We start from the raw sequence: 280,641 nt of genomic DNA on the forward strand, positions 1-280,641 counted from the left end.
GAAGCACAGCTTGAGTCTGTGACCACCCAAGGAACATCCAGATTTTGGGACCCTTGGACTGCTCCAGGCAGTAAGAAGACTTTGTTTTGAAACCTAGCATTTCTGTCTCCTACAACACCCACTGTTTTAACAGTGTTTCTGTTTCTGCAGCTGTAACTTCTAGACTATAGACTCTCCCACACTTCTTGGCAGACCCCTGTGGAGATGTTACTCGGGTCAGTGCCTGTGGTTTTTCTGCTAATGTCCTTTAGATGTTACCTCTTTTGTTGTTCATATGGGAACAACATCATCCAGTTTTGGGAAAAGCAACCAAATAAAGCTCTTGTTTTTTTCTATGATGTGTTAGGATAAAATTCTGGTCCAGCTACTGAACAATAGTTGTGAGGTCTGTAGGCAGCTCTGGTCATTCAGCCAAAGGCCTTCCTTTATCATCCATAGCACAAGTCATCTGTCTTGTCAAGAATTGCTGGTGATCCCCACACTGTGGAACGTATGTTGGGACTCACAGGCCGATTCCTGCAGCAGCAGGACAAAGGGTGATCCTACCAGAAGTCCCAGAGAGCTGCACTTGGCTGTCTGCCTGTGTAAACTGGTGAGATTCCAGGGCAGACAGTTCAAAAAAACCTGGAGAAAGTGAAGTTAACCTGTTTTCCCAAAAGGTTACTATCCTCTGCTTGTATTGCTCTTAAAACTTCTCTGGTGACCAACTATGCTTTTCATCAACAAAGGAATGCCCCTTTTTATACAACAGTGAACACCCACTGATGTTCCCAAGGACATCCCTGCAAGCTGTTCTGTTCTGAACCTCTCCCTCTATGACAGACTAGCCACATTTCCTTTCTGTAAGAACACATTTGCTTGGCTGCTCAGGGTCAGCAGACCCACCCAGACTTGGCACTTTGTCTTGCAAGAAATCTCTTGCTGGGCTGACGGTCCAGCATGTCTTGGGCCGTGTTTCCTTGGCTCCTTTAGAGACTAACAGGAAAAAAAAAAACCCAAACCCTAAAATATCCCCAGGGCTATGTCAAACCAGATCAAAGGAAAACTGCTTTCACTCTGGGAATGTAAGTTAAGAAATGAAGTTTGCTCCCAGGAGCTCACTGGTGGGATTGAATATAGACCTTTCTGAGATGTCTGGATCCAGATCCAATTTTTCTAACCACATAGGGTCAGTCAAAATTGCAGTCTTTATGTACAGCCACAGCTTTCTGAAGCTAATTTTCATTCAGTCTGTGTATCTCAGAATAATGTGATGTTCCTTCTTCCTCAGCTGTTGGCAGGGGGATGTGGAGCATGGCAGCGTGAGTGCTGGACCTGGGAGGTGTGCTCTGTTACTGCCCCTCAGGGAATTGCGCAAGAGCCGCGCCCTCCTCTGCTTTGTGTGAACTGATTTGCTGAGTAATCCAATCTCCTTTGGAATGTCCTTCCTGTTCTAGATCAAAAACGAGACATGCATTGGTTAAATGACTTCCCCGAGGCCACATAGTAAGTGACTCATTGGCAGAGGCAAGAATTAACGTGGTATCTTTAAATTCCAGCTTCCTGGACCCAATAGCCACTGATTTCTAGGGCTCTTCTCTTTCCTCTCCCAGACTTTATGCCCTTGCATGCTGAAGGATTTGCCACATGTGCAATTTCCAAGGTGACAATATCTGACCACTGCCAAGAAAATGAGATGCCTGTTCTTTGCTGCAGACATCTAGCATTTGAGATATACAAAGAAGCTAAAGTTCTTCCTATTGCTTTTCTTTTTGGAATGTTTTACCATGTTAGGCCCAAGCAGATGCAGTGCCAGGTCTCCTCTGTGCCCGTGCCTCCAAAATTGTACATGCTGAAGGTGTTAATCTGTCCTCTAATGTTATTTTCTGTTTTTCTAGAAACATCTTCGCTGCAGTTTCCCTGAAATGGGAACACTCTGTCCATACCCAGTCTTAGTACAATAATCACTTGCAAAAAAAGCCAGTGAGTGGGTTTTATAAATCCCAGTTCAGTGTTCAGCAAGGTATAACATCTGTTGTGATCAGTATTTTAGAACAAACCTCTTTGATTAAAAAGTTACAGTAAAGCCCTTTGCTTTGTACTGAATAGCTAAATAATTCACAGGACTGGCTGTAATCTCTCTAAGGTTCTTGCATTTCGAATTAAGAAGGAAATTCAGGGTAATTCTGTAGAGCGGTAGCACAGCCAGCTGGATCTCTGCTGTACTGGCAATTAAGTACTTTCCATTTTATAATGGCTCCTGAGGTATGCTGGACTCAAATCCGGCAAAAAAATTGGTCTCCTTTATCATCTGTTTTTGATGATAATCTGGTGGGTAAATGCCAGCAGTCAGGACTGAAGAGTTTTTGGTTTGATAAGTTCACAGAAATGGACTGTCGGGTGTGCGGCCACAGAGAGCGCCGTAGATGGGGCATCGGTGTGAGCAGCACCTGCTGCCACAGGGGCACAGCCCCAGGACAGCGCCAGGGCAGCCCGGCACGGCAGGCACAGCCCCGGGACCCAGGGGCCGCACTGCCACCGCGGGCCCGGGCAGCGGCCGCCTCAGGACTCGGCCCGGCCCCGCCCGGCGTGGCCGCCTCCTGCCCCGGCCGGTTCCGGGCCGGGCCGGCTCCCCCGCCCCGGCTGCGGGCGGCGGCAGCGCAGGTGGCGCAGTCCCGAGGCCATGGCCCGCAGGCCCCGCCGGTTCCCGGCGCTGCCGCTGCTGCTGCTGCTGCTGCTGCCGCCGCCGGCCCTGCCCCGCCGCACCTCCGGCTGCGCCGCCCGCGGGCTGTGCTGCCCCGGCCGCGACCCCGCCTGCCTGAGCGCCGGCCGCCGGCCCGACGGCTCCGCCGGGCCCTGCTACTGCGACCAGGCGTGCGCTCGCACCCTCGACTGCTGCCACGACTACGCCCAGGCCTGCCCAGGTGAGCGACTGGGGCCGCGGCCGCAGCCGGCCCCGGCGGCCCTCGCTCGCCCTCGGGCTCCGGCCGCGAGCCTGGGCACCGGCGGGCTCTGCGGGGCTCGTGGGCAAGTGGAGGAGCCTGGAGGAGAAGTGCCGAGAATGCCCAAGACGACTGTGGGACAAGTCTGAAATAAGGAGGGTTGCAGTGAGCTATGTCAAAAAGTGTACTTTCTGGAGCAGGCATTTCACTGGCATCATTCCTGTAACCTTCCACATCCCCGGTTGTTGCTCTTCCTCCAGTCATCCCCTGTGTTGTATCTCAGTGGAGTGCCTGGAGTGGCTGTGCAGAGCCTTGCAAGACAACCTATCGTGTCAGGACGAGGCACATCATCCAGGAGCCCAGGAACGGGGCAGAGGCATGCCCTGCTCTGGAGGAGAGGGCTGGCTGTGTAGAGTACTGGACTCGGCAAGGAACAGAGTGCCAGCAGTCCCTGAGTAAGCTCACTGAAAAGTGTCTGGGGAGTCGTGGGAAGGACTGGTTTGGGTCAGCAGAGCTGTTTTTTCCTCTGAAGAATCGCTTTTAGACACCAGTATGTTTGCCGCGGGCCTGCCTGGGCTAATTGAGAGCTGGGCTCTTTCACACTGGAGCTTAGACACGTCCTGCCCAGGACAGTGTTGGAAGCGGTGCCTGCAATTTGCTATGATCCACTGTGTCTCAAAACTGAGATGTTACAGGTCTGCAGGTCTGATGTGCTCTCATTTGTACAAGCTCAAATCTCTGGAAATTTTGGTGAGATTGGCAGATTTGTGTCTGTTCAAAACTTCTGTAAGTGGGTGTCAAACACTTTTTTTCCATTTTGTTTATTTATTTATTTATTTGTTTGTTTGTTTGTTTACTTGCTTATCTGCAAAAAGTCACAAAGGAGTGATACCTCTTCATGCTGAGAAATGCCTTTTCTGCACTGGAGCAGAGGTCAGGCAAGGGAGACCTCCAGATAGTTTCTGTAGAAAAAGCCTGGGTTTAGTTTGTTTAATTTAGGTTTTTGTGGAATGTCTTTACCGATTCTTTTAGAAGAATTGCTTGTCATTTTGGCTGGTATTTTGGGGTCAAAATCTGTCTGTCTGTCTGGATGTCAGCTGCAAGTGACTTCTAACCTGTTGAGAACTGGTATTAAGGGAATATCACCTCCCCTTCTGTCTTTGGGTATATAATTAAGTTTATAAGTAAGTATATAAGTAAGCTTACTCTGTTCAGTAAAATCTGGCAGCTGTACAGATTCTCTTCCCAGTGGAATGATTATATATATATAGTGATAGATAATATGAATAAAATATAGTATTATATTATATATTATATATACATATTATAATATATAATAAGAATAATATATATATATAATGATAGATAATATGAAAATACAAAGTTAGAATTGTTCTTGTCTCTGCTAAAGATAAAATCTATGATGTTAAAAGTCCATCTTTTCTGTTTTGCAGACATAACGAGCCTTAGAGCAGCACTGCCACTGACACTCTGTACCTTTTCTCTTTGGTATACACAGTTCCGGCATTAATAACTAAGGGAGGGTTTGGAAAAGCGAGGAAGAAAAGAGCTCCAGCTGATGGGAGTGAAAGGGCAGGGTAAGTTGGATGCTCATCTCAGGGACTCAGCTATACTCCAGAGTCTCTCTGGTTGCAGGAGGGAGATCATCCCAAGGAAAACCTTTACAGACTAAATCTTAGCTCCTGTCACAACCTGCTCTACAAAATCTAAGTAACTGAGGGGAGACAGTAGAGGAAGTGTGGCTCAGCAAGTGGGTACCAGACTTGGAATGAGATTAGTCAAATGCTTGACCAGTCTGTGTCCCTATTGGTAAAAACAAATGCCAGTCATACCTGGTATTTTTTTATACGATAGCTGAAAGCATCAGCAGAGTAGTTTATTCCCTACTTAACCTTGTCAAAATGCAGGTACACCACATATTCTGCTCTTAATGGCCTTGGATGTGGGGATTTTTTGGTTTGTTTTTTCTTAATTAGTGATCTGTGGTCTTGCAGATGAGTGTGGCTCTGGCAGCCCTGTGCAGGCCTACCCTGGTTTTTGAGCTGACCTGGCAGTTGTTGGGTTGCAGGTACTGCGTGGAGTTCCAGCTCATGGCCCTGACGCCAGGCTGCCTGCACAGCCAGCACTCGCACGCCAGCTGGACCCGCTACCTCAGGGAGGGCCACAGAGTGTGCGTGGAGTGCCAGCACCCAGCCCTGCAGCCCCCGAGGCAGCGCTGCTACGGTGATGGCGCTGGCAGCCAGCAGTAAGAGTTTTAGCTTTTGTTTTCATGTTGAATGTGTTATTCTTCTCCTTTGATCCGCTTGTTTCAGGATCACTGTGCACTGCATGCAGCTTTCTGGAGAAATTAGGGGGTCTTTGGGCTATCTGTGGGCAGCTCTCTGCATTGGATAAGAGCTGATCCAGTTGTGGTAGCTGTGCTTCTCCAGAGGTCAGGGCTGGGAGATACCAATGTGAGGAATTCCCTTAAACCACTGAACAATAAAATCTGGGAAGGGGCACAGTGCTACAGAAAAACATCTGTTCCTGTCACTGTTAGGTTTTACTTCATTCTAATACAGCCTGTGGGCCTCACTGTGGCTGCTGTTGCTTTATAGTGGTAGAGAATTGGGCCCATGGACTAAAAATGGATGCTATCAGACTAAATGGGATTTACTGGGTGATTTAAGCCCTATTGTACCTCGTGGTGACTGCCCTGCAGTGGAGGTGCAGCTCATTTTCTCTCACCTTCTTCCTGTCATGACTGCATTTCAGGAATCAGTTGTTGCACTGGCAGGCGGTGGGGAACGATCGATGCAAGGGAACCTGGAGGAGAATTCGCCAGCTGGACACTTGTTCCTGCCCTTCTGTTCACAGCTTCTTGTTCATCTGACTTCTCTTGGCAGTCCCAGCAAGCCCCAGTGTGCAGCAGCAGCAGGGGTCAAAGCAAGGGGTCCCAGCCAAAGCAAGGACTTCTCCATGTCATGTCAGAGGCTTTGCTTTCACTGCCTTCCAGAGGTTGCTGACTGTACAGGGGTACCTGGAATCCTCTCTGTGTGTGTTCTCCTTGATTTCTAAGGAAATCATGCTGGCTGGGAAGTGCTCTCTTTTTTCCCTGAGAGAATCTTGTCTGACCTTGATGACTTCTTGAAATTCCTCCTTTCTGGAAAGGAATGAGAATTTACCAAATAACAAATCAAACAAAAAAGGCCATAAGAAGCAAGATTTAATTACTTTTTTAAAGTCTCAGTGAAGAAGAAGCAATGCAAAATAAATTAATGCATGTGCCTTCTTTTTGTGGCAACAGCACTTTGTGGATATTCCTGCTTGTGCATCTATTCCCTCTATTTTCATCCTCCCTGGTCTCATAATTTTGTTTGGCCCTCAGTCTTACAGAGGGTTGATCTTGTGCTGCTGAGGTAATGATAGAACTTAGAAATGTGCTTGTCAAATCTGTGAGAATAGGGACAAGCTGGCCCTTGGACTTCAGTCTCAAGGAACATCTCTGAGTTGGCCCAAAATGCAATGCAAGTCCTGGGGCTCTAAATAGGAAGTCAGCTCAGCTGTGCCAGGTGGACTACACCCTTGTGTTTTTTACTGGGAGTGTTTTGAAATATTTTCCTTATATTCTGCTTACTAGTATTCATACTATTCTATAAATGAAAATAAAGGAGACTGGATATATGTCTATCTGTTTGATTAATCTGTGTGGTGCTATCTCTTTAGCTTCTTCACCTGATTTGTTCCAGACAGGAACTCACTGCAGGTTGAGATGACATTCATTCCATTTGTCACACCCAGGTGAGTGGCTGGGGCTGGCTCCAGCAGAGAGTTTTAATGCTCAGCTCCATCTCCTGTCTGGAATTGGATCACAAGCCCCTCTATTGACCATGCTGAAGGTCTTGCAGGGAGACATCAAGTGGCACTGTGGATTGGTGCTGCAGATGCTGAGGCTTGTGTGGGGCCATGAGCACCTGATGCCTTTGGCCAGGGCAGTTGGGATTTGAGAGCAAGGCTCTGCTTCTCATTATGTGTTACAAGCTGCCTGTGAGTTAAAGACACACAGGGGTTGATATCATCCCAGAGAGGGAAGATTTTAAGAAAAAAAACAAAAGGTCTTGTACTTCACTGTGTAACATAACCTGTCACTAACTTGTGCCCTGCTCAGGAGCGCTTGCTGGTGTGTGAGTGCAGGGGTGTGATCCCCAGAGATGGGTTGGGGATAAATCACTGGAGCACTTCATTTTGCTTTCTGAGTGAGGATCTCTGTCAAGCTAAAAGCCAATTTCATTTCTTGGTGGTCTGTAGTGAGAGTAGCATTTTGTCACTGGAAAGTGTTCTTCTGCAGAAGCCCCTTAATTGAGCCACCAACTTCTAAAGAGGCAGGTGGTTACTTCAGGAGTGGAATGAAAACAGCTGTTGGGAAAGCTGTCATTTTCAAAATCTACCCAAACTTGATCATGGGAAACCCTGCTTTTACCACATTCTTTCAGAACTGAGTACTGAAACTATAAAGTTTTTGTGTAGTAGTTTTTAAAAATTTTAAGTCTTCCACTTGGGTTTTCTTTGCTGCTGCCTCATCCCTGAGAGCTGATAGCATAAGGTCTTACCAAGAGCTACTATTGGTGGCATGTAGGACTGCCAGCCCTTTCCTTCTGTCACTGTAGCCTGGAGATGCAGGAGTATGAAAGATTCAGCCCCCAAGGGGCCCTCACAGAAACTGTGTTTCTGCACAGGCTGTCACTTGATGACACAAGACATTGCAACTGTTTCTGCATCAGCACATCCTAAAAAGGGCTGTGCAGTGTGCTGGCTTCACCTCCACGCCTTGTGCGACTGTGCAAACAGATCCTGTTGGTAAATTCCTGGGGGAAGTGTGTGTGTGAGGGAGCAAGAGTGAGCCTTTTGAGTAGAAGAAGGTAATGAAGTTGTCAGATCACTTTCCCTGCAAATGAAAATCAGCTCATGGTGTTGACACATCCTGTTTCCCTTTAGGAATTTTTTCACCATTCATCATTATGATCTCCATAATTTCTATTACTTGAGTTTTTGAAAAAGTGAAACTCTTGGAAATCCAAGGTAGAATACTCCTGAAAGTGGCTTTGTACTGTAAACAAGCAAGGCAGGCTCGCACAGAGGAAAGGCAGTTCTCCGAGGATGGCAGCTGTTCCCATGACAACGCTGAAAACCTTTCACCACTGGTTATCAACAGGAGAACATCTCCCCCAGCAAACCCGCAAAGCAAGGAGCTGAGTCCCCATCCTCTGTAAATCATCCTGCTGGGCTCTGATAATGCAGCACAGGCAGCTCCACCTGCCAGGCACCTGCCTGAAAGAAAAGAAAATAAAGCCAAAGCACCAGTGAATCGGATTTATGCAAAAGCAAAATTAAGCTCAACTGATGTTTCTACAGTTCCTCCTGCTCTCCAGCTGAGGATCTCAACTTTTAATGATGAAAAGTCAAGCAAAAAATCCAGATCCTTTTCCAACCTGCTGAAGAGCCCATGTCGAGAGTCTCACACCGTCTCACATGGTTTGTGTTTGTGTCAGGGCTGCAGCTGGACAACTCTGAACCTTAGCAAAGCTTTTCAGACTGATTTTCTGGAAGCTGTAAGGGAAAAAAAAGGAATGTAAAGGAAATTATTTTTGTTTGAAAATCAGTTGAAATTTGAAATTTCCAGGTTGGCTGGAAATTAATTGTTTCCAGGAGTCCCAGCTCTTTGTTCCCTGGTCTCTTGGCATCACAAACCGGGTATACCAATCCTGAAGGAATCTCAGCTGAGAAATCCCAAGTATGGGTGATATTTGTAGCTACAGGAATGTGCATCTTACCTGTGGTGTGTGGGGCAAGAGGGGCACAGGGCTGGGCTAGCATCCCAAGAGCTTCTGACTCACTGCTTGCTCCTAGTCTCAAGCTTAATCTTGGTCAACTTCTCACCCTTCCTCCTGCTTTTTCTGCTCTATGCTCTGCTGGCACCAGTCCATGGGGGGCTGTGGATATCACAGAACAGGTACATGTATCTGTGTGTCATCACTGGTTGTGTAAGCTGCCCTGTGACCCCATGACAGCCTGCAAATGGGGAGGCCTTTAAATCTGTCCTGCTTACTGTGGCTGTTCTCCAGCACCCTGGTCTGTAGGGTACAAGAATCCGGGATTAATGGCAATATTTTTATATTGCCTTAAATAAACTTCCATTCTTGACCAGTGTATTTTACTTCATTACACAGGAATGTTAAATGCAGTATTTATCTGCAGAGCTATGCAATCTTACAACAACAACAACATTTGATGCTGCTTAAGATTAAAGGGCTCTGGTTTCAAGAGCAGAAAGGATTTCTAGCTGGAAGGACCCAGCCCTTCAGTGCCCAGGCACCACACAGCAGGAACCTGAGTTTCCAGTTCATTTCCAGGAACATTTCTAATGCTGAAGTCACTGACCTTTGTGAGAAGGTCACTGGAGTGACAGACTGGTGCTGGTCCAGCAGGCACCTCCTGTGCTCCTCCTACTTCTGAGACCATATCCTCTCTACACTACAGATAATATCTTCGGTTTCAGCACCTGTGACCTGAGCTGAGAAAGAGGAGTGAGTGGGATGTGCAGCTGTTCTTTACATATGTGCTGCCCTATGAAGATTACTGAATTGGGAGTTGGGTCCTCAGGTGCAAGAGCTGTGATTGTGCGTGTCTCCAGGAGTGGCTTTGGGCAGTCTAAGTGTAGAATCTCTGTCAGGACTGAGGTGAATATACATGACATACTTGTGAATTGCTCAAAGAACTTAGTGGGTGGGAGAGGAAGGAAAAGGGGATGATAAGGATGCCTTTTTCTCCTATGCTCTCATACAGTGGAAAGCTGGTGACTGGGAGCTATTGAAATGCTTGTAATTGTCTCATTAGAGACAGAAAATGTGATTAAAAGGGATAGCAATCTCTCTCCAAATTCAAAACATTGCAGTCTATCTTTGAAAGCAATTTTGGCTATTAGCACAGGTGATAAAGTCCCAGAAATTGAACCAAATCTAATTGCTGTGTCAAACCACTGAGAAGAAGAAATGAGTTCCCTTCCAGATGTCAGCAGACACATCTGCGTGTGGAGGGAATGGGAGCATGGGGTGGGGGCACAGGCAGCCCAGGTGGGAGCCCCTGAGGATGGCACCCCAGGGAAGAGCAGAGGGCTCTGCCTCTGCCAGGGGGCTGCCCTGGGGCTGGGGGGCTGCAGAGCCCCTGGAGCAGCTGCCGGCGGGGCTGTCTGCAAGCGGCATCGAGAGCGCACGAGCAGCCTGGCCGAGTGATCTCCCGCACAACAAGCAAATCACTTACGTATTTTTCATGTTCTGCTTAGATGTTGAAGTTTTAATTCCTCGTCCAGGCAAAAAGAGCGTTTAATAATAATTTGTCAGCACAGTTGAGATGTGTACAAGTGAGACAGCTGGGCAGAAGTTCCCGCTCTCACACCGTCAGTGTGACTCTTCCCTCTCTCCAGGCCAGAGGTGGCTTGGACAGCGGGGCCCCTTCTGTGCAGAACAAGGGACATTGCTCCAGGGCTGCAGTGAGCAGCTTTTGGTGCTCTTCAAGGCTTTCAGAAAGGCCTTCAATTCTTCAGTGCCTTACAGAAACTACAAGAAATTTAGTTTTGTATTTCTCTGACTTTATGAGGTTGACCAAAATATTTGGCACATGAAGCTTGACTTTGACCCCTGGTGTATTTTCTTTGAGAGAAAATCTACAAAACTCTCCTCTCTTGCTTTCTCATTCAGTTGTACGTGGGGTCCATCTGGGACCAAAATGAAAAGCACTGAAGTGCAGAGGAAAAAAAAGAAATCTTCCTGAGTCTTCCTTACCATGGAACAGTTCCATGACCAATGGAACTGTTAGAGTTATGGGGTGAAAGCAGTCCCTCTCCCTGGGTCACCCCAGGCTTAGTGTCTCTGCTGGGAGAGGCTGGCTGGTCCAACCAGTCCTTTTGTACCTCACCTGGGGCTCTGGTGATCAGGGTGTGGCAGCCAGAGGCCACCTCTGACATGTCCTGCTGTTCCTCTGCCACGTGGGGTCAGGCAGGCCAAGAAACCCTGCCCAGAAAGCCATAAGTAAAGTGTGAGAACGGGTGAAAGGGACCATCTTATGGTATCTGGCTGAGAGTTCACCTGTGTCACCATGGTCTCCAAGACCTCCTGTATCAACTTTGCAGCCTGGAGAGTGCTGAAGGAGATGGAAGGGAAGGAATCAACAAGGAAAGTAAAACAGCTATTTTTTTGTTTCATTTCCCAAGAAATAAGAGAAGATTTTTGCAGCTAATGAATTATTTCTGAAAACACTAGTAATAGCTGCAGGCAACATTAGCCTCAAGTTTCCCAATGAGCAGGAATCACTTATGTACCATTTTAAAATTCTAATGTATTTTCATTTGCTGTAGCTCAACTCTAACATGACTGGAGGTCTGGAAAGAGGCCAGAAGAAGTAGCCATGTTTCCAACAGATTACTCTCTCCTCAGATGAAGCAGTGGAAAGCAGTTCCTGCATCCTATTGGAGCCTGGGGCTACCAATTATCTCTGCAGAGAGGCTCCAGAGCCCTTGGTTAGCGCTGGGGATGGGCGATTTCAACTAAGCAGAAAAATTGGTTGTGTCAGAGGTTAAATAGCTCTGCTGCTGCTTAAAAACAGGTTTGCTCTGGACTTCAGAGGCACTGGAGTTTCTGCCTTCACTTCAAAGAAACATTATAGCAAATCTGGAGGCAAAATCCAGTCAGGAATGTGACTGGAATGTGGTGAGCCATCAGCACATGATCCCCTCCCTGTCCCAGGGGGGCAGGTGATGGTTTGAAGTCCCACCTCCCACCCAGAGCTGAGGCTGGGGCACAGGGAAGAGGGAAGGTGCTGCTCTGGCAGAGTCTCCAGGGCTGGGTTGGCTTGTCATGGCAGTGCTCAGTGACTGAGGGATGTGTCATCTGAGAGAAAAAGAGGAACAGATGGTAGAGGGAGTTACAGTGGGAGGAAAACCCAATTAGAAGTCCCAGCATGGTTTGTGTTGGGGATATGGATCTTATACCTTAAGTAACAGCCAGGAAAAGAGAGATACCAGGCTTTGTCACCCATGGTGGAGAAAATTCTTGTTTCAGGCAGAGAATGATATGAAAAGAAACTTTGGTAAAGCTTCTGGGAGATTCTTCTCTGAAGGGAGAGTGAATGAGGGAGATAATACAATTGGAGAGATGGACTTATTATATCCAGTGTGTGGACTCAGTATTCCAATAGAGGTTTTTTAGCTTCCCCATCCTGGAAGAGTGTTTAATAGTTAAAACAGCAGCCTGAGAGTTGGAAGTCTGGGGAATATCCCAGATATTCCTCAGGGTATACCCCTGGGAATATCCCCAGCTCCTCCTGGTATCAGCACCTTGGCATCAGTCTTGAAGGGGGTCACTTGCATCCTGTTTTGGCCATTCAGAGGTTAATTTTCAGAAGCAGAGAGCATTCCATGGGCTGGACTTGGGCAGTGGCACCTCTCAGCCTCAGCTGCTATAAAATCCCTCATCGCTGAGACAGTTTGCAATTTTTTGCCACACGTAGGGATGGGGCTGTCTGGAAAACACTCCTCCCAGGGAGGGGGCCAAGTACTGGCTCTTGAGCTCCAGGGACTGTGAAAAGGCCAAAGACAGAACATTTCAAGCTCTCAGCGAGTGCTTAGGGGATGCTGGACTCAAATTCAGCTGTGACAGTGGCTGGGAGGGGGACAGTTCTGGCCAGGCTCATGGGCAGCTCTCTGTGTGCAGAGGGGGAGCGAACAGAGGGACGAAGCCGGCTGTAGTTTCACTTGCAAACACGAGCCCTGAGGTCCAGAAAGGCTCGAGCTGTGCTTTGCAGGGCTGCTGTGGCACTACCCCCGTGCCCCCAGCCCTGCCCAACCCAGCCCTGGCACTGGTGCAGGTGATGCTCTGCAGGTGAACTGCACAGGGATGCTGGGACTGACTGTCCATGGGAGGGCAAGGAACAGGGACTGAGCAAGAAAAAGTGAGAGATTTCTGGTTTTCTTCTCCATTAAGAGGGCTATGGAATGAAATAAAAATAATTTTTGAATAACATGAGATTTGGGAAAATTAATGTATTTTTGCTCATTCTTTCTCACTTTGTTTTTTTCCATTAAGTTATATTTCTACCTGGTGTTACACTCTTAATTACCTTTCTGAATACACCATATAGGTCTCAGATCCCTGACTAATGTTGATAAATCATTCTTTTGAAACAGATAACGTGTTTTCTGAGTGGTGCTCAGGAACAAAGGCTCAGAGCTAAGTGCAGGACCAGAGCTCAGGCATTCCCAGGCCTCACGGTTACGTTATGACCAAATCAGCCTAGAAACTCACAGATGCAACCCTGGTGGAAAGAACTGCCCAGCCTTAAAGCTTTTTGCTCTCTATAGAGAAGTCCAATACATGCTGTTTGGTGAGTTTATTCTGGAACTTATGAGAGTATCAGTTGCACAAACTTTACCTGATGTAGGCATATATTAATAAGACTGCAACACATTATGGGGTGTTTAATATCCTGGAAGTCCTCTTGAAATACCTCAGTGTCTATAAAATCTTCCTGCAGCTCAGGGTATTGCCCAGCATATTCCATTTCAGGTTCCACCCCTCCACCCTGACACCAGAATAGCAAAAGTATTTAGTCGGGAAGTCGGCACTTACGAAATCCTTCCTTCACTTTCTCTTCATTTCTGTTACATAAATTCTGTATTTCCTGGAATAGAGGCTCTGAACTGCTGAACTCAGTCTGAAGGCAACCCAGATAATGAGCTCATTTACATTAATAAGAAATCAGCTGTTCCTTTTTGCTGGATTCCCAGGGGAGCAGCTGGTGGTCTGCTTTTTCCATGCAGCCATTCTCCTCCATACTGAAATGCCTCAGAAACATTTGTTTGCCTGAAAATGTTACTGGAAACCAAAATAGCTGATGTGAAAAACAAATAGAGAAAGCCATGGATTGTTCTGGTCAATTAGACCTTTGGGAAGTGGTCAGATAGTTTGTATATAATTCAATAGCTATATTCAAGCCTCATGGCTCTTAATTTACACTTTCTCATGCTTGGATCATCTCACTGTCCCCAAGCATTTGCCTCTCCACTGTTCTGGACAATGCTAGATGCTGCATCACAGACTAATTATCATAAAGTCATGAAAACAACATTTTACATTATGTAATTTTGGGTTTACACATAGACCAATTCATTTTATCTTCAGTTATTACTAACTCCATCTGCCAATTAGAAAAATGGTACCGGGTACAGCAAAGTGTAAACTATTATAATTTTTTTAAATCTAAATCTATTTTCTATAGATTTAGATATCTTTTTATATATCTATATATCTATATACATACATATCTAAACAAATAGATATATAAATAAATGTTTATAGGTGTATAGATACTGATAAAAAAGATAAAAATTCTAAAATTATTCTATTAGCAATGTGGGTTAATTGTTTTATTTTATAAGGATTAAGCTCAATGATGCAGTTGCACATATTTGCTTTTTTTTTTTTCAAGACTCAGGTTAATGCTCAGTACTTGTGTTTCCAGCCAGAAACCACAAACTTTCATTGCTGTGATGCATTAGTCTCAGCTTGTGCCTGGATGACTGAAAATGATACTCTGGGGCAAAGTTACCTCTAAATGCTCTTGCTTGCTTAATAATAATGATGTTGCATCTCTTAGTAGCCCAATTTCCTTGCAGAAAGTAGGAAGGAAGGTAAGTAAGTAGCAGGAGGCTGTATGGAAGAATCTAATTCATATTTTATAAATACCTTGTAAATTATATATATTATTACTTTCTCTTCTGAAATTATCAAAATATATTGAAAATCGGACCCTTTTCTCATGTTTATCTGTGCTGAAATGCCTAAAGATCCTCTTTGGGTTTGGTGCCACAGGATGATGTTAGATGGGAGTAGAAACCCTCCCCGGAGAGGGCAGGGACAACCCAAGCGAGGGCTGTGCTGCACTTTGAGCCCAACCTCCAGCACTGTGTGCTGAGTTAAGCTCTGGGAAAACTGCTGGGTTTATTGAAGAAAGAATTAAAAGTAGCACAGATCAGTGCCCATGGCTGATCTTTGCCCTGCTGGGAGATGGGATGAGCCCCAGCAGTGCTTGGGGAGCTGCTGGGACTCAGTGCCCTGACTTGGGTGTGCACTCCCTCGCCAGATGCTTTTGTTTGATTACAGCTTGGGATTGTTGGCTGTCTCCTGGCTCGGTGTCAGGCAGACATCACCTTGCTCTGGGTGCTCCAATAACAGATATTGTGGGTTTCTAGGTGGTTTAGAGGACGGTGTGCAACAAAGAAACAAAATGATTCCTAGTTCAACCTAAATAAGAGCAATCAAGGGAAAGTCCGTTCAGGTGGTAAAAAAGAGCTGGTGAGGTTATTTCTGACAGAGCCAGAGAGACTAGGTACCTGAAACTGTGGGCTGGAAAAGGAGAAAAGGAGTGAAAAAGCTCCTGCATTTCACTGATCTGTACAAAACCTGGAAATGCTCAGGTGTTGGTAGAAAAAGAAATGCACAGGTGATGGCCCCAGTAACTTCTGGCAGCTGGTGCTGAGCTGCCACTGGAGACTGGGCTGGGGGTCCCTGTTATCCACAGGGGTGACTTTAACCTGCTCCAGTCAGTGCCTTGGCTTGGCATAAAGCACGGGCTGGGGGGATGTGGGATGAAGGGCCTAGGCAAGGCAAGGCAAATTTCTGTAGTGTATGCTAACTAGGGCAAAAATATTTCCTGTCTATAGATTTGGGACACAATTATGAACCACCACACCTCAGGAGATAGGCATTATTTTAATTGACTCAGTAAAGTAAATCAACTCATAGAGAAAACCTCCTTGGACAGTATAATTACAGATACTGGGCCGTAACTCATGAGCTTGCATGCTTGGCCTGGCAGGCAAATAACAAGAGAAGTCATTAGCAGAAAGTGAAAGAGGAAGACATGTTATAGGAATTTCTTCACTTTCTAATTCTTCAGTTGTAAACTTCTCTTCATGTTCAGTGCCTTAGTCTTCCTAGATGTGTCTGTCACTGCTTGTGATGAAACATCTGATCATTTAGGTTTTTCTTACAGAGACCTAAATTGAAAATGAACACAAGCAAATGCAGAACCATGCCATTAAATACATCAACTTCTGTCATATTTGTCCACTTGTGCATTTAACTTTCTGGTTTTCCTTTGCAACTGTATAAAGTGAGATGTAGAGCTGCACAGTGCACTTAGTCTTTTATCTTGGATTTGTATGTGCAGGAACCTGTCAGGGTACATGGAGTGCAGAACCACACAAACAGGTGGATGATCTGGATAGAGCATGTGCTTACTTGGTTTTTGTTCTTTTAATTTTTTAATGACCATAAATCAAGATCTCCATAAATCAGGGGGTTCACATAAATCAGAGGGTCAGAGCTTTGAAGACTCCTACAGAAATAGCATTCCAATATAAAACAACATTTGATGTAATAAACTTAGAAAATATTCCTGAGAAGTTTGACTTATCTTTGCTCAGATGACTTGCATAATTTAAGCAACCCAATCTAATGGAGCAGAAGACCACAATGACTCTCTGAGAAAGCCCATTTCTGTCCTGAGTAGCAGCCAAAGCAGCCTGTTTGTCTAATGTTCACCCCCAGAGCTCCTTGTCTCCAAACATCAGCTGTTCTCCCATCTGCACCTGGTTTTGCATCTGCACAACTGTGTGATCAAGGTGCTCATCTCATGGTATGGCACAAGTGCCAGGGAACGTGCGTGTGTTTGTGTGTTTGTGTGTGTGTGTGTGTGTGTGTGTGTGTGTGTGTGTGTGTGTGAGTGTGTGTGTGAGTGTGTGTGAGTGTGTGTGTGAGAGTGTGTGTGTGTGTGTGTGTGTCTGTGTGTGAGTGTGTGTGTGTGTCTGTGTGTGTGTGAGTGTGTGTGTGTGACTGTGTGTCTGTGTGTGTCTGTGTGTGTGTGCCAGGATCTCAGGTGTGTGCCAGGTGTGTACACACACTCTGTGTGTGTCTGTGTGTCTGTGTGTGTCTGTGTGTGTGTGCCAGGATCTCAGGTGTGTGCCAGGTGTGTACACACACTCTGTGTGTGTCTGTGTGTGTCTGTGTGTGAGTGTGTGTGTGTGAGTGTGTGTGTGTGTGTGTGTGTGTGTGTGAGTGTGTGTGTGAGTGTGTGAGTGTGTGTGTGAGTGTGTGTGTGTCTGTGTGTGTGTGTGAGTGTGTGTGTGAGTGTGTGTGTGTGTGAGTGTGTCTGTGTGTGTGTGTGAGTGTGTGTGTGAGTGTGTGTGTGTGTGTGAGTGTGTGTGTGTCTGTGTGTGTGTGTGAGTGTGTGTGTGTCTGTGTGTGTGTGTGTGTGTGTGTGTGTGTGTCTGTGTGTGTGTGAGTGTGTGTGTGTGAGTGTGTGTGTGTGTGTGTGAGTGTGTGTGTGTGTGTGTGAGTGTGTGTGTGTGTGAGTGTGTGTGTGTGTGAGTGTGTGTGTGTGTGTGAGTGTGTGTGTGTGTGTGTGTGTGTGTCTGTGTGTGTGTGAGTGTGTGTGTGTGAGTGTGTGTGTGTGTGTGTGAGTGTGTGTGTGTGTGTGAGTGTGTGTGTGTCTGTGTGAGTGTGTGTGTGTGAGTGTGTGTGTGTGAGTGTGTGTGTGTGTGTGTGAGTGTGTGTCTGTGTGTGTGTGCCAGGATCTCAGGTGTGTGCCAGGTGTGTACACACACTCTGTGTGTGTCTGTGTGTCTGTGTGTGTCTGTGTGTGTGTGCCAGGATCTCAGGTGTGTGCCAGGTGTGTACACACACTCTGTGTGTGTCTGTGTGTCTGTGTGTGTCTGTGTGTGTGTGCCAGGATCTCAGGTGTGTGCCAGGTGTGTACACACTCTGTGTGTTCTGCACGCCCCTGCTCTGGCAGAGGAGCTGGGGATGTGGCAGTGCCCAGCCTGGCCGTGGTCCCACGGTCTGGGTGAGCTGTGTCCATGTAGGGAGAGGACTGAAGGTTTGTGCCCTGATTCCGACAGACTCAAAACAGGAGGTGTCAGGCTTGGCACAGCTTTCCTGACTCATGGCCTCAGCCATGAACAATAACATATGTCTCAACCTGCTGGCAGCTGCACTGAGCTCAAGCAGGAGCTCGGTGCCAGCCAACAGGAGTTGTATTTTTTGCCAGTATATGTGACCACGAAACAGGGCAATAAAGGCTTTTAAGTTTTTCCATTCCTTTTTATTTATTTCTGTAGGCTGTAGTAAGGGACCATTTCTTTAAAACCCTTAGACATTTGGACATATTTTACAAGACAGTACAGTTTCTGAATGTCACACATTGATCACAGTTTCATACTATTACATGCATATAAAGACACAGATTTTTTTTTAATAGTTTGTTTTACAGAAACAACTGGAGAGGTCAATAAACTTCAACAAAGAATGACTAAATCAAAGTTACAAAAAATGTAAGACTCTAAGTACACTAGAATATGGCTAATGTTGCTGTAATGACCCCAAAGTGCCAGGGCATTGAAACATTTCTTAAAAGGGAAGAAAACATCTGCTGGTGCATTGGACCAAGATAATAGATGAATTGAGTGAATTCCAATATAACCCAATGAGGAGATTGTGCAAGGCATGCAGGATCTGCTGGGCTGTCAGGCACGAGCAATGGCCTTTCTTACAGATACGCTGAGCAGGCCTCACCAATGATTCCCCCTTGCACAGGTTAAAAATGAATTCAGTGCAAGGCAATGGAGAAACCAGTCCTGTCTTAACTTTCAGGGTCACAGTCAGTTTCAGTTTCCAGCTATAAAAACAATTCGATCTAAATGTTCCAGCAGAGCCACAGAAAACACATTTTCCAGTTTTTATTCGTTGTTACATATCGCTTTCTTTTTTAAAAGGACCCCCACAGCTTTCCTATCCTTCAGTGACAATGGGTGCTTACGGCTGCCTTTGGGGAGGTCACTGGAAGCCTTTGCCTGGGCTCAGGGGCTCTGCAGGTCCTGGGCTTTTGGAGGAGGAGTCCGGGCTGGTCCCCGGCGCCCCTGGGCATGGAGATATCACTGGGCAGCACTCGCTGCCTCGCTGATGTGCTGATGTTTTCTCCCTGTTCTGAAGATGCTTCACTGGCCTGACAAGAGAGCAGGATTCTGCTGTAGGAAGCAGGGGTGTATTTTTTTAATGCCAATCTTGTTGGAAGGCGAGTTTGGTTGGTAGCTGTGGCTGGCCTTTCTGAATACAGTATCATGGCTTCAAAGTTCAAAGTAAAATGGAGATGCTGCTCCCCCACCCTTCCCTCAAACACACCAGTGGGGAATGGTTCAATGCAAAAGTAATTTTCTGCACTGACCACCAAAAAGCCAGAGAATGGGGGAAAAAATGTTACTCACAAGCCAACAAAACTGATATAAAAAAAATAAATCCCAAGGGTTGCAGGAGCCAATGTGTGGTGAACAGTATGTGGAGGCAGTACAACATAACAGGAAGAAAAGTCATAAATGGCAGAGCTCCTAAATGAAAAACACAGAGAAGAATGGATGAACGGTCTTAAATGTAGATTACCAACAGGACCAGAGGTTGTGCCACAATTCAAAGTAGCCCATGGCCCATCTGCTGGCAGTGTCCTCCAGCTTCAGCAAGTGCCTGGACCGGGGGCAGAGAATGTTGAACTGTGGGGCTGAGGTTGGGATCCTGCTGGAGGGACAGTCACCTGTGAGGCTGAGATGCCACCTGTGGCATCAAGTCCACAAAGAGTGAGCTGCCGTGGAGGGATGCTCAGTCATGCCTGGAATGACTGTCACCCTCTTGCCTGAAGGATTCGCCCCTTTCCCAGGCTTGCCCCGCCTCTGTTTCCCATTCCCTCACTCCAGTGGTTTCCAAGGAGGTGCTGTGGGCAGACACCTCCAGCCCTGAGGCCATACAAAGCTATTAATTTTCCATTAGCTTTTAGAGATAGGGGTCCAAATTCTTTACTGATCTAAAGGGGGCACAGCTCCATTGGCCTCAATGGGCTTTAACTTACAGCAGCAAAGAATTTGGCATTTCGTATAAATTTGGCTCCCTGGCTTTCATGAGGCTCTAGTTTTGAGGGGTCTTTGTATGGGGTTCAGTTTTATTATTAATTTTTGAAGGTAGCGTCACTGGAGTCTTAGAAAGCCCCCTTTAAAAATAAAGGTTAATCCTTGTTCAGTCCTACAGGGCATCAACAGTATTATTTGTAGTTAAAAGGAAGCAGGAAGGTTTTACTTTCTCTTCTGAGCCTCTAAGACTGAAAAGCAAAATTTGGAGTACTATTTACAGATATGAACACTTGTGGCACCCAGCCGTTGGTGTCAAAGGACACTTCTTGTGGCTTAGGTAACACCAGCAACGACTGGGAGGGACATCCTGGATGCAGACTATCAGTTTTCCTTAGGTTTCCTTTGCCTGGCCAAGGCAAAGTTTCAGTGCAAGAGCCTAAATGTGATCAGCATGAGGTGGGAGATGCATGCTGGAAAATAAACATCTCTTCTTCAAGGGGCTGGATGGTATTTGGGACATTCCTGTCCTGGTGTGGGAATGCAAAGTTAAGAGTGGTCTGACTAGAAGTTTTCTATGGTTTTGTTGACTATGCTGTAACAAACTTGCTGACATGGAAGGTGCTTTCTGAAGGCACCTGATGATAGATATGGCAGCCTATTGCATCAATTGCTTCCTAAGAAAGAAAAATCCCACCCAACTTGAATACCTTCCTTCGTGAACAGATCTTGCTGATAATCACATGCAAAACTGGGTCTACTGGTTATTCCTTCCATTCAAGGGATACCTGGACTTTCTGAAACACACACCTTTCCAAATTACATCTGTTTCAGGTTTATTGGCTATTATGGTGGACATGTAAGAAAATCTCACAAAAGAACAAAAGAAAATGGAACCAAAAGTCCATCTTTGGCAATAGCATGGTCACTGACCAAACTGCTGGGTCAAATCAGAAGGAAATGTCTGTCCAGAGCTAAAATGGCTCTGAAGCTCTTCATCTGCTGAACTTCAACAGGCCATGAGATAGCTTCAGGATGACCATTTATCTCATGGACATTTTATCAAATTTCTGTGAATTTGATACAGGTACCTGGACAGATTTTACCATAACTAAATCAAAATCTGGTCCCTTTCTGAATGTTTACATTTCTCATTCTTCCACATTTTTTTCTCACTTCCTGATTTTCTCTGGGACCAAAAATAAAAATTCTAAAACCCAGTGGGAAATGAATGTCTGGAGACTTCTGTTTTAATCCAGGAAAACTTCACTGAAGGTGCCTGAGCATTGTCAGGTCGTTGCCTTGAATAACAGCCTAGATTTTGATGCTTATCCCAACTCCATCATGTCACTATCAGAACAATTAGATTCAAAACCTGTCTCTTCTTTCTGTTCTCAGCGTAACCGATGTAAATCTGGAGAAACTGCAGCCAGGGGTGTGGGGTGACCTTTCCCCTGCTGTCACCAAGGGCAGAGTCTGGCCTGCTCCACATTTCTCAGCAGGAACATCTCAGTTCCCACAGCCAGTCCCTGGTTAAAGTACTACAAACGGGAAAATACGAAAACATGACAACATCAGACAAATCCCTTTCACAGATGCACGTCCAGGAGGAATGTTGCAGGTGTTTATCAGAAAAAAAGAAAAGAACAACAACAAAAAAGGTTGGGGGATCAGCTGTGTAAATGAACACTGAGAGAGCATCTAATATATTATTCTGTAATACAAAAAGAAGAAATCTGACTTGATTGCCCTATTATAAATTTGCTAAAAATACAGATATATATTTATATTTTTATATATATATATAATTTTTTTTAAATCTGAACAGAAAAATAGACTACTCTGGAATGCATGAAAGTCACATGACTTTTCCATACATCAGATACTTATAAAGCCAACACAATGGCAAGCAGGAGGTACAGAGGTAACTAGAACATCTGTACTTTATTCAAGAACTATTTAAAGCCATATTCTCCCCAAGTGGATGATCCAGATGAACCCAAGGTAGCACTTGTTGTGTGCAGAAGTGACTGACCAAACATGGAGGAGCTGGGGCAGGTTTGGAGCCCCAGGGAAGCCCATCTTGCTGGAGGGCACCGGCACCTCACGGCCTCCTTTGCTCGACTGCTTCACTCAGGAACTGCAGGGTTTGCTTTAGAATGAGTGTTCTGTGGAGCTTACCAACAGAGAGAACGTGGCTTTAGAAACCTTGTCTTTGTGATGAGTTTTACACAACCTTGTTATTTACTATAAACTGTACCGGTCATAATTCCGTCAAGACATAAATATACAGTAGGTACAAATATTAACAGTACATTACAATTTTACAGAAGAGAATACTGTTTTCCTTAGAAATGTGTATCTTATTAGCTGCAAGGGAAGAAAAGGCTACAGTTTATCACAGCCATAGTTGCCAAACAACCTGACCACCTCAGATGTGTTTCTCATGACTTGCCCAGGCAGATATTCCCCGGCATTTGACACACAGCATGTTCAGGAAGGGAATGTGCATTCCATGGATTTCTTTTCCTCTCGCTTCCTTTTTTTTTTTTTTTCCTTCTTTTCTCTGCCTTTTTTTTGACTCTCAAACCTTTCAGAAAAATGTAGATTCATAGAAGACTCTTGTTTTGGGTTGGGTTTTTTTTCTGTAAGTGTGCTTAGGTGAAGTTTTTAAGGAAAGGCACTGAGAAATCTACTGCAAAGTCACTGTTTTTTTCCTCTGTTCAAGGCTAAAACTCAAAGAATCTTTAGCCTTCTGGTTAAGAAAAGTGCACCCTCTCCTTACACACACACACACACACACACACACACACACACATACATATATATATATATATATATATATATGTATGTTCTATATATATATTTATAGGTATGTGTTAAAAGTGATGTTGATGGCATAAGATACAAGCAAGTGCAGACATCACACATCCAGAGAGAGTCCTTTCAGGTATGATGTCTTCTGCAGCAGCAGGTGAGGCTCTGTCAGCTTGCTTGCTACTTGGTGCACAGTAAATTTGCAGACCTGAATGCCAAATATCAGTGATTAAACCATACGCTTTAGCTTGATGCAAGAGATGTTGCCTATTTTCCCCAACCGCTATGAACTTTGGGAAACATGTATCAAATAAACAAAAATTAAATTGTCTTTCTAGGATCTATAGGATTTGGTGAGCATTATGTTTTCGAAGCACTGCCTTCCCTTTGCAATGACTACAGATTTAGCCATAAATATTTTACCATAGCTTTAGGTTAGAGTAGATTTCCCAGTGCTTACATTATATATATGTGTATTATGCACCCAAACACATATATAGATACATTGTAGTCAGACTTTATTTCATTAAAACAAATTAAACATACTTCCTTTTTAACTGGGCATAGAATGAGAGTTACATCTTTGTACACAAATATGAAAGAAATGCTCTTTAAGCATATTATATGCTTAATTTTAAATTATTTGCTTTCTATAAGAAATCTATAGGACTTTGGCTATTCAGACTTAAAAGGAAGATTTTTTAATGATACTTTTGAATTTGGCTTTCAAAAGTGACTCAGTAAAATGCTACTTTAAAGGTAGGACTAAATAGATGACATAAGGTGTGTGTCATGAGTGATCACGCAAGGCAGACAGAGGGCCTTTGGTTACAAGGAGAGTTGCACCAGTTGACTGTCAGATAAAAAATGATAGGATCGTTGATTTATACATTTTTGTCAGTGCCATCTATAAACCAAATACATCAATTTGGATGAGAGTGCGGTAAATACTACATTATATGGCTATATTTAAATATGTTCACTTTCGCGATATGTAAAATATGACTTTTTTTTCCACATGAAAGCATCAGCTCTAAAAATATTTAACTTGGAAATCACTATTACTTCATAAAAAAAAAAATTCCCTGATTTTTCTTCGTTTTACATTTGTGCTGATGGCAGACATGACTGATCACTGAAACACAGAGATTATATTAGAACTGTTCTCTTTAAGATTTCTTGTTGCTGCTCTGTGGCCTCAGAAAGCCACAGCATAAATCAGTATTTAAAGCTTATCTACTGGAAAGTTACTTTTTACTTTTCGTGACGACTCAATCTTAACCAGTATCTCAGCAATACGTCGGTTCCTCTAAGTACACTTGTATTTGCTATGGCCGAATCCTACAGTCCTTCCCCAGGCAAAGCCCGCCCGAGGAACGGCGCTCCCGGCTGCGGGAGAAGGAGCGAGCGACCCTCGGGGCCGGCCCTGCCTGAGCACCCGGGGAGCTCCCGCAGCCGCGGGGCCGGCAACGACCGGGGCTCTCCCTGCCCTACCCGGGGCTCTCCCTGCCCTGCCCGGGGCTCTCCCTGCCCTGCCCGGGGCTCTCCCTGCCCTACCCGGGGCTCTCCCTGCCCTACCCGGGGCTCTCCCTGCCCTGCCCGGGGCTCTCCCTGCCCTACCCGGGGCTCTCCCTGCCCGGCCCGGGGCTCTCCCTGCCCGGCCCGGGGCTCTCCCTGCCCTGCCCGGGGCTCTCCCTGCCCTGCCCGGGGCTCTCCCTGCCCTGCCCGGGGCTCTCCCTGCCCTGCCCGGGGCTCTCCCTGCCCTGCCCGGGGCTCTCCCTGCCCTGCCCGGGGCTCTCCCTGCCTGGAGCTCTCCCTGCCCTGCCCGGGGCTCTCCCTGCCCTGCCCGGGGCTCTCCCTGCCTGGAGCTCTCCCTGCCCTGCCCGGGGCTCTCCCTGCCCGGCCCGGGGCTCTCCCTGCCCTGCCCGGGGCTCTCCCTGCCCTGCCCGGGGCTCTCCCTGCCCGGAGCTCTCCCTGCCCTGCCCGGGGCTCTCCCTGCCCTGCCCGGGGCTCTCCCTGCCCTCGGCCCAGCCCCAGCAGTGGCTCAGCTCCTCCCCGGCCTCTCCCTGCTGGGCCACCAGGGCGGCTCCGAGCGGGCCCCTGGGCCGTGTCCAGCCCGGGACGGGCCAGCCGAGCAGAGCAGGGTCACTGCAGCGTGGGCACAGCTCCGTGCCGAGGAGACACCTGGCAAAGCCATCCTCACAACCTACACTAGCTCCTAAAACAGAAATGTGCTTATTGCTTTTGTCCGTACATGCTGCATTCACTATTACGGGTTACAGACAGTGCTGCACGGCCGGGACGGACACACGGCTACATTCAGGACTAACCAACACTGGCTTTTTACAGTAGGAAGGAACAAAATGCAGTGGACTCGAGCGGCTTGCAGGGGCTCTTCCTCCCACGTGTGCCCCCCGCTCCCACGTCCCGTGTGTCAGCTCGTCCCGGAGCCGCTGCCTGCAGATTGCTACACACCCCGGCAGGACCTCAGGGACAGCTCAGGAAACGCTCAGTGACAGAGTTATTTACAGCTCAGTTTTACAGTAGAAACAGAGAACAACATAAAAGGTTACCATCACAGATATCACAGGACAAGGTGTGACTTGCTACAGGCGTGTAACAAATCACAGTCACAACAAGAGGCACAAATTAAAGTAGTGCTTGGTTAAAGTGCTTGATTGTTACACTCCGCTATCCTACTCCAGCATTGCAACAACGACAACAAAAAGTCAACGTAAAGTGCTTTCCCCCCCGCCCAGATTAAAAACCAAAGACAAATTATTTCCTACACAATTTGACATAACTTTATTGAAACAATAGTATTTTAAAAACCTAGGCTGGTGGCTGCTAGTTCTGTTCACTTAAAATGGTCAGATAGTTGTGTTTTTTTTTTTTCTTTCCTCTTTATTTTCTTTCATTTAAAAATGACTGGATGTTATTAAAACGTCAGGCCTGATTCTCCTGCCTCTCGCAGCTGCTTCGTGCCACGGCCGTGCAGGAGCTTCTCCTGCCCGAGCTCCTGGCGAGAGGGAGCACAGCCAGGCCTGCGGCGGGTCACTAACGAATCCCTCTTTTTGCATATTTATGTAACACTTGCATATCTTCCACTGCGCTGCTTGGGCGCAAAAAGCCTCGCAGCAACCTGCTCCTGTGCTGCGGCCCCGGCGGGAGCGGAGCCGGGGCCGCACGGGCAGGGCGAGAGCCGCGCTCCCCTCCGGCCCCGGGCTGGGCTCTGCCGCGGTGCCTCGGAGCGTCCTGCTCCTGCATGGCTCCTCCGACCTTCCCCTGGCCCTGGGCGCCTACCGCCTCTTAGCAGAGGGTAAGCGCAAGTCTCACTATGTCTTGGGGCATATTTGGAATTAGGTACAAATGGTGCAACTCACCCTGCTGATATTTCAAATGAAAACATCAGGTCCTACAGGATATCGGACTGTTAAACACACAAAGAGCATTTTAATAATTGGTTTCTCTAGACCATTATTTGTTTCAAATGTTTTTCACTTGGATTTTCCAATAATGCAAGTGTTCCCTGTTACCTTTAAACATTATATCCATCAGAAAAAGCTGTAGATGGGGAACAGCTGCCCTGAAGCAGTGAGCATTGTGTTTTTGAAAGCTTTATACCAACCCCAGCAATTTATTCCAGAGTTCAAATCTGGCTGCCTTGGCATCCTTTATGGAACTAATGCAAATCAGATGTTAATATTTCCAAAAGGAGCTCTAGCGTTCAAGGGGAATGGATGGATATTTGGTCACATTGGCTTCACTGGACAACATGAAAGGAGATCAATGTGTGATCATGATTTGCAATCATTTTTTTGACTGATGTGGGCAATGTCTTTAGAGTTGTTTCAGAGAAGGACATTTTCACAAACCCACACTGGACCTCCCCCAGACTTTTAGAAACAGGTGGCTTGTTTCAGCCAAGTTCATGCCATGCAGAAGCTCTTTTGTTTGTGTTGACTGTGAAGATATTCCTTTAAACTCTCAGCAAGTTCTTTCAGACCCCACCTCAGATGCTTTGATCATGTGTGTTAGCATGTCCTCCGCTGCCTGGTAACACATGGACTTCTGGAGAAATGTGATTTTCTAGTCTGACAGTCTCCTGATTGCCGTGGGTTCTTCCAGTGATACCTTCCATAGAGTAAATGCAGTTCTGCCCTAACAGCTTAGGGGAGGTGGGTAAAGCAGCAGCTTCCAGATGGTTCTTCTCTGTTCTATAAACATGGTCCTTTTGCTTTAGATAGCCACTGTTTGCAACACTGTACTTGGGACTCCCGTTTCCAGGCGGACTTGAATCATACATCAGCTGACCTTCATCATCAGTGTCAGCATCTATGTATTTGTGTATACCAGCATCATGGAAGTTGAAAGCTAGGGCTGCCTGGGACTCCGGTGACTTTGGGGGCGTTCTTGCACTCGCAGTTGTGTAGATCGAGGTTTCTGGGCTCATGAGAGACCTGTCAGAGAGTAAGGAAGTATCTGTGGCAGCAGCAGTCGCTCCCCGGCTCTTGAGAGGGTCTGGGTATGTTCTCAGTACATTTGATGATGGCACTAATGTGCTAGTGTCCTCTTCCATGAAGTTAACTTTCAGAGATCTTAGCTTTAAAGGGTTACTGGCCTTTATGGAGCTTTTGGGACTGTCAATGAAAAAAGCAGAACGGTGGCTGCTTTCAGAGCTAGGGTTCATTTCCACATACCTGGCACTGCTCCCCTCCGGCCTGCCCTGCTCCTGGATGATGTTGATGCCCCCCTTGCAGGGCAGGGCGGTGAGCGGGCTGTGTGAGAAGCGCCCGGTGTCGGGGAACTCGGCCGCACAGCTGATGAAGCTGTCGATGCTGGACATGCTCCTCATGTCAATGATCCCGTCAGTGCGAGTCGCCAGCAGTGGCACCATGGGGCCAGGAAGGGTTTCCATTTCTAGCTCTTCCTTCTGCTTTCCAGCTTGACTCGACTCTTTAGTGTTAAGGTTTGGCTGTGACTGAGTCTTTGCCATTTTGTTGTACATGTCCTCAAGCTGCTGCACATTCAGGTGTTGGGGACTTGAAGATGACCTGGCTTTTTCTGGGGATCCTTGTTCCTTAGTTTCAAAAGATTTACTAGAACTAGTTTCAGAGAGTGTTCTCTTGGTCCATTTCCATTTGCTTGGAGATAAATGATTGTCCTGAACTTTATCCTTTTTGGCTATGCTTTCTCCATTCTTTTCAACCACAATGTCCATGAGCTCTATGCTACGGGCAAAGGCATCCTTCATGTTCATGGAAACAATACTGCCATTTCTTTTTGCTCTTTCAAGAGCTTCCCTGCGCTTGATGGCTTTCTCCTGCCTCTTCTGCTCTTTGTAAAACTCTGAAAAATTATTGACAATAATTGGGATGGGAAGAGCTATCACCAGCACACCGGCAATGCAGCACAGTCCTCCTACTATTTTGCCCAAAAGAGTTTTAGGGTAAATGTCTCCATAGCCTACTGTTGTCATGGTGATTGTTGCCCACCAGAAAGAAGCAGGGATGCTCTTGAATTTTGTATCATCCTCATCCTTTTCTGCAAAAAACACTAAACTGGAGAAGATCATAATGCCCATAGCCAGAAACAAGATGAGTAATCCAAGTTCATTGTAACTCCTCCTCAGTGTAAACCCCAAGGACTGTAAACCAGTTGAGTGCCGGGCGAGTTTTAGAATCCGGAGTATCCTCATAATCCGAAATATTTGGACCACTCTTCGTACATTTTGGAACTGAAGTACACTTTTATTGGATTCTGTGAGGAAGATAGTAACATAGTAGGGTAAGATAGCCAGCAAATCTATAGCATTGAGCGGGCCTTTGAAAAACTTCCATTTCTTAGGGGAGGAGAGGAAGCGCAGGAGGTATTCCATTGTGAACCACGCAATGCACACCGCTTCCACGTGGGCAAGCTGGGGGTTATCTGTGGTCTGCCCAAATTCATCCACGCCTTGGAGTTCAGGAAGTGTATTAAGGGACAAGGCAATTGTAGATAGTACAATAAACATGATGGAAATGATTGCCAAAATCTGGAAAGGAGAAAGAAAACAGTGAGTTAATCTCAGAATACACAACACTGTCTCTCGCTGCCGTTAACGCATGGCTGTATTTTCACTCACATGTTGCAAGACCCATTTTGCTCAGTGCACAGAAGACAGATAACCAAGTTTATTTTGGAAGCTGTTTCAGTTATGGCAGATGCATGAAGGAGATAAAGCATCTACTTCGACTTCTGTGCTTTCATCTCCATGTAGTCAAGGAACATGTAAGGAACAGCTAGGATGCCAGGAGGGCTGTGAAGCAGTTCACAGCAGGAACTTTTGATTAACTACCAATTAGGTGCCCTACAAGGCCCATCTGGACAACAAGCTCTGAAATTTAAGCAAGAAGGAATGCAATTGTGAGTACATGATTCAGTCAGAGCAATGTCCACCATTTAATGAACGGTTACTGCTGTAATTTGGGGTGCTGATGGCTAATTATAGAGCTGTGTGTACAATTCTACTACATAAGCATACAAATAATACACATTTGTTTAATGACTCATCACTAATTTGATTCTTGGTGGTTGTGAAAAACATGGAAACTTCACCAAGCTTTCTAAGCCATTTTGAGTTTTCTGGAGGAGAGAGGAAGCATCTGAGCAAACCAAATTGGACAACACTAAGACAGCCAAGCAGGGGAAGCCGAGTCACTGGAGGCTTCACATGTCTCAAACTTAAGAGAATAAAATGTAAGTCAAGTGTCTCTTGGTGAAGTGTGGGGAAATCTAGGTGTTAATTACTTCTGCATGGTGGCTTGTTTCAAAAGACCATCTCCTGGAGACCAGGTGCTACCCCTGAGAAGCAGAGAGCCTGATTTACTTTCCTAGAAGGCTCTTTTGGTGGTTTTGCTGTCATTTCTTCGTTTACAACCCATCATTTCTGAAGGTGTTTGGGATGTTTGCAATGGTAATTTCAATTAGTTTTGCTTGGCTTATCTCTGCCCACTATACACAGAAGGGCTTAGATGTGTGTACCTGTTGGGTTTTATCTCCTTCACTTTCAGTGTAAATATTAACGCTCCATCTTTATTCAGTGAATGGCATCCAGCAGCAGTAATTGGTGTCAAACCTTCAGTTTCCTTTGATATGCCCTCCTGCTTTGAAGATCAAGGCAATGCCAGATGAATATAAATAAATAAACTGAGATCTAAGGGTAAAATTTGGTTTTGGTTTAGGATATTTAGCCACAAAGCTAAGCAATAAACAGAGAGAGACATTTACAATCTCTCCCACAAGTTGCAGCACGATGTCACTTGTGCTCCCAAGATACAGATATTCTCCCTTACTCATCTACTGCAACTACATCTTTGGGTATCTTAGGCTAAGAAAAACTTCTAAATATTGATCGTCCTCAGTTATTCAAGGCACTTTCCAATTGGAAAGTACGTAAAACTGGGAGAGGAGTCTCCAGCAGGGTTTAGAAATCCTTTTCCTTTTGTAAGAGATACTTTGTCTTGGTAGCACCAACCATCCACTAAAAGCCACCCATGAAGCAGTTGTACACAGAAAAATGGATCCAGCTGTTGCTGTCAGGCTTTAGCACTACTCAGTTGCACAGGGCTCTGTCCCAAAGTATTTACAGTCTGGGATTTCAGATTATAGAAATCACCATCTGTCTCTCTAATAAGGTTTTCCATCTTGGCTGTACTGAACCTCTAGCCTGGCAGCTCTTGTATTTTCCACTGTCAGTAATGAGAGACAGAAAGCTGAAGGGAAGACATTTACACTCCCAGGGAGGCCTCTAGGGATGCTCTGCATCCCAGGCAGCCTTTTCATTCCATTCCTGGCCTTTTGTCCTCCCTTTACTCTTCCAAGTTCACTTCTCTTTAACAAGAAAATCTAATGGGACCAATTTGGTCTTGAGCAGAAACAATTCCTCTGCAGTGCATGAGGCTCTGGCTCTTACAAAACTGAGCCAGTTTTCCAGTCACTGTAAAAAAGCACCTGTGGTCCCTGGTCTAGAGCACTGACCCCACATCTCACTGCTTGTCCCACTGCTCACAGCTGCATTAAATGGAAGGAAGCATGGGAGAGGGCCTTCTCCTATGGCATTGATCTCCATGGTTCCTTACAAGGCACTGAACGTGGCCTTGTGCTCATGAGAACTCTGGATGGGCAATCAAAGAGCTGAGGGTGAACAGGCTCAGGCACAGGAAGGTCCCTAGAGCTCAGGCTTGGACTGGCAGAAGGAACAGGGATGGGAAAGGTCAGCATCAGAGGCCTGTTAGATTTTGTGAGTGCTGCTGAAATGTCCATGTTCCCACTAACAGAGCAAGCTGTACCTCTCCCAGGTCTGGCTGCTGGCCTATCTGGCGTATGTGGGCTGTTTATTGGGACTGGGGAAGGCACCTCCAGCATCCCTGCAGGAACATCCAGAGCTGCTGACTTGGATGGCCATATTTGGTCCTATAAAACACATAACTAAAACTGGGAAAGCTTGCAGCCTAACATTCAGAAGCATAGGAAAAAGTCAGGAGTCACAAATAGCTAAAATGAGTGATGTGAGGACATGTTTGTGACACAGGCAGGTGCAGGAGTCCCTGTATTGTGGAGCCACAATTATGACGAGTGTTCCCCACATGTTGGCTCCATATGAGCTGAAGACAGGAGCCCCGACAGACCAGGCTGGACTGGACAGGCATCCTCAGCAGAGCAGCACAGACATCCCTTCAGCTGCTCATAAAGCTGACAGGGGTTGAGATTGGTCTTTCCCCCACACAACTTTCAGACCACTTTCACTAACAGCTTGCATAAAAGAAGCTCTGCAGTCCCCTTCCTCCTTACTTCTGTATTTACTCTTGTGTTTCACCTGTAGCAATACACCAGCAATTGTGAAAATCCCCTCAGGTACTTTGTTTTACCAGGTTATTTGCAGAAGGTGTTGGAAGGACTCCTAATGATGGCCCTGGCTTGTGGTGCAAGTTTCAGTATGTGCAGGATTTCAGGAAAAATCTTCTCCGCTAAATCAGCCCTTTCACAAAGGTTTTTGTGGAGTGAATCTCTGGATTGCTGCTGTGATTCCTTTGTGGAAGATAAACAACCCAAGGACGGGCAGGGTTCTGGATGAATTTAAAGCAGTTGCCTCAAAGTGATTAGCATGGTTGTACACACATGCTGGTTATTACACATGCAAATGAGACAAGCACGCTGATTTTGGGAGCAAGCGTAGCCAGTTTGTGCAACTGCTGTTTCCTGAGGCAAGATGGATGTGCCATGCTGGCAAAGCTTTTAATCCCCACCTCCTCCAAAATCCTCCCCAAAACAAGGCAGACCACCTCTACCTGGCACCTTTCAGGAAACAACCACCTGCCCTGGGCCTGATCCTGCTCGCTGGGTGAGAGTGGCCCCAGAGATTCCTCCTTTGTGCTGGCAAGGTCTGTGCTCATCGCTGGGGGAAGAGGGCTCCTCCCTGCTCAGAAGTTTCCCATCTCTTTGCAGCAGCAGTTTGTGTGTTCACCCCGCAGGTGGCACAGAGAGGGGTGAGTTTTGGGCTGCAGGGACTAACCCAGCATTGAGGTTTGGTGATATTTATTGCTTAGTTGTTTTCTTTGCACTACTAAAAACCCTAACAGAGATAAAGGCATAAGACAGGAGACTTTCGAGGCCATTAAAATTTATGAGAACTGGCTGTCCCAATCCCATAGATGGCTCTAAAATCTCAGGGTAAGCATCCAAGATCTCTCTGCTGTGGCAACATGCCCTATACTTTTTCTGTCTTCATACTCAGTAATGAAGCTGATATAGCAAGGAGAAGGGGTGGTGTGTGGGAGAGAGTAGGAGGGTGTTTGAATATAGATATGATATTCTTGGAAATACGATGAGGAAATTGTTATGTAATCAAGAAGTTCAATAATGGTTTTGTCTAATGTGCTTTTTTAGCTCCATCAAGGCCTGCAGAATAAATTTGGCATCAGGACCAGGTTTCATTCATGTGCTCCATTTACTCAGGGATTTTATCTGCAGCCCCTCTGCTTTCCCAAGCTACAATACACTTTGAGTCAGACTGTCCAGCTCCATCCTGCCACGCCTATGCCAGCCTCTGTCTCCTCAGGCTCTGAGAAACAGAGAGCACAGTGTATTTTGAGCGATATCCCACGTGCTGTACAGTGCAGAAACAGATGGAGAGTTCCTTAATCTCCTCCCCACTTGATTCTGCACAGGAATAACATCTCCTGCTCACAGCAGCTATACATGTCTGCGGTATTTATTGACAGGGACTTGTTTTAGGAAACATCTCTTCAATAGAAGATGCCTATTTATTCATAAACTGAAAGAGTTTGCAGAACACAGTCACTTCTGATGTCAAGATTCTGACCACTGGGCTTGCAGGGTGTTTTTTCTAGAAAATGCTGAAGCCATAATGAAAGGTAACACTTACTTCTTGCATCATAGCAAGTTGAGGCCGAAGTGGGGAATAGTTGCAAGGCAAGTACAGAGAACCTTTAATCTGCTTTTTTCTCATGGAAAGATGTTAAGATGTAACGTAAGACCTTGAATCTCCAAACCCCTTAAGTCCTACTGGTTCCTGTGGAGTATAAACCTCTGCTTAGGAGCTTTCCCTGACCTGGCACTTTATGTGTCACTCCAAGGTGCTGCCCCCGCAGGTCTTTGGGAACGCTCTGCCCCAGGAGCTCGGAGCTCAGAGGGGCCCCTGCCCCACAGCTCAGCTCCCTGTGCTGCCCCAGGCACTGTGCACTCCATCTCTAGGAAGGCAAACCCCTACACTCCTCTGCAACCACTACTGCACAGCAGAGCATCCATAAAAACAGAATCAAGATAAAGCCACTTATATTTTGCTTTGGAAACATATGAGATCTTAATTTTGACATTTGCCTGGAAAAGCCAAGGTTGAATAATGCTTAATTATTTGATTTCAATTATAGCTGTAATAAGTTTATCTGTTGAGAGAGTAAGCCTGTTTAGTTTAAAAGAGGATACAACGCTTCTGCTGATTCTGTGTCAATGCTTTGTTTGCCTACAGGCACCCAAAGAGCTGCAGCTACAACTGCTGCTGACTAAGGTATAGTGGGCAGAAAGTTGCCTTCAGGCACAGCTGGCTGTAAACTCGTTAATACTCTTAAGAACATGTTTAGTTGTCAGAGAGCTATCAAACCCCATTAAATGATAAATGGTGTCAGTCTTCTTTCAGAGCAAAGCCCAGATGCAAATGGTGTGCTGGAGAAGAGAATTATAGATGAATGAAAATACTGAAAAGGCAAACTTGAAAGACATACACTGTCTTTAGACATCAGTGCAGTGACAGCTCTCAAGAGAGGATGAGAGGGGAAGCATGTCCTATTTCTGCTGCTGCTAGCATGGGGGAAATCAAAAAAAGAAAACAAATGAATGGCACATGGAAGCTGAAGTTTCCCGTTTTTCTCTTGGCCTTGCCTTGTGCCCAGGATGATGCAATCCCAGCAAGCAGCACTGCTGGGAGACATCCAGCCCCTGATGTCTGGAGAGGCTGCCTGGAACCCAGGCTGGGCACCCCCACAGCCCTGGACACACCCAGAGCTCTTGTGTGTCCTCCCTGCACATCCTTGTAGACAAACCTTGCGGCCATTCTTCAGCTGAGCCGGGGTCTCACCTGAGACTGCTGCCACCATCAACCCCCTTTCCCAGCCTCTTGGACTCTGCTGTCTTCATCTTGCTCACACATTCCTGCCCTTTGTGCTGTGCAGGTGCTGCTCTTGGAGCACAGAGGTCGGGATGGCAGAGTGGCACTACACAGCCCAGCCTTTCCCTGGAAGACAGCGAGAGACCCAGACCCGGCTGGAGCTTCCCCCTGTGCCCAGAGCATCCCACCTGCCCTGCATCCCTGCTCAGCAGCTGCTCTGGGGCCAGGCTCCCGACCCCTGCACTGACAAAACCTTCTCTAGTGTGGGGCTCTCCTCTCATCTCCCATTCCCACCATCTGTCTTGCATTCAAGCGGACAGAGGTTTGGATTCAGAAAAGGCAAATATGTAAAGCAAAAATATAAAGCAAAAATAAAGACTGCCTTCCACCTCAGCACTGGTGAGTGTTTGGGAACAGCTCTTAAGATGCCTTTGGGATTTTACCCTTCACCAGGGAGAGACGATGCTCGTGATCGACACCCACCATGCAAAGCAGTCTGCTCAGCCTCAGACACTATTTACAGGGGATGCTGAGCTCAAAGTGTTGGTGTTTGCAGGAGTAGTTGTGGGAGGGTTTTTTTTAATGGTTAAATTCAATCAGGAATGTGCCAAGATAGCATGAAATCAACTAAATGTAATTAAGCAAAAACTATTAGCTTGATTGCTAAACCAGTCTTCCTCTCATGAATATGCATGAGAATAATTGATATTAATTCTTTTCAAATCTGAGGCACATTAGTCCTGCATATTATAGTATAGAATTTTTTTGGAAGACTAAACCAGTTCCACTGCTGCTTTCCCACCAAAAGGCATAATTAGTCTTGCTGCAGTCATTGATACCATCCTGAGTTGCCACATGGAGAGGAAATTAGAACAGAGCTCAAGTGATTTTTTTGTCTGCAAAAAACAATGACCTGTTTAAGATTTTTTTCCAGAACTGTTTTACCAGCATCAGCCACATTAATGACGTTCTGAAGAGACAGGGAAGCCTTCAGGAACAGAGAATCCCTGGAGACAGAAAGGCAGGGGCAATATCCTCTCCTGTTTAACGTGCCTGACACCGGCATGGCCCTATCAGCTGGGTGTCTGTCCGGGTGTCAGTGTGTCCGTGTGTCCGGGTGTCTGGGTGTCCAGGTGTCAGTGTGTCTGGGTGTCAGTGTGTCCGGGTGTCCGGGTGTCAGTGTGTCCGGGTGTCTGTGTGTCCGGGTGTCCGGGTGTCAGTGTGTCCGGGTGTCAGTGTGTCCGGGTGTCTGTGTGTCCGGGTGTCCGGGTGTCAGTGTGTCCGGGTGTCTGTGTGTCCGGGTGTCAGTGTGTCCGGGTGTCCAGGTGTCTGTATGTCCAGCTGTCCGTGTGTCCGGGTGTCCCTGGGCTGTTCCCGAGGGCTGACTTCAGCTCCCTGGGGTTGCTGCTGTCCCTGGGCTCCTGCTGCAGGTCATGAAATTGAATATTGACATTCTTCTTTTTTTCAAAAGAGACTTACGAAGCTTCTGCAGGTGGTGGGGAACACTTGCAGGATCACTCCAATCTCTCAGCACCTTCCCAGCTCTTAGTTCTTTATTCTACTAAAACCTTTTGCTTTCTTGTCAGCTTCTCGGCTCTCCCCCATGCCCCCACCCCTCCTCCTGTCTGCCAGTCAGACCTTGTGTCAGACAAAGGACTTTGATGCAGGAGTCCACCTTCCCAAGCCAGTGTTCCCAAGGCTTTTCCCTAGAGCAGAGCATGGAATCCTTGCTGACAGCTTTGGCACAAAGCCAATGAAGTGTTTTAATCTCAAGTATAGATGGTTCTTCCCTTTATAAGCACCCCACACTGGATTAGATGTCACATATTTAATAAATAGCAACAACTATATACAAACTGTTTACAAAAGCAGCTGAAAACTAATCCTTGGCAACAAATCACTCATATTAGCATGGGGGCATAGCAAGTGGTGAGTAGAGCCAGTGGACAGCAAATCTGTGTGAACATAAAAGAAAAGGCAGCTCTAAATCAGCAGTTGAAGAAGAGAGTTTGATCTTGCCTCACTATGAGAGTTTTGATGCACTCAGGCTCTAAATATAGAGGATGAAACAGAACTGTGAAGATGTGTACTTGGTTCTTCGCTGGGGTGCCTTTTTCTTTTTTTACTTGTTTCATTCTTTGTTTGTTTTTTTATTGTTGTGTTGCTTTTGAGGTATTTTTAAACTCAGTTTGAGCTCAGAAAATGCTCAAACTCTTTGAAGTGTTTGTTGGAAGTCTGGGAATATTCACTCCATGCTTGCTGACTTCTGGACATTAACACGAGAACAAACCTTTGCAAGGCACAAGGGATAAACAGCTGCTTGGACAGCCCTTAGCTCTCCCACAGCTTTGCCAGCCTTTCCTATGTCCCAGAGGATCCCAGCAGGCACCAGAGCAGCCCTTCCTGCTCTCTTCTCCCTGAAAAGTGCATTTACAGAAGGAAAAGGAACATAAAGCCCCACTGGCCATTTCCATAGGGAGCAGAGCCAGAGCTTTTTCATTTCTTGGAGGGGTTGGGCTGTTTGGTTTTTAGTGGTTGGCTTGCTGATATTTTGCACTTAATAAAAGTCACTTGAAACTGTTTGGAAAATGCAGGTGTGCTGCCTTCTAGTGAAGGTTTATTGAAGAGAGGAGAGGGGAAGAGAAAGGTTTCCTGCAAGTGGCAGCTGAACAGTGCCAGGTGGTACATCCTATTTTAATCCAAGTGGAGAATAGCAAAGAGCAGAATTGAAGATTAGGGGAAATGATACACCTCACTGAGTTTTAGTGCATTTTTCAGTAACTATTTTTATTTTTTTTCAATTTTGGGTTTCTGTGTTAATATAGGATGTTGCCACACTATACACTGGGTGGTAGAAATTAATCTTGTCATGAATGTACTTCTCTGAAGGGCTGAGCCTTCCTGAGCCCTTAATTTGAGCTGATTGGACTGGCTCATTATCATAGCAGCAGATTTTGGAATAGCAAAGTTGAACCTTACTTGAACTTGTTGGCTCCATTAGTGTAGTTTTTCTTTCTTGCCCCCACCTCCATCCATGAATAATAATACCCAGTGCCCCTTTTTGAAAAACCCTACCAACCATCCTAGTAACTATCTGCCAAACACACACACACTAATATTAAGAGAAGCACATTAAAGAGCCTGAGTTTTGTTTGGCAAAGATAGAACATGTCATTCCAGGGAAACGTGCCGTTCTGATGTCCTGGGAAACTGGATCTTCTGTCAGGCTCCCGGTCCCGTTCTCTCACACTTGGAGCTTTGCTGCCTGCAGAGCACACACAGCGTGGGGCCTGGGGCCACTTCTGCTCTGTGCTTGTGCTCTGAAATGTCACTGCTGTTGCTGGACGCTCCTGGCCCGCAGTTTTCCTCTCAGAGCAGGGCCCTGCCTGACTCATCCTGTGCTTCCAGGGAAAGCATCCTCATCCCCATCCTCCCACTGTGGGGGAGCAGCTCCAGCCTGCTCTGCATGTTTCGGCTCAGGCCGTTCCCCCGGACAGCCCCGGGCTGGGGCAGGGCAGGTGTCTGCAGGGCTGTGCCACCCACCTGCAGGGCTGGCAGAGCCCCCAGAGCCGTGTCCTGAGCCGCAGGGTCAGCGCAGCCTCCAGCCCTGCCGAGGCTCTGTTTCGCAGCAAGGCTGCACTGTCTGTCCCCAAGGAGCTCCGGCAGATGCTTCAGCTCCCTGCTCTGCCCTCAGGATAAACTGCTGAGACCACTGCAAATGCTGATTGCTGAGGGGGGTCACCTCAGCTCCCTGCAGCGCTTCCAGGGGCTCCCAACGCTCCACATGTCCGAGAACGGGCACCTCTTCTGCTGCTGCTGTTCAGCTTCATCCCGAGCACAGCACAAAACCCCAACAGGGCAGGATGTGGGCACTAAAACACAGCTTTTCAACACACACAGCATCCAGCATCCCTCCCTGACAGCACTTGTGACAGTCACCTGCTGCCTGGGGACCTGGCTGGTGGGAAACTGCTCAGCAGGTCTGGAAATGAGACACAGGGTGAGCCCAGCACAGGGACAAACCCACTGCAGAGGGGGGAAGACAAATCCAGCCCAGACTGCGAGTTGTTTAAAGAAGGCAAAATAATAAGGGAAAAAACATGCCGCGTGCCAGGGAAATAAGTTTATAAGAATTATCAAGGGATGTAGGAATAACCTTTCAATGGTTGCAGTCTGGCACAGATGTGAATGAACATCCCTGGCAGCTGAGGGCTCTCTCTCCATGTGTTACATGGAATGAGCTGGCAATTCCCACGGCAGTCCTGAACGGCCAGACTGCTCAGAGCAGCTAATATTGGCTAATTGTCTTCCTTTATTTCTTGGAAAGAAAAAGAGTCCTAAGGGCAGTGACACTGGAGCCATGTGTCCCAATTAACCCGCTGCAGGTTGTGTCGAGCTGGTCTCTCCTGCATCCCCTCTGTGAGGCACAAAGCGTGTCTGTTCCCATGGCCACTCTCCCCTGGGAAAGAAAGAAGGAAAAAATGTGCTGCTTTCTATTTTTGAATGTCCTGCCTTTCCTGCAGCCAGGCAAAGGGTCTGACTTTTTTTCACTCTCCCTCTTTCCCATTTCTCTGTCAATTGATTGCTCACTGCCAGAGGGCATTATTGGCTTCAAAAGCTTCATTTTCTAGTTCCTGAGCTGCTCATCTTCTCCTGGCTCATTGCTGTTACTGGAGGTCAGAGTCCCAGAGTCTTTAGGCTGTTTTGGATTTGACCTTGAGACCTTCTTTTGCTCACCCCACCACATGAAACAATCCTTTGATCATTGTAGGCACAAATGAAAAAAATAAATCCAGTGGGCAGAGATTATTTAATTATATCGGTGGTGAGTGGAAATAAGCTGGAACCAAAACATTCCCAGCCAGGTTTAAAGAATAGCAGTGCCAGGGGGCACCCCTGCTCTCTGTGGTGCTGGGGCCTGTGGCACGCACCAAAAACTTGCTTCAGCTCTGGTACCAGCTTTTCCTGTGCTTAAACTCAAGGGTTGCAAGATGCAGTTGTGTAATTTACATGAAAATTACAGCCTGTTCCTCAAGTATTTCCACCTGGAATGGAAATTCCTAAACTGCAACTTTCAGCAGTGGCCACTGAAAGCACAAGGCAAAAAAAGAGATGGGAGTAGTGACTCCTGAACTTCTGCGCTGTGCTGGCCAACCTCATCTGGCCTGGTTGGGGAACCACAGAAAAGATGGTGGTAAAAATGCAGGTTTTATTTTTTTCTTAACTAAGCTGCTTATATCCTGTTCCCTGCAGTATTCTAGAGAATTGTTTTGCAAGGTCTCATGAGACTGAAATCTGACATAAGGTTTCTGCTGTCCTCTGGGCAAAAATACCTCTATCAGTCTATTGAGTAGTCAGTGGATTTGTTCAGGGAGCGTTCCTGGGATCAGCATTACCAGGAACAGATCCTTTTCCTGCAGGCAGCAGGCAGGGGACAAGCTGTCCTCTTCTGGGGTGGATAAGCCAGACATGGAGCTGCCACTGCAGCAGCTAAGCTTGACTGGCTTTGGGCAAGTTGGATGTCAAACCAGACAAACTGGGGCATTCTGGCTGACACCCTGCTTTTGGAGACGAGAAGAGCTACTTGGCTGTATTAAAGCTGCCACATGTAAGAGGTGATACTGTTGGAAAACAAATAAAAACCCATACTTTGTCAGCAGGGCAGGAGGGGGGCGGGGATGGGTTCTGTTTAAAGATGTCTTAATCAAATCCATCCCCTTCTACACCTCTAGGTTCTGCTCCAAAATCCAGTTAAACCATGAAGCTACTGAAGATCCCAATTACCAAAGGGAGTGATAATGATGATACAAAGGAAGAAAATGAGTGGCAAAACTGTGCTCCTGGATTGTTTCAGTACTCCATGGGAGAGCACCGAGCTCCTGACAATTTACCTTTCAAATCTCTCTAATAAAACAACTCTTGAAAATTACCAAAACATTAGCAACACAAACAGTAACAAACAGCAGGGTGGCTTTGTCAAATGACAGCAGAGGCTGCCAAGAGCAGTGGCTGAGGCCACGCTGGGTGGGTTTGGCTCCATGGGCAGGGGGGTCACAGGATGTGGGACCCCTCCCTGTGCCACTGCACCCCCATGAGTGGCAGACCACCACTCTTGCTCATACACTGGGTGTGCAGCCTGAGCAAAACTCACTTAAAGAAACTTAAAGAAGAGGATTTTCAAAGATTGGAATAGGGTGTAATGGGTCTCCTCCTCTTAGTGCCACCTCCTGCAAAACCTCCTCCCCCTGCACCAAAAAGTAATTCCCGAAGAAATGAACTTGAAACAAATGTGGGACCAGGCTCAGTCCCGGCAAAAGGCAGCCTGGAAGAAGGGCTCTGGAGTGCATCTTGCAGGGCTCATCTTTCTCTTCCAAGACTTCTCCCTCCAAGTTTGGAGGAATTTTGGGATTCTGAGCAGAATCCCACTTGGATCTTGTATCCCTTTCCAAATGTGCTGTTTGCAGAAAGCAATTGCAGCCAATTTCCTTTTACGTGAATATGGTGGAAGATGTAAAATGGGAAATTTGGAGGGGCTTGGGCAGTTTCCCAAAGAAAAACATGTTACTGTTAAAAAAATTCTTTTGAAGAAGAAAGTAACAATCACCAAGTCTCTGTGTTTGCAGTGCAGTGTCTGTGATGCCTTAAGATTTTTAGCTTTTTATGTATTTTTCATATATTTGTGGCTTTGTAGATTTTTAATCAATACTTGTATGGTTTCTTGTACTTTTCCTGTCTTTTCTCACAATAAGCTAACCCTTACTAACACATTCCTGAAAATCTGTTTACTCTTACTCTTAAGAAGATAATTTTTGACAAGGACATCTTGTTTTCCACCAGAACTGGGGACAAAACAAGAAATGGGGCAAAGAAACCCCTGGACTAACTCCAAGGGGCTGACACAGCTGATCTCCTATTGTGTGTACCTGCTAGATATACTAAATAATTAACATTATGAAAACGTTATAAATATAATAATGTTATAAAAAATACAATTATGAAAATTGTAGAAATCATATATCATGTGTGTACAGAGCCATTTTTGTGCACCTGAAAGCTTTCACTAAAGATTTGCTTTTTATATTATCACTCTTAATACCATTTGCAAAGTTTTGTGTTTTAATTCCAGGCAACAGCTGCTGCTTTGAAATCAGGCTCTGGCAGATGTTATTTTGGGGTATTTAAGCCAGGCTCTTGCCGTCACCATCTCAATGTTCTTGGCTTTGTTACTGTTTCTCTGTTTTATTATTCTGAAGAAAATAACTCTGTTAGTGTTCTTTTTCTGGCAAGGAAGAGCTGTGCCAGCACCAAGTGGACAGACTCCAGGTGGCGGTGGCTCAGTGCTCGAGTCCCTCCTGCTGCAGGCAGGTGCAGTGTCGCTGGGATTTCCTTCTGTGGACAGGAGTTTAATTCCTCCCGTGCTGCCTCGTGGAGCTCCTGGACTGAGCTGCAGCCCTGTGGCCAAACCCTGCCAAAGGCTGCCCTGCCTGCCTGCCTGTGATGCCAGGCGAAAGGCTGCACACGAGCGTGCACATCCCAGTCTGCCCTGTCCCCACCTTCACGAGGGTCTGTGGCACAAGACCTGGAGTTCACAGAAAAACCCCAGTCCCTGTTATACACCGAAAGCTCAACTCGTGCATCGGGGTCACTGCGTGCCCGGGGTCTCTCTGTGCCCACCCTGGCGCTGCTGCACAGGGCTGGGTGCCAGCACACCCAGCAGCACCTGTGGCTGTCCTGAGCACAGCCCAGGAACCAACCTGGCTTCACCAAACTGTGCTGGATCCACCTGGTAGCAGCCTGGCAGGGAGCCAGGCCCATCTCCTCCCATCGCTTTTGGGGTTTATTAGTCCCCTGCTGTTCCAGTAAAGGTTGTGACAGTCTGAGCGGTTCTGTCCCCTGAAAACTCCCCACCCAACAGGAACCCAGCTAAGATATCAGCCAAGGCTTCAATTTGCTTGTGACAGTGCCACCATAAAATATAAGTTCCTTATATTATTATATATATTATTATAAAATATATATTCCTTATTTTTTATGTTCCAAGGAACATAAAATATATGTTCCTTGTCCTCTCTATTCCAATATTCCCATTTTGAGGCTTAAAAATTGACTTATTCCTCCTTTCTCAGCCCTCTCCCACATCACCTCCTGTGGAGCCAGGAGTATAAAACACTAAGCCTTGTTGCTAATGGCCCAGGCAAATGATTTAATCAGTGATGCAAAAGGAGTTACGAGCCTGTAGGATGGAAAAAATGCCAGATAGACAGTAAGACTAATGAGGTAATGTGTAAATCCAGGCATTTTCTAACAGATGGGACATGGCAGAGTTGACATGCATATTATTAAAAGGGACATAAAAACATAGACAAAACAATAGCCCGCGTTGGCCATAGCTTGATTTATGCAGTGGAAACTTTTTTTCTTCTGAAGGCAAAGGCAAGAAACATAGAAGTCTGTGCTTAGTAGTAAAGTAACAGCATTGTGAGTGGAGATGCAACGCCTGTACCCAAACACAGCTGGCTCTGCAGCTCTGGCTGAGGCTGCCTCATGCAGCGACTTTCCCTGGGCTCCAAAAGATAAACCAGAGCTGTCCCCACCAGGAAAGGGGTGCCAGACACCCTGAGACAGCTCAGGGGACAGCTCTGGGGACTTCTCGGGGGACATTTTGGGGGACAGCTCCAGGGACAGCTTGCTGTGGTGTGGGTGCTATCAGCAGCAGCAGCCCTGCAGGGCTGGGGAGGAGAGGAGAACTCAGGGACAGGAGCACGTTCACTATGGGATGGCTAATGAGGCAAGTCTGTATTTCTGCCTGCCTGCTTTTACTGGAGAACCCCTTGGAAATTCCTGGTGGTGAAATGCTGAAAACCGTAAAGCAAAAACCCTGAGTCATCTGTCTCAAACTGTCATCGCAGCTTCCCCTGTCAATCCACATGACCCACTCAATTCTCATCCATTTTCTCCATTTTGGGGGAGTTGTGAAAAATAACTACAACCATTCCAACTGATTGGTTATAACATATGCTCAAACTACAGTGATTTGGCTAAATTCTTCTAAGGCTGTACCACATTTTAGGCTTTATGTAATCCAGACACGAGCACCAGACACAATCAGGGGAATTGGTCTGCCCTCAGTGCTGCTGTGCCCTGGGCAGACAGGCCACAGCTCAGTGATCTGCAGCAGCTCAGACAGGGGGAAAAAATAATATAAAAAAGAATCTAGTTACTAATGTCATTTTCCATTGAGATAGTGCATGAAATCAATCTATCGTGCTAAATCTACAAGTTCCAAACTGTATACATAAGGTATATTAAGGGATTTGGAAAGATTAAGACTAGCTCCTACGCGTCTGTGTGTGTATAAGCACGATTGTTTTATCTGTGAATTACCTGCCGCTGCAGAAAAGGCAAAGGGAAGTGGCCTTGTTGGGAGCAGCATCAGCGGGAATGTTGGCTCAGAGCTGAGCTCTGCCTCTGCTCCTCTGCAGAGCAGTCCCGGAGGGAACCGGGAGCCTGAGAGTGGCCCAAAGCAGCTGGCCCTGTGCTCAGCCCCGTGTGAGACCGTGTCCATCCCATCCCTGTGTGAGACCGTGTTCATCCCAACCCCGTGTCCATCCCATCCCTGTGTGAGACCGTGTTCATCCCAACCCCGTGTCCATCCCAACCCCGTGTGAGACCGTGTTCATCCCAACCCCGTGTCCATCCCAGCCCTGTGTGAGACCGTGTTCATCCCAACCCCGTGTCCATCCCAGCCCTGTGTGAGACCGTGTTCATCCCAACCCCGTGTCCATCCCAGCCCTGTGTGAGACCGTGTCCATCCCATCCCTGTGTGAGACTGTGTCCATCCCATCCCTGTGTGAGACTGTGTCCCTCCCATCCCTGTGTGAGACCGTGTCCATCCCAGCCCCGTGTCCATCCCAGCCCCGTGTCCATCCCAGCCCCGTGTTCATCCCAACTCTGTGTTCATCGAGCCCCGTGTTCATCGAGCCCCGTGCGGGACCTCGCTGCCTGCCCAGCCAGGTGCTGTCCCCTGCTAACCAAGGGGACATCTCTGCCAACTGTCTCCCCCTCCAGTGCTCACTGATCACTGCCGTGTTAGAAAATACAGCATTGATAAACCAGCATTAAAGCGCCGCAGTGACTGGAGCCCGTGGGAAGAAGCTCCTTGCTCAGAGCGGGAGGGGATCCCAGCGTGGCCTTTCCAGGCAGAAATTCCTTATGGAGCAGCTGGGACAGGCTGAGCGGGGGCTGAGGACTCGGTGTTTTCAGATCTCCTGTTGTTTGCGGTGCCCCGGCAGGGACCAGGGCTTGTGGCTGCTCCGGGAGAGTGGCCAAGGCTCAGCCCTCTCTCCCCGAGGTCCCAGCCGGGCTCTGGCTCTCCAGTGGTAGCTGGGACCGTGTGTGCTGCTCTCCAGCCCTGCTCCCCTCGGCACCTGCTGCCCCCGGAGCCCGCAGGAGGCCGGGGATGACCCAGCAGGGCTGCGGGGCTCAGGCAGCACGGCTTGGCCAGGGCGCACCCGGCCGAGCGCTCCCGGGCTTGGGTCCCAGGATAGTGCCAGGGGAAGCGCTTACAAAGAGAGATGTTCCACGGGCAGCCCATACTGGCTGTGGCTGTCGGGGCACTATGGAACACGAGCTGCTCCAGAGCTCTCCCCTGGGCTGGATGTGGGTGTGGGCAAGGCAGGATCCCCCAGGATGTGGGGTACAAAAAGCATCCTCTGCAAAGATTTTCCTACTGGGTAAAGGCCCATTACGAGGACTTCCTGGCTTAGGCAGCTGTATATAGCAGCAATAATCCTATTAGGCTGATCCTAAACTGTCCTCCACTGAGCAGTGAAGTGAACTTTACAGAACACTAGAAGCCTAATTAAGCCTCCAAGCCCGCTGTGAGCAGCTCAATTCTGCCTCTGTGCAGCCGCAGGGTCACGTTATGATAGAAACACAAACACCTTTACCACACACACCCCAAAGGCTGCTCCCTGCCTTCAGTCAGCTGCTTTGAGTAAATGCAATCCAGTTCTTTGTAGGAAGAGCTGTCCTACTAATTCCTATGACAGAGAGGCCAAATCCATGCCCACATACCTATGGTAATAACGCTGCCCTCACAAATGGCTGTGCCAAGGTTGAAGGCTGCTCACACCCTTCTGTATTTTTTGCACAGCTGTGAGGATAAAGAAACCCGGTACTGATCAGCGAGGCCCTGAGCCTGGCCTTTCTGGAGAGGTTGTGTAAAGAAGCAATATTACACCTACAGCCAGTACAGGAGCTGGGCTGCAGCAGCCCTGGTGCCTGAGCAGCTGCCTCAGGCTGTGCCAAGTGTCAAGGCAGATTGGAATGGCCCAGCTGCTTCATTACGGCTGCAAGAGGCTGTGTGACAACATCCATGCTTCTCCCAAACCGCTCTTCATGTCTTTGAATGCCTCCAGAAAAAGCTGAATATCAAGGAGCTTTCCTGGGCAGAAACCAAAGGAATGGCCAAGGCAAGAGCAGCTGCAGCTGGAAAGGGCTAAATGGACGATTATCCTGAAATCTTAACATTGCTAACTAATGTCTTAAACATTGCCTTAAAAACCCCAACACGTCTCTCGATCCTGCACACAGCACATGTCTCCCTGCTATGGAACTCTGTGTGATGCATGCCCAGGACCAGGCCTGACCCCAGGATGTCACAGCACATTTACAGCACAGCAAGAGGTGCTGGCATCACCCTGTGCATGGCCAGCATGGCTTAACTGCCTACCACCACTAAACATGCATTTTGGTGACTTTTTCAGAACTTCCTTCTGTCTTTTCCTAATGGGGGGCACGTTTGATATTTAGCTCTAGAAATTAATATCTTCAAATGCTTGCTTTTTTGGTGTAACAGACTGAGACAGGCTAAATATTTGTGCTCTTGTCTTGCCTGGCTGGTAACCCAGATACTATTAGTGAAGCACAACTGGGTCATGAGAATTAATATTAGCATCTGCGTTAGCTGCTTTATTTACATCACTGTATCTGTCAAAAGTTGTGGTAGCTTAAAAGGAACACGGTTTATTCATGCTGACACTAGCAGTGGAATAGCTGGATGAAGGCTGGCTGGCTCCTCAGAACCGGGCTGAGCCCGTGGCAAGCGCAGACCCAAGCTGGGAAAATGCCCTGTGAACTGTCTGGGCAATGAGGGGCACAGCTCGTCCCAGTTCACACAGCCCAACAGCATCCACAGTGTTTCTGTACTGCCCCAAACCAGAGGGAGAGCTTCTGGAAGAACACAGGATGGAGGGACTCTGATGTTATGGTTAAGTTACAAAAGCTCTGATCACTGTTTCAAAATAATTAAGGAATTAATTAACTTCCCAGCTCAGTAATTATGGAAGCTTCAGCCCCATGAAGTAGCACCACATCCCCTGGTCCCTGTGGGCCTGGCAGTGGTCAGCAGGGCGGTACCCCACAGGTCTTCTGGAGCAGAGGGAGTGCTCAGAGGGGCTGTGGGTGCTGCCAGCCCTGCAGGAGTGAGCACCCAGAGCTGGGGAGAACGCTGGCAGGGCTCTGTTCAGCACAGCACAGCAGAGACAGCGACTGAGCCTCTCTGTGATGTGCAGCCCGAGCTCTGTGCAGGTGCTCAGTCACTCCTGTCAATGCTCTGCAGGGCCTCCCCTCTGCCCTGGGGGTGCTGCTGTGAGCCAGTGGGGCTGCCAGCCAGTGCACCTCCTGCTGCTGCACCCTGGCCATGGCCACCACCCTCTCCAGCAGCTGCCACCTCCCTGTGCTCCGTCTCCTTTCCAAAATCACCTGTGACCAAGAGCCAACCATCCTGTAAACAAAGCCAGTGCTGGGTTTCAACTTTATATGAACTAATACAAATTTCTGATAACTGAAGTCTCAGCAAGGACGTCTTTAAATAACTTTGGCAGGGGGCTTTTTATTGGCAGAATTATTAGAAATATTTTATCAGTAAAAATTGTATCAATTTATTGCCCAGTCTGCTCAGAAAAACTATGAACAAAGAAAACTAGGAAACAGTTTCACAAACTGACTTTACTAGGCAACAACACTGTCAATTCTCTGGGTAGTTCAAAGTCGTGTTAAACCAGTATAAAACAGCAGAGTAGACTTTGAGACACAGCCATTCCAGGCAGGAAAGGAGCTGGGCTGGGCTCTGCTGCCTTTGCCTTTGTGTTCAGGCCAGGATGGAAAGAGCTTGGGAGCTAAGAGGGCAGTGCAACACTGCAGTGAGCATTCCCTGGCTTCCTTTAACCATCACAACTGCACTGCTGATCTTTTCACCCTGTGGGTCAGGCAGGTCCAGCCACCTGCACCAGGAATGCAACTGCCTGCTGGACAGCCCAGGGTCACTGAACTAACCAAAGCATCCTCCCACATGGACCTCAGAAATTCTCACATTTCTCTTATAATCCTGTCTCAGATGTTCTATGGATAATTTTTTAAGCTATTATATCACAACAAAGGCAACATCTATTTTTTAAAATGAGGAATCTGGTGATCCCAGAGCCAGAGGTATTGTTCTCTGTTGGACTTGGATACATCAGCTGCTGAGTCTCTTTTTTCCTTCAGGACACACAATTAGCCATCTGGAAGCTTCATCAACACACCAAAACAGCAGCTATAATTGTGCTTATTAAATAAGAGTCTAAATCTGTCCCAGAGAAAGCAAAACTCTCTGTAGCACATGAACCCATGGCAAGCCTGACCTCCCTTAACCAGCAGTAACTGGTGAGAAGAGAAACTGTGCCTGAGGCATGAACTTCAGGGTGAGAGGGATGAGGCCTCTGCTCTCAGCTTTGCCAGGTGCTGTCAGTGGCATGGACCCAGCAAAGCCTCCAGCCTGAGCACAAATATTCCCAAAGTGCAAAATCCAGCAGAACCTAGTGACTATCTCAGAGTGTATTTTACATGGCAAGGTAATGCTAGTCTTGGAACTCTACTGGTCTGCCTAGGCTGAGGATGAGCAGAGGAGAGCTGGGAGCTGCAGGACGTTCCCTTTGTCTCAGGAGCACCTCAGAGACAGCACAGCAGGGTCTGCACTTTGCTTGCCAAACACCCAGTCCCAACCACACCTGCCTGTCCCACCACCTCATCCCTGCTCCTTCTGCAAACCTAGATCCAAAAGATCCTACTGAGCACATCCAGTGGCAGAAATTTGTCCCTAGAGGTTCTGATCACGCGTGGTAGCATAGCAATTTGCATACAATCAAGTGTGATTAACCTTGAGAACCCATTACTGCCACCTCAGCTTCCCAGAAACCCCATCCTAGCCCCCCACAAGCCTGCTTGCAGCAAACTGAATTTCCTTGAACAAGAAAGAGGAATGTTGGCTTCCAGAGACCAAGGTGATGCTTCACGGCACCCCCTCCCACAAGCACCTGCACATCCCACCTAAGGGTTACACTGAATTCCTCCCAGCAGCAGAAGCTCCAGGAGCACAAAGTAAAAATATTTGGAATACTTGAAAATACTAACAAATGCTGCTCCTGGATCTGAGGAATGAGTTGGAGCTGTTTTGTTGCTCTCTGCATTGCTGTTGTGGGGCCAAGAGATTGGTCCAGGGGCTGCTCTCCTCATCCAGAGGTTCATGGGAAATAAATGCAGGGGGAACAGACAACTTATAAAGAACTGGTGGAAAAAAAGTGTTGCTCTGACTGGTTATTTCTGACAGAGAGCTCTAAGCTTCTGCTGGCTTTAGTTTTGCTAACTGTACTTTTTAATTCTGGCAAGGATGCCTGGAGCCCAGGAAAGGAATGCACTGTATATATAATTATAAATCAAAATATAATATAATACAATAAGTAAAATGAACACTGAAGAATACCACTCACTAGCTGCATATGACATCTACCTAATTGTTCCAGGCAGTGAGTCACCACTTGAATTAAAGAGGTGCAGTGAGGTGGTGGAGGGCCAGCTCTGCACAGTTGGGCTCTGGCTCCCCTGGCACCTACCTCATGCTAAGTGAAATCCAAAATCAACTCAGCTTCCCTCAGGACCCTGAGCTCAGCCCTGTCCCACCTCAGTGCCCTTGCAGAAACCTCAGCACCAGGCTGTACCTCCTGTGCTTTATAGGCAAAGAGTTAAATGCCTGAGAAATGGGATCACAGACCTGAGCCCAAAGCAGCAGAAGAAGTTCGGATCTGGGGCAGAGCTAAACATCACCGTAAAAGGCAGACACTGGAACTTCCAGGAGATGGACACATACACCAGGGCAGCCCTTTCCCATAGGAAAAAAGGGAGAAAGGGAGGTTGTTGCCATGCACTGAAGGCTGGAGCACATGTTTGAGACTGGAGGAGTCAGTCCAAACTCTAATCCCTACTCTGCCAGGCTGGAGCAAATCTAAACGATCTGACAGCGCTGCTGAGCTTTAGTGCTGGGGCATGGGAGGCGGTGAGGAGCAGGAAAAGCTGGGACAATTGGTGTTTTTAAGTGACCACTTAATCACAGAACATCCTGAGTTGGAAGGCACCCACAAGGATCAATGAAGTGCAACTCCTGGCAAAAACAAGCCCAAACAACCCTGCCATGTGTAATCAAGGATTTAGAGAATGGAAAATGAGGGTGAGAGGGACAAGGATGCAAATTCAACAGGTTTCTGCTGCTGACCTTAATGCCCTGAGTGGAAGATCAAATTTGCATGAAGATAACGAGCAGGAGGATGGATGTAAGAAGAAAACATTACCCTGTGTGTGGTAACACAAGCCCCAAACACATCTGCACACACAGACGGGCACCCTGAGCTGCGGCACCACCAGCCACAGGCAGCACCTTTCCTGAGCCCCCTGCTCCTCCTGTGGCAGCTGCTTGTGGACTTCCAAAAGCCAGCAGTGAAAAATAATTTAGTGCTGCTTCTCTGCAGGATGGAAGGATCCCATAATAATGTCATGCTGATTTCACAGCAACTTTAAGCCAGTTTCCATCCTGCTGTCAAAGCCATGTGTCCTTGGCTTCAAACTGCTTTCTCCCCACTGGAATTCAGCCACCTCTGCACTGGGACACACTGGGATTTTAATCCTGTAATTGACAGCATCAATCTTGGCCTCAGGAGCTTCCCTGGGAGCGAGGAACACACTGCAGCATCCTTCAGTTCTGCTTTCAGACAATCAGATATTTCCAGCAAGCTGTTAATCTTTGAGAAGTGAGCTGGGCTTTGGTCATCATTACTTAAATGGAATGGATGGCAGAAGGTAGGTACCTGAAACCTCAATAAAAACTCCGGCCAAAAGGTGTGAATATTTCATTCCTCTGCTAGAGCAGCAGCTACAGATTGTGACAATGCTGATGGCTTGCAGCTCTGACTGGCCAGAACAAGGCAAAAAAAGCCTTTACTACACATTTTTCTTTACAGGATTCCAGAAAAGCTCTTGGTCTTTTTGAAACATCAACAACCTGAGAAGGCTGGAAGTATTTCCTTTGTAGGGTTTGAGTTCCTAATGTACGTTTGTGATGCTTGGGATGGGAATGCCAATGATGAAAGCCCGTAAATCGAGGCTCCCAACACCTTGTGTGTGGTTTCAGTGAAGCAGATTTGTTTACAGCACATTAAGGGCACTGGGAGGTTTGAGCATTTTTACCAGCTGTTCCTTGCGATTTTTTGGCAGCTCTCAGGATGTCATTGTCGTTCCCAGCATATCTCAAGGTGGCTCTCAGGAGCCCAGGAATGGCAGCCAGGCACTGGGGCACTCTCCTGGAGGTTCACTGTGCCCTGCACATTCCCTTTTTTCCCATTGTGGAAGGAACCCCCCTTCTGCTGTGCCTCGGAGTGGGAGAGGTCTGTGTGTCAAGAAGCTCCTCCATTGAATGCAAGATGCAAAAGCACAAAGGGAAGAACAATTTTAAAACTGTTAAAAATATTATTTTAGTCCTTTCAGAGCTTCTCACTAGAAGCTTTTGACTTACTGAGAGAAACAAAAAGGTGTTAACTGTGCTGCTGAAAATAGAGCCCCTTGCTCTCAGGCTGAACCCAGACAGGGACTTTCCAGAAGATCTCACAGCACACTTGGTTCATGTGATTGTCCCTTACAGCTTCTCTTTCTGATATTTTGATCCACCCCTGTTTTCCTCTGCAGGAAATTAACTGCTGTGCTTGGTGGCTGCTCCTTCATCTGGTGAGGGATGGATCTTTATGGTTCTCATAAGACCTTCAAGATACACAGGCTGTAATTCGTGTGTTTCCCTTTCTTGCACATCAAATTCATTTTTGATTTGCTCCTGCTACAGAGGTTTTTTTTTCTGGTTTGTTAATGTATTTTCTTTCTTCACTGACAATGCCTCAAGTGACTGTGATACATTTACCTGTGAACTCCAGCAATACAGAGCACATTTTGTCCTGGGACAAGGCTCACTCACTCAATGCAAGGAATTAATCAGATATGCTGATTCTCATGCTGATGCAGTACCTGCTCCTGACACTTTCAAACATGATTACAGGCAAAAGGGTCCTTTGCAGGGCCATCAAGATAAGCAGAGACTGAAGGGCTTTACAGTGTTCAATGACCAAGCTTATCTCAGCCACGATTTAGGCTGATGAAACAATCAGTGCCACTGCTTCACAGAACAAGCTTTAAAAACCCTGCCATTACTAAAGGTTAAAAAAGCTGTCTCTCAGCTCTTCCCAATGCAAAACAGAGCACAAATTAGTACAAACTGGTGCCTCAACACAACTATGTAATTTGCATTTAGACTGCTAAAGAGTTGAACACAAAGCTACACTGAGGCCGAGAACATCAGTGCCCAGTGACACTGCTGAGCCAGAGCGAAGATGTGGGGTAGGAACCAGATGACAAAGGCATGACAGGGTAGGAATGAGGGAATGCCTGGGGGAGAGTCAGTCCCAGGGAGGAGGAAGAGCATTTGCTGTTAAAGCACACAAACTGGAATTGGGTAGTCTGGGTCCTTTTCGCAATTATGGCGTTTTGGATTTGTTCTGTGACCTTGGGTAAATAATTTATTCTCTTTGTGCACAGTTTCCTCATCTGTTAAAGAAGGTTAATAGCTACTGCTCATAAAGGTTGGCTTTTCCTGGCTTGGGTGAAGGAATGAGTCAGGGCAGACTTTGGCAGATGTGCTGAGCGACACCATAGAGGTAAAAAGTGCAAATAATTATTATTTCTTTTACCTGAGGTAGGTGCTAATCACGGATGTGTCAGTGGTGCAGCACTGGGGTAAACACCCCAGTTGTAGGTGAGGAGTTGCCTGCCATGGGAGCAGGATGAGTTGCCAGGACAAGAAGAATAATAGAATATTGTATTTTCTCTAAGCTTTCTCCACCCTAACTGTGATGCACAGTGGATGTACTCACTTGGGGTTGTGTGAGCTGGCTGAGGGTGGCACAAAAATCCCTCACACAGAGTAGTCTGGATGTGACCACATTTTCAATCCCTTTCTACAGAAGTTGTCATAATTCACAACACTCCTCCTTACAGAGCCTTCCTGACCACTTTTGGTACCTAAAATGGATTTTTGGGGTCTATAACCAACCATTTTTACTGCACTCCAGAGTAACTGAGAGCCTCACACAGTGGGATGTGGAATAACCACATAACATTCAGTGACTTAATCAACACAGCAGCTGACTGAGCTGATAGCATGGTCTGACCAAAGTACTCAATTTCTGTGAATAGCCAGCATTTGTACCAATACACCTGAGTAGGGAATTTATCTCCCAATAATTAGAAACCCTTTTAAGTCAAGCTGTAATGCTGATGGTCCACATAACTCTGTATTACTTCTTGTTTCCAGTAATATTGGTAATGTCCAGAGTCTCCTTCTGTGGTAAGTGCCCACAGAACACTACAAATTCACTGTGCTACTCACCCATCTGTTTGTTGGTGTGAAAATGCAGAGCCCAGCTCATCCGCAGCATCAGCGCTGGCCTGAATCCCTGCAAAGTCGCTCACTTCCATCTCAGTGCACAGCAAAGAGAAAATCCACGAGCAGTAATGTCATTGTGGCATCAGCCTCTGGCAGGCTCCATCTCACCAGAGGGAACCTGGGACACTGCACAGGGAGCAGAGGGAGCAGAGCTGGGTCTGGCACAGCAGGGCCCCTCCACGGTGCCACAGCCAGCACTGCTCTGCTCCCTGTGGGCTGTGAAACAACCACGCTGTGCCCCAGCAGGGTGCAACAGCCAACAGCATCCATATAATTTTACCTAATTGCTTAGATTTCTAGATATTTTATAAAAAAGAAGCCATGGGTGCGTATAAGGGAGCTCACATTTTAGGAGTTTCCTATTATAGATGTCATTCCCAATGGTTAACTCATCTAAGTGTGACTTGAGTAGCCCACATCATCAATATTAAATGTGACATTTACTATCAAGAGCAAAGTTTTGGGGCTGTTGCCAGCCCCACTCACTGAGCTGTAAATATTTTGATCACAGAAGAGGCAGAAGAAGGAGCTCAGCCCTCGCTCCCGGCCGACAGCAGCGGGGAGCTGACGGCTGTTTCCCCAGAGCCCCGAGGGGCTCAGCAGTGGCAGCCTTGGCAGGAGCCTCCTCGGCTGGGGAGCCAAGGCTGTGAGTAACCCTGTGCCCAGGCTGGTCCCTGCGCTGCTTTCTGAGCGTGTGACAGGCACAGGGGAGGATGGGGCTGTTCCCTGGTGTTATTGCAGTGGGGCACAAGGGGAGGATGGGGATGTTCCCTGGTGTTATTGCAGTGGGGGACATTCCCTGTCCCACCACAGCACCCAGTTTCCAACAGGTCCCTCGAGCAGGATCAGCATCATGTCACCTTCCCTCCTGGCCACCAGCCGAAGTCTGGCAAGTGATTTGTGCAATGATTTGACCCTCTGGTGGTGTTTTACAGACAGTTTGCTCATGGCTGTGGCCAGCCCGGAGCTGCAGCTGTCTGGGCTGTTCACACATCAGTTAAATCACACATGTGGATGTTCAGCTGCAGCCCCAGACATGGGGTGCCTGCTTGGGCACTGTGCTGGATTTGGCTGCAGCTGCTCTGTGACTGGAGTGGGATCTCTGCTGAACACACACAGAGGTAGAGGAGGAGCTGCTGTTATCACTGATTCCTCCTGTCCCACAGCAACAGCGCTGTGGAACTGAGGAGAAGAGAGGCCCTTGAGAGGGATCCCCACATCAGAGCTTTCACCCTTCCAAAGCCACCCTGAGTCACACTTCTCACTGCTGCAGCCACGACTGGTCCTGGCTGCCAGCTGTGCAATGCCTTCTTTCCACACAAAAAGGAATATTTTGGTAACTATATGATTTGCCAAAAATGTATCGCTCAGCTATGGAAGTAAGGAAACACCAAAGAAGTACTGGCAAATAGCTGGGGATTTTTTTCATAGGTCAGTATTTTAAGGGAAGACGTTTTGGAAGATTATCAAGTGTGTTTTTGTGAATGTGACCCTACAACTACACATGATGAAGAAGTCTGCAAGGTCTCATTACTAAGGAATGGAAAGGTATAATAAAAACTGCAAACATCCAACAGCTTCATTACTTCCATTATCATATTTTATCTTTGTTTAATTGTATGTATCAATTTTTTATAAAGAAACTCCATGTGCCTATGAGTTAGATCTTACTGAAAAAGACTTTCATTGATTGCAGGAACACAGCCAGGCTAGCTGGATCATAGAGACAGAGAAACAAGGTGAAGCAGGATTGAGCATCTTAGTTATTGTGGTCTGCATGAAGAACAGAAACACTTGTTAAACTTTACTCGGTGTCATTTAATGTTATTAGCCCTCCTGGACCAGAGGGATTTTACTGCTCCTCCAAATAATGACAAATGGTGCAGCTGGACAGAGATGAGCTATTCACTCCCGTGATAATTACTGCACAATGATACTAAAGAAGCATTCACAAAAAACTTCCCTGGTTAATGATGTTTAATTCATTATTAAATGCAGCTCATTACTGTTGGAAATAAGGCCATTTAGCAGCCATCAGCTTTGCTAATATTGCTGAATGTCTTACAGTGGTCAGACAGCAAGGGAGAAGACAAGTTTTAAAAATATATTTTCACTTCAGAATAAAAATTTAAAAAAATTCTGCCAGTGTTTGGTAATGAAATAACACCCAATATCATCTGAATCTCTTGCTTCCTTGTAAAGTCAGAGTGGTCAGTTTTCTCCTGGAGCTAACATCTCCTTTACATGAGACTTCAAAGATGAATTTCAGTGCGAGAAAATCTCTGTATTCAGCACTCTCTGCCCTCCTGCTCCCCACGTGCTGTTCCAGTGGTGCAAGCATTTAACACAGCCTGTCTCAGCCTTTCCTCACTGGCACCGAGCCCCCAGGCTTCCCCAGCAGGTAGGGACACTCCTGCTCTTGCAGGGGCTCCCAGCTGAGCTGCAGCCCCTCTGGAGGGTCCGGGTGTCACCAGGACAGGCTCCCACACCCCACACACCCGGGCTGCTCCTGGGCCAGAGGCTCTGCTTCCACAGCTCATCAGGGAAAGGTGTTCTGTGACTCAGGTCTAACACCACCGAAATGTTTCTCTGAGCCCTCGAGCTCAATTCCCAAAGCCTTTCCCAATCTGGAGACTCTTTTGATCCACAGACCCTGCATTGCCCAGGGCCAGAGCTGTGCTGGCAGGGCAGATACCTCCAGTATAAAACCCCTTATGTGAGGAGAGCAAAGCTACAAACTCTGTCACTGGGGTCTCTGTTGTCTCAAGGCCCTTGTCTATCCTGACACCACAAATGCCAGTTTTGCATAGAGAAGTTAGGGGTTGAGGGGGGCAGGAGCCACCCTCCTGCAGTGGCCTGTCACCTCTTTGGGCTGGGTAAACCCAAAGACCTTTCTGATAAACAGATGTGCTAAGGGTTCTGCCTCCCTTCTCTCTCCCTCCTCTCTCTTGCTGGGGATGGCTCTCAGCCCTCTCAGCTCCTGGGTGCTGCAGCTGCCCAGGCACACAGCACCTCCTGGTACGTCAGGAATGCAGATAAAACCAACAAATCACCCATCGGCCACCACAGCGAGCAGAGAGCAGAACAGACTGGGATCAAATCAAAACGAATCAAATAAGGAGGTGGATCTAGTGGTCTGCAAGTTCCCCAGAGCAGCCCCCCAGGAGCACCAGAGGCAGCAGGCAGGAGCTGGATTGCTGAGGAGAAGACTGGTTTCACCTGGTGGGATGGGGCACGTCAGACTGCTCTGCTCAGTTTTTCACTCAGCCCTCCTCAGACAACCAGAGTATTGCAAACTGAGGGAGCTGAGGTGCCAATTTCCTCCAAGAAGATATCTCAGCACTAATTCACACCTTTTGAGCTAAAAAAAAAGTACAGGGTAATGTCAGGTTATAAAACAGGCCCTTGACTTGCCCTGGTTTAATTAAGATAATGAGAAGTGTAGGATGATGAGCTATGGTTCCAGACAGCAGGAAAAAAGGATGAAGAGCAATTACATTTGGAACAGAGAAGAGTCTATGGAGCTAGGAGCTGGGGAACAGGCTGTGACAAAGGGGATGTCTACAGGAGATTTATTGGTACTGAAAATAGAGCAGGGCAGGACTGGGTGACTGGAGAAGTTGGGTGAATCAGAGCCTTCTGCACCTGGAAGGCAGGTGCTGGTGCAGCCAGCTGTGTCTGAGAGGTGCAGCCAGAGAGAGCTGGCAGCTCTCACACTCTGGTCCCTCAGACACACCATGGCAGGTCCTGTGCTCCCACACCTTCCCCAGCCCCAGGGCAGCGCTGCCAGGCGAGGGAACCCTGTGCACACACGGTGTGTTCAGCACTCCCAGCGGGCTCTGACAAACAGTCTGAGCATGTGTTTCAGTCTCACAGATTTCAGTGGGACTTGTGTGGACCCAAGCTGAAGCATCTGTTCCATCACTCTGCTGAATTGAGCTCAGCCACTCCCAGCACCCAGACATACACAAGAACATTTCTTCCTTGATGCAAAATGCTGGGAAATCCTGAATAAAGCTGGTCTTACTGTGAGACGCTATTACCTGCTGGCTCTGGATCAATCCAGAGGTTTGAACTGAAGAGGTTCAGTACTTTGTAGTTTAAATATAGCCTGTCCTCCCTTAAGCACAGCCCCATGTCTTATTTCTGTCCCAGCTCCGAGCCCACCATGATAGAATTCGGGTGAAGGTGTGAGAGGACCTGGAGTTCTTTGCTGGTGCTTTCCTAATTGCAGTGACCCCCATTCCACCAGCACTGGAGCTCTGTGACTGAATTTACCACTCTGCAGCAAACAGTGTTTGCTTCCTCCTGTAACATCATTTCCACTCATTGCCTGGAGAAAGAGACCCCCTAAGCCACAGATCTGCCTCTGCTTGCCTTGGAAAACAGCTGAAAACTGTTCTCCAGGAAATCAGGATCACATGCTGCACTGGGACAGAGGGGAAACTCCAAATGGGTCTTTATGTGTATGCTGCATAATTCACCACAATTAATTCAGATCACATAGTTTTACAAGACGTGCTTCTGCAGAGTAATTAAGCTTATGAGTGAGCAAACTGGGCTCAACTTCAGTATTAAAAGAGCAGTCAGAGGAACAACTGGGAACAATGGCAGTGAAGAGGAGAGTTTAGACAAGTGACAGTTGATCAATATTGGGGTGACATGAGACTTATTATATACCTCCTTAATAAATATACATTTAATTTCTGATCTACTGTGTCAAACCCACTTGTCTGGCACTGTATTGTATTACATTTCTATGCTATTTTTATAGGTTGAGTTCCAAAAATCATAATTTATTGACACTACTTTATAAATCTTTAAAAGGGCAAGAGAGACTGACTTAATCAGAACAAATCATTTCACTTTTGTTTGGACTAGTTTAAAATCAGTTGCTACTTGATACAATTTACATGACTAATTATGACTTGATTTTCTTCCCTCCCTATCTCTTTGAATCATAATCGGTGCTTTCAGCTAATGAATTTACCATTCTCAAAGCACTATTAAGAAAAACTTGGTCTTCTCCATGAATAGTCTTATTTATGCAAGCTCCCCATCGACTTCAGAGAGCGGAGTGATTAATTCACAAATAATTTATCTGACAAATGTTGCTTCCCCTCTCCCCCTCCCCACCCTTGCAGTTGCTTGTGGGCGAATTTGAAATTTCTCAATTATTCATTATTCAGAATTCTTGCGGGTTTTTCCCCAGTAAATAATTTTTGCTCTAAACACTGAGTAGCTGCAATGCACGTGAGCACACTTTGTGCTCTCGGGCAGCTTCCGAAGCCACGTGGCCTCATTTTGTTCCGCAGCCAGGACGGTTTCCACACCTAACCAGCACAGAAGCGATGGGGAATGTTACTTTCTGACACACAAAATTACAGCTAATTCTGTATTATCTTCAATTATTTATCTATAGGCCCACTTTGAAGTATTTTAGGCAAGAGTTACATAAGAGGAAAGTATTGTTATTCCTTCGTGTGCCCTCCTTTTCCTGGGATGGTGCTCCTGGCTCTGGCGTGGGCAGCTCCAAGCGCTGCTCCGGGGATTTGGGAGTGGATCTGTGGGAACAGCCTCAACAGGGAGGGGGGTTCACTGGGGCTCAGGGTCCTGCTTCTCCCTGTCCCACCAGCGTGCCCAGGACAGCGAAATTCCCTGTAGTTCCCTGCTCCCACATCTGGCACGGCCGATGCTGAGCTGCTGAGGGCAGGATTTAAACGATGGATGGAGCTTGTGGGGTTGTGTGGCCCCAGGGACAAGAACGGGGACAAGCACAGGGCCAGGGCCAGGGGCCCAAGGGCAGGCTGTGTCCCCAGAAGCAGGGCCAGCCCAGCTGTGGTGCTCAGGGTGTGCTGAGTGCCCGCTGCCGTGGGTGGGCTGCAAACAGCAGCCAGGGCTGTGCCAGCCCCGCGGGGTCCCCCAGAGACCTCCCTGGCACCAGAGCTCCCAGCAAACGCGTGCACGCTGGGCTCTGGGACATCTGTGTGACTGCCACCGCTCCTGCCCGCTGCCACCGCGCCTTGCGGCTCCTGGGGGTGACTGGCAAAGCTCAGCCTTTGTGGGCAGCAGCTCTGAGCCAGCAGCACCAGGGGCTCTGAAGAGAAGCTCTTGGTTTGTCAGGAGATCAGATCCTGGTCTGACACTGAATTCTGGGCTGCTGTGTACTCCTCTCTTTACGGGAAGGTTTTTCCACGTTTTGGACTTAATGTTACATGTAAAGAGAATTGATTTCTGTCCGGAGAAGAAGCTCCTCAGTGAAGGAAAACAACCAAGGTCTGCAAAGGGAGGTTTGCCAGGGAACATGTGATGTCTCTTCTCCAGCAAGGGGTTTCTTCTGTAGAAAACCCTTCACTGGAGAAGTGCCTGAGGCTGGCAGAGCTTCATCTAATTTAAATGAAATAACTCCCTTGCTTTCCCTCTGACCTCTGGTTCATGCTGGTTGTCACGGAAAATGGATAGATTAAACCCAGAAAGAATTTGAAGGAGAACTTAACTAAATTGAAACTGTAGCCCTGGAGCCTTGTTTGTCAGCCTGTTTCCGTGGTGGCCCTGCTGTTAAATAATTAAGCAGTGGCACTTACTAAGCACATGTTACACACGGAGTTAAGGGAGGGCAGGTAAGTAAAGGCAGCCTGTCCCTGGCAGCCCAGCACGTCTCAGCCTGCATGGAAAGGGAAGCTGACATGTCCAACATGTCCAACATCTCCACACATCCTTCTGCTGTCCCTTGTTCCTGCCAGAGTAAGGATGGGCAGAGGACAGGGACTTGAACCACGTCAGGTGGACAGGACAGAGATCTTATCAATGAGTATGGGGCTGGGAGTTCCTGCTCCATTTTATGGCCCCTCTGACCCTATCTTCACCTAGCAACATTGGGGGGAAGAGAGAAAGAACAGAAAATCAGGTATCTAGGATGCATAAATAACCTCGTTGCCATGGCAGCAGCAGTATCTGCAAGCACTATCAGTATTGAGAGCTTTTAGGTAAATGAGACCTGACACCCTGCTCACAAAATAAAACTCCTGGGTTAAGCAGGTGAAAAAGAAGTCAAGTCATCTACCAAAGGGCAAAGGGCTAGACAGAAGTGGTTTGGTTTTTAAAAAGATTTCTGAGCACAACAGATATTCCATCACCATGCCTTTGTAAGGAAAGCAGTGTGTGAGTGGCAGGCGGGGCTGTGGCACAGGCAGGACGTCACAGCAGTGATGCAGCAGATGCAGCACCACCGTGTCACCACTTGTGGCCCTGATGGCCTGAGCTCACCACTGTGTCCATCCTGTCCCATGGCTGCTGTGACATCGAGGAGCTGCTATGTCTGAGAGATTTTACACTCCCCAAGTGCCCTTTTTGGTTTTCATAAGTGAATAATGAACAGTGACACACTCACTAGAGGGAGAGCCAAACTGTGATCATGGACACGGTGGGAGCAGCTTTGGGCCATGCCAGCAGAGGGTGGCACAGCAGATCACCCCAGCACTCTAATTCATCATCATCTCCCAGTGCAATTAAAACCAGACAAGGCCTCTCAATTCCCCCTTTTTGTTTGCAGTGAGCTTTTCAAGAGCCCTTGGAAAAGAGAAAGGGAGTGCAAAGAGAATCCCATCACTGACACTTTGTGATGGGAGCCTGGCTTTTTGCACAATATTCATCTTTGAGAGAGTAGGGAAATGCTGTGGCTCAGCTTTGTGTGTGTCTTTATCAAGCTCTGAACATCTGGAAACCAAGCCAGACAGGAGAACACAGAAAGTGTCACCCCTGCTGCACAGCCTGGCTGAATCCCAGATCCAGGTGTAATGTCAATCTGTGGTTTGCAGCTTGTATCTTCTCACTTAATTTTGTCAGAAATCAGCACTTCTCACATGCTCCATGCACACTCCTTTGTCAGACAGCAGAGTCTGGAAGTGCTGCAGCAGCTGGAGGACAGAGTGAACAGATTCACCCCAGCTGTAGAAAGCACAGCCCATGGGATGTCCTGCACATTCCTGCTTTCTGGAGGATGGACACAGACTCATGAACTCCTAAGGAAACCATCTACATTCACCCGCTTAAGACAGAAATAAGTACACTGACTTAAATGGGAAATATCCAGCATTCTTTATCCAACATTAATATCTCCTTGCACAGTAACCTTGTTACAGCCAGACAAGTGACCAGTGCTGGCCTTGTTCAGGTTTCTCAGCAAGTCTAAGAAGATTACTATACACATCTTATTTCTGTGCTGATAAGCAGCTTAGACATTATGACTAAGGGTCACTCCATACAATAGGTCTATGGAATTGTTATAATTTTCTGGTGGGCAATGAAGTGAGCTGAAGGTCTCCAGCAGCCTCAGGGCTTTGCCATTAATCAAGCAGCTCCATGCTAAGATGGGAGCTGGTCAAGAGGCTGATTTTTTTTTGTTTCCCATAGGAAGTAAGGACGTTTTGACATTTTCTACATGACAACATGTCTGAAAATATGTTTCAAATAAATAAGAACATTTTGAGAATACTGAAGAAGTTTGTTCCAATTATAACCTTAGGAAACACTGTGTGTTTCTATCACTGTGTGATAGAAAATAGGAAAAACCTTGGAAAGAAAAGTCATTCCAAAATCAAAGCAAAGTTGGACCACCTCAACTTCATTGAATGTCCTTGCTGTTTTCTTCCACAACATGCACCTCCACTGAAATCTCCTCTCCAGGGTAGGCAGGCAACACACTCAGCCCACAGGTAAGCCAGTGTTCAGGCAGTTCCTCAGGGAGCTGCTCCTTTCCTGGGGGATATCAGTACTGACTAACCCCACCATGTCCTACAGAACCCCAGCTCAGGGCATCCCAGGAGCTGCTGCCCCAGCTCTTGACCTCAGCACACAGCCTAGATCTGCTCCTTTGTGAGCTACATCAGCCCAAACGAGTCCCAGACTTGGAACCATAGCAGTGCAGAAAACCAGCCAAACCTGCTTTCAGCTCCATGGGGGGCTGGAGCTGCTGACAGGGGCCAGCCTGTGAACACTCTGCTCCTCCCTGGTTCCCAGTGTTACACAATCTCTTCACTCAGAACTGCAGCCACATTTCACCTCCACTCCTCAGGTGTGTTGCTATCCTGCAGATTTAGCAGCACTTCAGAGCTGTGCTGTACCATCTGTAATATTTTGAGGCTGCAGCACAGTGCATTAGGAAACAGGTCAAAATGCCATTGACTGAATTTGTCAAGGGAAAAAGCAATGCAACATTAAGGAATTCAATAGATAAAGTGGCTCCAGGTCCAGGTAAAGCCAACTGACCCGTGGTCTGACTCTGAGCACTTGCAAATGTCAAGTCATGGGTTGCAAAAGGACCTGGGGTGTTTTAACTGTATCAGGACATTCTGACTCTTAAAATACTGTGGTTTGCCTCGTATTCTTCCATCCTGTTTCTAGTGATCATTGGGCCTCTGTGGGCTGAGAAACAGGGCAGGTTCCTGTGGTATCTGCACAGCCTGCAGGCCTGTGTGACAGCAGGGACATCCTGGTGTCCTGGTGAAAGCCCCCGTGTCCAGCAGTGACCCCAGGCCTCGCTGCAGCCCCTTGTGCTGGGGTCTGCAGGGGACTGAGCCTGTCCTCAGCTGAGGGACAGGGGACAGGGGAGGCAGCGTGGGGCCAGAACCTGTGCTGGCTTTGGGGAGAGAGGTTGGGATCGACAGACAGCACATTCCCACCGGGAAGGGGACGGTGTCTTTGAGAGGGAGCAAGGAAGGGGAAAGGAGATCATGTTTGCTCAATGCTCTTATCTGAAGCAAACCCTTAATAAGGATTGGGATGAGCCTGGATAGAAGGGAGGGTTACCTGTGATATGGTGAAGAGCTGGTGGCAGCTGGGGGTGAGTGTGGGGGGCTCAGCTGGCCCGGGGAGGTGCTGACAGACATTGTCCCCAGTCCAGAGGAGCACAGGGACATGCTGCCACGCCAGGCTGCCACTGCCACCGAGCACTGCCTGCACTGGCAGGGCTGGTCACTGCCTCAGCCTTGTAGAAAGGGTTGGAACATTTATTGGGCCAATAATGAATATTGCCTTGGGCAAGCAGAGCAAGGTCCAAATGGACCCAAACCCCAAAGACAAGGACATGATGTTGTAGGACTCTTCTGGCACCTTCTGTCTCTCCTCACCAGGAACCCCAGCTCTCACCACTGCTGGTCCTCCAGTGTTTGAGTTCTTGTGGCTCTTAAGGTTTTGGAGTAAAAAGTAAAAATTCAGTAATTTTTGATGGAAAAAAGTCCTCTCTCCATTCTCTAAAGAAAGCTAAGCCAGACAAGTACAGGTTTTGTAGCATTTGATGTACTATATAGACAGGCCAAGAAACACAGGAGGTCTGGAAAACACCTCCATCAGTGAAATGCTTTCTTGCAAACCCAGCGTGGATAGCAGTGGGGATATGGGAAATTTGCAGCTTACCCTGCAGAGCACCAGACTGCAAACACAACCCTGAGCTCTGGTCCCAGAGGTGCCAGGGGGACACTCTGGGATGGGTTTTGTGCCCAGCACCATCCTGAGTTATTCCTGACCTCAGCAAAGGCAGAGCCGGCTCTTTCCAAGTGTCCTGGGAAAAGCCAGGTCTGATTCAAGGACGAGAGGTTCAGCTGCAGGGTCAGCAGGGCACAAATAGGAACTGGTACCTGTCCCTTGTTCCATTTGGGGCTGCTCTCAAAGGAAAATGAAAATGGGGATCAAAGGATTGAAAACTCACTGGGTACTGGCACTACAAAAATACCATGGTGTGTGTTATTGTGTCTTAGTGTGTGCTGGAGTGTGTTGGGGTGTGTTGGGGTGTGTTGGTGTGTGTTGGTGTGTGTTGGTGTGTGTTGGGGTGTATTTAGGTGTGTTGGGGTGTGTTGGGGTGTGTTGGGGTGTGTTGGGGTGTGTTGGTGTGTGTTGGGGTGTGTTGGGGTGTGTTGGGGTGTGTTGGGGTGTGTTGGTGTGTGTTGGGGTGTGTTGGGGTGTATTTAGGTGTGTTGGAGTGTGTTGGGGTGTGTTGGGGTGTGCTGCTTTGCCACACTTTTTGGGGTGCTGAGGGGCAGTGGCAGAGCGTGGAGTGGGTCTCCATTCCCTGTGCTGCCAGTGATTCCAGCCCTTCTGTGTTTCCATCCATCCTGAGGAAGCTGCTATGCTGACTGGAGGCCAAATATAGCAGGAAACATCAGTTGTGACAGAAGTTCCTCTCTGAGGGCTTGGAGAACTCAGAAGTGCCATTATTTCCTGCATTTAAAATGACTGGTAATCAAAAGCCTTGTTTGGGAAGTCCCATTTGTGCCTCACACAACTCTAGGCTCCAATGTATACTAAAATCCCACATTAATTATGCATGAAATGTACATCTTTGGCTTTTAGGGACAAAGGAAACAGTTTTGCCTTGGGAATAACAGAGAATTATTTTGGCCTGGAGTCAAGAACACACAGCCCAGTTTTTGTTCATTTCATTTGGTTTTGGGTTCCTTTCTAGGTGCAGGCAGCTATTTGAAAAGGGCCTGTTTCCTGCAGAAAAGAAAGTTATTGTGTTCTCTGCGCATTCTTTCAATGTCCCATTTCAAAACCCGAGCAGGCAGTGCCTGGCTCCAGGGCTGGCAGTGATCTCAGGTGACTCCAGAGGACATGTCACACTCTTCTGGGTTGTGTTCCACCCCTCTACAGCTGAAAACCCAGCTGGGAATGCTCCAACACTCTTGGGCACCTACTGAGTAGTTTATAAGCAGTGGGCTAAGGAGCCTGAGAAAGGACTGCAAATGACATAAGCGATCCCATTTAGGATGGGGGATCCTGAGCTGGGAGGGGGAAGCTCCCCAGGGTGTGCACAGGTCCTGGCTCTGCCTGAGGACTGGCAGCCTGGATTCCTGGCTGGCACAGGGACACTGAGTGCCACTCAGGGCTGCCCAGGGCTCTCTCAGACTCCCACACAGGTTTTCCCTTTCCCCAGCTGTGCAGAGCAGTCTCAGAGGTGAATGTGAACACCCCTAGCAGTTGTTACGAGCCCGGACTGTTCCGTCCCCACCAGCCACAGGCAGCAGCTCGGCCACTCCGAGGCTTTGTGGGGATGTTCTGCAGAGCAGCCACTGCTCCCCTAAAGCTGCTGCTGAGCCAGAGGCCAGGTGAGCCCTCAGTGCTCCTGCCCAGCCCCTGCCCAGCTCCTCAGCCTCAGGAGCACCCCAAGAGCTGCTGGGCTCCAGGTTATGCTTCCAAGGAAGAACAAACAATGCAGAGCTGCCATGATATATTTAACCATGAGTCATTCTCTTAAAAATTATCAGCTGTGAAAGGCTTTCACCACTCTGGGAATAATGCAACGATGTATTTCATGTGAATCAGTGCAGAGTGTATCCATGGCAACCTCATCCTTGCAGTTTGCCAACAGTTGGGGTAACTGGCCTGGAAGAGTTGCAGAAAATAAACCTGCATATTATGGGTTTCTAAAGGAAAAATCAGGCTTGTTTTGAATTACAAGTGGCCTGTCTGTATGCTTAGATTCGGCTGGCTTGGCTGGCACACTGTGGCACCTCTGGTGGGTCCCTCCCAGGGTGACCCTGTGGCTCCTGTCCCTGCCGTGTCACCTGTCACAGCCGCACCCAGCCGGGCACGGAGCATGGCCTGGAGCTGAGCCAGGTGTGCAGAGCCAGGTGTGCAGAGCCAGGAGTGCAGAGCCAGGTGTGCAGAGCCAGGTGTGCAGAGCCAGGTGTGCTGAGCCAGGTGTGCAGAGCCAGGTGTGCTGAGCCAGGTGTGCTGAGCCAGGTGTGCTGCTGGGCCCAGCCCCTGCCCATTCCCCCCGAGCTGACAAGGCTCCAGGCAGAGCCAGACAGAGCCCATGCCGAGGGCACTGAGCAAGGGGTCAGGTCCAGCCACGGGCTCAGCATTTCTGCCTGTTGGAAGTGTCAGAGCAGCTGGAATGCTTGTGACGTGCTCAGAACCCAGGCTCTGGCAGCTGCTCCACAGCCTGAGTTATTTGGGAACACAGACCCTCTTGGAGGCTTGATCCACAGGATGAGTTTTCACCCTGCTGCGCTCCCCGGGCTGGTGTGAGCTCCAGAAAGGTAGTTTGTGGGAAACTGCTGCCCCTGCTTCCCAAAAGCGTAAGGGCAAGACACAGACATTCCCTGTGTGAATGAGAAGCTGCTCTGAGCAGCCTCCTGCCTTACTCAGGAGCTGAATTTTGAAACCCATACATAAAGCATTGTGGAAAGCCTCAAAGGAAAAATACATTCCAATCTGCACTTTGCTCTGGCACAGGTGTCAGACTCCCCCTGCTTCAGCAATGTGGATAGAAAATGAAAATATGTAAATTTTCTGTATGGTAGCAGGATTTTCTCAGATTTGTTAAAACACAGCAACTCCTGGAAGAGTGCCTTGGCTTGTTTGGCACTTGCTGGGTCAGTCTGGGGTTTGTGTCTGCCCTAGGAAAGAAAAAGCAGAGAAGAGCAAGTTCCTTCAGGGAATGAAAGGGCTGGTATGATGCAGATCACTGGGCATTACCAGGCTGCCCCTGGTGTGCTACCTGCAAACTCAGACCAGGAATGCTCAGGAAGGGGGAGACAGCAGAGCTGGACCATCCCTCTGGAGTGCTCATCCTCCTGAGCCTCAGTCCACTCCTGGAGCTCTGGAGCCCTGGGCATACGTAAACCTTGCTGAGCTCTGCTCAGATACCTAATGGATTTTATGCCTGGAGTGTGGAGCTTGAGAGCCCAGCCTGAGGCAGCATAAAACAGGATTTTCCTTTCAGTGTTAGGAGGTGAGTGACTCCAGCCCATCTTTATTTTCTCTGAAGCATTATGAAAGACTAAACACTCCAAGAAAATGGCATCCATTCACAGCATGCCAAGGCCACTGGAGTGCTGATAAAAATTCTAATTGCAAGAGGGTAACTATCAATCTCTCTGACTCATGCTACAGAAGATGCTGAAATGGCACTCTTGTTTTCCTCTCTCACGCGTTCTGTTGCAACAATCATCTCTTTATGATAACATCCACGAAGCATATGCAGCTCTTGATAGGCTTTCTAATTTCACTGAACAAATCCTTTATATTTCCCTATTAAAAATAAGGAAAAACAAACAGGGAAAGGATGAAAAATGAATGGTAGAGAGAAGCAAAGAGTGAGAAAATTGGGTAAAGGAGACTTAGGACAAGAAACAGTTTGGCTTCTGCCAACCTGAGATTTTTCAGTGTTCTAAAAAATTAGAACCAAATATTTATCCATTTCTTCATGTTTCACTTCTCCAAAACTTCACCACCCTATGTGCCACCACGTCAGCCCCTGGCCTGGGACCATCTCCTCTCCCACACAGTGGACTCAGGCCACTTGTCTGCAAACACTGCTCAGGAGATCCAGTCCTTCTGCCTTGGGGAGAATTTCCAGGATGCTTGGATATATCCCAAAACCCAGCAAACACAGCTGAGGGAAGTGAATTTATGGATGAATCCATTATCATATTAATCCCTGAGTAACTCCCAGACAGCAGAAGTGTCTTGGCACAGCCCTGGAGCTCCTGAGCCCGTCCGTGCTGCGAGCACGGCCTCGGCCTCGGCCGGGAGCAGACAGTACAGCCTCAGGGAACAAACGTGAGCAAAATCTAATCTGCTGCTGGATCAACCTGAATTGTGAATCTGTTGGTGAGTTTCTGACTGTTTCATAGGGTGTGCTGGCACTGACCAGGCCACAGGTTCAGTGTCTGGCCCAGCTGACAGGAGCTGCTGGGTTAGGAAGGAGGGCTGGGCACAGGTACTCAGGAAACTCCTCCATGGGCAGTTCCTAACACTGCTGCAGCACAGCAGACATGAGCAGCGACCTCACAGCACCCCAGAGAGGCTGCCTGCACTCAGGTACGTGAAGGAACAGGAACTGGTACTCTGAGAGGTGCTGGGAGGTGCAGATCCATCCATCCCCACGGCCCCTGCCTGCCCATGGCAGCTCAGCCCCTGCCCAGTTTCCAGCAATGCCTGGACTGGTGGTGCATGTCTAGAGAAGGGAGCTAACGTGAATATTCAGATCCTCAGACTAAGCTGGGTGATGCTTGTTTGGTTGGCAGTATGTCACACCAGGTGACTGCAATATTTGATGTTATTGCATTATATGAGGAGTTGTAAAGCTCACTTTTGAGGAAGGGTGAGAACTATTTATATACACATGTGCAGGTATATTCTGCTTTTGGAACAATTTTGCCCAACCACCCAGGGCACAAGGGAGTTACAGCTGCTCTGTCCACGCTCTCAGCTCGGATGGGGACAGAACTTGGACATATGACTGAGTCTAACTGTAATTAAATTGCAGGGGCAATGCCAGGGCCAGAGCCCAGATATGCTGTGTGTTGACATCTTGCCTTCAGACAAGACCATTCTGGTTGAAATTCTCCATGCAAGAAATCTCCTCTTCCTGAAACAAGTGGTGATGAGTGGAGTGGCCAGGACCCACAGTGCCTAGACAAACAGAATGTTTTCCCATCTTACCTGTGCCTTTCTACAGACCCCATGCTGGAGCCATCCACGCCTGGCTGGGCAAGGACAGCAACCAGGGACTGAGCTGAGGAGTCTGTCCTCCTGCTGCTCCCAACTTCTATTGACACAACTCTGTCATTCCCTCTGGTAGCTGACTCAAGAAGTCTGACTTAGAAAGGAAGGTCTGACCCTTCTCCATTTTCTCTCTGCTGGGTTTCTGTCCATGTCTTCTCTACCCAGGCCCGCTGCAGCCTGGGCTGGGCTGTACTAATGACCACCAGAAACACCAAACTCCTTCAGATCACCAGGCTCTGCAAAGCCCTGCTGGCCCCCAGCACCCTGCAGACCTGCAATGCCAGTCGTGTCCTAAAGGATACGTTTTCCTTACCCACATCTGCCAGGAACCATTTCACAGACTTCTCTGAAGCAAAAATAAACCCTGGTGGATAAGGCAGGCCTGGACACAAACTCCTATGGAGCAATAAAACTTCCCTGCCCTCCTCTGCAGAGGCACTGTCCTGCTGGCAGTATGGATGTGCATGGCAGGAATAAGATCAACAAATTTCTACCATGGCAGAATGAACAGAGACTTCTTTTAGAGGGAAAGACAGGTATATGTTTTCTGAGCCTCAGTCTGCTGTGAGGCTGGCCAGCACAACTGAGATCAGCAACAAAATAGGATCTGACTGGTTTTAAGGAGCCTGCAAAGCACATTGTGGTGCAGGACTGGGGCCTGCAATGCTATTTTCAGGGCTATGTTCTCTTCATATTCCTACCATTGCTGGATCTGCAGCAGGCAAGCCACAGAGGGGAGGTTAAAAATATAAAAATGTGTTCTCTGAACACAGAGCCCCAAACAGTGGAGTCTGAGTTTCAGCCTATTGAGATAGCAAATTGAATATGCCATTCTGATAACACTATTTTCAAAAGGTGAGTTTTCCTCTGGAAAGAGCCACCCTATTAAATATCTTATGCCCAGGTCTTACCTTTCATCACTTGTATTTTGCATCACAAAGTGGCATCTCTGGTGGAGATAAACTGACCATTGATGACACCATGTCATCCAGGGGGCAAATGACTTTATCAATGTTCTATTTATAAAGACTCCATTACTCTTTATTGCCTGCTTCCTTCTAGGTACTCTGAAACCTGGATTTCCACCTTGGCTGAGAGCAGAGTCATATTCTCAGCTCTTGGCTGCCTGAGGACCCCCAGCCTCCCACGAAAGAAGGAGTAATGTAATTTTTCAGAAGAGGTCAACAATGCACTTCTGCTCTGTTGCTGTAGGGCTGCAAAAGAGAGCCATGGTTTAATCCCAAAAGCTCACTTGTTTTATCCCTCTGATTTTGTTTGTTTCCTGGACTGTGCATGCAGCACAGGTTGTGGGGTTTTAGAGATGGTTTTTGAAATCATTCTTTGCAACCAGTTTCTCCTATGGACCAGCTGAGAACAGCTGACCAGAGCCTGAGGATGCTCTGGAGGGAAACAGCCTGGGCATCCTCTCCCTAGTCCTCACTGTCACCAAAAGTCCAAACTCTCACAACGTCTCTAAACCCTTCTTCTGCTGGTCTGGCAGCTAAAGAACCATCCATTTCCTCAAAAACAAACCTATGAAATGAATCAGTTTGATAGGTGCCAGGATAATGCTGTCCTATTTTGTAGGAATTCATGTTCTAAAATGAGTTGAGCTACAAACGAAGTAAGTAGAAAAGCAGAAAGATATGTGAACACACATTTACATAGTTGGTATGACAACAGGGATGTTTTGTTCAGATAAGACTGAAAGGCCTTGAGGGGAGAATGAAAGAATATGTACACTCAAAAAAATTGCAAATCTGGAATGGCTTCCCCAAGATAGACAAGAATTTATTAATAATTTCCTTCAGAGAGAAGATAAGGCTGGCCCACAGGAGAATTAACCTGAGACTCGTCAGTTCTCAATGAGCTGAAGCCAAGCGGTGAACAAACCTCTAGGTTACATCAGAGCTGCAGCTGGGAGGGATGGTTAGTTATTAATTGTTAATTGTATGAACATCTCTGCCTTTCCTGACAAAGTTCAATGTGTTTGAGAGATAGAGCTGCAGCCCTTCTGAACCATTTACACTCAGCCTTAAAAGTTCCCCCCGAGGTTCAGCTTTGAGTGTATATGCCAGGAACCTCCAGGAATCCCCAGTTTTTGGGGGTGAAGCTCTGGAGGTCTGCTGTTCCTCCCAGAGAGGCACAAACTGGGGAAATACTGCAGTCAAGAGTCGTGGCCACCCTGGTAGTGTAAGACAAAAACTGGCCCCTGGTTGTGTCACTTACAATGAATTTTTGTTTCAGAGCTCCTACAGGAACAAAGCACTGGGACTGCCTGGAGCAGCTGCTGCTTCCCAACGTGGTATTGCATGATGGAGAAAACCCTATTCCCTTCCCAAGAAACTTGTGCCGGGGGCTGTGGGGATGGTGGGTGGTGGAAAACGCCACCAGAGCAAGTCTGTGCTATTCCCAGCTGCAGTAAAACAGACATGGAACCAAACACTGCCTTTCCTTCCCAAACTGCAGCGCTTTCCCGCTGGTTCCTCTCTCTAACAGCCAGCATGCTTACAAGGTCGCTGTGCCCTCTCCCTTAACGCCAGCCAGGAGCTGCTGTGAGGCAGGGCTGGGGTGGTTTTCCCCTTTGTTCCCTGCAGGGATGCAGTGGGATGGAGCAGAGGCTGTCCCTGGGCTGGGAGCTGGGAACCTGCGCGTCCCACGGGGCCGTTCCGAGAGCCAGCGGCCAGGGAAGGTCACTGGAGAGATGTGGAGCATGGCAAGTGGAAATAATAGCACAGATGGGTCCAGCCTGAACCATGAGCCAGCCAGTGGCAGCACCAGAAATGCCCCTCCCCAAGGCAGTTCAGCTTTTGTGTGCACACTAAAGGACAAAGGCACAGGTAGATGCTGAGAAGCCCCACCAGTGCTCCTCCCAAAGGCATTTCTCGTGGGGGAAGATGGACAAACTGCAGTGGAGAGTCTGAACATCTCCCACTCTGTTATCCCCTGATTTTATGCACAACAAGGAGCTTGTTTTTCTCCAAACCTAACAGGAATGACTGCTTTTATCTCTAATTTAGCAATGTTAATCAGAAAAATCTGTTTTGTGGAAACCTGTGATAGTCTGGAGAGCTGTCATTTTTGTGTTTTCTTTGGAGCAACAGAAAAGTGAGCATGAGATAATGGACTTTGATAATATTGAATTGTTTCAGTTTGATGAATTATGATGTTTTTTGCTAAAACTACAAAGTCATAATCCACTATAAAAAACGAAACAGCTTATGTACCTTATACTCTTATACATTCCCATTTTAGAGCTTGTATTTTCATCTGCCTCAGAAGCCAAAATGACACAAATTGAAATGATCAAATCAAAGGGAAACATTTTTACCTCAACAAAATGAAACACCTTTGATGTTATTGAAACTAAACAAGAAAGTCCAAATGATTTGACATTTCCCATCAAAACTTAGTACTGACACACCTGTGTGAAACATTTCTGATGTGAGGATTCAGGAGGCCCCATGGCCTCCCTGTCCCCACCTCCTACTGCCTTCATCTGTATCACCTTAAACTTGTTTAAGAAAGAACTTACAAACTGTTGTTTGAGAAAGAACATTATGCTTTGTAAAATACTATGGAAATTTTTATGAGAGACCTAAGAAAGGAAGCAAGAACTGAGTATTCCATTTGATACATTCAGTATCCAAGAAGTATCCTAATAAAGTCAGAAAACAAGATAATTCAGTCCAAAAATACTAAAAGCCTTTCAGTTCAGGCCTCCCCTGTACAAGCCAGTCCAGGCAGAATAAAAAGAGGAATTAGTTGTAAATGTCATTAGTTTGTGATTTTATTCCAAAATGCTCAATATTTCTAGGTCTGCTCATCAATATTCTAGGGAGGAGAAATCTTAAACACTGATTTTTTTGTGTTTTGACTTCAGGGAACTCCTGTTTACAGAGCAGTGTCTGAGGCAATTATTTAACTATCACAACAGAGACATCAGCTGTGACTCAGTTAAGCTGTTTCTCTACCTTTGCAACCCGAGAGTTTCCCTCTTGCTCCGGGGCTTTTCTCTATCTGGCTGCTAAAAATCAGCCTGGCCAAAAATACTGCACTGTGCCACTCCAGCCAATTCCCTCGCAAAGGGGAGAGGAAAACTCATTTACACACGATTCTTTCCCAGAGGACAAAGGTTCTTTTGCCTGTCCGGGGGCAGCAGCGGGGTCGGGGCACATCGGTGCCAGCCTGGACTGCTCCTGCATCCCCCGGGCATCCCTCTTCATCCCCTGCACCCCCCTGCATCCCCCTGCATCCCCCTGCATTGCTCTGCATCCCCCGGGCATCCCCCTGCATCCCCTGCACCCCCTGCATCCCCTGCACCCCCTGCATCACCTGCATCCCCCTGCACCCCCTGCATCCCCCGGGCATCCCCCTGCATACCCTGCACCCCCCTGCACCCCCCTGCATCCCCCTGCATTGCTCTGCATCCCCTGCACCCCCTGCATCCCCTGCACCCCCTGCACCCCCGGGCAGCCCCGGCTCCAAGTGCCCCTCCCGGCCGTGGATCACGGATCGCGTTCCACGCGTGGCAGAGGAGACCCCGAACTGTCCCGGGCTCGGCCGGCAGCTCCTGGGGCCTTCAGAGCTCCCTCCCCCCTGACCTCCGCCACTGGAGAGGCTCAGAGCACTGCGAGAGCCAGCGTGGGACTGCGGGGAAGGGAAGGGAAGGGGAAGGGGAAGGGAAAGGGAAAGGGAAAGGGAAAGGGAAAGGGAAAGGGAAAGGGAAAGGGAAAGGGAAAGGGAAAGGGAAAGGGAAAGGGAAAGGGAAAGGGAAAGGGAAAGGGAAAGGGAAAGGGAGAGCAGTTGCCTCAACTCTTGTAACAAGAGGTGCATCTCAGCCTGCGAGACCCTCAGGTTTGATTTGGTTCTCAAGCACTTCAGCGGGCTGCAGCTCAAATGTGCTGCTCTGAGGAAAGCAGAGCACTTTGTGCCTGACAGATTCATTGGAGCTTTTACTCCAAACACTTTTCAGGATAAACTCATAGCACAGGGTTGAGTCATACAACTGGAAACACACTTACAGGAAGAGCCTACAAACATAAAATACCTCTGGAGCTAATCCCATCCCTAGGGTGTGATCTTGGTCTTTAAGACAGCACTTGGAAGGACATGAAGAGGGTCCCATCCTTCCCCATGTCTGTTTTTGTGTTCCCCCTTGCTCCAGTTACCCCCTGGGGTCGGCACACACTGGCCAGCTCAGGAAATCTCAACCCCTTGGTGACCTCCTTGTGCACAGGTGTGTGAGACCCACAGGATTCACCGTCTGGGGCCTCCTCAGCTCACTGGCTTCTCCCACCCACCTGCCCTTGTCCCAGGGGAGTTGACTGAATAGTGGTTTTCATGTTTCTCCAAATCCTACTCCTGTGGTGATCTATGGGGCAGCTTTCTTAAAGGAACTGTTAAATGCTGGCTCCAAACCATCATGGGAGCTGAAAGCAAATTCATTGCACAGCTTGGGATAAGGTCTGAAGAGATTCTTGTACCATTTCCATGAGACCAAGAGGGACTGACTGTGCTGCAATCAACAGAAACGGGGTAGAGCAAATAGGTGTAAGAGTGAGGTCAGAGCCAGCCTTTAAATCGTTAAATAGCAAACCATGCAGTCTTCATTATTTCATTTAATGACACATGAACTATGGAGGTGTGGGAGTAGAAAATTAATATCTGGGAAAGCCAAGACTCGAATGAAAACATTTCATCAGACAAAGATTCTTTTCCTTTGTTTAAAAAGGCTAAAAAAAGAAGAGTGAAATAATAATTAGCCCAAATAACACCATTAATCCTGAGCAGAAAAAGACACTTGTTCTTCCTGGATCCCTGGAGTGGGATGAGAACATTTTATCCTATGCAGTGTTGTGATTTCCCTTGTTTACTTGCTGCACATTGTATGCTCCTCTTCCAACAAGCAGCAGCCATTGCCAGTCCTTCTGCAGCAGGGCTCTTCAGCAGAGCCCAGCCTCAGTGGGCTGAGTATATTCATACCTCACCGTATTCATCACTGTTTCAGAGCCAAAATGATGAAAATAATCTAACATTCCAACTTATGATTACCTGGACTGCCAAAGCCAGCTGCTCTTGCTGCCTAGCATCCCCTTTCAAAGGAAACACACTATTTCTCCCAGCCTCGGGTCTCCTCTCAGACACTGGTGGCAGCAGGACAGTTCTGAAGCCAGTGGAGCTGTAGAGATGTGAGCTTGAGGCATGTGAGAGCCATTTATTGCTGTTGTGTTGTCTCTGTTGCCATAACTCCCGCAGCCCCTCAACCAAATACGTGCTCCAGTTGTACTGGGAGATGTACAACATGTAATCCTTGCAGCACTTGGACTCAAAACAAGCGTGTTTTGTTTTCTCTCTGGTGAGGAACCACCTTGGCTGATGCACCTCAGAAACACCTGCAGTGCTGAGACAGAGCCTGGAGCCCCAGGGCTGGGATCAGCTGTGAAGGCCAGCACAGCACCAGCACTGGAGTCACTTCGCTCCCCGCTGCCCCTCTGCACTGCTGTCTGTTCCCTGCAGCCTTCAGACAATGTTTCTTCCACTATCTGGTGCCTGTGCCAGTCCTCCTGGGGTTTGGAAACAGCCTCAGAGTGTGCTGCCAAGATCCAGCCCCAGATCTGTCCTTCACATGGGCAGCAGCAGCAGGGAGGGAACCAGCCCTGGCCTGGTGCTTCCCCCCAGGGCACAGGCTGGGAGTCTGCTCTGCAGCATCTTCAGTGCTTTTATTATCCACATTAACCACAGTGCAGACAAGCCTAAGCCATGCTGTGGTCCCCATGGCAACAGGTCCAAAGAGCTCTGGTTGACTATTAATCAAGGCATACAAATGCCCTTTCTCTTCTAAAGGTCCTGAAGAAATGTGTCCCACTAGGAGCCCCAGGAGCAGAGGGACATACAGCAGTACACATACCTGGGACAGTGTAGTGGGGGCTGGCATGGGATTTTATCTGTTTTACCTCCAAGAAAATGAAAAAGAGGAAACCTTTGAATCTTTAGCAAGTTTCTACCCTCTATATCCCACAATGAAATAGTTTAGGGACATGAAGTCACACTCTGTGTCCTTGCTCTTGGTGCTTGAAGGCCAGTGGTGGCATTTTCAGGGATGGTATTTGGGATGACAAAGTGTTTGCAAGCAGGGGTGAATCATTTCCCTAAAGACATCCTCATACTTGTATTCAGGAGAAGAAAATGTTCTGCCTTTGGCCTTGACAGTCTTTTAGCATCTCCCAGGTCCAGCCGTCAGACACGTCAGTCACACACGGTGTGGTCCCTGCTCAGCTGTACAAACACAAACACAAACCTCGGCCCCAAAGTGCCACAGATCAGGAGCTCTGGGGCATGTGTGAGACATCCCGACAGCACAGTCAGGAACAGCCTTTAGAAAGCTCAGAGCCCTTTTCCTTTGGAGCAGATGACAGTCACTAAGGAACTGTGCTGGCAGGAAACGTGTGCCCCCTTCCTTCACCCTTGCCTGGTTACCAGACTAAATTTTCACTGGAGTGATGGAAAATGTATGTCGATATCAGAAAATAAGAAAAAAAATCATCTAAACAGGATAATCTAAATTTCTGATCTTCATAATTTCAAAATATTTTTGTAATATGAAAAGGTTAATTTGTAATATTAATTTTTAGCATAAATTAGCATAAGTTTTATTGTAAAAGCTGTTTTGAATCACACATCAGAAAATCATTTCAAAGCTTCTCTTAAACTCCTGTTTTAAATTTGTTTCAATGAAGGGAGCCCTGCAAACTGTCATTTTCCTGTATCAGCTTCAGCTTCAACAGTCATCTTCCAACAAAAATATTTTGCCAGAAAGCTCCCAAACAGCATTTCTGCAGCATCACTTTGTTCTTAGATCTTAAAATAGGAGACGTAGGGTTATCAATCCCAAAGTCTTTCTTGGTCATAAACACTCTATTCCTTAAAGGGAAAGCAGAGTCACGAGCACCTTCACCAGCAGGCCTGGCTTCCCAGCTGGTCCTGATGGCCACTTCCAGGACGTTCCTGCTCTCCAGGAGCTTCTCCAGGACAGGAACTGGCAGTGGCAGGGCCCAGCACCAGTGGAGACAGAACTGGGAGCCCTTGGCCGTTTCCACCCACTTAAAACTGGAGTCTTGGCAGGGCTGAGCTTTCTCTCTAGGTGTTGTCTGTGCCTGGGAGCTGTGATTCCCTGAGCACGCCTTGTATCCCCACTGCTGTGAGCCAGGGATCTATGGCATCCCTCTAACCTGCTCTTCTAAAAATGAAAGCCGTAGATTTGCCTTCTCCATTGCCCCTGTTCTTTCTTCCTGAACGTAAAGGGTGCCCTGAGGAGTGAAAAATAAATTCCTTCTTCCCTCTGCCTCTTTCATGACAAGCTACAGCCAGTTTTGCTGATGAGATGCCACACACCACATCCACCAGGTGCCACAGAAACAGGCCACAGGAGCAGACCTGTCCCTTAGGAGCCCCGGGGTGATGGACAGGGCAGGTTTGGTGCTCACAGGACAATGGGCAGAGGAGCAGGAGCAGCTGGGCAGCCCCAGGGCACCGTGCTCCTCCCGAGGCTCTGTGCTCCTGCCCTGCCAGCAGAACAGGGCACTGAGCTGCCTGGAAACTCACTGGGATCTCTTTGTTAGCTCAGCCCAGCTCCCTTGTGGCTTTCAGTTCCTCTTGATGAGCCAGAATGGTACAAGATGATAAAGTCACTGATCACAGTCCCCACCCAGGAGTTTCACACGCTTTAAATGTCTAAAGAAACAATACAAAGAGAGCAGCAATCATGTACTGTAAGTCCCCTTTTCTGTGTTGCATTAAACAAAAGCCTTTTTTCTTTCCATCTGTGTTGGAAGACTCGGGATGTCCGGGCTGCATCCCTGCAGCCGCAGCCAGGCCGTGGCACAGCGAGATGTGACCACGGTCACAGGGAGCCTGCGCTGGGGCTGCGCAAAGAACGCGACTGCGACTCCAGCCAAAAACCCTCTCTCCAAGTCTTCCCAGATACAAGACTGTCTTCACTGAGTCATTACACATTCTTTAAGCAATGACTCTGAAACTAAGACCACGACAAATGAAAATCAGCCAGTTTTAAAGAGTTACGCATTCCTGAGTTCAGAAGCAGCTGCCCAGAGGACACACACAGATCCTGTATCTATCTATCCTCCAGGCAAACTCAAACAGAAATTGCTTGCTCACTGACAAATGACTCTGTTTTGCACAGTTTCCAGGTAAAGTCTGAGTTAGAGGCATTTTTACAAAGAAAAGAAAAGGCCCATAATCTTCTGTGCCACAGATGGGAAGCTGAGTGGTTTTGTGAGCACGAGATCAGGGTCAGAACAGGTCTATCTGAGTTTTCTATTTCTAGTCAAAAGCTTTACAAAATAACTCTGTGCAAACAACTCCACAACCTTCTTTGCATGGAAAGGGCAGTGATCTCCTGGCCAGCTGAAAAATGAAAATATCCAAGGTCCTTCTGACCCCTTTCCTTTCTTGCAGAAGAAGAAAGGCTGGGAGAGGAGACAGAACTCACTCATTCAGGATGCCCCGTTACCCCCCTTCCAAATGACTCCTGGATTCAGCCAGGCTCCGGCTTTTCACAGCAGCTTCAGCACAAAGCAAAACACAGGAGATAATCCTCAGAGGCAGCAGCTGAAATAACTGGAGGTCAGACAGACAGATCCTGCTGGGTATGTTTGAGTATTTCAGAGAATTATGAAGTTTTTCATAGAAAGAAAAGGTTATGTTTGAACTCCTGTCTTTGCTCAGAGTTAAGGTGTCCTGGTCCCTCCTCGCCTCCTCTGCTTTGCCCTGGAGGGAGCCACAGCTGAGTCCGTATGCCAGGAAACAACTAAATATTTAGATACTTATTTGCTAGTTGGACTAATAGATACGGGCTGTTAGGCATTTGCATAGGAATTAGGGCCATTAGAGCCTTTCAAAACTGGACTTAAAATTTGTTTTATCCTTACTGAACCGGAAAGCCTCTGGCATCATCATGAGAACAAATCACTCAGGGGCTGGCTGTTTTCCACATCACTGCCTTATCCCTTGGGCATTAACAATTTTGAAAATTTGTGGGAAAACGCACACATGAGACTGCTTTGGGAAAAAATCCCTGGCATTACAGAAGATACTGTGTTGAATGATGATCTCAACATAAAATTAATGACCTGAGAATATTTTTTACTTTTCTTGCCATAATGATGAATTTGTAGAACTAATAAAGACAGTGGATAAATGGTTAATGTTCCCCTGCAGATGGTCACAGTTTATTACTATTATTACTATATTATTATCATAATGATTCAGAGACTGGCAGGGAGAACCTGACCAGCAGTGCAAAATGTCTTGGAGGTGAATGTCACTTTTAGCTCCTCCAGAACTGTCCCTTCTTTAGAGTTCTCTAACAGTAACTGCTGCACAAGAGCCTCTCAAAAATTTTAGCCCTATCATTTGCCTGTGTTTCCTCAAGGAAATAAAAATAGGTATTTCTGCAGGTAATTTCCTTTCTGAGCAGGCACAGACCCACAGGCTCTTGCCAGGGCACACTGGCAAAGTGTGGTGGTGCTTTTCAACCCTATACAATAGGAAGAAAGAGACTTTTCTGACCTATCACGATTTTAAATGGGAAGCAGAACTAAAATGTTTCATAGCAGCAAAGTTTCCTGAACTTGACTTCTAGCTGAGCAGCCTTCCTGAGCACAGCTCAGCTGTCCTTCCCAAAATACAGCGTGTACTGAGCACTCTCTGCTGTGTCTGAACAGCTTTACTGCTCTACTTTTCTCTTCAAAACCATGCATATTCTATGGTTGTTTCTCTTTAAATAGTCTGGTCTGGGGAACAGGCCAGTCCTCTGCTCATCTCTTTGCTGCTCATAATTATGGATGTGGTCCAACCTCCTGCAGTGTGAGTGGGAACCTTTCAGGTTAGGAAAAACCAGGGCCAGGATCTGAGTTTCACACCTGAGGGAACTGCTGCACAGACCAACTTTTCATTTGAATCAAGCCTTGATCTTGAGTCTCTTAGATCAATGCCTGGCTGACAGCATCTCCTTCCCTGATTTGTCTTGCTCCTCCACCAGCTTTGCTTACTCAACTTCGAGCAAAGTGAGACTAATTCAGCCAAAAGAGATGCGTTGGGAAGCCTCTGTGTATTCCCAGCCAGGGCAGACAGGAGTGATTCCCATTGCTGCCGACAGGCAGCAGAGCACAAGGGAGCTGAGAGCTGCCAGCAGCTGCCAGCAGCAGGGCCCCAGGAGAGCCACGAGCTGCCAGCGATGGGATGGACCTGATCTCCAACCAACACGGGAAACACATCTGAGTAAAGGCTCTCTGACACAGCAGCCTGAAATCCCCCTCCTCCATGACTGTCCCAGTACACCCAAATGGTGTCTGACACCTCTCTGCAGAACAAGTTCTGCCCATGTCCCAGCCCGTGCCCCAGCCCGTGCCCCAGCCAGCTGCCCACCACAGCACATGGACTTGTGCACCTGTCTGGTGACAGTGGATGTGTTGGCTCTCTCATCCCCAGGACACTGTTTGTTATACAAAGCAAGAAATAAAATTCAAAACAAAATAAAACAAAGCTGATTTTCATTACTTCAGAGATTTTAATTTGGTGTGACTGCCTCCTACTACTGACCACAAAATGTTACGTTAAAATAAAATTATATTACAGGAGCATGTTGCAGAGTTAGAGCATGAGACCAAAAGCCAACTGTAATTTCAGCAGTCTTGTCTGTAACACCAGTGCTCCTTGGACTCTGGATGAGGATGATGCATGTTTTACAGACACGCCTTTACTGGCTATAATTTATAGCCTGAAGCACTATTGTCTTTGTATGAAAAGAACAGTTCTGTTTTCCAGTCAGCCAACAGCTCTCCAGAAGGCACCCAAGTCCTCCACAGAGAGGCAAAGGCAAGAAAACGTTTAAGGCAGAATAAAGAATTTACTGCTGGACCAACAGAGACTATGTATGACCTCCTTTGCCAGTGACCTTCCCTGAACAACACCAACAAGAGATTCCAGCCTGACAACGAGCTACAGCAATCTGGCAGTCTGCTGCTTGACATGCAGTGTCTGAGGGGACAGCAGACTCACTTTTCTGGTGAAAAGGGATGTGCTCTGTGCAAAACACCAGCTTTGAGCTGCCCTGAAAAAGCCCCTGGCATAGCAGCAGTGCTACTCCCCTCCTCTTCCTCCCCCTTTCCCCTAGGACATCCTTCAGGCCCACGGAGAGCTGAGCTCGCTCTCCAGTCTGCTTCCCACAAGAGCCTTGGGGACAAGGTGGAGGATGTGGAGGCCAGTCTCTCATGAATGTCGTGACCCTGGCGTGACAGAACAGCCCTGAGGGGGTTCTAATTGATGGTTCTAAGTGATAACATCGAGCAGCAGCACTGAAAGAAAATAGAATTTTGCAGAACCAAACCCAAGCTCTTTTGCTCCCCAGTAAAACTGAATTTGCCACACATCAGTTATCCAGCACTAATAAGCCATCTGAGCTCTAACTAATAAAGAGGTGGAAAATATTCATTTCAAACATGCTTGTTTCCCAAAAATGTGCCCAATTTATGCACATTTAGTTACTGCAGTTGCAGAATAAAATAGCCTTTGCCTGTATGTTCCCAGCAATTGCACAGGGTCATTAGCATAGTCTGTGCATTAAAGAACATCTCAATATTTAGTGGTAAAAATAGTATCAGCTCTGTAGATGGTATAAATGAATGGCTCTAAAGTTCTCACAGTTTACTTCCAGTAAGATTTGCTCTGCAATTTTTAACCAATCAACATATTTTTAGTTGACAAATGTGAGCCGATATGGATCATGTTGCCTTGTGAGGCTGAAAATAGATTTTGCAAATATGTTTCAGGGTGCGGAGGTGGTTCATGCAAGTGAAGCAAAAGACGAGAGAAAAGATGGACACGTTTTGGTTCCTGAGGCTGGATTTGAGTCTGTCTCATCTGTCTGTGCTCATTAATCAGTCCAGAAAGGAAACACTGATCCTTTTCACAGAGTGCACGACTTGTACTGGGAGCAGGGAGCACCACTGGGAGTGACCGTGCTTCACTTGCCTACCAAGGATACAGCACAAACACCACCTCGTGTCCTGCTGTGCCACACCATCAGGGAAAAAAGCACACATTACTGCTCAGCTCCCAGTTCCTAATGGAGCCTACGGGATTTTCCAAGGTGCATTGACTTTAAAAAATAAAATAAAATCTGGAGACTTGTAGGGTGAAATAGAATTTGACAGAAGGGATTTTTCCTTTCCACTCATATTCTGCACATAGGAAAAACGCAGAGAAGGGCATTGTTGAGGTTACACACACACAAAAACCAGGTTTAGTCAGACCTTCTGCAGTCTGGGTCACACAGTCCTTCCCCCCAGTCTGGCTTGGGGCACTGGGTGTGGAGAGCCAGAGGCTGGGACGTCTGTGTGTGAAGAGGGTGAGGATTGAGAGCCCAAATGCAGCCCCCCAGCACACAGCTCAGCTGAAGCCCACATGCTCTGAAAATCCGGTGTTTGAGGCACCCGTAGCTCAAAACCTTCTGTTCCTAAATCTTAAGATCCAAGGTAGCCCTAATATTTGCCAAACCCATATAGAAACTGGAAGTTTGATTGGGTTTTAGTTGGAAGACAGTTTTATGATGTGAAAACAAATCCCTATTACTGCTTAATATTTTATCATATTCCAACTTTTTGTTTCTTATAAAGAAAAAGAGACGCTTCACTGACTTGCTCATTCATTTCAGGAAGAACAATATTTGAGAACTGAAAAGTGTTCAAGAGCAACTTATATGAAGAGCTGTAACAGCTGGAGTGGAACCATTACTTGTTCAAAACTAAAATTTGCTACAACTGTATGATTTTATGTCTGGCAAAATATAGTAAAATCACTGCATAATAAATTACTTACAACTGACCTATTTTTATTTACAGCAAGCAGAGGAAAAATATCTGCAAATGAGCTGGAGGAGGAGGAGCTCAGAGAGTGTCTGCAGGGAGCGAAGCCCATTGAAGAAGAGATACAAGGAGAAGTCAGTCTGTGTCTCTGGGATGGGGACAGCCTTCACTCTCAGAAGAAAAAGGATGGGAACCCGAGGATCCAACTGGACAGTATGTGCATGACAAGTACTGAACTGAGCAAAATTGGCACGGCTGTCTTCCCCACAGCTTTGATTTGGTAAAATTTCAGTGGATGGCTTCCAGCTCCTGGTCCCTGGAGCCATGAGGGAAAAGGCAATTTCACAGGGCTGCAAGACAAAAGAAGTCCTGAAAGAGCCTGGACACAGGGTGAAGGAGAAGGGAGCTGTTGGTGAAGCCAAGGCAGCTCAATGCCTTGTGTCAGTCTCTGGGTGCCCAGGGAAGAGCTGGAGAGCGCCTGGGGCAGCCACCCTGGGAGCTGCTCCTCTCTGGCCTGGGAGCTGCTTCCTGTGCCAAAACTGGGAGTTCACAGGGGTCTCAGCTTTGAAGAAAGCATGACCAAGAGAGCAGACAACTTGCACTGAAATCCTCAGTCCATTTGTACATAGTTACTGCAGAGCAATGTGTTTATTTTCCTATGGTTCGATAGATTAGTTATAAAGCACCCATCTAATTTGCCACTGAAATTATGCAGAGGTAAGGAAAATACCTTGAAATAGGTTCTGGAGTTGTCTGCTGGTGACATCCATTCATGTTTCTGAGTTTTATGATTTATCCAACACACATTGTTCTGTGCCTAAAGGACACTGACAGTGAATCAGGTTCTCAAACAAAGCAGCAATTTTCTGCCTTTCTCCTGTTACTCAAACTAATGTAGACACTAACTTTACTTCTGTCAAATACCTCAAGATATCTGTTACATACCAGCACCCACCGCTGCCTTTAGCTTGGCTTTTCTCAAAAATCAGAGGTGTAGTCTTAATTCCATTAAAGCTGTGGCAAAATACCCAGTTCAAAGAAAAAAAAGTTACATCCTTTGTACTTAGTCTGCCAATGTGATAGGAATGAATATGATAGGAGAGGAGCAGAAGAAATATATTCTGATGGGAAATGCCCTTTCTCAAATACTGAAATCCTTCAAGTTAAATTTTATCCAAACACTGTCCATTGAAAGAAACCCATCTGTTTTATGGTTGCAGCTCGTTCCTCCCATGCCCTCAATTCTATTTATGAGTCCTTTTTAGAAAACCTTTTTCCCATTAAAGCAGTGCAGTGTTGAACTTTTTTCTGAGTGACAAAGGAAACACATAAAGGGGGAAGGAGGGAGAGTAGGGAAAGGCATTTCCATTTCCACACTGCCCTGTGCTCCCTGCATGGGGGCTGGTGGGGGGGCACAGCGAGCAGCAAACTCGCACAAACAAAAGCAGGCACACGGCGCAAGCTGCTGGATCTGACAGAAGATGACACAGGATGTCACAGAAGTGCTGGATCAAACAGACAGGGAAAGGAAATAACAAGAGACACTTCACAGCTGTCCGGACTGAGGTTTGCAGGCGCAGCCTTTTGAGCATTGCAGGGGCAGAAACTTTTCCTCAGGTCTCGTACAGAGCACGTATCCTTCTATTAATGGCAAAACCGCACCAGAATTAGACATATTCTTCTCTGGAGCTTCTTTCTGCTCCTGTGTATTTATAGTCTCTTTCAATCCAGATAACGTGCCTGACAAAGCAGGATTGATTTGATTAGCATGTAAATAAAGCCTCATTGCTGCTCCTAGCTTGTCTGTCATGGTTATGTTTTGATGGGATTTCTGTCTGCCTTTTCTATTTACATCTGCTTCTTAGAATCCTAGAACCATTTAGGGTGGAAAAGGCCTCTAAGATCATCAAGTCCAATTATTAACCCAGCACTGTCAAGGCTGCCACTGACCCATGTCTCCAAGTGTCACATCTCCACAGCTCCAAATCCCTCCAGGGATGGCGACTCCACCGCTGCTCTGGGCAGCCTCATTTGCAGAGATTCTGTGTTTTGGGAAGGGTTCAGGTCTCTGGGAGCAAAAGTCCTGAGATTTGGCACTTGCTGCTAACCCAGCTGCAGGAGCAGGATCTCATCAAGGCCATCCTGCAACTCTCTCCTCATGAAGGAGGGTGAACACTGGTATACCAATATCTCCTTTTTCAAGCAGAAGGGTTCTGAACAGCTTATGGGGGAAAGTAAGAATTTGAGTATGTTCTACTGAAGGCTGGGATCACAGCAAAAGGAGCCTCAGACGGAGAGGCTCCAGAGTGCATGGTTCAAGCAATGGTTAAATACACGCTTCCCAGAATTAAACAAAATAATCCCCTTTCCCAATAAATTCTATCACACCCATCACTTCCAGAGCTGGGGCTGTTTTGAGTGACTACAGTGAGGAAGGATAAATCTGCAGAATTTTCTAACAGTAACAGCTCCAGGGCTGAATCCTGACAGTGAAAGTTGGTTCACAATAACCTGTTAACAGGAGACAGAAAACCAATAAATAGAAGTGGCAGAAATCCACAATACAAAGCAGCAGACTGTGAGCTTAAACTGATCATCAGATGAACTGCTATTACCAACACAGGACTTAAAAATAAACACAGAAGTTGTGTAGCAAAACTATCAGAAGAGATGCTAAGCAAAGGATGGGGTTTGTCAATGTGGGCACATATGTGCTCCTGGAATCAAGTATGCAGTTGGCCATTAGAGCAACAGGACAGATCAGGACAAACAGAACTTCTGATTCAAAATGAAAGGAAGAAATCACATTTTTGAGGTTTACCCAGAACAGCATTGCAGAAAGGTTTTGTTAAAGCAATGCCACATTAGTTTGTTTCCAATGCTGGAGCAGCCAAGGGAATAAACACGCTGAACCTTCACACTGCTCACTCTGGAAACACGGTGGAGAGGGTTCATCTGATGTGAGGAAGAAAGAGAAGCACAAAAAAAATGTTTAACCAGTGTCTCTCTAAAACAAATCCAGCAAAGCTGTGCTTTCAGATGGAATAATGCTCTTCAGATCTAGTCCTTTACAATCCCTGAGGAAGCCCAAGGGAGAACCCAGCACCTGGGTCCATGCACTGCCAGGCTCCTCAGGTGACCTTGGCAAAGCCATCGCTGGGTGCCTGATCCCCCTTCCTGAGGTGGAATAAAGGCATTTTTGCAGGTAACCTGGTCCCACACAGACTGCAGGCAGTAACCACACCAAGGGCAGGGATGAAGGAGCCAGCCAAGCTCTTCTGTGCCAGCACTTGCTTAATAACCTCCCATGTAATGTTGGGGGAGGGATTTATTGTCATCAGCCCAGCAAAGAAACCACCTCAGGAGCACTCACTCACTTTTGTGCCCACTCCGGGATGTGGAAATTAACAGGATGCTAGTTTGTGACCAGAGGCAGAGCATTCCAGTGGGACTGTCCCTGTCCAGGAGCAGGGCCCAGGAGCTTTGCCTGGGCACAGGGGGGGTTAGTGCTCCAGCCATGGCAGGATTCAGCACGGGCGCTCTGCAGCACAAGCCCTTAGAAACTCTGCATGTTGACAAATTTTATTATAAGATAAATCACAATATATCCAATTAATCTCCCTGTTTGTGGCAGCAGGGTTAGACTGCAGGCTGACAGCCTGCATACTTGGATTATATTATCCAAAGGAAGCACCAGCCAAAGACTGCCTAATGTCATTTTCCCTCATTAGAAGGTTATTAGTGATTGCACTCGCAGTGCTGCGCTGCATCCCGACGCTCGGCAGCATTTCAGGGGATGGCATTTTCCACTCGCATTGAGAGGGAAGCGATGAAAGTTCACCATTACGAATGTCGGAGCAGGGAAGTGTTCATCCCCGGTCCTCGAATCCAGGCTTCATGGCCATCAGGTGGCAGGACACGAGCAGGACATTATGAACCGCAATGTCCCTGGGCTGGGGTAGGGACTGAACCCCCCACCCCTTTGGACAGAACAGCCCCGAGAGCTCGCGGGGCGCTCCTGCTGTCACCAGGAGCGAGCCCGGCGACACCAGGCCTGCACTGCTCACACAGCCTGGCTCCGGCTGTGTCCCACCCCGCTCTGCCCGGCACGGCCCCGGCACGGCCCCGGCACAGCCCTGGGCCTGCCCTCACACGGCCCCGGCACAGCCCTGGGCCTGCCCTCACACGGCCCCGGCACAGCCCTGGGCCTGCCCTCACACGGCCCCGGCACGGCCCCGGCACAGCTCCGGCCCTGCCCTCACACGGTCCCGGTTCTGCTCTCATACAGCCCCGGTTCTGCCCTCACACAGTCCCGGTTCTGTTCTCACACAGCTCCGGTTCTGCCCTCACACAGCCCCGGTTCTGTTCTCACACAGCCCCGGTTCTGCCCTCACACAGCCCCGGTTCTGCCCTCACACAGCCCCGGTTCTGCCCTCACACAGCCCCGGTTCTGCCCTCACACAGCCCCGGTTCTGCCCTCACACAGCCCCGGTTCTGCTCTCACACAGCCCCGGTTCTGCCCTCACACAGCCCCGGTTCCGCCCTCACACAGCCCCGGGAGCGCGGCTGCAGCCAGGCCCGACGGAGCCGTGTGGGCAGAGAATCAGAACTGCCAGCCGCAGGACATCCGGGTTATTACAGGTTTAGATAATAAAATCCTTCTGCCTTGGAGAGAAAAAGCTCCAAATCTTGAAATTTCCTATGGAATGAAGTTCAAGGAAAAGTTGACTCACTGAAACGTTGTGCTTTAACCAGATTAGTACACATGATATGAATATTAACTATAATAAGGAAATTACAGTTAAATACAATATCCGTATTTAACATAAAATTAAACAAAACAATACCATCAGTTCATTTGGGCTATTCCAGTGGGGAATTCAGACTAGATTAACACAGCCCACAAAGCATCTTTATTTGAAGATGTGACTGAAATGTTGTGATTCTGTTGGCAGATTTCTTAACAAAACCAAAGTTTTTAGCTAAGTTATGTGGCTTCAACAGTAAACCCCTTTTTCCTGGGGCACAGTCGTACCCTAGTAAAACCCTGGACAAGGTCTGAGTGTCTCCAGAAGCCAGGACTGTTCCCAGTTGGTGGGACCACAGTCACTGCCCCCATTTATGCTCTCCCACAGCCTCCTGCATACACGAAAACGTGGAGCAAAACACCGTCCTTAAGCAGGCATTATCCAACTTCTGTTCAGAATCATTTCTGCTCTCTTCTCAGGGGACGGACTCCTCTAATCGCTCCGGTGTTTTGAATCCCTCCTTCCAAAAGCCAAGTGCTCCCTCAGCAGCCATCTGCCAGGGCTGCTGCAGTCAGACATGGCGGGACCATCCAGGACAGCATCCTGGGGCCGGCACGCCTCTGCCTCGCTTATAACATGTTAGCTATTTTTATCCATTACACACAGCTAAAGAAAAGGGTTGGTTTTTGTTGGTTTTTTGGGTTTTGCTTTTGTTTTGTTTTTTTTTGAATAAGTACTTGAGGGAAAAAGAGACTGCACTGAAACCTTCAGTAATTTCGGAGCAGCTCATCCCTCGGCCACCCTCAGAAGCCGCAGCCCCTTCCCCCTGCCCGCCCCCTCCCACTCTGAGCAGGGACGCGATGGGACGGGCCGGGGGGGTTCTGGCTGCCTGTGCCCCCGCAGCACCATGCGCCCCAGTGCTGCTTGCCATTTTAGGCAGTCAGGCCCAGAAATATGCAGGAGACATAAATAATTCCTTTTTCGCAGTCGGCCTAGAGGACGGAGCTGGCGCAGCAGCGGCGGGGCTGGGCGGGAGGCACCGCGGGCACGCCGAACACAACAGGGCTCTGAGCCCTCAGCTGCCCACCCTTCCTCGGCTGAAGGAAAGGAGAGGAACCCGGAGATCTGACGGCAGCCCTGAGCCACAAGGTGGTTTTAACAGGAATTACTGCGGGAGCGCTGGGGCAAGCCAGCAGAGGCTGGTCCGAGGGCACCAAAGCGCGGAGGGTCCCTGCCCTGAAGCGCTCCCAGCCCAGGATTTGGGGCAGCAGCTCTCTCCGGGCTGCCCTCAGGGGCAGGACCTGGCCGTAGCTCAGGCAGGGGGATTTTGGTGGAGACAGGAGCCTCTGCCCATCTTGCCCATCTGCCACATCTCACCACAGCTGCTCAAAGGGGTTCTGTGCTGGAAAAGTACCCTTGGAGAGTAAATTTGTCTTGCCTCAGTCCAACATGTGTCACGTCCCTGGATGCTGCCATCCACCTGGGGCTTGGCTTCTGCACAGCTGCTGAACTGAAGATCACAGGCAGAGGAACTCCCCTGGTCGGGGAACAGCCGCTCCTCTTAGAGGGTCCAGCACGGCTGAGCCTCACTGGGACATTAGAAAGTGTCACTGGGCTCTGAGCCTCTGCAAGGGGCATTGTCCCTGTGTCAGGCTGCTGACACGAGACACTCTGCCTCCCCAGCTGGGAGGACAGGGCATCTGGAAGCTTTGGCTCCCATCCCCACTGCTGGGGTCCCTCAGCCCAGAAAGTCTGTGATCACCATTACAGGAGCCTGCAGAGGCTTCAGACCTGGGCTCACAGTGGGGAAATCTCACCCTGAGTATCTGAACAGGGTCTCTGAAACTGGCCTGTGACCAAGTCTCAGGTGCAGAAATAACCTCCCCCCTTGAAGCACCCTGTGATTTCATTAGCTTCCGAAGAGCCTGGCCAGCAGAGTCCTCAGCACTGAGACAGCTGCTTCATGCCACTATTTACTTCAGCTCTCCAAATGAAAGAAGAAAAAAACCAACCCTGAAATATGTTCCTGGTGCCCTGAAAACAAAACACGCCAGAGTTTTGGCACCACATGCTGATCCTTAGTAGGTGGAGATTTGCGTTGACTCCAGCTGAGCTCTGCTCTTTGACATCAGCACAAGAACTCGCCTGCATCTGCAAATACCCAGCTTATGCAATGCCACTAAGTACATTGCCTTACTGCCACTCCACCAGCTCATAAATCCAGCCTGCTCCGGCCCCACGGAGCACCGGGGACTGCGGCTGCTCCACAGGAACAGGGATGTGCTGGAGAAACAGCACTCGCTTTGTTTGGTCCCTCAGCACTGGGGTGTTGACCTGTGGGAATCCTGAAAGGTTGCTCCAGGAATAAAGACGTGTCCTTTTCTCTATGGGAGGACTTGGGAGGGTTTTCCACGTCCCACCCTGCAGCCCCTGCAGAGCTGCTCCTCTGCCTGCTGAGCTCCCCAGAACCTGCTGCCAAGGGCCCTTTGAGCTGCAAAGAGGGAAAAATCTCTCGCTTATTCACTGTGGGTGAAAAAATATTTGCTGGAGGGCCCAGTTTAATGAATAATGAGGGGATAAAAGGGCTGCAGCAGCCCCAGCAGATGTGTCTTGCCCAGTGCTTCCCTTCTCCATTGCAATCTGCTGGCTCTGGGTGTCCGTGGTGCTGACAGGAGCACACATATGATGCCAGCACAGCCTTGGGGACAGCTTGGAGGTGCTGCAGGGGAGGGATGCTCACACACACCAGGGGTCCCCTCTGCAGGTCCAGCCTAGCCTCTCTCTGCAGGGAGAAGAGATGCCTGCATCCCCAGCCCTTCCGAGCTTCTCCAAATGCTGAGGCTGGCAGATCTCTACCAACAAAATAAGGTCCACTAATGGCCCTGCAGGCTTTGCAGGCTCCAAATGAGTGAGGTGTCTGGATTTCCCTTCTTGTGCTTTTAAAGTGTCCCCAGTCTCAGCTTGTGGCTCCAGCAGTAGGAACTGTCATGGAAACCTCCAAATGCCCTTTTTTGACAGCAGCTGCCAAACACACAGCTGAAGAGCATTCCCTCCCTGTGACACAACTAGGAAATTACCCCTGCTATCACTTTGGGATCTTCTGTGTGCCTGCAATATTAAGATAAACGGTTTGGAAACCTGTGGAGCAAATTCACTGCAAATGAGATTGGGCACAAAAGCATCATAAGCCAGAAATTCAAAGAAATCCAGATATTCGCCACTATATTTCAGTCTTGTTCTTGGCTAACGAGTTTCCTTCAATGACATTTGCTGCCACAAAGGAATTTCCTGGTGCTATGAGACTTCCAAGGGATAAAAAAGAAATATTTCCATTTCTTGAAGATAGACCATAATTCAAATCATCTCTCACCCATGTCTCTTTTTGATCAGGCCATCACAGAGTCAATAAGCCACGAGTCCTCAGCTGAATGAGGCTGACGGGCCAGCAGAGGCATGAGAGCCTGGTGAGAAAGCACAGCTGCAGCACGGCAGTGGGAGGCAGGAGCACTCCAAGCCTGAAGCTTCTCTGGTGCTGCTGACAGTGTGGGCCTTAAAGAGTTTGGTGAGCATCCCAAACCATGAGTGCAACAGAAACCCCACATGCTGCCCAGGCTCACTGAAAATTCAGCTGTTATTGATGCAGCTTGAATCTCCTGGCCCAGAGATGTTATTTAAGAAAAATCAGCAGATACTTAAACTGCCTGAGGTCCTGTGTAGAACCAGCAGCAGTGCACATCTCTTGGTCCCAGAAGCCTTTCAGAGTCTGCCCAGGGTCAGGGGCTCGGGCTGGCAGGAGGCTGCTGACAGCAGAGGTGCTCTCCTGGCTTCTCAGCTCCTGCTCTGGATGTGCAAAAGCTCCCTTGAGATGTGGGGAAGGGATTCAGAAAGGCAAACACCCAAACTTTCCTCTGAGTACTGGAAGAGCCTCCTGACATGAGTTTCTGCTGTGAGAGCCATGCTCTCATACCAACCACCCCAACTTTTACACTGAATTTCCCAGCATGTTTGTTGTTTTAATAAGTTTTGCAGAGGCCTGAAGCAAGGACAGCTGATAAGATCTGTGTGAGTTTACTGAAGCAGCCATCAAGGGAAATTTTGACAGACTGATGAGCAACCAAATGTAATTCTTGCAACAAGAGCTACCAGACAGTTTAGAGATTAATGAACAGTAGCAGCCCCTGTGAACAAGGCCTGAAGAGCTGTCGGACTCTTCCAGAAGACTCCGTGCCACATCCAAGACATGCCCAGACTGCAAAAACAGGGACAGAGGTGGGGTGGAAGTACCAGCTACAAAAGTACTGCACAAGACATTCATCACATGGCTTAGTTTCCTCTGCTTAGTATTCAGGTCATTTGACTTGCCTTGACGAGAGGAGGGAGGATTTCACAAGCCAAATAGAAATTAGTTAACCAAACAACGCACAAGTGTTGCCAGAGTACATTGCAGGCAAAGCTGAGAGGGCTGGAAGGGAGAGAGCCACTAATCATTTGTTTGAGCACAGGATATCGTTCTGGATTTTAGCACTCAACTCTGTGGCCACTGACCCCCTCAGCCTTCCCCACTTCCCTCCAGCCCATCACGCCAAGAGGGCTCCAGTCTGCTGTTCAAACACCTCTTCGCTCCTGGCCAGCAAAAGGAGGGATCCTGCAGCAGCAATGCATCAGCCTGGGGTATGCCCCCACCATCCGTTCCTTTGTTCACTTGTTGTGCCTGGCTAATCTGTCTTTAATCACTTTAAATTATCCAGCATTCAAAGGAGATGCCATTTATAGGCTCTAATTGCCAAGCTCCTACCAGTTCTTGTTGCTGCAAAGCTCTTGTGCTGTCAGTCAGAGATGGTCCCTTGCTGCAAGATAACAACATGAAATTTCACTACACAGAAAGAGAGACCTTGTACAAGTTTGGCATCTAATTACTGGGAAGAATCTAGAAATTTCCAATATTTTTATCAAAACAAATATGCTGGACATACAGAATAACCAAGGCTTAGGGCACAGGTTTGTCCCAGTGCTCCCTGGCATTTCATTTAATTATCATGAGTGTGCAAGGCCTGGAAACACACTCAGCAACAGGGATTTGTTCCCCATCCTCTGCCTGAGGAAAGCAATGAGCAGCATCTTCCTTCCCACCACCTGCAGCCAGCACTCAACCCAAAAGCTCCTGGTGGCCTCTCCAGAGCAGAGCAGAGCAGAGCAGAGCAGAGCAGGACAGAGCAGAGCAGGGTCACACCTGTCTCCATCCTTCCCCTGCAGGGCTGCAGCAAAGCAGGAGCAGAGGGGCAGTGCCCTCCCTCCCCACCTCCTGGAGGCTGGCTCAGGGCCCAGGTCCCTGCTGCCAGGAGAGGGATGTCCCTGCTCCACCACAGATCCCACACGCTCCTGGCTCGCTCTGGGCTCCTGACTCACAGTCACACACAGTGCCCGTGCTCCGGGCTTAGCAAAGGCCAAGTCACTTGGGAAGCCCCTGTGGGCCCCTGGAAATATCAGGAATGCAGGTGAGCTTGCTTTTCTCCCTCTTTCTAACCCCCCAGCCTCAGTTCCATGGGTCTGTCCGGCTCTGCAGCACCAGCAGAGCCAGGCCACTGCTGCTGCTGGCTGGGAACGCTCGTGGTGCTCTGTGCTCTCCAGCTCTGCAAGTCCCCTCAGGAATTTTTTTCCCTCAAAGACTGCTTGCTTGGAGATAGCCTGACCTCTCCCTAAGGCCTCCGTGGGCTGGCTGTAAAGCAAATTGCAACAAATTCCTGGCCTGGAGTTAGCTGGGCTAACTTCAGCCAGGATCTGATTGCTCTTTGCCTGTTTTCCTTTGCTTTCACAGGTGCTTTTCCAGCCCCTTCCCTTCCTGCTGCAGCTCCCGTTGGTTACCAGGCTCCACCATGGCCAGAGGTCCTGTGACTCCAGTCCCCAGGGAGGGACCCATGTTCAGCTCACTCCCCAGCACAGACCCAGCTCTGCCTGCAAGGCTTCTCACAGCCTCTCTGGGAATCTTCCAGATGCTCCTTTAACTTCTTTATTTTTTTGGAGCCTACAGCTCTTTATTAGAATTTGCTCTAATCTTATTTTAATTCCTTCTGCACAGTCTCTTGCTGCCTTAGATCTACTTTAATTCCTTTTGCAAGATCTCCACCTCTTGTTTTATGTCTCCATTTGAAATCTTTTGGCCTAAGGTCCTGGGCTCTGTGCACGGCTCGGGTATTTGCTCCATTAGGTTCAGCAGCAATTCCAGCTCACAACTTGTTCCTTTGAAAGCAGCTCCTGCTCCTGATAGCCAGACTTATCCCTGTTTGATCTGGATCAAAGTTTGGGGCCCCACTAAGATGACCCAATTAATAGGAAAAACTGACAAAACACTTAGGCATTTTCTCTGATGAAATCCTACATATTTATGCAGATTGAACAGCCCTGGTTCCCTGAAAAGAAACATGAGTGAGGTTTCCTTTCACACAGCTCCGGGCGTGCACCAAACAAGGCTCAGTCTCCCTAACTGCTCCTTTTAAACTTTTCTAGGATAACCCCCCAGGATGCCCCTCCTGATTTATTCCCCTCCCTGTCTCTGTTTCTCCATTCTTTATTCTCCTCTTGCCTAGATTGATGAAAATCCATCAAACAGCTGCCTGGAGGTGTTTTCCTCAAGCTGCACCAGTGAGCAGACAGAAGGACAGGGACATATTTTCGAGGCAGAAAACCAAGGGGTCAGCTCCTACTGACCCTGCAGCTCCCACCAGCACAGGCCGGGGTGAGTCACCTCTTCCCTTTGAATTACATCCTCCTGTTTCAAAAATGAGGACATGACAAAGCCTTCAAGAAAATTTTGCTCTGGTTTGGTCAGGAAGTGCAGAGTTTGTAAAGGAACAACCTCCTCAGTGTGTGCAGCCAGCTGTGCCAGCACAGGTGCTGTCCCTGCCCTGCACACATGTGACCATTCCCAGATCCTCTGGGGCTCCTGGCATCTCCCTCTAAAAACAGGGTCCCCAAATAACATCCCAGGTTGCCTAAACTCCCCTGGACGCAATTGCAGGGGGAATTCAGCCATCCTGCATCCTGCCTGGACTTACAGAGGGGAAAGCGAAGGGAGAAGGAAGCTTGTTTTTCTGCTTGTCAGCAGCATTAAGAATTGCACTGGCAGACAGACAGACAAGTTTTCACTGGTGGAAAGACCTTAAAAGACAATTGTTTATTTAAACTAACTCAAGGTCACAGAGATGTCCAGTTTCAGAGAACTCTTTTTTTCCCTTCAAAATTCTGCATCTGCATGAAGCAGGACAGTATGTGCAGGTGGCTCCTGCTGATAGTGGGAGGGAAAAGGAGGGCTGGGAAAGATGCTGGAGCCTGAAGAAAAGCAGAAGCTTTCTGTGAAAGAGTACAGACTGGGCAGCCCTGACTGGGCAGCCCTCCCACCCAGCAAGAGCAAAGCTCAGAGGCAGACAGAGGATTCCATGATATTGTCTTCTAGTTTTGGAAAATGAATTAAATGAATTCAGTCTCTACCCTTTAGTAGTGAGGATTTAAGTGCTGGGTTTTCCCAAATACCACAGTGTATTTCCTTCCAGTGGCAGGTGGCTGGGCATGGCCAGGGTGAGCTGGGATCACAGCACAGCCCCTGCAGAGGTTCTGAGCATCCCTGGACACGTCATCCTTGTGAGCCCAGACCAGAGAAGGACACCTGGCAGGGCTCCTCCTTCCCTGCACAAGAACCAGGGTCTCTGAGGAGCCTGTCACTGGGCTTGGCCAGTTGGGTCATGGGCATGTTCCTGACCTTCGAGTGCTGGATCAAAGGAAAAACAGCCAGCCCAACCTAATCTGATTTCATTGAGACCACAACTGACACAAACGGGAGTTGGCCATTTGCATCTGGGATGTGATGCAGGTGAATTCCTTGTGCAAGTTGCCCCACTAACCTTTCACAGATTGATGCTGTTTTGGAAAATGCAAACCATCACTACATCTGCAAATCCAGAATCTCCATGGCTGAAGGGGGGGAATTTAGAGAAGTCATGTGGCAGAAAATAGGTTTGAGCTGTTTTTGCGAAGAAACTGCCTGAAGTGTTGAAATTGGAAGGTTCCTGGAGAGCTTGGAAAGTCAGATCTTGACTGTAAGCATAATCAAAGTGAAGTCTCATTTCGTAATTGAAAAGACGAAACTGTCAAAACTCTTTGGATTTATGGCTACTGGAAACCACCGTCCAATTATTTTCTAAATTGGTTGTCTCCAAAATCAAAAGAAAGCTCTAAAGCTCTGTCTTTGCAGAGATTTTGCTAAAGAAGGAAAGCACAGTTCTTGGGATTGAAATTTGATTTGTTTTCTCAGGGATTGGGTGACTTTTTTTCCAGTACAACAGAAATTGTACAGATGTCAGTACCATGGGAAATGGAAAATGTTTTATAAGAGTTAACTCACTATTTTCCTAAGTTTTCCTTCATGGATTTGAAGACCATGTTCTGAGCAGACCCATGACTAAGTCACTTCTTAGAGTCTTTGCAGATAAAATCTGGCCCTTGCATGACACAAAGTGAAGAAGTCTTGCGAAGTGCCCTGGCCCCAGCAGGGTCTGCCGTGAGCAGATGGAGCAGCAGACCCGGGGCTGCTCTGCCCTGTGAGCACTGAGCTGCCTTGGGCACGTTCTGCCTCTGCTTCCTGCAGTCCCCATCTCACACCCTCTGTTCATTTTCATTGGGAAGGAGGTGATCAATCCTCCTAGCCCTGGGCTGTTGCTCCAAGCACACCAGTCAAAGCAGAAAAGACTCAGTGACAGATTCCCAGCCATTGGATGGTGATTGGGAGTGATGATTAAAGAACATGGAGCAATGCAGTGCCAGAGATATTGCATATGCCTTCAGGATAAAGCTGAATGGTTCCAAACTGGAAATTGTACTGTTTTCTCTTGCCAGAAAACATTTGCAATTTTGAATCCATCTTTTATCCTGACTGGTCAAATATGTGTATCCACAGAAATCTGTGCTTGCAGCCCCAACCAGCTCTGAGAACTGCACTGCAGGAACTGTCACTCCCAGCTGGATCCAGGGGGTGAACACAGCCTGTAGGTGCGAGATGGTCAGCAGGTTTTTGGTGTCTATAAATACAGGTATTGTATATGTACCTGCTCAATAAATATATATCTGCAGTCTTTTGGTCCTACAGTGATGAACCACCTCAAAACAACCCCCTATCGAGTGCAGCCTGGAGACACTAAAGCCTTCTGTGTGCCACATCCCAGCCTGGAAACCACAACTGTTTCATTTTCCAGCTCTAACACTCCTGACCTCTCCCAGCCTTTCGTACACTCCCGAGACTCATACTTTTCTCAGGATCACAGTGAGCTTGTGTTTTTCATTCTCATGTGATTAATAAATTATGCTCTACAGATATTTAAGCAGCTCATGTTTATTTTTCTGTCAATAGAAAGAGAATGTTTATTTGATCTGGGAGCACTATTTTCCATTGTCTGAATTTAAACTTCAAAACAAAAACTTGAGATATTAGGTGATTTATGAGCCTCTGCTAAAAATAACTCAGCCCATTCTCATCAGTGACTCTCATTTTGCTCAGTATCCCAGCAAAACGATGGGGAAGGAGGAGTGGAAGTCCCTGGCTCCTGGTAAAGACCCAGACCTTGAGCACAGACCCATGTCCCTGCCCCAGCCTGCTCCAAGCAGACCCTGCAAACGTGGGGGGACCTTCATGCACTGAGCAAGGCTCCAGCTCTGACTCCCCAAGAAACATGAACAGTTTTTTGTTTGGGACATTAAACTCACAGCTTCAGCTCTTGGATTCTCTCAGCTCTGGTATCTAATGTGTGAATACCTCTTCATTTCATCTTCACCTCTGGACAACAACTCCTGAACTTCACTTACTACATGGCTTCCTCCCTTCATGCAGCCATGTGGTACCCAGGGAAGTGTGTTCAGTCCTGGGATCTCAGAGCACAGGGAGGAACAGGCACACAAGGCACTGGACTACAATTCCCATGAATCTCTGCCAAAGTATTTCAAAATAATTTTAGGTTTTCGCCCCCCTTCCCCCCCCAAAAAACCCAAACCTAAAACAAAACAAAAGAAAACAAACCCCCCCAGGTGATCTACAGGGGAGAAAAACCCCAAATGAACCCACTCCCATAAACAAAGCCAAACCCATTTTTTTGCTGAAATAGTTTTCAGTTGGAAGACAGCTTTGCTGGACATTTTCCCAGCACCTGCAGCTGTAACAGCCGTGCTCCCAGGGCCTGGGGAAGGCTGGGAGGACGAGGAGCTGCTGCGGGCCGGGACAGGGCTCCCTTTGCCGTGCCCAGATCCTGGGCTCAGGCAGCACCTGCCGAGGGTCACCTGGCCGGGCACGGCAGGAGCCAGAGCCTGGCCTTCCTCCTCCTCCTGCTGCTGCTGCTGCTGCTGCTGGGAAGGTGCTGGGAGCATATGCGAGGCAAGCCCCGGCTCCGGGCGGCTGGGGAGCACGGCTGTGCTTCCCAGCTCTAAATAAAGGCATTTCCTGCCATGCCGGGCGCGGGGGCGATGATGTTTGTGTCAGGGATGAGCCCCGGGAGAGGCGCGCCAAGGCCGGGATGCGGCAGCTGCCTGAGCCGGGAGAGGAGCATCCCCGGCAGCCGGAGAGGAGCATCCCCGGCAGCCGGAGAGGAGCATCCCCGGCAGCCGGAGAGGAGCATCCCCGGCAGCCGGAGAGGAGCATCCCCGGCAGCCGATCGGCCCCGAGCCCTCCTTCCCCCGGCCCTGCTCCCGGCTCCCGGGCAGTGTCCGGAGCTCCGGGACTCACCATGCCCGCGGAGCACTGCTCTGGACAAAGAGCAGAACACAGCCGCTATCTACAGGGCAGGGAGGGACTCTAAGGTTGCAGTTTATGGGATAAACCACCAACAGCAAACAAGCCAGTCTGCTGGCAGAGCCGAAAGCTGGAAGAACAAACCTCAGCCGTACTGCACAACAGGCTCGGTTCAACAGCTGGGTGCTCCAAAAATCCACCAGTTTGTCTGGGTGCCTAGCAGGGGCAAACAGGCCACTGTTTCCTCCCGCAGGGATGCTCATCCATGGATAACCTGCCTCGGGGGGAGCAGCTAATGGTTCCCACACCGCTCCCTCCAGAAATGCACCAACGCCAGCTCCATTTGCCTGCTCGATGCCAGCTGTGCTGTGACAGGGTTTCCTTACCCTGGAGGTGAGACACAACCTGTTCCCACCCCAGGTCAGATCCTATATGGGGAGGGAGTTAGGGGTCAGGGCTGTCTGGGTCATCCTCCCCCCAAGTAACTCACTGGGGTGGGCAACCCAAGCTCACGGCCTCTTTCAATCCCTAATTTCCGGAATACGTCAGAAAACTATAATTAAGGAGCCCTCCCCTTCTGGTGGAAGTCTGCTTGTGTCAACAGAGAGACTGGAGTATTTAGCAGACTTCTTTTTCCATCCTGCTAATTTTAGGCCCTTATATAACATTTCTTTCAATACAACCCAGTTTCTGTAGCCCACTGAAGGAACGGCATTTCTCATTTGTCTTACACCAGTGCCTAAAATACTCCCCAGAGCTGGGGGGCTGGCTCTGTGCTCCCCAGCACGCACGGGGCCAGCTCTGCCCACCACACCACGATGTTTAAACAGCCCGGTACGTACAGGGACACACACACAGAGACAAAAGAGGGGCTGTGCTGGTGCAGCAGCAGTGCAGGATGGAATAAAAGCCTGGTACCCCTGTCCTGCACGGCCCCAGCTCTGGGCAGGTATCCTCTGCCAAATGCCAGCACAGAAAAGGGTTGAGGAGGTGACACCTGACACGCTGATGCCTGAACCTCCCGGTGAGCACTGGAGCTCCACACGGTGATGCTTCAGCTTTCAGCCCTCACTGCAAATTCCCTCGGCCCCTTCCTGTGCTGTCATCTTTGATGATAAGCGGTTCTTACCTTCCCAAGTAAACCTCAAAGTTTGTGATGCTCCAGAGCACATCAAAAATACATCAAAATAACTCAAACTCCCTTTGACAGACCACATAAAGTTTGCAATTTGCATTTCAAAGCCACAGTAAGGCATGGAAGGCAAAAGCAAACAAGGCAGCAGCAGACACCCAGACCTGTCAATTATCCCGCTGATTTTTTTGCACAAGGCTGGGAGAGCTGCAGAAAAAAACTGCCTGGGGCCAAGCTCATCCCTGCCCTGGTGCTGCTGAATTCAGTGGCTCTACACGTGCAGACGAGATTTGGCTTTCCTACAGACTTTTCCCTGTGAAAAGGCTGCTTATCAGCATCACTGTGGGGGCAGCCTCGGGACGCCTTGGACAGGTCGGGGGGGATCAGCCAGCTAGCTGGTTAAACAGGAAGGAGTTTTCACTACTACTGAGGGGAAAAATGGAGCTGGAGTTGCCTGAAAGCACAGAGAACACTACAGAGATGCCACTGAAATGCTATGTGTGAACAAGTGTCAGCAGCGGGAGCAAGGTGTGGTGGTTCCCTGCCAGAACAGGCGCTTCCCACGCTGCGGATCCGGCCCTCGGCCCCCTCCCTCCCTCCCCCGGCAGAGGCAGGGCTCAGCCCGGCTGTCCTGACCCCCACCCGGCTCTGTCCTGACCCCCACCCGGCTCTGTCCTGACCCCCACCCGGCTCTGTCCTGACCCCCACCCGGCTCTGTCCTGACCCCCACCCGGCTCTGTCCTGACCCCCACCCGGCTCTGTCCTTCCCTCTGCACCGCTCACACCTCCCGGCTCCCCAGCCACCACACACTTCTAGCGAAGCTTTGAATAAATAACGAGCACCCAGTTTCACTTTACAGTAATTAATCTAGGGGATAATGCACTAATTTGCCAATTCTGGGAGCATTTATCTTTTCCTCAGAATGAAGTTTCTGCTATGAAAGAGTCATGGTAAACCACTAAAACCTAAACCTCTGTATCCATCTTACACCAGTGACTGGTTTTAGCAGCAGTGTGGAAAGGGAATGTTTTTCTGCAGCACAGTGGTGTGGTCCCCTTCCTATCCAGGAAGGCCAAAGCTTTCTCTCCTTCCCAGCATCTCCTATGAGGATTTGGCAAGAAGACAAATAGTATTCCCCAGTCTTTGTGGGTGCCTCCCTGCTCTTAGGAGCAACACAGTCAAGCCATTGGGCCAGGATGCTGCGCAGCACCTCACTGACACAGCAGGCTCCTGGCCCAGGACTAGACCTCCCTAATATAAATAAATATGATTCATAAAGTCTAACTTCGACTTTGGCAACTGATGCTCTGAACGAAGCTGGTGAGTCAAGCTCTGAAGAGGTGGAACCAGCCACAGCCTTCATGGTCGTGTTAGTCAGCACGAAGGAAATCACTGCAAGTGCTCTGACGTGTGAACTCAGCACAGCTGATGTAAGCATTGGCAGAAAAGTATTTGTATCACAACCTTGAACTGCTGGGCTGTCTCACTGAAAATCCTACCAAGGAATGCATTTTTTTCCAGCTACCCAAGCACTGGCACTGCTGTGCCAGACCCTGAGCTGGCATCAATCAGCAAAAGCGTGCAGGCAGCGGGGCTGGAAGCGCTCACAGCCGGGACACTGCACGACAGGTGAGCAAGGAAAAGGACACAGGAGTTACAGGGTAATGGCCCTGACACCTCCAGGCCAGAGTTAGAGCAAGGATAAAGGGGCCTGCTGGCACAAACCCCTCTGAGGCAGGGGGGAACGCTGGGCTGCTCTGGGCAGGTGGAAATAAAGGAGATGCAGGTGGGGGAGGATGGAGATGAAAGGGGGAGGTAGAGGTGAGAGCACAGACAGAAGAGTTGCCAGTGCAACTCCGAGGGAGGCACCACAGCTGTCACCATGAGCTATCACATCATTTTACACCTTGGACCCCCTGGGTTTTGGGTAACTGGCACTCAAATCTTCCACTGGTGTCGGGCCAGCAGAGCTGTTGCCACAGAGAGCGTTTCTCTGCTCAGGGCAATGAACAGGCTCTGGGCTCCCAGGGGACACAAGCAGTGCTGGGATGAGCAGCCTCGTTCCCCAGCATGGAGCTGGAGCTCAGGTGTGCTCCAAGAGCTGTCCCACGTGTGAGGAGCCGCAGGGGTGAGGGACCAGCCCAGCCCCAGAGCCCCGACACCGTCCTGGAGCCGCCGTGCTCTGTTTCTCAGCTGAGCTTCTTATTGTGACAAGTGAATCACCAGGAATGAATCTAACAAAGATAGCGTGGTAAACTTAACAGAAAAATTATATCCCTCTGGATGTGCGTTATATTTTGAGAATAAACTGAAGAACAAGGCATTCCTCAGTTTAATCCATCTCCTGGGTTTGTCTGGTTTAAAAATAAAAACCTTACAAACAAGGGTTGTTTTTTTCATTTCCATTAAACCTGTCTTTGTGAAAGTTGAGACTGAGACAGTCCTTGTTAACCTCAGAAATTTTCACAAGTACGGACTGACTGTGGGATTTTGGTTCTCTGCCTTTTCAGATTGTTGGGAAGGATAAAAGGTCCCAAGTGATGCCAGCAAGCTGCCCCTATTACCCCTTGATCTGCAGCTCACTCACCAGGCAGTGCACTTGGTTTGCAGATCCTGAATTTGTCAGGGAGGATATTACAAGATGGACCCCAACCCCAGAACTCCCAGCCTCATTGCACCTTCATCTTCCCAGTTAATACTTTAAAAGCTCAATATTTGTGCAGTGTTGTGCAGGGGGAGGAATATTAACCAGAATGTCTGTGGGCCATGCAGGAGAGCAGCTCTCACTGCAGGCCAGGCACAGCCACCTCCCTGCCATGGGGCACTCCTGGCACACAGGAGACAATCATCAGAGGCAGAGTTTTAGCCTTGGGCATTTAGTTCAGGTTCCATGTGCAAGTGTGGCTGCAGAGATAAAGGGCAGCCAGGATAAATCCCAGAGCACAGCGACTGAACTGCCAAAACAGCGTTAAAACACTGCCACGTTCTCAGTACTCAAATACCTGGAAATCCGGCCAAGAAACCAGACTTTAGGGAAAGATCAAAGGATAAGTACATCTCACCAACATGGTTCCTTTTTTCTTTTTTACTTTTTTTTTAACTGTGATCAAATTTGCAGGAGTGGAAATGGCTTTTCAAGAGGCGAGGGCAGGCTGCCCCTCCTGAGGACTCTCCCCTGCCCTGTGGGAGCCGCATTAGCTCTGGCTCCAAGAAGTGGCCATGCCATGACTCATACTTTCCACTCCCCATAATCCCTCTCAGTAGGGTACAGACTTAAGAGTTTTCCTCTGACTTCTATTTTGTTTTAATTTATGCACCTGCTTTGGAAGAGCCTTTGAAAAAGCTGACAGTGGAGAATAAAGGAGCCTGTTTTATCTGTCTGATGGACAGGCTGAAAAAGTACCCCAGCCCAGTGAAATTCTGCATTACCAGGAAAATAACATCTGCATCTACAGCCTTCTACAGGCTGTTAGTAACAAAAACTAAACTACTAGAAATCCTTTGTCAGAACAAGGGCAGAGCTTAAGTGAAAGAATAAGCCGTTGAACTGAGTCAGAAGCGTGTGGCTGACACAAGGCAGAGCAAAAGTCTTTTTTAAAAAGCACACCAATGAATTATGTACAAGGCCAGGCCCAAGGGCCCAGATCCCATGTGTGGCTCCCAGTGATCCCAGCAGGAGCCACGCTGGGTCCCACATGCTTCCCAAGCCTCCGGAGCCGGGCACGAGGCAGCAGCTACTTCTGTAAAAGGACTTCTTTTTATGGGTTTTGGAAAGGTCAATAAATAAAATCTAGGTTTTGACATGCCAGCTATTTTAGGAAAAGTGACTTTTTCCCATTGTCCCTGGGTCTGAAACAGGGAACACCACTGCTTCAAAGCCACTCTGTGGCTGCAGCTTTATAGGCGATGCCAGATTGTGTCACCACTGCAACTCACAGCCTGCAGGTAACACGGGACCTTCCCCGTCCCCAGGGCTCCCCAGGTCTGCAGCCAGTGTGGCTCGTGTCTCAGAGCCTCTCTGCAGCCTGTCCTCGACACAAGCAGTGCACTGATCCTCCAGCCTGCCCCGCTCCCAGCCCCAGGGCTCCCGTGCCTGCCCTCCCCTGGCACAGCTCGGCTCCATCCCCAGCTCCCTGCTCTGCACGGTGCTGCAGAGGGGAGAGCACAAACTGCACCCACTCTCTGACTCCTCTGAAAGCAGAGTTCATCCCAAAGGACAGATTTCATTGCTCACATCCCACACCAGAGCTCCCAAGGGCAGCTGTCCTGCTGTGCCCCCTGGCTGCGCCCTCACTGCTAAGGGATGTCCCCAGAGCCCAGTGCTCCCCCTCAAATAAAATCCTGCCCTATAACCTTTTCTGCCTCACCCAGAAGGTAAAACTGTAATGAGGAAGATTTCCTTGAATTACTGTTTATTTAGCATCATTTTACAGCTCTGTTGGTCTAAGGTGTGTATTTTTAGTGTCTCAGATTGCTTCTTCCATCTAGAGAAATAACAATGAGTGCACAACATGTGTTGGAAAAACAAACAGTTTTACTGCTGGCTTTCTGGAAGCTTTTGGTAAATAGCTGCACCTGGTTCCAAGTGTACTTTGTTCTAAGGGGCTGGTAGTACCTGCCTGATGTCATGCTCTCTGAGGCTGTTAATTAAGAACGTTGTGTTTTATTGGTGTTTGCATCTGGGGCTCTGTTTTGAACATGTGAATGAATGGCGCCCCTAGAGAATATTATTATTTCTCCTGGAACACAAATTGAAGAACTATATGAATAAGAGAGACAGACACTCTTAAAACAGCTCAGTTTATCTAGATCTATCTAGCTCCATTTCTAGAAAGTCATATTATCCAGCTGAGAGTACATCAATGATGCAAAAATTGCCAAGGTGGTGAGCTATTTCAGGATATTCCAAACCCAAGTAATAACATCTTGGTACACCTGTGATGGATTTATTGAGTGCTAATCCTCTGCACACCCTTGTCCTGCAGTCAATGAGTAGCTCTCCTCTGAAAAGCTCAGGCGCCTTTAGCATTTTGATGACTGCAAATCTCCCTTTAACGCTGCCAGCCCCAGGAATGGTTTGCACCTCTATGAGAGTATGAAATTTTAAGAGTACTCCTTTCCCTGAAACATCCCTGAATGTTAATAATGGGAAGGGGGAAAGAGGGCAGTGAGAAGAGTTTTAGAAATCTGCTGGTGTACATTAGAGATGGATCATCCCATAGGGAATATCTCCACGTTACCTTTGACCTTCACCATTGTTAGTGCTGCTAATGCAAACACCTTACTCCACACAAACTGCCTTGTATCATTCAGTAAATCTAAAAAGAGCAAATTTGACAGTTTAAGCACTTTTATAGCCTTCCCCCAGCAGTGGGGGAAGCATTTGCTCAGAAATCTCAACTACAGCCCTGCTCTTATCTCTATATTTAGACTGGTTTGGTCATTCTGAATATAGCGTGTATTGCTCACCTCAGACAGCAAATAACCTGCATTCCACCCACGCTCTGTGCACCCTTCCAAAGGCTTTGGAGCCTTGCTGCCGGTGTGGGACCGTGCAGTGACCCTGAACTGCTCTGGGAATCTGGTGAGGAGCTGTCGTGGGGCCAGCAGCCACAGGGCACAGAGAGGACTTGCTGCTTTTCCTGCAGCAGAGTTGGGGTGAAGGCTCAGCTCAAGCTCTGCAGCAATGCTGGCACTGTGGGGAGTCTCTTTGAGGATGAAGAGGTGAGGAACCATCAGTGCAGAGCTTCCTCAGGCCTTTACCAGCACAGGGAATGCTGGTCATGGGCACGGCACGCCGGAGCATCCCAGGGCCCACCCGCCTCTTACCTCACCTGAAACCTCACAATCCACCACAGAGCTCTGTAAGCAGCAGGGGAAGTACAAACCAGACCAAAACACAAGCCCTAGCATTAATGCTGCTACACCATTGACTGCTGAATACAAAGAAACTATTTTTAATTCCATTTTTTTTCCCCTGAAGGTATTGGACAATCCCATGGCAACCGGCCTTACAGAGCGGCTGTCATTTGGTCAATACAGCTTAAGTCATCGATCAGAAAAATGGGTCCTTTCACCTAATCTGTTTCTTTCCAGAGAAGTAATTTGGCCTGCACAGGTGCTGTAAAACTGCCCCCACGAGGAGTTATTTTGGGCTAATGTGCAGTGGGGTCACAGAGCACAGAACCTCTTGCCACACAAGACTTTGATCCAGCCCTAGCGAGTGCCTGGATCGCAGATGTGGTGTAGCCTTTGCAGTCCAGTCTCTGTGGCTTCAGACACACCACTGAGGATTAGACTGTGCCACACCACGCAGAATCACCACCCTGGGGAGTCCCTGAGAGCTGCTGCAGGTAAAGCTGAGTTTCCAGCAGCCCCACGTCCACCCAGGAAGCCCCAGCAGTGCCCCCCGAGCCCTCCCCGTGCCTGAGGTGGGGCAGCCACGTTTTCACAGTTGGGAAAATACCATAATTTATACACATAACACTTTATGTGTTATGTTCATATACATATATGTTATGTATATAAATTATACACATAACACTCACACTGAGCACTGAGCCTAACCAAGCCACATCCATTTTGCTGTTGAGGCCTATGTTGGTGGCACTGCTGGCCTGCCAGCACCGTGTTTTCCAAGCAGAGACAGAAAAGGGTAGAGAAATCTCATTAATGACAGAACAACCAACCCAGGAATGCAACAGGGCTTGCTCCAAAGTCAGATCCTGACAGTGACAGATTTTAATGTGCCAGCATCTTGTGCTCATCACTTGCCAGATAGTTTTGAATGGCACAAGGTCATTGGTCATTAATTAGAGACAAATTTTCTCTTGTGACCCTACCAACACAGGGTGAGGGCTCACAATGGCCAAACTCCCCCATACAAGGGCACTGGGAGAAGAGGGAGGGATTTACTCCAAGGGTGATAATGACAATGGATTTCATATGTGAGTAAGCACCCAAATTGAAAATTGTGCCTAATTCCAGTGCTGGGATCATAACCCCTGGAATAAAATGGGTCCATTTCTCTCCTCTCTCTTCATTTTTCTTTAATTCCTTCATTACTTTTCAGTGTTTTTGACGTGGAGAGTTGCAAATGAATGCCCAAGAGATGACCTGAGATGAGAAATGGCAAGTCTGGGCAGCTGGGAGGGCTGGTAACTCCTGTGGTCACCTCTGGGTGTGAACACGTGGAGGAGGAGGGAAGCAAGGGCCACCAGCGCTGCTCCAAGAAAAGCTGTAAGACAAGAGGATGAAATGGTGGCTTCACCCATTTCAGGACAGGAGGGAAATACTGAGACAACACAATCCATCCTCATCTGGTCTCCTGCCACTCTGGGGCAGGGCCAAATGGGACCCTGCTGCCACCACTGCTGCTGGGGGGGTTTATTGGCGATAAACCTGTGACACCTTTGTCTGTGTCATCGCAGAGCTCCAGGCGGTGTCAGTGGACAGTCAGCTCCTCTTGCACAGATCCCCTTCAGCAGAGGCCAGCACACCTCCAGACAGCTCTGGGGGGACGCTCAGACCTCACGGGAGCGGTCCCTGAGTGACGCCTACGGGGACATGTTTGGCTGAATTAATTAGACTGGAATAAATAAGCAGCAGGGAGACTGTGTTCCAAGCTTTTTGCAGCTAAATGCGACCACTGCCTCCCACAAATGTGGCACAGTCAGGGCAGAGAGCTGGAGATCGCTGTTCAATGCCAGCAGATGTGGTTTCTCCAGCAACCTCTTCATCTCAGTGTAGGCAGAACCTATGGCAAACATTGACAGTCTTTATGAACACCACTGCACAAAGACTCAGTGCCAGCTACCTGGAGGCTTTACACGTGCTGGGGAAGTGCTGCTCTCCCAAATTTGCCTATTCACTCTCCCTCACTTCCACACAATCTGCAGGGCCACAGCTTTCCAGCACAGCTCCCCAGGAAAGTCTCTCAGTAGACAGCAGACTCTCATGCTTACAGTCTAGCACACAAGCTCGCAGAAGGACACTGTCCAGAAGGAAAACAGAGCCCAGGGTGCATATTAATTACTGGTGGCACAAAGCCCAGGCAAGGTTGCTGCTCCACAGTTAGGCTATAAATCTATCCAAATAGGATTCTGACCACATCTGCTGTGTTTACATTACAGAATTTTATGGCCATGTGATTCTTCACCTGGGGAGGAAGAGTATCCTTGCACAACCAGTTAAGGGCTGAGATTTATAACCTGGTGAGAAGGCCCTGGCTGCTCCCTGGCTGGGCAGTGCCTGCTGCTGCAGCAGTTCCAGCGTGGGGGCTGCCCCTGGGAGCCCCCAGCACCCTCTACAAGCCCCTGGAGAAGGTTTATGTCTTTGTTTTCCCCAGCAGAAATGTCAGAATGACAGAAAGCTTCAAGCCTCCTACCAGGCTACTGAGCTAACCAAGCTCCTGCAAGGGCAGCTCCATCCTGGAGCTGCTGCCACATGGATTGCTGCTTCCAGAGGGGCCTTGCTGGGCAGTTTGGGAGGATATTTCCCAATGAGGTCAAAGAGAAGTTCTCCCCACTCTCTTGCAATGAGACTGGCTCTGCAGTGCCAGTAGGAGAGAGAACCAAGTGTTGCTGTCACCAGGGAGGGGAAAGGACTAGAGCTGAATGTGCAGAGGCAGGCTGATTGCTGAATTAGAGAAAAAAAACTATCTTTCCTTCCCTGTGTCGGCCCTTTCTCACAGCTCCTGGACCCAGCACTGTCACGGTTACCATCACAAAGAGCAGATGACAAGAAACTGTCCAAACAGACAAAAACATAAAATAAAATTTGGATTGTTAAACATCTGTTCCACAGAAACAAATCTCTGTAGGCTTCTTGGATGTTGCAGATGTCACATCAACCTGAAGCACTTAAGAATTTGTGCTGGAGGAGGAAAATGTCCCTATTTTTACAGAAAATTCATCAGCACGCACTCCTGGCCTCATCAGTGAAATGGGTCCTTTCAAAGCACCGTAACATGCTCCCTCTTTGCTACACGCTCAAAGAAGCTGCTTTAGACCTGCTGACCGTGAGGGGATGGCTCAGATGCTGAGCTGTGTGTGTGCTGAAGTTTCCCACTCTTAGCAAGGGTTTCATTTTGCCTCCAGGCAGGTCCAGCTGGATCAGAGCCCTGCGTGTGCCCAGAGGCAGGAGGGGGGATCAGCTCTGTCTGACACTTGCTCTGGAGAGGGAACTTTGACAAAGGGCAGGGGAAAGCATCTTCCATCCCTTGTACATATAGCTCCAAAAAACCTTCACTCTGTACTGTGTCCCAAAGGAAAACATTTGAGATAATCCATAGGCATTGGAGTTTTTAATCCCTCACAAACCAGAATTCAGCAGGCAGCTAATGAAGAAGACAATTATGCAGCACTTCACACAAAGAGCAAACCAGAACAGGTGCAAAGGCTGGAGCATTGCCACACTTGCTCTGTTCTTTGGCACGGGGATCGGTGCTTTACTTAAAATGTATTCACACATCCCAACAGTTTAAGGACTCAGTCTAAGAGGAAAAGAGGTGACATTTAAGATTAATCATTAGCTGTTGACCACCTAGGATACAAAATCAGAAGGGAGACAGCTGGCCCAACTCAGCTTTATTTGTGTTCCTTCTGAGGAACACAGGCAGGAGCGGTGCTGTTCAGCAGGGCTGTGAAAACACAGGCTGTGTTTGGTTTGCCCCTCGAATCAGGGCTCTGATGTACAAGCACAGGGCAAAGGAGTGCTGCCCAAAGGATTTGTGTCCAACCAGACAAGGATGGGAAAAGCAGAGAGATCTTTGCAGATGTTGGTCAGGGGTGCAAGAGACTAAAAATCCCCTCTTGGAGTTGGAGCAGGAAACTCAGAGCGAAGCCATGACCCCGATGTGGCACTGCCCCCCAGCAGGGGACTGCAGGCTGTCCCCTCCCTCACTTTTGGGCAGGACAGAGCACAGCAGTGCCATGGAGCTGAGTTCAAGCACACAGAGCTACTGGACTCACCAGAAACACCCTGGGAAAGAGCAGCAAGGAGGACAGTGGTGAAGGACCTTTACTGCTCAGCCTTTTAAAGAGGGGTTTCAATGTACTTTTAATGCAAAAGATCATTTTTGTGAGCAGGAAGGAGCCTTCTGCCAGGGTTGTGGCCAATTCCCCTGGCAAGTGCTAAGGGAAAGAACTATTCCAACAGGTAGCTGATAACACAGGGAACAAGTGATGATAAGACAGCTGATAAAGATATGAGCTGCTTAAGGACCTGGTGGAAAAGGAAAAAAGAAGATTTAGGAAGAGACGTAGCTCCCCTCAGGATAATGAATTACTAATAGAAAGGTTCTGATTGCTGACCATTGCCACACAACTGCTGTGCACCACAGCTGCACCTCACACAACTCACACAATTATCCTGCTTTTACACACACAGATTAATAATTGCTCGTATAAACTTCAAGACACATTCGTGTATTCCAGCTACTGATTTACATGTGAAATCACAGCAGTTGTGGGTGCAGCCTTCCCTCCCGTGCACACCAGGGAAGGATCATCAGGGCAGGGAGCAGCCGGGAATGCCCCCGGGAATGTGCTCAGGAATACCCCAGGAACACCCCTGGGATGTGCTCAGGAATACCCCAGGAACACCCCTGGAATGTGCTCAGGAATACCCCAGGAACACCCCTGGAATGTGCTCAGGAATACCCCAGGAACACCCCTGGAATGTGCTCAGGAATACCCCAGGAACACCCCTGGAATGTGCTCAGGAATAGCCCAGGAACACCCCTGGGATGTGCTCAGGAATAGCCCAGGAACACCCCTGGAATGTGCTCAGGAATAGCCCAGGAACACCCCTGGAATGTGCTCAGGAATACCCCAGGAACACCCCGGGAATGTGCTCAGGAATACCCCAGGAACACTCCGGGAATGTGCTCAGGAATAGCCCAGGAACACCCCTGGAATGTGCTCAGGAATAGCCCAGGAACACCCCTGGAATGTGCTCAGGAATACCCCAGGAACACCCCTGGAATGTGCTCAGGAATACCCCAGGAACACCCCTGGAATGTGCTGAGGAATACCCCAGGAACACCCCCGGAACATCCCCGGCTGCTGTGGGGCCAGCTGAGAGCAGCAGCAGCCGGGACACACCGCACAGGTGGGTGTAGCACTGAGCTCCTGTGCCTGCCCCTCTCCCTGCCCTGGACATCCCTGCCCCAAGGGTCCCCGAGCCCTGCTGGACACAGCTCCCAGCCTGGCTGTGAGCAGAGGCACAGCCTCCTCCTGGGCAAACAGACCAGCCTGCTGACAGCATCAGCAGCTAGGGACAATAATCCCATACCTTTGGGCAGCAGTTTTTGCTTTCTCTGTAAAACATATTTATTACTCGTTTTGGGGGTAGCATTCACGAGCTGTGAGTCAAGACCCTGATGTACTTAGTGCTATATAAACACAGAACAAAAAGACAGAACTCCCTCCAAAGAGTTTATAGATTCAATTAATTACATCTATAACTCCTGGAAGTGGCACTGCCATGCTCAAATTATCTGGACCATGAAGCAAATTTTCCAGAAGACAGTGCAAACTAAGATGTATTTCACAGCCACTTTACAGAAGCTCTTAAGAGCAACTTTAAAAATAACTGTTAAGTCAAGTGGGTTTAGTTCATGGCCATTCATTCATAGCCAGAAACTTGAGCAAATGTGTCCTTTAGCTTAACAAACATGTAAAATTAATGGAATTGCACCTGCCCCAGTGCTCAGAAGAGAGAAAAGAGAGGCCAAAGAACCCTCTGGTGAGACCTGATGCACTTGCCTAGCATGGTGAAAACCTGATATTTGAGTGGGCATGTGCTGGAGCTTTGGCCAGGGCTGCAGATGTTAAATGAGACCATTCCCAGGGATTGCAGGAAGTCTAAGGTTACACCTATAGAATAACATTGTGCGTAAACACAGACAGAGAGAACACAAACATGTCAATTAGCAAAATGCACTCTGATAGCTGGTGTGCTCTAGAAGGCAGCACATCTTATGTTTGGGGGAATATCTCCTGATCAGGACATGCCAGCAGTGTCCTGTCCTGCTGAGCCACAGAAGGAACCTGCAGTCAGGAGCAGCCAGAACACACAGCAAGTGCTGGGTCTGTCAGCACTTTGGGTGCCATGAAGAATGCATGAGGCTCCTGGTCCTCAAAAACTCCCTTTGGTAACAGCTGCTATGGCCAAGGCAGGGCTAGTAGGGCTCTGACTGGTAGGAATTAATTGTAATTCCTACACTACACTTCATCTGCTTCTAATTTACTTCAAAGGATCAAAAAATGACAGGAAGTAGGATCCAATATACCTGGAGTTACCAAACCCACCACTTCATCAAAATGAACCAGAAATAAATGCCAGTCACATCACTTGACATCTCCTCGGTGAAGAGAAATCAGAGGTTGATGTATCTGAGAATTCTGGTGGTAACACAGAGTGTTCAGCACTCCTGGGAAACGTCCTGGCAGTCCCTTCCAACACTGACATCACATCTCTGAGTGCACCCCAAAACCTGGCAGGTCCCAGTGCAATCCCAGCCCGCTGCTGTGTGAGCTCAGCTGCCTCCCAGTAACAGGCAGCACCTTCCCAGGCACGGCTCCTCTCAGCTGAGTGCCACAAAACCTGCTGAGAGCAGTCCAGCTCTTAGCTGGGGAAGATTAGAGGCAGAGAATAACTGTGGTGACTACCCTGGGTTTGATTCAGAGCCCTGAGCTACAGCTGCAAACTGAGGGGGCATTTGCTGACAGAACCTTGGTGTTCATTTACTTTTCATCTCTGTTCTACCCTAACAGAAACTGTTCCCAAGGGAATAGTCAAGGTAATGGGACAGAGGTGCCCAAGAAGTTCAGTGCAAGGGCTGAAAGAACCAAGGTGAGCTTTGCAGCCCACCTGTGCAGGACTTCCTGAAGCTTTGTGAGCAGAAGAGAAGGAGGAACATTGTGTGGGGACACCATAAAAGCTGTGAAGGTCCCCTGGGTGCTCAGCTGAGGGTTAGAGACCCTTGTGGGACACTGCATGCACTTGCTGGGCTTCCCCTTGAGGACCCCTCCTGCCTGGGGTAACAGAGGCTGTCTTGGAGCAGGGATCAGTAAATCCCATTGCTGAGGCTGCTTCAGAGAGAGCTGCCACCACCAGCTCTGCTGCTCTCAACCAGGACACAGGCTCTGCTGCCAATCACAACTTTTCCTCTTGCCAGCAGAGAAAATACTGCATTGGTCAAGAAAATCTCTTATCTGCTGTGTGCAGCCTGTGTCCAGCACCCCTGAGCTCCAGAGGCACCATGAACTGGCAGGGAAACCCCTGGATTCACACAAAGCCCAGCCACAGAATGATGGCACCTGCTCCAACCTGCTTTGCTCTTGCCTGTATCTGGGAGATTTTCTTATTTACTTTGTCTCCTGCATTGTCATATTTCAGTGCAGATTGATAGCAATAGTTACTGCACCAGGCAGGCGTGAGGATTACTTAATTAATGTTTGTGAAGCACTTTTAGATCCTCACATGAAAGCAGCTAAGAAACACAACGTATAATTATTATGTATTATTAATAAACTTCTGGCACATTGACAGGAGGGAAGACAACGCTTTTTTTTTTTATCCTTTTATTTTCTAAAAAGATTCAACTTTCATACTATGAACGACAGATTTACCAAAAATTCATGAGTAAGTAAACAGGGAGTGAGAGCTCCTTATTCCATCAGGAAGGCAAACAGCAAACACTGCCTGAGGAAGCAAGTTCCACTCCTTGTCAACCCAGACACTTGAGGAATCCAGAGTTTTTGAGAGGAGCCAGATATGGAGAATTGCAGGGAAGTTGGGGACATTGCTAAGAGTGCAAGTGCTCAAATGCACCAGTGACAGGGAGGGGAGAGTTTGTTTAGTGTGTGGTCACTATGGTTGACAAAAGCACGCACTGCAGAAGCAATGAAGTGTGCAGAGCAAGAGAGGGACATTTTCAAACAAACAGAAGAATCACATCTGTGTGAACCGAGTTTTTCAGAGCTGAACATGTGCCAGACACAAACCCAGTTCCCAGAAATATGAAGAAACCCAGTCTCAGATGGATTCCTTGGCAGTTCCACAGAAGGGGTCAGCTCTCGTGCATCCCAGCTGCTCCTTGAGCACTTATGGCTGGGATCCAGCTGCAGCAGGGAAAAGGGGGCCCAGAGATTAGGGGTGAATTACAACTCTGCCCCTTTCTCCATCACAGACCCTGAGAAGCCTCTGCACTCTCTCCAGTTAAACCAGGACAATCACACTTGACAAGGCAGCTGGCAGGACAAACACGTGATGCACTCAGATGGCAGGACAGAGAAAGCCAGGGATGGACAGACTCCAAACCACTGCAGAGAAAGACAGGAAAAGAGTAGGCACTGATACCAAAGGGTCCTCAGGGATCCAAGCTGCTGCTCCTAGAGCCTTGTGCCACTATACAATTCCATTCCCTGTTTATGCTGCCATTGGATACTACCAAACCACCCAAGCAAAGCTCAGCTGGCACATGGAAAAGATTCCTTGCCCTGGGAAGGGTTTTTCCTACAGCTCCTGCCCCTACAAAAGACTTTAAGTGGTGATGCTGCAGGAGACCTCTTTGCTCACACCTTCAATTTATTCTTTTAGCAAAATGAGGGGGTTTTTAAGAGATGCCCACAAGGAATCTTGAGTCTGAGCATTTGGTAAGCATAATCATGCTTTAGAAGCATTTTGCCTATCAGTACCAGTGAGAGAGCATTTCTGGTGTTTATGCTGTTTATGTACTGCAAATGAGATTTACAGCTCCATTTTGTTCAAAAATGATCAAGAGCAAATGGACTTAAATAAAATAAAACAAAACTAATCTGTGCTTTTGGCTAGAGACTCTGCATGAATCCTAGTCCAAGCAGTACTGAGTAAGTTCAGCTCATAATAACAGGACCTGATTGTGTACAGCAGAAAAAAAGAACTTGCAAATAAATTGTTCCTTCAATTTGCTTTGACTGTTCACCAGCTGTTGTTGGGGATGCAGGTTTTTGATCAGATCAGACAGATACCTGATGGATGTTATCAATATCAGTTGAATACCAACAAGTGCTTGGTTTTGGCTTTGCTGTTCATTTATCTTGCCCAAACACACAACAAGGGCTGAGCTAAAGGCACTTTCCCCCCGCTGCAGTGCCAGCAGCTCAGGGAAGGGTCACAAATCATCCCCAGCCCTTGGACCAAGAGTCCACGTCTCTGGACCAGAATAACTGCAAACCTCAGCACAAACTCACAACGGGACTGAGAGACTTGTGACTAGAGAAAGGGGGAGCACACCAAAAAATGCAAATCCATCTTCAAGGCCAGGCTGAAAGGAGCTCCCAAGCTACCCAAGGCCGTGCTCTGAGCTCTATTTCTACCGAAGGTGGCACTTGGGGTGTCTGAGGAGACACAGCTCCTGCTGGGTGACACTTGGGCCGTTCATGGCACTCGCTGTGCTCAAAGTGGAGCTGGTTGCACAGATTAGCTCTTAATTGAAAATAAATACCTTCCTTACAGAGGTTAAGTTTGCTGAAAAGGAATCCCCCTATGGAAGGGCAGGTTTAATATCTATATACTTATATATATATAAAATAATATATTGATAATACATACGTGCATGTGTTCATAGATATCAATCTATAGTGTAGCAGACCTGAATCATTCTTTGATCACTTCACAACACAGGATTTTCTGTATGTTCATCTGACATCTGCACTCCCTTGCTGCTCAAAACACCCCAGCACAGACCTTCTGCTCTCAGATCCAGCAGAGGAAAACCTGCTATTTCTCTGTAACCACCCACCCCTCAAACCTGGCAAAGGTTTCCAGCACTTTCCCGTGCAGACTGGGCTCATTTCAGTAGGAATACCTGTGCTTAAACAGGTGGGTTGTTTTCCCTCTCCATCCCCTGGGATAAACTGTCAGAGGGCTGTCAGCCCCTTTCCCTCTGTAAGGTCTCATGGTGGGCAGTGCCAGGGGAGATGAGCCAGGGGAAGCTCATCTGGACCATGAAAATGTCCTGGTGACATGAGAGAAAGGGGAGCCAGGGTCCCCCCCAGCCCTGCTCACTAACCTTGGGCAATGGTCACCTCCTCACTTTAAGATGGGGATAATACATTTATCACAGGTTTGTCCTGGCCTTAACTAATCCATCTTTTCAAAGCACTTTGAGAGCTTTGCTTGATGAGCAGACACTGTAATACTCATCTGCTCCCAATACATTCAGTGAGAGTATTACCCTCCACAGAAGCAGGACTGGGGCTGCTGGTGTTATTTGGGACCTAGAAAATAAATCTGCTTGGGAATCTGGAGCTTGGGGAGGGGCCATAGCCAGGCACCGAGGCACAGTGCTTACCTCAGCCCCTTCCAGGCTATCCCTATGATAAAGAATAGAATTTCTCATTAGAAACCACAACGAGACCTCACCAAGGCCTGCTGGTAAAGATGCTCAGCAGGTGCCAGGCTGTGTAGGAGACAGGAGAGGCCGAAAGAGAAGCTAGGACAGTGTGGAGAAAGCAGAGGCCAGGCCAGCTGAGGAGGAAGCTCAGTACAAGGTTTACAATTGCTGCACTGAGTAGCTGGGACTGCCAGGCTGCCCCAGGAGCTGCTGCCCCAGGGACTGAGCTCAGGGCAAGATCAGCCTGGGGAGTGCCAAGGGTGAAGCAGCTTGGGCAGGCCAGCGAGGCAGGGTGTGGGCAGGGAGCCCTGGGCTCTCCCCAGCTCCTCAGTGCCTGGCACAGCAGCAGGGAGCCCGTTCACCCCTCGGCCCCAGAGCTCTGCCCCCACTCCTGGGGCAGCCCCTGGGAAAGCCAGCCAGCCCAGGAGGGAGCTGAGCCTCCAGCTGATCCAGGAGCCAAACCACACACCTCTCGTGGCATCTGATCCTTGTCTGCCTTAACATGACAGCACAGAAGTAGAGCTTCTTGAGAGAAGGCTCAAATGCAGCGGCCCCGTTGTGCTGCTGCTGCTGCCAGATCTCTCCACACAGTAAATCACAGTGACTGTGTTTATTGTAAGAACTAAGTGATCAGCTGTGAACTTTCTTTGACATAAATATTTTGCCATTAGCAATGACAAATAGCAACGCTCATGTTGTAAAAGTAACGCTGGGTTATTCCTCTCCATGGGGGCACTCACATCATAAGAAATCAGAAGGAAATTGTGATTGGAGGAATGGGTAGAAGGAAGAATGTGATGGCAAGGGTATTTATCCCACTGGGTAAGAAGAGTTAAGAGAAGAATGGAGTCTTGCACAGAGCTCTGGAGTGCCTCTGCAGAGCCAGCTCTGGACGCTGTGGTGGCCAGCACAGGGCAGGGCCTGGCCACACCTGCAGGGGCTTTATTCAGGTTCCTGCCCAAGCTCCACCTGCACATCGTGCACACCAGCAGATCGGGGCCCAGCACGCTTCTTCTGAATCCCATTATTACTGAACCTCTGCAGTTACAGCTGAACAAAACAGGAATTTTCCATTGTTGCAAGATTTTCTACTTTTTGACTGGTGATGTTGGCACCTCAAAGCCTGTCTGGTCTCAGGATGAGCAGGATGGGAGAACACTGAGCTGCGAGGGGAATTAATTTCTCAGAGACTTTTTCCAAAGGTACAAATGAGAGCTGGTGCTTTAAAAATAGCTTTGACTATACTTCTATAGCACACATCCTCCAAGGAATTCAGCCCAAGCATGTAAGCCTGTCCCTTCCCTCCAGAGGCAGGCAGGCTCTCATGGATGTGGATGCTCAGGCAGGACCACAAACCCACTCCAGCCTCTCCTAGCAGGAAGTTAGGGAGGAGTTAAAAACCCAGGGGTGTGCCAATGTACCTGTGTTCACACATACTGCTCCTTGGACTGCATGGCAAGTACCTCAGACAAAATGCAAGGCCCAACAATTAACTTTCTTTTTATAGAATTCTCCAGAGACTGCAGAGCTGCAGGCTCAGATCAGAAATGGCTGAACCCAAACCATCCTCAGCAAGGACTGTCAGGCAACTGCCTGCCTGGATCCACGGGCTGAAACACCAGCTCTGGGGGAAGCATCACCTGTGGAAGGTGAGGATCCCACCTGGAGAGCTCAGAAGAAACTCGTTGTTGGCAGATGCACCCCGTGCAGGAGAGCTGCAGGATGCAATGCCATGGGCAGGCTGTGTGACAAGGACCTCCAACAAGTCTCTTTAGAGCCAGGAAAGAACCACAGGACACAACCACCAAGCTGGCAGCTTTACCAGGCTGGGGGTTTTCTCCCCCAGCTGGGAACTTGTGGAGGCTATAGTGGAGAGGAGCTGTGGGAAGTGGCAGCACTGCAATACGCTGTGGGAAGCTCCACCACTGAGACAGCCACAGAGGACATTGCAGAGAACTAAACATTGGAATTAGGGCTCCCCAGACAAAAGATTTAAGTCCACTGGAAGGAAAGACCCAGAAAGCAGCTGCAGGATGAGAAAAGACTGATCCAGAGCAGAGATCACTTGTGTGTCCATGGGACAGGGCTGTGCTAGAAGCCCAGTGAGAAGCTACAGAACAAAGTGGCAAATCCCCAAACCCAGGGGAGAAGCTTTGGAATGAGGCTCTGCTTTTGAGGATGTCTGAAGATATGAGTTCATTTTGGATGAAGGGAAAAAGCCTCCTATATATAGCAAAAAAAGCCAAGGCAGTAGCTGCATCACACTAAAAAAAAGTTACAGATGGAGGCGAAATATGGGCAATCTGCCTTTAATAGTCAAAGTCAACATCTGCCCTGTGCTGGGGCCCTTGGAGACAGACAGGACACAGCTAAGATGTGACCCTTGTGATTCAGGAGAGGGGTTTCCTCTGCCAAATGCTAAATTCAGGCAGGTTTAGAGATGAATGAAAACTGCACACCATAAGGGAGGGCCAGGAATAGAAAGCCCATGTGGGGGAAGAACGCTCTAGATGTAGCAAATGCATCTCCAAGAGGCTTTTATCATTCTTATTTTGTCACTACTATCAACAATAATAAGAAAAGAGCTTACAGAGCATCCTCCCCAGTCCCTAAGCAATGCATCCAGAGATTAGCAGCAGAGAGCAGTGGGCAGCAGAGAAAAGCTGTTCAAGGGATGTAGAGGCATGCATAATGAGATTACCAAATTGGAGTTGCATGTTTTCAAGGATAAATGTGATATTATTGCACTGGCAAAGGCATAGCAGGAGCAGGGGAAAAGATGAGAAATAGCCTGTCAGAAGGGAGGGATCACTGCAGCTGAGCTCCCAACAGGACAGGGACAAGTGGGAAGTGGAGGCAGCGAGGAGGAAAGGAAGTGCACATCCTACTTGACATGCAGATATGCAGAGAAGCTTTTTGCAAAGTGGGTGATGTCATCGTGTTTTTCTCAGCCTTCAGGACAGCAAGAGAAAAATAGATGAAGCCAGCACATGCAGAGGAGTCTGTAAGACGAGCAGACTTCCCCCCCCACACCCCATGCAACACTAATTGCTCAAATATTGATCGGGGAAATCATTTGTAAGGACTAAAGGAGGAAAAGAAATACTTTCCTCTGAAGACACAAAAAGGGCAATGTTCTTGCAGAGTTGCTGGAAAGGTCCAGGTGATCAGAGAATTTCTAGAACCATAAACGTTAATCTAAGATGTGGAGCTGGTCTAATTTGTTATTTGTTTATACTGGAGAGCTTGAACCACTGCAGTCTTTTATTTTGCAGGATAGCACATGAAGTCTAGTTGGAATTAGAGCGAGGCTGATTCTCCCAAGGGCCATGGATCCTAACTAGCCTTGGCTAGGGGAAAGCAACAGCTTCAGAAGGGACTTTGGCAAGGCAGGACTGGGAGCTGGGCTGGGGGTGACAGGAACCAGCTGCCCAAGCTTAGCCTTGGCAAGGGAAGCAGCAATTAGGATTAAAAGCCCAACCCAGAATGCTGGAGCAGTGCTAACCACTGCTGCCCTGGCATGGACACTACGCCCCGAGGAAAAGCAGCAGCTCTGCTTGGCTTCTGGAGAGCTGCTTTTCCTTCCTGACAAAAGGAAAGCTGCTGTGAAACAAAGTGTAAGAGCTACTCCAGAAAATATCTGCACCTCGTCAGCTCCTAGAGTAAACCATGACAGAAGTGAGCACCAGAGTCCTCTGTGGTTAAAAATGGATGTTGTGAGTACACCAAAGTATATGAAGAATACTATTTAAAAAGCAAAACCAAGAATCAACCACCAAAACTATGAAGATAGACTGGGAGAATGTTAAAAATCAGCATGAAATTGCAAAAACAGTTGTTGCAGGAAGAGGAGAAAGCATCCACAAGGCCTGCAGTGAATGTTTCTCAGGGATGTGCAGGCAAATAAACAAAGGAAGTGGGAGAATCAGGTCCTTTAAAATATATTCTAAGGTTAGAGGGAGATGAGGGCAGAGTTTTATTTAATAGCTGCCTGGTATTTTTTTATTTGACAGAGGGCAAGTCCCTCGAGGGCTCCATTTTGCACACAGGGGTTTCCCCCCAGGCTGGTGAGTGCAGGGCAGCACAGAGACCCCAGCCCAAGGCACTGGGGCTGAGCTGGAGCCAGTTTGGGGCCCCCAGGCCGTGCTGTGGGGCTGGCAGCTCCCCAAGGGACAGAGCCCTGGCCCTCTGCTGCTGGGGGCTGACAGCGGGGCTGCGGCCCCAGAGCCCCCTGCAAACCTGGGGCTGCTCCAGCAGTGGGAACGGGAAAAGCCAGGAATGTTCTCTCCAGCCTCACACGTAAATAAAACCCTGCTTGCCATGAGGTGGTTGGTAAAAAAGCCAGCCAGAGTAATTACAAGATATGGGTAAGTCTCCAGTAGATAAGAAAGCAACAAAAACTAAGGTCTGGGGGATTCTTCTTCTTGTATTTCAATGCCACTCTACACCCTGGGGTATGCCACATAATGTCCCATTTAAATAATAAATAAAAATAAAATCCATAAAAAACAAAACCAACAAAAATAATCCAAGAATTAAAAAAAAAAAAGAAAAAAAAAAGAAAAAAAAGGCAAACCCAAATCCCTGAAAACCAAACAAATGAAAACCAGCTCTGTCTGCTTAACTGGTCCCAGTATAACCCTGGAGCAAGCTGGTATGGAGGGGTCGGCTGGGGCGCTGTGCACAAAACATTGAAATCCAGCCAATGCTGACAGCCACAGACCCTGGTCTGGCTTGGGGGAGAAGCTGCACCTGTAACCATTTTCTGGAATTCTTAAAGAGAACATGAAGGTACCTTGTATTTGTTCGATGGAAAACCCTTTGCACTGAGTGGCACAAGTCTGAAGAGACAAAATAAGCAAGAGTAGTTCATATTTCCCTAACAGCACTTCCAGGACCTTGCATGACATTAAACCTCACAACAGTTTACTTTGTTCCCTTTCCATAGGAACAGTTTGAGCTCCCAGACCTGGCACAGCAGAGGGAGTCTGGCTTTAGGAGAGGGGACAGAAGCTCCTGGAGGCAGCAAGGGCTGCGCTGAGCCGGCAGCTGGGGAAAGCTGCCCAGAGACTGCCGGCCAGGGGCTCAGATTCAGCACACACAGCCCAAAAGGGAGCTGGGCACAGCTGGATAGGTCAGATAACCAAGTGCCAAGTCCCTCTCCCCATGTCCTTCCATCAGGAGTTGTCCAGCCTAGTCAATATGTGGACTGAATTCTCGGGAAGGTGATCAAGGCAGAGGGCACACTCTGGCACGAGGGAAAGGATCCACCAGCAGGGAGCAAATCGGATCAAGAACAGGCTTAGGAGAGCGGCTGTCCCTGCCTGCTAAGCTAATTGTTCATCAGGCCTGTTTGCCCTGCTAACACATGAAATGAGTGGGAATCTGTGTTTGGGAACTGCTGGAATATTTGAGATCACACAGCATTATTTCATTGCAGTAATGAAGGCACAGAATGGCAGCTTTAAATGCTAAGGGTAATGATGCACTTCCATTCCCTCTCAATTAATCCAGAGCCTGCAATGCCGGGTGCACTTACTCCGAGAATTTTCTCAGAAAATGAAGCTAGAGTATTTCATTTATAAATCACAAAAGACACTTATTTGGCAAGAATGACCCTTGCTCATCTACAATAAATCATGAACATCAACAGTCTCTAATGGATTTTGAGTCAGTGCCACAGACAGCAGAGCCTGGGGCCTGTGTTTCAGGATTCCAGGACTGTGCCAAAGGAGCCTTATAAATTATTAATGTGTTCATCGTGGTGTCATCTGTGCCACCGGAGAGATAGAGACACTCTGGGGCTCTGTTTGACATTAAAAAAGTGATAATGGGTTCAGCAGGCAGACCATGCCTCCCCTTCCCGTGCCAGGCTGAGCCAGTCCACTCCTCATAAAATCCCTTCCCCAAAGCTTCATACACTCTCTTGGTTCATGATGTGCAGCATTTGGAGAAGAGAAAGAAAGAGGTAAAGAAGTCAGTTTTCACAGGTAGCTCATCCAAGCCAGACTCCCTAAGGGATGGAGCCGAGGTCTGTGTTTGCAGGTGTTTGTACAGAGAGGTGCACTACACAGGTAGCCAGGGCTTCTTGTGACTTCTCTGCCATACAGTGAGGACGTGGGTATTTAGAAAATTCAAGTTTTGGTCCCTACTGCTCAGTCTCTCATGCTTTTCAGTTATTCATCCCACAGTTTTCAACCTCTCCCCCTTCACTTTTGTCCCCATGGTTACTGAATCACTGTGTTCGCAGAGATTTTCCTCACTAAAGAAAATGTGACTAACATGAGGCAGCTAAATTATCAGAGCCAACTCTGACATTGGTTTCTTCCAAAATGGATCTTATCTTCAAATTGCCTTCAAGTAGATCTGTCCACTGGAACCAACTTCAGAGTAAGCAGCACTTCAGCTATTGACAGAGACAGAGCTGAATCACTTGCACAGGGAAGACTTTAAAAAGTCTGGAATCAGGCAAAGGATGAAATTTAAACACCAGCTTTAGCAGACACACAGCCTAGGAGTGTGTGATACAAATAAGTAGGAGATACATTTCACTACCAAAAAAACCCACCCAAAATTAAAAACAAAATTAAATGAAGCCCTGGAATGGAAGGCATTATTTCCTCACTGCACCTGGGTCTGAGTTCAAGCAGAAGTGGCTTCTCGAAAGCCAATCTGGTTAAGCAGAAGAGGACACACACATTTTAGGCCCAAAGAAACCTCTATTAGAAACTGCACCAACGCAGACCAGTGGGTAACAAGTCTAAAACATCCAGCCACAGCAGTCTTTGCGCGCTGGCCCACTGCTCAGAGGAGCTTTTCCCACACTGAGCAGCCCAGGCTGCCCCAGGGATGCTCAAACCAGATCCCTTCCAAACCACCAAAAAACCAGCCCAAACCATTGAAATTCACTTGTATATGAGAGGCCTTCCCCTCCTTCACTTGCAGCATCCATCCAGCCACAAGTGCCCAGACACTAAAGCAAGGGCAGCAGGACAACACCTCAGGAAAGCATCACCAGTGTCGAGCCAGTAGACAACAGAGATGTGGAACTCTTACCTTGGCCGCTACGGAGGAGTTGGGCTTCTCCAGGAGGTCCCAGAGCTTTTTCCTTTTCTCAGCACAGCAAGTGTTATCGAATTCCTCCCCTTCCCTTTCCCTCAGGGTCTCTGCTTCTCTCTTCAGCTCCTCATTCATCTGCTCTTTCTTCTGGTGGTAGCGGGCCTGGCAGCAGGACTCCAGGTAGATCTCGTCCACCCCCCAGTAGTCCAGCTCCTGGCTGAAGGACAAGGCGCACATCTCCTCCATCATGTGCAGCTTGCCCGTGCGATAGAAGTTCAAGATCGAGGTGAATGCCCCCGGATGCCTGTCAAAGAAGTACTCGTTCTCCTCCAGGTTGTAGTCATCGCAGATCTCCATGAGGGAGTCGTGCGTGTTGCAGTCTCTGAGTTTGCCCAGCCTGGTCCGCGGCAACCTGTCCAAGGTCCGCCAGAGAACCTCGTGGGCCAGCCCCCCCACGTTGAGCTTGACCCTTCGGGAGCAGGCCTTGCTCCTGACGATCTCGGTGGGGTCCGGAGGCAAAGAGGTAGTAGAGCGAGATCCATGCTTGTTCATCCCCAGAGGCATCGCTGGTCCCCCTCAGGCTGGACGCTCCAAGGTGCGGCGCGGGGCAGGGCGCGGGGGCCGGCTCTGCTCACCTCTCCTTCCCCTCCATGCCCCGGAGCTGCAAGAGAGGCCGCGGTGGGTCCGGCTCCGGCTCCGGCTCCGGCTCCGGGCCCCGCTAACCCGCGGGAGGAGCGGCGCTGTCCGCCCGCCGGTGCTGAACCCCGAGCGGCCGCTCCACGTGCGCCCTCCGCTGCCGCCGAGCTCCCCCGGGCGGCGGCCGGGGGTCCCCCCGCCCCGCCGCTCCCCCCGCCCCCGCCCGGGAGGGCTGCGGAGGTCGGGCACGGCCCCCAGAACCTCTCCGGTGCCGGCTCGGGCTCGGGGCTGCCCCGAGCACCGCTCGGCGATGCGCCCCGAGAGGCTCCGGGCCGCCGGCCGGGGATGCGCTGGCACCGGGCTCCCATCGCCGAGCGCCCCGTGCCCCCCACGACCCCAGGGGTGCCCCCAGCCCTGCCCGGCCGCGGAGCCTTTCAGTAACTCCAGCCTTAGAGATTTCCCCAGGAAAGAGCTGGGGCAGGGAAAAGGGAGGATTTACAGTCACTCTAACACACGCTCTGCCTCTCTGGGCTGCCCAGGGACGCCCCCCGAGCCCCCCACACCGGCCTCTGCATAACCGGGAAACCAGCGAGAACGGGAATAAGGAAAAACCCCGAGCCTGCCTCGGGGAGCCGGGTGGCTCCTGACAGCCCCGAGCACTGTTGCTTACACAAGATGGCACGAAGAGAAAACCCCGGCGCAGACAGGAGCGGCTCCCCCGTGCACAGCCGGCGCGGCTCGGGGCTCGGCCCCGTCCCCGGTCCCCTCAGCCCCAAAATCGGACCCCCGCCGCTGCCTGCCGGCCACCGGACACGGAGAGAGGCTCCCGTGGCCCGGCCCGAGCCCAGCCCTCACCTACCTCCTCCTGCGGGCTCCCGGCGAGGCGTGCGGGGTGCGCGGGGCCGAGGGCGGCTACATCCTGCGGCGGGGGCGCATCGCATCCCCCCGCGGCTGCCTCAAGGCGGAGGGATGGCGGCGGCGCTCCCGGCTGTCCACGGAGCCCAGGGGGAGGGGAAGGGAAACGAGGTAAATCGGATCCTTGGGCAGGAAGCTTTCCAAGGCCTTCCCTCGGCTGCGGCTCCTCACTCCTACCCACAGCCAGCGCCGGAGCCGCGTCTGCGCCCGCCCCCAGCCCTCTCTCCGGGCTGACACAAAGGGGAGCTCCGGCGCTTCCTGCCGCTGCCTCGGCGCGGGCTTCAACAAGTGCAGCCCGTGGCTCCGGCGGGGCCGGGAGCGGCTGTCCCGGCCGGGCAGCCCCGCCGGGAGCCGGAGCCCAGCATTGCAGCGCCGGGGCCGTGCCAACGGGAGCGCCTGTGTGTGTGTGTGTGTGTGTGTGTGACAGGAGGGCCTGTGTGTGTGTGTGTGTGTGTGTGTGTGTGTGTGACAGGAGCGCCTGTGTGTGTTTGTGTGTGTTTGTGTGTGTTTGTGTGTGTGTGTGTGTGTGACAGGAGCGCCTCTGTGTGTTTGTGTGTGTGTGTGTGTGTGTGTGTGTGTGTGTGTGACAGGAGCGCCTCTGTGTGTTTGTGTGTGTGTGTGTGTGTGTGTGTGTGAGTGTGAGTGTGTCACAGGAGCCCCTGTGTGTGTTTGTGTGTGTTTGTGTGTGTTTGTGTGTGTGAGAGTGTGTGACAGGAGCGCCTGTGTGTGTGTGTGTGTGTGTGACAGGAGCGCCTCTGTGTGTGTGTGTGTGTGTGTGTGTGTGTGTTTGTGTGTGTGTGTGTTGTGCACTGTGTGTGTGCCCCAGGAGCCCCAGACAGCCCTGCAGTGCCCCCGCAGCCCCCCAGGCGCTCCTCGCCGGGCCGGGAGCAGGGGAGCTCGGGGAAGGTGCTCATCACCCGGGACAGAGGGAGAACCGGGCTGGGAGCAGGAGAGCTCAGGGAACGTGCTCATCACCCGGGACAGAGGGAGAACCGGGCCCTCGCCCCCACCACGGCTGCCCCTCGCCACAGGAACGAGCCCACGATGGCTGCAGATATTTGCAGAACAGACAGGAGGAATAGTAGTGGAACTCTGCTGACGGTTAGGACTATAAATATAACATAAAGCAGCATTTACTAACCTGAAAACACAGCAGAAATAGAGAAAATGTTGACTTTCCAGGCAAGAGCACAACAATCGAAGCATTCCTCTACCAGGTTCTTCCTCTTGTCCCTTCCCTTCACTCGCAGCAGCCTGGAGCGCCGTTAGTTTCAGTTAGCATCCTTAATGCAGTGCACCTGTTTGGACAGGTGTACCAGGGGTACAGAGCTGTTCTCTTGCCTTGATTGCTCATGGCTCTGGGACACTAGTGACAGTTCCTGAAATTGGAGCCCGGTGTGTGGCTTTATGTGATCAGCAAAAGGGACCCCCAGTGCTGCTTTTCCCCATTTTCTATGCTTCTCTCACCTGTGCCTGATGCCCAGTGTTCTCAGTGTCAGTGTTAGACTGTAATATTTGGTATTTGAATGCCTACATCCACCTGAGAGGCGGCCTTCCAAAATACCAAACACTGCTTTTGTCCAGTACTTCACACAACTGTATATCAGCTGCATATTTAAGGATCTCTTACAAGAGGTTGGCCACTATCTTTCTTTTGGAGATGAGGAAGTTAAGACACACAAAAGCAAGATCACCCAGAAATGGGTGGAAGGAAGAGTTGGGAATAAAACCTGTTGGCCAGCTTAATCCCAGCCCAGTGCCCATCCAGGGCAGTAGCTCCTCCTAGCCCATGAATACTTCCAATACAGGACAGCCATTGGGGCAATATTCAGAACACTTCAGCTCTCCTGTTGCTTTGTCATCATTTCACCTCCAGACCCTACTTTACTCCTCTTACAACAGAGGCAGAAACCCCTGATCAGGTCTAGGAAGCTCAGTCTTTTAATGATTACAAAATGCTTTGAAACTTCCAGCTGGCAGGTGCCATAGGAGAGCAAGGGTTTGTCAGCTCTCAGCTCCCGGGCACATTGTCTTCCCTCGTGATGCTGGGAGGGAAAATGACAAGTAATGCAGGGAAATGCATCAGATTCACCAGTTTAATCACGGGGGAGAGGCACCTTGGCTTTGTTAGCAGGGCATTTGGATCCTCGTGTGTCATTCAGGCTCCCCAGTCACTCACGTTTCCCCAGGAGGCTGCAGAAGGAGCCCTGGAGGGGGCACGAGGAGGGGCAGAGGGGCAGCACGGGCTCCTCCAGCACCGGGAGCTCCCCTTTCCTCACAGCTCTTTGGGCCAGTGCTGAAAATGGTCCTGAGGGAGCCCTGCCCAGGGCAGTCCCTCCAGCTGGCTCTGCCTGGGGTGATCCACGAGTCTGGGGAGAGCAGAGGATGTTTCCACCCCCAGGACATCTGTTCCCTGCAGCGTTTCTTGTCCTGCACGAGGAGTTTGTCAGCAAGGGGCAGTGCAGGCCCGAAGATGCAGAAATGTGCATCCTGCTCACTCTTCTCCAAGGTTATTTCACCCACTCTTGGTTTGGATACATATTTCAACTGATATTTTTGTGCTCTGAGCTTTTCAAACTTAATTTATGGTTTGTTATTTCCCCAGCCTATGAAGCCAGCCAAATGTTTGGATGAGTTTGTGCAAACCCTGTTTCTCTCCAGGTATTACAGCAGTTACTGACAAGGAAACACCTTAAACCCCAAGTACTTCAGAGGGAATACGCAGAGCACAGCACAGAGCTGTTCTCCTGGGCTTGCATTCCGTGGCAGAGACATATCTGGATTTCACTGCCAGGAGGAACAGGTCTGTAAGGCACTGTTTGTTGAGCTATAATGTGAGAGGAGAATAGGCTGAGCCTAAATGTGGAAATAAATATCCCTTTGCTGATCTGCAGATGCTCCCTGCCTGCATAAGGGAAAGTATCACATCTTCCCAAGCACCTGTGCTGTGTGGCATCTTCCTGTCCATCCTGTGGAGCAAGAGGGAGGGCAGCTTTACATCATTTTACTGCTTGAAGGAAAACAAAGGGCAGTGAGAAAAGGAAGGCTCCTGGCCCATCTGCAAAGCAGAGCTCAGCCCCGTCCCAGGGGTGGCTGGATGTGGGATGGGGGGTCTCCCACAGAGAGGGGAGCAGCAGCTCTGGTGGCCCCTGAGTTCTGGCTGGTTCCCCATTGCTGAGTTTCACATTCTGAAATGAGCTCTAAGATGTAACAATAACCCATATTGTTCTTGCAGCCCAAGGGCCTTGTCCTTGGGAGTGGGAAATGCAATCGTGCACAAAAAACTGCCTCTGTTGCAGAGTGTTTCCTATTATGTCCCTTTAAGACTTCCCTCAGTTTCCAGGGATTTTCTTTCCAGACTGGAAACCCTTTAGGTACAATGGAGAATTTATTTTATAGCCCCAAATTCTTTCCCTTAAATGGGAAAAAAAAAAAAAAATCTATCAGGTTCCTTGGCACAGATTCATAACAAATGTTGAAAAGTGCAAGAAGAACGGAGATAGATAGTGCTTGTGCTACTGAGAGCCCAGGAGCTTGGAAATACTGGAATGCCAGGGGGAAATACTGGAAGCAGACAGCAAAATATGATCCAAAAATGAACCTTAAAGAAAGATAAGGAGCTGAAATTTTCATCTGGTCTAAACTCTTTGAATGAATTTTGAAGTCCTGGGGGTGCCCCAAATCCCCTCGTTCCCTGGCTTCCCTCCCTGCTGCTGCCTGGAGGGGCTGGCAGAGCTGTGCCCCTGCTCAGCTGGCCCCACTCTGCCAACAGCTCCTGCGGGAGGAGGGCAGGGAACACGCCTTGGTTATCAGAGAAGCTTCTGGTTCAGGTTCCCACAAAGCACCACCCCCCTGGCTCCAGCTTTCTGCCTTTCTCAGGATGTGCATTTCCTCCGGTGCATCCGTTCAGTCTCTCCCGTGCTCACTGACCACAGGCACGGATCCCTGGCTCCTCTTCCCAAGGATGGCTCCATCAGACCCAGCTCTCCTCTCTTCTCCATGAGGATGACTCTGGGGGGCACTGGAAGCTACAGAAGCACTAGCCTGTTCCCCCAGGTGTGTAAAACATCACCTCCAGGCTGTGCCTGTCTTGTTCACATCAGGTTTGAGACCAAATACAATTGCTCCAGGAAGGAAAAATACACAGGCCTTTCTGCTGGTTGAGGAATGAAAAGCCCCCAGTGGGTCGATTTGTCCATGTCACCCATCTGCTTGGGAACTTGCAGAAGGATCTGAAAAGTTTTCTGCTGCCTATCAACGCTGTAGGCCAAATGCTTGGGGCCCCAGGTCCTGTCCTTCCCTGGAGGGGCCAGTGGCAGCAGGACTCCCCCAGCCCCTGTGCCCATGTACCCCAATGCCCTCCCTGTCCTCTGCGGCTTTTGATTTTGGGCACCAAAATTCCCAACAGCCTTGAAACAAAACCTTTACCCCAGCACCTGACCCAGCCATCCCCTGCCCTGCTGAGACTCATTTTCTAGCATGACTAAACATCTAAAAAGGTCAACAGCTAAGAAATCTCTATCCTCTCTGAATTCCAGCATTGGTGTGCTCCAAAAAGCATTTTTCTGTCCAAACTCCTCATTATAACACAGAATTCTGGTGAACATGTTGTTTTCTGCGGAAAGCAGTTGCAGTGCAGCTCTTCAGTAAAGCACACGAGGCTCATTCCCTGCAAAGGGCGAAGGATGTGGCAGGGCAGCCCTTGAAACCCTGCGCTCCTGCCGGCTCTGGAGGGGCTCAGCAGATCCCACCCCTCCAGGGAGGACAGAAATTCCTGTTGTCAGGCTTGCAGCAGATGAAAAGGTGGCTCTGGCCGAGCCCCCGTGGCTCTGCAGGGCTGAGGACCCTTCCAAGCTCTGCGGGCTGGGGAGGAGAAGGTGCCGAGGGAAGGGCAGGAGAGAGCCCAGGGTAGGAAGCAGCGCTGAGAGCCCAAGCTCGGGCAGCCCTGCCCTGGCAGTGGCACCCAGGGACAGGGACACCCAGCCCAGCCAGCACTCAGCCCTGCAGCCAGGGCTGTGTTACACAAATGAACTCACCTCTAGCTCAGGTGGGACCTGGTCACAGCCTGCACTGACTGCAGCCCTCCTGTCCCCGTGTCCTCCCTGTGGCTCAGGCTGAAGCTTCTCACCACCCCCTGTCCCCGTGGCCCCTGGCACAGCGAGGTTCCTCCCTTCTCCCAGCCTTTATGTTCTGCCATTCCAACACCAAGATTCCTCGGAATTGTCATAGTAGAGATTTTTATTTTAGAAGAGTTATCAGCTACCTACTTTTGTCTTTTTCCATTCATTAAATATTAACAACATAATCAACAACAGCCAATGTAATGCAAAATTTAAAAGGCCCTCAATTCAAGCTGTAAAGCTGCATTAAATGAGGAAATCCCAGCAAACTCCCAAACCTGAGAATAACCATCACGTTTGAAAAGCAAGCAGCCATTTCAGTATTTCACAGCTGTTCTCCAAGATCCTTTGATGGCCTTTCCAGTTCAATCTTAGCCTGCATTGTTAACTGACCTCCCCTCTCCTGTTGCTCTGCAGAAGGAGGCAGATGATGAGGGCTGGGGAAGGCTGCTGAGAGCTGCCCCAGCCCAGCTCTGCCCTGGGCATCGCCACAGCCCAGGAAAGGAGGTGAAACCCGAGCCCAGCCCAGCAGCCACTCTGCATCCTCCTCATGGCTCCTCTTCAGGCTCTTTTCCCCTTGCACATAAAGAGCGAGGGTGGTTCTTCATCAAAATCAAAGAGGTTAATTAATTTCCTCTGTTCAGCAACACATCAAAGCCCCCTCCTGAGGGGGTGTGCAGGTGGTCTCTGCCTGCCTTGCCCAGACCAATCCCTTTCGTTTGGGAAGGGCTGTGCAGGGGACAGAGGAAGCCAGCAGCAATCCAGCTCTTCTGATTAGCCAGGACAACACAAGCTCCATGCCAGGAGATCCATAAAGCAGCTACAGTTCCTTCCTAGCCTGAAGCTATTGGTCCTGCAGGGGTGGTTTTCAGCTTTCTGCAGTAGAAGTCCCGATAAAATGTGAATTTTGGGCTGCTACCCGTGGCTGCACAAAGCCTTCCTGCTCCCAAAGGAGAGGACGAGGGGAGATGGATGGCAGCAGTGTGGGGGCTGATGTGGGCTGGGTGAATCTCAGGGGCTGTGGCTTCAGGGAATGTGCCTCCTCTGGGAGTGAATGCCCATGGTGCTGGCAGCTGCCTTTCCATTTAAAGCAGCTAATAATCCCCAGAACTCCTGCAGACAAGGGAATTCAATGAGATGCATTGGAAAACATCAGGCTCAACAGGGTGAACTCAGGTCTCAGAGTATCTGTCCTTTAAGCATCTTCCTTTGTGGATTTCAATTTACCAAACCAAAAAAGAACAGTTCAGTTTTGGGAAAAAAAACCCAAAAAAGACTAAAACTAGTGTTTCCCTGTGGAAAAAGTTTAATTAGGATAGGAACAAGCACAAACAAGCAGCATTTTGTCTGGGGAACCACCCAGGATCTTCAGTGGTTTGCTTTACAAGTTTTTGCAGTGCAATTTGAAGCCAAACCTCCCAATCATTTGCTTAATCAGGGGAAATGTGATGCTCCAGCCCTAATATGGACTAAAGTACATTTCAGGGGGGTGACTTTGTAGATACAAACAAATCCTTTAGCCTGCTCACAGTTTCCAGGTTTGAATTCAGTGTTCCTGGATCCTGAAGAAGCCCCTCAAAGAGAGCAGGGGCTGTCTCAGCAGCGAGCAGCTGGAAAGCTGCAGGGAGAGGAGATGGAGCTTCCAGGCAGTGCCTGCAGGAGGGCACCTGGAAACACTCCAGGTCACACAGCCCCAGCCCTTCAGTGCCTCTGTGGCACTGAAATGGGTCCATGTGCAAAGTTAATTGCAAGTTTCAACCTCCAGATTCTGACTTGTTTCCCTTGAAACTCATCTCCAGGACGGGCTCTCCAGTGTTCAGCTACGGGGAATGAGTGTGGAGCACACGCAGCCCCCGGTGCCCTCTGACACAGCCTCGAAGCTGCAGCCCCCCCTGGGGCTGTCAGTACAAAACTGACACAGGGGTGGGGCAGAGCACACCTTCTAGCAATTCATCATCCCCAGGCACTGATCAGTTCATTGGTTGGGTTAAAAAGTAACAGTTCTCAACCAACAGAGAAGTGGGAGATGACAGCCGGGTGATGGAGAGCAAGTCCTTGCTGTTTCACTCAATGTTCAATTGATATTGAACCCTGATGTCCCTTTCCGGGCTGTGATATCCCAAAGTGGTATCTTTCCTTGTTAAACCCCAAGATTTATGACCCAATGTCTTTCAAATCTGGTTCAGAAGAGGTGAACAGAAGGAAAATGCATCTGAAGGATAAAGGAGCCGGGGTGGAAGAGCTGCCTCCTGTTCTGCACTCGGGAGGTGCCTGCCTGACCTGCCCAAGCTGTTCTGTATTCAGTTACCTGTAACTTTGCCAAAGTTAAAAATGCTCAGGTTGGAATTTTCCACCATTTGTTGGTCTCTAGAAGGAATGAAAGGCCATCTCAGGAAAGTTAGCTACTTTCAGTGACTCAACCAGGAGAAAATTACACAATATTAAGAGGGATAAGATATTATTGGAGATTGTAAAGAATAAGAGATTCATCTGACATTTGCAGGTTGCACTTCTCTGTAGATTAACAAGGGAATGGAATTAGGATTTTATGAGAAAACCTTAATTTTACCATTTCATACCAATGGGCAGCTTTGTTTTGCAATCCAAGTATCCTTCTTACAAACTAACAGAATGAAATGATTTCAAATACACCACCATAATGAAATCAACACAGTAGGACCAGGATTCTGGGAGATCTCCCACTATATTGCACCAATAAATAATTCCTGCAGTTTGGGCTCTTCCTGATTCATCGTATAAAACCCAATTTTTAATTAAATAGATAAACAAGAACTTCTAAAAGCATCTACACAATTTGCTGGGCAATAAACATAAATGTAACAGATGGTTTTGCAGTGTAATCATACACTGGAGATACCAAAGGCACATGGCAAATTATCCACATGGTGACCTTTCTCTCAGGCTAAGAGACTTCTGCTGGATTCGGAACCATCCCTGCAGGAGAGCTGAACTGTGTCTGGCTGGACTCAGGACCATCCCTGGGATGGGTGTGGGATCGTCCCTGGGATGGATTTGGGATCATCCCTGGGATGGATTTGGGACCATCCCTGGGATGGGTTTGGGACCATCCCTGGGATGGGTTTGGGATCATCCCTGGGATGGATTTGGGATCATCCCTGGGATGGATTTGGGATCATCACTGGGATGGATTTGGGACCATCCCTGGGATGGATTTGGGACCATCCCTGGGCTGCATTCGTACTCTCCCACCCCACAGCCACAGCTGCTCCAGCAGTTGAATGTTTTCCACTCCTCCAGAGGACCTCTTCTTTCAGCCCAGCCTCCCCGAGGATTTTCACTGGGCCAAAGGAGAGTTTGGGCCCCACACACCAAAGCTGTGGATGGAACAGAACCCCCGAAGTCGTGGTCAGGGGTCTGCACAGGTTGTGGAGGGGTGTCCCCATTTCTGACCCTTGGGGCTCTGCAGGTGGCAGTGAGGAGGGAGCAAAGCCCCTTGCTCCGTGCTGCAGAAGGAAGGACAGAGCGGGCTATGGGGTAAAACCGGTTCTATATTTAAGGGCTGCTCTGGGTTGTTATGGCAACAGGAATTCCAGCCACCACCGCGGGCTCCTCCGACGCCTCCCTGCCATCCTCTGCAGAGCCCAACTTTGCATCACGCAGCAGCCTCCTGCCTAACGCTTGGGCTGAACGGGAGCGGAAAAAATGTGCAGCTCATCTTCTCACAGAGCTTTATCCTGCGGGAGCGGAAAGCAAACGAGAACGGCTCTAACAACTGCCCGTGGATACGGGCACCAAAACCCAGCTCCAGCAGCTGAAGGGTTCAGACCCTCTCAGCCTGTGGGGCCCACAGGGACCCCCGGCATGGCAAAGCCAGCAGGTGTGTGCCCAGAGGGGAAGCACAGGGCTCCTGATGTGTCCTGGGGACTGTCCTGTGGGGTGGCAAGGACCCTGCTCCCACGGCTCAGCAGGACAGACCCGGGGCTCACAGACACCGGCGGCCACCGCGGTGCCGCTCCCCCAAGCTCCGTTTCTTCTGTCTGACTGCTAAAAGTCTGCATTTCATCCACACATCCATCTGTGTACTTATATGGTCCTCATCTCCACCATGGCCAAATCTCAAGGGCTACCAGGACATTGTTTGCTTTTTTTTTTTGCAGCTATCATGCTGGAATTCATAAACAGAAAAGCTGTATGTGAGACACATGCCCTGCTACTTCAGCCTCAGCTGGAGTCCTGCATCCAAGTTTGGGCACTGCTCATCAAGAAAGTCAGGCCCCAACTGGCGAGAGCCCAGAGGGCAGCAAAAGGAGTGACCAGGGACGCAGAAAGCAGCCTCTGAGGAGAGGTGGAGGAAAGTGGGCCAGCTCATGGAAACAGAAGGCAGAGCAGAGATGGGGGAAGAGCTTTCCCTTCATAAAAAGCTTCCCTAGAAGACAGCAGTGGTTTGTGCTCTTGTCTGCTGGGAACTGGACAAAGTATGGTAGGATGGGAGAATTAGGATGATTGTCAGAAAAAAAAGTGTAAAGCCCTGGGGTAGTTAACCCAAGGAGAATAGGGAGTCATTAAGGCATCATTAAGGCATCATTAAGGCATCATCAGAAAAAGATCCTTAAGCACCTGTCAGGATGGTCTAGACATACTGATCCTGGCTTGGTACAGGAGGATGGATTAGGGTACATCTCCATCTCCCTTCCTGCCATGCTGTGGTTGTTCTGTGAGAACCTCAGGTGTGCATTAGTTACACACCCAGCAGCCACCTGCAGCACTGGGAGTCATCTTGGCTGCAGTGACCACAGCTGGGGCTGGTATTTCAGAAGGTTCCTGGGGTTTTCAGTGTCCCCTGGGCCCACCTCGTGCCTCACACTCAGCACTTCTCAGCCTGCCTTTCCATGGCCACACCAGCCTGGGGGCTCCGTGGCCCAGCAGCAGCACTCACAGGGTCTCTGCTCCAGTGGTTACCTTCAACTACAAATCCTGTTATTAATCTATGACCCCCTCTTAGAAATGGCTGTAATGCAGCAGCACCTCCCTGCAGCCCATCAGTTCCTACTTTCCAAAGCTGCTTCTGCTAAACAGTGTTGCCTGTTCTGGAATTAAGAGCACGTTAACAGCAACATGTCAGTCCCAAGGGGGTGGCTGCTGAGCAGCAGGGCAGCTTGAATCCCAACTGATTTGAATGGCAAATATTTAAAAAATCCAAAATTGATAATAGAAAAAAAAAGAGAAAATGAAGAGTTTCTGGTAACCAAAACAGGCAGAAGAGGAGCACCAGCCCAGAACCGCTGCATCATCCAGCTACACCCACACATCAGCTTTGCAGCATGTCCTCTGCTCCAGTCACTTCTTCTAATTCACCTTGAACTGCTGCCACGGCTGAAGGAAACTTAGGAGAAACAGGAGAAGCCAGAAAAGCACAGGGCCTACATTGCCCTAAAAATAAACACCCAAAAGCACTCAGAGTTATTCAGAGGTGAGTGGCTGGAGTGAGCAGAGCCCCCATGGAGCAGCACATGGGTGAGTGACACCACCACCGTGGTGACAAATGCACGGGGGTGATGGAAGCCCCATCCTGGGTCACACATGGCACCAGGTCCTGCAGGAGGCTCTGAAACAGACAATTAACAGCAAAACCACGGCTATTGCAATGTAAGACTGGGAGAAAAGCAGCCCATCAGCGGTGCAGGGAAGTATCAGATGGACCAGCTTGGGTATTTTTGTTCTTGGCAATAAATAAACAAATAAAATTGTGATGATTAAGTGGAAGCAAAATAGCCCTGTTATTGATACAAGTGCCTTTGCAGTACATTAAACCCAAGTAATTTAAAGACCAGAGCATTTTACATAAATATTTAATTATTTCTTGGTTAGCACGATGCCACTATAGCTGCCTAAATTTTCAAAGAGGGGGTCGCTTTTTAATTAGAATATGGTCATTACAAATGCACGTGGGTCTTTAATCATTCATGTTGGAAACAAGCTGACTTGGTCATGCATCAGAAAGAACAAAGCAGCTCTTATCTCTCTCTAGATCACACCCAGCAAACCTGAGGGCTGTGAATAAGCGAGGAAGTCTTCCCTGAACGTGTTTTCATCCCCTGTGCAGCACGAAGTTATCTGGGAAGATGCATTTGCTGAGGTCAGGCTGAGAAGGGAATGAAGTGCTGGAGAGTCAATGTGATGAAGAATCAGCCAGCACCAGTCTCAAAGCAGGTTCTCCCCAGCAATCAGGGATGTTGTGAGGGTGGACAGCCAGAGTCCAGATTTCTAAGAGTTTAATTGCTTTCTTGCTAATAGCACTGCAGGCAAGCGCCGTCTCCCTCCTTTCCCGGGTCTCTGGCTCAGTGCAGAGCCCCAGCAGGTTGGTGGCATCTGGACCTGGAGCAGGCAAGGGCAGTGCACAGGGAACCTCAGCCCCGAGCAGCAGATACCGTGGGTGTCTCCCGGCTGCTCTGCTGCTCTGGCTTTTCACACAGAACTTTCCAGAGTCGCTTCCTTCTGCCCTGCACGGAAACAGAGGCCGTAATTCAGGTGCTGCCATAAAGTCTCGCTGCAGCAGGTTGGCCCAAGGGACGGACCCGCAGCCCGGCCGCGGAGCCCCGGCAGCGGCAGCGGCTCCAGCCCGGCCCCGCAGTGCCATCTATTGCCACTCGCTGCTCCGCCGCAGCCAGCCCGGCACACCGAGGAGCCGAGAGGGATTCCCACCTGGAACTGGGGAGCCTTTCCTGTTCACCACACACTGCCCCGCTTTCCTGACAAAACAGAACGTTTAAATGTCCGTGTGTGTTAGACCACGCTAATCTGAAACCCATCTGCGAGCCGAGCTCTCCATCACAGCCTGGGCTCCACAGGGATCATCTCCATCAAACCCAAGCTCAACTCCCTCAGGTCCCAGCAGGAGAAACCATTGTCCTTGAGCCAGTGGGAAGCAACCAGGAGAACGAGCTCAGTGAGACTTCACAGCCTGTCCAGGCTGTGGCCACCGTGGGAGGTGGGAAGGGGCTGGTGCAGCCTCACACTGAGGGCTCTGCAGTTTTAGATACATCTCAAACAAAACATCCATTCTCAAGGTATCTTAAAAAGAAAACAAAGCCCCCAAAGCCCAGCAATAAAACAGCAGCTGAGTTTCAGAAGCCTTGCCCAGCACCCAGTACCAAAGGGCATTGGGCAGTGCCGGTCTCCATCCTCCTCCCAAAGCAGCACCAGGAGCTGGCAGAGGCAGCTGGGGATGTGCAGCCTTCACACCCTGCCCCACAGGGCCCTGGGGATGCCACTGAACAAAGAAAAACATTCCACTTCTTCACTTCACTTTAGCCAAATATTTCAGCAGCTTGTCTCTTCCCTCACACATCCTGCAATACTTTGTCATCATAAATTGACTCTGGTTTATATTAACTAAAACCCTCTCTTGTTCAGTATCTGGTTTGAAAAATGTTGGCAATAAGCATGAGTTCAGAGCAGATTTATACCCACAGAGCGTGTGGAGCACTGGGATGAGTTTCCCAGAACAGGAACCCAAGTTTACCAAATAAGAACATGAAAAACCCAAAGAACTCATTCATATCATCCAACTCACACATGGCAGATCCACGAGGGCAGCAGGAATCCGACAATGTAAACCACAGGCAGACATTGCAATGCTCATGGATATGGAAGGAAAACACAGACTGCAGTGTCTCAGGAGGAGAGAGAACTTGAAAGGACTGCAGGAGCACATTTAAAAATTCACCACATCCCAAACTGCTCCTGGTGCACAGGAGGGCACACCTGGGACACAGGAGATGCTCCCAGGGGATCAGCTGATGCCACTGGCTTGTACTGGGTTTGGGAGCAGGGATGAGTAAATTAAGTCCCCAAAACACCTTGATTTTCCAGGAGACACATTGTTCCCAGCAAACTTCCCACTGGGGATAAAACCTCTAAAGATAGAGTCGTGGGATGTGCAGAAACACCTGTCTGCTTTTCCAAATGCTTCCCCAGATTGTCCCAGTTTACATCCCAACCTCCTTCTGTGCAGTCCAACACCTGGGTTTTGGGCCAAAATAGGCAGAGAAGGAAAACAGAGGGAGCTCAAAAATGTCCAAGCATTTAAAAAAAAAAAATAAAATAAAAAAAAAAAAATATTAAATCTACCCTTTTTTTTTCCTTTAAAACAGAACTTTGACATTGTTTAAAGAAGAAAAATGTTGTGTTGATAAATAATAATAGAGAAAAGGACTAGACCAAAGAGTAAAAATAGCACAAACATGAAACATAATTTTTGAGTTTCAGGACAGATCTGAGCTCTCCTCAGCTCAGAACTTTGCCTGCTTTTGGTCAGGGGGCAAGAAAATCCCCAGCAGATCCAGACTTGCTCTGTGAAGGGACAGTGAGAAGGGGGATCTTTACTGCACAGGCGAATTAAACAGCTGGAAACCAATTACAATGGCTTCTTCTCGGTAGAAGGGGACAGCTGCAAGAGCAGGGATAACTCACCCAGGGAAGCTGAGAGCGCCTCAAGGATGTCTGGGAGCACCTTTGAGGCCAGCTTCATCTCATGTCAAAAAGCAAAAGCCACAGGAGCTTCCCCAGCGGCTGCCCCATGTCCCGGGCACGTGGGATTTCCTTTCCCTCTGCACCTGATATCTCGGAAAACTGGGATTTCTCCCCCTCTGGCAAGAACTGGACCCCGTTGTTCCCCAAGCAAGGAGAAATTCCGTGTTCTCCAGGAGAGCGCCGGTGGTGCCGTGTGGTGGTGGGGACACAGCGTGGGACCCGCAGGTGGGGACAGGGGGACAGGGGGACAGGGGGACAGGGGGACAGGGGAACACGGGGACAGGGGGACACGGGGACAGGGGGACAGGGGGACAGGGGGACAGGGGGACACGGGGACACGGGGACAGGGGGACAGGGGGACAGGGGGACGGACACGTGTGGCAGCCCCGCAGTCGGGCCGGGCCGGGGCTGCTCCTCCCGATGCCACCAGAGATCGCTGTGGGAGCGCGCTCCGCCGCCGGCCTCACCCGGACCCGGCCCAGCCCAACCCGGCCCAACCCTGCCCAGCCCAGCCCAGCCCGGCCCGGCCCGGCCCGGCCCAGCCCAGCCCAACCCGGCCCAACCCTGCCCAGCCCAGCCCAACCCGGCCCGGCCCGGCCCAGCCCAGCCCAACCCGGCCCAACCCTGCCCAGCCCAGCCCAACCCGGCCCAACCCTGCCCAGCCCAGCCCAACCCGGCCCGGCCCGGCCCAGCCCAGCCCAACCCGGCCCAACCCTGCCCAGCCCAGCCCAACCCGGCCCAACCCTGCCCAGCCCAGCCCAACCCGGCCCGGCCCGGCCCAGCCCAGCCCAACCCGGCCCAACCCTGCCCAGCCCAGCCCAGCCCGGCCCAGCCCGGCCCAACCCAACCCGGCCCAACCCGGCCCAACCCGGCCCGACCCGGCCCGGCCCGGCCCGGCCCGGCCCGGCTGCTGAGTGCCCGGTTCGGGTCGCACCGAAGCTCCTGCCCACCCGGGTGTGTTGAGATGAGGCGGCTGCGGCTGTGGGGTCCGGGCTGCTCCTGCCGCCCCTCCCCGCGGCTCTCTGTGCCCCTCGGCACGGTCCCGGCCCCTGGGCACAGCCCCGAGCTCTCTCCGTGCCCAGTGCCGGACAGTCGCTGCCCATAACCCCCGGACGTGCCTCATTTACCGTCCCGACACGAGCGAACCCCAACGGGAGGGGCTCTGCCCAGCGCCGTGTCCCCGCCACCCCTCTGTCCCCGCCACCCCTCTGTCCCCGCCACCCCTCCGTGCCCCGCTCAGTCACCTGTGGAACGCCCCCAGCTGCGGCAGCGGCTCTGTTCTGAAGGGATGGATGTGTTCGGGTTTGTGGAGCGGGGCTCGGGGCTCGGGGCTCGGTCGGTAACGCGGCCCCTGCCACACGTACCGGGACGGAGCCGGGCCCCCAGCCCCTAAGGGCACCGGAGGGGAGCAGTGCTGGCGTGAGGGCGGGCAGGAGGAAGGCTGGATGCCCGGGAGGATTTCCCGGCTGGCTGCATCGCTCCTGTGCCGGCTCCTCAGCCCGTCCCGTGAAAAACGCAAACCGCAGCAAGGCCGAGGTGCGGCTGCAGGGACCGCGCTGAGCCCACGGGCTCTGGTGATGCTCCTGGGCACGCACCGCCCGTCCCGACACCTGCCGAGCACTGCAGGGCAGGGGGGATTTGCCTGGTCCTGCGGGAATCGTGCACTGCAGCTGTGACAAGGTGACTTTGCGGTGGCCAGGAGCCCGCCGTGCAGGTGAGCGGGTGGCCCGGCTTGTGCCACCGCATCCGTGGCCTCCAGACCGTCCCTGTGGCTCCAGGCCGCGCTGATGGAGATGATTTCTCAGCCGTGTGTCCAGGCATCCTGCGGCTCTTCCCGGCCGAGCAGCCCGGCCTGTTCGGCTCAGCCGCCGGGGCCCGTCCCATCCCCAGCGGGTGGCACCGGGCTCAGGGACCGGCCGGATCTGTCCCATCCCCGCCATCCCCAGCGGGTGGCACCGGGCTCAGGGACCGGCCGGATCTGTCCCATCCCCGCCATCCCCAGCGGGTGACACCGGGCTCAGGGACCGGCCGGATCTGTCCCATCCCCAGCGGGTGACACCGGGCTCAGGGAGCGGCCGGATCTGTCCCATCCCCAGCGGGTGGCACCGGGCTCAGGGAGCGGCCGGGGCAGCCGAGGAGTGCGCGCTCCTGCACCGATACCACGCGGGTTACTCGTGTCCCCTTTTGCTGCTGCCGGTACTGACCGCGGGAGAGCAGCAGGGAGGACGGAGAACCCCTGCTTTGGTGGTTGGTTTTTTGTTAGGTTGGGGTTCTTTCCACGCTGCAGAGCGCGGGGATGTTGCAGCACAGAAGGCTGAGCCGTTCTCAGCCCCCGCAGGGAACGCTGTCCCCCGCAGCGGGGGCTGCTCCCGAGGGAAGCCGCGGCTCTCTGGCCCCGGTGGCCTCGCAGGGCTCCTGTCTCCGGCACAGCTCACCAAAACGGGGTTTGCTCGCTGCTGGACCCAGCAAGGGGGTCCCACGCACCCGCCTGGGTCACGGTCTGGGGGCTCCCTGCCCTCCTCGTTCTTCCCGCACAGGAGCAGTCCCGGCCTTCTCCGAGTGCATCCATCGCCCCCAGCCCCTGCCCGGCTGCTGGGGGGTCACACACACAGGCAGCGACATCCCCACAGCTGGGCACCCCCACAGCTGGGCACCCCCACAGCTGGATACCCCCACAGCTGGGTACCCCCACAGCTGGGCACCCCCACATCTGGATACCCCCACAGCTGGGCACCCCCACAGCTGGATACCCCCACAGCTGGATACTCCCACAGCTGGGTACCCCCACAGCTGGGTACCTCCACAGCTGGGTACCCTCACATCTGGATATCCCCACAGCTGGGTACCCCCACATCTGGATACCCCCACAGCTGGGTACCCCCACAGCTGGGCACCCCCACATCTGGATACCCCCACAGCTGGGCACCCCCACAGCTGGGCACCCCCACAGCTGGGTACCCTCACATCTGGGTACCCCCACATCTGGATACCCCCACAGCTGGGTACCCCCACAGGGCCCCGGGGATTCCCCTGGCAGGTCAGGAATGGCCAGCACTGCATCAACAGGAGTCCCACGGGCTCCCACCCTCCCTCCTGCGGGCGCTGGGGGAGCGAGGCCGCCTGGGCAGGCTGGAGGGAGCCCGGCACCCCACAGGCTCCAGCCCAGCGCCACGGCTGGGAAGAAGCTTCCCAGAAGACGGAGAGCTAAAAAAAGTCAAGGCTTGGAGCAACCCAGGGCTGCCAGCTATTTATTCTAGCATGCCTGTATGCTGCAGAGCAGGAGAAAGATATTTTTAAGCTGCTGCAAGGAAGCTTGTCTGTCTGCCTGGGTTTGTTGTTCAAAAATTCAGTTACCAATAGTCCCCACCACCAGTCCCGACCCCTGCACCACCTTCAGCCAAGTGTCCTCCTAACACCCTAAGGCAGCTGAGCCCTCCATCACAGCTACACTGAAGCAGATGCTTGGAAAAAAGACTCAGGCACCAACACATCAAGAGTTTGGGGAGCATCCACATCTCACACTCTATTTCTGGCCAGTCCTAATGAGAAATTTCTAACCAGCTTTCAGCATCCAGGGCTCACTCTTACTGACTCGAACTCTCATAGGCACTTAACCCCTCTGGGCTCACAAATCTCACCTCCTACTAAAAAAGCACACCCCAGCCTCCTGTAAAAATAAAAAAAAATTTAAAAAAGCACTGAAATCTCTGTTCTTGGATATGTATTTTTTACTGAAAAAATCATTCATAAATTAACAAATACAAAAATGTACAAACACATGGGTAAATAAATGTAATGACACAAAGGATTGCTTTGCTGAGAAGTGTGTGTGTGTGTTGTAAAACACTAATCTTCAGTGCAAAAACGTCCCCCTGGCACCTCTTAAAAACATAACAGTAAGCTCAAAAGCCATGATGATGGAAAGCTGCTCGCGAGTTTAAAGCCACTTCTGATGGTGAGGGGCCTGAAGTGCGCGGCCACTGCTCAGACGGTTCCTCCCTTAGAGAAGCAGAGCTTTACAGAGAATTAACTGTCAATAAATAGTTTTGCAAATAAAACCCACATGGCTCATTTAAAAAAAATAAATCAGCATCGCACAGGACCTGCCCTCCAGCAGGGCTGGCTGACGGCGCTGACGTGGAAGGGGCAAACGAGTGGCCTTGTGGAACTTCAGCTGCCAGAATATGTACAAGTTCTCCTTAATACAGGAATTTTTACACCATAACAGCACATGCGCTTGACAGTATGTTTTTAACAGTTACATTTACTATACAGTATTTGACATAGCTGATAAGATTAACAGTGCACATTTTCAGATAATCCACATTTTAAAAAGGGAAAATAAACTCAACATGGTTAGAAACGAAGGATGGGATGCTGCTGGGGATGGACCCTTCTGTGCCAACCGCAGAGTGCAGTTCTGAGCAGAGGTAACGGCTTCTGTTCCACACCAGGTGCGACGGGTGGCAGGGACATGGAAGGCTGAGGATCCCAACTAAGGTAGTCCAACACCTACTCACACACACATGCATGATTCTGGGGTAGTGAACTTGGACTAGTTGAAATACATTCTTTGTTTGAAGCACCATTAAACAAAGACAGGTTTCTAGCAAGGTCTCAAGATGAAAGAAAAGAGGGGCAGGGCAACGCGGGTTCAGCACCCGGAAAGGGTCACGTGAATTACAGATCAAGATTCCGAAGCAAAAGTCTTTATTGCTGTATGTGCCAGGAAAAGCAAATCCTCACCTCTGCCTATAAATAACCAGGCTGAATCCCCTCGGGAAGCAAGTTTAAAGCACATATAAGTTCAGAGACTTTAAAACTTAGTTACAAACTCATCAGCGCTTTTCAAGGGCAGGCTCGCTGTCCTCTCATGCCGGCCGATAAGATCCACACAAAACTTGTGTTTTCTAAACTAACGTTTTCTGGATACAGGTTAGGAATGCCCTGGGCAGTCACACCCACCACAGATGCGTATGGGGATCATACGTCCACGGAACTGAGAAAACAATGTAAACCATGAGAAGTTCAGGAAACTGAAGGCAAACAATGCAATGAAAAGAGTTAAAGTCTTTTGGAGGTCAAGTACCCGCCCTTGTTGTGTGGAAATACAAACTAAAACCAACACCCAATGTATTTACTTTTGAGTCAGAGAGGTCCAGTGAAAGATGTGGTGTCAGTGCTGTGTAAGGGCTGGACTGTGTCCGTGGGGACAGAGCCCAAAGTCCAGCCTGCCCACGTGGCTGTGAAGAAAAGAGGGATGACACTGGATGGCTGCATGGGCTGTCAGACCAAGCTCTGGCTCCCAGTCCCCACATTTTCATGTGTCCTTCATGTCTCTCACTGAGCTGTGACCCCGTCCCACCGGCTGTGCCCACGCCAGTGCTGCCAGGTACTGAGAGAGACAGCACCCTGTGATTTACATGATACACACCAAACCAACCTCCCAAACCCTTCCAGCACGTTCCAGAGTGAGGGCAAGCGCTGCTGTCCAGGGAGGGCTCCTGTGGGAACAGTGGGTCCATCCCAGCCCGGGGGCTGCGCTCCCCCAGCCTCGCCGAGAGCGCCGCCGGGCTCACCCTGCGTCAGTGGGACACAGAGCAACAGCCATGGGACTCTGTTCCTTATGGCTTTTGGACTCATTTGCACATCATGTTGCAAAAGTGACAGAAAAGGGAGGTTTTTTAATAAATATTCCCATTTCCTCACCCTCCCTGGAACAAGCCAGCCCTGCGGTTTCTGGAATGAGTGATGACCCGGCTGTATTTCTCACCCTCTGCACTGGAAGGTTCTGGGCCCTGGCCCACAAACATTTCTGCATATGCCCAGCTGGAATCATGCAAGCAGTCTCACAGGCTTAAAAGGGAACACCTTGCACAAGTACAGTGATGCTCACACAAGTGTTTACAGAACTCAGGACTAAAATGAGTGACCGTATGTAAACCTCTCGCTTGGACTTGAGCCATAGGAGAAAAATAAAAAGGGGCAATTTACACAGCATATTTACACTTACACTTCTTTAAGAAGCGATTCTGTTGTATATACTTCAAGCAGGTCATTTAAAAAACTGCACAGACATAGAAGAACGGCATCAGAAGTCGTTTGATCTCCCACCAGGGCAGTTGCCAACCAAATTGCTCCTGACGTTCACCGCCAAGAAGCCAGAGTCCCTCAGCTGAGCCGCTTCCCGCAGGAGAAAGCGCATCCGAGGAGAGTCCCAGTGCCAGAGATTGCTGGAGGAGGAATGTGGAGATGAGAGCAGCAGGTCGAACTGTTGTCCTGAAACCCAGAAAGCAAGTGGCAGAAAAAAATAAAGAGACTGCTGAGCTCGCTGCCCAGGTATCGGGCTGGATTGCTACAGCTAGGGCAATTTGTGCGTGCACTTTCAGCCTCATTCTCCAAAATACTGTGATCCTTCATTAGACAAAGTGTTGCTTGTCCTCAATAACCCTTGGAAGAGAAAGTCTAGCGTGGTGCTTTCTTGGTGAAGGGCAGAGCAAAGTTATTTTCTCCTTTTAATATTCGGTCACCAGAGCCAGCTCTGGTGTCAGGTTAACAGTGATGTTCTTATACAAGGCGTCATATGTGACGTTTGGAAAGTAGTTCAAGTTATTGAGGCCGTCCAGGGCTTGCCTTTCTTTTGACTTCCTCAGCAAGGCGTACCTGTGCAACGAGAACCAGAGGCCAGAGTCACTTCCACATGTCTCACAGCACCCACAAACTCCTCCCAAGGCTACTAGGACACCTTTCAAAGAGCCAGGCCCAGGAGCAGCTACAAAACAACGCTTTTTGAGCCCTTCAGACAGGCAGCCATCACATTTAAATACTCTGTGTCAGTAAATATCAGAAATTTCCAGAAAAGTCCATCTCTTGATAAAGGGGAAAGTGCTCGCTGTGCCAGCAGCAAACATTCAGCTGCCAAAACAACCTGTGGCACCTGCCCAAAGCCTGCAGGTCCCATTCCCTTGGGGGTCCTGCCAAGCCCACCACCCACACCATCCCAGAGGGACCCAGCTGAGGGGTGCTGTGGTCCTTGCCACTTCTATGAAACCAGACATGAGCAAAACCAGAAATAAATGGCTTTAATCTGAGGGATGGGGGCGAGGAAGTGAAACTAGCAGAATGGCGGTATGGGGAAGGAAACTGCAGCTGGTGCATAAAAACAGCCTCAAGCACATTTAGAGGCAGCATGAGGAGATAGAGGGAGGAGGGTTGGGAGGAGAAAATAGGCAGAAGCATCTCAGCAGGACAGTGACTCTCTTCAGCACAGTGCTGGGGGCCTGGAGGCACCAGGGCGAGTGGGAGCTGGGCTAAGCCCTGGGGACGGAGCAGGGACCAGGGAAGGGCTGTGCCATAAGGCAGGGGAAGGTGCTGGGTGAGTACAAAGAGGGAGCCCAGTCCCATTTCATTATCAGCCTGCCATGCTTCAAGGGTTTGACTAAATACGTTTTTTTAAACCAAAAGCAACTTCTCTTTTTTTCAAGAGTGAAATAAGAGAAGCATCTCTGACTGACTGCATTCTGTCCAACAGAGGAATGAAAAGTAGGGCTAAAGATGGAAACACCCCCAAAAATGAGTCTTCTACAAAGAAAAGACCAGCAGATAGCTCAAATCTCTGCAGCAGCAGCAGCCTAAAGCCCCCTGCAGAACAGAGCTTGCACTCCTTGTCCAGCAGCTGCTCAGCTACAAGTGTTAATTCCTGAAGTTGTTTGTGAAAGTTTTATTTATCTGGTTTTCTGTTGCTGTTTTCAGAAGACTCAAATTCCACTGTGGTCTTCAGGCAAAAGCAATCAGTCAACCCTTGTATGCTTGAAACAACCCTGGCTCTGGGACAAAGGGGTTGGAGCCCTCCTGGAGAGCTCCGGGGAGAATTTGTCTTCTTGAGAAAAATGCTCAGAGAGTGCTTGTCCTCCTTTGGTCCAGGGGCAGTTGCCACTCCTGCTGGATGTCTGCAGCCTCACAAGAGAGCAAACCCTGAGTTCAGGGGCTCTGTACACCCACCCCAGCCTGGGACCAAGAAGCAGAAACAAGAATGGAGAGGGTGCTGCTGCCAGGGACACCTGATGCTTCAGCAGCCACACCACAGGACAGCCCCTGCTCTGTGCTCTCTGCAGGCTGAGCAATGCCTCCTTCAGCACTGAGCTCAGGCTCTTCCAGAAACATTGAAGCTTCTCTGACACCTGGCAACAGCCACCCCTGTACATTCCTCTGGAGATAAAGGACAGGCCCTCAGCCTGCCAATCCCCTCTTTTGGATGGCATCCAAGCAGCCACAAGGACCCTTCACTGCAGGGATGTGGGGTACCAAATAGAGGGATGGAGGAATCCTGGCAACACTCTGCCTCCATCTCCCTGCGGTTAGTTTCCTTCAAGAGTTCAGGCTGTCACTGCCCTCAAACAGCTGCAGGGAACCTCCTACATGGTACAGGCTCTTTGTGAAAGGCTTTAGGATTCTTTAAAAAATTTACTTGCCTTCCTAGGAACTGCACTTCTCCCCGATGATGGTGGGGAATTGATTTGTATTTCCCTGTGTCTCCTTCTGGTCGAGTCACCGAGTAGCCTGCGTACTGTACTCTGCATTAGAAAGGGGAGAAATAAAATAAACAAAAAATAATCCCCCGTTGTGTTTGCTGTGCTGGCAGCGCTTCCAGGGCTGCAGTCAGAGCTCCTGGGGCTCCGGCCTTCCCACCCACAGAGAAGCCACAAAAGCCTCCCGCTGCCGCCCGGGCTCGGGGCACGTCACAGAGCACTCGGCACCTCGGAGCCCCGCTCAGCCGTGCGTGTGGGACACTGCACGGAGCCAACAGCTCCCCAGCCAGCGCTTCTCTGCTTCCCATGCACTGCCTGAGCAGGCTGGAGCAGCCCCAGCCCCACGGGGCCAGCGCAGCGGGGCTGGCTCGTCCCCAGCCCAGGGCTGGCAGGCACAGCCAGCCCGAGGTGACAACTGTCCCCTCCGAGCGTGTGCCAGGCTCAGCTCACAGAACCAGCACCAGGGCCCAGGCAGCCTGTACCTGTTCCAGAGGTCGTCATCCTCGCCACCCCAGCCCCAGAAGGCGTTGGGGAATCCGTTGATCTTCTGGAACTGCTCGACAGTCAGGCCACTCACCCCCCCGAAGAACTCGTTGTACGGGAGCCTGAGCAGGAGAGAAGGGTCAGGGCAAAGCCCACTGGCTCCCCCACCTGCCATGGGAAAGCCCAAGCCTTGAGGATGGCTCTCTGCCATTCCCTCCCGTGCTCCCTTTGAGAAAAAACCCAGATTCATTCTGTACCTTAAAAATAAATAAATGAATTAAATCTAACACTGGCTCCTTAGCAGTTATGGCAGCAGGGAGGAAGAACAGTGCTTACAGGTACATGTACTTATCCAGCTTGGCTGCAAAGTGCCTCGGCATCTGTCCACACCCATAATAGTTACGGTCATTCTCTGGTATGTGGTCCACGTCATGGAAGATGAGGCAGTCCCAGTCCAAGTCCTTCATTGCTTCCCGAAAGCCAACGTTGAAGAGCATGGCACGGTTGAAGGGTTGGTTTCCAGCCTAGCAGGGAGAAAGTTCCTTCTCAAGAGGAGCCCCTGCAGCTCTTGCTGTGTGTGTGTGTTCTCAGCCTGACTAGGAAGCTGCAGAGGGAAAGCAGCTCCCATGCTGGCACCATGAAAGCAGCAATGTATTGCAGCAGACTAGCGCGATCCACCAACACTGAAATATCAAATTCACAGTACGGGAGCAAAAAAAAAGATGCAGAATACTCAGACACTTAAAAAGAAAACCCAATTTTGATCAATCTTGATAAGCTAGAGCTAAATATGGAGGCACATTTTCTAGGTGGATGAAGCCAAACAGCTTAAGTGGGAGATCCACGTACACATCAAAAGAGAGTCGTGTTCTACATGAAATGCCTAACTCTGGTCAGGCCACTCCTGTGCCATGGGGATGCTGCTGGAACTAGTGCAGGGATATACAAAAAACTGCAGCATTGTCTGAACTGCAAGTACCTGGTCCAAAGCTTTCTTTGAAATATAACTCCCACAGAACAGAATTTAAAAAATAAAACACCACCACAAATCCCCAAACTTCCATTTTTCATATAAAAGCAGCAATTTCTGGGCACATCTCTTAGCCATGCCACCTTTAGACAGAACGGGACAACTTACACACTGCAACATGACCCCTGCAGCTGGCACATCACAGAGATGTGAGCTGGCAGGGACTCTCCAGGGACAGAGCTGTACCTGAGCCGCCCGCGCTCGCTCACCTGCTCCACAACGTAAAAGGCGAACTGTAAACGTTGCCGCTGCAGCATGGGGATGAGGTGTCTGAAGAGGACGGGGAGGTGCTCGTATCGATTGCGGAATGGGATCAGGATGGCCACCTGACGAGGAGAGGACACGGCTCTCACTGCACCGCGCACGCTGCCGACCCCGGCTGGAGCAGGACTGGCTGGTGCAGGGTTATAGGGCAGGAGCAGCACTAAAAAAGGTGCCTTAGCTCTCCCATGTAGAGCAGCCTGAAACCCTTCCAACCCCCAAAACATGGATTTCCTATTAGCTTTTTGAATTCCTCTCATTTTTTGAAGAACTGTTGCTTTGGAAAAATTCAATGTCACCTCGAGTGGGAGAGCTGCAGTGCCCCCTCATCATCTCTGCCCAGCACTGGGGACAATAGAACAGCCCTTGAGTTCACTGTTCCTTCCCTGGGCACTGCATTCCCACACTTCAGAGCTTCTGACATCAGTGCTCTGAAGATGCAGCGCAGCAGAGATTAGCATTAATTAATGCTGTCATTAGCATCTTCCTGCTGCCCACCCGGGACTCCCCGTCCCCCAGCCGAGCAGGACACGGGGCTGCCCAGCTCCCAGTTACCTTCCAGCGAGGCAGGCAGTCACTCGGCTTCCAGTGCCCTCCCAGCTTGATGGAAGGGTCTTTAGAGAAGAACTGGTGGATATCCTCCATGGTGATCTCGCTCATATTTACATCAATGGGGCCCTCTGCAGAGTGGGAGAAGCAGCAGGGGCTGAGGAACTGCTGTGGTCCTGGGGCAGCACTTTTGGCTTTTGTCCTCCATCCCCAGCACTCAACTTCTCCAGCACCAGCAAAAGGAATCAGGAAACGCTGCTGATGCAACAGCTGGGTCTCCTCAGCCTCCTGTGGCTGCTACTGGATGCACTGTCCATGAGAGCCCCACGCCAGCCAGGGCACCCCTCTGCTCCTCCCTGGGTGTTTCCAGCAGACTAAACCCCCCACCTCAGCAGAGAGCATTCCCCCCTTTGCAAACACGTGCCCTCCAAGGCCAGTTTTCCCCCTGAGGATATCTCTGGTGGAAGCATTTTGCCCAGCTGCAGTTCCCCTGGGGGTGCAGCCCATCTCCCACAGCAGCCCTGGCACAGCTCGGTCTGGCAGCACTGCCGAGGCACAAGAGAGCCACCCCGCCTCGCTGCCCCTGGAAAAGGGCTGGCAGAGTCTTTTCACCGGCTCCCAGCACACAATCCCTCTTTTGTTTGTGTTTGCCAAGCAATGGGCTCCTACTTCAGCAGGGAGACATGCCTCTGACACAGCAGGGATTAATTCCTGAGGGTGGGTAAACAATGATTTCCCAGGAGGGAGCAGGGCTCTGAACAGCGCTCCCATTCATCCCTAGGTGCCTGGCAGGGAAAGGTGCCACAGTGGTGAGACTGGGAATGCCACTGTGTGCCCTCCAAAGCCATGGGGAGCAGCAGAGGGGCACAGGCAGCAGGATGCTACTCACTCATAGAAGGGAGCCTCTCAGGACAGGTATTGTTGGGGAAGTAGGTAAAGTCTTCAGGAAGAAACGTTGTGGCTTGCAGGAAGGTGTCATTGTGGCTCAGATCAAGAGGATAATCTGGGGAATAAAAAAAGAAGAAGAAAAAAAAAAGAAGTTTTCACCTGAGCTATAGGTCTGTTATTTCCAGCCACCTGCTCATGCCACTGTGAGCAGACTCCAAAATCAGCAGAGGATGTCCCCAGCAGCACAGCTGTGTCCCCAGTGGAACATGCTCTGGTCTTGCAAGCCAGCAGGGTGCTCATCCCAGCAGCCTTAGCACCACATCAAAGAAATCTTTGCATTTTCTGGCCAAAGGAGGAATTTTGAGCATCACCTTTAAGTGTCACAAAGCAGCACGTGGCTCTCGAAAGGAAAAGCTACCAATGCCTTGTCCCTAAAGGACCCTGGCACAGCAGGAAGGGATGTGCTCCTCCAGCAGGTCCTTTCCCAACAGGAGAGAGAGAAATCCCCAGGCAGGTCTCAGTGCCAGCTAGGACTGTCAGTGCAGGGTGCTGTGTAGGATTCCTGCCTGGAATCCTCCCCATAGGATCAATAAAAACTATCACATTACACACAGACTTCCCTCTGCTCTGTGCTCCAGCAGCTCTCTGCAGCCCCCCTGTTCCCCACATCCCTGACCCTCCTGGGCAGTGCCCTCCAGCCTGCTGCACCCCAAGATGTTCTGAGGAGGTTTTCCACTGGAACAAGTCATTTGCTATGCTGTGCTAGTACAGAACATCATGTCAGTAACATTGTTTGTTCGCTCAAGTAAACAGTATCCAAACTATCTCAAAACTCAAGATGGGCTGTACACAGAACCTGAGGGCTTTTCGAGTAGGATGGATGTTATTCTGGGTGCTTGCTGTTGTTCCAAATTTCCATAACCAATTTTCCCTGTAAACTCCCATAGCAGAGCACACCCGCAGTGCTCAGCCCAGGTCACAGCCCGCACTGGAGCTCAACTGCTCTGTCTGGCACCAAGGGCTGCCTTTCCTGCTGGGTTTCCTCTGGCAGCTGTCACACAGTGGCTGGGGACAGGGCACTCCTCAGGCAGTGACACCCACCCAGCTCCCAGATTCAGTCAGGGGGAAGGCTCTGACCCCAGTGTTAACACAGCCCTGGTGGCCACAGCACCAAGCACCACCACCCATCCTGCCTGCCAGGGAAGGTCGCCCGAGGACGGTGCACAGAGCTCGTATGTGCTAAAACTGTCCTCATGGCTGGAGCACTGGGGGGGACGGGTGTCCTCACGTGCCTGCGCAGCTGGGACTGGTATGAGGATCAAGCAAAGCCCAGTACTGCAGCAGCAGCACTGGTATTGCCAGCACTGGGGTCACCAGTTCCCTGCTGCAGGAGGACACGGGTTTTGGATCACTCAAAGCCCCCTGGACCAGAGCCTCAGCAGGATGAAGGCTCTCACCACCACAAACAGCAGCAATGGAGCACCTAACCCTCCTTCCCGCAGGGCATCAGCCACTTCCTCACCCTGGCTCTGCTTTACTTGATGTTTCCAGGCTTAAAAATAGCCCAGGGTGGCCGCCCTGGCTGCCAGGGTGCAGCACAGGAGGTGACCCGGGGCGTTCATCTCCTGCCTAAGTCGATAATTGTCCTCCCGTGCCCACCCCAGCCAGGGCACAGCTGAAGCGGTGGCTGCACCTGGGCAGGCTGGGCAGCAAGGACACGGCTCCTGCTTCATCTGGCCTTGCAAATCCCGCTCAGCCCCCGCTGCTGAACCCTGGCGGGCGAGGAGCCGAGCTCTGCCCAGCCCAGCCCAGCCCTGCTGCCAGCAGCACCTGTGGGGAGGCCGTGGGGACGTGGCAGCAGGGAAGGGACAGGCTGGGTGGCACCGGCCCCGCAGCAACGCCTCGCTCACAGCCACTGCCCCGCTGCAGCACACCACAGCTCTAACCCCACATGTTCCTTGGTGAAGAGGCTGGGAGGGGGAGCCTGCGCTCCACTCCCTGCATCCTGCCCAAGTTCAATCTATTATCTGTGGCAGATCTCCAGCCAAGTCATCTCGGTTCATACTTGCATGGCAAGAGTGAAGCTGATGAGCACAGGCTCCTCCACGTGCCCAGAGGCAGGGCTCTGCGCAGGCGCACGCCTGGGAAGGTATTTTTTAAATATGAAACCTGATCCTTACACTGAATTTCAAAGTGTTTACCCTCAGACTGGCTGAAGCTACAAGTTGAATTCCTGGAAAGCAGAGGTTTTCAGCTCAAATCCCATCATTTTGGACCTTTCAAGATTTTCATCCCTTACACAAGTTAGAGGCATTTCAACTTTCCACATGTATAAATAAAGAAATAAATAAATAATGTTTTGACAGTGTTTCTATACATAGAGGATATTTTTATGTTACATATATATTTTTATATATAAAAAGAAAAGTGGCAAAAAAATTAATCTAAGCTTCCACCCTGCATTTACCAGTATAAATTAATTCCTTCAACTTAATTTTCAATGAAAACGGAACCATTAGTCAAAATTCCAATTGCTCAAGGAATACCTGAGTCATTCACACTGCTGTTCCTCTTGGCATAGGCACTGCGGACCACCTGCTCGTACACCTGAGCTCCTATAGTTCGCATGTTCTCACGGATCATGATGCCTTGGGCTTGCATCATGAAGAGGTAGGTGTTCACTGCAAGGAAGAAAAAGGAATGTTTCCATGAGCATCAGCTTTTGCAGGGAAAAGAAATCAGGGTCTTCTGGAAGCATTCGCAGCCTCCTGCTTGATTTCAGCTCTCTGATGCCAGCAGGATCCCTGGGCTGCACGTGCCGAGGGTGCCCGGCTGGGAAGGGCAGGGAACTGGGCAGTGGAGGCGTGGGGCACGTTTGGAAATCAGGCTGTCTGACAAGGGGGATGCACCCAGCCAAACCTGACTGCCAGGCTGTGAGACAGCACTGCAGCTTAACCAACAGCACATTTTGCTGCTTAATTAGGGAGATTTAATTAGGAAATATCATTATAACAGGAAACCCAGCTGTGTGCCTGGAGAAGGGCAGTTCCAGGCAGCAGCACCGAGGCTGGCACTTGCCTGGCAAGGCACCCCAAGAGGCACCACAAAAAGCACCCCCACAGCCAGCTCTGAGCCCCCAGCATGTCACACCCCGGGGCAGGCAGCAGCACAAGCCCTGGGCCCCCGGGCCAGCCCCCCAGGCACATTTCTTCCCCCTCTCCTCTCCTGCTGACCCTGTGCCCTGGCACATCTCAAGCTGAGCCTGATTAGGTTTCAGTTGAAGCTGACACCCAGCTGGCAGGACCAGGCCCCAAAGCAAACAGCGGCAAGCACAGCCCTGTGTCACCAGCAGCTCCTCTGGGACAGCAGGACAGCCACCCACAGGGGCAGCAGGACAGCCACGGTGCACAGCACCCCTCGCCAGCATCACCGTGCCAGCTCTCCTGCTGAAGCTTTAGGCTGAAGAGTGAAGTGGAAGATAAAGTCCTGACATGAAGATACCAAGAAGGGGCAACCTAGAAGGCCTATTCTGTACTAGTAATTAAAGAACCAGGTCAAAAGACACTCCAGGAGGGATAAAGGGCACCGGGCCAAGGAAACAACAGAGACCCTGCTCAGAGGAGGGCAGTAGCTGATGCAATGTCACATCCATACCAGACAGGTAATTTCTACAGCAGGCACATCACAGCCTGAAGCAGCAGCTACCAGAGCCAGGAAGGTGCAGTCATGGCTGGAGGCACCGGGAGCACAGGCTGGACACGGCACTGCCACCAGAGAGCAGGGTCCCCACACACCCTGCACCCCCTTCTGCACCCACACACTGAGGCAGCTCCAGAAACACTGCCCAGACACATTTCCCAATCCCAACTGTATTTTGTTTTCACACAGTAAAGTAAATATTTGAAAGGGGGATGGAGCCCCACATCATGGCCGGAGCCCAATGCCATGCCTGGCTCCTGCCTGTGCCCAGCCTGTCTCTGAGCCATGGGGAATCAATGGATTTGCAGAAAGTAGGGGATCAACTGCATTAAGTGCTTGGCAACTAAATGTCGTGAAATGCAATTTAAAATGTCCATTTCCAGCCCCTCCCTTCCCATGCAAGTACCCTTTGCAGTCAGGCCAGGGATGGCACCTTAAGCCAGCGGTTACAGCAGCAATGAGCAGGAGCTGGCTCAGACAAAGCTGCACCCAAACCCTCTTGGCTCACCCACCTGTTCTGGGGCCAGCTCTGGAACCAGAGTGACCGCCAGGTCATCTGGTGACAGCTACAGCTTAAACTCTGGTGCAGTTTCCAGGCAAGGCACCCCTGTTGCAATGATCATGAGAGGTATCAAGTGCTGCTCCTCCTCAGAAAGACAGGGAATTTGCTCTAACAGATGCCCAGGGATAAGGCCCAAGGAAAAGCTGGCATTTTGATACAGCACCACAGGCCAGAGACAGAAGTAGCTGAAATTCCCAATGCAAAGCCTTTACACCCAAGCCCCAAAACCTTCCTAAGTTCACAATCGTCAGCTCAGAGTTCAGCATGAAACAGCATCGCCTCCCAGCACCCCGGCAGTGCAGCCCCAGCATCCCCTCCCCAGCACAGCCCAGCTGTTCCAGCATTTATGGAAATGGGAGTTCCTGCAGGAGCTGGCAGGAAGGGGCTGTTTGGGGTTAGCAGTGCACAGTGAGTGATGCAGCTGGAGCCCTGGGGAGCAGGGCAGGATGCACAGGGCAGCCCCAGCCCAGCCTGCCCATGCAGCTCTCCCAGGTGAGCAGGAGCTTTTCTTTCAGCTGATCAGCCCAGTCACAGCCCTGCCTCAGCTGGGACAGGTGAAGGGCTGGTGCTTGAGGCACCCAGGCCCCAGGGCCAGGTCCTGCCCCAGTGACAGCCCCAGCACGCTGCTGGCACAAGGCTCTGCACACCCAGCCAGGGGACAGCATCCTGCAGAGCCAGGCCAGCCTGGCAGGGCACGGACCTCAGCACAGCCTTAGCACAACCCCAGCAAACACAGCCCAGCAGCCCTCCCAAAACCACAAAACCTACTCAGGAGCCAGGCACAGCTGCCCTGCTCTGCACAATGGGGGGCTGAAGCCACTCAGCTGAGCTGTTGTGGGGCCCAGGCTGCTGCTCAGGAAGGGGCAGCGAGTCTTCACCTTCCAGCACACACGGAGCTGGGTCAGCGGTGAAAAACAACGCGCTGATGCTGATCAAGTAATTTCACTTTCTACTTCATTATGCTTCGACTTGCTGGGTAAAGCAGATCCAGGTTTGGTGAAGCATGAAAGAACAGGAGAGACAAATCAGCATCCAATCGCCGGTTAATGTGAGGAAGAGGGAGGTTTGTCGGGCGCAGTGAAAGCGCCGTTTGTTCCCCTCCACGGCGGCAGACGGAGCAGGGCCTCGCCACAGCCACATGACAGCTCGCTGGGCCGGGCTGCAGGAATCCTGAGCACACTGTCACAGCAGCCACCATCCCAGGGGAGCACGGGCTGCAACAACACCAGCTTTGTGTCAGGCAGCAGTTGCCTTTTCACGTATTAACCCCTTTAAGCAGATGATTAAGGAGATACCTGGCCAAGGACAGTGTGCCCCAACACGCTAAACACCCAGCATCAATAGCCCCCCACGACTGGGACCAGAGCCCCATCTCCTACCCCCAAAACAAAGTGCCTGCATGAGATAAGCCTCACAAACACCATGTTTATCCAGAACATGGAATTCATTCAGGTCAGAAAATCGGATTTAAAACATGTTACCTCAAACATTTCACTCCCGCTGAGTGCGCAGTGCTTAAATCAGCTCCAGGGGCTGCCTTGGCCAGGGCTGGGGCTGCACCAACATTTGGGAAACGCTGTACTGAGCTCAAATCTCCCTCCTCCTCCATTTACTGCCCTTTTGATGAGCAAATTAGCCATGTTTTAAATTTATTAAGCCTGACCTGGCTGACCCCAGAGAGCCCAGGGTCCCTGTACCCAGAAGCGTTTCCCAGAGCCGATCACCCCTGAGCACTCGCTGCTGCACACACAGGCTCGTGGTGGGCTTGGCCTGAACCGTGGTTCAGCCAGAAAGCAATTCTGTGATGTTGTGATACATTGCTAATCTCATCACACAGGATGATCTCGAAAATTACATCGGCCTTCTGCCTTTCTTCCCTTTGAGCATGCGGCACTTCAGAGCACAGGAGCGGTAACAGCGCGGCCGCTGCCATGGGCAGCTGGACAAAGACAGGGATGGGAGAGGAGCTGTCTCTTTTTCTGCTAATTTCCAGCAAACCCTCACTCCTCACCCAGAAAACAAGCAAAATTTAAGAATCCATTTGCCCAAACAACAGCCTGAAGATTATTCTTGTTGGTTCATTAAAGGACAAGTCAACCCTGCTGTGATTTAAACACACGGAAAACATGACAGCTTGTCACCAGCTGGAACAGAGGCACGAGGCTACACCCCAGGGCATGGCAGCCCTTGGGATGCTGCACCCTAACCTCTCTGCTCACAAGAAAACTGGGAGAGCAAGTGCTCACTCAGGCTAGGAGTGGATGCAACAACTTCAGCCAGGGAAGTAAAGTCCAATTACATAAATGAGCACTGAAGTCTTCCTGTAATAATTTCTCTGTTAGTATTTTCGGAGCACTTCTAATCAAGAAACAGCTGACTCTCTCATGGAAAATTAGTTTCATTGTGATGATACATACTAGAAGAGGCAACAGGGTAATTTGCAGCTTGGGAGCTGATTCAAAGGGGACTGACTGCGATCTGTGCCAGCCACTGACACAGGACAGGGACAGACCTGGCACACCTCACTGCTGACCCTGACACGCTCCCCTCACCCTCTGCAGCAGGGGGACAGCGGGGTACCCCAGCTGGGAGAGCCAGCCACGGGGCCTGGGGGCAGGAAGAGGGGCCAAGTGGCTCACAGCAGCCCCGCACGCCTGCGGCACTATCAGCGCCCAGCACGGCAGCCAGCCTTTCCTGAGGAAGGAGCCAGCCTTCCTCTGCTTTGAGATTCAGGGCTTTCTGTCACATTCAGCATTTTTCCCATTCATTAGTCCACTCGTGCTGCAGAAGCACAGAGGGGCTGTTTGAGCTCATCATGGTCTCACTGCTACGTGCAGCCTTCTCCTGCCAGCACCTGGAGCCACACTTCAACCAGCAGAGCCACAAATCAACACACCACAGGAACTCCTGCTGAGCGCTCTACCAGCTGCTTGGAGTGGGCACAAGGTGCCCAGCAGAGCTGGTGGGACACCTCACATGGGAGATGCAGGGACCTGGAAGGGGAAGGGTCCCGCAGGCAGCACGGTGGGTGCTCAGGTCACCCTGCCAGGGCTGGCAGGTCCTGCCCGCTGCAGACACTTCCCGCAGGGCCCAGAGACAGTGAAACCAGCAGAGTCATGGCTACATTAAGGCTTTTGCTAAGCTCTCCCCACAGATCCCCAGCATCAATCCAGCTCCTTTAGCATTAGCAATACAAAGGGGTTTAATCAAGCTAAGCCTCTAAGGCACTGATAGACAGTTACGATAGTCTTAACTCATAAATAACCCAGCCAGGAAAAGTAGCAGCATCCCAGTGTTAATACACCATGAGACCTCTGTCTCTATTAGCTTTCCAGTGGCACTGTATTCCCCAGACATGCTGAGTGCCAGAACAATTAAATAAGAGGTTCCTATTAGTTTTAGAGAATTTAATATTAATGCCATCACTGTTACTTAGCCCTTTGCCTCTAAATAGCACAGGAAGGAATAATCTGATACATTAAATGGTCTAAGAATTAACAGTGCAGCAGCAGCACTGAGCTGGTAATTACAAACCACTTGTCCCCAAAATTGGCAAGTTGGCAGCTTGCACGTGCACACAGCAAGCAGGAAGATGGGAGGCTAAAGTGACACTCAGTCAAAACCTGAATATGGGAAATTCATATCTGAGCTGTCTTACAGAAAAATCACCCTGGGGAAGCCTCAGCAAGGGGGGGAAAATCCGTATTATTCTGAGACCCTGAATTTTTCACATACACATTTAAGGTGGCAACTTCCATTTGCGCTCCCACAGCTGCCTGCACTAAGGTGCTTGTGCCACTGGCTCTGAAAAGCTCTGCACTGGCTTTAGGACACCCAGCAAGAGGAGCACAGCGTGTGCTGCCCACAGGGAAAACTCAGAAGGCCAAGGGAACCCACAAAACATCTACAGCTCCAAAGCACCCACGGAAGGAGCTCTGCAGCCCAGCAGCAGGCAAGGCTGGTGGTGGGACCGAGCCCCAGGTCACCCAGGCACAGCGGTGACAGGGCCACGGCGGTGACAGGGCCACGGCAGTGACAGGGCCACGGCGGTGACAGGGCCACGGCGGTGACAGGGCCACGGCGGTGACAGGGCCACGGCAGTGACAGGGCCACACTGGTGACAGGGCCGCACTGGTGACAGGGCCACGGCAGTGACAGGGCCACGGCAGTGACAGGGCCACACTGGTGACAGGGCCACGGCGGTGACAGGGCCGCACTGGTGACAGGGCCACGGCGGTGACAGGGCCACAGCAGTGACCCAGCCCCGGGCAGGTGGGAGAGGCAGGAGCACACAGGTTACCTGTGCACCTGTAAATTCAGCCTGGGCTTTGCCAACCCCAAGAGCAATCCAGGGCTCTGTGAGGAAGGGCGCAGTGACACGTGCAGGCCGCAGCACAGAGCACAACAAGCACTTGCCCAAGTTAAAGATTACCCTTCCTCGAGAGATTCGCACTCTGCTGTGTTAAATGCCATGCAGGAGATGTGAGTGCACAGGAGCACGTCTCCTGTTTATTCTCCATCCCTCACCTCCATCCGGGCTGCTCTCCCCATCCCGCTCCCTGCCCCAGGAGCGGCCTGGGAGGAGCAGAGAGCGCTGGCAGCAGATTCCCAGAGCACAAACACACACAAAATGAGCAATCAAAGGCTCTTCTGCAGGCACTGACACCGACACCGACCCGACCTCGGGGCTGGCAGCACCGGCTGCTGCTACCACAGCAAACATTTGTGCTTCCAAACACTCACAGCTCAGCGTTTGCTCCTTCGCTTCATTAGGAGACAAAGGGTGGGAATTCCTGCATCCTGGACACCCTCTGAAGGCCTCAGGAATCCCAGTGCCTCAGCCCAGTGCTCTTGTAGGATCAGGATGAAACAAACAGAGGGAGAGCTTTCATTGAGAAAAGTAATAAATAAAAATTAAGTGAATGTTTGGGCAAGCGAGGGAGAGGAAAAACAGGCAGATCCTCCACAGCACTGTCCTTGAAGCAGGAGGGCAGGGAAGGGCATGGACAGCTCAGGACAACTCCTCATCCCCTGGGCCATGGGAACTGGAACAGCTCTGGGAGACAAAGAAAATCCTCTGCTGCAGGCAGGCCCTGGCACCAACCTGAGCATCCTGCTCAAACAGGCAGTGACAGGACACGGGGGAGAGCGGGGACGTGTGGAGTGCTGCTGCCCAGGAAACGCAGACAACAGGGAGTTTCACCAGTGCTGTCCTTCACCAGCTGGAAGCAATCTAGAATGCAGTCAGGCCACAGCAGAGAACAGGAGCCAGGTGGGATTTGGATTCCGTATTCATCAAACACCAGTTAAATCGATTTTGAAATCATTGATTTGTTAGTCTTCCAAATTAGGAGATTATACCCATTGGAGAATACCCACTGGAAATTGTTAAAAAACAGTTTAAGAGTAATGGATCTACTGACTCAGTTCACACACTGCAAACTGCACTGCCTGGCGTTTGAACACCCTGACTTTGATGGAGAAAAAGAGAACAGGTTCTGTTGTTTTGGCTATTCCCCCCCAAAAAACCAAAGACCTGATTCTTCAAGCATGTTTTACAAGTTCAGCGTGGCTGAACAAAAAGGGCTATCACATGCACAGCCTCATGTCTGCTCAAGGGAGCTGTTCCAAGGGCGGGTCCAAGAGGCTGTTCCAGGTCAGTGCTTTGCCTGTCACACCAGGCTGGACCTGCGAGGAGCCCTCCTGCCCAGCATCCCCTCTCCCCAGGACATCTCCTGCTGCAATTACAGCTACAGCATGCTCCAGCACCTCCTGGCTCCAGCACCTCCAACAGCCAGCACGGGGAAAGCCCAGCTCCCAGCCGAGCTCGCCCACGATGCCCAGGAGATCTGCAGGGGCTGGGAGCGGGGCAGGGATCAGGGCAGGGATCAGGGCAGGGATCAGGGCAGGGATCAGGGCAGGGCTCCTCACCCCGTGCAGGGCTGCCCTGTGCCCAGCCTGTCGCTGCCTCTGGCCTCTGCAGGGCAGGTGGGGACCCAGCAGCCGGCAGGGAGGGCATGGCAGGGGCAGAGTGCCACCAGGCTCACCCTGGGCACACCCAGGACTGCCCTGCTCAGCAGGAGCTGTGGCCTCTCACCCGACCCAAACCTGCTGTTTCCACTCCTGGCTAAAAGGCCCAGAGCCAGGCCCACCTCTGCAGTGTCATGGCCAGTGCCTGCCAGTGGCAATAAAGCATCCCGAGCAGCCTCAGCCCTGGCACTACAAAGGCTGCTTCGCACCATGGAGACCGAGGAGAGAGCCCTCTGTAGCAACACCCCAAGATTGTCCCTGCTGCAGTTTCTTTTCTGTACATTGCCAGGTCCTGGGAAAGCAGCCATCCCAGCAGCCACAGCCCCACCTCCACACCATGCATCTGCCTGGCTCGTCAGCCCTTTCAACCCCTAAAAAATTCTCCAAGCTGGAATTCTTCAATCACGTGGCATGACTGTTGTCTGAGATTTTCAAAGGCAGCAGCTCAGAGCTCCCTGCCAAGGGTACTCTCACCATGCAGTGCCATTTAAGACCCACAGCAGCTTGGCCTCCACAGTCAGATTACAGAGTTGTTCTTGTCTGCAATAATTAAAGGCAACACTGTGAATGGCCTCTCCAGCTGCTGTGTTTTATTAGAAACAAAACAGCTATCAGAGAGAGGGTGCAACTTTGAACTTCCAACACACAGACCATTACCTATGGGATTTTGTAAGAACTCTGACGTCCTAAGACATTTACTAGCTTTGTTGTGAGCTATGCAACCTTGGAATACACAACATTTTTATATGATTTTCTTCCGCCTGACAAGCAAACTGGCAATACAGCTGCTGTAAATAAATAAACTGATTCCATTGTCAGTGTAGGGAATGACTTCACTGGAAAGAACTCATCCCTCTATCTGTGAACTTATTTAACACCTAAAAGACTGTCCATCAAATCCCAGCCCGTGTGACGCCTTCCTATGCGTCAGCAGAAAAACAATGGCATGATGCCATGAACAGAGGAAAAGAAAAAACCCTTCTTCCCATCACCCCACAGCCATCCGTGCCCTTCAGGACCAGACCCTGGGGCTGGGCACACACAGACACGTGGCTCGTGGCTTGTCCCCAGCACTGCCCTTCTCTCCTGCCTCTGACTTGTCCCCCTGCCCAGACACGGCCAACATTCACCCACAGCACGGCCACGCCGGCGCCAGGCACAGGAAAACCCTAAACCTTATCATTGGAAGGGGCAATAGAATGCCCTGGCAGCAGAGAGCAGGCTGGCACCGCCCTGCACCACAGCACTGGCTCAGAGCTGTGCCTGAGCACTGCCGTGAGGTTACACATTAATCCCAGATAAGCAGGCACAAGGCTATTGAGCCAGCCAGCTCAGCAAGGGATCAGCACTTCCACAGCCCCGAGCTGCAGCCAGGGTTCACGGGACATCACCCACCAGGGCTGGGCAGCTCACAGCCCTGACTCCCACCCCAGCAGGTTCAGCTGGGTTTGTGCAAACAGGGAACAACCTGAGGCAAGCTCAGCAGAGGCTGGCTGTGATCAGACTGTGGAGATGGGGCACTGGGCACAAAATATCCTGCCTGTCCCTCTGTGGGCAGGAGCAGCCAGCGCTGCCTCCTCCTCCTGCCCCGGGCCACCAGCGCTCACCTGGCTCTGCAATCGCTTGGGCAGGGATGAGCACACACAGGGGCACACGAGTGAACAGCCTTTTCCTCCTTCCTCCCCCACTGAAACACCTCTAAGCACCTCGCACACAGCAGCAACTTCAGTTTCCTGAGGAGACTTGAGTGTCTGCCAAGTTCTGACCACTCTCTTATTGATACGTGCAACAGGGCAGAGGGGGAAAAATAATAAACTAATCAATTCCAGCCTGTCTGCAGCCAGAAGTCGAGCTCTGCAAACATGGGTGAGACACAGGGCTACCTTGGAAAAACTAAACACACGGGGAATGGGAGGCCAGTGCTCCCAGGTGGAACAGCCAGAAGAGCTGAGCAGGCAGGGAGGGCAGGACTCTGCACCAGGGCAGCCCCAAAGGGCCTCAGGAAGGAGCTGGTTGAGCTTTCCCACAGACCCTGCCCACATCAGCACCTCCAACTCACCAGGCATGGCATGAGTCCATGGCAGCGTGGGGAAAAGGGGCAGTGTCAGCTCCCACCTGCTCTGCCACCAGCTTTCTGCAGCACAGCAGCAAACCTGACAATGACTGTGTTAACAGGCATTTTTAATTTTTTAATCAGGTGAAAGCAGGGTTAACCTAGAGCAGCCTGGAGCTGGGCAGCCCCTGCCCCCTTCCTGCCACAGCTCCCTCCATCTGCTCTGGCCCTAGGGCCCTGCCAGCCGTGCTCAGAACCACCAGCCCTGGGGCTGCCTCACGGGGCCAGGCACCAGCACAGATCCTGCCCACAAACTCAGACCCTCTGGTACAGGCAGACACCCAAAGTCAGGCTGATGGGGTGATTTCACACTGACAAACCTGCCCAGGCCTTTGAAACACAAAGGGATGCTTGAGCAGTCCTTGCCTGTAACTTCACATAGGAGTTAGGGCAGGAAGATGCATAATGGGGCTGGGCAGGAAGACTGAGGTCTGACTGCAAACTTTATTTGCAGGTTTGATTAGCAATAAATTAGACATGGAACATTTTACACCTGGCTGTCATACAAGATGCTCTGCCAGCCCCACAGCAGGGCTCAGGCCACATCCAGGAGAGATGGGGCAGCCAACACAAGGGGCCCTTGGCACAGGCAGGGTGTGACACAGCCTGTCCCCGCACTTGCTCCAGGGTTATTCCCACTGCAGCGGGCAATGAGGCAAAAACAAGGTCTGAGAGGCAGAGGGGAGAGATGTTTGCAAAGTCCCAGGGAAGGGAAGGAGGAGTGATGCTGTGGGGAGTACCTGCTGCTGCCTGGGAACAGCCTGATTCACCTCAAAGCAGGTATGGACCCATGTCCGTACCCATCTCCTCCAGCCAAGCCTTTTGGTTGGGGTATTTTCAGTTCCACAGGCAGTGCCACAGCCACATTCACACAGCAGGAGAGCTGTGACCTGTGTTTGCTGTCCTTGCATCAAACAGCAGCAAGACAGAGGTTGGTTCCTAGAATAAACTTCTCCTTTTAAGAAAAAGAAAAGGTGATTTGAATAACCAGTGTATTTGCAACATCTTGCTCCACTGGACCATCTCACTGCAGGCAGGTGAGGCGGTGCAGAGCTCACAGACACGGAGTCAGGGCAGCCCAGAGCACCAACACCTCTCATGGCAAAAACCCCAACCCTACAGGAAAGAGACACCACACACCCTGGACAAGGTGCTTGCCCTGCCGCTCCAGGAGGACCCTGAAAAGCACAACAGCTCTTAACTGGAAAGTAATTTTAAACTTGCCTCGATAGCTGCCTGTAGGGGCAGTTCTGAGCCCTGGGCTCCTGGGTGCAGCCAAGGCCACAGCAAGGAGCGAGTGCCCCTGGGCTGGCAGCAGGAATGAACACCCTCTGCTCCTCCACCAGCAGCACCAAAATCCTGCTGCCAAAATCCTGCAGGACCCAGGGCAACTCCACCAGGACAGGGGAGGAGAGGCCCCTGTGAGCTCCAACGCTGCTGACAGCCACATGTGGGGCTCCCTGTGTGAGCAATAGAGTCTGGCTCTGATGCAGGGCCACACGAGCTCACAAGAGTCACAGCTGCTTTTCTAGAAGGTGGAAGCCTGACTGCCAAATGTCAGAGCATCTCACTTAGCTGCCAGCATGAAGCTTCATGTACCAGGAAACACGGTTTCAAGCTGAAAGTTAGAAAAGGAAGCCTCTTCCCCAAAATCCTTCGTGGTGGTCAATGACTAACAACGTTCTCACACTCCTACCTCCCCATCTCCTCAGACTTCTCCAATTTGGTTTTGTGTTTGGTCACTGCTGCCGTCAGACCTGCCTGCGGAACCTCCGGCTTCTTCGAAAGCACGGCTTGCCACACGGCTCAGGAATATTGCTGCTCAATAGCTGGTCTCCAGGCTGGTATTTCCAAGGGCTTTGATCCATTCCAAATAAGGCAATCAGCTTAGCCCTTGATTAAATACATAGCATAATCCACCTAAATCTTGTTAGCTGAGAAGCAAGTTGCTCGTCTCACCAGTTGTGGGTGGCACTGCGTGTCACTGCGGGCCAAGGGGGGCTGTGGCACTGCACAGGTGTCCCTTGGGCCATGTCCTGGGCAGGCAGCAGCACTGGGGCAGCTGGTGACCACAGCAAGGCCACTCCAGCAAGCCCCTGTGGGCTGAAGATGCAGAAGTTCATGGGACCCTTGCGCAAAGCTTCCCCTGCAGCGTGCAGAAAGCGCGTGCCCCCTCCCAGCTGGCAGCTACAGGGAGACTGCCCTCAGGGCAGCGGGCACCCAACAGCCAGAAAAACCCTTTAAAAGGAAAAAAAAATAAATGGAAAAGAGAAATCACTGACCCTGAGCAGGGAGGGGGGCAGGCTGCAGCATGGAAGGAGGGTGTGCTGGTGCTTTGAGGGAATGTCACACCCCAGCAGTTCTCCCTTCCTCGGGAGGAGTGAATCAGGAGCCCAGCACTGCAGAGCCTCAGCAGAACAGGATGAGCTGAGGGGGAGGCACAGCACAAGGGCAGCTGCTGCCCTGCCAGACAGAGGAGCCTGCCCAGGGGAGATGCAGGAGTGCAGCCAGGGAGATGCAGCCAGACACCAGCCTGACACACACCTGCAGCTGCTCTGGCCAGTTCCTCCAGTGAGGAAGGGGAAAAGCAGCACCACCTCCCTCCTGGTCCCAGCCCCTCTCCACTCCTCTGCTCTCCCCAGAGCACACACCACACCTGCCCAACAGAGGGACATGGGGAACGAGACAGCTTGGGAAGCCTGGCAAAAAGGAAACCCTCCTTCCCCAGGTGAGCCCCATTCCTCTCCTGCACGGCTCTGGGATTGTATTTACAGGGGAGTCTTCCAAACCTGCCAGGGCACAGCAGGGGAGGACCGTGAGGATGTTGTGTCCCCACCAGAGTACCCCAGCAGCCACCCCAAGTTATACTGGGATAGGGGACAGCAGAAGCTGCTCCTGAGATCACAGCAGAGGTGTTCCTTAAGTCTTTAGAAGACAAATCCCCTGACAAGTGCCATTGCTCCCTATCTCCCTCCAGGTTCCAGACACGCAGGGGACCCACTGGGCTGAGCACAACCTGCAGCAGCAGCCCTTCAGATCTCTGTTCCATGCTGCATTAGCAGCTCCAAGGCTTCTGCAGCAGCCAGGCACGTCTCAACAACTACTGGAAGGATTTTAAGTTAATTTAACCCCATTAACACATTATATGGCTTCTGTCATCCCAACTACCCTAAAAAGACCAGGTAAAGATCTCAAAGGGAATGCAGGGACGAAAAAAAATATTTAAAAATCAGTAAAGAGGGGAAAAAAGAAAAAAAAGAAGTCTTGGGTGCAATCCCAAAACACAGTTTTAGACAGTTCAGGAAAAAACTTCACAGGATTTCATACAAAAAAAGAAGGCAGCCAACAGAGGCAGTATCTGTTTTCAGCAAACACTAGCCAGGAAGGCTGAGCAGAGCTCAGCTCGCCAGCCATCAGCTGGTGTAACAGGAATCAGGTTTTTGGCACAGGGATCCTCCCCCCAAGCCGGGCAAGGGAACAGGCTGCCCGCAGAGGAGCTGGGATGATAAATGACAGCAGTTGAGCACTGCAGGGGCATTTCACCGCTTCAGAGGTTGCTGCTATAACAATCTTCTCTGACTCAGCAGCTGAAAGGGACGCCGGGAAGGAAGCACCATAAAAAAAAAGTCATGCATTATTAATATGGACTCTGGCAGCAAGACATGAGTTGGAAAAACACTGAGGGGGGAAAAAAAAATGACTGCAGAACGAGAGCGAGCTGCATGTGTGGAAGCATTTCACATTCCTGCAGGAGCGGGGGCCACCCTGTGTCCCTCCAGGGTCCCCAGCTCCGAGGGCAGCCGTGTTTGCTGCCAGGAGCTCACGCTGCTGTCCCTCGACTCCGGCTGCCGCAGCTCTGGCCTCTCCTGCCTGGCACACGGCTGCTCCAGCAGTTCATTTTTATTTACCTGTGCTCTGTGCATCGCCTGCTGATCCCACAGCTCCCCCCACGCATCCCAGCCCTGCCCTGCTGCCGCCAGCAGCCGTGCCAGCAGTGCCAGGGCCCCTGCCAGCCCCGCGGGCACAGCGGGCACCGAGGCAGGCACTGGAATGCCTTCCTTGTCCTGCCAGGTAGCGAGGGAAAAAATATCTGTTTGCACTTGACTACCTGGTGCACTGCAGTGTTTGCTTTCCTCTTCTATTCCAACTGCTTTGTACAGGTTTTTTTGAAGGCAATTCATAAACATCAGCATTCATGCAGCCGTCTTCTCCCCTTCCCACCCAAAATCCTGGCTCCCAACCAGCTGTTGTGGGGAGACACCATCAATCAGGAGTGTGCAGGCATCCCATGGTCTGCAGCAGCCTGTCCTGTCAGTGCAGGGAACCCCCCAAGCTGCTGTGAGCACAGCTCAGCCCAGCTTGGTCTCTCCAAAGCAAGGCAGGTGCCTAACACAGCACCAGCTTTCAAGAGTCTCCTTTGATAATTTGTATGGCAATAGCATTCAGTAAAACCAAACAATTATTTTGCCATAAAATTCTCTAGACACACAAACAAACCCTGGTGGAACTGCCTCACCACAGCCCAGCCCACAGCAGTGCACTGGTGCACTCCCATTGCGTGTGCAGTGGCATCCCCCAAACAGAAACAGCTCCAAACCTTCACCTTTCAGGCTGGGGAGGCTGAGGGTGGGAACAGCTCCACAGCAGCTGTCTCACACACACCTCACCATCACACACACCTCACAGCACGGGCTCCCACCCACAGGGGAGACTGAGGCACAAAAACACGGTCCTGTTTGAACTCACATCCCCTGGAAGCAGCCCCTTCCCTGCCACAAGAGCTGGGGGACAGACACAGACACAGCTTGGGTCCTGTGTGTCCCTGTGCTGCAAGGGGGGCTGGCCAGCCCCAACAGCATCTCCAGAGGGGCCCCAGGATGAAAGCCCCACTCAGGACAAGGGTTCTAGAGAGGTTTGTGCCACGGATGCCACATACAACTACAGGCCTAAAAAGGGCAGAACCCACTGGTTTTGCACCTCATACAAGAAGCTAGGAAAAAAATGACCTTTAGGAAGTCACACGCTGTCACCACACGCTCTCAGCCACAGCCCCAGCAAGCAGGCGCTGACCATCGCCTCCCCCGCGCAGCCAGCAGGGAGGCAGCAGCTCAAACCCAGCTTCTCACACCCTGCAGAAACATTTACGTGCCTTGAGAAAGCAAAGTGTCAAATAGGGAGCACTGAAGCTCGTGGCTTTATCAAAAACACCCACAGTTACTACAGAGCACAGTGGGTCCCCAAACACACCTCCCCCCAGCTCCCTCCTGTGCTTTAGCAAGGCCAGCAAGCCCCAGAAAATTCCTTTTATAATGAAAAAAGGAGCTCATAGCCCTGGCCATCGTACTCCACACCAGAGCTGCACCCATGGGGACGCTCCCCAGCAGGACAAGGGCTACATGTGCTGTCCCTGTCACCCCTGGGACCCTTCCAAGCAGAAGATGAGGATGGCCAAGGGCTCTTCTCCTGCCGGGCACTGACATCACCCTCAGCTTTCCAATCCACCTTTCCTTTCAAAATAAGAGCAGCTCCAGGGGAATGCTGAAAGCCCTGGTGGTTTTCATGTTATCTATTCCACATTCCCCCAAAAAAACCACACCCGCCAACAGCCCTGAAAAATTTCTCATTTGGGCTTATCTTGCATTTCAACAGCACAGTCCACTATACATTTGCTCCTCCATCTCTCCAAACAGGACTAATCCCACGGTATTCAGAGCTAGTGCTAGAAAAGCTTCAAACACACATTAACCACCCTAAAGCATCCCCGTTCAAACTGCTGCCAGCCAAAACCACAGCCAGAACAGTCTGAATTCAATGGAGAAGAAAAAGCTTGTATGGAAATAAACTTTACTAAAATAACCCAGCAAAGGTTTTGTCAAAGTAAATACACACATTGTATTGTGACAATGATGCTTTAAAAATAAAGCTGTTCAGGGAATGCTTTCCTTGCTCTGTACAGCTGCAGATCAGCTTCTCCTCCAGACCCCTCACCCCCCAGTGCTGCCACAGGGTGAGCAGAGGGCTCTGCTGAGCACGTCAGCCAGGCCACCACCACTGCTGCCAGCCTTCAGAGGCTCCCCAGGAATTTCAGGTGAGATTGAGTATCTAAAGACTCCATGTGCTCGGATATTTAAATCCACCAATTGTAGGAGCATTCAAATGGGATCAAGTGCAAACACACAGCTCCCCACACTGCTCATCTCCATTCCCTGCATTGGTCCCCAGGGGGGTTCATCATACCCCGCAGAGCAGATGCTGCCTGAGTTAATGCAATTAATGAGTCCACCTGGAAGAGAGGCAGAGGATCAGCTCAGGAAATAAAGCAGCAGTGTCAGAGCCCTTATCTCCAGCAGAGCCAGCAGCCACAGGAAGCAGCTGAGCTCCTGGCCTTCCATGGCCTCCCAAACCCGTGAAGACCACGTCTCCTGGGCTGACAGCATCAGTGGTTTTGCTTTAAAAAAAAATCTGCTCTGCTACAGTTTATTGAAGTTTTGAAGCACTCAATTTGCAGGAATGAACCAGTACCTGGAAGCTTTTGTGTCTGCCAGTCAGCTCCCAGAAGCCAGGCTTCCAGAGACACACGGATGAAACATGAACTCTTCACATACTCTGCAGTTGCAACACCCAGGGAGGCACCAGCAAAATAACCCAAACCAGACGTGCCTGACAAACAGCACAGGTGCTTACAGGCAAAGAAAACCCAGTAATTCATCTGCTCTCAAACCTTGTAATTTGTTAGCCTTGATCAAGAGGTGGTCTCCAACCAATGCTCTGCAGCAGCAGCATCTTGGATGCACAGGAGCAGCTGGGTGGAACAGGGCTGCTCCCCACCCCACACCTGCCTTGGAGGAGCCTCTTTGCTGGAAGAACGTGGTGCTGCCAAAGGAACAACTTCCCACAGCTGCAACCAGCCTCCCTCTGCTCGGAGCACAGGAGAGCCCAAGCTCAAGTTCTTGTATCAAGGAGCACTTGAGGATTTCTTACTACCCCCAGTCACTGTCAGATCCGATGATGGCAGTATCCTCTGTGGGATACGCTGTGGAAGCAGGCTGTTCCTCCCTTAGCTTGTGAAATGCTGCTTGGCAGATTTTCTGGGCAGAGGAGGGTGAAGGAGGGCAGTGCTGCCATGTTCCACGGTAAGATACCACACTCCTCCTGCTGCCTGGGGAAGACCTGGAGATGGCAGCCATGGCTATGACAGCATAAACCTCATTTCATTACTGCAAGCTGCACCTTCCCCTTGTGTCCCTGCTCAGACAGCATCCAGGCACCCAGCAAACCCAGAAGGACACCTGCAGCCAGCCCTGCCCGGCCAAGCTGAGGCCATCGTGGCTCCGTGTCCTGCTTGGACGGGCTGGGCACCAGCACTCAACTGTGCTGCCCCTCGTTCAGACTCTGCCCTGCCCCTTCTGCCCCCATCCCCACAGCAGTGCTCAGGAGGCAGAGCAGCAGCCACCCACTCCCCCACACAACGGGGGACTCGGCCAGACCCCCCAGCCCAGCTCCATGTCCCCCAGTGCCACCCCCCTGCCCGGGACCTTGGCCACCACTCTTCCTCTGTCCCTCACCACCACGGGCACTCGACCCCTTCCCACAGTCCCTCCATCCTGGGACAAGCTGGAAGTAGCAAAATCTCTTGCCATTTTCTCCCCTAGAACTCCTCTGTCCTAAGATCTGCCAGGCTGAGGCATTAAACGACCAAACTGGATCAGCCACCTTTGGTGATACAATATTGTTCCAAAAGCCACAGACAGACAAAAGCTGTGCCAAGGCAGCTGCTGGTCCCCACAGCACTGCTCTGCTGGTCACCAACACAGAGCCTGACACAACAGCGTTTCAAAGCACTCCTGCCTATCAAAATCAAGTTCTTGCACCATAAATGTAATTCAGGGCTAGTGGTGCTACCTCATGCCCCGTATGACCGGTTGGGAGCAATTCCTGATAAGTTTGGAGGAAGTAAAGCCAGACTGAATTACAGCTCTCTCCCTCTCAGCTAACAATCTTTCACCCAATAATTTAAATTCTCTACATTATTTTCCTCCATAAGATCCAACCAAGTACGACTCCTGTAGAAATCAAAATTTAAAATAGTAAAATTAAATAAAGAGGCTCCAACATCTGTCGAGACAACAAAGGAAAAGCCAAAAACTGCTAGCTGAATGCCAGGGAAGGCCCCTGCCAGCCCTCCCAGCCACCCTCTACACCAGGACCAAGTCCAAGGTCTGACAAGTTCCCACTGTTGCAGTTAGAGGTATCAAGATGAAATAACTTGCAGCTTGAAAAAGCATTACCGCTTTCAGCTGCAGGAGGATATTCCCTTGATTTCCTAGGCCTTGTTCAAAGAGAATAAAACCAGACACTTGTAGGAAAGCTGTATGAGCCACCACCATGTGAGAGCAGGACACGCAGGGACGACCCCACATCCCATGGATGGATTCAGAAGCAGAGCATAGGATGAAACAGAAAGAGCCTCTTGGGGTGTTCCATCCCCAAGTCAGCACACTCTTTGTGTGCCCACATCATCCTTGCTCCAGCACTGGGCTCTGGGCACAGCCACAGTGACTCTGGCAATCCCATTTCTCCACATCCCATCTAGGGAAGGCAAGAGGCACAAAAGCAGCTGTCCCAAGAGGGCAAGAGCCTCAGTGCCAAGAACAAGCCCTGCAAAGTAACCTGTCCAGGTGGCCCCGACCTCCGTAACAGGACAAGAACTGTTTGCCCAGTGCCAAGCTGTGTTTTTTCCAGGACTAGGCCAGTGTGAGTTTGTGCAGTGAAAGCCCAGCCCACCCCCAGCCCCACGGCTCAGAGCTCAGCAGCGAGCACGAGCGAGCTCCCCAGGCAGGAGCAGCCCCACGCACCTGCTGCCCGCAGCGGGGCCCTGTGGACACGAGAGCGGCTCCTGGAGCCTGCAGCCACCGCAGCCCCGCCGTGCCTCGGCCCCTGCCCGCAGAACAATCGGCCACCTCATCCCGCTCACAATGGGACCATGAGACAGACCCACACAGTCACCCGGCCGGGAGCCAGCGCGCGCCGGCAGCAGCGGGGAGGACGAGGAGAGCTGGCAGCATCCGTGCCACGGCCGGCTCTCTGGAGCTCACCTCGCAGGGCAGCCCGGGGTGCCACCGGCACGGTGCCGTGCGCGGAGCACACGCGGCTGTCGGATGCAGGAGCTGGGAAGGAAGCGGCGCTGGCTGTTTACTTTGGATCGCTCTGCACAAACCTGAGGCCACAAAAACATTTCAGTTCTGTAGGAGGAAACCTTGGTGAAGAACAGGAACGAGAAGCTGCCTTGGCCATCACGTAAGTCCGGGCACGACACAAATGTAAGGCCCAAAAGCCCTGGACTCGCTGCAGGAGCCAAGCATGGCTATTTGCTGACAGTAAACAGGAATTTCTTCCTGCATTTCCGTCTGGAGCAGACTGCTGGGTTACCTGGGCTGTGAGGAGCCAAACACCACGGTCAATCGGAGCAGGCCAGCACTGGGCAGGCAACTCAGAACCCAGGCTGGGCTCCCCTTCCCCATCTCCAAAGGGCACCAGGAGCAGTTATCCAGCTTTCCCAGCAGACGAGCATGCCAGCTCCACACCAATGCGCTGAGACAGCACCCAGAAGTGCAACTGTCCCAGTTTTCTCCTGGCACTGGCGCACAACTGCCTGAACACAACACGGCTGGCAGTGCCGATGAGATCTTCCCCCACAAACACGGGGCTTGGGGACAGGCTCCCAGCCATGGTGACAGCACACCCTGCCGTGGGGATGCCATCCTGCCACAGGGCCATTCCCAGCCCAGAGGGGCTGATGCTGCCCAGGCAGGGCAGTCTGGCTCCAGCCTGTGGCACCGGGCAGACAAAAGCCCCTCTAGGCTCCAGCTGGTTCAAGCTCACTTGCAGCTTCAGGTCCCATTTATTTGGATTTTTTTTCTTTTTAATTGAGATAAATCAAGGAATGGATTTATCACTTCCTTGCCCATGGTTTAGCCAATGAACTCCAAGTCCTCCTTCAGCCATTTCCCCGGCATGCCCTACGAGGGATGGTCTCAGGACAGAGATGTCCCCAGGCCCTTCCGTGGCCATGGAAGAGCAGCCCAGCCCTGCTCCACGCACTGAGGTGGCAACAGGCAGGACAAATGCCCCAGAATTCTCTGCTGACAGCATCTCTCCATCACCCACACATGGGCAATTTCTTCAAGACCCCAGCTCTGCTCATGTCCTACATCACTCGCTCTTCTCCCAGGCTTCCACTCACTACTGCAGCCTGAGAACAAACTCCCTCCAAGTGCTGAGAGGATTAGCCCAGGCGTCCCAGGAATACTGGGCTGGGTTTTCATGATGAAACATTTTTGGCTGAAAAAGGAAGGAAATAAAATTAAAAAAAGGAAGCACATCTTCTGTCACCTGATGAGAAGATGACTCATAACATTACTGCCATCCATGGTCGGGTGGGGTCAGGGACCACCAACACTTCCCTGCCTCCTCTTTGGGCATCACAGATAGCAGGAACGTTGGGTAGGACGTGACTGTCTTATCTGGGGTCCACACAGGGAAGGGCCTCTTGGCACAGAACTAGTCTTAAACATATTTATACCCTGCATCATCTCTAAGACTGGTGACCATGCAGAAGTAACACAAAATTAATCAGAATACTCTAAAAAAAGGAACAAAACCATCCTTACAAGAGAAATTTCCTTCTTGAAGTGCACTTCCAGCTGGGCCCTGGGAAGCTCATCCACATCCACGCCATTCCCTGTGCCCGCAGAGGGCCACAGGATGCCCTGGATGCAGAGCCACGGGCCCCACACCCCATGAACAGGATGGGCCAGGCTGCACCTCCCGTTAGCACCCGTGTGAAACCGTCCTCCAACAGAGGCCAGAGGGGGCTCGGCAGCCCCCAGGGCCGTGGCCAGGAGCTTGGGGACCTGGCCACCGGGACAGCAGAGCCCTGGGCACCACGGCGAGGCTCAGCATGCACAACCTCACTTAGGATGTGCCCAGGACACGGGCAGAGCTTCATACACCAGCCAACCCCTTCTCAGCCCTGGGAAAGGCTCCCAAAGCCCAGAGGCAGCCACGGGACATCATTTGTAAATAAAAACCCACAGAAGTCACCTTGAAAGCACACAGAGACCTCCTTGGGATGTCCAAGATAGCAATGGCATGAGCAACACCAATGACATTTCAAGGAGAAAGTCCCTATTTCTTTGGAAAGGGCTGTTTCTATAGAAATAAATTGTTGCCAAAGTTTGGTTGAAGGCCAAACCACGAGCCTTGGCTCCTTGCAGAAACGAGATACACGGCATGAAGAGAACAGATGCTTTCCGGGCACGAGTCTGCCCGTATCTCAGAGGAGATGGACAGACAGCCCCAGCAGCACCGGGTGCTGGCCATATTGACACACGGCTCCTCCAGCTCCCCATCAAGCTATGACAAGGAACACAGGAACGAGTACACTCTCCTTCTAAAATACACACTTCTCATCTTCCCACTTGACAATCAGAGTAGGATTTCCGCCAGGGAGCACGTTCGGATCACAAGCACTTGGACAACACTCCAGTACTTCAAAACAAACTGCGGGCCGGGCAGCAGGCAGGAGCGGGCTGGCTGTCCCCGCTCGGCCCCGCGGGGAGCGCGGCCGGCACCTCCCGCAGCCCCGGGAGCCGCAGCCGCCCCGAGGGGCTCCGGGGGCAGCGCCTCCTCCTCCGCGGCCGCGCCGGGAGGTGAGGACGCGCTGCCCAGCCCCGGGCACCGCGGAGCCGGGGGCGCCGGGCCCGGGCCGCCCCTCGCCGGGGATGCCGCGGCCCCGGGGCCGGCCGGCCGCGGATTACTCAGCGTTTCCAGCGGCACACGGTGCGTCCGCGCCCCCCCGCCCCGGGCCCCGGCCCGCCGCTTACCGATGCCCGGCGCCACATAGACGAAGTAGAGGAAGGAGGAGGAGAGCGAGAAGAGGAAGAGCGCGGCCAGCAGCGAGCGCCGGGGCAGCAGCCGCCAGGCGCCGCGGGGGCCGCGGGGCCACCGCATGGCCGATGCGGCGCCGCCGCCGCCCTGCTGCCGCTCGGCCGCCGCTCACATGCGCCGAGGCCCGGCGGGAGGCGCCGCGCCGGGGCCGCTCCGAGCCGCCGCCCGCGCCCAGCGCCGCCGCATGAATGTGCCGCGGCGGGGCGGGGAGCGGGGCGGGCGGCGGGGCGGGCCCGGGCCCCCGCAGCACCGCCGGCTCCTCGGTGACGCCGCCCCGCGCACCGCCGGTGGTCCCGGTTCACGGGCGCCGACCTCGGGCCCGCCCGCCGCGGTTCCTGCGGTGCCGCCGGTGCTCCCGGGATAGCCCCGGGACGCTCGGCAATGGCTCCGGGCCCCCGCCACAGACTGCAATGGCCCGGGATGCCCGGCAGCCGTCAAGGGACGCCCGACAGCGGCCCCAAGACACGCAGAAGTGGCTGAGGACACCCAGCCGTGGCCCCGGAACGTTCATCAATGGTTGGGGACACCCAGGCGTGCCCCTGGGACACCCAGCCATGCCTCTGGGACACCCAGCCGTGCCCCTGGGACACCCAGCCGTGCCCCTGGGACACCCAGCCATGGTCCAGGGACACCCAGCCGTGCCCCTGGGACACCCAGCCGTGCCCCTGGGACACCCAGCCATGGCCCAGGGACACCCAGCCGTGCCCCTGGGACACCCAGCCCCAGGAGAACAAGGGCTCACCCCCTGCCCCGGCCCAGCAAGCATCAGGGGTCTGTTGGAGCGAGTGCTGGGTGCGCCAGACATTGTGTGGGGGAATACGGAACCAGAGGGGAGGTGATGGACACAGATGGGTGGAAGGGAAGAAGGGGCAAAGTCATCATGGTCAGGGCAATAATGAGCAGGACCAGCAACCGGCAGCCCAGTCGGTTACACGGTGATTAAGTAGTTTTGCACACATTTGTGGGCAGCTCCCCTCACGTCTGTAGGAGGAGTTGGAAGGAGATGTGGAGATGGCTGAAAATTAAAATATGAGAGACCAGAAACACCGTCTTTATCGAGGGAGCCGGAAGTTGCTGCAAAGCAGATGGGGCCCAGCCCAGCCCAGAGAGGACTGGTTCGTGCCTCGTTTATGATTGCAGACTTTGCTCGGGGGAGGCTGGAAGGAGAGATAATTCCTATTTCACCAACAGATAATGGTGAGGAAACCAAGCCCAGGCTTCAGGCAGGAAGGGAGGCTGTGGGCCAGACATGGCCAGCTGCCACCTCCCAGGGTGGGCAGCAAAGGCAGCAGCACTCCCAGGAATGATGGGCTGTGGGACAGGAGATGGGGACAGGCCATCTGCCAGGACATGCCCTGTGTGTCCCTCCCGACGCGGGTCCCAGGGATGAGTCTCCCAGGCAGGGAGCGAGGCACGCTCAACCCAAAGTGCCGAGCCCAGAGCACGGTGACAGCGGGGCTGTGGGCTGGGCAGTGCCCAGCCTGGCACCAAACACTGGGATAAAGGATTCTCCAGGTATGGCTGTGCATCGCTGTAACCCCTGCAAGGACCAGCCCCCCTTCCAGCCTGGGTGCAGGAGGGGCAAATAAAGAAAACAGTTCCCATGTTCAGCAAAAGGGACACAGGCAAGCTTCTCGTAGATACAGAGTCTCCCTGGAGCAAGGATATAAAAATAAAGTTAAAAAAAGAGAGAAGTTTAGCAGAAAAGTAGAAATCTCTCTGTGTAAAAGGTAAGGCATTAATTTTCTTCTTGTGCCGAGGCATGGAAGGATGCTGAGGAAACCAGGGATTTGCCTGGAGAGGCTGCATGAGCTGCATTAACTTCAGGAATGAGGAAACTGGTACTTGTTCTTGTTTTCCAGGACTGCTACTCCATCACCACCTTCACTGAAATAAGTTAAATCCTGAGCCCTATTAACTTCTGCTAGTCCACAGTACTGCAGCAGAACTGCATGGCCAAGTGGTGGCTGGATTTGCTGTTCACAAAATAGCGTTTAGCCAACTTCTAAAAGGATGCCTTGGGCGAGGAAATGCAAGAAGATTTCTTGCTTGGTTTATGATTTGTTTGATGCAGACATGGTCAAAGGTGAGACATCGTCGCAACCAATAATCTAACCTTTAGAACATATTTAATTAGCAATGACATTGCTGGAGGAGCCACCCAGAAACTCGCTCCCAGGCCTGGGCTGCCGCAGTGGGGACTGTCACAGACAAATGAAGTCAGGGAAGCCTTGGAGCCACACTGGGACATGCCTGCCCCACTCTGACTCACCTCCCATCTCCCTCTCTCCCCAGGGCTCCAGTCAATCCACTTCACTTTGACCCTTTTCTCTTGATTTGTCTCTTCCCCTCTCGTCCTTCCCTGCCTCTCCACTGCACCCCAGCTAAGGGATCAGGAGCATCGGTCAAAGCCATCCTCCCACTTGTTATCCTTTGCCAACAAAAAACAACGACATGAAACGTGACGAGAGGTTTCAGTCTGGGACCATTCCAGGGGCCGGGTTAGGACTCGGGGCAGGGGCACTGCCAGGTGGGGCTGTGGCCAGGAGTGCAATGGTCACTCGTGCCCAGGGAGCCCTGGCTCTGCCCCACTGCAGCCTGCAGCCACCGCTGCAGCCACCACTGCAGCCTGAAGACACCTCTGCAGCCTGCAGCCACCACTGCAGCCACCTCTGCAGCCACCACTGCAGCCCTGCAGCCACCGCTGCAGCCACCGCTGCAGCCTGCAGCCACCGCTGCAGCCCTGCAGCCACCTCTGCAGCCTGCAGCCACCTCTGCAGCCACCACTGCAGCCCTGCAGCCACCTCTGCAGCCACCACTGCAGCCCTGCAGCCACCACTGCAGCCAGCTCTGCAGCCTGCAGCCACCGCTGCAGCCTGCAGCCAGCTCTGCAGCCCTGCCAGCTGTGGGGAGCAGCAAAGTCCCGCTTTGTGCAGAGTTTAAGCGACCGGTGGGGCCTGAGACGCTTTAAGAAGGGTTTGTTGTGAGCGGCTTTGCCAACAGCCTCGGGGGGAAGGCAAGGTCTATTGGTGCGTGGCCATGAGCAGGAATGGAGGGACAGGTCCTGCCAGTGCACCTCACTCCGAGAAGATGTGGCTGCGCCCTTGGAGCGGGTCTGCACACAAAAGACATTTTGTATCTGGAGGGAGAGCAGTTGGGATGGCTCGGAGGGAGGGAACGGACACTGTTGCACCATGCGTGGTCTGGGGAGGTCTGGGGAGGTCTGGGGAGGTTTGGGGCGGTTTGGGGAGGTTTGGGGAGGTCTGGGGAGGTCTGGGGAGGTCTGGGGAGGTTTGGGGCGGTTTGGGGCGGTTTGGGGAGGTTTGGGGAGGTTTGGGGAGGTCTGGGGAGGTCTGGGGAGGTTTGGGGCGGTTTGGGGAGGTTTGGGGAGGTTTGGGGAGGTCTGGGGAGGTCTGGGGAGGTTTGGGGCGGTTTGGGGCGGTTTGGGGAGGTTTGGGGCGGTTTGGGGCGGTTTGGGGAGGTTTGGGGAGGTCTGGGGAGGTCTGGGAAGGTTTGGGGAGGTTTGGGGTGGTCTGGGGAGGTTTGAGGCTCCATTTATAAAGGTGAGGGCAGTCAGTGTCACACCGTGTCGCCCTCCAGCTGCCCAGCAGTGCAGCTTGCTTTATCTCTTCCCTGGAGCTCCTGCTGCCAGGTGCTTTGTGAGGGAAGTGGGAACCTGAGCTGTGTCTCCCAGAGACAGACAGAAACTCGGGGTGCACTGGATGCTGAGCAGCTCTCAGCCTTGCAGAAGCAATGTGCTCCCTCTGTGTTTCACTAAATGTCTCTCGGCAGCACAGTGTCATCCCGGAGCAGGACGCAGGGGATGCATGCACAGTAGGAATGTAAATGTTTTTTACATGCACACCCACAGCCCCAGCATATGCAATAAATACACAACAGCATATGCTATGAGCCAGATCAGAGACATAATTATTGATGCAGCAGGTTTTCAGAAAGACACAACAGGGTGTGTGCTTAATTTGGCAATGCGAGCACACCTAAGCGGCCCTGGCATTTTCGGCTGGGTATCAGACCACTGCCACCCACGGATGCAGCCATTGCATCTCACATTGGTGTCAGCAGCAACACAGAGGAAACCAAAAGCAGGTATTTGTTTGTTAAAATGGGAAAACTCCACTGAAGGCTTCAAGATGCTCCCTGCACACAGGAGTGCTGTAGACCAGTTCCCAGATTATGCCACCCACTACACTTTCTAGCAAGTCTATTAAGGCTCTGATCTTAGCAGCATCTGTACACGTGCCTAACCATAGGGATGACTCATTCTGCCGGAGTCAAGAGATGTGTCAGAGCTCCCAAAAGGAGGCAACATCCACAGAAACGATTTTGCAAAGCTCCACAGTCACTTGGAAGGCAGCTCTCATCAGAGAAATCAGAGAAATAGGCTAAAATGTTTGTCTTCTCATGGCACATTGCAGAGATTCAAATGATGTTGTTCATCAGCCCACCTCTGAAGGTTGATCATCTGATCCAGTCAAAGAGCAGACTTGTGCAAAAACTCATAAAATGCCTTTGAGATCTAAATACTCAGTCAAGGGAATACAGCAGGCTGTACTTCCCAAAGAAGAAAATTTCAGCTGATGAGATGAAATTATTTTGTAATTCAACACAAGCAATTTATCAGTATTTTAAAATACTGCTTTAAAAAGTCCCTCACAAAAGGCTATGACAATGGCTGGGGTAAACTATTGCCAAACAGCCCAAACTGTCTAAGAGTCAGAAAATAAACAGGCTATTTCCAGTACATCTGGAGGTCAAGAGGAGAATGCCAGAAAGCTCTCCACTGGGGCCAGCCTTGTTTGTGGATCAGATGGAAGAATGCTGCTCTTCCCTGGTCTGCAAGGACTTCAGGCATAACCAGATGAAAAGGCAATGGAGGAAGAGGTGAAACCCTGCCTAACTCCTGCCAGGTGACAGGGATGGAAAAACATCTGCATTATTTAGGCACACAGCTGGATTTCAAAACTAGCAGCGGAGCCAAGACCGTGGGGTGAAATTCTGCCTCTCTTTAAGCTACCTGGATTCATGGCTTCACACCATGTAGAAATACAACTGCCTTCCAGAAATCCGGGGACAAGGACAACCAGGAACAAAAGAACATTTCAGAGGAAATTGCTTTCTATTAACTCATAATTACATAATGCAAAATTAACTCTCAAAGGACAATAGCTTAATTGGATTCCCAAAAGGGGAAAACAGTTGTATGGTGAATAAGAACTTTCCACGGTCACATTAAGTATCATGGTTCAAATGCAGAATATAAATTCTTCTGCTGTGAAGCAAAAAACATGCCCATTTCCTTCAATAGCTACTGCAGAGGGGCTCTGAACCATTCCCACTCAATCGCTGACCAGTGGCAAGCTGCTCAGGTGACCATACAAAGTGCAAAGATACCTCCTTGCACTTTCAGTCACACACAAAATCATAATTAATCGTGTTAGTATATTTGGATGTGTTGCTGGAATAAAGTATGAAGCCTTCTAGCCATCTCAATCTCCTTCTCAACTTGGATTTTAAGTAACTGGAATAAAATATTTACTTAGAAAGGCAAAGAGTTGAACCTCTTGACCACCCAGGCGCTGCCCCTGCAGTCATTGCCCTTTGATGTACAAGGAAGGGGCTTGTAGGACTTCCTTAAAACACCAGCAGCCTTTCATTTCTCTTACATCTGTAGCGAGGTCGGGCTGTGGTTTTGGATTAGTCGCTCAGAATGCAGCGAGCACGGCACAGAGTGACGCCAGCTCACCTTGGTCAGATGAGGGAGGGGTGTTTGCCTTGCCCCTCCTGGCCAAAGGGAGCTCGGGCATTTGTTTCCAGGTCCCGTGTGGGACGCGTCGGCTCGAGGAGACCGGGCTGGGAAGCTGTACCTGTGTCCCTGTGTCCCCATGTCCCCATGTCCCCATATCTCCATGTCCCCATGTCCCTGTGTCCCCATGTCCCCATGTCCCCATATCTCCATGTCCCCATGTCCCCGTGTCCCTGTGTCCCCATGTCCCCATGTCCCCGTGTCCCCATATCCCCATGTCCCTGTGTCCCCATGTCCCCATGTCCCCATGTCCCCATGTCCCTGTGTCCCCATGTCCCCGTGTCCCCATGTCCCCATATCCCCATGTCCCCGTGTCCCCATGTCCCCATGTCCCCATGTCCCCATATCTCCATGTCCCCGTGTCCCCATGTCTCCATGTCCCCATGTCCCTGCCAGCCGTGCCCGCACGGCTCCCGCAGCCCCAGGGGCTCCTGCTGCTGCTCCCCACCTTTGCCATCACCATCCCTGCGCTGCTGTGGGGCGGGCAGGGCCGGGGTGGCATGGACACCCGGAGTGTTGGGCTGCACCAGGCACCCCCTCACACACCTGCTGGAAGTCTCTGACTCCGCAGGGGCTGGGCAGGTGCTGAGCCAAGGCTCAGCGGGCGGCTCAGCCATGGAGAGATCTGCTGGAACCAGCACCGCCGCCCTTTCGGATTCCCTCTCCTCTGGCCTTAATTGCTGCCTGCTTTTGGCACTAGCACCGTTTGTCCCATGTGCTCTCACTTTTCCCCGAAGGAGCATTTGCACCTTTACTATATTTATTTTATTCTGAGGAAATCCTAATGATTTCCTGTCGTGCTTGATTCTGATCCTGTTTGCTGTGGGACTCCTGCTGTCCTCTATAAATATCTGACTCTCAAATCTTTGCAGAAGCGAGCATGACTGTGAGCAGGGAAGGTGAAGTCAAGCTAAAGAGACCTTCACCAACTCTAAAAACAGCTGCTGCTCTTGCTGCTGCAGCTGATTTATTCCTCATCTGGAGAACAGTTCAGGGCTCAGAATCATTGTCTTCAATTATTTATTTGGCTGTGCCGGAGACTGGTGAGGTGCTGTATAATGTTTATTGCACGGAAGTGTCGCTCTGAGGGAGGTTTAATTGCTTTAAACGTGGATGGTGATGAGAATGCCTTGGAAAAGCTATTTGCATACATTTTCTCAAATGCCAAATGTGTAACTTCCTCCATGCTCAGGCAGTCTGAGGCTGCTTCCCTGCATTACTCAGCTTTGCTGGGTGCCTCTGCAAAATTAACAACCAGAAATTCCCCAGCATGGAGCAGAAAGGGAAACTCAGGGTTTGAATGTGGGATTATCTGTAACAGCCAAAGCAGCAGCACTCTGAATCCAGGGCTGCAAGCTCTACACACAGCCTGCCCCTGGCCCTCAGGCTCGATGCTGACAGCACTGAGCACTGCCTGCTCCTTGCCATCACCTTGACTTGCTGACCAAAAGAAAGCAAATTGATGATTTCAACAATACAAAGCCACTGAGCTGCCAGCAAGGGCAGGGCACACACCTGCACCATGCTGTGCCCACACCACTGCTCAGTCTGTCTTCTCAGCACTGATTCCAGAAAACACTCACCAGAAACATCGCTCCAGTTCTTCACACAAGGCCATGCACAAATCTCTTGTCCTTCTTGCTCCAGAATTCAAGGGCAAAGTGTCTCTCGAGTGGCCTCACAGGTTACCCAGCTACAACGATCATACCCAGTCACAACAATCTGGTCTAAACAGATCTTCACTCCATGGAATATCTCACTCTGCAGGGCAGTTCATTTTTGTAATTACTTAATGCTGTCAAGTATCAGCTGTTGACACAAGCAGGACCCTGCTTACAGGAGTGAAATAGGTATTGATTTAATGCCCTCACTGCAAGGGATCGTGAGGCATCTGGAAACAACTTATTTCACAACTGCATCTATCCCTGAGGACAGGCTTGCTGCCTGCCTGCCTTTCCCCAGGTACTTGCTCTTTTTCAGCTGAGATGTGCTTGGGGAGAAGAGAGAGCCAGGGCTGTGCAGGCTGGCCAGCAGCGCTCTGCAGCAGCCCCAGCTGTGCTGCCGCACAGCAAAGTCAGGAGGAACAAGGTTTTTCTGTCTGCCACATAGTCCATGTGCTGCAAGACCAACACCTTCTGGAAGCAGGTTTATTGTGGAGGTGCTGTGTGTGTGTGATGGCTCAGCACCTTTCCAGCGGGGTGGATTTGCTGAGCCTGCACAAACCATCTGCCCAGGAAAGCCATAAAGAAAGGCACCAGCCCCGGTCCCCACACAGGACTGCAGCAGTTCTGTTCCCCCACAGGAAAGCTGTGTCAAGGTGGGCTCTGAAAGAGGCAGAACATTTCCCAAGGGACACCGTGGATCCAGTGTGACAGGGTTGTTTGTGCCGTCGGAACAGGAACAGGGGCTGCAATCCACAGCCAGGCTGACCCTGCTCTGCTGTTTCCTCTGGGAACCCCAGAATCTCCACCCAAGCCCACAGCAGGGTCTGCAGCTGACAGAGCACAGCAGCCCTGAGTTGTGGGGCAGGGCAGGAAAGGCTGGGAAGCTGAGGCAAAGCAGGATAGGATCATCTAAACTGGAATTTGTCCAGGACACCAGGGCTCACACTTGCTTCTTATGAGCAACCTGAGTAACCACGTAACATAACTGCAGCCTGAAATACTCCAATTGAAAGTCAGGCTGAATTTTGTAAGAGCAGAAGTGGAAGTGATAGAGTTTTTTTATGTCTTGCTGTCACACAATTAGAGCAGTGTAATTTCATGGAATTTAAGTGTCAGCCACACATCCTGAAATACAAGCTGTGGGGCTCATAGCAGGGTTTCACAGAGGATTATACTGGCCTGTGATACAGAGGTGGCCAGCAAAGGTCACCTAATGGGTCTGCTGGCCCCAGCTGCTGTGTCCCCAAACAATCACCACCCCATGATTCATCAGGGTGAGAGGAGCTCCCTGCATGACCAGCTGGTTTCAGCCAGGTTCACAGAGTTTCTCTTCTTATGCAACCCCCATTAGTTATTCACAATGGCTGACTGAGGCTAGCAGCAGTTTGCTAAGAACGGTGCCTAGTTACAACAACAAACCAGGCTTGGCCTTGCCATCAGCATATTTTTCTCAGACAAACCAAGAAAAAGTTTTTTTTACAGTGTGCACTTCATTGTACACAAGCTGGATTTAAGCTGTTTAGTTTGTAAGGGTATTTTAAACTAAACAGCTTTTTGTTAACGTTTTTCCCTGCTGCTGCAGATTTCTGGGTTTAGAATAGCATGGATCACTTTGAGCCATCGCTGCTTTGCTGGGAGAGAGGGATGTGATGTTATATATCCCAGTAGAAACTCTGAGACTATGCAAGCTTTTTTCAGACCTGAAATGAACTGGAGTATCAGGGAAGATGTGGCCTTTGGAGAGCAGGGGGAGCTGCTGGTTACAGCTCCATCTTACCCCACAGGCAGGGACAGCAGCAGCACAGGGATGGGCAATGCACCCACTGCAGTCTGTCTGCCATGGCTGGAGGGATGTGGCAGAAAGAGGGAGCAGCTGGGTCTATCTAAAGAGCCATTGCAGGGCTGAAAGGCGGCTGGTAGAGCTGAGCTCTTCCTGGAGAGAGAGAAGTATCCAAGGAAAATGGCCTTGCCAAGGAAAGAAATAATTCCCTTGCCCTTGGCTTTTTCTCACCAGGCTCTCCTCCTCCAGCACTGCCGGACTGGGTCTGCCTGGGAGGAGTGGAGTTTCTTCAGCAGCACAGGTCAGGTGCTGTGGTTTGTAGTTCTGGCTAAACCAACACTGGTAACCCCCCAGTGCTTTACCCACTGTCCAGCAGGGCTGGCAGCATCAGGGCCTTTTCTTTCCCACACTCTGCCCCCGCAGCGAGGAGGCTGCAGAGGTGAGAGCTGGGGGGGACACACAGCTGACCCTGAGCAACCAAAAGGATATTCCACACCACAGGACATCGTGCTCAGCAATAAAAGCTCAGGGACAGGATGAGGAAAGAGAGATGTCCAAGGTTATGGTGTTTGTCTTCCCAAGTAACATTTATGAGTTTCCCTAGGAATGGCCCAACACCTCCGGCTGATACAAAGTGGTGACTGAATTCCTTATCTTGCTCACTGCTTTGCTTCACTTACTAAACTGCCTTTGTCCCAACACGCTCCTTTTTTCTCACTTTTGTCCTTCTGATCTTCTCCCCCATCTGACTAGAGGGGAGAGCACCTGGCTGGGTATTTACCAGCCCACCACAGCTAAATTGCTTTCCTTCCATTGTCTTTTTCTTCCGTAATATATCTCCTCCTTCCTATGAGATAGTTATCGCTCAAGTGGCATTAAATCTTTCTTATTGTTGCTTTTCTACTTTACCTCTCTGAAATCTGCATTTGTCCCTTCATGTATGCTTCAGGGTGCAGGAGCCCTGCTCTCTATCCAGGGCAAGACAGGCCACAGGGCCCTGGGAGGGGATGCTGCTCTGTGTCCTATGGATGCTGCATGTTGTGTGTCAAAAGTGATTTGTGAAGTAGGTGTGAACGGGAGCTGTGTTTTACCAACAAAGCAATTGCTGTCCTGATGAGGGATTGCAGAGATAACAGAAGCAGAACATTCTTTTACTTCTTTTACTTCAGAGAACGCCCATAGAGCCCATCAGCAGCAGCCTCTGACAGGAAGGAGAGTGTGGTGCACCACTCCGGGCAGAACGTTCAGGTGATTCTTTTTGTCTCTGCTCTGCCTTTGCTGGCTACTGAACAGAACACTTATATCATTTCAGCTGTGAAACTTCTTTCTCCCAGCAGAGGCACCATGGACAAGGTAACGGAGGCTCCCAAAAATTCTAGGTCCTCCTGCTTGTGTTCCCAGCAATGTGCTAAATGCACGGGGCAGAGGTGCAGCAGGGCTGCTGAGCAGGGCGGGCTGGAGGCCAGGGAGGCCAGCAGGGGAGAATGTGTGCACACACTTTGGAGTGCCACCCCTGTGCCTCCCTGTGTCCCAGCTGCCTTTGCCAGGCCAGCCCATTACTGCAAAAGGGCAGAGAAGACAGGCATCCTTCTCGGAAGGGTCCTGCACTTCCTCCCGCAGGAGCTGCCAATTCTGGAGGCAGCTTGAGAGCAAGATGCTCGTGTGAGCGAGAGGTGACAAGTCCTGGGAGTGCCCAGCGGCTCCAGGCTACTGCCGTGAGCGAGAAATGCAGTTGTTTGTAGAGTTGCTCTCTTTTCCCATTGCCGTTTGTAGACATGTCACAGCAGATGCACCTCAGCAGTACAACAGATACTTGGACTCATTTGCAGCTGGCACCAGTAAATGTAATCCAGCTAACCAAACACTCTGTTTATCTGAGTTGTCACAAAGATTTGTTAATTCCCGTTGACAGAAGGGCTTTCAGGATAGTCTGTAATAAGGAAAGAGGAAGAACTTTTAATTTATAGACCAACAAGAATGTAATCCAGAGAATACTGAACCCTGCCCTTAACAAATAGGTATTCAGCATTTAAACAAACCCTGAGCAGAGGGCAGGCAGTGCAGGGAGGAAGGCAGGGCTCAGGCAAGCCCAGGCTTTCTGCAGAGGGTCCTGGGGTTTCACCTCCCGGGTGATGAATGGCTCTGCCTGGGGAGCAGCTGCCCACCGAGGGCAAACGTGGACACAGCACTCACGGTTCCCCACAGCACGTGGGCCAGTGTCCGAGGAATCTGGTGACAGCCAGGTCCAGAACAGAACAGGAGGTGCCCGTGCTCACAGTCCAGTGGGGACTGGCTGCCAGAGGAAGCTGCAGGTACTAGAAGTTTCCATGATTTTTATATACTGAGGAGTAGTGGGAGAGGCTTTTGGGAGCCAAAAGCCTTTACCCTGCTCCTTGCCTCCTGAGATGTCTCCTTACAGCCCCTACTGGTTCTGGGTATGGGAAAGGAAGGCAGTTGGTTATTTAAATTCTGTTTCTGGCCTGGCCATAATTGGTTGTTCCATTCTTCATTATTATATTATTTTTTTCTTAATTTATAAATGATGCTTTCTACTGCTGTTGCCTTCTTTCCCTGTCATTCCCCTACACACACATGCAATGTGCCATCAAATTCTGGGATACACATGCACCAAATACATAAATACACTCCAGAAACCACACCTGGGGCGGGATGTGGGAGGCTCAGACTTGCAATGCTGGTTTGAAATAAAGCATTGAACAGCCCTTTGAAAAAGAAAGTAGATTGGCTTGAAGAAGACATTCAGGAAGAAATGGAAAAGGATGTTACTTAGTCATCACTGCCTTCTCATATCTCATGTGAGTGTGCAGAAGCCTTTGGCCACTGCTGGGAAGGAGATGTGGGGCCTGCAGGAGCCCCTGGCCTGGCAGGGTGGCTGTGTCCCTGGGACGGGCAGGAGACACGAGCGTGGAGCTGCCCCGTCTGCCTGGCTGTCTGCAGGGTGCAGAATGGGCAGATAAGTAAGTGGTGTTAGTGAGAGCCATCTGTGCCTGCAAGCAAACCAAAACCTCTTTCCTGGGAGACTGGGGTAAAAAAGTGGGAGCGGGTTTCCCCAGTGTTTGGGTCTCAGAGTGTTGGTCGGAAAGCAGGTGGAAAGGACCCTGTGAGATGTTTCCCAGCTCACCCGTTGCCTTGTTGTCTGTTCTGGGCTCATTTCTCCAGCCTCTCTGTGCCTCAGTTCAGGCATTTGTAAAACAGCAACTGCCTCCTGCCGAAGCCTGTCACTAAACATAGCCCATTTGTGCTGAGAGAGTCACGTCGTGAGACAGAAGGCCCATCACACACTGCTGGGAGAGGGGACTCGGTGACTCACGGCACAGCACCAGCTCTGAAATGCATGAAATGCCTGAGTTCACAGTCAAAAAAATTCAGTGTTTAAAACAAAAAACGAGAGAGGAAAATTCCTCTGTGTCCTGTCTCTGGGGTAGCACCTCCTGGTCATACCTGTCAGTGTCTGAAGCACGCAGCCAGCAGAGCCTGTGTGTTGGTAAACCAGGAGCTCTGTGCATGGGGACAGTCCTGGCAGAGCAATTGATGTGTGGCAGGGCACAAGCCAGCATGAACAAATCTCTGCTGCCAAAAATGAAGACATGAGGTTGGGGTGAGGAGAGCTGCATTCCCCTGGAAAGCAATCAGGACTGGAGAAGTTGGCATCACTCCTTAGCAAGGTTCTCTTCACCCCAGCCCACCCAAGGCAAGGGAGGAGTTCAGTGTCCCCAGCCTGTGCATTCAGCTGCTCAGCCAGCAGTGCCAGCAGGTGAGGTGGCAGTGTCCTTGGGGACACTCCCTCGAATGCCCTTTGAGTCCCTGTTTCCAAGGGCTGTTCCCTTTTGCATTTCAGGTGAATCACAACCTTTGGTGCCTGGCTACAGCAGCACGTCTTGCTGGGCACTGGCTGCAGCCACACAGTGTGATTCCCACTGTCACTGCTTCCTCCTGGATAAACTCCAGATTGAGCATGTCAAAACCAGACTAAACATGCCATGAAAAGCAAACAAACCAAGCATCCAATAGTTTCAAACAACAGATAACAAAGCAACAGGAGAGACATTATCTGTTGAGAACTAGTGCCTGGAATTTGCCTGCCCATGTATTTATTTATGTTTATACATGCAAGTCTGTGTATATATATGCACCCAGGCATATGCCTACTGCACATAGCTAGAGAACAAGAGAATAAAATGTTATACAAGCTAAGGCACATTAAGAAATGGAAAAACAACTCTGTACAGTCAAGGGTCTAAAAGTATTTTCAGCATTTCTTCAGTCAGCCTAAAAGGATCTTTTACATCTATCCCAAAGCAGTAACACAAATCACACACTGATGCTTTCCCTGCCCCCTTAGTGGCAGCTGAATCTTCACCTGTATAATAAAGAAATGTCCTGAGTTTAATAACAAAGATCAGTCATCTGCCCTGTGAAAGTACTGCTAGCTCTCTCTTTCAGGCTGCAAGGGGAGTGAGAGGAGATGATCCATTTGCACAGGGGTGGTTCTCAGGCCATTGCAGCTCTCCAGCACTCACATCCCAGCCTGCCAAGATCTTCAGCAGCTGCGGTGGGGCCAGTCCTGGGGGATGCTGAAGCCCCAAAAGGCAGGTCTTTTGTAAGCAGTAACTGCCCTGTCGGTACTGTGGTGCCATAGCCATAGGCACTCCCTCCTCACATGCAGCCCACAGATATGGCCATTTCAAGGCCACTGCTGACCTTGGTGTTCTCAATATTGCTGATTTTGTCTTTGAAAATACTGTCTCCTTTTGGATTTTGGCCTATACTATATTCCATGCCAGTCAGGATCTGGCTTCAGGTGAGTTTAGAGCTGAATCCCTCTCCATAACCCAGGAAATATTTTATCTTTATTATGAATCCAAGCTTGGAAGGGAACTGATGTGTTTAAACACTTGTGGTACAGTTCTACAGTAAATCTAGTTGAAGCACTTCCACCTTCCCTACATCTGGCAGCCTCCTCCCACTGTCACTGCACCCCACTGCAGAAGGAAGTTCAGCACTCTGTTTCAGAGAGAATTGACTCAAGGGTGACTCCAACATGCCTGAGATCACCATGTTCATAGATAATCTAAAAGGCAAACCCACGTCTTCAAGGCCAAGGACTATCATAAGAGCTAAACCAACTCCCTAGAGTAAATCTGGCATGCCCTTAGTCTTTAGAGCTGACAGACTCCACTCCTAAGTGAGGACAAAGTCCCGGGCTGTAAATTATCACCTACCCCAACATTTCCAGCACAAGGTTACAGCCGGTCACTAACACATCTGTGCCTGCCCTCAGTGTTGTACACAGCTATCTATTTAGGCTGCTCTGCATAATTTAAGAATTAAAACTAAACACTATGTTACCTACAGCCACATCATCTTGGATGAGCTTAAACAACTGTGAAATTCCTGTCATCTATTAAAAGCAACATCCAGTGCATGCATTAATCAACAGATGCTCAGTAGCTGTGCATCAGAAAACCACAAGTGAGAAGCTGCCTGAACAGCCTCCTGCCAAATTGTTACTTTCCTTGTGACCAAGTCCTTGAAACACCGAGCGCACCGTGGTGCTTGGCTTGGTTACCTCAGTGGCAGTAACACGGACTGGCCCCTTCTCACTGGCAACAGCAGGTCAAACAAGCAGTGCTATTTCCTGCTGATGAGTCAGTGATGAGACATGAAAATCACCATCTCTTCGCACAGAACATTTGGGACGTTATAATTTGGTATCACCTGTGGTTGCTTCACCCAGAGTGTGCTGTGCTGAGCGTGTGTGCAGCCACTCAGTGGAAAGAAGACAGCTCAGAGTAGCTCACCAACTGCTCTGTGCTGGTCACTGTGATTTCCTATTCTCACACATCAGCCTGACCCAGCAGCCCCTGTTGCCTTCAACTGCTCTGATGCTCCCCCCTCCAGCAGGGCAGGGCTCCCTGGGGCCCTTGTTCTCCATCTACCTTTTTCCCTTTTCCTGTTTTTTTTTTTTTTTTTTTTTTTTCTTCCCTTCAGATCCTGGCCTTTGTGAGGTTCAGTCCTGCATTTGTGTTTATATTACCAGGCCTCTACTTTCCTGGCTAAATCTTCCTCCCTTCCACATCCCTTCCTGAATCCTTCCCATGGCTCCCAAACCCCATCTGTGGCTTCCCTTTGGCCAGGGCCAGCAGGCACAGTGAGGACAAGGTCAGTCACATCCTGAAGAGTTACATCTGTACTCATCCCTTTTCTGCACCAGTCCCTCATGATTAAAAGCACATGACAGCTAGAAGGCCAGTAAAACAAAACAAGTGTGGAGTTTTCAACACCAGTTAAAAGATTCAAGGAACAAAAACAACCCAAAAAAATGAGGCTGAGGCCAAGGCCAAAACCAAAAAAACCCCAAACAAAACAAAAGCAAAGAAATAGCAAAGAAAAAGCAAACCACTACAATTTCTGGCCATCTTTCTTAGGGCAGATGACCTGCTCATTATGCCAAACACAACTCAAGTGACTAAGAAAGAGAGTTTTAAGATTTTCCTTGTTCTCCGCCAGCCCAGTACAGAACTGAACATTGCTCTGGTGACAAGGGCAGGAGCCCTTCACCACTGGTGAAGATCAGCCAGGACTCCAGCCATGCCCTTTTCCCTGAACAGCACAGCTGCCATGGATCTTCCACCACTGTCTGACTGGATTTTAAACCAGCAAGAACAGACACAGTTACTCCTGCCTCAGATCAGTGTGGGCACAGCGGTAAGGGAGGAGGAGCAGATGCCTGCCATGGCACCAGCTATGAAGTGCAACAAGGGGGCTTCCAGCTGCACAACAGAAAGAGTTCTTCACCCTGAGAATGAGGGCAGCATGAGGACAGGTCCCCCTGAGCAGCTCCATCCATGCCCCACCCATGGAGCTGGGACGTTTCATCCTTAGAGATTTTCAAAATTTCTCTGGACAAGACCCTGAGCAACCTCCTCTGACCTTGAAGCTGGACTTGCTGCGAACAAAGGATGGACTGGAGCTCTCCAGAGGTGCTTTGAATTATATTTTTCTCTGATTTCTAGGAGGACAGGATAAGGACCTGCTAAAGATGACTGGGCTGCACATCTGGGGTGCTTCTTCCTGTCCTGTGACCCAGAACATGAGCCGTACTGCATGGGGGAGAAGGCACATGGTCCCCACTGTCCTTCTCTGCCATAATCCCACCCACTCTCCCTCAATCCCTTTCAATATAACTTCTGTCTTTTTCACTGTGCTTCCCAGAAGAACAAAGAAAAACTCCAAAAGTTATTGTGACCTAAAAACATGCAAGTTTGCAGAAGACTGGTTTCTTCTTAGAGGCATTCTCAAGGGAAACACTGATGATTCACCTTTTAATGACCAGCTACTTCCAGCCATCCTTGGCAAACTCTGAATTTTAGTTTTCACAGAAAAAAGGAAGCCAGTATTAACAAGGAAATTTCCTGTGTTTCATCAGTTTAAGTGCATCTCGCTCTGGATCAAGCTTTGTTATTTATGGATGAAGTGTTGTTCAAAAATCTCTGCTTCAGTATATCATGAAAACTGAGATCAAAAAGCAGAAGTGCCTGAGTTTCTGATGTGTTGGAGGCCTGCAGTCCTGCCTTTTCCAAGTGGAGGAAGATGTGCACATCACTCTGGACTTCAGCTTGCACCACTTTGCAAAGTGCCAGTCTCATTTTTCACTCATTTTCACTCATTTTTCACCTGTGAGCTCTGGGTCACCCCATGAGCTGTGCCTCAGCTCAAGCCATGTGTTCTGTCCCCAATGCTACTGGGATGCAGAGAATGAGTTAAAGCAGATGGGGAATAGCAAACTGCAGATTGTCGGAAATTAGCCAGTGTGGAAAAAAACCTTGGTCAGAACTGTGGTAAGACTATCTAAGTAGGTCACCACAAAACCACATCAAATGAGCAAAGGAGGTGTAGGTTCAGTCTGTCAACATGAAAACAGACGTTCTCCAGCTCTGCCCTGCCGCAGAAAAACAGCTGCTGTCCTAGTCACTGGTTTTTAAAATTCAGGCACGTTCATACCTATTCAGATGGCTTTCACTTTTATGTAAATGAGTATCGGTGTCTGTGTCATAAATCTGAAATTTCATTTGATTAAGTTCACAGCTGGCATTTCAGAGTGCCGTTAAAACAATCTGAGATATTCAAATCAATAAGTGTGTTTGTACAACTCCCCTTTTATTTCCTGAGCTAGTCAAACCAGAAATGAACAGAAATGCATGTGATGCTGTTACACACTGTCCCACGTGCCTGTCAGCCCAACATCTCAAACTTGCACTGGATGGATGGATGATGGATGGATGATGGATGGATGATGGATGGATGATTGATGGATGGATGGATGGATGGATGGATGGATGGATGGATGGATGATGGATGGATGATGGATGGATGGATCGATGGATGGATGATGGATGGATGATGGATGGATGGATGGATGGATGGATGGATGATGTATGGATGGATGGATGGATGGATGGATGGATGGATGATGGATGGATGGATGGATGGATGGATGGATGATGGATGATGGATGGATGATGGATGGATGGATGATGGATGGATGATGGATGGATGATGGATGGATGGATGGATGGATGGATGGATGATGGATGGATGGATGGATGATGGATGGATGGATGGATGGATGGATGGATGATGGATGGATGGATGGATGGATGGATGATGGATGGATGGATGGATGGATGGATGGATGGATGATGGATGGATGGATGGATGGATGGATGGATGATGGATGGATGGATGATGGATGGATGGATGGATGGATGGGTGGATGGATGATGGATGGATGGATGGATGGATGATGGATGGATGATGGATGGATGGATGATTGATGGATGGATGGATGGATGGATGGGTGGATGGATGATGGATGGATGGATGGATGGATGATGGATGGATGATGGATGGATGGATGATTGATGGATGGATGGATGGATGATGGATGGATGGATGGATGGATGGATGATGGATGGATGGATGGATGGATGGATGGATGACGGATGGATGGATGATGGATGATGGATGGATGGATGGATGGATGGATGGATGATGGATGGATGGATGGATGATGGATGGATGGATGGATGGATGATGGATGGATGATGGATGGATGGATGGATGGATGATGGATGGATGATGGATGGATGGATGGATGGATGATGGATGGATGATGGATGGATGGATGATTGATGGATGGATGGATGGATGGATGGATGGATGGATGATGGATGGATGATGGATGGATGATGGATGGATGGATGATTGATGGATGGATGATGGATGGATGATGGATGGATGGATGGATGGATGGATGATTGATGGATGGATGGATGGATGATTGATGGATGGATGATGGATGGATGATGGATGGATGGATGGATGATGGATGATGGATGGATGGATGGATGGATGGATGGATGATGGATGGATGGATGGATGGATGGATGGATATCCTCAACTGGCTTTGTAAGCTGAAATGTGCTAATTAGCCTCATTTTCCAGGATGCACAGGAAAGTTTAGAGTCCAACCCCAGCAGGAACCTGGGCCAGGAGGGCATTTAAACTTAGACCAGATAAAGCTGGTCTACACTTTACTTTAATTTGCTGAATAAAACCACTAATTAATTATTCATTGATATTTTCATTCAAGCGCATTTTTATGCCGGTTTTGAGGCAGTGGCCTTCTGGTTCAGCTGAGTGGGAGTCAGGTGGTGCTTTGTTGTGGCTGTAAGGCCAGGCTGTGGCTGGGCAGTGTGAGCCATGGGGCAGCCGTGCCCTGGCACAGGTCAGCTCAGCTGCGGGAAGGGTTCTGACAGCCGCAGGTCAGCACGGCTGCTTTGGATGGCAGGAGCCACTCGCTGCCTTCAGGCACCGCAGGGCAGGCCTGGCGTGACACTGCAGCACACTTCACACGTGTGTGTGTCACTGGAGTCCAGAGCAACCTCCCGAACAAGCCCGTGCCACTGTCACCTCAGTGGTGGCTCTGGGGACAGCAGTGATGGTGGCTCTGGAGACAGGAGTGATGTTGGCTGTGGGGACAGGGAGCAGTGGTGGCTCTGGGGACAGGAGTGATGTTGGCTCTGGGGACAGGGAGCAGTGGTGGCTGTGGGGACTGCAGTGATGGTGGCTGTGGGGACAGGAGTGATGTTGGCTGAGGGGACAGGAGTGATGGCGGCTGTGGGGACAGGAGTGATGTTGGCTATGGGAACAGGAGTGATGGTGGCTGTGGGGACAGGAGTGATGTTGGCTGAGGGGACAGCAGTGATAGTGGCTGAGGGGACAGGAGTGATGTTGGCTGAGGGGACAGGAGTGATGTTGGCTATGGGAACAGGAGTGATGTTGGCTGAGGGGACAGGAGTGATGTTGGCTGAGGGGACAGCAGTGATAGTGGCTGAGGGGACAGCAGTGATGTTGGCTGAGGGGACAGGAGTGATGGCGGCTGTGGGGACAGGAGTGATGTTGGCTGAGGGGACAGGAGTGATGGCGGCTGAGAGGACAGGAGTGATGTTGGCTGAGGGGACAGCAGTGATGTTGGCTGAGGGGACAGCAGTGATGTTGGCTGAGGGGACAGGAGTGATGGCGGCGCTGCAGTCGCTGCCCCCGCCGACAGGGGGCGCCCCAGGCCCCGCTGCCCCGGCGCGCACGCGAGGACCGTGACGTGCCCGACTGTCACGTGACGCGGCGGTGGCGCGCGCCCGCGGCCGGACGTGCCCGCCCCAGCACCGGAAGCGGCGGCGCGCGGGGCGCTGTGGGAGCGCGAGCCCGGCAAGATGGCGGAGTGAGTGCGGGGCGGCGGGGGCGGCCCGGGGCTGTGACACCGGCGGGGATGGGACACCGGCGGGGCCGGGACACCGGCGGGGATGTGACACCGGCGGGGCTGTGCCACCGGCGTTCTTGCTGTGCCCGGCCCGGTGTCACGCCCTCGGTGTCAGGCTCTCCTGCGTGCCGGGAGCTCTGATGGGGCTGCGGTGCGTGAGGCAGCACAGCAATTGTCCTGAACGTGAATCTTTGCCTTATCGGAGACCGCTTCTAAAAAACGAGTTCAATGTGATCTGGTGGTTGGTTGATGTGTGCCTGTCTGTAATGGGCTTTATCGAGCTGCTCCCATCCAGTATAATCACACACTGTGTTATCCTGACAGGTCTGCAAATGCCAGCCATGAAGTCATCAATGCCACCCTCCACGCTATGCTGGCTGCTACGACCAGGCTGGTGGCACCTACACCTCCCAAACCCATCCTCCCAGTTCAGACTGGAGTCCAGGCACAGCAAGAGGAACAGTCTAGTGGCATGACGATTTTTTTTAGTCTTCTTGTTATAGGTGAATGATGAACTGAAAATCTGTTAATCTCTGTTAACTGTAGTGTGTGTGTGAGGACACAGACCGACTCAAAATCGTAGTGGTTTATTTCTCCTCTGGTTGTCTCTGTGAAGTGGGATTTTGCATAGGTACAGGGATTTAGAACATTTATGGTGATGAGAGCTTCTGCTTACACTGGTGCTTCTTGGTTTATTGCCAAAGTGAAGTCTACTAAATCATTAGAAGTTTGCTTGTGTATTTTAAAAATACTACCTTAAAGTATACTTTATTCTTTTCCAACACTCCCAAATCTCCATTTTTTTCCCTTCACAGCTATTTGCATCATATTGGTGCATTTACTGATAGAATACCGACTTCATTTTTTACCAGAGAGTGTGGCTGTTGTTTCCTTAGGTGAGTAACCATGACATTTTTATCTTGGATTTGTGTTGATGCAGGGACTGTCAGTAGTGTGCACTGGAGATAATGCTCTATTGTGTGTTAGCCATCACTAGAAAGATGCAGCAAACTGGATGTAGTGAAGGAAACAACTAATTCATAGAGTTAAATTGATTGAAGGAGTAAAGAAATGAGCATGCATGCAGAGACTGGCCCAGGAGAATGACACCTATAGGGATGTCACTGCCTGAGTACTTTGGCATCTTCCTGTAGATTGCATCCTCAGGGTAGGACAAGATGTGCAGCACTCCCTGGTGATGAGGCTCCAGCCTTCCCTTCGAGGTGGTGCACGTGTTTATATTGGTGTTGGCTGAATTATGTTTGAGTGTGGGATTTTATGTAGCTGGGGACTGCAGCTGTCCTGAAAACTCACCTGGGCTGCCAGCTGCTTAACTATCCCAGCAGTACCATGACAAGAGCTCTTCCCATGGCTTGAGCTACAAAAGTGTCACCCTTCATGAAGACAGAGTGTGTATTTAATTTGGATTAAATTTGGAGTATTCCTGAGCCTATAGTTTTATGTCAGGGTAATTTAATTTATTTGTATGCTCCTGACTTATAAATGTGTATGGGGACATTTATACATTTATAAATGTGTAAATGAGGAGCAAATCAGGCCAAATACATTCAGTGTTTTCTCTGCATGCTGTCTGATGTTTAAAGAACCTGGTCTGAGTGTTCCCAGCACCAGTTTTTCAACTGTGATTTGTCTGCAAGATTCAGTGATACTTTTGCTTCTCTTGCTGGTGATGATTTCACTGACAGTTGTTCTAAAAATACAGCAAGACAAAGATGTTTAGTTATAATCCTGAGGCAGCTCAAAGGACCATATTACTGGTTGAGAAGGTAGTTTTTTTTATTGTGGGCTAGGGTGGTACCTTCTCTCATATTTCTTAACTAGATTTTTACAGTTTCTCAGTTGGAGCAAGTGAGCTTGCTGGTGCTTTTCAGTAACTTATGCTTCCTGGAAAACAGGGATCTTCTTGTATCTTGGGTGCTAGATTAGAAAAAGCTTAGAGCTGTTACTTGGCAGAAAGAGAAGCATACTTTCCAGCAGTGTGACTCCCTGGGTTTGTAGATAACTGTATGTGCTGGAGACCACATCGTGTTTCTCACATAGTCGGTTTTGGAGCTTCAAGCAGCATTCACTAACAAGGCCCTTCGTGAGTTTCAGTATTTCTGTTCAACAGAAAAACAAACAGGTGGGTGAGGATCCTGTCCCAGTGCTGGGTGTGGCTCACACCCCTCATCTTTATAGAAGCATCATCCATCAGACTTTGGTGCCTTTTTGGTTCTGTACCTGACACTGATCAGGCTACCTGCTGCAGCTCATCCTGACTCACTTTATCATCCTCACAGAAACCACCCAGTGCTTGGTTCACTCCTCTTTCCCTCCCTCCTTACATTATTGCTGTGGACAGGTGAGATGTCTTTGAGTGTATCTCCCAGTGCCCTGAAAGGTGCCAGAAGGATGTTACTCTCTCTTCAGTGTCCTTCCCCTTTGTACACAGAAACCCAAGTACAGGGTGTCGATTTGGCTTCAAATCAGGTTAGGTATTGGGGCTGTTAAATAGCTAATCTAATTTTAAATATAATCCCCAATATAAAATGCAGCAGTATAGTGATTTCTCTTACTGGCATAGTTTTGGATTTTCTTTGCTGTCATTCTGTGTATTCTGGACAGTGCAGAGCAGAGGTGTTGGGCCAGCTTGTGTCCCTGTTCCTGCTGAGTTGTGCAGAGCAGCAGAGGCATTCTCCTCTTTCTGTTTCTTGTTATTGGCATCTCAGCTGCAGGAGAAGGGTTTTAGCTGTTGTGTTTGGTATTACTGTGTGCTGTGTTCCTGTGAGCCCCAACAAAATCTTGTTCAAGAAACAGGAAAGCTTCTTGCTGGGGCTGTTGCTGCTACTCAGTGTGGTCAGAAGGAGCAGTGCTGCATCTCTGCTGTTCAGAGCCCGTGCAGGAACATGCTCAGTTGGGTTTTGGGGTGAACCACAGCAGTCTGTCCCCCCGGTGATACCAGCAGATGCAATTCCTGGGAGTCAACAGGGTGTTATACCCAGGAGCAGCCCAGGTTACAGATGTCCTGTGTCATTTCAGCCTTATGTAGTTAGTTGATAGGCTCAGTCATATTCAAAGTACTCAGCACCTGTGTCATCACTGGAGTTGCCAGCTCAGTGCTGCTCACTGACCCTCTGGTCCTGGCCATGCTCTGCACAGCTGCAAGAGCACTACTGAGTTTCAAGTATCCAGTTTTGCCAGCAGTGCCAGAAGTGAGGTGTGTCCTATTTTGACTTGTAAATTAAGTAAATGCTCTCAGGAAGTTATTGAAGGCTAATAAAAGTGGCAGCAGAGAAGAGAGAGATGATTTTCACAAGTGTTTTTCCTCCCATTGTCTAAGCTGCCTGGAAGCTTCTGGTTTATGGTTTCTAGAGGGTGTGTCTCTCCTGGTGGACAGGATGGGAGTGCATTCTCTGAGGCTGGACTTTGATCCTCATCCATATAAGTTGCTGGAATTTTTTTGGTAAAAATAGTTGCCAGAAATGTTTTTTCTCTTTGATTTGGTACTGAGTTTTAATGTATTCTCCGGAAAAATAAACGTTGGTTGCAATAAGAAAATGCCTATAAAATTTTAAAAAAAATGAGGTATAGATTAACTGTTACAGCTTTACCCTTCTAATTAGCCCCTTGACAAAACTGACCTGCCTGATTTAGTAGAAACAGCTGATCAAAACCTGTGTCCATTTATTTAGTAATAAAGGAAGAGTAGTTTGTAAATGTATGTGGCATGTGAGTGGCTGTATCTGCATTCTGTCCTTCAAGGAACAGCAGACATTTGATGTTCCTTCATTTATGTTTTCCTTTCCATAGAAACCATTTCGTGGAACAATTATTTCTACCCTCTGGGACCGATGTCTTTACAGATTTTTGTATAAAAGAAGGCTTAGGCCTCATGGCTTTGTGTGTGTGACACATCCATCAGCAGTAATCCATGTGATTCTGTTTGTGAGACTCTTTTGTTAGCTACAGCATGAGAGGAGGTCTCATGAGTTACAGGAAAGCACACTCAACATGAGTTATGGGAAAGCATGCTTAAAGCTTCTCAGACACTCTGTACCTTTCATCTGGAGTATTTGACTTCTGTGTCCCAGTGTTTGACTGTGAAGTCTCCATTCTGTAAATAATAAAACACAGCTATGCAGAAACACAGATCTGAAATCTGGCTAAAGATAAGTTCCCTATAACTACTTGAAAACAATTAATGACAGTTCATGAGTCATCTTCATGACTTCCAGAAGAAATCTTGTTACAGTTTTATGTCTTTATGTTCGAAGATGTATGGGAGGAAAGAGTATAATAACCTTTAACCACCGAGTTTGCAGCAGCCTTGGTAAAATTCTTCTGCATTCACATTATTTCTACATGACTTAAACAGAGTGTAATTCATTTGGAAAATAGTTCTGACAGGATCTCCACCCTGATCAGTATTTGTTGCCTTTCTCGTTGCCAGAAAGTGCTATGATTTCATTCAAACAAAATTCACTTCTGTGGAGAAGACTGATTTAATTTAAGCTGCTTTAACTGCAGATAATATTGAAGTGACATGAAGCACAGATGCCTAACTCAACTTCCTGATTCTTCAGCAAGAAAGGTGGAATTTCATTTGAGTGCAGCTAAGATGAGAAGTGTTTTTGAGTAGTTAAGCCTGTTATCTTTCTGAACCAGTGAGCATCACACTCTCAGTAAGTCTGTTTGGAGTTGGGATATCCCAAGAGACAGTCTGTTGTGCAGGGAAACTGCAGTTATGTAATGTATTGGAAACTGAGTACTTGGGTATAAAACCCAAAACCACTCAGTGTTTTCATGATTTAGGAATGAAAGACTTGCTGCTCTATATTTTGACTTGTTTTCACTTTGAACAATTTGAGAGGTGATAAACAGTGAGGTGTTTTGTGGCTATTTCAGAATGTTTTCTTATTCTCTCCTAGGTATCCTTATGGGAGCTTTTATAAAAATCATAGAGGCTCAAAAGCTGGCCAACTGGAAGGTATAGTTGTAACAATTAATTCTTAATTGTTGAAAACTCCCTGAATCTTATGAAAAAGGCTTTGTAATATTTGATGTTTTAGAGGGCACATCCTGGCAGAAGTTTCTTCAAGACCTGAAGTCTACAGTGAAGCAAGGATTTTTCCTCCTGCTTTTTATACACATTATCAAAGCAACAAATTCTTCACTATTCCTGCTTTAGTTTAAAATCTTGAGGCATTTAAACTGTGATTTTGTTTCACAGCACTGAACAATTTATTATATCAGTGAACTGATTGAAGTCACGGTGAATTGTCAGTCTGAACAGGATTTATGTCAGCCAGCTGAACATCTTGGTCTGAGTAGTGAATTTTAATCCTAGCTTGCACTTTTATAGATTTTTCAATCTGATGTAGCTTTTGAACTAAATATTATACTTCTTTTTTTGTCAGCTAATTACACTGGTTCTGTGTATACTTGTTTAAACAACTACATAGCTCAACAGTTGTATTGTAATATTTCATTTTTATGTATGAAGTCACTAGAAACAGTGGGGGCTGCAGTAGTTAGTGCCTTTTCATTCATGATTTGTGTCAACTGGATTTCACTTAAAATTGAAAATCAGTTAAATGGCCACAACATCAGCATTTTAAATTAGTTTCTTATGGATTAAATAAAATAATCTGAGTAAGATCATGTATGTAAGAAGGAAAAAGAAAGCTTCATTCTCTGAGCACTTATTCTGTAAACATGGGAAATACTGATCACAGCTGATGAATTACCTGGGGGTTTTCTGGGAAGTGTTGGTCACTTCTTGGGAGGCACTGGGGAGCTGTGCTTGCTCATGTTGTCAGCCAAGGTGAAATGCCACAGATATCACATTATTATTTGCTTATCTGAGTTACTTTCACTGTAATAAAGCTTAGGTTTTAACATAGGCTGTCGTAATTTTAGATGTGAAATTTTCTAATCAATAATTATAGACTTTATTACATGGTTATAAATTGTTCTAATTTTACAAAATACCTTTTGTTTATCTGACAAGATTAAAAAAAATGAAATATTTAACAGCAGGCTATATCCCTGTAGAAAGCAAATCTTGGATCATATCCCTGCCCTGAAAACTTTGCTATGTAATTTCTAGTGATCATGCTTTATTAAATGTTCATTCAAGATCACCCCTAAGACCTTGTGCTTGCTGGTAGCACAGCTGATCGTCAGAGTCCTCATGTTTTATTTTCCTCTGCTTCCATGCAGCACAAACACAGTCCTTCCTTTCCATTGTTCTCACTTCCTTGTCCAGCTCTGGTTTCAGGGGCTTTGAACAAGTGCAGTGACTCAGATCTGTGGGTTTTGTTCTGGTGCAGTTGCTGTGTGACAGGAGCAGGCAGTGTCAGCCGTGATTCACAGCATTGTGCGTGCAGTCATGGGCTGGAGCATTTCAGTCTAAAGGATGAGTGTTGTTTTCTAAGCCCCCCAAATCCTTTAAGATGATTATCACTGGTACAGGCAGGAATGAGACTTTAAAGCGATGAGTACCTCTGGTGTTAGAGCAGAACAGCCCATCAGCTCTTTACCCTGGGTTTAAACAAGTTAATCGATGCTTGGGAGGTGACAACTCCAACCTGTTTGATGCTGGGGGGCCAGGAGGGAGTAAACAGCTGGGTAAAGAGATTGGCCCCCTCAGCTGGGATTCACTTCCCTGCTGTGCCTACTCTGCCAGCAGAAAAACCAGGGTGCCAGGCTGGGGTACGGCATGAGCAGTGTTAGGCAGGGGATGAGATAAGTGACAAAGACTGAGGACACAAAAAATAGCACCTTACCTCATGGTGGGTTCCATTTATAGCACTGTGATGGCAAAAAGGAACCAGCAGAATAGTATCCTTCAATTCAGGCAGAAATTACATTTGCTGAGAAGAATCCAGCCTCAGGCCCCTCAGGTGTCACCTGAGCCTGGTCACCTGCAGGGCCACTGGGCTGAGGAGGTGATTTTCTTGTCAGGGGATGAGTTTCCCAGTGAAACTGCTTGGTCCCATTAACCAGTTCTGTTCTGGCCAAGAGGTCACTGTTCCTAGGCAGTCTTTACAGATTTCCAGACTCTCAGATAGAGTAGGAATACTTTTTGTGGAAACAGGAAGGTTTTTTCTTTACCATAAATAATGTGTTTTCTTTGCAGCTTTTTGGGAGACAATTATTTAAAATAAGTTACTCCTAGAGTTGAAAAAGAACGATAGAAGTAGCAGCCCTGGAATAATTTACTGTTCTTCAGTCTTCTACTTTGTGATAAGATGGGAGACAGATTTTTCATTTTCCATCACTATTTTTTAATTGTTTTTCTTTTATGAAGATTTGATGTTATTTCAATAATATTTCAATGGTATCCCTGGAATTAGGATTTTTTTAATTTTTTTTTTTTTTTCAGGAAGAAGAAATGTTTCGTCCAAATATGTTTTTTCTGCTTTTGCTTCCACCTATTATATTTGAATCGGGATATTCACTGCACAAGGTCAGTCCCTGCCAGACACTCATTTTGAATGTTGAGGTTTTGTTTGGAATAGATTCTGCTTTTAATTATCTACATGAAGCTTAGGATAATTGCATTAAATTCCATTTTATTAATCATTAGGGAATTGGGAGTGCAAAATTTAAACCTCTTCAACCCAGAGTGCAGGGAGTGGAGCTTATTGCTGATAACTGAGTGCTGGCAAGGTTTTTTGTACAGCACAGACGAGGTTTTCCGTGGCTGGAGAGGTTTCTTACCTCACCAGAGCTGTACAAGGGCAGCTGTGAAGGAGGACAAGTGGGAAGGTGTAAGATCAGAAGTGGGAAAGGTGGAGTCACTCCACAGCTAAAGAAAATGTGTGTGAGGTTCTGAACCTTGCCTGGGGGCCTCTGTTTCCACGGGCATTTCTCACAGCTCGTGTCCTGGCCCAGGGGGTTTGGTGCTCCCTTGTGCAGCCCCTCTGCTCCAGCTGTGCTGCAGGAGAGGGAGGGAACAGTGGCCAAGGTGATACCAGGAGCTGGTACCAGCACTGGAGACCTTTTCATACAAAATCACAAGCAATGGACCAGCAGCTGGGAAGTGCACAAGGCTTTTTCATGTGGCCTGTGTCCAGCAGAGGGGTAACTTACACTTTGTCAGGTGGGGAATATGTCACAGTGCTGGTGAGTACCCAGCTGTTTGCCTGAGGATTGGGTTCTTGTTATGGTGCCAGACTGGGAATCAGTCCTGGGAATCAGAGGAATTGCTATTGTCCTCAAGAGAGCTGCAGTCTCTCTAGGCAGGTGGTGTGGATGTGTGTCCTGGGGCACCTGGAACCAAACTGAGCCTTTATAATCAGAAACCCCGTTGTGAATTAGAATCTAATTAAATGCAAGCCCAAACATGAGTTTTCCCATGGGCCATTTTTACTAATTTACTTATTTTATTACTATGTTCCAGGGTAATTTTTTTCAGAACATTGGTTCCATCATTCTGTTCTCAGTATTTGGCACTGCAATATCAGCTTTCATTGTAGGTGGAGGAATCTATTTCCTGGGCCGGGTAAGACTTACTTCTTTGAAGCATTTAAGTTTATCTGCCTTGTTATTTGAAAGTCCATTTTTCAAGAGCAGACAAATAGAGTGCAAGTGAATTCCTGGGTCACAAAGTCCATTTCTCTGCTCTCACAAAGGCAGTGTTATACAGCCCCTTCCATGGATATTGCTGGAGAGGCCATGGAGTCTCCTTCCCTGGAAGTACTCGACAGCTGTCTGGACACGATCCCAGGGAACGTGCTCCAGGGGAGCTCTGGAGCAGGTGACCTCAGGGGTCCCTTCCAACCTGAGCCACTCTGTGACTCCACAACACAGCATGTTCCATGGGAAAAGCAATTAAGACTTGAATTTTACTTTTTTCTAACTTCCACAATCTTCCTGTTGGAAGGCTGTTCCAAAACCTGTGTTCTCTACAGGCAACTTATGCTTTACAATATTAATTTTTTTTTTTTTTTTTTGCTTCTGTGGTTTGGTGTTTTTCATTGATTGCATATAGATACAGATATTTATCTTTTCTCCCAGACTTCATTCTGATAGGCCAAGCAGTCTATATTTTCTTCTTTCCCACTCAGATTTCTCTTCCTTTGAATATCTTGGTTATTCTGCTCACCTGACTCTGATCTAGTTTCCTGATCTTGGGTGACCAGAATTGTGGCATTAGATTACTGTTGGAGGGCAGTGTTAAACTGGATAACATCACTGCTATGAATTTTTCTTAATAATGAACTCGAGATTTGACAAATAGTTTGGTTTTTAAGAGCAGAGAACACCACAGTTGATTGTTATTATGTTCTACCTATTCTTTCAGGCTGATGTAATTTATAAACTCAACATGACAGACAGGTAAGCTCTTGGGGAGATGGTGTAGGATATGAAATGAATCTTCCTTCAGGATAGCTGCAGGTGGGAAATGCACTGCACTTGGCCACCTCTTTTGGTTATTGTTTAGATTGCTGAGGTTCAGCATTGTGTATGAAACTAAGAAATAGATGGAAAATTCCTGTACCCTATTTATTACACCCTTATTTACCAATAGTATTGTATTATATTCCATTCTATTGCATTCTAGTCCATTCTGTTCTGTGCTCAGTGATTTCTTCAGATAGATATTTTAACCAAATATTTTAGACAGTATTTTAACTGAACTTTTAAGATTTGTAAACTTTGATTAGTTAGTATTTTTAATGTATGTCATAAGGGTATAACTTCTTTGTGCAAATCTACTTTTAAAAGACGCAATAATTTTTTCAGTATCAATAATGTAGAGTTTTCAAGAACTTGGCAAGTGGCCAAGTTCTTAGGGCTGGAAAGATATTACAGCTTATCACTGTGTAGAAACTGTAACTCAAAAGGGCTTTGTTACTGTTGTTCATGTAAGTTACCGGTTGGTATTTTTCTTTCATCTAGTTTCCTCTTTTGTGTTCTCCCAGTTTTGCATTCGGCTCTTTAATATCTGCTGTTGACCCTGTGGCTACTATTGCCATTTTCAATGCCCTAAACGTGGATCCTGTGCTTAACATGTTGGTTTTTGGAGAAAGCATTCTCAATGATGCAGTTTCAATTGTCCTGACCAAGTAAGTGCATCTTTATGGAAACAGTAGCTACATAGTTTTCTGTTAGTTTTTCAGATATACAGTAATTCTTCCATCTTCTTTTGGAACAAATGGTGTATTTCAGGTGTAAAGCTGAATCTTGTGTGGTGCTTCTGTGTAAAAAGCAAGCCATAGCATGCAGTGCATAGGCAGAAGACAGAAAATGGTTGCCTCATTACCCCTGCCTCAGTGCCTTATCTCACTGACCTAATTGATTGCTTTCTAGTTCCATTCATTATCAGCTCTTTTTCCATCTAAGGGTCCTGACAGCAGGAGCCCCACATGTCACCTGTCAGGCACAGAAATGTTCACCTTCCCAGAGCTGCTCTGTCTCTGTGCCATTGGCTCATGCACAGGGTCCCACAGTGGCTGGGGAGGAATACAGCAGCATCAGGCAATGGGGTTGTGTTGTGTTGGGGCTGCCATGGCAAAGGGGAACATCCAACATCCTTATCTTTTGCCTATGACAGTTCTTTGGGGCTGAAAGAGTGAAAAACAGATAGATATATCTTCATGTTTTTGCTGAAGCCAATGGGTGTGACTGTGAATGTATAGAAGGAACAGCTGTAACAAGCAGGTAGTGAAGTCAAACAACTTTCTAATCAATTAATTTCTTTTATTACAGTTGTGGTGCTTTTGGGGGAGTTGCTGAAGGCTAAAAGCAGCCAAGAGAAACACTTGCTAGAATCTGTGTGTTCTTTGCACAGAATTTCCATGAAATATACTCCTGAAATTCAAAGAGGTTTCTCCCCTTTCCTCTTAAGAGCTGCTTTGTTTTCCTTCAGTGACCTTCTTGTCTCTCATCCACACCTAAATATTTGATGAGAGTTCTTCCTGTTCATTTGTTCTTCTCAGAGGATCACATGAGTTTTTACCACTGTAAAATGTGTTTTCTTTTCCCTTTCAAAGTTTGCACATTGTTTTGAAATACTGGGCATCACCATAGCCTATTTACGCCATTCTGGGATTCTTCAGAGGAGCAGTGCTGGATTTTTAGCAGAATTAGGTTTCCCTTTGGGGATTACACCAAGGCTTGATTTAACGTCTTTTGACATTCCTCTTGTTATATATATCACAGTAAAAGCCTTTTAAGAGTGGTAGCAACAAAGAAATGGGAGTCTTTTTTGTTGTTATGCTCAAAAGATGTTTGATATTTTTGGATCCAGGCTTAGAATGTATAACCATTTCTTCTTATTTCTCTTTTAATTGTATCTAGCACAGCAGAAGGTTTGACAAGGGAAAATATGTCAGATGTAAGTGGATGGCAAACGTTTCTACAGGCACTGGGATACTTTCTCAAGATGTTCTTTGGCTCTGCAGCACTTGGCACACTTACTGGTCTTATTTCTGCATTAATATCCTTTATTAATTTTGGTGATATATACATATATACATTGGTGAACTGCAACATTCTAGTAGTTTTTTTTTCTTCTCATCTTCTCCAGCTTTTCTTGGAGGATATTTCTTATTAGACATTATTTTGGTTTTATCTTAGTGTGCATGGATGTGTATTAAAAGTGGCATCAAATTTTTATGAACATAATTAAGGTCTGAAATGTTGTATAATAGCTTATGTGCATTGGAGTGTTATAAGATATGGTAATTGTTTTGTAAATTCAAAATTTATTAATTCCATTTCAATACCAATCCATTTTAACAAGCATATGGTTTCTTTTTTACATACATAAAACAATTAATTAAAAAGAAAAAAAAGCTGCTTTTCCCGAGGGCCTTTGAGTCAGCCCAGCTCGTTTGTCCCTGTGGATCATGTGCAGGCAACTGAATGCAGACACTCTTCTGTTTGGATTTACCCTGGGTTGTGGTTTTCCTTGTCCATTCTATGATTTGGTTGCTAAACAGCCTAAAAAGCTCCTGCTGCTCTGCTGAGATCAGGAAGGCTGTTTGCTGTAGCCACCTTTGTTGCTTTTTGGGTTTGTTTAATGCTAGCTCTGAGTTCAGTGTGTGAGCTCTGAGCTGTGCAGCAGTTCTCGTGTCAGCTGGGACACACAGCCAAACACTTCCTTTGTAAACAGCAGGGATAGAATGTTGGATTAAACACAGACATATTTCCCCTTTTGGTTCATCAGCCTAATTCAACAAGCTTTGAAATGATTCCATACATCACAACATAAGAGAGAGATGTTCAACTCTTCTTTGACTCATATCTAAGTTATACTAAGTCAAAGAGAAAAGCAGCTTATTTGCCCTTGTGCCTCAAAAGTATTTGATTTACCTGTCGTTATCAGTACTGTAGAGGCACGTCAGTAAGAGATCTTTTTTTGTCTCTAGCTCTGTCTTCTGACAGACTTCTGCAGTAGAAATGTTTCCATAAGAAATATTTCTCACATAGGAAATTACTAATCTTCCCATACTTGAGTTGAAGGCCCATATGTAGATTTTATTGGCTATTCAGTAGAGAAGTACAGGAGGCATAAACATTGTTTTGGAATGGAATGAACACATCAAAATATTCCTTTGATTTCTTTTTTAATTTACTTTTTCCATAACATTTCCGTGTGTACGTACTAAAGCACATTGATTTAAGGAAGACACCTTCCCTAGAATTTGGGATGATGATTATCTTTGCTTACCTTCCTTATGGACTTGCAGAAGGGATCTCACTCTCAGGTGAGTAGCAAAATGAGTCCTCACCACACTGTTTGAAATCTTAAAATATTTATATTGCTGTAGAAACAGGTTTTGCCTTGTGAGAAGATTACTCTGGAGGGTCTCAGCAGTAAATCCTTGCAGATTCTTCTGTTGACTGGCACGTTCTTGCCCACAGGTATCATGGCAATCCTGTTCTCTGGCATTGTGATGTCTCACTACACACACCACAACCTGTCCCCAGTGACACAGATCCTGATGCAGCAGACACTCAGAACTGTTGCTTTCATGTGTGGTAGGTGCTGCCTGCTGTTAAACCTAGTGTGAATAGTTCAAAATATCATTTGCATGGAAAGGTGATTGTGTTGGGAGCACCAGAGGTGTGAATTTGCATCCAGGCATTTGTGTGTCAAGGTGTTTGTCTTTAAGAGAAGGATTTCCAAGAGTGGAGGCTGGAAGGCACTCAGAAGTCACCTTTCCTGCCACACTGGATAAAACATGCAGTAAATCTCTCTCTCATCCTACAGGCTCCTGCTAAGATTTGCCATAAGATTGATGTCCAAATAGAGTCTCTGCCTCATGTGTTCCTCTGGTCTGTTTTTAGTTCTAGGAGATGGGGATTGAGTGATATCTTTTTTTAATTTTTTTTTTTTAATATAAAAAGCTACTTGCAGAAAACAGTAACTTCACACATGGAGGTTTTTTGAAGTAGTGGTACAAGCAGCTCAGAGTGCTAGAGCCTTTCCAGTTCCTTTTCCAAACCAAACCTTTGAAGAAATTACATGTTCCTGCATTACAGACATGTCCCTGATTTCTGGGAGTTGCCATGAATGAATTCTGTATTGTTTGCAGGAGGATGCAGTATGATCAGGGAGTGGCTTTGCTGCAAAGTGAGCACCAGCAGTTGTCCAGGGTTTGGTCAGGAAATCCCATTTTATATACTGTGTCTAGTAATTAATAACAGGAGTAGAAAAAGTTTTCTGGAATTGTTTATTTAAGATGTAATTTCTCTTTTTCAGAAACGTGTGTTTTTGCATTTCTTGGCCTGTCAATTTTTAGTTTTCCTCACAAGTTTGAAATGTCCTTTGTCATCTGGTGCATAGTAGGTATTTACTTTCTTCCATATCTTTTTAGATGCATTTTTGGTATTGGGGAAGGGGGAAACACCTTACAGTTAAAAGTTTTTAGAACAACTGTAACAATTTATAGGTTTTTATTAAAAAATCTCTGACTCCTTTCCTAATTCCTTGTCTTTAAACCCATTTCAGTGTGCCTTAATGCCATGACTCTGAATTATGTTTCACGTGGGACTTGCCTCCATCTGTTGCCATTGTAACGGTTTAAAATCAGCATGAAAATCGTGTTCCCCTTTGCAGAGTGCAGTGAGGGCAGTGAGGATCCATTTCCAGTTGTGTGCAGCAGTGCACACTGGCCCATTCAGTGCATGGCTCAAGGGAAGGATTGTTACCTACAGCTTCCCCAGACAGGGATAGCAGCACAGGGAACTGCTCTGCCTGCACACACAACTTCCCTATCTAATACATATCTAAGGTGTGACACTTCCTTCTGTGTAGCATTGCCCTCTCAGGCATAATGCAAATTGTGTAATTTTGGGGTGATTCATAAAGGAAAACATCACAGCCCTTCAAGGATCCTGCTGACTAATTCTAGGATATTTACCTTATCAAGATCTGTTTGTAGTGGAGCTTAAAAACAATGCTCTGAGAAAACCTTGCCTTTTTCTGAGTTAAAGTTTTCACTGTGTTTGTTAATTGTTTGCCATTAAATCAATAGTCCCCTTTTTCTTCTTTTCTGCTCTCAAAGTGTTGTTTCAGTGTGGGGTATGCTTTATAGCTGTACCCAGGGAAGTGTTGAGAAACAGGCTGACGTGCTATTTGTTTGGCTCCTGGCCTTTCTGAGCAAGTGGGCCACAGGGAGACAATAGAAATACCTTATTGCCTCTTGGCTGCTGTGCCAAGGGAATGACTGAGCTGACTGAACTGAGGAGCACTTCTACACAAAGTAATTCTTTGGATAATAACCCTGGAATGCCTCCTGGGTTCCATTTATTTATTATAAGTAAAGCAGCCTGGTCCCCATCCGTGACAGGTCTGATTTAGTTTCAGTTAAGCAGACAAAATGTTTCAGGAGTAAAATTCCACAGTGCCCTGTGCTGAGGGGTTTCTCTCTGTTCATGGAGCAGCACACCTGCCTGTGGCCAAAAAGAACATACTCACCTTCCCCTGTAAAACCAGCTGCAGCTGGGGCCCTGTGGATGTAACACATCAAATGGTCTTTTGTTTTTATTTCTGTTTTTCAGGTGCTGGTTCTTTTTGGTAGAGCAGTGAATATTTTCCCGCTTTCCTACCTACTCAACTTCTTCCGTGATCATAAAATCACTCCCAAAATGATGTTTATCATGTGGTTTAGTGGTAAGTTAAAGCTCAAAATACTGAGAACCAGAAAAAATGTTTGATCTCTTTCATTGTGTGGCCCACTCTAGGACAAACTGGTTTTTCATTAATTGAGCAAAACTCAGCATTTGCACTATTCTGAAACCCAAGTGCAGAGAATGTTCTCTTTCCCCTTTGTGCTGGAGGACTTTGCTCTGGTGAGCCCTTTTCTGCCTAGAGGCTGCTTGTCTCTAGGCCCAGCAGCTTCAGAGTTTGAGCAATGCTGTCTGAAATGCTGACTTGTTTTAGGGTGGTAGCCAAGTGACAGATAATGGGCATGCCATAGGATTGTAAAAATCCTTTGGAAGGTGGAGAGTTGCAGTTGAGTTGTCCGGGTGCTCGGGTGTTGCTGCTGGTTGACTGTCCCTTGACGCCTGTTCTCTCCCCTGAGGATTACGTGGTGCCATCCCCTATGCCCTCAGCCTCCACCTGGGCCTGGAGCCCATCGAGAAGCGGCAGCTCATCGGCACCACGACCATCATCATCGTGCTGTTTACCATCCTGCTGCTGGGAGGGGGAACCATGCCCCTCATCAGGCTCGTGGACATCGAGGACTCCAAACCACGCAAGAGGAACAAGAAGGATGTCAATCTTAGCAAGACAGAGAAGATGGTTTGTTTGGGGTTTTCATTTGGAGGATCACTGGGGTTTGGTGGGGGTTTTTTTTCCAGTTTAAACATTTTTCAGGAGTAGCACATGATTTTTTACTAACAAGTAAGATGAAGGCAGTAGAAAAAGACAAGGTAGGAAGACAAAGCCAAGCAATCTGATTTTCAAGTATCCCAAAGACAGAGTCTGGTTAATGTTTATACAAAATACGTGTTTGGACAAGGGGAGGAGAAATAGTCTCTTAATTCAATCCAGGTACAAGTCAATCTATATAAATTAAAGTAACCCCTGGAAAAGCATAAAGCAGATGATAGAGGATTGAGTCATATACAGAGAGAAAGTAGATGGTACAGTGTGAGATGGAAATTAATCATAAAAGGCAGATGGAAATTATTTTGAAAAATTCAAAGGGCATGAGAAGGTGGTAACAATAACCCCCTTTGACTGGACTTTATTTTAAAGCAATTTCTGGCAAAGCAAGAGATCTGGCAAAGCCAAAGCCTCTCTGGAACCTCTTGTGCAAAAGACTGGAGAATGAAAAGTATCACAGGACAATTTTTGCCTGTTTTTCTCTAGTCCATTGAAGAGTATATGCAGGATATTGTTCTGGAAGATCTTAAGAACATTTAAGAACTTTGCATGAGGTTGACTGTAGTCTGGAATTACCTTGCACTGTCCACACAAGGAAGTGCAGGAGGAGAGCAGGGACAGGGTGTGTTCCACAGGGCTCGTTCCAGTGGCACAGTGACAGCAGTGGTGCTTGCTGGATGAAAGCATTGTCCAGTCCACAAGAGAAAACCTGCACAGTAGAAACCTGTTCTCAGCAATAGTGGCAATACAAAACATGGAACATTTGAGGTCTTTTCCCTTTCAGCATGGAAAGGGAAGCTAATTTGGATTCAGAAGCTGAACACATACAGCCCTAAGCCTTGTAAGGCTGGGGTGGGGATCATTTCCATATTGTTCCAGCATGACAACTGGTTGTGATAAGGGAGACCACAGAGCAGAGGCTGAGGCAGGGTGGTGGGATGACTGCCCCTTCTCTCAGGTTATTATTATTATTATTTGTGATTTTTCTAGGGAAACACTATAGAATCAGAGCATTTATCAGAGCTCACAGAGGAGGAATATGAAGCCCAGTACATAAAACGCCAGAATCTCAAAGGCTTTATGCGTCTTGATGTTGAGTATTTGAATCCTTTCTTCACCAGAAGACTCACACAAGAAGTAAGTCTTTCTTATTTTCTTGAAGAAGAGAAACTGTTGGAGCTGGTTGTTGTCCTCAGTACCACCCAGGGCTCAGTGTGCAGCCACAGGACTTGTGTGGGGACAGTGGGACATCTGTGTATTGCTCATGCATAGAGACAGCAGCTGTAATGAACAGCTGCTCTGCAAGTTGGACTAAATGTGCATCTCAGAGCTACCCCAGTTAAACTTGGTGTATGGATTTGCTGAACTCGCCTTTAATTGTGCAGAGAACCATGAAGGGCATCAGGAGTCACTGCTGGAAAAAGCTGCTGCCACTCGGGCAGAGCTTTTAAAGCTGTCACACATAGCTCCTGCCTCTTACTGTTGGTGGTCCTGTGACTTCTGGAGCTGTGATGCTGCTGCAGGGTGCAGCTTCTGGCTTGGAAATAGGCATCAGCCTGGCACCCTTCACTTTCCAGACTGCTCACTTTCCAGAGACCAAGGCTCTGAGGCTGTAAATGCAAAACACCACCTGACAGTAACTTCACACTCAGTGGCCCCAAGGTGTAAATACTGTGCCTTTTTCACTCCCATGCTTCAGAAATCTGAGGCTCCTTAGCCACAGAATTCACTGTTTTTCAAGTTTCCCATGGAAACATTTTGGCAGTGCAGTTCATAATTTTGTGTAAGTGCACATTCCATCTTCCTAGCCTGCTCAAAAGTACTGTTTTTCCTCTCGTTTTGTACTTTTCAAAAGTACCCTTTCAGCACTTTCCTACAAAAGCTAAAGTCATTTATTGCAAAACCAGAAAGGAATCAAGAAACCAAAGTAAGCATCTGATTTGTAGTTGGTAACCAAAAGCACAGGCTGCCCTCCAGACTGCAACCAAAGGCTGGAAAAATAAGCATGTGAATCACCAGGGCAGGCCACAAGCTTCCCAGTGTCCCTGGGAACACGAGGAGGAGAGTCAAAGCCAGGCCCTCCAGACAGGATTGGGATTGTTGAGACACACAGAGCAGGACTGTCTAGAGAGCAGGTAAAAACACCCAACATCCAAACTGCCATCTGTAGCGATAATTGCTCACTGAGCAGCTGATCAATATTTTCTGGTGGGAGACAGGATGGCTGTGCATGCTGAGAGAGCGGGTTGTTTCCTGAGGAATGTGTGCAGCTGTGGCCCTGCTGTGCCCCGACACAGGAGAGGTGTTGCAGCAGGTGACAGAGTGCTCTGCCTTTGCCGCAGGACCTGCACGACGGGCGCATCCAGATGAAGACCCTGACCAACAAGTGGTACGAGGAGGTGCGCCAGGGCCCCTCGGGCTCCGAGGACGACGAGCAGGAGCTGCTGCAGCAGAGCGGGGCCGGCGCGCGCTGAGCCCGAGGGGCCCAGAGCCCCACTGCACCGCAGCTGCTGGGCCAGGGGTGAACTTCCACATTGCAGACACGTCCTGGGCTCCTTGCTTAGTGAAACCCACAGCTCTGCTGTTACTGTTCAGGAAGGGAAACCCACAAGGGTCACACGCTGGATGGGCTGAAGGAAGAACCTTTTGTTCAGACTTCACTGCGTAGCAAATTCCAGGCAGCCCGTTGAAAAGCAGAACCATCTGCCAGGAAATGATGGCATTGTTCATGGGGGGGCTTCTTCCCATCCCTAAACCTGCTGCCAGCACACACTGCAGCACAGGGCCCTTGGGTGGCTCTGCAAAACAGAACGAATTGCACTTTACCTTTTATATATATATATAAAAATATATTCATTCACAGCATGAAGAGTCTTGACAGTTTATACTGTGAATTTGTTTCAGCACTAGTAAGGGAATCTGACTGGAAGAAATGTATAATTTATGGAATTTGCACATTTTGAACCCAGAAAAGACGCATACCTTGACAAGAGCAGATGTTGCACACACAGGGAATCACCTCTGAAAATGTAGTTTTGTCACTTAAAAAATTCTTGATTTCTGTTTTATGGGATTTTTTGGTTTTTATACTAAGGGATCTAATCGATGGTACCGATTGTAGCATGGTTTTGGGGAAGTGGGGGCCTGTGACAGCACAGAACTGCATTTGAAATTGTAGTTTCTTTTCTTTGGCTAAAGCCAGTTGCAGTTGGGTTTCTGTAATTGGCAGTTGCTTCTTGCTGGCACTTTGGCTTCAAATCTTAGGAGAGAGCAGCTTCTGTTTTGCCTAATTTACAAAGTGTCCCTAACACTCCAGAATTCACCAGTGGAATTTTTAAGCTTCAGTGGAAGAAAATGCAGCATGTACATGAGGAAAAAGAGCCTATAAAATCTAATCCAGGTACAGAAAGATTAATATCGCATGTGGCTGAAGCAGCCTCTGCTGGGACGTGCCAAACAGCTTCCATTAAGCTGTCCCATTCTTTCTCTTCTGCTTACACTGTTTCAGAATCTGTGGTATCTCTGCATTTGTCCTCCATGGCCCAGTGTTTGCTCAGCGTTGCCAACACCTGAACGTTTGTTGCACATTTGCCATGGTGACACAGGCAGCAGTTTGCTCCCACTGCCAAATTCCTCCTTGGTCATTTGCATATCCACTGTCAGGATGTGAATTACAGTTCAGCACCCAAATCTGAAATGCAGATGCACATGTTTATTTCTGAAGATGTGAGACTTAGTTTTGGTCTGGTTTTGCTACTGAGCTTTTTAATCCATTGCTTACCTACTGAGAGAATAAAAGTTCAAGAATGTATTCAGACTCCTGAACCTGTTGTCTAAGCAGTTTTTCAAAACACCTCGTCGTGTGCCCTGCTGCCCTTTCCTGCCTGTGGGAAGGGCCTCTCTGCTTGTCCCAGAGCTGGGACACGCACAGCTGGGGCTGAGCAGGCTGTGAAAGCCATCGGTGCCTCCTTGGTCCCTGGGAGGATCTGTGTGAAAATTGGCCATTTTGTCACCCTTCTAGACCCCAGCAGACTGAATTAAACTTCAGATTCCCATCACTCCTACTGCGTTCCTCACCTTGAGCCTTTATGTCCAGGAGCTGCTGGAAGGTCCCTGCGAGCTTCTCCTGCGGTGTTCAGTGCTGGAGCTGCTGTCACAGCGGGGTGTCACAATCCTGTCCCGTTTGTTCCTGAGCCCGCGGTTCCCGGTGCTCCCGGTGGCTCCGGGGCCGCACCTGCCCCAGGTGAGCTGGTCACTGCCGCCCTCTGGAGTCTGGAGCAGCCGAGGGAATGGCCCGGAAACGATTCCAGTGAGCACACTGGGGATTGTGGGATTTAAAACCAACTAGTCTAAAACTTAATATTACCTTTGTCAAAACTCAGGATTAAGTGTTTATTCTGAGAGAGCAAAGCTAACTCCCTTATTCTGGAACCAAAAGAAGTTTTTACTATAGTGCCCCGTGCTCATATTCATTTATCAATACAATGGCTTTTCTGTCAGTCATTTCAGTTTGGAGTTCTTCACCTTATATGCTTTGAAAAGAAATTATTTTTTTACTTGCCTGGCAGTTACTTTAGGTAATTTCCTATTTTATCAGACCAATATTAAACCATGACCCTCTGTCCACAAACTAGCTCCTCCATCTGAACTTGGTGTCATCTGCAAACCTGTGCAAGACTGCATTTGATTTCTTCCTGTTCTCAGCTAAGCAGCCCAGCAGCTGAGGCAGAGGTTGCTGCCTGGAGAGCCCCGGGTGCTGCTGCCCCCAGGAGATGGCAGCAGCCCTTCGTGTTTGGGGAAATCGGCTGCTGGTCCCTTTCTGGAGGCTCCTCTCGATGGGCAGCAGCGGGATGGACCGGGATGGCCCTGGGATGGCCCTGGGATGGCCCGGGATGGCCCTGGGATGGCCCTGGGATGGCCCCAGCCCCGTTCTGCACCAGCCCCAGACGCGTTCCCGTCATCCTGGAGTGCAGCCACCAACAGAGCTGAACCAAGTCGATGCTGGCTTTGTGTGAGTTTACTTAGAAATGACAAGTTCTGGAACATGATGAACAGTCAGTGGAGATGCTGTGTGATCCCCTCGTGTACCAGAGGGCACAGGGAACTTTCCAGGTGGGGTTATCCTGTGGATGCCTTTGCACCAGGCTCTGGCACAGCTTCTTGTCCTTGTTGTCCCAGGCTGTACCCAAGGGTGTGCTGCCCCCACTGATCTCCAAAGGCCACCCTCAGTCCTGTGGGGTGCTGCAGCCCAGGCAGCAGTGCAGGTGGCATGAGCTGCTGTCCCAGCACCGGGGCCACCCTGCGGCCACAGTCCCTTCTCCAGGGGGGTGCTCACTCTAAAGACAAGCTCCCGTTTCTGTCTGTAGGACAGTGGTGACTTTCACACAGGGGGACAGAGCAGGGTGGCACAGCTGGCACAGAGAGCAGTCCCTGAGACCTGTAGGGAGGTGCTTTGTAATCCCAGGTGAGGTAGCTGTGATGGACAGTCCCACTCCCCAGGAGGAGAAGAGGATGCTACGGGGTTGCAGGAGCTGGTATTGGAGGTAGATGCCCCTCATGGCCCCCAGCCCGCCCTGCCAGCCACAGTTTTTAAGTTCCAAGTTCCTACTTGGCCATCAGAGCACCAGTTTGGAAAAACATAGGCCAAGGGCCCAGAGAGCAAACTGCAGAAGAGACTGGGCTGCACCCTGGGCACATCTCAGGCACCGGGGTCGATTTTTGTTCTTGTTTTTGGGAGTGCCAACACCAGGCTCAGAGCTGCAAGAGCCAAACCAGAGGGGTTGGTCTTACATCTTCACGTCACTTCACTTGTGGAACATCTGGGACCCACCGGGCATGGGGGTGAGAGAATGCTGCATTTGTGTTCCAGTGCTCTGCTAGGACAGAGCTGGGCAGGGCCGGGCTCAGAGCAGGTCCTTGGCGATGGCCGAGGGCAGGGCTTCCCCCGCCACGCTGGCAGTGCCCGGGCCTGGCCACCTCGGTGTGAGCAGCACCATCACCTGCACCGTCCTCCTCAGCCCCGGCTGCCCGGCAGCTCCACCGGCCAGCACAGCCAGGGGCCCCGGCTGGGCCGAGCTGCCGGGCCCCCGGGGGGGTGTGCAGCTCCCAGGGAAGCTACTGAAACGCTCCAGAGCATCAGCGCAGCTTCTGCGAGTGCTGGGGCGGCCGCCCAAGCCCGGGGATGGGAAGGGCTGGAGCGCAGCGCCCCGGCAGCTGCAGCACAGGAGGGTGCGCAGCGCCTGCAGGAGCACCCTGTCCTTGGAGAGGAACTTGTGGAAGTTGGGCTTGAAGAGCAGGTACACCAGCGGGTTGTAGAGCGTCGAGGACTTGGCACAGACGGCCGAGAGCACAAAGGCCAGCGCTGGCACCTGGCTGGCGTCCCCCAGCAGTGCCCACAGTGCAACCACGGCATAGGGGGTCCAGGCAGCCAGGAACCCCAGGCACACGGCCACGCTCAGCTGGAGAAGGAGCAGATGGCAGTGCTGTGAGTCTCCTGCAGCACTCAGGGAACACTGACACCCTCCCCAAACTCAGCCACGTACAGCAGGACCCTGAGCAGCCCTCACATCCCCAGGGAAAGCTGCTCAGCCTTCAGGACCTGTACAGGAATGTCAGAGAACAGGGCAGAAACTCGCCACAGCCCATGCATAGCCCTGGTCCTGCTTCAGGCCACTCACTCCCTGTCCCACCTGGGAAACTCGGGAATGGCCTCAGCCTGCTCTGGCAGATGGGTACCAAGGACCCAGTGACCTGGCTGGGACCAGCTCAGCATCGGACCCCAACAGCTTTTGGCAGCACTGGAAATCCCTCCAGAAACCTGTGTGGCTTGGGGGGCCTGGAAATGGGCTGTGCTCAGTCCCTCTCCCCTGACTGGATGTGGATGTTTCCTTTGAAGCCAGGCTTGCAAGCTATTTTCTTTTGTGCTGTATTTTTTAAAGGTTATTCCAGGCTTTTTACATATCCTTGGTAAATTATAGTATTAGCTTGTAGTCTGGGGAACAATGACTCATGCAAGCTCCTTTATGATCTTTTCCAATGTAATTTAAAATGAAAACTCCTCCAGCTGAAGACTTTAAATGGGGAGCAATGAGTTGTTACCCACACTGACACAAACACCTGGAGGATTCATCAGGAGCAGAAGACGCCAGGCAGGAGGGGCCCTGCTGTTCACCTGCCCATGGGTGCTGGGCAGGGCAGGGCACCCCAGGACCCCACAGCCCCTGAGCCCCTACCTTGAGCAGACCCCAAGCCTGTACCTTGAGCAGACTCCATACCCGTACCTTGAGGAACAGTCCCTGACCCCAGGTACCTTGAGGAGCAGGCCGTGCCCGTACCTTGAGGAGCAGGCCGTGCCCATACCTTGAGGAAGAAGCCGTGCCCGTACCTTGAGGAGCAGGCCGTGCCCGTACCTTGAGGAAGAAGCCGTGCCCGTACCTTGAGGAGCAGGCCGTGCCCGCCGCGGGCGCTGCGCCGGGGCGCCGTGTGCTGCCGCAGAGCTCTCCGTGACTCCCAGACCGTCCACAGGATCAGTGCGTAGGACAGCAGGATGAGCAGGCAGGGCAGGACATAGCAGAAGATGAAGAGGGCGAGGATGTAGAGCGTGGCCTCCCTGCTGGAGGCCTCCCAGGTGATGCAGCAGGCTGTGCCGTAGGGCTCGGGGCCGTAGCCGCCCCAGCGGGCCAGGGGCGCGGTGGCGAAGGCCAGGGCGTAGGCCCAGACGGCCAGCAGCAGCCCCACGGCGTGCCTCCGAGAGAACCTGCTCCCTGCGGTGGGGGGACCGAGCTCAGGGGGGCTCCCGGGGCCGGGGGAGAGGGAATCACACCCTGAGCCGCCCCCAGGCCTGGCACAGCAGTCAGGACAAGCACCGGGGTCAGCCCCGGCCGCAGGGTCAGCCCCTTCCTTGGGGCTCCGGGCACCGCCGGGAGCTCGTGCGGTCACTGCGCCGGCTGCAGCGGCTCCTCAAGGCCACCCCATCCCTTCAAGGACCTTCCTTAAGAGTGAAGCTCTGGGGGAGACGTTTTGTTTTCACTTTTGTCCCAACCCCCATCAAATCTCAAACTCTCTGATCTTCTAAGGCTCACTGTAAAGTGCTAAATCTTCAGATATACATACAAGCAACATTTTGCTTTGAAACTAAGCAACTAAAAGCACAATTTGATTCTGCATTTCCTCACAGAACATGGGCTGGGCTGCAGATAAGCCCCAAGTGCCAGGCTGCCAAGCACTGGCTGATCAAGAGCAGAGGCTGTGCAGGGAAAAGCCACCGTCACCTGGGCTGCCTTTCCACAGCCAACCTACACCTTTATCTTTCCTCCCACCTGTCTGGCCACCTCCTGAGCTGTTGTGCTGGCACATAGCCAAGGTGCCTCTGCTCCAGCATTGTCCTTGAGGCACTGAGAGCCGCTGGGGACACGCTGGTGGCTGGCAGCAGCCACTGGCTCGGAGCACACGGGCACTGAGTCACAGGACAGGGGGCTGGGAGGGACCCTGGGGTGCTGGTCTGCAAACCCAACTGATATGTGTGATTTCCCGGTTTGTTTCTGGTTTTGGTCTTTCATGCAAAGTCTATTCTGAAGATAAATGCTAGAGAGAGGATTAGCAGCTGAGCTGAGGAAGAACTCTGTATTGGAGAAGGAGCTGTGTAAGGAACATCCCTGGGCTCCCTCACTTCCTCAGGTGCTCTCTGCAGTGCAGTCATTCACCTTAGCTTTGTGAAGGACATGCAGGGGAAAACAGGGCTACAGACATGAGCTGCAAACCCAGCCCTCCTGTATTAATTATTTCAGTGAATTAAATACATTTAGCCTATGGCTCTCCCACCAGGGACCAAGGAAAGCAGGTCTCGTTGCTCTGCCAGAGCTTGTGGCTTCCCAGCTGCAGTCTGCTCTAGTCTAAGCTCAAATCTGTGTGTGGACATTCAAAAAGCTGCAATCTGCTGTGCCACAGGCACACAGATGTGGCACTTGGGGACATGGTTTAGTGCTGGGCTTGGAAGTGCTGTGGTAACAGCTGAACTCAATGGTCTTAAAGACGTTTTCCAGCCTAAACTTTTTCTGCCATACTGTGACTCTAAATACCGGCTGGGAATAGGTCGCCCGGGGGCAAAGCTTTCCCTGAAGAGGTGGATCTGGCTGATTAAAAGGAAAAGGGCTCTGTTAGCAGAGCGGGGTGTGAGCGAGGATCTGATAAGGCACCTACCGTATGCCGGGAAGCAGATCTTCAGGCAGCACACGGCACTCAGCACCGCCAGGCTGCCCAGGCTGCCCAGCCCGAACAGAACCCCGCAGAACGCGTAGAGGGTGCACAGGGCCTGCCCAAAGAGCCACCTGCAAGGAGAGCAGCAGCTGAGCCTGCCGGGGGCTGCAGCCCTGCCCCGCACGCTTCTCCCCTTTGGGCATCTCCCAGTGCCCGTGCCACTCCTGCAGCACCTGTGGGGAGGTTTCAACGGGCTGCACAGGTACCAGCACCTGAGCAAGGGAATATGGCCATGGCCTGGCTCCTAATTTGTTCCCTGAGCATCCCAGGGACCTGCACGGGTGGAGCTGGGGGTGCAGGAGCTGCCCTGACCCGCAGCAGCTCCCACCACTGCAGTGCCAGCTTGGACACTCACCACTAAACCCCTTTGGCAGCAGGCCTGTGTGAGGAACTGGAGGGACAAGCAGCACCTAACACTCGCTGTGGGATGGCTGGGAGCTTACTTGTGCCCCCGTGTCCCCAGGCTGAGCCCCACAGCCCTCTGCACTGCCAGGGATCTCCTGGTTCCCAGTTGGCAAACTGGGCCGGGGCAGAGCCGCTCCCACGGGTACCTGTGTGCAAAGAAGGAGGAGGTGGCCAAGGGGAAGAGCGTCACCGTCATGCTCAGGTCACTGATGGCCAGGTTGACGATGAAGAACTCGGCAGGTTTCAGCAGGGACCTCTTCTGATGGGCCACCAGCAGCAGCAGGGAGTTCCCAGACAGGGATATGATGCCTGTGGAGGAGGCAGAGAACGGTCCTGTGTGTGACAGAGCCAGGAAAGGAACCAGGAGCATCTTGAGATTTTTGGAAGCAAACACTGCAGAAGTCTACAGAGGGTGGAGAGGGCTCCAGGCTTCCCTCTCTGGGGTGGGCTGAGCAGGAGAGCCCACGGGACCCACAGAGTCTGTGAGCACATCTGGAGCTACTTTACATTGGATCAGATCCCTTCCCCTTCCTGAGATCCCACAGAGGCGTTTGGTAGGAGGGCAGAGGTGGGATGAGACCACAACGGGTGCGGGACCTGGCCAAAGTCACTTGTTGCAGCTGGAAGGAGCAAGGGGACACTTCCTCCCAGCTAAATAAATAACATGAGCTTTGTGCAACTGCTCCTCTGATGTGAGGCCAGGGAGCTGGGCCCCTTGGCCTTCGTCATCTCTTCCTGGCAGTGTCACTCCTGTGAGTCTGCACTGTCCCTTATCAGGGTAACAAAATAAACAAGAAGAAAGGCATTATGAAGATCAAGGAAAACGCAGACTAAACAAAAGAAGGCTCTTAGTTTGCTATTAGTGTATTTAAATCAACAGTGGTGATTAAAGTTTTATAACAAGGGCTTTCTCTTTTTCATTACATAATAGTGATTTCATGGAAAAGAGGTTTCAGTGTCCTCAGAAAGAGAATCTTTGCTGCTCTCAGGGCAGGTTGGGCAGGATAAGAGTTCCTCCCTAATGGATTAGGCTGCAAATTAAATCCCATGGCAAGGACCAGCTTCCAACACCACTGAATAGCCAACACTAAAGTTCTCCTCAGGAACAGGACTCCCAAGTCCAGAGCTTTGGAGGCTTTGGAGTCACTGGAGAGCAGAGTATTGAGATGTTTATCCTTTTTCCCAGCCTCACAAGGCATTTTTCCCACAGAGCGAGTCTCACATCTGTGCTAAATACACTTTATTAGCTTTACCAACTCCTGCTGAAATCAATGGCCAGCTCCAAATCCCCTCCAATGGACCTGAAACTGGTGGTACCAACAGAGCCCTTGCCTGTCTCACCTCAGGTGGCTGTGGTAGGAGTTACAGCACATTCCTCAGGTATTAAAGTTTAATTCCACAGGTATTAAACTTTCCAAATATTTAAAACCATAACAGACACTTGCAATTCACCTGAGGGGGAATGCAGTCACCAGATCATTCTTTTGAGTAACATGGGAAGGGAAAGTTGAATTATTCTGCTAATAACTGGACACTTCTGGAAGCATCAGTGACTGAAAAGGCCTGACTGTTTCTGGCAGGCAGCTGGGCAGGGACCCAGGATCAACTGGCCATCTTTCCTTACCAAAGACTAAATAGAGAGTGCCAAAAATCAGGTCTTCTGTCTCCGATAAGGTGGAGGTGAACGCTGAGGTGTTGGACTCATTCCCCATCTGTAAAACAAGACACACATGGAAGTGAGAGGGAATTCTGGCTAATGAGGAGTGCCCAGCTCCTTCAGTTCCCCAGAGGACACGGTGACACCTTCCTGGCCAGCGACCTCTGAGTCTGCTGCCCGTGGCACTGAGCAGCCTGGGATGGGATCAGGCTGATCCTCCCACTTGATCAGCATTCCTTCAGCCATGGATTTCACTGATGAGCCTTTGCATCTCTTGCATTGTCATTGTCATTGTCTCATTGTCTTGGCAGGTCCTGGCCTGGTGTGACATTTGGACATGAAACACGCTGCGTGTCTGGACACAGGGGCTGGCTGCTCGGAGCAGCCAGGACACCTCCTGAGCTGGCAGCTCCCAGGGGTGATGGGTGCCAGGAGGACACAGAGCCGTGGTGGAAGGGATTTCATCTCCTCCACAGAACACCCTGCATGCTCAATGCTTCACAGCCCAGTGGAAATGATCTTCTTTACTCTCCTGTGCTTTTCAGAGTGTCTGTGTTCAGGGATGAGTGGTTTATATCTCCCTGTACAGACCAAGTGACTCTGGACATGAAAACAATGTTCTTCATTAAACTAATTGGAAACAACCTTCATTTAGAGCTGAGAGAATCATTCCTGTATTTCTCATAATGCACAGTTCTCCCCTAGTCCATGTTTGATCTTCCTGAGGAGCCCTTGGAAGTGACCAAGCTGAACATAGCACATGCACATCACCTCTCCAAGAGGTTCTAGCAAAGCATCTGTGTATTCAGAGCACAGGGAAAAAGAAGGGACTGTGGTCACACAGCTGCACTGGTGATGGGAAAGGGCAAAGCCCAGCATAAACAGTCTGGAAGGAATTGTTCCTGCACCTCAGCACACGTGCAGCAAAGGAGAGAACAGGCAAAGCCTGTAGGATTTGATTTCCTTCAGATCCCTGGCAGGTCTCCATCCTGCAATACATCAGGGGAGCTGCAAGTGTCCTGTGAGATCTGGCAAAGCTGGCAAAAAGGACCAGTAATCACAGGAGAAGAATTTCTATTTCTGACATATTATTTAGGACAAACCCTATTTTTATGATTGTGCTTGAGCTGCCTGTAAAGCACACATCTCTCATTCTAATAGAGAACTGATGAAAATGCATCTCTTGCACTGATCACTGTGCTGATGTCACTGACACACAGGTGATAAATCAGGTTTATAGAAATATGGAGAGCTATCCCTTTTGTGTCCAAAAGTAAGTTATAAATTAGATCCTCCCATCAGGGTGCTCTCTCAGGTGAGCATGTGATGGGGAAGCCTGCACAGGTCTCCTCTCTGCTGTCACCTTTAGTGGAGAGTCACAATCTGCAGAAATATCAGTGCAGGCACCAAACACATCCACAATCTTCTCTGACAGAAACAGCTACAAGAGTTTTCTTCCAACTCAGAAATATTCCAAACACATGACTGTGCTCAATCAAGACTAAATCTGTGACTCCTCTGGGAGGGATTCAGCCCAGACTGTCCTCGGGGGTGCAGCCAGCACAGCACAACCTTCAGCATCAAACTGCTCAGCCACGACGTCTCTGGGCACACAGAGCTGCTGAATTTGATTTCAGCTCCATTGCTCAGACACTGTTCTGAGAAGAGACAGACTGTGAAAGCTCCTTTCTCCTCAATTTAATCAGACTTCAAAATGAGATGAAGTTTTCCAAGCAGCTGCTGCCACAGGTACATTAGGAGGAGGAAACCCTTGTATTCTGCATCCCAGCCCTTTTTCCTGTGCTCACAGGAAGAATCAAACCTAAAGCCAAACCTACATCCCATGTCTGTGTCTGGCAGCTGGGAGGACACTGGCTGGACTGCCCTGATCCCCTGTGCTCTGTCTACATGAAAAACCATGCATTTCATTTTGTGTGATTGTCAGTTTTGCCCTTTTCTCCTCCAGACCTGAACAGCTGCTTTTCTTCAGCAAACGTGCCACAAAGCCAGAGTGTGCCTTGGGGAGGAGGAAGAAACCTGATGAGCCTGGAAACTCTCCTGACCTCCAGACTCTTTCAATAATCAACGGCAGGAATCAATTTCTGCAATTCCCAGCCCAGGGGAAGCTCAGACACTGTTGCCTACCTAGCAAATAGTGCAGGCTTTAGAAAGTCACAACAGCAAAAGGACAGGGCTGAGAAGCGCTCAGGATCTGAAAGACGGACAGAAGTGTGAGGATGGGCAGCCCTTGGACCCCTACCCGAAATCACCGAGTTCTCCTGTCGGGGCTGCCCATCCCCGCCGGCTGCAGACAGTAAAATCTGCTTTCTGCCTCAGTTACCCACCCGGGACTGCCGCAAACCCCCCTTTACAGGGGTTCAACCCCACCGGCACCCCAAAGCACATCCCCACCCGCTCACACTCCCCCCCGAGCCCCCCGAGCCCCCGGGAGCGTCCCCCCAGCCCCGGGCCACCCTCGGGGCTGCCAGCCCTGCTGCACCGGGGGACACCCGCGGGGACCCGTGTCCTGCCCCCACCCGGGCTCGGGGGTGCTCGGGGCACCGTGTCCCCCCCGGGACAGCTCCTCACCTTCCCGGAGGAGCCCCCGGCGCCGCCCGCTCCCCTCCCGGCCGCAGGAACTCAGCGGGGCTGGGCGGGCTCCGGCTGCGGGCCTGGCTCAGCACCGCCCGCAGGGACAGCTCCTGCCAGGGCCCGAGCTGCCAGCGCCGCACGGGCTCTGTCCTGTCCTGTCCCTGTCCCTGTCCCTGTCCCTGTCCCTGTCCCTGTCCCTGTCCTGTCCTGTCCTGCCCTGTCCTGTCCTGTCCTGTCCCTGTCCTGTCCTGTCCCTGTCCCTGTCCCTGTCCTGTCCTGTCCTGTCCCTGTCCTGTCCTGTCCCTGTCCCTGTCCTGTCCCTGTCCTGTCCCTGTCCTGTCCTGTCCCTGTCCCTGTCCTGTCCTGTCCCTGTCCTGTCCTGTCCCTGTCCTGTCCCTGTCCTGTTCCTGTCCTGTCCTGTCCTGTCCTGTCCTGTCCTGTCCTGTCCCTGTCCTGTCCTGTCCTGTCCTGTCCTGTCCTGTCCTGTCCCTGTCCTGTCCTGTCCTGTCCCTGTCCTGTCCTGTTCTGTTCTGTCCCTGTCCCTGTCCCTGTCCCTGTCCTGTCCTGTCCTGTCCTGTCCCTGTCCTGTCCTGTCCCTGTCCCTGTCCCTGTCCTGTCCTGTCCTGTCCTGTCCCTGTTCTGTCCTGTCCCTGCCGCACGGTGCCCGCTCCTGTCCGCACCTCCCTGTCCCTCCCTCCCCTCCCTGTCCCTCCCTCCCCTCCCTGTCCCTCCCTCCCCTCCCTGTCCCTCCCGCCCCCTGTCCCACCCTGCCCAGCCCGAGGGACACCTCCTCCAGCGCCCCCCTCTCTGTCCCTCAGCCCGGTCACCCCACCCAGCACCCCACAGCCCGACCTTGGAGCCGCGGTTTTTACAGCAAGAGAAACCGAGAGGGGATTTTAAAGCCGCTCTCTGAGCACTCCGCAGCCTCAGCATGGCCGGGCTCCCTTTCAGCTCTGCTTGGCCACCCCTCTGCTGTGCCCCGGGCTGCTCACTCGCTCCCCCGGCCCTGCAGACCCGCTGGCCCTGGCCAGGGCCGTGGCCAGCTCGGAGCTGCTCCAAGGACACGCTCGGGGGACACTGGAGACGAGGACACGCGGATTGTCACACCGAGTCTGGTGCCACGCAGAGCTGGGTTTGTTTTCCACCCGAAGCATTTGACCTGTCTCTACTTGGCAAAACACGAGTCACAGCCATCACTTAATTTTGTTCATATCCTCCACACCAGGAGCTTTCCCCTGGTTGCCAGTAAGAAATGGGAATTATATCAAAAATCCTGATATTAATTTTTAGAGCTCCAAATTCTGCCAGGACTTCTGCTCAGCTTGGATCCAGGTGCCTAAATTTGCTTCAGAAAGGAAACCCAAAGCTGGAGAAATACACAGCAACAGCCTTATGTATCTATGTGTGTGAAAGAGGCTTCGTGAGAATAATTTATGGACTCACCAGCTATGTAAATAGATACACACTGAGATTGCTATAAACTGAAAGTTAGTTGTTGTTCATGTTCCAGAAATGCAAAAGCCTCAGCCAAGTCTGAGGTCCCATTGTGCAGCCTCTCCACACGGCCAGAGTTAACCCCAAGATCCCAACGTGTCCCAGGGAATGTGTCCCACTTTCTCCCGTTCACCTGGAGGGATGTGAGGGAGGATGTCCAGTAACACCCCAGGGGACAGGGGGCTCTCAGCAGGGTCACAGGCTCTACAGGAGCAGCAGCACTTTGCACCCTGCACTGCCAGCAGCTACTGAACTCTGTGGGACACTTGCACCACTGCACGATTCCTTTAGCATGGTTGTCCTTGGGAAACCAACCTCCACCTCAGTGTGTGTTTTCCCAACAGCTCCTCCCCAGCAGCACTTCCTTCATTAGCCATTCTCACCCAGCTTTGGAGGAGGGACTGAATTCTTGGAGATGATTTGGTTCCTGCGCGGTTTGTGCAGCAGGGAATGACACAGGAGAGCTGTCTGACAAGGTGAGGAAGCTGAGTGTAGATGCCATGGAGAAGACACAGACCCCAGTTTGCTCTTTCCCTTCTTGTCTGCAGGAGTTTTCTCAGAAGACGTGGAGGAGCCAGGGGTTATGGAGGTGATGGGACAGGAAATCTGCAGGAAACCAGACTCCACATGCTTGGCAGTCCATGGGACAGCTTTTTCTTCTTAAGCCTAAGCACATGGAGAGCTGTGCTCAAGCCCAGGCCCACCACACTTTCAACATTGCTTTTTATGGCACAGAGAGTCCTCAAAGGAGTCCTTTTCACCTGGGAATTAACCAACAGATTCTCTGCTAGAAACTGACCTGAAGTACAATCCTTTGCTGTGAATCCTAGAGATGCTGGTGTAGTCTGTTACCTCTAGCATCTAATTTTGTTTTCTTGGCTCTCCTTTCTTCCCTTCCAGCAGCTGGAACTTCCCCTTTAACAATGCCAGGTTCCAGATCTAGGAGCAAGCATTCCAAATTCCACCTCTGAAATGAAGCATATGGACTCTTTACCTTACAAGGAACTTGAAAATGGAAAGAAACAAAATGTTTATTTCTGTGGCTCTTCAAAAAGTGTATCTGGACTTTTCCTCAGCCAAGGGAAGCTGGCAGGGGGATGAGATGCACATGCAGACCCAGGTGTGAACGTGCCAGACCTTCCTGCTCTGCCTGGGCTGCCTCTCCTGCTCCCCAGCTGCTGTGGGGATTGGTATCACTCGTGCAGCAGGTGGGGAAGGGGCAGTGCAGCCCAGCTGATCCTGTCAGAGGTGCCCTGTGCTGTCCTTGCCCAGCCTTGGCTTAGCATTTCTGAACTCCAGATGGTGGGAGAAACCTGAAACTCGTATCCCTCTGCCTTTGAGAAGCCACCAGCTCACCACCAGACACAGGGCCCTTTCCTGGGAGCACCCCACTGAAGTGTTGGCAGCAAACTCTGGCAGTGGCAGAGAAAAGATGAAGCTTTGAGAAGCACTGAAGTCTGGCTGGGTTTGGAGCTCCTGCCCTGTGGCTCTGCCCCTGTGCAGGAAGGTGCCAATCACAGGAATTTGTAAGTGCACCAGTGTTATGAGGCGTAACTCAGGTTTCCAAAACATGTTAACATCACTAGCTAGCGATCTGTTCTGAATGCTTAATTTTTGTTTATCACAGTCTAACCAGAAAATCAGCCAGCAGCACACAAATGGAAATGGAGCCATTCCAGACCCTGCAAGAGCAGAGCTGTTGAGCTCTGCATTGAGGAGCAGGGACAGACACAGAGTGAGAACTGCTCCTGCTCGGGCAGGGAGCTCAGCTGCAGCCTGAAGGAGCACGGTCATCTGTGTGACACCAATCTGTGACAGCACACGTGGGCAAAGAAGGGATTTGGAAGCACGGTGCTCAGTCTCCTTCCTACAGAGGACGGGAATACTTCTCTCTCTTGCATCCCTGGTTTGTTCCTGAAGAATAAAGCACCATGTACTGCAGTAATCAATTGCAGCACCATTGCCATGCCCTCAATAATCAAGCTAGGAGAGGCAAAACTAAAGTGACAGGGAGCAGGGATCCAGGGCAAAACATCTCTAAGGATATTGTGCTCAAAAAATCACGTTATCAAACAATTCATGAAAGAGAAAGGCTGGAATAATCGCTTTGTGCTGGCCAGGGAAGGTGGAGACTCTGGGGACAGCCTTGTCCTTCACAGTGTTTCAGACCTGTGTCCCTTCCATCATCCCCCAAGCAGGTGAGCAGCAGAGGAATTGGAGAGGAGGAATTGGAGCTGGGAACAGGAGGAGCAGCACGAGGAGCCAGAGGAAGCACCTGGCAGGACACTCCAGCACATCAGCAGGAGATGGAAATCCACAGCCCTGCACAAAAGGGGACACAATAGTGACTGTGAGGGTGACCAGAGACAGCCCAGCCCCACGGCAGGGTCCCTCTGCCAGCACAGGGAGGGCACAGGAGCTCAGAGCAGCTCTGCTGCTGCATCCAGCCTTGCCCAGGGGCTGAAAGGAGCCTCATCCTTCAGCCAGATGGAACATTATCCCTGGGACAAGGGAGCACAGACACCACTGGGAGGAAGCTGCCTCCATCCTCATCTGGACAGATGACCCAGAGAAGCATCCAAACAGCTGTGCCCAGCCCTGAGCAGATGTGCAGGCAGCAAGAGGCTCAGTGCCACACACAAACACTGTCTCCAGAGTGTGGGGAGGGGACAGCCCTCCCAGACAGCTCTGCTTTGAGCAAGAGGGCAGCACCAAACAGCCACATGCAGGCCAGGAAGTCTGTTCACTCACTTGGCCAGTCATTCCAGAGTCAGAACCAAGGGGGGAATCCTGCCCAGCATCTTTGTAAGGATTCACTTCTGCCTTGTTTGATATTCTTTGTGCATGGCTGACAGCACAGCTGCAGCCCAAACCCCTCAGCACTGATGGAGAGACTTGAGGTGGGAGCCCTGGGAGGATTCTCTCCTCTGTCACACTTTGTAGGGGCAGAAAAGGCCATGTGAGACCAAACAAGCCACCCTAAACCATCACTCACCTGCTCTCAAACTGTTCCTGTGCTGCAGCCCAAGTCAAGGTCCGTGCTGAGCAAACACAGAGTGCAACTGAAGGGGGCTTTGGACTCTGCTCACATGGCTGGGGTGTGCCCGAGGGGCTAAACACAGCAGTGCCTGGAAGTCAGGCACTTCCCAGCTCCACTGCCTGCCTGAGCAGGGCATCTTAGCAAAGTCTTATTGTCCCCATTGGCAGAAAAATTGCGAAGATCAGTTTGAGAGGTCTCCAAGCCAGGCAGCTGCAGCTAGAGCAGCACAGTACCACTCTTGGCTTCCACTCAGACCACAAACAACATTTAATTCTAGACAGCAAACAGGCAGCAAAGGCTCAAAGCTCAGATTTCACTTGCATTCATAAAGCAGACAGTGTCCTAAGCTTTAGAACAGACAGAGCTCAACACAATCAATGAAGGTAAAAATATTTCCCTAAAAGCATGCTCCTAACATTTGACCTCAATCACAGCAGATTGAAAGATGGACTTGGTCAGATTTATTAAGACAAAAATGATCACCATAAATAGGCACAGAGGAAGATTCTGAAAAAAATTGCCTGGGTGCAGAGTGAGGTTGTCTGTAACTCCTCCTGCTCCCCTCACACAAACTCCCTCTGGTTGTTTGGCTGGAGCAGGGGGCACCAAAGCAGTCACAGCACATCACCCTAATGAAACTAATCTGGAAAGCATTACTTCAGTTCTATTGCACTTGTTTTTTGTGAATCATGAACCTCCCCAGGCCTCTGTTCCCCACCTGCAAACAGCATTAATAGTATTTATTTCACACAGTGTGGTAGGAGGTTCTGCTCATTACCTGTCTGTGCACAGCTCTGAAATCTGCACAGTGAGTTTTTGGGCACAGCAGTCACATTTCCTCCTTTAGTACCTCCCAGGCACATTTTGTACCTGCTAATCCAGCCCATCAGTCTGTTGTGCCTCACTCTCAAGTGACTCACAGTGCCTGTGTCCATCGCTTCCTGTGCCTGACCTTAGAGGGAGGGGAGAAACCCCACATTTGTCTGACAAGATTTAGGCCCACTGGCTGCTTCTATCAACCCATTTTCCTCCCACTGCTTTGTGTTCTCATCTGATTTCATCGTCACTAGATTCTCACCTAGCCCAGCTGAGGTCACACACACATCATTTCCTGAGCACTCCTGCACTGAAGAGCTCAGCATCTTCGCAAGTGGGTCAGGGACAGATCTGAAGGGTGACATTTAGTGAGGAACAATGCTGGGTGGTGGCATTCCCGTAGGACAGATCCAAGCTACACATGCTGTTACCCAACTTCCTACCATCTGTACACCAAACTTTCAGCTTTTTGTTAAGTAGACACTATTCCCATGCTTGTATACTTAGCTGGAGGCATGAGGTAACACATATGTTGCTCTGGAGATGCACTTCCCCCCTCACAATTTGTGCTTGTGACTGTAATAGAGATATATATTAAATATACGTATTTCTGTTCGTGTATTTGGCTTTTCAGTGCCACCCACAATTCCCAGTGCCTGCATATCTGGCTTCTCACATCCCACTTGTCCGCTCTGCTTTGAATGCTGCCTGGATCCTAAAGTCCAGCTGGCCAGAGTTTAACCCTTAACTTCCAGGATCCTCTGCAGGCAGAGTCAGCCCTGCTCAGCCCCACGGCCTGAAAGGGCTTGTGACTTCAAGCTTTGTTGGGGAAAAAAAGACAAATTCTAAGTGCCATGGAAATAAAAATACCCCATCAGTTCATTTTGCCCTGTCACTCTGAACAATGCAGTTCTTGTTTTTAGGACTACTTCTCACATGTCCATCTGATTTCTGAGCAGAAACCCACAGTGCCAAGCACTGACACAAAAATCACAGCCCCTGGCCATTATTTAGTCATATGGAAAATATTCCACTGAGGAAATAATGTCCTTCACTGGAGAGCCTGAGTGATAAGCTGCAGGCAGGAGAAGCAGAATCAAATCAGTGTCAAATCCACATTTACTCCAAAGACATGTGAGCATCCTGCTTGTGCTCAGTAAAAGTCATTTTGCCAACAGGCTTTGAGCCTGTTGAAAAGCAGGAAATGCAATGAAGGGGAAAAAATTATTTTTACATCATGCACTGAAACGTACCAGAAGATGCCTGCAACCTGCCCTGAGATCCAGGAGCAGCCAGGAGGCAAATACAGGGGTTACACCTGGGCTTGTACTACAGCAGGAGCATCCCTGTTTGATCCTGCCTAGCAGACAGAGTTCTTGGTGGCAAAATTCTCTTTTGCACTTCTGCAGATGGGTGTTGCTTCCCAGGGTCTCCCATCTTTCTTCCCCTCAAATCTTGTTTATAGACCTCAGAGTGTTTCAGTGCATCTCAGCAATTCTTCCTCAGCTTCTCGTACTGCACACTCCCTGCAGAGCAAGGACAGGTCCCACAGGTATCTGGACCATTGCAACATTTAACAGGTTGTATTTTATGAGGTGAGCACTGGACCAGGGAGAAAGAATTTAACTCCAGCTGCAGGCAGAAAATCTACACTAAAGACGAATTTGTGCAAAAAGTTTTTGGTGTGAGTTACCATCATCTGAATACTGCACCTTCCTTCATTAGGAAAGAAAGCTCCTGGACAGGAGCATCATTTTATTCAGCAGCACATAATGCTCACTGTAGTACAGACAGCAGCACAGTTATCATGCTCTATTTCACAGCATTAAAAATGAGCTATTCTCCAAGCAGGAGAAATCTTCCTATCAAAGATTCAAACACCACAGGCTTCAATGCTGTCAAAAGAGATTATTTTAATTTTTGATATGCCTCTAAGCAGTCCAAGACTTTACGAGTCACAATGGAAAGTGAATCAGACTTTGATTCCTGAAGGAGGCAGAAGTCCCAGAAGAGTCCAAGTGAAGGGAGGTTTGGAAGACTCTTCCCAGAGCCACGATCCACGGAGGAGAGAACACATTTCAGATGACTCAGTGCTTCTCTACCTGAATACTGAAATGCAGGAGGAAAGAAAGGAAAAAGAGGGATTTCTGAGACTGAGCCTTCCAGGTTTGATCTCTGAAGATGCAAAGCTCTCCCTGGTAGGACAAGGAGCACACACAGACCAAATGTGCTCTTGGAGCCTCCAGCAGCCACCCATTCTGAGTCTCAATTCTATCACTGATTTACGTGAGGAGGTTTTGTGTTCTCAGGCTGAAATTCTCCACTGGACACCAAGGAGTGTCCAGTGTCACTGTGCTCTGTCCCCCTGCAGCAATCAGCCACAGACAGTGCCCAGCCCCAGGGTGCCACCCCTGGCTGCTGCACAGGACTCAGAGCAGAGCACAAACCAGGCACTCTCCTCGTTCCTGCTGTCAGAACCGTCCCTCTCTGGGGTCTGAACAGTGAGAGAGTTTGGTCACAGCAGAAAAGGCAAGAGTAGCTGCTCTAAGAGGGGTTTTACTTCTCCAGGAATGAGAGGCAGATCATGGGGAACGAAGCCCCTCTCCCCCACTCTCCCCCAAAAAGGAGAAGCAGAACATATGCACACAGCCCACTGATTTCTGCTGAGGTGGCCCAAAGCCAGCATATAAAGCAGGCTGGGAACAGCTCTGAGAGCACATCTCAATTAATACCACGGGAAACAATGCTACAGACATTTGCAGTTTTAGGGCCAGGAATAAAGTGAAAAGAGCTGGAAGTGGCATTGTCCCCTCAGTGCACATCCCAGGACCCATAAATGAGCCTTCAGCAGCACTTCCCAAGGGGAGCTGAGATCCTGGGGAGGTGTTGCACAGAGCTGAGCCCTCAGGACACAGAGGCTGACCCTGAGCTGAGACACAGACTTGGAACAGGAGATGGGGCAGGTGCTGTCCTTGTCCCCTTTTGCTTCTGCCACTGAGCCCACCCATCCAAATCTGTGCAGCCCCGCCTCGATGGGCTCCTGGTGGCACACAGCAGAGGAGGAGGAGGAGGAGGAGGAGGAGGAGGAGGAGGAGGCCTCCTCTGTGTCCCAGTCTGCCCTGGGGGAAGGGTCACCAGGGATGTACCAGTCACCATAAGTGCACTGAGGTGTAAACAGGCTGCTCCTTTTCCTCTGTCCTCTCATTACCAGCTCATTTATTTGTGTGTCTGGGGTTTGCAGATGGGCAGTGATGGAGTCACACAGAGACTGCTCCCTCGGCAAAGGCAGCTCACCACAGCTGGCCGTGCTTTAGAAGAGTGCCTGTGAAAATTCCAGGTAAGACAGTTAAATTCAAGCATCTTGACACAAAGCTACAGAGCAGATTTTACTTACTTTGGGAGAAAGCAGCATTTTTCTCTAAGGAATTGATGAGCAGTTGTGGGTAGATTTTTCTTTTCCTTTTTTAAAGCAGGTTGATGATGAAAAATCTCAGAACAGTATGACTATCATGAGAATGATTTCTAAAGCAGGAAGCATGACAGCCCCACACCCACAACAGCACAAGCAGCTGCCACACACAAGTTGCCAGGGCTGCTCCTGTGCCACTTCCAGCCATGGGAACTCTGACACTGTCTCAGTGCAGACACCTGCACAGTGAAGAATTAATTTGAAGCCCAGATAAGACAGAAAAAACAAATGGGAGCTATTACCCAAGTCAGAAGGTGTTTCACATCCTCTTCTCAAAGCAGGAACTGTGTATGATAAAGCCCAGCCTGAGCAGAAGCTCCAGAATCGCCATCACTCACACTCAGGATTTGCAGCACCCAGAAAAGAACTCATCAAGAAGAAACATTAATAATTAAAACAATCTCTAACCTAAAGTTCCCTGCAAAATGACTTCAGTGCTTCCCAGACTCTGGATGCTGGAAGAGAAATTTCTTCTTGATGCCAAGGAAAGAAAAATCAGAGCAGGTTGTTTAATTTTAATCTGGAACATTTCCACCTGTCCACCTTTTGTCTGCATAAAGCCTTTCCACATTCACAGGAGGCTGCTGGGTGTCGAGATGACCTTGGCAGCCCCTCTGCTCAGGAGGGACAGGACGGGGAGCAGGCACCCACTGCCCACGGAGCAGCAGCGACCACAGCCCCGAGTTCCCAGGTGGGGAAACACCAGGGAAAACACCCAGCTCTGTGGGACCTCTGTGGCAGCACGGCCAGAGGACAGAATCCTCCTGCCTGCATCTGAAAACGCCTGGGCAGCTCTGCCCTGCGGTCTGGGAACCAACGGGCAGCAGCCCTGGCCTGAGCAAGGCTGTGCTGCCCTCCCTCAGGAACTCCCGAGGGGAGCAGATCCTTCCTTCTCCAGAGGTCAGGGCAGCAGAGCAGCTGCTGCCAAAAAAGCAACAGCTCCTGGCAATGCCCCAGCTCCCAGAGCCTGTTTCACTGAGAAAGCAGCAGGAGGGGAACAATCAGGAACGATTGTCCCATCCTGGGCACTGCTGTGTGCTGTAAATCCCTGCTCACAGGGTATCCACACACTGCAGGAACAGCCAGGGGCTGTAAATCCCTGCTCACAGGGTACCCACACTGCAGAACAGCCAGGGGCTGTAAATCCCTGCTCACAGGGTATCCACACTGCAGAACAGCCAGGGGCTGTAAATCCCTGCTCACAGGGTATCCACACACTGCAGGAACAGCCAGGGGCTGTAAATCCCTGCTCACAGGGTATCCACACACTGCAGGAACAGCCAGGGGCTGTAAATCCCTGCTCACAGGGTATCCACACTGCAGGAACAGCCAGGGGCTGTAAATCCCTGCTCACAGGATATCCACACACTGCAGAACAGCCAGGTGAGCACAGGGGCTGCTGCAGGAGCTGCTGTCCTGGCACAGGCCCTGCTCTGTGGGTGACCCAGGAGCCCCAGAACCAACGCAGATCTCCCCAGGGTGTGCTTGGTGCCAGGGCTGCAGCAGCTGCTCCCTACGTGCAGGGCATCCAGCACCTTCTCCTCACATGCAGGAGCTTTGATCCCTTGGCAGGGCTGCAGGATTTGGGTGAAAAGGAGCTGCTGCCATCACAGGGGCTTTAACCCTTCACCTTCCCCTGGCACTGTCAGGTGTGCTGCGCCCTGCTCCTTTCCACCTGCCCCGAGTCGGTTTTCCACAGCAGGAGCAGGAAAACACAAACCTACTCACTCACTGATCCCCTGCCCCTGCATTTCCAGACTGGCAAGAAACAGAAAACCTTTTCCAGGGGAATATGATCAAGTGTAAAAAAGAAATAGTACTTACAATCTTGGAGAAACACAACCACATTCCGTGATTTTCAGAAGGGATCACCAACACCCTTCACAAATAAACAGGGACACAAACCAGCCCAGCTGCTGAGATACCACGGTAATGATCACACTAAAAGGCCTAACTCACTCTGATTTCACAGCCAAACCAGGTACAGCCAGAGCACACCTCCTGCTTTTCTCCCAGTCTCTGGCAGTGTATCAATTACCACCGTGCTCAGATTAGCTCCTGTTCCCAAACAAATACTGGAAAGGTGAATCCCTTCCCCTGAAAACATTCCACAGCATAGTCAGCAACGTGCACTAAATGCTTGTAACCCCAGAGTCATCTTCCAGAAAATAACTTTAAGGAGCTGTCACTTCAAATCATCAAATCTAAACTGCTTACTGTGTATGGAACCTTTAAGCTTCTGTTGAAAGCCAAAGACGCAGCTAACAAGCTCTGAGGTCTGCAATCAGAGATGCCAGACAGTAACACAGTTTATGAGCTTGTTTTATATGCACCAGAAATCCATCAGCTCAGGAAGCAGCACAGCGTGAGGCAAGATTTCCTGCAAGAATATTTTAGTTACCTGGAGCCTGATTTTTATAATCATCCCTGGCACTTCCAGTAACCACAACAGAACATAAAACATTGTGGAAAAGGCACTTCAGCATTCACCCGACATGCTTTTTAACACAAGGAACAAACAAAAAGACTGATCTCGTTTGGAACTTGAGGAATTATCCTGCTCTGGAGCTAGCAGGATGTAAAGGGAGCCAGAAGGCCTAATTCAAGTGCCAAAATGTACCTCAGCAGTGTCACACATCTTCTGGGAGATGCAGCTTCCCTCAGGAAGCTCGTCAGGCAAGCGCCACGGAGAGCCAGGGCTGGGATCCATGGAGGGAGCTCCACACAGCCCCAGAGCTGCTGCCACCCCACCCCAGCCTGCCAGAGCAGCTGACATGCTCCATGAACACTGAGTCATGCTGCTCAGGATGGGAACGAAGGGGATCTGTTCCAGCAGCTCTGCACTCTGCAGGCAGACTCCGAGCAGCGGCTCACGGCATGCAGACGACTCGGGAACAGACAGCTACATGCACACACCACTTTAAGAAAAGAGTTAAGCCTTTTCTTAAAGGCCTCTTTATTTTTAAATTCCTTCAAAACATAAATTAATTTAAACAAATCAGATGCAAAACACCTGCATTTTAAATCCGCATATATTTTACTGTATCAATCACAGCAACCTCATACAGTAAGATACACAAAAATAGAGCATGGTAGCACTTCAATTCAACACAGGTTTGTACTACAGGATTCCATCACATATATACAGAGGACTTCTCTTTTGCAGAGCAGGTACAGCCCCTGCCCTGGTCACCGTAAAAATTACGTGGCATCACAGTTTTAGTTGTCACTGTAGTGTGAGGAGCCATATGGAAACTTGAGTGGTGAACTAGGAGATACACTGTAGAGCAGCCAAACAGGCATGACACTGCAGAAGGTGGACAAAACCCAAAAAACCACCAGAATTAAAACCACCCTTAGACTGCATTTTAATAGTAAAATTGTTTTTAAATTCTTCACTATATACATAATGTATCTACATTTGTGTCATATTTATATATATATATATTTATAAAAAACATACAAGATTGAAAACCTTAAAATCATTCACTTAATATTCACCCCAACCTTCAGGGTCAGCAAGGCAGTACTTGCCCTTGACTTTATGTTCAGTTGCAGTCCCTTGATTCAGAATTTCCCTGATTGTTAAACACACACTGTTCACTTTGTTTCTTAGTGCAAACTGGACAGTAACTTTTTGTTCTCAGCCCTCTGTAAGACCCAGGTTTCATCTCATCTCCATAATGCTTCTGACACCCAGTTATGGCTAAAATTATTTTAGCTATTTTACAACACTAGCCTATGTAATTTTCCCCTCTACCTACCTGAAGCCCCCCCACCCCAAAAAATATAAGACAAACGATCATTCATGCATGTTCCTGTCACACAGGGAGTGATGGACATTGAAGCTGAGAGGCCTAGACTCCAACAGTGATTGTTCACTCCAAAGTGAATCATTTCAGTGCAAAGTGGACTACAGAGTTTACATCTCAGCTACTTCTTTACAGGTACTTTAAACACATTTAATTCTGCACATCAGATTAGGTTGCCTGATACTTTGTGCTAACTAGCTATAGTTGGAATAAGGGAATTAGGATTCTTAGGGGTTGTCTTTTCATAAAAAACTAAAGTCTATTCATAACCAGGTGGTGTTTGGGGGTCAAACTGTACAGAGCCCAACACAAGGGAGTCCTGCTGCTCAGCCAGGGCTCCCAAGTGCTATAGCAAGAGACAAAGGTTATTATCTGATTCACATCTGTAACTGAGGAGTTCACTTGAACAGGAGTCACAAATGAGCTCTGATTTTTACCCAGGCCAGTGCTTTACTTGCTGGACTACACTACAGACAGACTGGCAGTGAATTTGGAAGCGAGCAGAACACTGATACTTACAATTTCCATAAGCACAAAGAAAAAGCGTGCACTGAGAGCAAAATCCTGCAATTCTTAGACAAGACTCTGCTCAGATGAGCAGCAGCCTTACCAGAGGGGAAAAAAAAAAATATTAAAACCCAAGAACTGATCAGAGCCAAGAACATCATTCTGCCACAGTGGCTATAAGCTATGAAATACAGTACAAGGAAAAACAAAAAGTCACCTGAAACAAATAACCCAGAGAGACTTCATAGTTATAATGATTCTATCACTTTTAAGAACTCAACATATTAAATATTTATTAAAAATAAACTGTTTCCAAATCACCTATTTACAGTACAAAGAACAGTACTTAAACCATGTGCAACAGAAGGAAAATGGACACTCATCTGAGAGGACAACACTCCAGGCATCATCTGAGTGACACAGATACAGGATCACCTCTTTCAAATACCACAGAGTGAAACCCAGAAGGATGATATTGGCAACACTGGAAAATAAAGCACATGTTGTCCAGATCCAGGTTATATAAGCTCGAGATAAACAACCAGAGAGAGAAGGGGAGAAGGAGGAAACAAAGACAAAAGGAAGAGAGGTTGTGGTGTTTGCATTTTGGAGACCAAGAAATGCAGACACACATGAAAAATAGTCCTTGGTGGCAAAACAAGCCATTCACATATTTCCTGCACATTTTGAAGTCATACTTTATCAAGAACTGGCAGTGGTTTCCTCACTCATAGAAAATGAGAATCTTAATTCTCTGACTTTGTTTTCAAACACTGCCTGGTTTTACTTGGGCAAGATATGATATAATAGGAAGGTATGATGTCACTTTTTAAAAATACAACAGCTGCCAAGTTTTAAGGAAAAATGTGCTCTTCTCCCCCATCTAAGTTGAAAAGCAATGCTCCTTTAGGAGTTACCTAAATTATAGCAGCATGAAATCGAATGGATCTGCAGCATCTGTGAAGCCATAAAAATCAAGAACTGGCACCTGATCACTGAACCATGGTTCCAAATATCTGGACATGTGATTTTGGCAAGAGGTCAGCATGGAGTCAGAACATTAGTTAGGATAGCCCTTTCCTCTCCCCCTTTCCTTCCCTTCCCAAAGTGACTCAAGCAGTCTATCTGTAAACCACGTGGGACAGCTGGGATGATTTATAGTTTAACTGGTTGTTAGGCAGGAACCTGTGCAGGTCGCTCTTCCTGCAGCACGGGTCGTAGTAGTAGGCGTTGAGGCAGGTGTCACACGACACCTTGGAGCAGAAGGTGCACGTGTTGGCGGCTCCCGAGCGGTTGCAGAAGCCGCAGCGCGAGGTGCCCGAAGGCTTGGACTTGGAACCGAACTGAGCAGCTCTGTCTTGACTCTGAGTCTGTGACGTGTACTGAGATTTCTCCCTCAGAGCCGGCGCGGGAGACAAGCCATCGCTTGGGAGGGCTTTGATGGAGTAGGAGCTCTGCTTCACTGCTGGGTACTCCTGCCTCGAGCCGAACAGGCTGTCACACTTCTGGCAAACAGAAGCGCCACAAGGGATGCCACAGTTCTGGCACTTGGAGGAAGCTGTCTCTTTGGCTAGGTGGGTGCGTTTGTGGTAAACAGGGTTGGCATCGCTTTTTAACAGCCATACATCAGACTTAATAGCGTCTTGTCTTTTGAAATTTAACACGCTTCTAGAATCGGGTTCAGTATATAAATCTAAGTCCTCTTGAGCAGAAAAATAGGAGCTGTAAGGGACATTTGTTCTTAGCATGCCATTGTGATGAGAGGAAGTTGGCAAGTACTCGTCTGAACACCCGTGCGGGGAGCTGGACATGGCCAGCAGAGACGGCGACGGACGGATAATTTCATCTTTAATGTCATCTTCCGCATCGACCAGAATCGGCTCCTTCCTGAGGCTCAGCGAGCTCATCAGAGGTGGTTTCTTGCTCTCCCAGTAGCTGTCATACGTATCCACTGACTTGGAAGGCTTGCTCACCTTTGGCTTGAAGTAATCCTTGGAGGCGCGCTCGCTGGCGGATTTCTGGAGCACCATGCGGGCCATGGACGTGTTGAGGGTCTCCTTGCACTCCAGGCGCCGCCGCATGGCCTCGGAGCAGCCCCGCACGTCCTCGCTGCTGTTCTTGCGCTCGTTGATGACATCCATCTCGGAATAACCCTTGTCCTTCACCTGCAGGTGGATCTCCAGCAGCTGCTCGCATTCCACCTTGGCCAGAAAGAGCTCAAATGAAATCATTTTCACTTGGATGGCGTCGACCTGCTCTTTGAGCTTAAACGTCGTTCCCAGTTCTTGGACATAGCCCATGTAGCTCAGAATCTGCCTCACATCATCCTCCGTTAGAGCAGACTTCACATGATAAACAAAGGGCCCAGTGTAGGTCTAGGGGTGGGGGGAATAAAAGGAAAACTTGGTTACAAATTCAGTGGTGGACTGGATGTTCAGATAATTCAGTGACAGAGACCATATAATTAAATACAATAATAACGACTCTGAACACGCACAACTGCCTTGGCAAGATGAGCTCGATTTCTGCATCCCTCCTGCTCAGCAGATGGAAATTCCACATGAGGGAAATTCAAAGTAGAAGAGTTTTCATTCAATTTAAAATCCTGATTAGCATAATGTCCTCCCTGGTGATTTAAATCACTCTGCTCTGCACTAGCATTAACTTTAATGCATACCAGACATATCTGAATTTACAGAAAGTCTACCATGAAAGGCAAAAAGGCCAGGATTTTGGGAACTACCCTACCCAGGGACAAGCTGGAGCCAACAGGAACAGAATTACCACAGGAGTGCCAAACTCCAATTCAGCTTTAAATATACTTGAGGTACACACTTCTTTGTGGACTGTTACTACGCAGTTTCAAATGTCAGTTTTATTCAATTTAATATGAATTCAAAAACTTTCACTAAAAGAGCCCCAAAAGCAGAGATGAGTTTCTGCAAGCTGAAATACCCTCAGCATCTGGCACACCTGAGGGATGTGCTAAGCCCAGTTCAGCCTGCTCTGAGTGCAGGCAGGAGCAGTCTGCCCATCACAGGCGAAAGAGAAAACACAAAACTCAGCACAGAGAGCTCCCAGTGAGACTTCAGCACCCAGCGAGTTCCCACTTTTCCCTTTGGGAGCCTGCTTTAGGTAGGTACATTTGAAAGAACCTTAAAATCAAAACATCAGGAACTGAGCACTGACAAGCAGGTCAAAGATATTCTGAAAACAATTATTTTGCTGAAGTTCCTTCATCATTATCACACAACTTGTGAGAACCTCAGCAAAGCATCCACTTGAACACACACTGGGTTTAATACTTGTGTCCAGCAACAGCTGTGGTAAGACAAACCAAACTCTGAGTCAGCTTAAATCCAGCTGGACCACTCACCACAGTGAAAGCCTCTCCAAGGAGACATAAACTAGTGCAGCAAGGGAGGCTGAACAACAACCTTAAATAAGCTCTTCCCCTACTTTACACACATTCTAATTGCAGATACTGCTTGTACTTCTGCTCTGGAGATACTCTCACCAGCACAAACTTCACTTATTTCACCCAGAAACTTTCTTATGGCTTCTGTTTACCAACTGCATATAGAGAAATAGATATATAGAGTATGCTATAAATGGAAAAAAGAGGAGCCTTTAAAGGAAATGCATGAAATGTGCTCACAGAAAGAAAAATAAATCATGTTCTCAGTGTGGCTACGTAAGAAAGTCTTACCTTAATGTTTTTGAACTCCTTTTTCCAGGGGTACAGAAAGAGATTAATTCCAACTGTCTCAAGCATGTTGAATGCATTATGGAGACAATGTAAACTTGAGGATTTCACAGATCTCAGTGAGTTCTCAGCCATCTCGTAAAATTTTATCAACCGGAATCGATAAAAGGGATCAATTTTGGGAAGGCAAAGTAAGGCTGCTGCCGCCACTCGCAAGTACTCATCGTTAATGGGACGCTGCTTGCTGTCAGAGGCATTCAGTTTGCATTCGTGGAACTGTACATACTTCCTAAATAAATCGTCTTTGTATTTTGTATCCATTGAAATCAGATTTTCCCTCACGCTGGGGGCAGTTACCTCCTCTCTTTCATGGTTATTTGGCAGTGGCTTGGGTGTCTGGCATTAGGAATCTTCAGCAATGGCAAATGTCCTGGAATAAAACTGCAAACAAACACAAGTCAGCCCAGGTGCACACACCCCAGCTGTCCCCAGCACCTCCTGCCCCATGACACGGCTCCCAGAGCTGCAGCTCCCTCACAGCCTCTCCAGGACTCTGCCAAGGCACAGGGGCCACAGAAATGCCACTGCCCTGCATTCACTGTCACTCCCCACTCGTTTTCCAGGTCCCTGCCCATTTTGCTCATTTTGTGACAGTATCTGCTATTCCCCCTCACCTCTTGTGGCACAGGACCCTCCCTAGGCTGAGCAGGTTTACTGACTTTGCCTTTTGATTTCTAACATTTTCCAGGCTCTTGACAGCCACTGGCATTGCTCCTGCTGGTACCCCCAGTGCAGCTGGGGCAGCTCTGCAGCCGCCTCCAGAGCACCCACTCCCGACTGCTGCAAACCACAGCCCAAATTCCAGCTGAAAGCTGCCAGCACCACTGTGATCTGGCAGAACAGCTACACCTGCCACCTCCAGCTGCTTTGTGGGAACCGAGTAAAACCTGTGTGTCCGTCGTGCACACTTCTGTTTGCAGGGATTGTTGTTTTTATGGATATACTGATCTGCATTTTCAGTGCACTGAGCTCACACACTGAGCTGAAATAGCTGCTGACCAAAGAATGTCCCAAATGCTGCTTTACCAGAACCAAGGTAATTAACAGGCCAACAGACTCCATCTGCAATGCCTGAGGAACTTGTGATCAAAAAGCAGACCATGGGCTTTGTTTATTACATAAGAAGACAAAGCAGCTCTTGACCTGAGAGGAGTTGGGAGAAATCAGTGCACTGTTCCAGATGTAATCAGTCTCATACAGCACTTCAGAAAAGACTTTTCACTCAATATTAACCGTGGCTGCTAGAACACTGATCAACACTCCTGTTAAAGGAAAATCACTGTTACGAGCAAGATCAGCTGAATGAAAGGAGCCAAAACACAAAATACCAACAACCAAGAGGCCAGGGAAACAAACAAGCAACAAAAGCAACAGCCTGGCAGTTAACATTCCTTGATGAAAGGCTGTGCTGAGTGCCAGCCCCGTGTGGGGAAAGTTAAGTAGCAGTTCTGCTTGTGCTCCAAGGCACACACGCTCCTGTCAAGAGACAGGCTGTGAATCACAGGAAATGTGGAGTGCTAAATTAACATCTGAGCATAAGGGCCAGGAGCAGTCCCTTCCCTCCCCACGTTCCTCCGCAAGTTGTGCAGGATGAAGTCTGTGGACAAAGACAGCAGAGTCTGTTCCTTGGCAAGAAGAGCTGCACACGAGAATTGCAGAGAGAGATCTTTGTCTGGCACGTCAGCACAACACCCCCAGGACACAGAGGGAGCCTGTGCAGGCAGGGAGCGGGATCCAGAGCCCAGCTCTGCCACGCCAACAGCCAGCAAACAGAGCGCTTGGTTACACGTGAGACCCGCCAGGGACAGCGAGGCCCCAGCTGACAGGAGAGCCCTTCACCGAGGCCTGCAGGCTGTGTCTCTGCCAGCCCTGCCCGTGCCCCGAGCGTGGCAGCCGAGCCAGAGCACACTGGGCACTGGAGCCTGCGAGCGCTGCCGGGGCTGCTCCGGCACACACAGCCCCAGGCAGCGCAGAGCCAGAGCCGGCAGCCCACCAGCACAACATCCATGGTTACAGGCTGCCAACAGCCTCACCATGCGAGCAGGCACGGATAAATATAGGCTTTAGCAGCACCCTGACTGACAGAACGCACAGAAGGAACAAGGCCGCTCTGCTGCAAGGCATTCGCTCCAAACCTCAGCGTTTCCCAGAGATGCAAGAAGAACACATCCTGATTGGAGTCCAGTGTCTGCTGTTGAGACAAGAGAATGTTTCTGTCCATCTCCAGGGTCAAAACCTCACCCGAGGGAAGCAGCTACTCTGACCACTCGCTTGTACAAAACCCCTGACAGCACTAGGGAACAAACAGGGGGCAAACACACACACACACAGACACACACACAGAGACACACACACAGAGACGCACACACAGAGACGCACACACACACTGCACACACACACACACACAGAGACACTGCACACACACAGAGACACTGCACACACACAGAGACACACACAGAGACACACACAGAGACACACACTCAGACCCTCCCAGAGCACAGCCCTGTGCCACCGAGCCCGCTCCGGACACGGACACCGCGATGGGCACGGGAGCGGCACGGAGCGCGGCCAGCCCGCGGAGCCCCGCGGGAGCTGGGGCCGCCCGGGCCGCTCCGTGCCCGGGACACTTGTTGCACAGCCGGGTCGAGGAGCCCCGGGACACCGCCTGGGCCTCCGCGGCGGCACCGCCCCCGGCCGCCCCGCCGCCCTCACTGTGCCGCGGCCACGGCGCCCGCCCACCCGCCCGGGCTAAGCCCCCGCTCCGCGGCCTGTCCCGTCCCTCACCGCTCCGCTTCGCCGCCGGGACCCGCCGCCGCTCCAGCGGAAGCGCTCGGTGCCCGGGATGCTGCCCCGCGTCCCGACGCGCTGCCCGGCAGAGCCGCGGAGGCCCGGCCGGTGCCGCGGACGGAGCGCGCCCGCCCTCACGGCTCGGGCAGGGCCGCGGCGGCGGCAGCGGCGGCCCGGAAGTGAACGGCGGGGCGGGAGCACTTCCGCCGTGTGACGTCATCGGGGCGGGGCGAGAAGGGCGGGGCGGTGCCCCAGGGCCGCGCTCCGGGGGCTGCCGGGGAAGAAGCTGCCTTGAAACGGCCGCGGGGCTGTGACACCGTGGGGCGTTAGGGCACCGCCGTGCCCGGAGCGGCGCTGGCACCGCGCGGGGTTCCGCCGAGCTGGGCCCCGTCCGCCGGCAGCTGCCCGGGGATGGCGGCCGCGCCCCCCGGTGGCCCCGCCCACATAATTGGTCCCGCCCATAGCGCTGGGCCACGCCCCCACGCACACCGCGGGGCGGGGCCGGGCGGCGCCGCGCGTGCGCAGGGCCGCCCCCTGGCGGCGCGGCGGAAGATGGCGGCGGGCGGGCCCTCACGGCCCCCGGAGCGGCGGACGGACCCGCTGGCCCGCCTCACCTGCCCCGTGTGCCTGGAGGTGTTCGACAGCCCGGTGCGCGTCCCCTGCGGACACGTGTGAGCGCCCGCCGCCGGGCCGGGGCGCGGGGGCCGGGGCTGGGGCCGCGGGGGCTGCGGGGCCTCGGGAGGAGCCGCCGCTCGGGGCCCCGGCAGCGGGGCAGGGCTGACCTGCAGCGGCCTTGAAAGGGAGAAATCGAAAGAAAAGCGGGCGGGAAAGGAAACCAGTGTTCTTCCACTTTCCCTTCCCGTCTCTCCTGAGGAATGCGGGCGCTGACAGGACAAGGGGGAATGGCTCCACACCGACAGAGGGCAGGCTGAGGTTGGATGTCGGGGTGAAATTTCTCCCTGGCAGGGTGGGCAGGCCCTGGCTCAGGTGCCCAGAGAGCTGGGGCTGTCCCTGGTCCCTGGCAGTGCCCAAGGCCGGGCTGGACAGGGCTGGGAGCTCCTGGGACAGGGGAAGGTGTCCCTGCCATGGCAGGGGCAGCACTGGATTTAAGGTCCATTCCAACCCAACCCGTTCCATGATTGTGTCCAGAAACCGGGGGCACAGGGCACTGTCCAACTGCAGGCAATTCTGGGTGTGACAGCCTGGGATCCTCCACCCTTCATGCCCAGCAGCTCCTTCTTACCCTTTATTGAGTCTAAAGGCTCTGTTGGTCCTTCGGGCAGAGGCTGTGCAAGGGCAGTGGGCACTGCTGGTGCTCGGAGGGCTGTCTCACCACCTCCTCTTTTCTCCCCCCACAGCTTCTGCACGCCGTGCCTGCAGGAATGTCTGAAGCCCAAGAAGCCAGTCTGTGGGGTGTGCCGCAGCACCCTGGCACCTGGGAGCAGAGCTCTGGACCTGGAGAAGCAAATTGAAACGACAGAAACCACTTGCAACGGCTGCCATAAAAAAGTATGAAAGTGTTTGGAAATTAACTACATAAGCTGCATCAGCCTAGGGGAAAATAAACTGCTTCCTCATCAGCTTTCTCAAAATCGGGTCAAAATGTTTGTTCTGATACGTGCTGAAGGTGTTTGATATAGGCAGCACCCAATGTCGACATTGTTTCCACAGTTTTTTGTTGTTACCTCTTCAGGAAATTAATTTCAAATGAAAGATTCTGATTTTAAAGTTAGAGTGAAAGGTTGCTGCTGTGAGTATGGCAACATAGCACAGACAGCAGAGTTACAGCTTAACTAACCTGTAATCTCAAAAGTTTTCCATCTGGGCAGCTGAAGCATTTGGACTTTCTGCTTTAACACTTCTGAAGGCTGCTCAGGTTTACACATTTGCTGCTTTTGGTTGAAAGTGTAGCAGGAAGGGCAGGTGGTTTGAGCTGACCTTGCTGTGCTGCTGTTCCCTGCACAGATGTACCTGTCCAAGATGCGCAGCCACGCAGCCTCCTGCTCCAAGTACCAGAATTACATCATGGAAGGTGTGAAGGCTGTTACTAAAGAGCCCCTCCACAACACCAGGTAACACCTCTGCTCTGAAGTCCTGGGCTTTTCTGTCACGAGGAAGAATTGTGAATTAAAAGCAGACTTTACCTCTGCTTATTTTGGGTGTTAATTTTTATATAGTGAAAAACTGAGCTTTGATCTTGCAGCTGGCTGTGCCCAGATAAACTCTGCAGCTTCTGTTTGGTCAGTGCACAGGACATCTCTAAGATGAGGGCATCCTGTAGGTGTAGCTGGCTTTTAGAATACCTGTGTCTCCTGGTTGTACTCACACACAGTGGAGGGAAGTGCACTCTTGTGTGTGGCTGGGGTGGTGCCCTGGCACTGGAGAAGAAGGTGATAAATGGCATTTAGATAAATGGCATTTGTAGAAGAGCTGGAATTCAGTCTAAATATGGACAATATTGTGTTCCTCAGAATACTCTTAGGAGTTTAGAAACTGACAGTTAAAATTAGCTTCCCTTAATAGCATAGGTAATTTCTTGCTTTGAATAATCTGTATTTGTAAATAACCTCCTTTTCTCCCCCAACCAGGAGCTTCCCAAATCGCTTCACCTTCCCCTGCCCGTACTGCAGCGAGAAGAACTTTGATCAAGAGGGACTGGTTGAACACTGCAAAGCTTTGCACAGCATGGATGCAAAACAAGTGGTAATAAAAAGTTTTGGTGCAAGAATTGCAATGAAGTCTAGTCTTAAAGCCCTTTGAAACAATGAATTAGAGACTTTTTAATTAAGTAGGGCTAATTAGTGCTGTCCAGTCAGTGTGGCTGTGCTGGTCATGCCTCTAAGCCTGGTGTGGTTCTGCTGCCACCTTGCAGTGGCTCTCTGGTCTCCACCCACTGCAGCCAGGCCACATCCTCTTTTCATCCTGGAAAAATGGCACACATTCAAAGTTAATTAGGCACAGCAAAGTAATAAAACATCATTTCAAAAAAATGTCAGACATTTAATTTTTTCCTTGTTCTTCACCTTGTTTTCAGCAAGAAGATACTGTAAACTATTGGGGAAAATGCTTGCAAAAAATAGTGTATCATTCTAGTAATCTATCTGTGATACTTCCTCTTGTGTAAGAGGAATTGCAAAACATGGAACTGAATTGGAAACTCATTTTTCTGGGAAGTTTTTTGGAATTCCAGATTATCCAGGAAAAAAAGTTCCTCTTTTCTCTTGGAGGGAAGTGAACTTTGCAAAGAAGACCAAGGAAACTTTCCTGCCACTGAGAAATACAGGCTGAAATCTTCTAAAGCAGGAGGCTTTAATGAGTTCTGATTTCAGAACGTGGGAGAAGAGCAAGCCATTCTGTTTCAGGGATCTGAGACATTAATTAAAATTATTCAGGGTTCTCTGAGGCTTTTGCATTAAATGTCCCAGCAGGTTATTGGCCATCACTTTGCATACAGAACAGTGAGAGCACAAACCTTGAGCTCCACTCCCCCAGGCTGTCCCTGCCCTTCCCGCTGTCAGCATCAAAGCACTGAGCCACTGGGGCCTAACTGGCTTTTTTTCCTTGAAGGTTTGCCCAATTTGTGCCTCAATGCCATGGGGAGACCCCAATTACAGGAGTGCAAACTTCATGGAGCACCTGCAGAGACGCCATCGCTTTTCCTATGACACGTTTGTGGTAGGTTTCTGCTCCCCCTTGGAGCTCCTGGGCACTGCTGTGAAATCCCAGCGTGTCCTGGGGTGTGCAGGGGCGCAGGGAAGTGCAGCTCTTGCTGCTGTCACTTGCACTGACCAGCGTGGCTGTTGTTTCTGTGCCCTCTGTTGCAGGACTACGATGCTGATGAGGATGATATGATGGCACAGGTTTTGATGCGCTCTTTGAGGGATAAGTGATCCAGCCAGAAGATTTACTGCAAACCCAAGCTTTCACGAGGGGGAAATGCCCAGCATCCTTGCACTTCTCCCAGCACATCCCAAGATGAACTCAGGCATCCAGAAGTACAGAAGACTTTAATCCTATCTCAGTTTTAAATCCTGGTTTGATACTTCTGTACCGTTCAGTCTTTCAGTATCATGGTTTCTGACATTCAGCCCTCTCAGCCCCATTTTTCTACTTGCTTATCCTCAGTTTCATTGTAGATCAACAGGTGGGAACCAAGTTTTTTTTCTTTACCTATGCCTTTTGGTTTCTTTGAAAGTTGTGTTTATTTGACTGTCTAAAATCAAAAACATTCCAAATGGAATGGCCTGAACTAGTTAATAAATATCTTCCCAATCTCATGTACATATCTCAAGTGATTGTATGTGAGGTGTTCTGGTAGCTCTGTTCCCCTTTAGTGAGACTTCAGGTGCTAACTGTAACTGTCAGACCAGCTCTCATGTAAGTGACCTCTGATCCCTGTGATTCCATAATGTTTCCCAATGTTTCAATCCTTACAGGAAGCCTCCCAGCTGTATGGAAAACATATCTTCAGTATGAGTGTTCAAACTGCAAACTTTCCTAGGAAATCTTTGCACTGTGTAGAAACTAGTTCAAAATACTTCAGTTCTATGCATGATTATTTTCCTCCATGCTCTTACTATAATTTCTAGCCTGGAAAATTATCTTTAGTGTTGGTCTTAATTAAAATGCATAATTTTTTAGCTACCTTAGCAAATATTAATCAAAATTGCTGGCTTTATGATTAAATTGGTGGGTTTGAAACTGGTTTCCTAGTAATTTTAAGCCTTATGCTGATAGGGGAATTCAGAAGGATTTTTTCAATACCTCGGCTTTCTAGTTCAACTACAATTTTCATGTATCTTCTTGGGTTTTCCATCTCTCAAGGCAAGCTGGTGGAAAAACAAGTAATCCATAGCACTGGCATAGCACTTCTTTCTGCATCACAGATTGTATCAGGTATTTTGAATTCCTGTTCTTCATTTAAATGTTCCTAAAGTAGCTGAAGTACTTGGATTGTTTGCCATCTGGCAGTGTGTGTGTAGAGTCAGGTGTAGCTTTCAAGGAAAAGTAAAATACAGCCCTGAGAGCAGGACAGTTCCAGCCCCTGGTGGATGCTCTGTGTTCAAACCTACACTTTTACCATGGAGATTCCTTAGTTTGATTTTGATGCTTTGTTAAGTTCACAGTCGAGCTGCTGAGATCTCAGGCACCTGAGCAGAACCTGTAAATCACAGATGTCCAATGCAAGTGTTGTAACTGCAGCAGAGGAGCTGCACCACCCCAGAACTGAGCACTGATTAATAGATTTGAGCAGGAACCTTGTCCCGTGGTGCTCTGCAGACGGCAGCATAGCCTTACCCTGAGAATAATGAAACACACTCCAGCTAAAACCTCGTGGTTCAGCCTCTCCAGCCAGACCTCTGGCACCTCCCAGCTGACCTCGGGGTTTGTTCCTTCCCCGTGGTAGGGGCTGTCCCACTCTGACCCCTGAGCAGCTGTGGGGCACTGGGAGACGTGAAGCTCTGGTTGTGTGGGAAGTGCTGTGTTTGGGGGTGGTTATTGAGTGCCCTGCAGATGTTCTGATGGGGATTGGATGGGATCTCTGGGATGAGGCTACAGTGCAGTTTGGTGATGCCCATTGCCAGGAATCCAGATTCCTGCTTCTGTTCTAAGTGCACTTCCATGCAATTCTGATAAAATGTTTAAGGAGCAATTAGAAGCTTCCGAGTAATTTCTTTGTCATGTTTTAGACTTTTGAAGACAAGTTACAAATAAAGGTCATTTAATTTATAAAATCCTACCTTTGTGTCAGCTCTTGTCATTTCTTCCTCATGGCTCACATGTTTCCTTTGAGCCCCCACCCCGAGTGTTTGCACTCGCTGGGGTTCACCCGACTGAGAGTCCCTGATTGATTTAAAGCTGCTCTGGTGAGAGGCCCCTGTGTGCTCTGCACGTCCTCCACTCATCTCGTTTGGCTGGTGAAAAGAACCTTGGAGTAGAACCAGCCCATTTGGGCTCCCAAAGGCAGGGAATGTCCCTGGGAAGGGTGCAGTGGCCATGGGAAGGGTGCAGTGGCCATGGGAAGGGTGCAGTGGCCATGGGAAGGGTGCAGTGGCCATGGGAAGGGTGCAGTGTGGCTGGGAAGGGTGCAGTGGCCATGGGAAGGGTGCAGTGGCCATGGGAAGGGTGCAGTGTGGCTGGGAAGGGTGCAGTGGCCATGGGAAGGGTGCAGTGTGGCTGGGAAGGGTGCAGTGTCCCCGGGAAGGGTGCAGGGTCCCCGGGAAGGGTGCAGTGTCCATGGGAAGGGTGCAGGGTCCCCGGGAAGGGTGCAGTGGCCATGGGAAGGGTGCAGGGTCCCCGGGAAGGGTGCAGTGTCCCTGGGAAGGGTGCAGTGTCCCTGGGAAGGGTGCAGTGGCCATGGGAAGGGTGCAGTGGCCATGGGAAGGGTGCAGCTCTCTTCCCGAGCTGCTCTCGCCTCGTCAGCAGCCGATCCTGCCGCATTGTGGGGATAATGCAATCAGCCAGCCCCGAGCTGTGACATTCCCCGTGTCTGGCACAAAGTCAGCCTGAGGAGGACGATTAGCACAGAGACACACAACGGGAGGAGCCGGCCTTGCAGTTGAGCTGTTCTATCAAATGAATTTGTCTCCAGACAACGACTGGTCTCAATAGGTCTGATAAATTGTTGTCAGCATTAATTTCTTAATGCACGGGCATTGCTTCATCTGGAATTGCAGCGGTAAATCCCCACGGCCTCCTTGGGCTGGGGATGAGGTCCTGCCAAAGCCTAAGTGCTGTATTCCAGGTTCTCATTTCACCTGACTGCAGAGAGAACAGCAAATTTTCTTCAAGGCCTTTGCCCGGCTGTACTGGACACTCACTGCTGAGCCCATCTCAAAAAGGATTTACCAACCAAGGCTTTCCAAGTCATGAAAAAGCAAATGAAGGATGTGCTTGCAGTCCTAAAGCTTCTCTTTGGTGTAAATATATTAAAAATTACAGTGGAGCATTTGCCTGTTTTGGGGCTGGCTTTTTGTTTATTTTTCTGACATGCAGCTTTGTGTCACAGTTGCATTGGTCTGTGCTTCATCAAAAACAACTCATTTTTATGGGCAAATCACATTATTCTCTGGGTGGTACAAAGGAGGACTGTTGAAACCATTATGAAACTTTCCTTTTGCTTCCTTACTCCTTCCCCAAAGCTCCAGAAAATACTCGGCACTGGTGAAAAGCAGGTGTCGCTGCTACTGGCTCGGCTCTCTCTTCTAGTTCTCACATTTATTCTGTCTTTAGAAATGCTGGGGTTTAAAAAAACGAATCCGGTGGATCTTCTGGAGCTGCTGGAGTGTCCCGTGCGGTGGGTGAGGGTCCCTTGGGCAGAGTGAGCGAACGGCAGAGGGAGGTCTTGCATCTCGGAGAGAGCGGGGCTCGCTGCTGCCGGCCGAGCCCCGCAGGGAGCTCCTCCAGCCCCGCAGGGAGGGAGCTCCTCCAGCCCCGCAGGGAGCTCCTCCAGCCCCGCAGGGAGCACCTCCAGCCCCGCAGGGAGCACCTCCAGCCCCGCAGGGAGCACCTCCAGCCCCGCAGGGAGCTCCTCCAGCCCCGCAGGGAGCTCCTCCAGCCCCGCAGGGAGCTCCTCCAGCCCCGCAGGGAGCTCCTCCAGCCCCGCAGGGAGGGAGCTCCTCCAGCCCCGCAGGGAGCTCCTCCAGCCCCGCAGGGAGCTCCTCCAGCCCCGCAGGGAGCTCCTCCAGCCCCGCAGGGAGCTCCTCCAGCCCCGCAGGGAGGGTTCGCTCCCCGTCCCACGGCCAGAGCTCCTCTTTTTCCGCGGGAGGAGCTCTGCCCTGCAGACAGATATTCAAGATGCTCCATGGAGACGTGGGGCCAGGGAAGTAAAAAATGAGAATTTTCAGCTGACTTGTTGCTCTGGAGGTGTTGGAAGTGTGTTTGTGAGCTCCTCTAGGACCGGAGCTGTGCCACGGGCTGGTGGCAGGTCTGCTCTCACACCTTGGGGCTCAGCCCATGTCCTCTGTGATGGTGAGGGTGGCACGACTGAGAAACTCAGTGCCACTTGCAGCCCGTGAGGCTCTGCAGAGCCTCCCCTCCGCTGTGTGCTGTTCTGTGTCCCCTCCTGCTGGCTCACAGGTAGGTCAGGCCGCTTTCTCCCTTGATCTCGTTTTCTCCCCTAGCACGGGCAAGTTTTTTCCACGCGCAGTGGTTGGAACAGATCTGATTATTACCATTTCAGAAAGAACACAGGAGAAAGAAAACCAGCTCTGTGTTCCTCGTGCGAGTGTCCCCACTGTAAGCACACGGGCGGCAGGTGGAGCGCGGGGGAGGCACCTCCGCACCCCCAGGCAAACGGGACCCCCAAGGCCTTCGGGGGCGCTTTTCTCCCTGAACCCCCGGCTGATCCAGGGGTGACTTCTGCAGATAAACACCTGCTGAAAGCCACGGGCGATTCCGCAGCAAAGGAGGGATGATCCAGTACCGGAGCACGTGGCTGCAGGGGAAAAGTTTGCAAATGCGTCTGGCTCGGGCAGGATGCGGTGGCTGGCAGGACAGGCTCTCCAAGCTGTTCCTGCCCTCAGGAAAGGCTGACAGTGAGCTCAGCCCCTGCTGCTGCAGCCGTGCCAGTGGAAAGCTTTGCTCCCACTTCTGCATTTCACGTCCTTGTGGCTAAACAGTAAGATGCGTTGGGCAGGGGCTGTGTGACGGCTGAGTCACGAGTGGCCCAGCCCTGGCCGGGCTCCCCGGGCTGCGCTCTCTGCTGCGGCTCCGCCAGCCGCGCCCGAGCACCTTCCCATGGGCACACGGCCCCTGGCGAGAGGGAAGCCAGAGGGAGAGAGTGTCCCAGCGGGGCTAGGTGAGCAGCCCTGCCCCTGGAAAAGGCAGGGGAGGAGAACAGAGGAGAGCTTGTGAGGGGGACGGCTGCGCTGCCCAAAAGCTTCCCAGCAGAAAAGAAAATGGGTGTGGGCAGATGCTCCTGACCCCTGGCAGCGGCAGGGAGTCACCGAGGACTGTGCCGGATCCATCCCGCTGCTCCAAAAGCCACAGCCTGTTCCCAGAGGATTATTAAGCTGTGGTGAAGCACACTTCAGAGCAGGGCTGCGTCCCAGCGGGGCCCGGCAGAGGCCTGTCCCACCCTGCACCGCAGTCCACAGCCCTGGGGAAGGGCAAGGACCGGCAGAGGGGGTGCGGGGACCCTTGGAACGCCTTTCTGCAGCCCGCACGGCCGGTCTGCCCCCTGGGCAAGGGCTGCGGGTCACTCCAGCGTTCCGCCCCCTCCGGAGCAGCGGCTGGAGCCGCGGGGGCACGGCCCGGGAGAGAAGCCAGGAGCGGCTGCTGCAGCATCAACAGCGGCGGCTCGACCTCCGGCACCGGGCGGGCAGCGCGGCCGCACCGTGGGAGCGGCCCCCGGGCTCCGTCCCCTTGGCCCGGCCCGGCTCGGCTCGGCTCGGCCCCCGGCGGCGGGGCCGACACCTGCCCGTCCCCTCCCGTCCCTGCCCGTCCCCTCCCGTCCCCTCCCGTCCCCTCCCGTGCCGTCCCCTCCCGTCCCGGCCCATTGGCTGCGGCCCCGGGGCCGGCCCCGCTCCCGCCCCCGGGCCCCGCACATATCAGAGCCGCGGCAGCAGCGCGCCGGCCGCACCGGGCTGCAAGATGCCGCGCTCCTTCCTGGTGAAGAAGCACTTCTCGGCCAGCAAGAAGCCCAACTACAGCGAGCTGGAGAGCCAGGCCGGTGCGTGGGCAGGACGGGCCGTGCACGTGGGGCGCTCCGCGGGGTGGGGAGGGGGCTCCGGTGCGGGATCTCCCTCGGGCTCCGCTCGGGAGCGGGCGGGGACCGAGCGATTTTCCGCAGATTCGTTTGTTTGGTTCGATTCGGCGCGTCTGGTGGCGCCGATCCCGTGTCCCGGGATGCTGAGCCGCTCCCTGGTACCTCGGGGATGTCGGTGGCTCCCTAGGGGTGCGTGGGGAGCTCCCTGTGCCGGGAGCGTGGCGTTCTCCTCAGCCCGGCCCTCGCGGCGAGGCGGGCAGGGCCGCGGGGTCCCGGCGGTCTCAGGTCGGTCACCTTTGCCCGGGGCGGGCCGCGGCTCTGGGCTCCCGTGGGGTCCCTTGCTCCTCCTCGGGGCTGCGGCGCGGGGGTCCCAAGGATGGGAACGCCCGGGATGGGGTCGCACTGAGCCCGCGGGGTGGGTTAGGGTTCCGAGGGCTCCGCTGACCGCCGCCCCCTCCCGCAGTGCTGGCCGCCCCGCTGCTCTACGAGACGTGCCCGCTGCCCGTCATCCCCCCGCCCGAGGTGCTCGGGCCCGGAGCCTACTACCCTCCGCTGGTGTGGGACGCGGGGCTGCTGTCCAGCCTGTTCCCGGGCGGCCCGGGCAGCGAGGCTGCGGGCGGCGCCGCCCCCGCCCTGGACCTGACGGCGCTCTCCAGCGAGGAGGATGAAGGCAAGAGCTCGGGGCCCCCCAGCCCGGCCTCGGCCCCCGCCGCCGCCGAGCGCTTCCGCTGTGCCCAGTGTGCCAAGGCGTACTCCACCTTCGCCGGGCTCTCCAAGCACAAGCAATTGCACTGCGACGCCCAGGCCAGGAAATCCTTCAGCTGCAAGTACTGTGAGAAGGAGTACGTGAGCCTGGGGGCTCTCAAGATGCACATCCGGAGCCACACGCTGCCCTGCGTCTGCAAGATGTGCGGGAAGGCGTTCTCCCGACCCTGGCTGCTGCAGGGCCACATCCGGACGCACACTGGTAACGTCCCCTCTTGTCCCTCTCCCCCCGCCCTTATCGCCTCCCGCTTCCCTGCTCTCCTGCCCCAGCGAATTGGCGGCCCGGCTGTTATCTGGGAAGATAAGGGTTTCCCAGACCCTCTTGGCACATCTCTCTAAAATGTCCTTTAAATATCCTCTTGGCTGGAGCGCAGCGCAGGGTCAAGGCCCGGCCCGTAAATCTGTGCTGCTGTCGCGAGTGCAGGGCCTGCCCTGGAGCCGGACCGCCAGCGATGGCACACGATTCCCCAGAATGTCATAGAGCGGGGCTGTGAGCCTGCCGGAGCCCAGAGCATCCCTCCCTGCCGCAGCTGCCCGCCCGCTGCCCGCTCCCTCGGGCCGAGCCCGGCTCCAGGTGCCGGGATGCGCCACCTCGGGCAGGTGCTGCAGGCACCTGTTGGAGCGGGGCCGGGCCCGCAGCTGCAGCCCACCCCACAAAGCATCTCCCGAGCATCCTTTGTGGGGCTGTGGGACGGTGTAATTGTGACTTGGCACTGATTTCACACCCTCTTAACGTACTAAAGATGATGGCTGAAGGAAGCCGGGTAGACTTAATTGTGCTTTCCAAATTGAGCATACACATTTGTTTCCTCCAAAAGAGTCTTTCTGGGAGGAATTCGCCCTGGCCAGGCTTTTCAATGCGAGCCGGGCAGGAGAAGGGGGAGCGCAGGGCTCGGCAGAGGAAATAGCTCCACTCACCCGGGGCTGGCGCCTCGCAGCCGCTGCCTGCTATGATATAATTAACACACAGCGCTCGGCTTCCCTGCCTTGCTGCGAGCTCCTCGCTTGGCTCCGAGCAGGACACGAGGCTCGTGTCTTCCTCTGCGTCTGCAACTGCCGCGCCGCTTGCAGATGTTTCCAGCATTCATTTTCCGTGCTTCACAGGAAAGGTTTTTCTGGGAGCAGACAGTTCCCAAGCTGGCAGTTCTCCCCCAAGCGATGCTGTGCATACCCGGCTTTCCCCCCGAACAATAACAGCCAGCACTTCTTTTCACTGTGCTCTGCACAAACTTTGGCTAATGAATGGCTCCTTCTTTGATATTCCCCATGTGTTGATGCACTGGTTAATTGGGAGCGTTTCTCTTTGTCCTATAGGTGAAAAGCCCTTTTCCTGTACGCACTGCAACCGGGCCTTTGCTGACCGCTCTAATCTCCGCGCCCACCTGCAGACCCATTCAGATGTAAAGAAGTACCAGTGCAAAACCTGCTCGCGGACTTTCTCCCGCATGTCGCTGCTCCACAAGCATGAGGAGACGGGCTGCTCTGGCTCTCGCTGAGGACTCGGCTCCCCACGCCTCTCCCGTCACAAATACCTATATTATAACTAGTTTCTGTAGGAGTTAGTTTCCTCCATGGCCACTGCGGTGTGCACCGGGCTGGACACTGCTGCTCTGGCCCTTGGGAGCCTCCCACTCCTCACTCGGTGCCTCCGGCGCAATGCGAGAGCCTGACCACGGAGCGTGCTGCGTTGGGACCCGTCAGGATCATCGAGTCCGATTCCTGGCCCCGTGCAGGACATCCCAAGAACCCCAGCACACGCTTCTTGAAGTGCCACAGGCTTGGTGCTGTGAGCCCTTCTCCCATCCCGGCACGGGGGGCTGCAGTGCTGGGCTCGGTGCCGGCTGTGTGCGGCTCACGGTGCTGCCCCAGCCCCTGCCAGAGGCACTGGGCACCTTGCAGGGCTGGACCCGCACTGCTATTGAACACTGCGACCATGTAGCCTGGGGGGCTGGGGGCTTTGGGTTCGATATGTTTGGGGTTTTTTTTATTTTTTTATTTTTTTTTAACACCATAACCACTCGGTAACTTTTAAGAACCAGTATTTTTTTAAATGAAGGACAAGACACTCCCCCCGTACCCCAAGTGTATATAACCCGCCTGTAGAAGGTGTAACTATGCAATAATACAGTATCCCAGTAGTTGTGAAGCAGCTGCTTCTCCCCAGCACAATGACAATTTGCAATGCCTGCGAGATTAACAGTGTCCATGAAAGGCAGGGGTAGCCATTTCAAACCCCAGCCCTGTTTACAGAGCAGCTATGCACTCAAGCACCTGTTAATATGACTCTTAACAACTGCTTTTCAAGAGAACTGTGACTAATAGCAGGCACTTGTCAGCTGATACAATGGTGGCCTGTCCCAAGGCTGGCCATCGACAGGTGTGTGCCAAAAGCCCTATTTATGGGTATTGACAGGTGCCTCCTGAATGCATCTTTCTTTGGACATTGTTTGCATGGAAATCATTACAAAGAAGATGTTTACATTTCAAAGGTACACTGGTATTTATATTTTTGTGCCACAATTTTGTACTGATGAAACTTTTTATATAATGATATACAATTTATTGATATTCAATAAAATCGTTAATTTATAGTAGGGTTTTGTGTGTGCTTGGGGTGAATGCTCAGCAGTAAGGGAGTGCTGTGCAGAGCCGGCTGCAGGGCTCAGCTCTGCTCCCACCTGGTGCTCTTGGCTGCAGGTGACTCGGAATTTGTCGCAGGGATTGTGTGCAGCAGTTGCCGCTCGGGAGGGGAAAAGTCGGGCGGCATCAGCTCCTGCCAGAGGGCTGGGGCAGCTGTGGGGTGGGGTGGGGGCGCAGAGGATCTCCCGGGGATGTAGGGGATGTCTCGGGGGTACAGGGGAGCACCCGGGGGTGCAGGGGATCTCCCAGGAGCAGCCGGGGGTGCAGGGGATCCCCCAGGTTCCACAAGGGAAAGCACAGGACTTAGCTGCTCGGGTGGGTGCTGGTGTCCCCAGGGAGCTGCTGGAGCACCTGCGGCTCTCCCGTGTCCCTGAGCCCCCCGTGGAGCGGGTCCCTCCGCAGGGCACTGTCCCCGTGTCCCTGAGCCCCCCGTGGGAGCGGGTCCCTCCGCAGGGCACTGTCCCCGTGTCCCTGAGCCCCCCGTGGGAGCGGGTCCCTCCGCAGGGCACTGTCCCCGTGTCCCTCAGCCCCCCGTGTCCCTGAGCCCCCCGTGGGAGCGGGTCCCTCCGCAGGGCACTGTCCCCGTGTCCCTGAGCCCCCCGTGGGAGCGGGTCCCTCCGCAGGGCACTGTCCCCGTGTCCCTCAGCCCCCCGTGTCCCTGAGCCCCCCGTGGGAGCGGGTCCCTCCGCAGGGCACTGTCCCCGTGTCCCTCAGCCCCCCGTGTCCCGGAGCCTGCCCGGGCCGGCCGCAGCTCCCGGCGGGCCGGGGGAGCTGATGTGGGTGGTGGGCACAGAGCTGACACATCATCCCCTGTCAGCGCAGGGCTGGGGCACAGCAGGGGCTGCCCCTGGAGGCTTTCCAGAGCCCCAGAGCACCTGCCGTGCACCTTCCCACCTCCCCCAGCTCCGGGCTGCTTCAGAGCCCGCAGCCAGCCTCGCTGCCAGCCTGCCCCAGGAGCTGCGCTTTCCTCTCTCCGCCTTTCCATCTCCCGGGCGTTGCTTTCCTCCAGGGCACGAAAGGGAGCGATTCCTCATCCCCCTGCGGCCCGCGGCTGCCCGGCTCCCCGCGCCTCTCCCGGGGCTGCTCGGAGCAGCAAGATGTGTGTGCCTGGAAAAGTCAGCAGAGCTGCTGCTCGGCCCTTCTTTAATTAAGAGCTCACCCGGTATAAACTGACTTTCCCAGCCGAGTTGGACTCATTACTCGATTATTAAGCAGGGCAGGAAGTTTTGGGTTTGCTCTTGTGTGTGCTTTTCTTCCTTTTCCCAACAGGAAGCGGGGGAGGGGCACTAATTACTTTCAGCTTTCCATCCATAAAATCCTGGAGCCGCAAAAGCAGCTAAATAGTTAAAAAAAAAGTAAAAAATAAAAAAGAGACCAATTTTGAGAGGGGACCACCTGCAGGAGCTGGAAAGGAGGGTCGAGGAGTGGGTGTGCTGGGAGCAGCAGCCCCGGCAGCCCCGGCCGGGTTGGCTTTGCAGCTCCCACAGCAGCATCAGAGCCCTGCACCGCTGGGCTTTGCCCCCCTCCACGTGTGCCAGGGGACCCCGACCCTTTCCCGTGTCATTCAGGATCTCACTCCATCCCTGGCACCCACCGGGGACCCCCGCCAGCTCCCTCTCAATGGGCTTCAACTGATATTGGTCAGGCGGGCGGTGAGAGCTGTGAGAAACCTCCTCCTCAGCAAGCTCTGCTGCTCCCACTTGTGCTCCTGGCTTTGTCCAGCGGCTGGCTGCGACGCCAGGCCTTTAGAGGGAAGGTATAAACCGGGTGGAGAGCAGCCTAGGCTCGACTGGCAAATCCCGCTGGCATTCAAACACAAATGCAGCCTTAAAACACGGGAAAAAAGAGACGCTGCATGTTCTGAATCACAAAAGCACAGCCCACTGGCACTTGGGTTGCTCTGCATCTGCTTCTTGCCCTGCCCGGCAGCCTGTGCCCGGGGGAGCGGCTGCTCGGGTGATGTCCCACCCCTCGGGCCAGTGCCTCACACCTGCCCAGGTGTCACCCAGGTCTGCACCAGCTGCTGTCCCCTCGCAGGGTGATGAATGTGCTCCAGACCTCTCATTTTCTGATCAGCTGCTCAATTTACTGCTTAAAGTATTTCTTTTTTCTACCTAGGGATGTTGGGGATGCAGAGCCTGGAGGACCATGGCCAGGACACCCTTGGGTCCAGCTCAAGCCAGCTCCACACAAGGGTCATCCCGTCTGGTCTCTCCCCACCCCGCAGACCTCTTCTCCCGGAGAAAGGCACTCGGGAGCTGGGCCTGGGGAGTGACAATTTCTTTTTCATTTCATTTTCTGAAGGAAAGCCGCAGAGCAGCAGGGCTGGCAGCGGGGCCCTGCCCTGGCTCCCCTGCGCTCAGCGGGGCCGGGGGCTCCGACACAAAAGCTCAGCAATTTCCCGGCTCCGTTTCACGCCGGGTGCCTCGGGCCGGGCCGGGGGGCGCAGGCTGTGCCCTGGGCGGGGAGCGGGGCCCCGGCGGGCGCTGCCGGCTCCCCCCGGGCCCTGCCGAGCCTTTCAACCCCGCTCTTTCATTTCCACGGAACCTTTAAACCCGCACGTGCGTCCCCTCAGCTCCTGGAGCCCTTTCAAAGGCTCCAGGGAAAGCACAAAGTGCCTTTTCTTCCCTGAGAGGACTGGTGTTTTCTCCCGTCGCTGACCCGATGTAGAATTAAGGGTGCTGGGACACCCACCCTGCCGTGGGAACCCCCGGGGCAGACCCGCCTGGAGACACCGCGTTAAAAAGGGATTTAAAGCTTCCATGCCACCATTTGAACTCATCCTGTCCTGTCTCTGCAAGCATCTGGAGCATCCCAGAGGGGATGAGAAGGAAAGCAGGAGGATTACAGCCACCTTTGCAAAGGCTGAGCTTCATCTCCTCAATCATTTGGGGACCAGTTCCCAAAATTTCCTTGGTCACTCCCTTGTCTCCCCAGGACAGGTGCGAGGTACACCTGCTCCTTGTGCTGTGAGGAGCTCTGGGGTCCACCAGAACGCCTCCTCTCACCTCCAGAGCAGTAGAAAGCAAAAAAATTTCCACTTTCTTCTCCTGTCACTGGAAACCTGTGTGCTGGAAATGTTCTCATGATTCTCTGATCTCCTGCATCCCCCACAGCCTCTGCAGGAGCACTTCCAGCGCCTGAGCGCCCAGCCAAAGCTCAGCCCTTACCAAGTGCAGCAGCCCAGGTCTTCTGGCTCCTACCTTAGCTAGAAAAAGCTGAACAAACAAACACAAACGGGGCAGGGAATTACTGAAGCCAGCTCCTGATTTGGGGCAGGGAGTGATCGGAGCTTTGTGGCAGAAGCTGGGACTGCTCGGGGTGATCAGCAGGGACAGCCCGGGTTTCCCACTTGCGATAGCTGGGATGCAGGAGGTCTCGGAGGGAGTGTGAGGTTTTCCCTGTCTGGAGAAGGGCAGCAGGTGCCGGTGCAGGGCTCAGCCTGTCAACAGACAGTGTCTGTCCATTAACAGCTCGCCATAAGGAGCGGGGCTCACAAACAAACTGCAGGTGTAGCTCTTGTTTTCCTGCCTCTGGGCTATTGACATGAGCAATAATCTCAGATTAATCTTTAATGGGATGATGAACCGATAGCGTGGGGCTGGGGAGGTGCGAGTCTTCCCATGCAGATAAAGCATTGCAAATGCAGAAGGAAAGGGCCCGGCAGCCTGGGGAAGGGCCGTGGGGCTGGAGAACTGAAATAAAGGTGATGTCTCGCCCCCTGGCCACCCCCAGAGCAGCGGGCACAGGGGTGATGCCCCCAGGGCTGCACCGTGCCCCAGCAGAGCCTCGGGCACCCGAGCTGTGGGCACAAAGCTGCTGTGACTCATTCCTTGTCCTGGGGACGGGCACTGGCACCAGGGCCACTGGCACACCCCAGCAGGGCCCGCTGGCCTCTCCACCCTGAGAGGTGCCAGGGGCAGCCGCCAGCCCGTGCCGCCCGCTGCACAGCGCCGTGCTGGAACTTACTGGAGACCTGCCTAGAAAATCATCACAAAGTATCTTAAATCTAGCATAATATACATATGTGTGGGTCACCTTCTGTTTTACTGGGCTCCCTGAAAGCAATGTGAGGCCTGTTCTGCCTTTCCCAATAAAAAGGCTCACATTTCACATGGAGGAGATTGGCGGCTCCCGAGCTAATTAGTCCGGGTTTCCCTCCACCTCCGCATTTTCCACGCAGGGTTATGCTGGCGACACTTTGTCTGTGGCTGCTCCGGGAGGACGGTGCTGCACATTGAGCCTCCTTTGCCGCGATGTGCAGAGCGGGGCAGGGCGAGGAAGTGGCGGCGTGTTGTGGCACGGAGTCACGGCCCGTTATAAAGAGCTTCAAGGGCCTGCATTATGTCATTACTCAATTAGCCTGTTGGTAATAGCACTTCATTAGAGAGACAGTTCCTATTCACTGGCCTTAATCCACTTTCTAAAGCCAGGGCTAGAGCCATTGATCGCTTTTCCCGCTTTCCTGATGAGGCAGAAAGTGTTTTTGGAGAGTGGCCCCGGTGAGGGGGCAGTGATGCTGCTGCCCTGGCCGGGCTGTGCTCCTGCGGCTGGGACAGGGGTGGCACCCGGCAGCTCAGCTGGGGCGGGCAGAGCACCCGCCCTCCTCAGAAATCAGCCCGTTTATCGGGGAGCCGGTGAGTTTTGGTGGCAATCCACCGGTGGCCGCAGGACACGAGCTGTCCCCACCCTGCGGGATGCGAGCCCACGCCAGGGATGCTCCGGAGCCTGCCCAGCCCGAGCCTCGCTTCGGACCACGGCGGCCAGAAGGAAGAGCTGCTCCTCTGATTTGGTTTTTATTTCCTCCCCCACACGCCCTGGCACGCAGAGCTCGGTGGAAAGCAGAGCAGGGTAGGAAGTGGTGCGAGAGCAGGAAGCCGATGTGTGTCAGGACAGGACGGCAGGAGCCAGGGAGGAGCGGCTGGTGCGGAGCTGCCCGCCGGGGCAGGGGCACACAGAGCTCTTCCTCCTCTCTAAAGGCGTCTGCTGCCACTCCAGGTGCTGAAATGTTCCCTGTGTCCTGCCCGTCCAGTGGGCTTCAAAGCCTGGGGGTCCTGCAGGGAGCCGGTGCCCCAAGTCCCCCCACCACAATGGCCAGAGCATCCTCAAGTGCAGCCCCGTAGCCTGGGGCCTCAGCCTTCCACAGCCTCATCCACACATCCACCTTCCCCAGGGCTGGGTGCCCTTCGTGCCCTGCTGCCACGGGAGGAGCTGGAAAAAATAACCTGAAAAAAATGCCCCTGAAAAAATAACCTTGGCTAGACTTGTGAAAGATTCAGCTCAAGACAGAAGTTACTTTCTATCAAAAGAAGTACTGGGGTAGGAAGGTTTGCTGCCCTGGTGACAGCAGCTGCTGTCTGTGATCAATATCATCTGAATTCCCCCCAGCCTCACTGTACAGCAATAACCTTCCATCATCGCTTCCCCAGAGCTGGAGGGCAGCGGGGTGGGGCCCACACTTACTGGAAAAATTCATGGTTATCGGTAGCTGTGACTCAGATGAGGACCTGAATGCGAATGCTAGATGGTAAATGGTTTCCTTCAAATGCTCTTCAGAGCATCCCGGGAGCCAAAGCTGGCACGTGCCTGTGGGACAGTCCCTGCTGGCTGCTGGGGACAGGGAGGGCTGGGATGTCACACACCATCACCCAGCGGAAACTTCCAATCTTCCACAACTGAAGCAAACACCTTGTTTTGATTCAGACCCTTCTGCCATTTCGTACTGCTGGCTACTTCTCTCCGAAAGGAAATAGCTGTCCCATAAATAAGGGGTGGTGGGAGGGAGCGTGGGGGAGGCTGTGAGATGCAGGAAGCTTTTCCTGGCATGCCCAGCTCAGGGCTGGAGAGCACCAGAGCAGAGATGGTCCCTGGTTCAGCGTGTGCCGAGGAACCCCCCACGCCTGGGGCACCCCAGCCTTCCCCTCCTCACCCCAAACACCTCCCCACGAGCCCCTGGCAGCCAGCCCAGCCGGGGGGTGTGAGGGCAGGCCCTGCCCTGAGCCCTGGAGGGGAGAGAGCTGCCAAAGCAGCGAGTGGTGCTGGGGGAGGGCAGCTCAGCAGGGCAGGGAGCAGCTGGGTGCCGCAGGTATCGCATTCCCACTGCAGCCACCTCCACCTGCACTGTGGGGAGCGTCACAGCGCAGGGAGCTCTCCCAGCCTGCTGCACAGCACGAGCCACAAGATGAGAAGCAGCACCAGGAGCAGAAGCAGGAGCCTCCCCAGGACCCTGTGCAACAGTGGAGAGGCCTGGGAGCTGCTGTGCCTGTGGGTCAGGGCTTAGCTGGCTCCTGGGGGAGGATGGAGACGAGAGCCAGCGCCCAGGGAAGTGCCTCCTGTGGTGTTCCAAGCATCGTGGTGCCAGGCTGCAGGGGGATTTCAGCTGCACCACGATGGACTCTTCATGAGACCCTGGCTGCCGTTGGGCTGTGTGGGATCCTGCCAATGTGATCTTGTTCTGAGGCACAAACCTGAGCTTTCCCAGCAGCTCCAGGTCTGGCTTTTTGCTTCCTGTGCCCCATTCTGCCCCACTGGAGGGGCTGGGTGCCACACAGGCTGTCAGCCACAGCCAGTGGTGCTGGGATGCTGAGCAGGATCTCACCCCAGCCCACAGCAGGGAGGTTTGGCACGGCCCTCGGTGGCTCTGCAAGGGAGGGCAGAGGTGCTGCAGAGCACCCCTAAAGCACAGAACACCGTGCCCTGTGATCCATGTGCAGCCCTGCCTGCTCCTGCCTGTGGGATGGGGATGGGCTCGTGCCCACCCTGTCCCAGCCACATCCTCATCACTCCTGCTGCAGCCAAGGGCTCGGCCGGGTCCCTGGGCCCTCGGCACCCCTGCACTGAGCTCCCTGAGGGGTGTGCAGTGAAATTGGGGTGTGCAGTGGGGCTGGGGTGTGCAGTGGGGCTGGGGTGTGCAGTGGGGCTGGGGTTTGCTGCACTCCCTGCCCCCTGCAAGGCCAGAACTGTCAGTCTCTGTCAGCAGCACCCATCCTTGCCTGTGCACAGGGTGACAGCAGCGCTGGCACAGCGGTGGGGACGGTCACAGGGTGGAAACTGGGGGTGACAGTGCCTGGCCTCCCTGGGAGAGCGTGAAGATCTTGGATGTCTGTTATCACTGAGGACCAGGGAAAACACTGGGATTAAACAGAAAGAAAATAATAATGGCTAATGCTTCCAAAAGTAATTTGGGGAGCCTCAATTTAGAAAGCCAAAATTGAACTCCCTTGAAGAGACAGTTTTCCAGAGGCTTCTCCAAGACGTCTGGAGGAGTCGTCTGGAGGAGTCGTCCGTCGTCTGGCACCAGCAGAATTTGCCATTTCTAGGAGCTGTGGCTGGGAAGTGATAGTTAAGATTCCTGCCTGGCGCTGGGGCTGCCCTTCCCCGCACACGAGGAGCCTGGGGCCGGCTGTGCCAGCGACACCGGCTCAGCCTTACCCGGCCTTGGGGTGTTACCATCAGCGAGCTTTCCCAAAATAGTCCCTGGCACCCCTCCCTGCTGCTGCTGCGCTGGGCCGAGTGTCTCCGGGACTTGCTTCCAGCTCCCCCGGAGCCCCAGCCGGAGGAGGAGCCCCTCTGCATCGCCCTCTGCCCCGCTCCCCCTGCCCAGGGCAGGGCCCCTTCCCCTGCTGCCGCCCAGCTCTCCTGAACCCCGGCTGAACGAGCCCGTGGACATAAAATCAGCGCCCGTGCAGGAGGCTGCCAGGGAAAGCTGCCCTGGGCAGCTGCAATGGGAAGCAGATGCTCCGTGATTAAGCCCACATGGGCAGGGCAGGGCTGTCCCCCGAGCAGGACCAGGCTCTGGGGGCACACGCCCCAGCAAAGGCTGCTTTGGGGAGGGGGGCTCAGGCTGGGGCCAGGGAGGGACCAGGCAGCCGGGGCTAGGAGGGCTGGCAGGATGGGGCCAGTGTGAGCCCACCAGTGATGCTGGGGAAATGGGAAATGGGCTCATACACCAGCTCAGCTCCCTGGGGACAGCCTGGGCTCACCTTGTGGGAGCCAAGCTGGACTTTTCAGCTCCATCAGGCTGAGATGAGGGCTGGGAGCTGCCATCCTGGCTCATGCTGCCTGGGATGAAACCCTGGAGGCCAGGAAGATGAGAAGAGCCATTCCCAGAGCAGCTCCAGCACAGCATCCCCAGCTAATGCCATTTGCAGCCCAGCTGCAACTTGCAGAGTTCCAAAGTCCGGGGCCGGTGACCCTGTCCTGGCCCCTCTGCAGGGCCGTGCTGGAGGTGCAGAGTGAGTGAAGATGTGGGTTCTGCGTGCAGGGAGAGCCCTGCATCGAGCTCTGTAACCCGAGCACCATTCCCAGATAACATCTGGGCAAAGGGGGGCAGTTTGCAGGGTCAGGTCGCAGGGGGCTCGCTGCTGACCCCTCTGAACACCACCCGGGACCCCGGCACCAGCAGGCGAGGGGAGGACACTCACTGGTGCTGCTGGCTTTGTTTCTTCTTCTTTTCTTCCCTTTCATGGGTCTGTCCCTGAACGGGGTAAGTCACCACTTATCTCCTGCCCTTTCCAGCCTCCCCAGTGCGGTTTCTCCAGCCTCGCAAGAAGGGATGGCCATTTCTGTTTCTTCTCAAGGCATTTTTCCACCCACCCTTTCTGGCCCTGGTGGGAATTGTCAGCTTTGAGATAACGAGAAGGATGAATTGTCGCACAGGATGTTGCATGAAGCCCAAGTGCTATTTGCAGGCAACTTTAATAAGTAATAATAAGGAGAGAGAACTCCAAAGGAAGTAACCTGGTACAGCAGACAAGGCAGATTTATCAAGGCAGGGAGGAAATACTCCCCAGAAATGAATCTGGCATGAGTTCCTGCACACCAGTCCCACGATCCTGTCTGCCACCACAGGCAACTCTTATCTGAAACAGTCCAGTGTTTAAAATAGACTGGAAAATAAATAGTCTTCCAGCACGACTGATCCTCCAGAGCCTGCAGTTCATCCCAGCAGCATTTAGTTTTCTCTGGAGTGTTTCCGACATGTACTTCAAGACCTTCCAACTCTTTTCTCCTCCGCTGCTCGTGACATTAATGAACCTTTAGGGATTCTTGCAGCACATTTCATGTGGATGTATTTTTAAGCAGTAGAAGGAGAGCGGTTCCCAGCCCGGGGTGGATGCAGAGTGGCTTTGTGAGGAGACTCCAAACAGGAATCCATCAAGTGCCAGGGCCAAGCGTGGCTGCGGCAGCTTGCTCGCGTGAAGTTGTTTAATGTTCATTGTTCACAGCTGTGTCACCCTAATAGAGTATTTTATTGTTTTTCCAGTTGTACTTAAACCCGTCATTCATTATCCTGCCCGGCCAGCGAGTGCCTCACCTTTAATTGATGACACCAGACAAAATGCCTGGTCAAAGTTTCCAGTGTCTCCACCACAACTGGGACCGGCTGCCTGCCCCCAGACCCTGCCAGAGCAGCTCAGCCCCTGTGAGTGACGTGGAGGACGAGGGGGACACGGCCACCAGGAGCTCATGGGGCACAGGGTGTCTGTCCCCTGGGCTGGGACACGAGCTCAGGCAGAGACACCCTGAGGGGCCAGGGTGCCATGAGGCACCCACTGGGTGGTGGGGAGGAGCAGGCTGGGTGGCAGCAAAGCCCCTGGGGCCACCCCTGCCCTGCTGGAGAGCGAGTGCCCGGGGCCACCGCTGCAGCAGTGACGGGGGCTGGCAGAGGCAGAGCCCCAACAGCCCCAGCTCTGGCAGCAGTTCCACAGCCACCCCTCGCTGGCTCTGACAGCCCCCAAATGAACCTTTTGGGCCAGCAGAGCCATCTCCCCACGTTGTCCCTGCGTGCCAGGCTGGCCTGTGCCACGTCCGACCCCAAGCCACCCCGATGCCCAGCTGCCCCCAGGCCCCCAGGTGACAATCTCGTGTGACAACAAACTGCAGTGACCAACTGCATGTGCTGGGAAACAGCTTCCTTGGCAGGCAGGGAACGGCTCCTGCTCTGTGTAAGGCCTGACAGACTCTCCACAGTAGTTAAAAGGGACAGCATTAAAGAAAAAGGACTTAAACAAGCCCAAAGTGAAGGGCCTGTAATTTATTTACTCCCCTCAATGAATGCTGGTTGCAAATCACTGTATAAAAATAACTCCTTTCTCCAACTTTTGATCTCTGATATTCCTGTATTTCCCTGGGGAAAATGTAAATCTATGAACTTATTACTAATGTTTCCTGTCCCTGACAGTGGAGCCAGTTGATATTTTACTTGAGAAGCTAGAGAAAAAAAAAAAATAGCATAAACTTAATGACTGCAGACTGTTTCCAATCTTAGTTTCACTTTTCAGATGTGGAGTTTCCATCTTACAACAGGGAGAGGGAGATTCTTAAATAAAACATGATTTAACTTTAGCCAAACTTCCTCCTAGTGTTTATGCTTTTGGCTCGGGGTTTGATCCAGTTAAAGCTGGTTCCCTTTGAAGCAGCCCCGGCTCATCACCGCTCACCGTCACCACGGCTTGGAAATCGTCTGTTCCGCTTCTGGATCCCAATTCCCCGGGCTCTGGCTGCCTCGTGCCCTCCTGCCGTGCCCTGCCTCGGGGAGTGACGGTGTGTGGCACCTGCGCCGTCCCCTCGGCTCTGCCCGGGCACACAGCCACTGCCAGCTCGGCTGGGAAAAGCAGTTCCAGGGCACTGCTGCCCCAGCCACGCTCCTTCTGTAGCCCCAGAGCCGTATGCAGGAGTGCCTAGTGGGGAACTGTAGGGCAGGAACTCAGGGGTCCAAAAAATATTGAGAAGGTTTCCAAATTGTCTCATTTTAGTGTGGTCCTCTGAAAATGAAACAGGTTTCTAGTTCACAACAGGCTTGGCTTGGAAGCGTGAGCTCTTTAGTGGCAGCTCTGCTGCTCAGGTACAGAAAAATCCCCAAGATTGTTCGGGTTTCCTCTTATTTCTGGATAGAAAAAATTCCCCCAGAAATCTCAGAGCAGAGGGAGATCACATCCTGGCAGCACCAGGCAGGCAGCTCAACCCAGCCCTGCAACAACACCCCCTCGCTTCTGCCTCTTGTCCCCGTCCCCAGGACGGCCCCAGGGGACCCCCAGCCCCTCTCCTGCCCTCTCTGCCCACCCTGCTCTGTCCTCTGGGCCTGCCTGCTCCGGGGGGAGCTGCTGTGGGGACCAGACCTGACCAGAACTCAGCTCCCACCATTCAGGCACTGCTTCAACATCAACCAAAACACAGGGAATAAAAGGAACTCTAATGGGGTCTAAGCTGAGCTGTGCACCCTGGAGGATTGCTGGCTGCCTCTGTTGGTGTCAGATAAATAGCCCTGTGACTGCACTAATGTTTAACATCCCCTCTCATTATCTCTCTGGCATCCCGGGCTCCTGCAGGGATTGCAGCCAGGCCCCAGCCACGTCTCCCCCCGTCCCCATCCCTCTGGCTGCAGCAGCACTGACACAGCCATCCCACCACTTCTGGGGGCACGGTGGGAGGCAGTTGCAAGAACCATGCTTCTATTTTCATTTCCTCCCCTGGTAAGTACAGCTCTGCACAAACTCACTTCCCAGCCGTGGCCAACCCACGGGGACAGGGCCCAGCAGGTCCTGGCAGCACCCACAGCTCTGCACAGCCCCTGCCCCACACCAGCCAGGCTTTCCTCCCCTGATCCTGACATACCTAAACAGGCCAAAGAAGAGAAGGAAAAGCCCAGGAGAGGAAATGGCCCATCCCCAGCTGCTCTCAGTACACATTTCCTCTGCTGAGTGGCCAGGAAGGGCTCGAGTGGATGCTGGGGCCATCTCCATGCTGAGTCCTGGAGCTCTGGCTATTTTCCCTGTTTTCCAGCAGGAAGCCCACTTTGACATGCAGTGGTGTATGGAACACATCAGGAACACAGGGAACCCTTCAAGCACCCTTTTTACCATACCCACCTGGATCTGTGGTGGGAATGGCCAGAGAGATCCCTCTCCTGAGGCTGCCAAGCTGTGCTACAGCCACACGCAGGCTCATCCCCCAGCCTCGGAATTCCCTCCGAGGCCATAAAACGAGCTGGGAGCCTGAGTGCACCAGTTTGGGATGAGGGTGTGATTTCCCTGGAAGGTGAGGGTCAGCAGCCCAGGAAGTGGGGAGGTGTCCAGCACTCCGGGCTCTCTCAGGGGAAGGCCTGGCTGCTGAGGAACAGAAGCCAAAATTCCGCTCTTGGCTCCCAGCCACTGACCCTGGGAGCCAGCAGGACAGGAGCAGAGGAGCGGGGTTTGGTGGGAGGTGTGGGATGTTTGGGCCAACACAGACTGGGGACTTTGCTGGTGCCCTGCTCACTCAGAGAGCTCAGGGTTTCACAGGCACCCCCTCTTCAACCCCCGAGGGGGCACAAGGAACCACAAATCATCTGAGGGGTTTCCACATTTCCCCCAGGTGAAATGCAGCCCGTGTGGCGGAGCTGGGAGCGGTGGCTGGGCAGGGACCCCCCCTGCAGGCTCTGGCCAGGGTGCAGCCCCACAGCCCCTGTGCTGGGCAGGCCACGCAGCCCGGCGTGGGGAGCTGGGAAGTTCCCTACACAGCAGCATGAGCAGGAATGTTATTTACTGAGCGAGGGAGAGGCCTGGCAGCGCTCTCGGCCGGCTCTTCCCCATGTATGGCTGTGTGTTACTCAGCAGGATGGGCACAGACGGAGGCAGCGTGCCCAGGGGGATGTTTCCCCTCATGGAAACCCCTCTGGAGCCAGGGCTGGGCACAGCAGCACCCCGCACCTGCCCTGGGCCGGGCCAGGGCTGCTCCCCGGGATCCCCCACGCTCAGGATTTGTGGTCAAGGCTTTGTGGAAGCGAGGGGACGCAGCTGGGACGAGACCACCAGCACACGGCCCTGGGGATGCAGCGGGGCGAGGGGAGGCTGCCTTCCCCGGGAGCAGGATGAGAGGAGCATCACACCGAAAAGAAGCCCAAACTCACCCTTTCCCTTAATAAGCCTCGTTCACCTCAAAGCAAATATTTTTATGAAAGTGGGATTTCACTTCCCATTTGTGTTTCTGACGTTTGTTGAAAACTGACAGCGTGTTCAAAGGGAAACTGTTTCCCGACCCTTTGGAGTTTTCCCAGCCCCAGCACGGCCGGGGGAAGCCCGTCCTGTCCCTCCTGCCCGCAGCTGGGGGATGCCCACCGCCCCCAGCCCCGCTCCTCCGCTCGGGATAACTACTGGTGACGGAGGGGCGGATTGTCCTGAGCCACGGGCACATCCCAAGGCCCGGCTCTTCTCCCCGAGGGCTTCAAAGGCTTCGCAAACAGGAATAGCCGCAGCCCCAGAGCTAAATCAACAGAGCCTCCTGTGCCGGGGGCCGGGCATGGGCGGTGCGGGTCCCGGCAGCCCTGGGAGCCCTCGGGGGTGTCCCGGCTGCTGCCCTTAAACACAGGCACTGCTCTTCTCCCGAGTCCAAATTCTGCAGTTTTCCCCGCTCCTGGGTTCTCCCGGCGCTCCCCCTGCACCTCGGGCCCTGCTGATGCTCCGGAGCAGCCCCGGGAGCGGGGAAGGGAGAAGGGATGGGATCAGCCCTGGGCAGGGGGCACCGCGAGGGTGGCTGAGCAGATGCGAGCGTTTCCCAGCCTGACTGCCCGGGGAAGTTCAGCGTGACTCATGCGCTTCCCCCGGCTCTGAATCGCAGCATTGTGCTGAGAAATCACAAACACGCTGCCATGGTCCCGGCACAGCAACATCCCTCCCGGCTGCCCGCAGCACCGCAGCCTCCTCGGGGCCCGAGGGGAACGGGCCGGGGAGAGATGGGGGAGAGATGGGGGAGAGATGGGGGAGAGATGGGGGAGAGATGGGGGAGAGATGGGGGAGAGATGGGGGGGAGATGGGGGGAGAGATGGGGGAGAGATGGGGGAGAGATGGGGGGAGAGATGGGGGAGAGATGGGGGAGAGATGGGGGAGAGATGGGGGAGAGATGGGGAGAGAGATGGGGGAGAGATGGGGGAGAGATGGGGGAGAGATGGGGGAGAGATGGGGAGAGAGATGGGGGAGAGATGGGGGAGAGATGGGGGAGAGATGGGGGAGAGATGGGGGGACAGAGAGATGTGGGGAGGAGGGGAGATGTGGGGAGGGGAGATGTGGGGAGGAGGGGGGGATGTGGGGAGAAGGATGTGGGGAGGAGGGGAGATGTGGGGAGGAGGGGAGATGTGGGGAGAGCGATGTGGGGAGAAGGGGGGATGTGGGGAGAAGGATGTGGGGAGGAGGGGAGATGTGGGGAGGAGGGGAGATGTGGGGAGGAGGGGGGATGTGGGGAGAGGGATGTGGGGAGGAGGGGAGATGTGGGGAGGAGGGGAGATGTGGGGAGAGGGATGTGGGGAGGAGGGGAGATGTGGGGAGGAGGGGAGATGTGGGGAGGAGGGGAGATGTGGGGAGGAGGGGAGATGTGGGGAGAGCGATGTGGGGAGGAGGGGGGATGTGGGGAGAGCGATGTGGGGAGGAGGGGGGATGTGGGGAGGGAGCCCAGGCTCCTGCACAGGCAGGCGCTCCTCCAGGGCCGGGCTGCCCCCGGCGCTCCCGCAGCTCGGGGATCCCCGAGCTCTGGAGCAGCTCCCGCAGAACGCCTCTCTTCTCCTCGGCATCCCGGGGAGCAGACACGCTGCACAGGCAGGCTGTGCTCCCTCAGCAAACAACCGGGGAGGAAAAGCAGGGGCCGAGAGGAGCCGAGAGGAGCCTTCTGGCGGCGCCCCTCTGCCAGCACCGCCTCCCCGCGTGTACACGGTTTATTTTCCTTCCCATTAAAGTCTCCCCACCAGCCTGGCTCTGGGAAACTCAATTTAGGCTCGGAGCCCCGGGTGTATTATTGCTAGCGGGAACAGAGCGGGGCACTGAGCCCCGAACAAGCCGCGCTTTGCTGCGGCGGAGCAGCGGCGAGCGGGGACGGGAAGTCCCGCTGCAGACACAAAGTCTGGGGCTCTGGCCACGGCCCGCTGGGGGCTGGGGGCTGCCGAGACACGGAGGGGCTGCTCCAAGGCTGGAGCCTCGCACGGCGCCGGTGACACCTCCCGCAGATCCTGGGAAAACGCTGCGCTTCCCCGGGGCGTGGAGGATGGAATCAGCCTCTGTCCGGGCACGGCACGGCTCAGAAACCGGGAGGTCAACGCGTGGAGGGATGAGGGATGATTCTGAGCACCCCCAGACCAATTCCTGTCCCAGTGAATGCCCTGGGGACCGGGAGGACGGGGCTGAACGCAGGGCAGGTCCGTGCACGGGGCATTCCCAGCCTTGTGCCAGGTGTTTTCCAGCTGTTTCTGTGTGCCTGAGCCGCTGCACCGGTGCCTGCTGCGCTTTCCCTCAGCAGGGTTGGTGCAGTGCAGGGAAAAGCCGTGTCCACGCTTCTGCCCTGGGATCCCACCTGGCCTCCTTCTACCCACTCCTCTTCTGCTTTATGTGACCTCAGACAAGCCAAATCCCAAACGCCTGGCGTGAGCAGGAGGTGACCTGCCATCCCCACAGCTGCTTTTTCCTTGCTCTGCAAGGTTACAATAGCTCCTTGTTCCTCCTCGCCCCACTCCTCTCCTGTATCACATCCTACACCGCCGCTTTGCAGTGACCTCATCCTCCTTGTTTTCCGTGCCTCCTGCTGAAACCGAGCCCGGTTCTGTGGCCCGGCCTCTGCCCCACGCCGTCTCCTGGGGGTGCGGACGGGAGGGGGTCCCCAAGGGCCGTCCTGCCCCCTTGTCCCGGCACCCACAGGGACCCACACAACCAGAGAGCAGCCTGGGGAGGTTTGCAGTGCTGGCTAAAAGGGCCATCTGTGAAATCCATTTGCAGCTTTTCCCTGCATTTTTAACCCCTTTACTCCCACCTAGCCCGGGCCTGCCCCGGGATGCTGAGCAGCTCCTCCCAGCTCCAGCCTTTTCTCTGGGGCACGCGGTGACTCTGTAGGTGCTGCCCCATGAGGGACCTCACCCCAGATATGTTTGGTATCGGGCACCTCTCCTGATTCACAGACCATAAATGCCTTGGAAATCTGTGCACCAAGGCTGCTCGGTGGCCCTGCACATGGGGCTTCTCTTGCCCAGCTGGTTTAGGACAGCTTGGTGTCTCAGTGTTCTTTTGGCTTCTCATCAGGACCCATTTCCAGGGCACAAAGTTTTTTTCTCTTGGGAACCTTTCCTTTGCCCTCTCCGCCCCCATCTCTTTCATGTGGTGTTTCACAGGAGCCTGGTTTGCATGAAGCAGGGGAAATCACCAAAGGTTTCATCCCCTGGGGCCTGGCACCTTCACACGCAGCCGGGCTGTGGTTAGCCAGAAGAAAACATTAGTGGTAGCCGAGGGCTTGGTGAGAAACCAAGAGAGCCGTCCACTTCTGGCTGTGCTCAGGCCAGGCTGCTGCCCAGGGGAAGGGACTGGCGGCTGTGCAGGCACGTGGGGAGCTGGATGTCACACCAAGGCCAGTCTGCCTGTGGGCTGAGGGACAGGGACAGGGCCCAGCTGCCCCTTGGGTGCCACCCACTCCATTTCTGTGCCTGGAGGAGCCTCCTCGGGGGTCACAGGTGCCTGTGGCTGACACTGCCCCCAGGGACAGGAGCTCCAGGGCTTGACTGCTCACACCCTGGCACAGCAGCAGCTGAAAGCCTTCTGTCTTTGAGCTTCCCACTGAAACGGGACCTTCCTCTTTCTCTGCCCGACTCAGACACCAGCTGGGGAGGGAAGGTCTTGGCTGCCACAAGGGCAGGACAAACCAGAGCAGACAGGGCGGGACAGAAGCTCTGTCCCAAGAGCTGCACTCCATCTCTGTGCCAGGGCGCTCCAGTGTGGCAGGACCTCTCTGGGGAGATGCTGCATGAACGCCCCTCCAAGCCCTGTGCTGGTGAGTCCCAAAGCCAGCGATGGTGCGGGGCTGTCCCTGTGCCAGCAGGGCAGGCACACATGGGGTCTCTCCTGCCTCCACCTGGTTAGTTATCCTGAGATTTTCAGATTTAAAACCACGAGGCCTTGGGAGCCCCACAGACAGTGGGGGCTCTACCTGTGACCCCACGTTTGTTCCTCAGCTGGTGCCCGTCTGGCGCCCACTGGTGCAGCCAGAAGCTGCGGGAGATGTTTTGCCGAGGGCGTCAGCCTTGGAGCAGGGTGGCACATGCCTACGAGAGCGGCATGAGCTCACGTCTGCCGGCAGCGACACAGCCTCAAGTGCCTTAAGTAGGTGTTGAAAATGAGGAGTTTCTCTCAAGAAGCTCTGGGGTGGGAGGCGCGCTGTGGCTGCAGTGACTGATCGTGTGCAGCGATGCCGGCGGGGCTCGGGCGTGCCTGGGGCTGCAGGGAGGGGGCTGCGGGCTCTGGGGGCACAGCTGGCCTTGGGGCCACTGACATCCTCCTCGGACCCTCACGACCCAAACGCAGGGCTGGGCAGGAGAAGGCAGAGCTGCCTCCACATCAAACAGAGCTGATGTGGATACCTGGCAGACCCGGCACCGCACACCTGGTGGGTGGCCACGCTCTCCAGTCCTGCTCCAAGCACCCCAGAGCCCAGGAGCTGCCCTGAGACCTGGATGAAGGTGTTCCCCCATTGCCTGGGATGGTGTGTCCTCGGGAGGCTGCCGAGAGCTGCCTCACCTTCCTCTGCTGTAGCTGTTTGGGCTTCACAGCTTGGCTCAGAAGCTGCCCCTGCATTACTCAGCACCAGCTCCCCTCTGGGGTGACTGTGCTGGCCGAGTGGGGCTGGGCTGGCTCTGTGCCGTGGGTCCCCAAGTGCATGAGGAAAAGCAGACCCTTCCTGCGTGCTGCAGCCTCAGCGAGTGTCTGCCCGAAAGGCTGGTGGGTTTTCCCTCCGAGGGCAGGGTTTGGGCTGGACAGGGATGTGGCTAGCGTGCTCCAGGGAGGTGTCAGGGACCCCTGCTCAGCCCAGACTCTCGCCTGGGGCTCGGATCACGGCCGGGAGGGCTGGAAAGCAAAGGTGAGAAATGCGCAGTGCAGGGTCCTGGTGTGGCAGGATCAGACCTTCCCCTGGCTGTTTCACACAGCCATTCCCACCATTGGAGCTCTGCAAAAAAATCCATTTTTTTTCCAAATCCCAGTGATCTCTTTTTTCCCCATGAAATATTAGCTAATTAAACGTACTTAAAAACATTCTATATGTTCAAAGTGAAAACAAAATATTTCAGAAGTGTCTGAATAAGGGTGGAAGAACTGACCAAGGCTGATCTAATCCAAGACTTGGGAACGAGCCTTGAAATTTCATTTTCCTGCACCTTTTGAAGGGGAAATTTTCAAAACCTCTACTGATCTTCTGTGAGCCAGCTGGTCTGGGTGTTACAGCGAGCACTTGCTGTCACTTGCTCTGCTCTGAAGGTGCCAGGCTGAGCACAGTGGGCACAGTGGGATGTGAGATGGGCTGACAGGGACACATGTGCCAGGGTCAGGTGGCACCTGGGGCCACCTGTGCAGTGCTGGGCCAGGGCAGCAGCTGCCTGGGGACACTGGGGGGGACAGGGGGACAATGGGGTGCTCAGGCAGTGCGGGTGCAGTCCCCAGTCCCTGGTGCTGTGGGTGAGGGATGGAGCAGGGTGGGGATCCCAGGGACCTGCTGGGACCCGTGCTGGGCACATTCCCTCAGAGTGGTAGCAGCAGAGACGCCCTGGTGGATGTTCTGAGGGCCAGCCTGGATAAAAGATGATTGTTAAGTGCAGCCCAGAGCTGACACTGTTTATTAACAGAGGTTTTACGTCTTTCCAGGCAGTTGTAGTGCAGGAGGCAGCTCGCTGGAGCAGGCACTGCCCTCCCTCCAGGGCTGCAGGGCAGGGCTGGCACTGCTGGGCACGGCTCCTGACTGAACCCTTGGTCTGTGTGAGCTGCAGCAAAGCCCCCCGTGCCTGGAGCTGTCCCCCAGACCCCTGCACACGGTGACAGCCCCACAGGGACCCTGGGGCCCAGAGCTGACCGTGGCCAGGCTGCGGTGCCCCAGTGCCACACCAGCTGGGTGACACCTGCTTCCAGAGGTGCTGCAGCAGGTGAGAATGGAGCAGATTTGGGGCTTTCCAGGCCTTTCCTGCCCCCACTGTGTGTATCCAGCAGGTCAGAACACAGGCACGGGAACCCGGCGTTGTCCTGGGCTGTGCAGAGGGACACAAGGAGCTAATTCCTATGGGGAAGGGGTGAACCCAACCTATGGACCCTCCCACCTCTGCTGGCCGAGATAAACATCCCAATAAACGTGGGCTGATGCAATTATCACATGCAGGGAGACAGCAGCCTGTCTCCTGCCTGCCTGGGGAGCGGCAGTGGCTGGGGGGCAGTGGGGTGTGGGGGGCCAGGGGCCTTGGGGACCTCCAGATCTCCCTCCCTGCCGCCCTGTTAATATCCAAAGTGGCTGTGATAAGAAGCAGTTGCTGGGGCCGCAGGTGGGAAGGTGTCAAGTCGTACACACGGAGCTATAAACAGTGCGTGCCCATAAACCAGATCAAAGCAGAAAGAGTTTATTTTCAGAAGGTCTGCTTCCTCCGCAGAGCCGGGAGACAAAGAGCTTTTGGGGGAAGGGGGGAAGGAGAGGGAGGAAAAAAGGGAGAGGGTTAGAGGAGGGGGAAGGATGGAGTTGGCCGTGCTGATTTCTGCCGGGTGGATCTCACACTCCGCAGCTGCCCCGAGGGAGGCTGGCCGGAGCCAGCGGGGTCAGGGGGGTGAGGAGTAGCTGGCACCGAGGGCAGGAGATGGCTCAGCCTCCTGCAGGGTCCCTGGAGCTCTGTGCCCCACGGGCTGTGCCCCCAGGGCTGGGCTGTGTGGACAGGGCTGCCTGGAGCACCTGAGCCATAAGTCACAAGCCCTTGAGCAAACTATTGTGAAACCTCGTTGGTTTGCAGAGCCTGGCCCCAGCTCCAGCCCCCAAATGACAGGGCCCAGCTACTGGAGCGCTGCGGGGGGAAGCGGGTGCCCACCTGCTCCTCGGCCGGGGGGCTCGGGGTCTCGGCAGGAGGAGGAGGAGGAGGAAATCCAAGAGGGGGAAGGCAGCCGCATCAGGTTCGGCAGCAATGGGAGCTCAAGAGGTCAGAGAGCAGATGTTGGGGCTGTAGGAGTGCGTGTTAGCTCAGGGGCGCCTGTATCCTGTGCTGCCCGCGCTCACCTCGCCTCTCATTCAGACACAATTCCCATCCTCTCACGCTCACCGACGCTGAACCGAACCAGATGAAGTCTGAGACCTCAGACTTGTTCACTGTGGGCTCTAGATAAAGATAGTCCTCGGAATCTCCTCATCCCCCAGTGCAGCTGGGCTCTGGAGCTGCAGGCTCCCACCACAGAGGCTTTGCAGTGCTGGTGCTGATGGGCCCTGCAGGGGAACGTGGCTCTCCGTGCTTTCCTTAACCAGCCTTGCCAGGGCAGGCACAGATCTCTGGGGGTGTCAGGCTGGGTCTGTGACAGGCTTTGCTCCATCCCAGCAGCACGGGAGCTGTGGTGCTGGTGCCACAGCCCTCTGGCTCTCCTGGGGCGTGCTGGCTCCTGCCCTGCAGGGCTCCCTCCCACGGGCCTCGGCTTTAACCCACTGCAGTTAAATGCCCACGTTTTTCCAGGATTGCTTTTCCTGCAGCCCCCAGCAGCTTCCTGAGCCCGTCTTCGGGGTGAAGTAAGAGTATTGGGCTCACTTTCCCCGGGAAGGCGGCAGCACCGCTCCCACACCGCCCTGGCAGCACCTGCTGCTGTGCTGGCCGTCACCTCCCCATTCACAGCCTCGGCGAGGGAAACACATTGCACGGCCTTCAAGGGAAATTTCACTCTGCTTTGCGCAAATATTTATCCCACCTGTTTCCTGCCGGGGCCAGCTCTGGCCCGGAGGACGCGGTGGGTCACAGGCAGCGGGGCGGGGGGAGCCGGCTCCTGTCACAGAGACCTTGGCTCCGCAGGGCTGGGCTGCAGCAGCCGTCCCTGTCCGGCGAGGGATGGGAGATGTGCAGGGAAGGGCCCGCTGAGGCCATGGGGTGCTGCAGATGTAAAAGCCCCCCGGCTTGTCTTCGGTTTGTTTTCAGCCACGCTGGAGCATCTCTGGGGAAAAGTGAACAGGCTGGGAAGCCATCGCGTGTTCCTGACAGTGTTTCTAATGGCTGTCACCAGTCTGCGTTTGGATGTCCCTGTTTCTTCATTTTGAAGGGGGACCTGGAAGGGTGGCGAGGCTCTCCCGGCTCTGGATCCCCTTCCCAGGGCGCTGGCACCTGCAGCCGCTGTCAGCCGGCCCTCGCCGAGCAGGGGCGATTCCCCGGCCCGGAGCTGCAGGGGATGGCTCAGGTGCCCGGATGCCGCAGGGGATGCAGGGGATGGCTCAGGCACCCGGGGCTGCAGGGGATGGCTCAGGTGCCCGGAGCTGCAGGGGCTGCAGGGGATGGCTCAGGTGCCCGGAGCTGCAGGGGATGGCTCAGGTGCCCGGAGCTGCAGGGGATGGCTCAGGTGCCCGGGGCTGCAGGGGATGGCTCAGGTGCCCGGGGCTGCAGGGGATGGCTCAGGCACCCGGGGCTGTAGGGGATGCAGGGAATGGCTCAGGTGCCCGGAGCTGCAGGGGATGGCTCAGGTGCCCGAAGCTGCAGGGGATGCAGGGGATGGCTCAGGTGTCCGGAGCCGCAGGGGATGCAGGGGATGGCTCAGGTGCCCGGAGCTGCAGGGGCTGCAGGGGATGGCTCAGGTGCCCGGAGCTGCAGGGGATGGCTCAGGCACCCGGAGCCGCAGGGGATGCAGGGGATGGCTCAGGTGTCCGGAGCTGCAGGGGATGCAGGGGATGGCTCAGGCGCCCGGATGCCGCAGGGGATGGCTCAGGCGCCCGGAGCCGCCGGTGCTCGGGCAGGCGCCGCATCCCCGGCGGCCGCGGGCACCGCCCTGCTCAGGAAATCCCTGGCCAGGGCTCCGGGAAGCACGGCCGTGCTATTCTTACCGCGGCCCTCGCCTCCCTCCGGCTGCCTGCGGGAGACAGGATGGGCTGGATGGCTCCGGCTGAGCGTGAGGAGCTCCGGGGCGTCCGCCCCATCCCACCCCGAAAATAGCACCGGGCACCCCGGGCAGCTGCTTCCAGCACGGCCCCGGCTCCCTCCGGGGCTGCTGCGGCCCTTCCCCGCCTCCCCTCTCCAGGCAGCCCGTGATTCATGCGCGCAGCTCCCGGAGGCTCCCTGGAAAGAGGCTCAGGGACACATCTGCGCGGTGCCACCGCGGCCGGGACACCCGCTCCGCCCGGCGGGGCCGCACCTGCCCCGGGCCCGCATCGTCCCCTCCCCGCTCCCCCAGGGCAGCTCCCACCCCGCACAGCCGTGCCAGCCGCCGGCACCGGGAATGCTGCAGGAAGGCTTTGACTCATGCCGGAGTTCATGAAAACAAAACTCTGCAAATAAATAGCATTCGCACCGTTTCCTTACCGGAACGGGCCCGTTTCCTACGCCGGTGCTGCTCGGGGCGCTCCACCTACAGGGACCGAGCCTGCGGCCCCGGAGCTGCCCTGGCGCCAGGGCTGTGCCAGCTCCAGCCCCTCCGCGCTCACCCCCGGCCGAGCCAAGCCGGGACAGCGGCTGTGCTGGGGTCCCTGTGGCCAGGAGCTGCCAGCAGCCCCCACACCAGAAGGGTTTGATCTCCAGCCACGTTCAGCAGACACCTGGATGCCTCTAGGAACTTACCTGGGCTGAGTTTTGAGTGAGACAGGCCGTGCCTTGGGCAAATATTTTTATTTTCATTTGGAGGGGAGCACAGAGGTTTTACAGAGTGGATCCCCACAGCTGGGGCTGAGCTTTGCTCCACAGCATTCACAGCCAGGACCTCCCACTGCCAGTCCAGCCAGGCTCTGTCCTTTTGGCCACCTGTAATCCATGGCCACAGCTCCCTCAGGGGATGCTGAGGTGTTTGTGGTGGGGCCAGCAGCTCCACACCCTCAGCAGCATGCTGCTTTTCCCCAGAATCACATCACAGTGTGGATGGAGAACAGGAATCAGGATTCAGTGTCAGCTTTTCCCATCCTTTGCCCTAATTTCCCTGGCAGTTTATTTATCACTTAAAAAAGAGTAAATGTGCCTCTGAGGGCAGAAATCGGCACTGAGAGCAGCCTGGCCAGGGTGGCTGTCCTGCACCCAGGCTCATCGCAGCTCCCTTTCCTCTCCAGCCGCGAGAGGTGCAGGACGTGTGGAGCTGTTCTCCAGCCCTGCCGGGGATGCTCCTGGGCTCCTCCGAGCCCCTTCCCAGGGCAGCAGAGCAGCCGGCAGCCCCCGGGAGAGGCCGGAGAGCCCCAGGCGTTTCCTGCTGAGGCAGCACATTCCCAGAGGGAGGAAAGGTCGGGGCGCTCCTGCTTTCCGCTCCCAGCACGGCCGGCAGCTGCCGCAGCTTCCTCTGGCTCCTCTGCAGGTGCACCCCGAGCCTGGCACCAGCCTGCTCCTTTCTCTCGTGCTGATGCTGCCCAGGCCCAGCAGCGCTGCCTCCTGCCCTGCGCAGGACGCGGGTGCCTCCCCCCTCTCCAGTGACACAGCGGCGGTGACAGGGACGAGTCACTTCCCTTGGCTTCCCCCTCTGAGCTCAGGGAAGCTCCTCAGGCACCGGTTCCATTCACGGGGGGAGTGGGAGTGGTGGCAATGATGGGGGGATGAGGTTTCCTTGTGGCACCGCAGGGATGCTCCCTCCTTCCCATTCCCAGGCTGCCATTGGGATCAGATTGAATTTTGTACTGTCCAAATGACCATGTCCATGTAATACATTGCATTCACAACATGTTTAGCAAATCATTCAAAGGAAAATGTGAAGCAGAAGTATCCAGCACAGTTCTTAGTATAAAAAAATGAAGCAAAATTAACCAAAACAATCATGTGGAAATGAAACTTGGAAGCTTATTAAAAATATCTGGCACAAGCCTCATGGTGCCAAAACCCCCATTAGTGTGAGTCATTTCAACTCTCCCCCAGGGAAAAAGCACCGGAATGCTCATGTGGGGTGAGGTGTTTGACTTCTGACTGCCCGGACAGGTGGGTCCCAGCACTCCAGAATTTCCCCTCAAAGCCCAAGTGATGCTCATGTAGTGCCAAGGGAGAAGAAAGCC

At 51.0% G+C, this 280,641-nt stretch overlaps 8 protein-coding genes and 6 long non-coding RNA genes across 26 annotated transcripts; 9 read left to right on the forward strand and 5 right to left on the reverse strand.

Moving 5' to 3' along the window:
• Window positions 1–302: 302 nt before the first annotated feature.
• LOC147650110 (somatomedin-B and thrombospondin type-1 domain-containing protein-like) lies at window positions 303–40,280 on the forward strand. Of its 3 annotated transcripts, none has more exons than XM_086852525.1 (5): window positions 303–2,903; window positions 3,182–3,376; window positions 4,441–4,519; window positions 5,011–5,187; window positions 40,135–40,280. In XM_086852525.1, the coding sequence occupies exons 1-5, from the start codon at window positions 2,663–2,665 to the stop codon at window positions 40,196–40,198; spliced, it is 756 nt and encodes a 251-aa protein (XP_086708651.1). In that variant the 5' UTR covers window positions 303–2,662; the 3' UTR covers window positions 40,199–40,280. The 3 variants fall into 3 exon arrangements, with proteins under 3 accessions (XP_086708651.1, XP_086708652.1, XP_086708649.1); XM_086852526.1 differs by lacking the exon at window positions 40,135–40,280 and adding an exon at window positions 13,159–13,241; XM_086852523.1 differs by lacking the exon at window positions 40,135–40,280 and adding an exon at window positions 5,697–6,609.
• On the forward strand, window positions 6,577–9,122 carry LOC111938413 (uncharacterized). The gene is made up of 2 exons (XR_015276907.1): window positions 6,577–6,722; window positions 7,917–9,122. It is a non-coding gene; the product is annotated as an uncharacterized LOC111938413 (long non-coding RNA).
• Window positions 25,519–124,778, reverse strand: KCNB1 (potassium voltage-gated channel subfamily B member 1). The gene is made up of 3 exons (XM_086852497.1): window positions 124,239–124,778; window positions 122,741–123,404; window positions 25,519–28,771 (listed from the first exon to the last, which is right to left on the reverse strand). Exons 2-3 carry the CDS (start codon window positions 123,305–123,307, stop codon window positions 26,750–26,752), a joined length of 2,589 nt encoding a protein of 862 aa, XP_086708623.1. The 5' UTR covers window positions 123,308–123,404; window positions 124,239–124,778; the 3' UTR covers window positions 25,519–26,749.
• On the forward strand, window positions 33,727–33,984 carry LOC111938414 (uncharacterized). Its single transcript, XR_002868978.2, has 2 exons — window positions 33,727–33,805; window positions 33,924–33,984. It is a non-coding gene; the product is annotated as an uncharacterized LOC111938414 (long non-coding RNA).
• Window positions 89,969–96,765, forward strand: LOC111938415 (uncharacterized). Its single transcript, XR_002868981.2, has 3 exons — window positions 89,969–92,897; window positions 93,987–94,135; window positions 94,950–96,765. It is a non-coding gene; the product is annotated as an uncharacterized LOC111938415 (long non-coding RNA).
• Window positions 124,779–130,039: 5,261 nt separating the features above from the next.
• On the forward strand, window positions 130,040–133,830 carry LOC111938400 (uncharacterized). The gene is made up of 2 exons (XR_002868970.2): window positions 130,040–133,273; window positions 133,554–133,830. It is a non-coding gene; the product is annotated as an uncharacterized LOC111938400 (long non-coding RNA).
• A 1,319-nt stretch (window positions 133,831–135,149) lies between these two features.
• On the reverse strand, window positions 135,150–140,069 carry LOC147650111 (uncharacterized). Its single transcript, XR_015276910.1, has 2 exons — window positions 139,173–140,069; window positions 135,150–135,896 (listed from the first exon to the last, which is right to left on the reverse strand). It is a non-coding gene; the product is annotated as an uncharacterized LOC147650111 (long non-coding RNA).
• Window positions 140,070–141,638: 1,569 nt separating this feature from the next.
• On the reverse strand, window positions 141,639–174,180 carry B4GALT5 (beta-1,4-galactosyltransferase 5). Of its 5 annotated transcripts, none has more exons than XM_086852529.1 (9): window positions 173,957–174,180; window positions 152,214–152,348; window positions 149,669–149,782; window positions 148,786–148,910; window positions 148,179–148,295; window positions 147,276–147,463; window positions 146,939–147,061; window positions 146,400–146,501; window positions 141,639–144,591 (listed from the first exon to the last, which is right to left on the reverse strand). In XM_086852529.1, exons 1-9 carry the CDS (start codon window positions 174,081–174,083, stop codon window positions 144,444–144,446), a joined length of 1,179 nt encoding a protein of 392 aa, XP_086708655.1. In that variant the 5' UTR covers window positions 174,084–174,180; the 3' UTR covers window positions 141,639–144,443. The 5 variants fall into 5 exon arrangements, with proteins under 5 accessions (XP_086708655.1, XP_086708654.1, XP_086708656.1 ...); XM_086852528.1 differs by lacking the exon at window positions 173,957–174,180 and adding an exon at window positions 168,594–169,087; XM_086852530.1 differs by lacking the exon at window positions 173,957–174,180 and adding an exon at window positions 164,354–164,623.
• On the forward strand, window positions 157,735–161,786 carry LOC147650112 (uncharacterized). The gene is made up of 2 exons (XR_015276911.1): window positions 157,735–157,951; window positions 158,070–161,786. It is a non-coding gene; the product is annotated as an uncharacterized LOC147650112 (long non-coding RNA).
• Window positions 174,181–193,974: 19,794 nt separating the features above from the next.
• SLC9A8 (solute carrier family 9 member A8) lies at window positions 193,975–213,809 on the forward strand. Of its 2 annotated transcripts, XM_086853328.1 has the most exons (17): window positions 193,975–194,092; window positions 194,456–194,634; window positions 194,947–195,027; window positions 199,060–199,118; window positions 201,519–201,602; window positions 202,539–202,640; window positions 203,442–203,476; window positions 204,064–204,207; window positions 205,442–205,580; window positions 206,748–206,853; window positions 207,011–207,127; window positions 207,852–207,934; window positions 209,153–209,264; window positions 209,677–209,897; window positions 210,975–211,121; window positions 212,327–212,383; window positions 212,466–213,809. In XM_086853328.1, exons 1-17 carry the CDS (start codon window positions 194,085–194,087, stop codon window positions 212,616–212,618), a joined length of 1,827 nt encoding a protein of 608 aa, XP_086709454.1. In that variant the 5' UTR covers window positions 193,975–194,084; the 3' UTR covers window positions 212,619–213,809. The 2 variants fall into 2 exon arrangements, with proteins under 2 accessions (XP_086709454.1, XP_086709455.1); XM_086853329.1 differs by having other exon boundaries at window positions 193,994–194,092; window positions 212,327–213,809.
• LOC111938418 (opsin-5-like) lies at window positions 213,696–221,452 on the reverse strand. Its single transcript, XM_023940142.2, has 5 exons — window positions 221,269–221,452; window positions 219,791–219,953; window positions 219,183–219,310; window positions 217,419–217,747; window positions 213,696–216,442 (listed from the first exon to the last, which is right to left on the reverse strand). The coding sequence occupies exons 1-5, from the start codon at window positions 221,354–221,356 to the stop codon at window positions 215,888–215,890; spliced, it is 1,263 nt and encodes a 420-aa protein (XP_023795910.2). The 5' UTR covers window positions 221,357–221,452; the 3' UTR covers window positions 213,696–215,887.
• A 14,179-nt stretch (window positions 221,453–235,631) lies between these two features.
• Window positions 235,632–244,016, reverse strand: SPATA2 (spermatogenesis associated 2). 6 transcript variants are annotated; one of them, XM_086853331.1, is made up of 5 exons: window positions 243,582–243,668; window positions 242,933–242,988; window positions 241,941–242,059; window positions 240,741–241,178; window positions 235,632–239,406 (listed from the first exon to the last, which is right to left on the reverse strand). In XM_086853331.1, the coding sequence occupies exons 4-5, from the start codon at window positions 241,056–241,058 to the stop codon at window positions 238,153–238,155; spliced, it is 1,572 nt and encodes a 523-aa protein (XP_086709457.1). In that variant the 5' UTR covers window positions 241,059–241,178; window positions 241,941–242,059; window positions 242,933–242,988; window positions 243,582–243,668; the 3' UTR covers window positions 235,632–238,152. The 6 variants fall into 6 exon arrangements, with proteins under 6 accessions (XP_086709457.1, XP_086709460.1, XP_086709458.1 ...); XM_086853334.1 differs by having other exon boundaries at window positions 242,933–242,985; window positions 243,582–243,653; XM_086853332.1 differs by lacking the exon at window positions 241,941–242,059 and having other exon boundaries at window positions 243,582–243,754.
• Window positions 244,017–244,092: 76 nt separating this feature from the next.
• RNF114 (ring finger protein 114) lies at window positions 244,093–249,324 on the forward strand. The gene is made up of 6 exons (XM_086853336.1): window positions 244,093–244,255; window positions 244,943–245,093; window positions 245,550–245,656; window positions 246,173–246,287; window positions 247,152–247,259; window positions 247,409–249,324. Exons 1-6 carry the CDS (start codon window positions 244,137–244,139, stop codon window positions 247,472–247,474), a joined length of 666 nt encoding a protein of 221 aa, XP_086709462.1. The 5' UTR covers window positions 244,093–244,136; the 3' UTR covers window positions 247,475–249,324.
• Window positions 249,325–253,143: 3,819 nt separating this feature from the next.
• On the forward strand, window positions 253,144–256,649 carry SNAI1 (snail family transcriptional repressor 1). Its single transcript, XM_086852972.1, has 3 exons — window positions 253,144–253,257; window positions 253,757–254,260; window positions 255,373–256,649. Exons 1-3 carry the CDS (start codon window positions 253,179–253,181, stop codon window positions 255,552–255,554), a joined length of 765 nt encoding a protein of 254 aa, XP_086709098.1. The 5' UTR covers window positions 253,144–253,178; the 3' UTR covers window positions 255,555–256,649.
• Window positions 256,650–280,641: the final 23,992 nt, after the last annotated feature.

Source organism: Cyanistes caeruleus, chromosome 16 (assembly GCF_971803275.1).
Source record: "Cyanistes caeruleus chromosome 16, bCyaCae1.hap1.1, whole genome shotgun sequence".
NCBI classification, from domain to species: Eukaryota; Metazoa; Chordata; class Aves; order Passeriformes; family Paridae; genus Cyanistes; species Cyanistes caeruleus.

Bases quoted from the DNA above. Each gene is read 5' to 3' on its own strand.
- LOC147650110 (XM_086852523.1), top strand. From the start codon at position 2,663: ATGGCCCGCAGGCCCCGCCGGTTCCCGGCGCTGCCGCTGCTGCTGCTG. The intron at 2,904-3,181 runs GTGAGCGACTGG...CTCTTCCTCCAG, and splicing joins CTACGCCCAGGCCTGCCCAG to TCATCCCCTGTGTTGTATCT. The intron at 5,188-5,696 runs GTAAGAGTTTTA...ACTGCATTTCAG, and splicing joins GATGGCGCTGGCAGCCAGCA to GAATCAGTTGTTGCACTGGC.
- KCNB1 (XM_086852497.1), bottom strand. From the start codon at position 123,307: ATGCCTCTGGGGATGAACAAGCATGGATCTCGCTCTACTACCTCTTTG. The intron at 28,772-122,740 runs GTAAGAGTTCCA...TCTCCTTTCCAG, and splicing joins ACTCCTCCGTAGCGGCCAAG to ATTTTGGCAATCATTTCCAT.
- B4GALT5 (XM_086852528.1), bottom strand. From the start codon at position 168,780: ATGAATTACTGGGTTTTCTTTGCCTGTAAGCACCTGTGCTGTTTGTCA. The intron at 148,911-149,668 runs GTGAGTAGCATC...CCCACTCTGCAG, and splicing joins TGAGAGGCTCCCTTCTATGA to AGGGCCCCATTGATGTAAAT. The intron at 146,502-146,938 runs GTACAGGCTGCC...TTTCTAATGCAG, and splicing joins GATGACGACCTCTGGAACAG to AGTACAGTACGCAGGCTACT.
- SLC9A8 (XM_086853328.1), top strand. The intron at 201,603-202,538 runs GTCAGTCCCTGC...ACTATGTTCCAG, and splicing joins CGGGATATTCACTGCACAAG to GGTAATTTTTTTCAGAACAT. The intron at 205,581-206,747 runs ATATCCTTTATT...TTCCGTGTGTAC, and splicing joins CTGGTCTTATTTCTGCATTA to GTACTAAAGCACATTGATTT.
- LOC111938418 (XM_023940142.2), bottom strand. From the start codon at position 221,356: ATGGGGAATGAGTCCAACACCTCAGCGTTCACCTCCACCTTATCGGAG. The intron at 219,954-221,268 runs GTAAGGAAAGAT...CCTCCTCCACAG, and splicing joins CACTCTCTATTTAGTCTTTG to GCATCATATCCCTGTCTGGG. The intron at 216,443-217,418 runs GTACGGGCACGG...CTCCTTCTCCAG, and splicing joins GGCACGGCCTGCTCCTCAAG to CTGAGCGTGGCCGTGTGCCT.
- SPATA2 (XM_086853330.1), bottom strand. From the start codon at position 241,058: ATGGATACAAAATACAAAGACGATTTATTTAGGAAGTATGTACAGTTC. The intron at 239,407-240,740 runs GTAAGACTTTCT...CCCCACCCCTAG, and splicing joins AGGAGTTCAAAAACATTAAG to ACCTACACTGGGCCCTTTGT.
- RNF114 (XM_086853336.1), top strand. From the start codon at position 244,137: ATGGCGGCGGGCGGGCCCTCACGGCCCCCGGAGCGGCGGACGGACCCG. The intron at 244,256-244,942 runs GTGAGCGCCCGC...CTCCCCCCACAG, and splicing joins CGCGTCCCCTGCGGACACGT to CTTCTGCACGCCGTGCCTGC. The intron at 246,288-247,151 runs GTAATAAAAAGT...TTTTCCTTGAAG, and splicing joins GCATGGATGCAAAACAAGTG to GTTTGCCCAATTTGTGCCTC.
- SNAI1 (XM_086852972.1), top strand. From the start codon at position 253,179: ATGCCGCGCTCCTTCCTGGTGAAGAAGCACTTCTCGGCCAGCAAGAAG. The intron at 253,258-253,756 runs GTGCGTGGGCAG...CCCCTCCCGCAG, and splicing joins CGAGCTGGAGAGCCAGGCCG to TGCTGGCCGCCCCGCTGCTC. The intron at 254,261-255,372 runs GTAACGTCCCCT...TTTGTCCTATAG, and splicing joins CCACATCCGGACGCACACTG to GTGAAAAGCCCTTTTCCTGT.